The 288,358-nt window shown below is 38.7% G+C and overlaps 2 protein-coding genes, 1 non-coding gene and 2 pseudogenes across 11 annotated transcripts; 2 read left to right on the top strand and 3 right to left on the bottom strand.

Annotated features, from left to right (window-relative positions):
• The first annotated feature begins 106,267 nt into the window (after positions 1-106,267).
• On the top strand, positions 106,268-224,617 carry L3MBTL3 (L3MBTL histone methyl-lysine binding protein 3). Of its 7 annotated transcripts, none has more exons than XM_028125352.2 (23): positions 106,268-106,363; positions 109,887-109,964; positions 131,355-131,471; positions 137,942-138,053; positions 138,415-138,489; positions 139,922-140,081; positions 141,199-141,331; positions 143,151-143,235; positions 144,775-144,866; positions 146,820-146,924; positions 152,704-152,839; positions 154,701-154,792; positions 157,298-157,449; positions 168,532-168,608; positions 174,167-174,252; positions 176,072-176,182; positions 184,902-185,016; positions 186,368-186,470; positions 195,741-195,890; positions 207,862-207,941; positions 218,475-218,644; positions 218,867-218,929; positions 224,213-224,617. In XM_028125352.2, the coding sequence occupies exons 3-23, from the start codon at positions 131,370-131,372 to the stop codon at positions 224,354-224,356; spliced, it is 2,343 nt and encodes a 780-aa protein (XP_027981153.1). In that variant the 5' UTR covers positions 106,268-106,363; positions 109,887-109,964; positions 131,355-131,369; the 3' UTR covers positions 224,357-224,617. The 7 variants fall into 7 exon arrangements, with proteins under 7 accessions (XP_027981153.1, XP_027981147.1, XP_027981155.1 ...); XM_028125346.2 differs by having other exon boundaries at positions 218,472-218,644; XM_028125351.2 differs by lacking the exon at positions 106,268-106,363 and adding an exon at positions 107,128-107,166 and having other exon boundaries at positions 218,472-218,644.
• Positions 128,974-130,524, bottom strand: LOC114225653 (homeobox protein NANOG-like; annotated as a pseudogene).
• On the top strand, positions 159,308-159,380 carry TRNAK-UUU (transfer RNA lysine (anticodon UUU)). Its single transcript has one exon. It is a non-coding gene; the product is annotated as a tRNA-Lys (tRNA).
• LOC114225629 (large ribosomal subunit protein uL23 pseudogene) lies at positions 179,963-180,448 on the bottom strand (annotated as a pseudogene).
• A 3,601-nt stretch (positions 224,618-228,218) lies between the features above and the next one.
• Positions 228,219-278,509, bottom strand: SAMD3 (sterile alpha motif domain containing 3). Of its 3 annotated transcripts, XM_028125329.1 has the most exons (11): positions 278,405-278,509; positions 278,061-278,160; positions 277,182-277,371; positions 274,185-274,292; positions 258,546-258,731; positions 258,203-258,287; positions 251,810-251,977; positions 236,646-236,846; positions 229,495-229,666; positions 228,908-228,990; positions 228,219-228,671 (listed from the first exon to the last, which is right to left on the bottom strand). In XM_028125329.1, the coding sequence occupies exons 2-11, from the start codon at positions 278,137-278,139 to the stop codon at positions 228,387-228,389; spliced, it is 1,557 nt and encodes a 518-aa protein (XP_027981130.1). In that variant the 5' UTR covers positions 278,140-278,160; positions 278,405-278,509; the 3' UTR covers positions 228,219-228,386. The 3 variants fall into 3 exon arrangements, with proteins under 3 accessions (XP_027981130.1, XP_027981132.1, XP_027981131.1); XM_028125331.1 differs by lacking the exon at positions 236,646-236,846; XM_028125330.1 differs by lacking the exon at positions 274,185-274,292.
• Positions 278,510-288,358: the final 9,849 nt, after the last annotated feature.

The raw sequence follows: 288,358 nt of genomic DNA, 5'->3' as shown, positions 1-288,358 counted from the left end.
ACAGAATATTTTATGTTTATATTTAAACAAAGATATATATATAACAGAATATTACTCAACCATAAAAAAGAATGAAATATTACCACTTGCAACAACAGGGTTGTAGCTAGAGTGTATTATGCTAAACAAACTAAGTCAGGCAGAGAAAGACAAATACCATATGATTTCACTTATAAGTGGAATTTAAGAAATAAAACAGATGAACATACGGGAAAAAAAGAGAGAGAGGGGAACCATAAAACACACTTAACTATAGGGAACAAACTGAGGGTTGCTGGAAAGAGGGTAGGTGGGGGATGGGCTAAATGGAGGATGGGTATTAAGGAAGACCCCTGTGATGGGCACTGGGTGTTGTATGTAAGTGATGAGTCACAAAATTCTGCTCCCAAAACAAATTTTACACTATATGTTAACCAACTGGAATTTAAATAAAAACTTGAAACCATAAATCCATAAATAAATAAATAAATAAATAAACAAAATCATTCAGTTCTTAAAACAAAAGAGTCACATACTCTACTGACGGAGCCAGTCAGGCACATTTATATCTTTCTTTTTTCTCTTTCAAAACGTATTTCTAATTCCTGAGGATTTCAACATATATATTTATGATGCATTATTTGCGCTTGAAAATCTTGTATTATTCTCTAACACTTTATGCCTATAACTTAAATTTTAAAATTCTATGACCAGAAGCTTTGTTAAAAATTCCACCTGGAATGAGCCATTATTATGATTTTTAGTGTACAATTGATCCAAACAGCATTTATTATAAACCTTGATAAATATGCATTAAACATAAAGTTTTTGGAAATACATCTTTTAATGAGATAAATGAGACGGTATCTATGTATGAATATTACTTATTATTAAAATAAAAAATATATTTCCAGTTTTCATTGTTATAGATGTAAGCACTGAGAAACACAGTTTGCCTGAATAAGCAGATGGAACTGGAAAAGAATTTGTTATGGCCCTGTTATTCAGTACTTTGAATGCCTTTTGTGTTATATAACAAAAATCCATAGTGCTCTTTCATCAAAAAATAGTTTATAATGATCTATTGGTTAAGAACTCAGATTCTCGGGCTCCTGGGTGGCTCAGTCGGTTAAGCGACTGCCTTCGGCTCAGGTCATGATCCCAGGGTCCTGGGATCGAGTCCCACATCGGGCTCCCCCTGCTCTGCGGGGAGCCTGCTTCTCCCTCTGCCTCTGCCTGCCATTCCGCCTGCTTGTGCTCTCTCTCTGTGTCAAATGAATAAAATCTTTAAAAAAAAAAAAAGACTCAGATTCTCATTGAAATCTGATTTTTAAAAAACTAAAAGTGAACCTCTCATTTAGAAGGATTTGCTAACCAATCATTTGAATTATTCACCTTCTCAGCACCACCACCAATATTTGAAATTGTCCTCTTTCTTTTTTATGGTTGAAGTTTTTTTCAACCAAGGAAAATATAATACAGTCCAATTCAGTTCAGGATAGGTGGGTCATGGGGGATTATAAAAGGAGCCTGGAAAATGGGAAAGCACGGAAAAACATTTTAGCAGTTTTAAGGGAGCATATGTATAAAGTTGAAGATTTGGAAATTGATTTCCTTAAAATCACAGGAGTTTATATAGGCCTTCGAAAGTTTCCAGGTGCTCCCTGGTGTACACAACCCCAATTTGAAGATTACTGCTTTTTTTGTCAAGAGAGTCTTCTTTCCTGAGATAGATGAAGGGGGCTTTGCTTTATAAGTTTATCAAAGTCCACTTCCGAGTCAATAGACTTAATATCATTATTTTACAAGTTGCTCTTTTGAGACAGAATGGACAACTCATTAGTTACTGTGTGTAAAAAGAAAGTTCTTGGCTAAATGATCATGGTCATGGTCTTGCCAAAGGAGAAAGCCATCTTTAGTTCTAAAATGACCTTTCCTGCAATGCTGTTTAATCAGAGCAAACTCTTCTCTAGATTGTAGGGACACTGAACCACACAAAACCAGGTGGAAAGATATTGAGAAAGCCTTCTCTGAAATCTCAGGCTTGACTAAGTTCCCCTGTTCTGGGTATCCATAACTCTCTCTTCAAACCTTTATCTAACAAAAAGATATTAAAATCATTTTCTCATTATCTGTTTTCCCCACCAAATTGTGAAGTCCTTGAGGTGAAAGGATGTCATATTCATTTTTGAACCCCCAATTCCTGCACAGTACTTGTTATATAGAGGTTTTCAATAAATATATATTGAAAAGAACTTCACTGAATGAGGTAGAAATAATTATATTTGCATAGTATGATGTGAGAGATACAGATAAAACTTTTCTGCCCTGAAATAGTAACTCTACCAGTTATTCGTAATTCCTTTGATAAAGCCTTTTGCATCTCCTGGAATCCTAATGCTAAAAAATGAAATATGACAAAGATTTAGCTGGGAAAATAATACCAGAGAAGAGAGAAATTACTCCCTACAGTGGGAATAATCTCAGCAACATCGTGGAGAGAGAATGTTCTAGGAGAACAAAGAGCTGGACACACCCATGATCCCCAGGGTCAGATATGAGATTTGGGATTTGAGCCTAAGGATAATAAATAGACATTAGAGAATAATAAGCAGAATATTGACATGATCTGATTTGGTTATTAGAAGATTACTCTGCCATACATCTTTTCCTGGTAAAAAGCCAAGCTGGGCTAATTATACAACTCTCCCACTAAAAACAGTCAAAACTTCTGGAAAAAATTATTTTTAAAAATGTCTTTAAAACACTAAAAAGACAATAAAGGGGTAAAGAACCTCCAGGCCAAAACCAAATAAAAAAATGGGAATCCTGAATGTTCAAGGAACCCAATGAATTCCAAGTGGGATAAATTAAAAGAAGCCCATAGTTAGATATATCCTGGTGAAGCTGTAGAGCACCAAAAAACAAGGAAAAACAATTCTTAAAGCAATCAGAAAAATTAACACATACTAGTTTTCTTAGGGTTGCCATAACAAATTGCCGCAAAATGGGTGGCTTAAAACAATAGAAATTTAATCTCTCATATTTTGGAGACCAGAAGTCTGAAATCAATGTGTTGGCAGGATTGATTCCTCCTGGGAGCACCACTGGAGAATCTGTTCCCTACCTCTCTCCTAGCTTCTGGTGGTTGCTGGCAGTCCTTGGCATTCCTTGGCTTGCAGCTGCATCACTCCTATCCTTGCCTCCTACTTCACATGACATGCTCCTGTCTGTGTCTCCATGTGTCCTCTCCTCTTTTTCTAAGGACAAAAGACATTCAATTTTGGGTCTACCCTAAATCCAGGATGATTTCGTCTTGAGATTCTGAATTTATTACATCTGCAAAGACCATACTTCCAAATAAGGTCACATTCTGAGGTTCTGGATAGACAGATTTTGAGAGCCACCATTCAACCCAATACAGTTAGGTTACCTTCAAAAGAGAAATAGTAGACTGATTTTCCTACAGTAATAATAGAAGCTAAAAAATATGAAATTATATTTTCAATATGCTGAAAGTGATTTTCAACCTAAGCCCATTGAAAATATATTTGAAGAACAAAGGCAAAATAGAGTCATTTTCAGACAAATGCTGGGCAAATTTGCTACCAGTGACATTTGCTAAAGAAAATTCTGAAGGGTATACTTTAGGCAGAAGGAAAATAGGCCTAGGTACTGAAAAGAATGAAGAATGTAGAGAAAGGTAAATATGTAAGTCTATATGAACATTGACAATGTAAAATAATAATGATGATAATAATAGTGGACTTTTTAAAATATAAAAGTAAAAAAAATGACAACTAAAATATGTGAATCAGGCTGGGATAAAGTGAGTTAAAATGTTGTAAAGATTGTGGATTGTCTGAAAGGAAAGTAAAAGTAATCATTACTTTTTTTGTTGATTTCAAATACACAGTTTAAAATTTCTCAGGCAACCACCAAAGGAAGAGGAAGAGAGTGAATAAATTCAAAAGAAGTAATTAAAAAGAATGCACAGTGATTTAGACACATACACTCTCACACAATCAATCCCAAGGCAAACAGGGAAAAAGAAAAAGTAAACAGAATAGGCGGGACAAGTAGAAAGTACAAAATAAGATGCTAAATTTGCATTAGGTATACCAGCAGTAATTATATTAAACAAAACTAGACTAAATGAACCAAAGGACAAAGATTGTCAGAAAAATAAAAAAATACAACTGCATGATATTATAATGAACATAACTCAGATATATGTATATGAAAGTTTGAAAATTAAAAGATAAAAAAGAAATACCATGGAAGTACAAATTTTAAAGCAAAATGCATTATTAGAGAAAAGATGATTACTTCATATTTATTATAAAGTTTCACTTGCCAGGACAATATAACAATTTTGTATTTGTCTTCAACTAATAATAGAACTTCAGACTCCATTTTTCAAAACAATAATTAAATGAAATAAAAAGAAAAATCAATAATTATAGCACATGATTTTAATACACTTCTTGATAATTGATAAAAGAAACAAGTAAGTATAAGATTTGAAAAATAAAATTAGTAAAATTGACCTAAGGGACAAATACAAATACTATTGAATACAGTCTTTTTAAGCACAAATGAACCATTTTCAAAAATTGATCATATATGGAGCCATAAACAAATTTCATCACATCTCAAAGGACTATTGAAATAACAGAAAGTGTATTTTTCTAATATTTTCTGATCACACACGATTGAACTAGACATCATTTTTTAAAAAGTATATCTAAAACATTCCCATCCTTATAAATTAAGAAATATACTTCATACCAACCCATGGGTCACTTCTAAGTCTTGTAGAATGTAATTAAACTTGTTCTTAGAAGAAAATTTATAACTGTAAGTGTGTATACTAACAAAATAGGAGCTAAAATTTAATGACCTAAGTGTCTCTTACAAGATGTTGGACACAATCCAGCAAAATAAATTCAAAAAAGGGAGAAGGACAAAAATAATAAAAATAAGAACAGAGATTAATTAAATAGAAAACATACAATAAAGAGGATCAACTTAACCAAAAATTGGTTCTTCAAAACGTTTAAACAGTCAAAATTCTAGTACTACTGAATGTGAATGTGTGTGTGTGTGTGTGTGTGTGTGTGAGAGAGAGAGAGAGAGAGAGAGAGAGAGAGAAAGAGAGAGAGAGAATTCAGAAATTATTACTATCAGGAATAAAGAGGGAGACATTACTAGGTGTTTTAAAAAGTTAACAAAAAATATTAGAAACAAATTGTACCAATACATTTAACATAGACAAATAGACAATTACTAAGAAAAAATGCATCATACTAAAATTGACTAGAGAAGAAATAGAAAACTTAAATATTTCTCTTATACAGTTCTTCTAAGGAAATTTGAATCAGTAAAGACTCTTCCACATACACACAAAAAAATCCCAGACCCATATGCTTTTTATGCTGTTTTATCAAATGTTCAAAGAATAAATCATTTGCATCTTACACATAGTTTTACATATGAAAAAGACCCCCCAAATCAGTTTAGTAGGCTAACATAACCTTCATAGAGAAAACAGATTGGCACACTACCAGAAAGAAAAATTAAAGGTCAATTCAACTCATGAACGTAGTTAGAAAAATCTTTAAAAAGATAATAGATCATAAAGAAGTGAAATTTAACCCACTAAGGTTATATTTATCTGACACCAGGAAATAAATAAATACAATTTATCAGAAGTAACAGATTGAATGATAATCACATGAGTATTTCAATGGATTAAAAAATGTTTAAGTACATTCAGCAATCATATATATATATATATACACAACTTGACAAAATAGTAATAAAAATGGAATTCATTAATCCAGTAGAAGGTATCTACCAAACCCTACAGCAAAAATTTCTAATGATGAAATATTAATATCTTTCTCTTTAAAATTGGGAATGAGATGAGAATGCCTGCTAGCACTACTTTTATGTAACATTTTATTGGAGATCTTAATCAGTACAAGTAGACAAAAAATGAAGATATATGTAAGTATTAGAAAGAACTCACACCACTGTCATTATTTTTGGACAATATAGTTGAGTAAACAGAAAGTCAAAAATAATCTAGATATAATTTATTAAAATTAATAAGAGAATGTAACAAGATTGATGAATAGAATCTAAATATACAAAATCGTATGCTATATAACGACATATCTGCAATAATCAATGAAGTGAAATTAAAAGGTATAATTTAAATAATATAAAACTGTAAGAATTTAGAATTAAATATATTAAAAGATGTGTGCCCTCTCTCCAGCAAATTTATAGAATATTATTGAACACAGTTGCTTGTTGGAAGGAATACCTTCTGGTAACAGTTACAACAATTTTGAGCACAAGATGAAAAATGACATAATAGATTATAATGGATGGCATAAAAAAAGAATCTGTAAGTTCATGCTGATAGCAAAAATGTTAAAAAAGAAGGGTGAGAAGAATGGAAATCTCTTCTTTACAAAAGAACGCCACCTAATTTTAAAAAAATGATGGGATTTCAAGTCACTGTTTTGTAACCTCCATAGTAATAATTGATCATCAATGGATGCCAAAATCATTAGGTGAAAGAGGGAACAGGATATGCATACAATTTTATAATGTCATCCAGTAGGTTATTTATTAATTTCAAAGGAAAAAGGTACCTTTTCAAAGGTGAAATCTGGCAGACATCACCTTAATGAAGAGATCAAACTTGACATCAGCAATAATGAGACACTGAATCAAGTGTGTTCTGAGGTGAACACCGAGGGGAAAACATCACCTCTCCCACAGTACTGCTGCCAAACACCTTAACCAGAATCTAACTGCAAGGAAACAATAACCCATCTAAGCTGAGGATTTATAAAACAATTGGCCCAGGATCTTCAAAAAGTCAAATCCAAAAATGTCAATGTCATGAAAGAAGAAGGAAGAAGTGGAGAATGGACTACCTTAAACTTCATGAGACAAGACACGTGACATTGCATGATCTTAGATGGTTTCTGGGTTTTTCAAAAAATGTCCAGGCAGATAGTCTATAGAGTTTGGGGCTTGACCAAAGAAGCAGAGCCATTATGTATGGTTTACTATGGAGGTTAGATCTCATGCAATTCTGGAAGCTAATGGAGTAGTCTATGCAGGCCAATGTCTTTGGGCCTAGCGTTAGGCCAAAAAATTGCTTTAGGCCAGCCAGTCTAGCTGTCAGGAAAGGAAGATGGATGTGGATGACAGCAAAGGCAAACCAGATTCTCAGTCTGTTTCTCACCACCCCAACCTCAGTGTGGTGGGATACCTACAAGAGAAGGTAACCCGATCCCCATGGAGCTGCGCATGCACTTGCAGAAGCTGAAGGAGGAGATCTGGCAGGAGCTGGAGGGGCTATGGGCTTAGGAGTTGTCCCAAACCAAGTGAGCTAGCAGAGCACTGACAGTGCCTGGTACCCAACACTGACCTTCAAGTGTTACAAAATGGCCGCAGCTTCACATCTACCTTCCAAATCTCATGTAAGTTTCTCTTATGAACAACACTGAATCAGAACCACACAGAAAAGGGAAATCTGAGAAATGTAGTTCATCTTAATAAGTTAAAGTACACAAAGCTACCACAATCTAGTCTTTACCAAGGTGGCATCCATACATTCCTCGTTTCATCATACTTTTCTTACAAATAAAGATGATAATAAAACTATCCTTCTGCCTAACCTGATGCAAATATTCCCTACGCAACAACAACAACAACAAAAATGTGGACTCTTTTCCCAGAAGTTAATGCAAAGCCCATTGTCCATCTTTGGGTGACATTCATACCTCTTCTAACTAAGCCCCACTCCTTCTTTGATATCTTGTAATTTAATACTGAGATGTAAGGTTAATTACTATCAACACATTTTATTTTAGATGGTACAGGAATGGTAGAGGGAAAAAAATTAAAGCAAGGAAGAAGTACTTAAAACTATTATAGTCTTTGTTTTTGCAACCAGTCACATGGTCATAGCTGGTATGTATAATTACCTTCTTCAGGTCCCCATTCTCTCTTCTTCTTGCTCTCAGCAAGAATTTCATGATTCCTTGCCTGGTGGGTGACTCAAACCTTCATTCCTAAAGGGTCCAGCCCATCAGTAGTCCTGCCTGTATTGGGTTGATGTAATTTTCCATTGACTTAATCACAGGATATGGAAGTACTAAGAGGCACCCCTACAGGATCTCCTGCATCCCAGACATGCTTGTTCCAACCCCTCATGGTGCAGTAGCAGTCCTTGAGAGTCAAGATCAATCATCACAACCATACAGTAATCCAAAACCCCAAAATTAATTTGTGTCTTCTGCATTAGTGACATAAAGATATTAGCGAAAAGAATATTGATCAATCATATGAGTGGAAGCCTTATGGAGTGAGAGGAGACAAAGGGAATGGAAATGGTGACTATAGAAAACATTTTTTAAGAAATTTAATGGGAAGGAGCAAAAAAGTGTAGACAGCCTTAGCTATAGAGATGTGAGGCCAAGGGAAATTGGAGTTTGTGTTTACGTCTGTGTGGACGTTTCTAAGTGGGAACTCTTGATACGTCTCCCAGCTCAGTAAGTGCAGAACCATGCACACTCATTTATTCAAACCAAAAGATTAGGAATAATTCAAATGTGCTTTCTTTCTTTTACCCTTCGTATCCAATCTATCAGTGAGTCCTGATCTGTCCCTCCATAATAGACCAAAATAAAATCACATTTTACTACGTCCACTTACCATTCTTCATGTGAACGATTATAATATCCTCCTAACTCCTTTCCTTGCTGCCATTCTTGCTGCTTTTCTCCCGATCCTTCATACCCTCCCCCCAGTCCATTCTCCACAGAGCAGTCAGAGAGGTCCTTTAGGGTATAAATCAGAACAGTCCTCTCTAATACAATAAGCCTCTTAGTAGCTTTGCCTTGTATTTACCAACCATGGCCTACAAAGCACTTCTTGATCTGGCCCCTGTCCACCTCACCAACTGTAAATTCTACTTCTGTGCTCCACTAGTGTCCTTTTTTCTGATCCTTGAATATATCAAACTTATCCCCCCGCCGTCCGCCCCCCGCCCCCACTGCCCTGGTCTTAGTCTTTGCACATGCTCTTAGCTCTGCCTGGAAGGTTTTTTCCCCTCTGTGGCTCCTTACATGACTCTTTCTTATCACATAGTCTCACCTCAAAGACCCCTTCTCCAAGACGTGCCTTCCCCCATCTAAGATATCATTTCCTTCCCAAAGAAAAGAAGAGATAAACAATACAATGGAGGGAATAATTTACATTATTAGGGTGTGGTGCTAGTTGTTCTCCCCCCAGAATACATTGCCTGCCCTTCCTGGCATTGTTCTGTGTCTTGGGAAGCTGACCTCTGTGGAACTACTACATGGTGGTCCCTTCCAGTTGGTTTCTGGGTGGGTTGGGTCGTTAGGGGCAGTGGCATGAGACTGGAGAATAGGAGAGGACAGAGTTTGCCTTCGCTACTTCCTGGTTGCTTCAGGGCCACATCCCTGACAAGGACTGAATTTCCCTCAGATGACAGTTCACCCCCTCCGCCTCCACAAGGACTACAGTTCTCACTGAGTTCCAGTAACGCTACTCCCACCTCTTGTTCCATACTCTACTGTCTCTTCTATTCCCTAACCTTGCTAAAATTTCCGTAAGTGGTCTCCTCAAAAGTCTCTTCATTAGAACCATTTGGAATACACTAGATATCTTCTGCCTGCCCTTCAGGACCCACTTTCCACCTTTTCCACCATGTTTTGTGCCCTAGGAAGCTGAATTATATAGACTTTACCAATGGTGTCCCTTGACCAAAGGCTCCCAGTTAAATTCAGATAAAGGGAGATCTCAGCAGGTGATCAAGTGTGGGAGAGAAAGGAAGTCAGGGTATTTATACCCCCTCTCTAGCTGCCAGGTTGTCTCAAAACGAGTACCTTCCCCCCTCTCCACACCTCCCCCTGGCAAAAGGACTTAGCTCTTGTCAGAAGGTTCACTCTCACACCCAAACTGTACATTCTCCCTTGCCCCTTTAGACCTAGAGGTGTGGAAGGCTTCCTGCTGCTACAGGTTGCAAGGTGTTTTTCTGTCCCTCCTTGTTTTTCCTAAACCTTGCCCACATCTTCGCATATAGTCCCTTTATTAAACGCTCTTCAAATTACTCAATTTAATTGTGCCATATGGTACCTGACAGGACCCTGACTGGTAAATGATGTGAGGCTCCCCCATGACCACATCAGATGCCGCCTCTCCCGTTGAGCTGTCTGTGCATATTAACTTATTCAGCGGAAAGGACTCTGCTTGGTATTCTCATCCTTTCCTCTTCCGCTAAGCAACAGTGACTGGATCAAACTCAAAGAACACATACCTGTGGGAAGAAGGGAGAGATGGGGCAGCTCTGCCTCATATGAGATTTCTCCTAACGCAGGTTCTGGTCCTTCAGCATCCCCAGACTCTGTAGCCTGCTGTATGATATCTTAGCGCTATACCCGCTGAGCTGTGCCAAAGGGAGGGTTGTTGTAGACCACAGGTCTGTGTTGGATGGCCATTTCCTGTGTGATGTGGAGAATTCTCCATTCTTGTCTATAACTGCTTAAGGTTCATGCTGAATAGAGTCATCAGGTGAAGAATGAGGTCATTTGGTGGAGTGGCGGGAGCATGGGAGTCAGATACACCTGGATGTAAGTTGTGACTGACTCAGCACAATGTGCTAACAACAGCTTTCCCGCCAATACTGCTGCTACCTGCTCAGACAGAAGGACGTCCACCCCGTGACAGGCAGATGACAGTTACCTTATATTCGGGGCTAACTTCTCTTTTTCGGGATTTCCCTTGTGCTGTACCCGTTCTGCTCTAATAATGGGAAGGGCCAGTCTGAATTTGGGGGAAGAAAACAGCTTCCAGGTAGAATATTCTTTGAAAGTGGATCCCCCCCGCAGTTGGCAGAACTCACTGACTGTTACTTCTTGTGTTAACTGTAGCACAGCATCTTCTGCCTGAAGCAACCCAAGTCGTAGCCAATTAACATTCATACACACCATCCAAGGGCTATATTTAGGCAAAGACTTGGGCTATTGTAGAATGTATGTCACATATGGGCCTTTTAATGTATACTCTTCCACATTAAAAAAAATGTCACAAGTACAGAGGGTCCTGGATGACATTCCAGAACAGAGCCTACATAGCTAAACACTAAACACAGCTTACAGCTAAAAGGACTCGAAATGAGTAAATGGAGTCAGTGTGACCCTGTTTCAGGTCCCTTCTAAACTCTGACTCTGCCTATTGTAAGCCAAGGTTCAAAAGAGGAGGTCTTTCCCTCTGACCAGCTTTTGGCATAACTGGAACTTCCTGTGTATCAATATTTGTTCAGATGTCACCTAAGAAGAAGACTGGTCCAGGAAGGTGCAGCTACGAGATGAAGCTGGCAGGGACCTAGACTCACACGTTTCTGTCCTGCCATGCCTAGATTTTAACTTTAATCAGCACAACTGCAAAATGACTGTTCCAGGCAACATGTCTGCATTCCTGGCAAGAAGGAGGAAGGGGCAGAAGGCCGAAAAAACAAGCCAACTGAGTTTCCCCAAGTGATTTCTGATCACATGTCATTGGCCAGGACTGTGTCACATGGCCAGCCCGAGCCGCAAAGGAATCTAGGAAGGTATTTTTAACAAGAGCTCGTTGCTATCATGACATAGCTGGGGTTCCTAACTAAGTTACTAAAGAAGAGAAGAGATCCGGAAGGCAACTAGCAGACTCTGACACATGGTAACAATTTTCTTCTCTATCCCTGTTATACATTTTCTTCCATCTTTGTATGTAGTCACTTTCTCCCCCTGGAAGCACATCTTATGTACCCAAACCTGGAGCGATTACTCTCAGTTGCAAGAGTATAATGCAGGGTATTTCTGTGTTGGGAGTGGGGTGGGGGTAGACTCTCAATTATAATCTGAATCAAGGTAGTTTATTATTTTCTGGCCATTTATTTTCTTTGTTTCTTCCCCCAGCCAAGTTTAATATGTTATCTTTATTGTCATTATAAAATTACAAAATAGAAACAAAAAACATTTAGGAAACGAAAAGGATATTCACTAATAGCCGTGCTACTCTAATACTTCCGCGGCTAACATGTTTCTATCTTTCTTGCCATTATTTTTACCACGGATTTTTTTTTTTATCGGAGTATCCATTGAATTTTGTATCCCAGTTTTCCAATTAGAAATTTATAAGCATTCTTCTCTGTTATTCCAACAATAATGTCATTACATCATAAATTATACATGTAGTCATGTATGTATATGACTAAATATTAAACACCAATACATTCCATCTTATAAGATTGTTGACATTCAAATAAGGTCGAAATAATAACCAGCACTTAGTGAGCACTCACAGTGCTCACTAAAAGCATGATTTGAGCATACCTTCAAATCCATGTTCTTATTTATTCCTAAACAAACAGCCCTATATACAAGGTATTATTATCATTCCCATGAACAAGTGAGGAAACTCAGAGATGGTTATGTAGTCTTTCTGAGATCACACAGCTAGTGTTCATTTCATTTAAAAAAATAATATATATAATAATAATGTATAATCCTGATAACATATCTAATGCAAAATTTATCTCCAATTCTAACATCTTTGTGTTTCCCTGCTTCACCTTTATTACAGAAATCTTATTTTGAAGCAGGACTCATAATTCTACTGGAGAAGTCTTCTGTGAGAGCAAAATGTGTCTATGTGGTCACATGTAAAATGATGAGTTGAAAATTATCCCGTAAAGTTAATGAATTTTGTCTGTTTTATCCAACTGGACCATCTATTGTAATCAAATTGCTACATTACTCTGATGCATAAAAAGCTTTTTCAAAAATTCCTAAATATTTGATAATCCTCTATATCTCAGCTTAATTATGTCACATTCTCCTGCTCTATTTTGTAGTATTTGTTAAAATGATGATTACCCATATCAGGGTTCAAATAGTTTTATCATCTCCTTTTAAGACATAACATAAATGTATTTGAAGTACAGAGGTTTTAACGATTATCACTTGTCAGAAAAGGCAGAGTCAAAAAAAGTGAAAAAAGTCAGCAAAGTCAGTGTCGCTTAGGACATTCTAGGATTCATAATGCCATAAAATGGCAAATTACTAAATGATTGTCGTGGGAATTTATCAGTACATTACTTTCATATTTTTCTTCATGTCTTTCTTGTAACAAGAAAGTTCATCTAAGAAGATAATTGTGTAAGACTGTTGAATCATAGACCTGTACCTCTGAAACAAATAATACATTATATGTTAAAAAAAAAAAAAAGAAGATAGTAGGAAGGGAAAAATGAAGGGGGGAAATTGGAGGGGGAGACGAACCATGAGAGACTATGGACTCTGAGAAACAAACTGAGGGTTCTCGAGGGGAGGGGGGGTGGCAGGATGGGTTAGCCTGGTGAAGGGTATTAAAGAGGGCACGTTCTGCATGGAGCGCTGGGTGTTATACGCAAACAATGAATCATGGAACACTACATCAAAAACTAATGATGTAATGTATGGTGATTAACATAAAATAATAAAATAAAATAAAATAAAATAAAATAAAATAAAATAAAAAGATATCTCAATGTTCTTATCCAAAATTAGAAAGGATCAGGGCATTCTTCCTGATCTTTATTTAACTAAAACAATGAAACGAAAATGTGGTCCTTCTAAAAATTTATTTAGTTTTTATTTTTAATAGGTAATACATTCAAATGATTTAAAAAATAGGAAAAAAGGGCTTTAAAAAGGCTACATTGAGAAGACTTATTTCCACCTTGCCGTTATTCACCTCCCCCTCCGCTCCCCCTGTGGTTAACCACTTGTACTAATTGCTGCTATTATTTCCTCTGTGTCTTATACAAAATGTGGCATATCCTTTATCCTCTTCTTCACCTTGAGCTTTACACTTGGCAGTATTTTCTGGAGACCCTTCCTTACTAGGGCATCTCTTGCTTTCTCATTGTTCTTTACAGCTACCTAATATTCCATTGTGTGCATATACCATGGTTTAATTAACCTCACCTCTGCTGATAGGCACTTGGATTGTTTCCAGTCTTTTGCTTTTATAAACAAAGCAATAGTGAATCACCTTGGACATAAGTCATTTTGACGTGTGCAGATGTGTCAGTAAGATACAGTTCCAGAAGGAAGATTACTGGGTCAAAGAGTAAATACATTTGTAACTACTAAAAATATTGCCAAACTGTCCTTCATGGGGGTCCTATTCTTGGGTCCTCTAGCTAGCAGTGTATGAGAGTACCTATTACACATTAGCCTTAGGAGCAGAATGTTGTTCACCTTCTTGATTGTTGCCAAGATGATTATTGAAAAAAACGATGTTGGTTAGTATAGTCTGGTTTTAATTCACAGAGAGAACATGCTATTTTGAGTCACGCAAAAGAGGTTTTTGTTGTTGTGTTGTTGTTGTTTTCTAAGTGTAATCCGTGCCCTTGCCGCACACAGTCTTCCGGTCTCATGTCCCCAGATCAGTGCTGTATGTGGAACTGTGTTCATGAGGGTTTCTAGGATTTATATTGTTAGCCTTTTAGTATAAGGTAATAGGAATGGTGGAAAGAGCCCTTGAACACAGGCCAGGAGAGAAATGTAGGAGCAAAGAGTCAAGCCCCAGATCTGCCAATAACTGATGATGTGTTTTGAGCCAGTCATTGAATCACTAGGACTTCAATAGCCTCAGGTGGTAGGAGTATGAGTAAGAGAATAACAGAAAAGGAGAGAAAGTTTTCGGTCTTTTTTTTTTTTAAGTTTTTATTTAGATTCCAGTTAGTTAACATACAGTGTCATATTAGTTTCAGATGTATAATATAGTGATTCAACACCTTCATATGCCCGTGGTGCTCATCACAAGTGCCCTCCTTAATCCCCATCACCCATTTCACCCATCGCCCCACCCCCCCTTAGTAACCATCATTTTATTCTCTATAGTTAAAAAAATTAAAAGTTAAAAAATCCAAGTTCCTATCAGCAACCAGGGGCCCTGGCTAGCTTAGTCAGTAGAGCATGGAACTCTTGGTCTTGGGGTTGTGAGTTCAAGCCCCACATTGGAGGTAGAGATTACTCAAAAAAATAAAATCTTTTTTAAAAAGTCTATTTCTTGGTTTGCCTCTCTCTCTCTCTCTCTCTCTCTCTTCCCTACCCCCCTTTGTTCATTTGTTTTGGGAGAGAAACAGAGTTTTTTGCTTTTGTTTTTTAGGGGGGGAGGGGCAGAGGAAGAGAGAGAACCTTAAGCTCCAAGCCCAGTGTGGAGCCCAAGGCAGGGCTCATCCCATGACCTTGAGATCATGACCTGAGCCGAAATTAAGAGTCCAACACTTAACCTACTGAGCCACCCAGGCGCCCCGAGAAACAAAGTTTTAACGACTGTTGTTGAGAAGGGAGCAGTATGGGAGAAGATACCAATTTGAGATAGCAAAAATACCCTGGGTGATAGCAACTGGAAAACCGGAACTAGTGATGATCTGCTGGGATGGAATAGACTAACTCTGAAGTCCATTCTGGTTCCAATGTGGTGAGATGCTCAGAGGAACTCATGTGATACCAAATTCTGCTTATAATGAGGCCAAGGCAATTTTGAAGTTAAAAAGGGCATTTTTAAACACTTAATCTCAAAACCTATGATTGGCTAAAATGAAATATATTTTATTTTACAGATCATACACACTTTGTGACCATAATTTCAGTTAAATTTAAATTCCAAGATAGTTTGCTTAAAATTGTATGTTAGATTTCTGGCTATTGATAGTTATTAAATGATTATTTCCTGATTGCCAAATATTTAACTAATAATCTACAAGACACTCATTTCTGAAACATTTAGCTGAATGTAGAGCATAATCCTATTTGAAACCTTATTTGCTTATTGGTCTATATTTATATAGAATAATATTGGAGAGACTCTACACTAAAAAGCATATAGCCTTCCAAACCCATCCTTATCTAGGTTGTGGAATTACAAGTAATTCTATTTTTTGCTTATATGCATTTCTATAATATTTCTACAATGAATATTTATTATCTTTGGAAATAATTTTCTAAAATCAAGAAAAAAATACTTTTGAGGTTAAAAATGGAGCCTGTAGAGACTTTTATTATTAAAACTTGAGTCAAAGAAGCTTTCATATCTAGTCAATGCTCTTAAACCAATCAAAGGCATTTTAGATGAAGTAGGGTAACAATTGCTAAGTGCTTTTTTCCTTTATTAGGGAGCTAGCTGAACACTTTCTGCAGTATCATTCCGTCCTTGTTTTATATTTTTTTATTTGAACACAAAATAGAAGAAATCATAGAGCTTGAAGGTGAAAAAGCCTCTCTGTATGCCTATTTGGTATGTAAACATAATTTTTCAACCACTTTGTTTTATGCCTCTCATGATTTCCAACAGATATAATAGGTCTTAGTTCCATTTTCTATTCTATTATAATGGTTATTTTCACAGGACACTGTTCACAGTATCTTTTTAACTGGTCTCTGGGCAATCCATATGACATACAGCCAGATTAATATAGTCCTAAAATACCACTTACATTATGTAACTTTCCTGCTCAAAAATCTTCAATAGTTTCTGTTATTTATAGTCGTGATTTTCAAGCTTTTAAACCGGAGAACACTTTTTCCCCAAAGGAAACCTTATGTGGAATCCCCATGTAAAACAAAACAAAACAACAGATAAAGCTAGTATTTTATGAGAGCTTGTGAAAAAGTCAATCAGTAAAAACCATGAGGCTATTTTGATGCATACAAAAGGAAAGAGAAAGGGGTATTATAGTTGACACAAAGTCTCCAGCTCTCAACCTATTCCTGTACCTTATTTTGGTTTCATAGATCTGAGAAAAATCTCAATTTATAGAAGTCTTTTTAATAGCCAAGTTCACCATCACAATGAATCACAAATTATATCAAAAGTTTACTCCTCGGTTTGTGATGGAAGTTGATGTGTTGGTGGAAGTCACTGGGTTGAAAGTGATAGATCACACATTTGAGTTTGGGGGCTGTTTGGCTTGTCCGTTTCCTTGTTTCTTTCAACTGCAGGACTTGGAACTTGGAATTCGGAAAATATATTTTTAAAATATTGAAGGTCACGTTTATTGTAAAAATCTTCTTAGTTCATGGGAGGACTTTCACCAAATGAGAGTCGATTGGTTCTTTGCAGCCGGAAAATGGGCTTCTTTTTTCCTCCTTTGTCCCTTGTATGCTGTCAGACACCTCCTCTGAAAAAGAGCTGTGTCATCTACCCTGAAAGTCTGCTGAGCAGGGGGAGCTTTCCTCCTTGTTGTTATCTGCAAATGTAGGGAATTATTTCCGTGGTATTCACCCTCTCCTCACAGATTTCAGAGAGGCCTCGCACCCATGGAAATAGATCTTTCTTTCATCACAAATTTCAAGACCATCCTTTTCAGTGTGCTTACTTGGCCTTCGAATTTGCAAACCCTGGTAATTGTCTCCTGGTCAGACGTTAGAATAACACATAGAAGGCTCTGAGATTGCTCCTGAGCCTCACATGTTTTGTCATTGTGTCTTTTTTACACTATGCCTGCCAATTATTGTTAATCAGAGAGGCGGAGCCCTTTTCACATGTTGCACGATTCACTCTTACTTTCTCAGCGTCTGCGCTTCTTGTGATTTATCCCATATGCACAGATAACAGGTGTGCCTTCGTATCACTTTCACTTTTTGAAATTATTTTTACTCTTTGTCATAAACATATCACCTTTGGTTACTTACCCTTTTAACACACGAATTGATTTTTTTGTACTTATTGATCAAGACAGGGTAACTACTAATTGAAAACACTTTAAAACTAAACATGCAGGGCACCTGGGTGGCTCAGCCGGTTGAGCGCAGGACTCTTGATTTTGGCTCAGGTCATGATCTCAGGGTCCTGAGATCCAGCCTGGCTTTAGCTCAGCGCGGAGCACCTATGGCAGTGCGGAAGTTGCAGGTTTGTAAGAGAAACTTTCCTAAGGAGTTTCTGTGGTTAACAAGTATACTTTTCAACAGCAATTCAAATTAAGCATTAGCAGAATGTAATTACATGTTAGAGCAAAGGTTCGCAAATTTATCCTAAAAAGGACCGGATGATAAATATTTTAGACTGTGCAGGTATCAGGGTCTTGATTGTGACTACTCCACCGTGTGGTTGTAGCCTCAAAGCTGCCATGGACAATATGCAAATAAATGAGTACTGCTATGTTCCAATAAAACTTTATTTACAAAAACAAGCAGTGGGCCACACTTGGCCTACAGACTGTAGTTTGCCAACCCCTGTGTAGAAGTGTAAGCAATTCTAGTTTGTATTACTCAGTGTACATTGAAAAACTTAAAACTCACTGTGATAAATTAAAGATGGCAGTAAATTCTTTGTTATTTCTTCCATTGAAAGGTGGAGTCTAGTTCCCCTCCCTTTGAGTTGGAATTGTTTTGAGTGATTTCTTTGATTAACAGAACATGTTTGAGGGTCATTCTGGGAATTCTGAGGCTAGGTCATAAAAAGCCCCCCTTGGAATGCTTGTTTTAGGGAAGCCAGTCACCATGTAATAAGACTGACAACTGACAACCCTGAGATTGCCATGTAAAGAAATCCACACCATGTGGCAAGGCTCTGAATGTTGAGACACCGTGTGGAGAGACAGAAGGAAGCGCAGGAGTGTGAATTAAGAAGCCATCTTGGAAGGGGCTCTGGCTGGTGCCACTTAGATCAGAGATAAGCCACCCCAAATTGTAAATTGCAAATTGACCCAAATAAATGCTGTTATTGCTTTAAGCCATTATGTTTTGGGGTGGTGTAGTGAGTTTGAGAATTTCAGGGCTCACCAAGGAAAAGATCACCAAGATCCTGTGCGGGCAATAGCACACAACAAGCTTTATTTGGGTGGTGCTTTGACAAGTTGAGGGGAAGTCCCTTATGGCAGAAGACCTTCCAAGAGACAGCTAGTGTGGGGCCACCCCCCAGAAGGGGAAGACGACACAGGAATTTCCAGGGGACAGTGGAATCAGTGAGCATTTCGGTGATATTTTCAGCTGTTCCAAAGAGCGATAATAGCTTGGGGTGTTTTAAAACTCCTGTCTCTGTTTTATATATGGTAAGCAGATATTGGGTACACTTTATGGGTTACACAAAACAGGCTCTAAAGGGCTAAACATATGCTTATTTGGGCTATATTTTTAAAAATTTGATGTGTAAGGGGTACAGGGGTGGCGCAGTAGGTTAAGTGACTGACTCTTGATTTCAGCTCAGGTTGTGATCTCAGGGTCATAAGATTGAGCCCAGCTTCAGGCTCCGCACTTAGCATGGAGTCTTCTTCAGATTCTCTCTCCCTCTTCCTCTGCCCCTCCTGCTCATGCTCTCCCTCTCTCTGTTTCTCTCTCTAAAATAAATAAGTCTTTTAAAAATTTTCTGATGTGTAAAATTTGAGTTTGGTGCCAGTGGGCTTTGAGCTAACAGTCAGCATACTGTAAGAAGCAAACAACATAGAGGCCAATCTTCAGGGGCCATCTTTGGCTTATTTATATAACAGGTGGTTTATTACATCATAATAGATAAGTAAAACAATCATATCGCTATGCTCTATTGCAATCTTTTCAGGTACCTGTATTTTGTCTAATTAGATTCCACATTTTTTTCAGCACACAGCACATATCTTGAATGTTTTGTATTCTGCACAGGATCTAACCCAATGCTTTGTAAACAGTTGCTAGGTAATAAATATTTCTTAAATGATGCAAATTTACAGATATTTCTATTGCAAAGTAGTCACCATCCTGATTGGTAGGCACAAAAGAAAAGGGTCTGTTGGCATGCAAAATGCAAATAATCTGGAGTCAGTGAAAGACAGCACATTCAGCAAAGGTTTGAGAGGAGACGTGGAATTTATCTTTAGCTCTGTTGATCAGATCATATTCTTTGGAATCTGCTTGTTTTTTCTGACAGTTACACTTCGAAGAATATGATTCAAATGCTCTGATAATCCAAATAATTTTTCTCATTACCATCTGAAGTCTTGGCCATACTTAGCTCTGTGCGGGGGCACCTGGCTGGCTCAGTCAGTGGAGCATGCGACTCTTGATCTTGGGCTTGTGGGTTTGGGTCTCAGGCTGGGTGTAGAGATTACTTAAAAAAAATAAAATCTTAAGAAAAAGAAAGAAAGCTCTGTGCTATAACTGACCTTAGCTGCTGTGTTCCTTCTATTAAGTAATAGATTTTAATCCCCAGAGATGTAGATGCATCAGTTTGTTAACTAGCAATATACCACCCAATCTCATTATCTATTTGATCAATGTGGGTTTAAAAAACTTAAATGGAATGCGTTTATTGAACTACTATGATGGACAGAGAACTATGTTAGGTACTCCAGGGGGCATCAGTGTGAATACAACAAAAGGCGTGCCTTCAAGGGGGTTACAGCTCTCAGAGGAGAGCTAGAATAGCTGTGAAAACATGCATATGGTAAGGAAAATAAGTGTCATCGCAGAAAAAGAAACACGGGGATAAGCAGATAGAAAAATCAGAGCTAATGTCATGAATCAGGAAAGTCTCAAAGAAAAGGCAAATTTTAGGATGGATTTTACGATAGATAACTTTGAGATCACGAATTTGTATGAGACTTTATTATTTTCTAACTAAGTATTTCTTAAGGATTTTGGGCATTTCTCCTTAAGAGTAATGACTGAGACAAAAGATCTGCAGATATTTTTATGTCATTTGAAATAATGAAATGTAACGCCGTATTCTTAAAAAATGAAGTATAATGTGAGAGACTTCTATAAGCAATGGAACACGTGTGTATCTGACACAGTGGAACAGACCCACAATAGTGTACTTTGACAATTGTCTGGACAGCAAAAACAAAACAGAGTGTTTACAGGTAGTAGAAGACAAAACTCCAGATGTGACATTAAATGACAGGATTTTGTGCTTTATTTTCGAGACAATGGGGAAAAAGTTGCTGGCCAAGGGAGTGATGCGAATTTTTTTGAGCTTTTTGAAGATCTGCTTGGTGGTGGGAAGCGGGAAAATGGTTACATGGAGGCTCATCTACAGGACAATAGTGTTGAGGTTATTACTATACTCTGGATGAGGAGGTAGAAGATCATGATGGCTTAAATAGAGTGGTGGCCACCAGGAGGGAATGTTAGGGATATAGCTATGAAAGGTGTTATTTTAATTAGGACTTTTTGTGTTGTAAGAAGGGGAGAGCCATTCAAGCTAGCTAAAAGTAGGTGGCAGTGTTTTAAGGCCCAGGAAACTTTGGTAAGAATTCAAGAGAGCTGTAATTCAGATGGGCCTTCTAGCAATTGCAATTGGAAACCCCAACTTTGTCCCAAAGCTGCTCTACATGAGTCTGAGGAGATGCCCCATTGCTTGCCTCTGTGTCTCTCTGCAGGTCGGCTCCCTTCTCCAGCTCTTTTGACCACCCTCCTACACTTGCCCAGAAGTTTCCAGCCCCTAACTTTAACTTGCACGTTTGCCCCAGATTTCTTCAGCCCTGAGTTGGCCGTATAAGCCCTTAGCCGCAACTTGTCTGACTAATTGGCAATAGTCTCTCGACTTTCCAGTTCTAACATTCCTGCAAGTGACAGATGATTGGTCTTTTCTCCCCAGATCACTGGCCAATCCATGGGTGGGCTGTCTTCGTTAAATGTGGACTAACGTCTCTACAAAGTTAAGGTCAGTGCCGGGGTGGGTTCAAGGATTAATGACAGGTACGTGATATGGAACATAAATAGTCTAGACCTGCCTCTTTCTTCAGAGATTGTGATGGATTGGGGAAAAAGGGTCAGATGCCTCCAAATATATCCTATCAATTATGGTTCATTGTCATCTTGACAGTTGGCTATATGGAGGCTCAGAATTAAAGCCTAGATATCTGGAAGAAAAGTGGCATCATTAGCCAAAATAAGGAAAGTACATAGGGGAGTCAGTTTTGTGAGATAAATGGGAGTTAGTTTATTGATTTTTAGAGAATAATGTGAAGATATTCTATGTTGGTATTTTCTCGTAAATAAATGGAATTCCTGAGGCAAGATTAAATTGTAAATGTGGACCTTTGGGACGCTCTTCCTTTTTGAATTTGTCAAACAGTAGATAAAAATCTACTTATTAAATAAATTTCAACTATGAGTAACTAAAATCCCTCTTATTGCTAAATAACTTTAGGTAAATGATGTCCTGTCTTCTAAGCCCATTAACCTCGGAAAGTTTAGTCGTCGCACAAAAATGAGAGATTGTGCTGGCCGTTTCTCTGAACTTCTAGTGTGTCAATAATAACATTATGCAGGCATCTTTTAGGTCAAAGGAGTAAATTAAATTTACAAGAGATAAACATTTGCTTCATTGCTGAACTGGATACCTTGACCTGGAAGATGAGGTAATAGAATAAGAAACTTTGGGCTGAGAATGGGCCTTCGTTTTAAAGCCTTGCTCAAAGACACACTCACACTGTGGACTGATGATACTTCTAATGTGCGTGGCTATTTCTTGCTATAATGTGGTTTGACTGAGCATTTCTAGAGAGGGAACACTTAAATAACAATAAAAGAGCCCAGTAAGTTTTCAAATTGTTCTCATCACTAACGTGTCTCTCTCACAGTAAGTCTTTCTTTTTGCTTCCTATAATGACATTGACGGATCCTAGTTCTTTCCTCTGAAGCTACGTGGAATAAAAGTAAGTTTTTCAATCATTTCTCATCGGACATGATTTTTAGATGCTCCACCATCTTCCTGCCCTTTCTGAATATACTGATTACTGGTTTTGCTGATTTCTTAGTGTGGTCTGAAGACGATTCAAATAGCATTTACAAGCATAAAGGCCTAGAATTAGATAACTTAAGACTTAAGAAAACTTGGAAACAGGTTTTCTTTTTTAAAGTTATATAATAAAAGCCATCAGAGAGTTTATCAAAGGATAATGATGGTCACAACGACAACTAACGCACGTGTTGTAGGGCTTCTGAATTTCCAAAACCTTGTCCTAGTTGAAGTTTCTTTCCAATCCCTATCTGTACTGGCAGAATTAGTCTTATTCCTGGTCCTAACTCAGGAGCCAAAAAGAAGTAGACAGTAACCATTTGTGCTTTGATATAAGGAGTACAGATAAAAACCTACTTTAACAATAATAATCTGGTGTGCTCTTGAATATTTTTAAAAATCTACCATTAATTTTTGAATATATAATTCATACACATAGTACAACATTTGAAATACACCAAATAATATATAATAGAGAATAATTCTCCCTCTGATTTCAACCCCCAACCTCCCAGGGTTCCCCCAAAGGCTTTGACAGATACCAGTTTCTTTGGTAGACTTCCAGAGATATTCTATGAATGTGTGATTGCATATGCAAGTTTATTTGCACATACGAAACTTTTTTGGTACACAAATCGTAACAATGTATTTGGGAGACCATTTGGTGTCAGAACAGAGAATTGCCTCCTTCTGTTAAAATGTCCATTGGACTCTGGTATCACAATTTATTTAACAGCTCTCTTTTCTTTTTTAAGATTTCATTTATTTATTTGAGAGAGAGAGAGACGCAGGAAGAGAGGGAATACAAGCAGGGAGATGGGAGAGGGAGAAGCAGGCTTCCTGCCAAGCAGGGAGCCCTCTTGTTAGGTATTTTGGATGTTTCCAGTCTTTTGTTAGTAAAAGCAACGCTGTAGTAAATATCTTCACACATGTGTATTTGTCCACATGCGCAAGTATACCTGAAAATTAATTACTGGAAATGAAAATGATGTGCCCAAGAGTTTGCACATGTTTTATTTTACTGGGTGCTAAAGACTCCAAAGATTCTGTACAACAGTGTATGAGTTACTCCACACCGTTGCCAAAACAATGTGTTACCAAATCTGTTGATTTTAGACAGAATGAGGGTGAAATAAGTGAGATGCACTTTAACTGGCAATTTTCTTACGGTGATATTGAGCATCTTTTCAAATGTTTGATAGTTGCATTTTCTTTTTCATTACTGGACTGTTTGTGTCTTTTCCTTTTATGCTTTATGGTCTTTTTAAAAGATTCTTTTGTAGCAACTTGAACATACAACATTAAGTCTGTAACATAATACAAATATTTTCTCTCAGTTTGTATATACCCTTGAGTTTTGGCTGAAGAGTTTTTGACATGCAGATTTTTAAAATATATTTAAGGTTAGGGGGCACCTGGGTGGCCCAGTTGTTAAGCCGTCTGCCTTTAGCTCAGGTCATGATCTCAGGGTCCTGGGATCGAGCCCCACATCGGGCTCCCTGCTCAGCGGGGAGTCTGCTTCTCCCTCCCCCACTCCTCCTGCTTGTGTTCCTGCTCTTGCTGTGTCTCTCTCTGTCAAATAAATAAATAAATAAAGTCTTTAAAATACATATATGTATTTAAGGTTAGAAAAGTTTTCTCCTCTTTGAGTTTATATAAAAGGCCTCACATTTTTTTAATAATAGTATTAGAGTTCTATTTTAATTTATGAATATTTGCTCCACCTGGAATCTATTTTAATGTAAGGGGTGGAGTGAATATTCAATTTTATTTTTGCAAACATTCAATCATCCCAGAATTATTTATTGAACATTCTATTTTTCCTCAATGATAGGAAATCCTAACTTCGGCATTTACTAAATGTTTTTTGGGGATTCTATTTGTAAACCTCCTCTGCTATTTCACTGGTCTGTTCATACCTTTATGTGCCAGTGCAACACTATTTTCAGTACCTTAACTGGTAGTGTCAACCATTTAAAGGAGAAAGGTAAGTGGTTCGGCCAGCAAACTCGAGTTTATTCCAGAATAGCAGTTCAGAACCATATGATGAACCCTAGGCAAGTCCAGAGAACAAAGAAGAGTGTCCTTTTATATAAGGAAGGAGGAATTCGGGAAGGGTTGTTTTTGCACAAAAGTTCACTGGACAGAAATGAGAGTTCAAAGTGGTGGTGGCTTCTCTTTGACAGCGGGCGGGGGCTGCTTGCCCAGGTCTGTGCCCGCGCTTTGCTGTTTCTGTGCTAAGTAAGAGGAACTCTTCCTTCTTCCTGCTGGAAGAAGCTGCAATGAGTGGTACATTTGTGAGAGAGCTCCCTTCATAGCTTCCCGACTCCAATTTCAAGTCAAGTTTCCTTAACACATTTTTCACAGTAAGATTAATCTTCCCCCACAGCTGAATTTTTTTTTCCACAGAATTTTCCTAACTACTCCTATGCTTATTTTCATATGTGATATTTATCATCTTTAGTGAAAAAGATCTACTGGTATATTATTGAGATCATGAAACAATGATAGATTACTGTAGGCACAGTAGAGATATTTAAAATGTATATTTCTCTTTAAGACTAGAGTATACCTTGTGCATATTAACAGCTCTTTTTGTCCTTTAGTAGGATTTTAAACTTGCCCTCCTAGAGTTTTGCACATTTCTTATTAAGTGTGTTCTCAGATATTCATTTTGTGCTATTACATTTTCTTCGTTTAAAATCTTAAATGTGGATACTTGTTACATATAGAAAGGATATATCCCAATGACTACTGAGTTATCTTATTATGAAGTAAAAATTTTTTCATGGTTTTAGTCTTATTTTATTAAGAACTTTTATCAAAGGAAATGTTAGTATTTCATCAAATATTTTTTCCAGCATTTGTGAAGATGAATATATTATTTTTCTCATTTGATTTATTAATATAGTGAACTATATTATTGGATTTGCTAATACTGAAACACTTGCATTTCTGGTATGATCCTTATCTAGTCAAGATCTATTATTATTTTAAAATGTGAATTTTACTTAATAACTTTTTAGAAGCTTAAAAAAATCAATTCTTATCACTGAAATGGATCTGTTTTCTGCTTTTATTATATCTCTGTCAGATTTGGTCATGATATTATTCTGATTCCTTAAAGAGAATTTTGAAGTTTTCCCTACTTATCTACATTCTGGAACAGTTTCATTAGATTGGACTTCTCTGTTCTTTAAAGTTTCAGAAAATACCCTGGTGAAATGCCTAGGTCTAATGCATTTTTAGTGTGGAAAGAAAGAACAAGATGGCTCTTTGTGCCTTTTCCCTGTTTTATTTACATTTTCTACCTTGTTGATGGTTAGTTTTGATAGTTTATATTTTCCTATAATTTGTTCTATCTCACAGAGGTTTCAAAATTATTTTTATACAGTTAAGCAAAATAACCCCTTATGATTATTTAAATTCATTCTGTATTGAGTTGCTTTCCCGTTTTCTTTCCTAATTGGTATATTTCTCCCCTCTTACCTTGGTTGCATTAGCTAATTTCTTCTCTATTTTATTGTTTTCAAATAATCAACCTCTGGATTTGCTTAGTGTATCTATTGTTTCCTTCCATTTCCTAATGCATTTATTCCTAAAACTTTATCCTTTTTATCTTAAAACTGTGATTCTTACTAATGTGAATAACATTTTGGGGGGCACCTGGCTGGCTCAGTCAGTAGAACATGAGACTCTTGATCTCCCAGTCATGAGTTCAAGCCTCACGTTGGGTGTAGAGCTTACTTAAAAAAAAAAATCTATACCTATATATATGGTATCATATTTAAACTGTTAATAATTATTTATTACCTAGAATAAATGAGTTTTAGACTTCTTTCTGAAGCTAGGTTCTGCAAAAGGGAAGGGAGAGGTATTAATCAAGCTATTACATGAGTCCCAAAGAAGGGGGTGGTGACAATAATTATATGTATAGTTTTGGGGAACATGGGAAGATATATACCTGTCATGTCACAAAGTGTGTCCCATACACATACGTCAGAATATTTCCCTCTAACATCATCACATAATGGCTTGATGTCCCGGGGGAAAAATAAGTTAGTATTTATTGGAAAAGTGCTTAAATAAAAAACATACAATTAAATCAGTTACATAAATTATGAGACATAAGTCATGATAATTCTTATTTCTTAATAGTGTAAGTAAAGCAAAACCAAGCAAACAGTTTCATGGAGAGGCCCATAACTAGCTACTAAAACTCCCAATCAAGCCATTTTATTTACCCAAAGGCAAATCAAAGAATAAAACCACCCTGGACAGCTCAAGGCTGCCTATGATAAACGCTGAGTCCTGCTTATCACTACACAGTGTCACCACCTCCTGATGTGTGACCATCATCTTGCATTGTTAAAAGCTTTGTTACAACCTTTTTTATTTATTGGATCCTTCTAACAAGTGTTTATTTGACTTCTCTCCCTCTTACATCCAACTAGACCCAAGCCTGCTGATCCTTAATTCAAAATGTTTCTTGCATCTTTCTCATCTTGTTATTTCTAGGGCCTCCTTCTGAATTTAAGACTTTGCCGTCTCATGCCCAGATTTCTGTGGCAGTCTCCTATCATCCTGCCTCTAGCAGGATATGTTGTTGTAAAACAACTTCCAAATCTCAGAGGTGAAACACTATAAAGGTTTATTTCTCCTTCATAATATAGTTTAATGCAGGCTGTGGGTTGGGGGGTGGGGCAGGGCAGAGAATGTTCCATGTGGTCTTTCAGAGACCCACGTTCCTTACAGCGATGGCTCCATCATCTCTTCAAGCATAAAGATAAAGGTACATTTCAAATAAAAGAATGAAAAAGTAAACCTTAAGTAAATAGTGCAAAGAAATAATAACAAGCCAAAATCAATGAAATGGAAGACAAATAGAGAAAAGTGATAAAGTAAAATTTAGTGCTTTTAAAAAGACAAGTAAAATTGATAAAGCTATAGACATAATGCTTAAAGAAAAAAGAGAGAAAAGAGATCACTGGTTTTGGTAATGAAGGAATTATTATTTTACTTCCACAAACATCAAGGATCATAAAGAAATAGTAGCAATGACCTTATGTCAATAAATTCAATAATTTAGGTGAAATGGATAACTTCCTTAAAAAAAATAAAAAGCTTACCAAAACTGCCACAAGATGAAATAGAAACTTTTTAAAAAGTACTATGAAATAACACTAATAAACAACATAAATATAATGGTAAATGTAGTGTTACAGTAATTGTAAGGATAAAATCTGAATAATCCTATATCTATTAAAATTTTTAATTATCAGAAACAAATTTGATATATCTACATCTCTGGGGATTAAAATCTATAATTTAATAGAATGAACATACCAACTAAAGCACAGGGCTTTCTATATACGGCTAAGGCTTCAAATGGTACAGAGAAAAAATATTTGATTTATCAGTGCATCTAATCACAAAGGCCTGGATAGTTTTATTGGCAAATTCTATCAAACATTTGAGGAAGAAATAACAATGCTTACACAAACTATTTAAGAAGATAGAAGAGGGAATACTTTCCAAGTTGTTTTATGAGGCTACCAAACTATTTAAGCTTATTTTTAAGTAATCTCTATGCCCAATGTAGGGTTTCAACTCATGACCCTGAGATCAAGTCACATTCTCTCCTGAGTCAACCAAATTCCCCGAGGCTACTGAAATCTTGGTATCAAAATCTGACAGAGTTTGAAAGAGAAGGAAGGAAGGAAGGAAGGAAGGAAGGAAGGAAGGAAGGAAGGAAGGAAAGGAGGAAGGGAGGGAGGGAAGGAGGGGGGAGAACTACATAGAAAAAGAAAGAAATTATAGATGAATATTCCTCGTGTACATAGAAAATTCCTGAACAAAATATCAGTAAACCAAATCATGAACTATATATAAAGGGTGATACATTATGACCAAGTGGGGCTTATCTCAAGAATGCAACAATCGAGGGAAACTATAAACATAAAACAGGTGAGCAAATTAAAATCATACAATAAGATGGTAATCTTTTAAACTGAGTATTTATCCTTTCATTTACTTGCTTTTTGGTCCTTCTAGTTTGTTTAATGGTAATGCATGCATCAGATACAGAACTCAAGAAACACAAATGGATATATTGACAAAACCCACGTCTCCTGTCTGCCCCCTAAGCCCCAGCTCCAAGTAGTAGAGATCACCTGCTGGGCCAAATGTGATTACCAGATAAGCATTCTTTCCTCACTTTTTCCCCCCTCTTTACTCTTTATTGCAAGTGCTATTCCATATCAGTTTATAGAGTGCTAGCTCATTCTTTTTCATCTCCTGCATGATATCGGTTTTATAGAGGAACCATTTTTTTTTTCCTAACCAGCTCCTTCTGAAGGTTGTTTTGGGTTGTTCCTCATCATTTGCTATCATAGACAGTGTGACAATGAATAACTTTGTATATGTGTCCTTGTGTACTTGCTAGACTGTATCTAAAGAATACATCCCTAAAAGTGACATGTATATGCATTAAATGTTAACGTGTATGTGTAAGTGTATATGCATTTCATTTTTCTAACCATTGCCAAATTTTTCCATAGATAGAAGTTCTACAAGTGTACTCTCTCAGCAATTCCTGAAAGTACTACACCCTTGCCAGAACATTCATTATCAAAATGTTTATCTTTACTGTTGTGATAGGTTAAAAAATAGTTTCTCACTGTCATCTTAATAACTACTCCTCTTATGAGGGAGTTGAGTATCTTTTTAAAGAATGCCATGAAATAATACCAATAAATAATATGACTATAATAGTAAGCATACTATTATGATAATTTACACAAAAATATATTTTTAAATATAATGATAATAATAAAAAATAACATAAGCACACACTGCTTGGCTTACAAAGCACATAATCAGTCAGATGAGGACCACTGCATGCTGTTCTTGGTTGAATTTTCCCATTTCTTCTTTCAGAAGTATTTGTTGCCTAAATGTAATATTTATCATTCCCAGGGTTTTTTTTCCGTTTTATTTATTTTAAAGATTTATTTATTTATTTGAGAGAGAGAGAGTAGGCGGGGTAGGGGGAGGAGGGGCAGAGGGAAAGGGAGAGAGAGAGAATCCTAAGCAGACTCCATACTGAACACAGAGCCCGACTCAAAGCTCACTCCCACGACCCGGAGATTATGACCTGAGCCGAAACCAAGAGGTGGAGGCTTAACCAACTGAGCCACCCAGGCACCCCCCATTTTTTTCATCTTAAAATGCAGTATAGTTTCCATATAATATTGTACTAGTTTCAAGTATGCAACCTAGTGACTTGACAATTATATACATTGTGAAATGCTCACCACAGTAGTGTAGTTACCATCAGACACCCTACAAAGTTATTGCAATATTGTTGATTATATAATGTCATGTGTTTTTTGCTGTACTTTTCATCCCTGTGACTTATTTATAACTGGAAGTTTGTACCTCTTAATTCCCTTTACAAACTTTGCCTATTTCCCCACTTCCATCCCCTCCAACAACCTCCAGTTTGTTCTCTGTTTTTAGTTTAGTTTCTACTTTGTTGTTGTTGTTTGTTCATTTGCTTTGTTTTTTAGATGTCACATGTAAGTGAAATCATATGGTGTTTGCCTTTCTCTGTCTGATTTATTTTACTTAGCATAATACCCTCTAAGTACATCCATGTTGTTGCACTTGGTAAGATTTCATTCTTTTTGATGGCTGAGTAATATTCCCACATGTATATACACCACATCTTTATCCATTCATCTATGCATGGACACAGGCTGCTTTCATATCTTGGCTATTGTAAATAATGCTGCAATAAACATAGGGGTGCATGTATCTTTTTGAATTGGTATTTTCATTTTATTAAGATAAATACCTCAAAGTAGAATTACTGGGTCATATAGTACTTCTATTTTTAGTTTTTTGAGGAATCTCCACACTATTTTCCAAAGTGACTGCGCCAATTTACAACACACCTATGTACTCCCAACCTGTATGTTTATGTGTATAATTGGTTTGTATGCTTTAAAACTTCATGTAAATAATGTCACTTCCATGTATTCCTCTGCAGTGTGCCTTTTATCCTCAATATTATTTTGTGAAAATATATTCATGATATGTACTAGCTCAGATGTATTCATTTACCTTACTTCTTAGTACTCCATTGAATAAATGTATCACAATTTATCTATTCTACTACTGATGTCCATTTAGGTTTTTTTCCAATTGTTGCTCTTTCAGACAATATTATGATCATTCCTGTAAATGTTTCTTTATCAACACACAAGTGGGCACACATCTGGGAGTAGATCTGCCATAGGGATTGGACATCTTCAACTTAACTACATATGTGAAATTGCTTTTGAAAGTAATCGCCCCAATCTATACTCTCATCCACAGTACAGAAGAGTTCCTGTTGTTTCACATCCTTGGCAAACCTTGGTATATTAGGATTTATTAATTTTTTGCCGATATTATGAATTTGAAATAGAATTTCATTGTGGCTTTTAATTTGCATTTTCCTGATTACAAATGGGAATAAACATCCTTATGTAGAAGTTTTTATATTTTTCTTTTATGTAAGTGGCTTGTTTGTGGTCTTAGCTATTAGACTGTTAGCTTTTCTACTAGGCTGTTGTTTTTGTTTTATTTTTAATTGCTTTGAAGGAGGGTTATTTTTTTATTTTTTTTAGGAAATTAGCTATCTTTGCTGTCATTTTTATCACAAATAATATTTCTAGATTTTCATTTTCTTTCGATTTGCAGTAAATTTCATTTATCCGGCTTATAGTAAATTTTATTTTTTAAAACAAAGTATTTAAATGTATATGTACATATATTCATATAAATATAATTTTTATAAATGCGGAAATGTGATCACAGATAGGAATTTTGCGTGTGTGCAGTTTTTTTCCTGTTTTGTTTGACTTTCTCCTCATTCTCTTCTACTTTTTCTCTCATGTGAATCTTTCTTTTCCCTGCAAAGGTAACTTATATTAGAGATTTTATACATCATCCATACTTTTTTGCTGTATTCAAATAATATGTTTGCATTTACATTTGTATACATACTGCACAGAGTATTTTAATTTTTGCCATTATTTGGTTTATAAACATGGGATTAATCTAATATAATCCTTTTTTACTTATTATATTTTCACTTAACAATAGTTTGTGAAAACCTAAGTCATTTTATATAGTTCTAATTCAATGGCTCCGAAATTGTCTCACATCAGGAAAAAATTTTGCAAAGCAAAAGCCAAAGTACCGAAACTTTCAGGTACTTAAAGAAAGATAATTGTGCTTAATTGAGATTTTAATATATTTTGGACATTTACTCATATGTATGAATTTGAAAATGATGTTAAGAGGTGTATTTTCCCCCATAAAATTTTGTTGTTGTAGAACTATATACATATTATGGCACAGAACCAAATGAAAGGAAGTATATTCTATTCTATTCCTGGCTCATTAGTGATCCTGGTGTGGACTTGGGGAACTAATTTACTTCTCTGGCCTCCAGTCATTTCATTTGTAAAATGAAGGATAGAATTAGAATATAGGCTGTGTTCCTGATGAAGTCATGTAATTCACAAGTCAATTCAAGACTAATCCAAGGTTTGCCAAAGCTTTACATTCACCAGCTGATGTGGTGCCACCATGTGGTGGTAGAGTAAACACAGTTTATAATGCATTGTGTCATCAGCTTTCCAATTATGATTCTTCATCACTTTTTAATTTGACTAATTAACATTACTTCCAATTTTGTACATAAATTGGGACTTTATTAACATGCTTACTTTACACCATTTCAGGTTTGCATAAAATGTGACCACACTCCATAATCAGAGTAAATTTGACCTCTAATGCTGTTTCTGTACCATACAGTGATAGTCCATCACATGAGAAAATTGGGAAAAATGCAATAATCAGAGAAAATTATTCACTATGGAAATGTATTTTAAATAAAAATATACAGCAGCTTTATTGGCCAAATGCTAGAAAACTTTTCAAAATATCTGTAGTCCCTAGAATCATGAGATGAGGGGAACCAGAGAAATTGGGGACAGTTAGGTACAAAGGTACAAGGCAGTGTATTAGAATTCTGTATTATTTTTTTTAGTCTTCAAAATATTTGGGACATGCAATAAGCAGTAATGAGATGGTAGAGAGCTTCAAAGTATAAAGTCAATTTTTATTATTTAATTTAGCATTTATAAATCTATTATTATTTACAAAAATAATTGTGTCAACTCTTTACTGGTTTTAGGTATATTATTTCTGTTTGTTTTAGTTAGTTTTACATTTTAGAACAGTTTTAGATTCACAGAAGACTTATAAAGATAAGAGATTTCCCGCGTACTCTATACACGGAGAGAGAGAATCCCAAGCAGGCTCCACGTTCAGCGCGAGCCTGACACAGGATTGGATCCCCAAACCCTGAGATCATGACCCCGAGATCACGACCTGAGCCAAAATCAAGAGTCGGCACTTAACTGACCGAACCACCCAAGCACCCGAAGATTTTAACAGTTTTGAAGAGTAGTGGCCAGGCATTTTGTAAACTGTTTCTCAATTTGTGTTTGATGTTTGTCTCATGATTAGACTGAGGTTGTAGTTTTTTGAGAGGAAGCACACAGGCACAAAGCGCCATCACATCACATCAAAGGTAGATATTATCTACATGACTTATCTTAACCTTGATCACCTGGCCAAGGTGATTTTTGCCAGGTTTCTCTACTTTTTCTTTTCTCTCTATACAGTACTCTTTAGAAGGAAGGGACAATGCAAAGCCCACACTTTAGGGGTCAGGAGTTATACTTAATCTCCGTAAGTGGGAATTATGCACCTAAAGTATTTCGAATTCTTCTATATGAGATAATTGTCTCTTTTCCCACATTTGTTTATTTATATGTCATTTATTTATATCAAATGGACTCATGGATTTTTGGTTATAATCCTTTACTATGTTATTTATCCTGATGCTCAAATTGTTCTAGTTTTGGCCATTAGGAGTTCCTTCAGGTTGGCTTCTGCATCCCTTTGACATGCTCCCTCCTTTTGTTTTGGGAACACTTTCTTATTTTCTGGTGTTACTAGGTACTCCAAGCTCCTCTTGTATATTTCCTGCCCTAGCCACCATTGCTCCATCAAGCGCCGATTCCTTTCACTGGAGAATGTTATTAGAAACCAAGATCTGGGCACTAGGTGTGATTTTTGTTTACTTTGAATCTTTCCTCTGTAGGTTTTTGCATTATGTTTTCCTCTCCATGTCTTAATCATCTTAAAGCTGAGAGGATTTCTAAAGAGCTTTGAAAATTTAAGGAATGGTTTGGTTAACAAAATTTGCTTCACTCTTAACTATTGTTTTTGATTATTGCCACTATTAACACGACTCCATCACTATAAAATTTGTCACTCTCAGATATGAATTCAGGATGAAAGCTTTTTGGAGGGAAATTATAAATTATGTATACACTTTTTCTCACTACCTTACTTTTCACTAAATCAGCAGCCAACAAATATGTTTCCGTAGTGAATAAACAGAGCTATGTGTGTATATGCATACAGGTGTTTCCCTTTAGGCTTCTTATTGGATCACACTTCTAGAAGAAATGTGCCAAAATTACTAGACTGTGATTCACTTGAAAGCACCACCTGTGTGTTCTCTCCATCATCTTTACATTTTCAGGGCTTAGCTTTTGCTTGACACAATCCAGGGGTTTCCTAAACATTTGCTGAATAAATTGCAGAGACTCCTAGAACATGGTGAAGCTTACCATCAATAATTTAAATGTGTCTAAGGTTTTTTTTGGTTTTTTGTTTTGTTTTGCTTTTTACTTTTTATTTGTTTTTGTTGTTCTTTCTGTGCTTGTTTTTGTTTGGGTGGGCTTTAGTAGCCACTAAAGAATAGTGTTCACTTCCAGTTTTTTGGTGGAAAATATTTTGTCCCCACTTTTAATGTTTCATCACGAGCCATGGTAAATTAATCAGGTTTAGGTTTCTTTTCCACTTGTGAAATAAAGCCCAAACTGTTCAGTTAAGAGAAAATGCTTGCCCATAGAAAGCCTATAAAACCGGAGTGTGTTTTTCCTTGATTCACAGTAAAACATGAACTCTTTATTTGAGCTCTCTATTACACGGAAAAGCATTTCTATGTATCGTGTTGAATAAGCTATTCTTCCACTGGATGGTATTGAATTTAATTAGAAGAAAATATCTTCGTGAAAATAAGGCTTTAATGATATACTGTTTCATTTTCAGACCATAAGTCATCATATCCTCTAAATGGTGGGATAATGATGCCGAAACAAAACCCCATAGAAGAAAAAGCATTCATTTGGTGTCCAGCCTTTCTGTGGGAAACACGTGCATTTTTAGTCTTTATCTTTCTTATATTCTCACTTCCAATTTCCCATTTAAAAGCTGGTTCTCTTGTATGTTTTATTTTAATTCTACTCTAGATTCAGTACAATTTTTGTAAAATGAAATTCATTTAAATATAATTCAGGAACCAAGCAGTCTTGAATGGAAGTATTTGAGACAGCACTCATGGCTTCCATATAAACACCACTACCTTCATTCATTCATTCATTCATTCATCCACTTATCAAAACTGCTGTGTGTTATTGACATCACAGTGCCAGGGATACATGCAAGGGAAAGACAAATTCATGCTTTCAGTGAATAGCAGGGGAGGAATAAAAAGAAGCTGAATAATGTAGCAGGATGGTCCTGCCTAAGCAATGGAGAACAGAAGACCAGGATTTGGCTTGATGTCTGGTTATATAAGAGTTTATATAAGGCAGCCTGTGAGGACAATGTGTTGTGCAAAGGTACACAGCAAATGGGCTGGATAAGAACTGGGACAGCCCAGAGTCTTGTCCCTGGCTCCAAGCTCTTTTATGTTTTCCTTTTCAAATAATAATTAACATTGATCGAGTGTTTGCGTGAGCCTGGACACTGTTCTGGGGACTTTGTCTTGAATTCATTTTTTACAAAGCCCATCCCAACAACTAGCACACTGAGACAGACTACATGGTCTGGAGTAGGCCCTGTAACTCTCATTTCTATTTTGAGGAGGAAACAGAAGCCCAGAGAGTTTAATTAATTTAACTAAGATCACATAGCTTCAAGCGTCATACCCAGGATGTAAGTCCACACAGCATTCTCCAGAGACCCCTTCCGCCATGATGATTATCTGCACTCTTTGTTGAGTCTTGAGGAGAAAGGAGCAACAGGCAGAGCTGAAGAAGCTGTTTTTCTAAAGGGCTCCATGAGACAAATAGAAATAGTGAAGAGGGAAGGAGTGTGGGGAGCAAACAGAGCTTCATAGGTCCTTCTAGTGGCAAAAGTTGACCTAGAGTCTGGGAGAAGGAACCCAGCACTGCTCCTTGAGACTAATGGAGTCAAGAGTCGTGAAAAATAGTCATCTCAACACAGACACCATCATTCTCATATGGGTCACCAGCCACCCTCAGACATCCTCTGTCACTTCAGAAGCCGAGGACAAGGATGGAGAGGAATGTTGGGGAAGAGAGGGATGGGTGGAATGGAGCAAGGGAAGAAGTGTAACCTAGAGACTTCATGGGGACCATTCGTGAAGTTGGACATGATACACCTGACAGGCTGTTGCAATGCCAGGGACACTTTGGTGGCCCATGAAAACTGTCAAATCTGTTTTGTTTCTTGCTGTTTGTTTTCCCAAACAGTGTGTATAACATCCCTGAACCTTACTCTGCTTGCTAGGCACACCAAGATTATAAGAGATTTATGTTTTCTACATCATTGGGTGTGGTTGGAATGTTTTTGGGTTTGTATTACTTTTTGGAACAGGGGAAAAAAAAGATTTTTTCCCTATAATTTGATAGAATTGGGTGAACTTCTAAGAAATAATAGTGCTGTCCCCCAAATGCATTACTACTAATAAAGTTTTACAATAGTAATTATGCTTTCTTAATATTACTGAAAGAAATGTCAGAAATTTAATTGACTGTTATCGTGTAGCCTAGTCCTAAGAACAAGGAATCGTACATGTGGACCAAACATTCTCCTCCCCGGTGTCTTTAACTTTAGGGGAGGGATGAGGAAATTGTATGCAGCTCATTCAAGATGCAAGTGAATTCTCAGAGATGAACAGATGCTTTGCTTGGAATGACTGATGGCCTTTCCTGAGATGGGCAAGTGCGGAAAACAAGATTTTGTGATCATGTTTCTGCCAGAGGTCCCAGCCCAGTTCTCTTCGGATCTCTGGCCTCCCCACATCTTAGAATGCCCCCTGTTGGAAGAGGGAAAAAATGGGATGAGTTTCCATGTGGATAGGGTAAAATGGTTTGGTTTTACCATTACCTAGTAATACAAATTGTTAAAAAGAAAAGAACAAATTAAGACTTTTTCCAAATACCTCATCAAAATGTCCCTGCCTTGGGAAATGTGGCAAAGTGGCTGTTTCAAAGACTCTGAAATCACAACAGCTGCATCATTGTGGCTGCCTCAAAATGGCTGTACCAGAATGACTGTGAGAACAACCCCATCAAAAGGTCATGAGAGATGCTCTCTCCATATTCCCAGGCATAATGGGACCAAGATTTCATAATACGTTCCCCTCCGAGCCTACAGACCCTTGAGGCTTTGAAATATTTGTATTAAAAGCATCACATGAGGTGCTTGAGAGGTTCAATTGGTTAAACATCTGACTCTTGGTTTTAGCTCAAGTCATGATCTGAGGGTCATGAGATTGAGCCCTTTGTTGGGCTCCTCACTCACTGCAGAGTCTCCTTGAGTTTCTCTCTCCCTTTCTCTCTGCTCCTCCCTGCTGCATGCTCATTCTCCCTCCCAAATAAGTAAATACATCTTTTTTTTTTTTTTAAGTATCACACAACCTAGGTGTCAGGGATAAAGTAAGCACAGGGTTTTAGAGGAGAGACCCTCCAGGAGGCGAAGGCTTCCTGAAGGGGAAAGAAGTGGTCTGGGGGACTAGAGAGAAGGGAGGGCCTTGAAGGAAGGGCAGGGAGGAGGAAGAAGATATTCCAGGTAGAAGAGACAATAAGAACGTAGACAGAGGGATAAGAAACTGCATGATGACTGCCACAAACTATATGAATTTTAGGTTTCTCATGATCCAGCCTTTATTGAGCACCTACTGTGTGCTTCACCATGTGGTGCTCATCATTTTGGAGAGGACATAGTTGATCTAGTAAACAATTCAATCTTTTTTCTTTTCTCAACCACAAAATAAATACATATGGTTCCTAAACTGATTTCAAAAATCTAGACTGATTTTAGTGCTCTATGGTTTCCCTCAAATTTGTTCTGCTTAATTTTTAAACCACCTTAATCTGAATTAAATAATTCAGAAAGAAATAATTTTTTTCTATTTATATTTCTTAAATGACCTTAATCTGAATTAAATACAATAAACTACTTGGTTTATTTTGAAAAACACAATTACGTTAGAAGTACAAATACAAAAAAAAATTGCTGACCAATTAAGTTATTAAGCATTCATTTGGTATGCCATAACTTCTGAAAATATCAACTAATTACACGATTTTAATAATAATTGTGCCCTATGGAATAGAAAAGTATGCTGAAACATTTTAAGTACTATATGTTAATCATCTTAAAAAATGAATCTTACATGTGGATTAAGTACAGATTATTTTTCTGTAACATTACTATTAACCTGAATGTTCCCATGGCAACAAGAGACATCTAACAACATATAAAACAGATAACTTTTAATATTTAATTCACAATTCATAAATAAAAACATATTTGTAGTCCTATGAAAGTTACACATTAATACCATCTATCTGGGATTCACAAATCATCCTTGGAATCATATTTTCAAAAATTTTATGTTAACATTTTGTAATTAATTTCTTTTTTAAGATTTTATTTTTATTTATTTTTAGAGAGAGAGAGGAGAGAGAGAGAGCACGCAAGTGTGGGGAGGAGCAGAGGGAGAGAAAGAATCTCAAGCGGACTCCCTGCTGAGCTGGGAACGGAGGCAGGGCTCCCTCTGACAACCCTGAGATCATGACCTGAGCTGAAATAGAGTCAGATGCTTAACTGACTGAACCACCCAGGAGCCCCTAATTTCTGATTATAATATCAATACATGCTTTCTTTTAAAAATTGACAACGTAGATCAAAAGAAGAATTGAACTCCAAGAAGAGAACCACTAATATTTGTTTATGTTGTTTTATTTGTAACTTTAAAAAATTTAGATCAGATTATAAATTTGGTTTTGTATCCTTTTTTACTTCTTTTCTTGTCATTAACTACATTTTAAATTTGTTTTATAGGAGGCACCTGGGTGGCTCAGTCAGTTAGGCAGCCAACTCTTGATTTCCGCTCAGGTCATGACCTCAGGGTCATGAGATAGAGCCCTGCATTGGGCTCCGCACTCAGTGGGGAGTCTGCTTGGGGTTCTCTCTCTCCTTCTCCTTCTGCGCCTCCCCACACACACTCTCTCTCTCTAATAAATAAATAAATCTTTTTTAAAAAATAAAATGTATTTGTTTTGTAGGTAGTAGATTTGCGAGTCTCCACAATGTAACCGCATACTTCCTGTTTAAGTGATTTTTTTTAGTCTTGTCCACACTACTCTAATATTTATAATTGTGAAGTCTTACTCCACCTTATCAAAAAATGATGACTAAAATGGTGTTAAATTTCTTTATGTCCTTTTTTACTGATTTTACCAGGTGCTTTCTAAAAGCACTCAAAATTGATTAAGGATGTTTCAGATTAATTAGCCCTCACCAAACACATTTTGTGTGTGTGTCTAAAACAGAGTAACTGAGCTCTCTTAGGAACTCAATTATAAAACAACTTCTAAAAGAGAATGGGGGGCAGTCGTCTTATATTTTGGCATTTATAATAATTTCCCAGGAAGCGGGAATTTTAGTGTGACATTTTCAATATTGTTTACTACTTTGGCACATGAGGAAAAAATGGTAGCCAGAAAATGCCCTGCACGGAGCCATTATTCATTTTAAATACGTCCATAATTCCATTATTTTAACTTTGAAACAGTATCAAGCAGCAGATGCTATCTACATAGGATAGATGTAGTACAGGGACCGTGAAATCTGACAAACCCAATTTACTATACTATATCTTCCTGGTCAGAGGGAAATCCTGACATTGCCTTTGGTTGCAAGTAACAGCAAGGAAGAGAAATTTATAATAGGTTAGAGAAGTCCTCAGACCAAGAGGAGAATGCAGTTGAAGACCAGGAACTTTGGAGATCAGGATTACCAAAGATTGGGGAAAATCTAGGAGGTTCACTCCTCTCCCGGAAGTCTCAGTTCAGTGTGTCTCCGCCATTTGACTGGTGCTTCTTTCTCTGCCAAGTTACCTTCTCTGCACCTCAGCCCACAGGGTGAGGGAAGTTGGATGAAGCCCAAAGCACCAAGACTCAGAGAAGATATATTCAGGTCCCACCACATGGAGAAATGGATTCTCTCACAGTCCCATTCATAAGCCATGGGACTTTATTATAAATGGGAAATTATTATAAATGCCAAAATATAAGCCATGAACTGAATACTTGTGTCCCCTCAAAATTCAAATGTTGAAACGTTAATTCCTAATGTGATAGTATTTGGAGGTGGGGGCTTTAGGAGGTAAATAGGTCATGAGAGTGAAGCCCACCTGTGAGGATTAGTGCTCTTATAAGAAGAAACACTAGAGGCTCACCTCCTCTCTGCTCTCTACCGCATCAGGATATAGGGAGAAGACAACCGTCTGCAAATCAGGAAGTGGGCTCTCACTGGACTCTCGATCTTCTGGTCCCTTGATCTTGGACTTCTCAGGCTCCACAACTGCGAGAAATAAACATTTGTTGTTTAAGCCACCTAGCCTATGATATTTTATTATGGCAGGCCAAACTAGGACACCAGAGAATTGCCCCAGTGTGGCTCAGCTGCCCAGACCTGTGCCCACCTAAGACCTAGGTGCTCTGAATCTCCCCGATGACTAGGACAGGGGCCAGCTGATGCTGGTGATTTTGCACATTGCCATCAGGTAGCTGAACGATAGGGTCTGAATTCACACAAAATATGCTTTTCTTTTTACTGATTTTTTTCTTTTTTGTGAATTATATTAATAGTACATGAATACATTTTTCTCATATTGGATGTGTAAAACTTCCACACCTTATTCTTTGGGGGATCATACTATAAGTATTGCTCTGCAATTTGTTTTTGTTTTGTCACTTAACAATATGTCTTGTATGTTAAAGTTATATATTTTCAATGACTTAAATTTTTAAAGTTATATTAGTAACACATGAATGCATTTTTATTGTAAAAAGAATCTAGTAATACAGCTCATATGGATGAAAAGGTCAAAGTTCTGCTTCACACAACTGAATTATCTTTTCTTTTTTACTTACTAGGATTATGGTTTATATATATTGCTCTGCAACTTGATTTAATGCATAAATATATACTCATTATTTTAAAATACATCACTTAAAATTTTATTTAAAAATACATATGCAAAGTAAAAAAAAAAAAGGAATTTCCTTTTAACAGCTTCCTCCTACAATAATCCAACTTGCTTTCTCAAAATTACCATTAACAATATGTTACATAGGGGTGCCTGGGTGGCTCAGTCAGTTAAGCAACTGCCTATGGCTCAGGTCATGATCCCAGGGTCCTGGACTCGAGCTGGGTGTTGGGCTCCCTGCTCAGCGGGGAGTCTGATTCTCTCTCTCCCTCCGCCCTTCTGCCCACTTGTGCTCTCTCTCTCTAACAAATAAGTAAAATCTTTATTAAAAAAACCCAATGTGTTACATATACTTCTGGATTTTTTTCTATGTATTTACATATACACATTTATATAAAATATATATAATCTGGGGTTATTTTTTTATTAGCATATAATGTATTATTTGTTTCAGGGGTACAGGTCTGTGATTCATCAGTCTTACACAATTCACAGTGCTCACCCATAACACATACCCTCCCCAGTGTCTGTCACCCAGCCACCCCATCCCTCCCACCCCCCACCACTCCAGCAACCCTCAATTTGTTTCCTGAGATTAAGAGTCTCTTATGGTTTGTCTCCCTCTCTGATTTTGTCTTGTTTCATTTCTTTTAACATAATTGGGATCAAAGTATAACAATTAAACAGAACTTTGCTCTTTTAAATTTACTGATATATGTTGCATATGGCTCCACATCACTATATATATGGACATCTTATTAAGTTCTACATAACATTTCGTATTATAGAGGTATCATAATTGAAATGTTCCTCTATTGGTGGATATTTATTGTTTTTAATTTTTTTACTATGAAAAATATTGTGATGAATATATTTGTACATATTTCTTCATGCTTGTATGAGAATATTTCTTCTATATCAAAAAAGAAAACAGATATTACAAAAGGGTCCTCAAGAAAAAGCTGTAATAACTCAATTCCCACCAATAGTGTGTGAGAATGTCCATTTCCATACCACCTAGCCAACCCCAGATATCAACAATCCTTTTTAATTTTTGCCAATTTGAAGAATAAAAAACAGTCTCTCTTTTATGTTATAATTTTTGTTTCCTGGATCATTCATAGGAATGGGCATCTCTTTATATGTTCATTAGTCAGTTATATTTCCTTTTTAAATTGTCTATTCATAGGATGCTTGGGTGCCTCAGTCAGTTAAGCGTCTGCCTTTGGCTCAGGTCATGATCTCGGGATCCTGGAATGGAGACCCGCATCGGTCTCCCTGTTCAGCAGGGAGTCTGTTTCTCCCTCTCTTTCTGCCCCTCACCCCCCTTCGTTCTCTCTCTCTTTTTCTCTCTCTCAAATAAATAAAATATCTTTAAAAATTGTCTATTCACATACGTTCTTTTTTTTTTCTCTTGGAGTTTTTGCCCTACTTAAAAAAAATCATTTTCAGGAAAAACTTATTCATTTGTCATTGTATATTTTGCAAATATTTCCCAGGTTTAACTTTGTTCATGGTGTTTTTATCATATGAAAATTTAATTTTTTGAGCAGTCAACTCTTAGTTTTTTCCTTTATGGTTTCCAGACATTGTATATTGTTTAGGAAGTCTTTACCACACCAAGACCATAAAAAATTCTCTAATTTATAAATATATTGATATATCTTTTTAAAGATTGACCTTTTAAAACAATCTGAAGTTATTTGTGTATCTCTATGCTGTAAGTTGGGAGCTAAATCTATTTTTTTCTAAATGAATAGCCTGTTGCCTTATTAATTATGGAATTGATTAATATTTACCCACTGATTTGAAAATCTACTTGTCCTATAAATTAAATTCTCATACATAGTTTTTTTCCAAATCTTATTCCCTACTATTCTTTTATATTCTATTCACAATACTACACTATTTCAGCTATATAACTTTATGTTGTGATATTCAATTATTCTTCTTTTTCAACTTTTCCTGATTTTTTTATACATTTTCTTTTTTAGATGAACTTAAGTATTTCTTTCCATAGGAATCTTTTTGGATGCCTTTCCAATTTTCTTACAATCTTCTGCAGGAATTTTTAATGGAATTGTATTGAATACAGAGGTAAATATGGAAAAGTTCCTATAGAAGGATTGGAAAAACTCACCTGTAAAACCATCTGGGACTGGTGCCTTTTTAAGACTAATCTTTGGCTCCTTTCAGTCTCTTCCAAGGTTATTGGTCTATCCAGGTTTTCTACTTCCTCTTCAGTTAAATGCAGCAATTTGCCTTTTCTAGAAAACCTTCCCTTTCATCTAGATTTTATTTTTTTTGTATAAAACAGTTTATTTTTAATGTTGGTAATTTTGTCTTTTCACTTTTTTCTTAATCATAGGTGACAAAGATTTGTTGACTAGTATCTAGGCAGCTGGCTAAGGTGTCCTCTGAATTGTGTTATTTTGCTTCCCCAACTAGCTCCTTCTCCAAAAGAGAGACTTATTTGTGTTCTATGTGAAGTTGGCAGGGCACTCTGACTGCCACATTTCATTCTAGACAGGAAGAAATCAGGAGGGCTGGCAACCTCTCTCATCCTGTTGCCAGCATTTGGAGTGGATCCCATTAGTGTCTTTAGATACATGTTCTTTTTTCTTCTCTCTGTATCTGTGATGGAGTTCCAGAGGAGTCTCCCCAGGTCTGCCCAGCTTCTCCAAGGCAGAGTAATTCTCAGAGAAGCCCTTGTTTTCCCGTAACAGATTATTCCCCTCCAGAAAGGGTTTTTCTGACATTATCCAGGGGCAAACACTGCTAATCCCTGCCACTCAGAATATGTGGGAAGGGAGAGAGGGGGAAGGTGCCCAACTGGCCTAGCTATTTCAAGAATGTGTTGACTGTGAGCTTGGAAAAAATCACTGAAATTCCTTCAACACTGTAAAATTTTCTCTTTTCCGTGTATAGCCTGAGGTTTTCTCTAACCTTGCTTCTTCATCAACCTGATTCCCTTTTGTTTCTACTTATCTTCCTTGAAACTTTAATTTTCAGGGAATCTTTGCTCATTTTACGGTACTGATATAGTTTTGTTCTTGAGAAACAAACAAATAAAATATTTCCCATCATTTCCTTAAGGGATTAGAAGTGAGAAAGAATGTATACAGGTGCACTCTTCCACCATTCTCAGCCCTTCTCTCTTTTACATTTGTTTACGCTGAACTAAAGAAGATAGCCCAAGGAAGTAAGTAACTCGATGAACAAAGTAAGGACTGAATTAGGCACCTTTGTCATGCTCTCATGCCACATAAGACTTTGCATTTCTGTATTGTTTCAATAGTTCGACCTGTGTTACATTTATTTCACTATTTCTAAAACAAAAATGGTGTCCCTCTTATGTGCTATTTGTATTCCTAGGGCACAAGCATTGCCTCAATCCTGGTAAGCATTCCATAAATATTGGTTAAGTGGATATGTGAATAAATTATTTTACATACAAACCGAAGATGGAGAAATTCAGTAACAGGATCTCTGGAGGATTTTGTGCAGATTTGCACAGGTAGGGACAAGACTAAGACAAGGACCAGATTGATTTCTCCTGCACTGCTCTTTCCACTGACCATTCTCAGGCTGTTTGCTTCATTAATGCCTTTCTTCCAATCAGAATTTAGACAAAGACAAGTGAAAAGAAGTCTGACTTCAGTTGGTGATGGCAGAAATTGTCACCCTGTGTAACAACTGACATAAACATCACTTCTTAAATGAACACTTCATTTAACACTGAATAGCTTCACCCCTTCCTCCTTTGCTATTGTGTCCCTTATTAGAGTAATAAACCAAAATTCATATCACCTCTTTGATTCTGTTGTAAACTTTATTAGCATTTCTGGCCTTTAGTGCCTTTGCAAAGGAAACAATGTTGGTTAGACTCTGTGCGTGGGTGTGTGGATCAGTGGAATAGATATGTGTGTGGGGCTTGTTTGTTTGTTGTTCCAAAATTTAACATTAGTTAGGGAGAACTGTGAATTGGCAAGCCACCGGTTTCCTAGAATAAGATTGTTTCTTTCCAGAAAAGGGTAAAATGGTCCTTTTCTATTTTGTTCCAGCAACATAATAACCATTGGTCTTTGAACCTAATAGCTAAATTGTGGTGATCACAGAAGACCTTTCTAAAATACACTTTGATATTAATCCATTTGTTCACCAACATCTTACCATAGGTAAATACATGTTATTTTTATTTTTTTATTTTTTGCCAGTGATTATGTTGCTCATATGCCTAATATGGATGATAGGCCAGACTTAACAAAAATATTTGTTTGCTCTTGTTGTAATTTATGTTTTCTTACTTTCTTATAATGTAAACAATAGACTTAAATTTGTTAGTTAGATGTTCATGCTTAGATATTTTTTCTACAGATTAATATGAAGGTGATTATTATCACAGAATGATAATTAATGGATTATTACTCTATCACATATTAAGGCCTACTGAGATTTTCATGAAAAGCATTATTATCTTATGAATAACATTTTAATTGAGATATATGGTAATTTCCTCTTACTAGTATAAGAAATCTGCAATGTTTCAGGTTGCAGGTTCTGATAAAATGGAATATATCTACTTCATATTAAGTAAATAGTTGCCAATAAAATTTTAAAATTATTTTAAGAATTGGCTTTCACCAAGAGTGCCCGGATGGCTCAGTCAGTTGAATGTTCAACTCTTGATTTTGGCTCAGGTCATGATCCCAGGGTCTGTGATTGAGCCCCACGTCAGGCTCCACACTTAGCATGGAGTCTGTTTGTCCCTCTCCCTCCCCATCTGCCCCTCTCTGCACACACACACACATGCACACAACACATGCACACGTGTGCTCTCTCTCTCTGTCTGTCTCAAATAAATAAATTAATTAAAAAAAATAATTGGCTTTCACCAGGGTTGTATCTGAAAAACTGAACTTTTTTTTTTTTTGAAAATAGGGTATGTAATCCCAGTTTAACCAGGAAATACTTCTACAGAAAACAGGATAACCTACTGCAATGTCTCAGGTCAGGCTCATCAGAGCAGTTTAACATTAGGAAATTGTGAGATGTCTTCAGATGGAAATCACCTTGAAAACTCTTAATTCCATTTTATACGTACATCTGTTGTGGACTTGCTCCATGATCCTTGAACATAAGAAAAAAGAGTACTTCTTAAATTTTCCAAGTCAAATCTTGCTAGGCCTGTAGGATTGTTGAAAATCTATTCTATATCATTTTGGAGTGTGGCCCCCTCCTTGATTCAGGGTCATACACTGACCAAGGAACACTGGGAGAGGTCTTCTGGCCTTCCATCAAGGTTCCTGTGATGGTTAATTTGTCAGCTTTGCTAAGCTGTGGTGCCCAGTTGTTTGGTCAAGCACCGGTATAGATGTTGCTGTGAAGGTAATTTTAGGTGTGATTAGTATATAAACCAGTAGATTTGGTAAGCAGTTTATTGTCCACAACGTGAGTGTGGGCCTCATCCAATTAGTTGAAGGCCATAAAAGCAAAAACCAAGGTTTCCCCAAGAAACAGCAATGTGCCTGAAGGCTGCAGCATAAAAATCTTACCTGAGTTTCCAGGCTGCTAGTCTGCTCTACAAATTTCAGACTTACTGGCCCCTATAATATATATATATATTCTGTTTCTCTAGAGAACCCCAGTTAATACTTGATTAATAAGCCCTCGAGTCACGGGCTCCAGCCCCACAATTGGCTCTACGCTCAGCTGGGAGTCTGCTTGAAGATTCTTTCCCTCTGCCGCTCCCCCCCCCTCAAATAAATAAATGAATAAATCTTTAAAAAAAAATAAGCCCTTGAGATGTTCGCTAACCATGTGTAGCATTCGAAGTTACAACATTCTCCTTCTCTTAGCACTCTCTCCCTTTATGCTACTCTCGACCACGGTGATGCTTGCTTTGGTTCTCAAAGTACCGCCCTTCGTCTTCAGTCCCAGGAATCCACATGCTGACAAGTCAGAGGTCCGGCTACAACCCGGACCATGTGGTGGCACAGTACTGGTCCGTGCTGCACTGGGGTCTCATTACACTCCTCTGCTTTCTTGGCATCTGGGAATCCAGCTCTGCCCCAGGCTTTAGTCATCCTCCCAAAGACTGCCTTCATGTCCAAGTATTAGAACCCATCCTTTGCCACCCACCCCAGTTCCCACACCTTGGACAAAACCAACTACTTCTCACCAAAGATCCAAATGGGGATGTTTTCAAGGTTTCTAAAACCCAGAAAAGCCATTTATTTGTCCTTGGATAAGAAACTCCAAACACAAAAGCTTGGTTTTCAGTACTAAGAAATTGCTTTTTTATTCCTTTAATTATCATATGTCAGTGGGAATAGACATGAACTAAGGTCTCATTGAACTATCTTGCTTTGCATGTTAGGAGCCAAGACCCAGAGAAGTGGCTTCCTTGAGTTTCCCAGAAAACTCATAAAGAGAATAAGATGCTATCCAATGCCATATTCCTCCTCCTCCCACCTTCACCTTGGGTCTGGCTGTAAGCTGCTGCATATTTTTGTATGAATTCATGGAGGGTACCTGTGTTGAAACTGCTTTGCCCCTTCAATATGAAATGGCAGGTTGGAATCTGATGCTTAAACAGATCACTGTCTCTGTGGCTATTGGCAGCCACAGCTTTTTCCAGATAACTCAGCCACAGGCTTTGCAGGGAAGAGGGGTCCTTCTGAAATGTGTAACTTCATCCAAGCTTGAAGTGTAGTGGGCACCATCTGGCATCAGTGATTAGAAAGTCCTACAGAGTGTAACTGCTTTCTGTGTTTTCTTTTTTAAGTTTAGCAGCCCGGTGAAGGGGCAATGCAAAATGGAACTTTGGGCTGCAGCATTATAACTTGGGCTCTTCCTTACCGATCTCATGGGTTCATTATGTAAGCGTATTTCTTCTGCTGATACAGGAGCAAAAATGGCTGACTTGTGATATTTTCCTATTGCACTCAGTTGTCCAAACATACTCAGACATTCAACAGTACATGAGTAGCCAGCCATTTGGTCTTTCAGACAAGAAGGCTGTGGCTGGGGGTTGCTTGAGAAAATATCTGCTTTTGATCAAAATAAAATTTAAACTGTAAACCAATATAGTTCATTGCCTATAACAAACCATGTCCCTTCGGGTCGTAATAAAACTGTCAGCTTCATGTCATCTCTCCTTCCTCTTTCTCTTTCTCTCTTGCTCTCATTATCTACTTTTGCAGATAATGGTTTCTATATTCTAATTGTTTTCTTTAGAGATCTGCTTTCTAAAGAGGTTATCATACTGTGCCCTTGAATATATATATATATATATATATATATATATATATATATATATATATATATATTAGAAATATATGAGAGAGAGAGAACCATGTGTGTGGAAAGTCAGGCAGCTGGAGGACCTAGAGTGATTTAAAATCAGAATATGTCCCTCTGGCTTGGTACCACTAAATACATCTGCCAGATGTGGAGAACTTAAGATTGCTCCAAAACCTATTTCTGCCAGATTAGCACCCGTGACCACTGCCTTGGGGCCACATATTACAATTACTGTAAGAAGCAGCTTGTGCAGACTCTATAACCAGGATGCCAAAGTTCAAACCCCAGCTCTAATACTTGCCGTGTTTAACAAAACTTGTATAAGTTACTTATTTTCCCTATGCCTCAGTTTCCTCACCTGCAAATTAGAGATTTGAAAGAAAGAACCTACAACACAGAGTTACTGCAAGGCTTTGGTGAATTAGTACATAAAAAGCCCTCAGAATAGTACTTGGCACATTATAAGCACCGAATTCGTGTTAGTTTTAATAACCAAGTTTTGGAGAGACTTTGTTCTGTTTTACTGAAGACTAGAACAGAGCTTATAAGAAAACAAGGTATGTGTTTTATATTTGGCTCTATTATAAACACTGATCTACAACACAGTGATATTCCATCAGTTTCTTGGATAAAAACTGTATACCTGTTCTGGAAAATAATCTTTTCTTCTAGGCTGGTATATTTGAGATTCATCTTGAGCAAATGATTTTTTGAGATCATACCTAGGAAATTATTCAGATCATTGAGATCCTCACCCACTTATTTATGGTTTAGAAAGAGATATAAGAGGAGGTAAGAGCAATGGACTTGGGTTAAGGAGGAGGTTTAAATTCTAGAATTTATTTGACTGTGCAGAAAAAAATCTCTGAGATTTGTTTCCTCATGTGAAAATTGAGGGTGTTCATTAAAAGAAGCTATTTTGGGATTAATTCTGTTGGAACACAAATTCATAACATATATAATTTTGAGTTCTAGATATAGGAAGAGTTAAATGTAAAAACATCTATTAAAATATCAGCACAAAGCATAGATGAATATCTGATATCAGCATGAAAAGGGTCTTCCTAAGACATCTCAAAAAAGGAGAAGTTGAGTTGATTACTAAAGTTTTGAAAATAAGTTCTATAAATCAAAAACTTAAGAAAATGTAAAGGCAAATAGCACAATAGTGTTCTTAGCAGTATCATAGGAACATAGATCCAAAAATCCTCAACAAAATATTACATTCCACACATTCAACACTACATTAAAAAGATTATTTACTGGGATTAGGTGGGATTTATTCCAGGTAGGCAAGGATGGTTCAATATTTGTATATCAATCAATGTCATACACCACATCAACAAAATGAAGGATAAAAATCGTATGATCATCTCAATAGATGCTGAAAAAGCAGGTGATAAGATTCAACATGCATTTATAATAAAAAACTCTCAACAAAGTGGGGTTAGGGGGAACATACTTCAGCATAATGAAAGCCATATATGAAAAACACAACTAACATCATACTCAATGATGAAAAACGAGATCTTTCTTTCTAAGGTTAGAAACAAGACAGAGATGTCCACTCTCACCACTTTTACTCAGCATAGTACTGAATGTCCTAGCCACAGCAATCAGACAGGAAAAATAAATAAGAGGCATTCATATAGGTAAAGAAGTTTAACTGCCATTATTTGCCCATGACATGATATTACATGTAGAAAATCTTAAACACTCCATGAAAAATCTACTAGAAATAATAAAAAAATTCAGTAAAGTGGCAGGATACAAAATGAACACCCAGAAATCAGTAGTGTTTCTATACACTAAATAGTGAAGTAGCAGAAAGAGAAATTAAAAAAAAAATCCCATATACAATTGCACCAATAAGAATAAATACTTAGGAATAAACTTAACCAAAGAGGTGAAAGATCTGCACTCCAGAAACTATAAAACTCTGATGAAAAAAACTGAAGATGACACAAACAAAGGGAAAGATATTCCATGCTCATAGATTGAAAGAATTAATATTGCTAAAATGTCCATACGACCCAATCTACAGATTCAATGCAATCCCTATCAAAATACTAACAGCATTTTTCACAAAACTAGAACAAATAGTACTAAAATTTGTATAGAACCACAAAAGACCCCAAATAGCCACAACAATCCTGAGAAAGAACCAAGCTGGAAGTATCACAATACCAGATTTCAAAATATACTACAAATCTGTAGTGATCAAAACAGTATGGTACAGACACAAAAAATAGACACACAGATCAATGGAACAGAATAGAGGCTCCAGAAATAAACCCATGGTTATATGGTCAATTGATCTATGACAGGTGGCTCAGTTGGTTAGGCGACTGCCTTCGGCTCAGGTCGTGGTCCTGGAGTCCCGGGATCGAGCCCCACATCGGGCTCCCTGCTCACCAGGGAGTCTGCTTCTCCCTCTGACCCTCCCCCCCTCTCGTGTGCTCTCTCTCTCTCTCTCTCAAATAAATAAATAAAATCTTAAAAAAAAAAGAATATACAATAGGGAAAAAAGATCTCTTCAATAAATGGTGCTGGGAAAACTGGACAGCTACATGTAAAAAAAAAATGAAACTGGACAATTTTCTTACATCACACACAAAAATAAACTCAAAATGGATTAAAGACCTGAATGTGAGACCTGAACCCATAAAAATCCTAGAAGAGAACACAGGCGATAATTTCTCTGACATCAGTCACAGCAACACTTCTCTAGATATGTCTCCTAAAGCAAGGAAAACAAAAGCAAAAATAAAATATTGGGACTACATCAAAATAAAAAGCTTTTGCACAGAGAATGAAACCATTAACAAAACAGAAAGACAACCTACTGAATGGGAGAGGATGTTTGCAAAGGCTATACTCAATAAGGGGTTAGTATCCAAAATATATAACGAACTTAGACAACTTAACACCAAAACAAGCAAACAAACAAACAAAAAACAACCCAAGAAAAAAATGGACAGAGGACCTGAATAGACATTTTTCAAAGAACACATACATATAGCCAACAGACACATGAAAAGATGCTCAACATCACTAGCCATTCAGGAAATACAAATCAAAACCACAATGAGATATCAGCTTACACAAGTTAGAATGGCTAAAGTCAAATGACAAGAAATAATGAGTTCTGGCAAGCATATAGAGAAAAAAGAACTCTTGCGCACTGTTGGTGGGAATGTAAATTAGTACAGTTACTGTGGAAAACAGTATGGATGTTCCTCAAAAAATTAAAAATAGAAATACTGTCTAATGTAGTATGTAATTCCACTACTGGATATTTACCCAAAGTAAAAGAAAACACTAATCAAAAAGATATATTTACCCCTATGTTTATTGCAGCATTATTTGCAATAGCCAAGATATGAAAGCAACCTAAGTGTCCATTAAATGTGATATATATATATACATATATATCATATACCACATATACATATACAGAATATTGCACAGTCATAAAAAGGATGAGATTGTGTCACTTAAGACAACATGGATAAACCCAGAGGGTACTTTGCTAAATGAAATAAGCCAGGCTGAGAAAGACAAATACCATGTGATTTCACTCATAAGTGGAATAAAAAAAAAAAATAAGCAAACAAAAAGCAGAACCAGGCCTATAAATGCAGAGAACAAACTGATGGTAGCCAGATGGTGGGGGTTTGAGCAAAATGGATGAGGGGGAGAGGGAGACCCAGGCTTTCAGTTTTGGAATGAATAAGTCATGGGAATAAAAGGTGCAGCATAAGGTATACAGTTGGTGATAGTGTAATAGTGTTGTAATGGCACAGATGTAGCTACACTGTGGTGAATATAGTATATAATGTATAAACTTTTCAAATCACTAAGTTGTATGGCTGAAACTAATGTAACATTGGGTGTCAAATATACTCAAATAAAAAAGTAATAAAGATGATAAGCATTTAAACATCTTCACATGGATATATGAATGTTAATTTTGTGTCATTGATGCACATGTGTACATGCAAATAAAGCTTATCTCTGGAGAGGAGAGAAGGGGAGGATTGGGATTAGGAGAGAGTCCATGGGGACATCAACTCTGCTGTTCATTTTTATTTCTTAAGCTGCATACAGCATAAAGTGATGATTGAGACATTATTGTTTAATTTTCTGCATCTGTGTTTTCCCTTATATTTAAAGAAATTTTCTTAAACTTGTCTCCAGTGTTTTTTAACACATGCAAAAACATGGTTTTTAACAAAAGCAGAATTAAAGCTGACCAATACTCATAAGGAAAAATATTGAAACATGTTTTTATTAAAGGAAATATGAAATTAGATAACAAAATGTTTTCTAGCAAATTGGATAAGATTAAAATGTTATAGTAATTACTATTGGCTAAGTTATAGAAATTAGCTACCCTTATACACTGCTAGACATAAAAATTATTTCAAACTTTCTGGAGGGCAATTTGATGTGCAGACCAAGACAAAGTAATTCTGTTTCTAGTATTTATTCTGTAGATATAACCCCAGAGAAACACAAAGTTGTTTTTTTTTTTTTATTAAAGGGTGTTCATTGCAATTACGTTTTACAGAAAATTTGGGAACTTCCATATCTAACAATAGGAATCTAGTTAAATACGTGATGACTTGTTCATAAAACAGAATTTTGTGTAGGAATGAAAAGATCATGTTTTTAAATGACATGGCAAACGTATGACATAGTATTAAACATTAAAAAAGCACGATAAAGACTGGGTATAGCATGATCCCATTATGAACAACAAAGAGATCTGTGTAGGAGGGCTTCTCAGCTTGAGATTCTGTGTCACTTTCCTGCTGAGACATAAGCAAGTCTGAGCAGGCCTAAGGAACTGGGGGGTGGCCTTCTGGGCTTCTTTCAATTTGCTTGTGGGAATGAAGGAACCTCCTAGAAAATAACACATTCTCGGTGGGAAGGGAGTTGTGGAAAATGAAGTTGACTATGCTGGGGATGAGAGGCTGCCGTAATTCTGAGCCCAGGGGTGCCTGCCCCAGCATCTGCCCCGGGTTCAGTCTCCATGGACTTGACTTGGAGCTGAGGTGCAGGATGGAGGACATTATGGGAAGGTGGGAAGAGCTGCTTCACCGAAGACCTTGCAAAACACAAGAGGACCAACAGCACTGTTTCAGGTCACACATGATAGGATGGAAGCCAAGATGTGAAGGGAGGCTTTCTTTGCTGCTTTTCTGTTCTCCTGCCCTTGGTTTGGAGCTTTGAAGGCTTCAGCATGTTAGGGCGGTTCTCAACAGGAGAAAACAACATACCTTGCAGAAATGGCACTGGGGTCTGGGGCCTACCATGAGAGAGCTGCCCCTGCCAGCATCTGGGCACCGGGATGACACGCTCTGGAGACCATACAAACACACTGGGAGCCAGGCCAGATTTTTCAGGGGACCTTGCTCCTGCACTCTCCCAAGGCAGCAGACCAGAGATGACGTTGTTCAAGCGGTCCTATATTTCACATCACACTAGGGTGGCTTGAGGAATAATACAGAGGCAGAAGAATGATCCCCCCCCACCAAGATTAAAATGTTTATTATTAGAGGTGATTTCAACTTTCCTCTTTTGTGTTTGGGTTGTGGTGGTTAAATATTTCAGTCTAAATCTAAGATTTAGATATGACTGAGAGTGCCTGAAAAACATGATGGTGAATGCTCTGTGAATGTGGCGACCGCACGAGGTTTCTAGCTCAGGGAAGTTCTGGCAATTCCTCTAAGAAATTCTACTTCAAAGACATAGCATATTTCCTTCTCTTTTCCTACTGTTATCAGGAAAATATTGAATATGTTATCTCCATTCCATTTTAAGTCAAATATTCTATATGATTTTGTGATGCGATTAAAAACACTTGTAGGTCCATGATTAAATATTATTGACTCATCTAGGAATATGAACATATCATAAATAACTTCTATTGTCATGTTGTATTTTGCTGACAAAATTTCATTTATCTCCTGGTGGAATTCCCCACAATAACAGTCATAGAGACCTTTGGTTTATTTATTTATTTATTTATTTATTTATTTATTTATTTATTTATTTTAAAGATTTTATTTATTTGTTAGAGAGAGAGAGAGTGTGGGCGAGAGAGGGAGTGAGCAAGGGTACAAGCAGGGGGAGCTGCAGGCAGAGGGAGAAGCAGGCTCCCTGCTGAGCAAGGAGCCTGATGCAGGACTCGATCCCAGGGCACCGGGATCATGACCTGAGCTGAAGGCAGACACTCAACTGACTGAGCCACCCCGGCGTCCTGAGACCCTTGGTTTAAATTCAGTAAGAGATCCAACAGCTACAAATGTCTATAGCAATAATATATATTTGAAAGCTGTCAAAGTAATGCATTTAGGGTATTTAAAGTACTCATAGTCTTTGTCCAGGGGAGTACCACATTAAGAATCTTTACGAGATGAGAGTTTTAACTTTCAGAATATCTATTGATTACAGATAGACTGGCCTTTTCATTAAGATTATTCTTACAATTGAGACACCTGGGTGGCTCAGTTGGTTAAGCATCTGTCTTCAGCTCAGGTCAGGATCCCAGAGTCCCAGGGATCGAGCCCCACATCGGGCTCCCTGCTCAGTGGGGAGTCTGCTTCTCCCTCTTCCTCTCCCTTTGCCCCCCCCATCATGCTCTCTCTCTAATAAATAAATAAAATCTTTTAAAAAATAGATTATTCTTACAATAGTCCCAATTTTATTAATATGATAATCGTGTTTATTTGGGTAAATAATCTGTATCATATTTCAGTAATTTTTTAAATTCCTATTTTACGTTTAGCATTAAGAGGTTCTTTATCAGAACAGTTTTAGCATCTATGATGTATTCATGGCTTTCTCCTTTAATTTATTGATATAGTGATTATATTGAAAGATTCCCTGTGTTTGAATCATTCACACATTCCTGGGACAGACTACTTGGTTATGTAGCATTCTCTTGATGTATTGCTATTCCATTTGTTAATAATTTATTTAGAAAATTTGCATCTATAGATATTCCTCAACTTACGAGGGGTTGCATCCCAATAAACCTACCATAGATGCAAGTGGTTTGTCTCAGCTCTCTTCCACGCCTTTGGCCAGACCTCAGTCTCATGGTCTTAACCCAATCATGAGAAGTCTCTGTGTCCATGAAGAAAAGCCAGAAAATAAAACAGCATCTCCTTTTCATAGTAGTAGTATTTTGCCAGGAAGTCATCTAGTTTCTCTAGATTTTCAAATTCATTACCATAGAATTGCACAATATGTCCTTTTATAATCATTTTAATTTTATTCTTCTCTCTAATTATAACTTCTTCATCATTCTTAATTTGGGGTAATTTATTTTATCCCCTTTGTCCTAATTTGTGCTTACCTTTTTATTGATATCACAGATAATTACTGAGTGCTAGTCTAAGTAAGTAAATATTTTGCAGTAATAAGCAAAAGAAAATCCCCACTCCCATGAAACCTGTAATCCTCCTTTCTTTCAGTCTATTTTGTTGTTCTTATATCATAAATTGGGTCCTTTTTTCATTTATCTTAATCTTTCTTTCCATTTTTAATAAAAACTTCTAAGGCGATAAAATTGCTTCCCTCTTAACTGTTTCTTCTTTTACACAGGTTTTAGTATGATGAGTCCTCATTTTCTTTTCTTTTTAGATCTTTTTTTCCTTTGGTTTTGATTTCCCCTTTGATTTAAGATTTTTTTTAATGGCATATTTTCATTTCCAAGGAGTTAACTTTTTCAATGATTATTTATTTTTTATCTCTATGTTGAATTATTATCAGAAAGTGTAGTCTGTAAAATCTCTACTTTTAAAAATTTATTGTTTTCTTTGTAGCCAAGAATATGATTAATTTTTATACATGTTCCATGGAGCTAAGCAGAAAATATATGTTCTATGATGTAAGACATAGTTTTTTATAGCTTGTTGATTGTATTATTAAAATAATCTATGACCTTACTTATTATTTGTCTACTTGAGCTATCAAATTCTGGAAAAGGCTTATTAAATTCTTCTACTATATTTCTTTTAAGATCTAGCTGCACTTATAGAACCTTTTTATGTATTTGATGGCTCTGTTGTTTTGTGCATAAAATTTAATGCATCAATTATGGGAGCAAACTTTTCTAAGTCTAGGTGAATTGTATTTCTCATCATTAAATAATGCCTCAGTTCTGTTTAATGTTTTTGGTCTTTTGCTTGTTGGTATTTTCACACCTGCCTTCTATTGGTATCCACCGGCATGTATTTGTCCGTATCTTCATTTTGAACATTTTTCTGCAAACTTTTTTTAGATGAGTTTCATTTTAAAATTACTTTTTTAATATGGCCATGATAAAAAATTTAGTGAGAATTGATATTCTTAATTTTATGCTTTCATATGTCATATGCTCTCTTTATGTTTTACTCTTGTTACTATTTTCTCTTTATTACCTAGTCTGCCTATATCAAATTTTTCTTCATTGCTTTTTCAAATTTGGTTACTTAGGATTTTGTCTCTCTTTTAAATGATGCTGATCATTAAAGCTATAGTTAAGTCTCTACTTATCTATTATAGTATCCGAATATACGAACAACTATGTCAAATCCTACCTACTTTGCGTGTTCATGTCTCTCCTCCCCACACCTGAGAATTCGAATGTTTTTACTTCTTTCATCTCCCAGATGTCCTGTTCTTTCTGTCTTGCAATTTTTTTATTCTTAAATTTTAGGAATTTTAATATGATATTCAAACTCTCTCTAGGCAGTAAGTGGGGACATTCACAGAGCTCAGCTCATTGGTCTCCTTTTTTTCTCAGTGATTACTGTTACACAGATGTTGTCTGGTGTTGTAATTATTTAATGTGGGAGGGGAAATTGAATCCCTCTAATTCCAGCATGGCTAGAAGTGAAAGTGTCTTTTTTTTTTTTTTAAATAATCTTACCTAAAGTTGGGCAAACCCTGTTCGTTCATACGCTCAAGTCTCTTGCCACTTGGAAATTTTATCTCATAATTTAATTGTTACTCCCAATCTGCCTTCTTCTGAGTTCCAGGAGGAGTCCCACATGTTGAATTAATCCCTTGTTGGGTTTTCTGGATCTGTCTCCTATTTTCTTTTCCCTTATTAACGCCCCCTCTTTGTATTTTGCTGTGTTCTGACACATTTTCCCAGTAGACTTTCTGCATGACTAGTTTGCTGCTCAACAGTAACTGTACCCTACAGGGAGTTGTCGGCCTGATTGCGTGTTGGGTTTCCTCAGCACCCATGCAGTTCGGGCTGTAGGATGTAAGGAGCAGTGAAAAAACCCTCAGATGGTGTGAGGCAGAGCAGAAGCTTTCTGTCATAGAAAAGTAGAAAACAATTCCTTTCCGGACAAGGAAGAATAAAGAAAAACTGGATGGCTGTCATTCACTTCCTTCTGAAATCCCGTGGTATCCAGTCTTGTGGGAAAAGTAAGGCTTTGGATTTTGTACTGTGGATGAGGAAAGAAAACATTAAAAGGTTTTGAGTTAAGAACAAGTAAGTGTGGTGTGGTGATTCCGTATTCTGTGGTAAACCCTAAGCCAGCCCAGTAATGGGGATAGCAAGAGATCAGAGGGGTTGGGAAGATTTTATTTCAGAGGAAGTAGTCAGCCAGTGGAAGACTCTCGATTAGAGTGACAAAATTTACTCACAATAGCCAAAAGGTGGAAACAACCCAAATGTCCTTCATCAGGTGAATAGATAAACAAAATGTGGTATATACATCAATGGATTCAGCCTTTTAAAAAGAAGCAAATTTGGGGGTGCCTAGGTGGTTCAGTCGGTTAAGTGTCCAACTCTTGATTTCAGCTCAGGTTTCAATCTTAGGGTCGTGAGTTCAAGCTCCATGTTGGGCTGCACGCTGGAGCCTACTTAAAAATATGTAAAATAAAATAAAGGAAATTTTGAAACATGTTACAACAAAGGGGAGCCTTGAAAACATTATGTTAAGTGGAAAGCCAGATGCAAAGGACAAATATTGTCTGATTTCACTTACATGAGGTACTTGGAGTAGTCAACTTAATAGTGACAGAAAGTAGAATAGTGGTTACCAGGGCTAGGGGACGGAAGAATGGAGAGTTATTGTTTCATGGATACAGTTTCAGTTTAAGGAGGATGAAAATTCTGAAGATTGATGATGGTGAGAATTGCAAAACAGTATGAATGTACTTAATGCCTCTGAATTGTACACCTAAAAATGTTTAAAATGAGAAATTGTATTATGTATATTTTACCACCATATATATATATATATATAATTTCCAGGGAATATATGGGAAGTCCCTGTGCCTTCTGCTCAATTTTGCTGGGAATCTAAAACGGCTCTAAAAAATAAAGTCTATTTTTAAAAACAAAATTTATCTAAATTTTAGGTTGTAGTGGCAAAGAGTATGCAGATGAGGACCACAAAAGACAGAAATATGTGCAGGAAAAAGCCTGGCCATTCTAAAACAATTAACTGGAAAAAAGAACAAAGAGAAGTAATTATGCAGTTACACAGTCATTCAAGGCTATTTGACATTGTTTCGAGGAGATAATGTCAGATCCCTGGTGTGGACGGGAAGGAGAGTAGGATTAGAACGTGTTTTCCTATTAGTCTACAGAGTTCAGTCTAAGTATGTCTCATTTTTTAAAAATAGCTTTATTGAGATATAATTGACACACATCAGAACTGCACATATTTAATGTATTCAATTTGATAAGTTTAGACACATGCATATATCCCAATTTAGGTAAGAGACATATCCGTCACCTGCAAAAGTGCCGTGCTCCTCCCCATCCTCCTGTGTGTGTGTTAAGAATACTTAACAATAGATCTCTCCACTTAACAAATTTCTAAGTGCACAATACAGTACAGTTAACTGAAGGCATTATGTTGGACCTCAGATCTCTAGAACTTACTCGTCTTGCATAATTGAAACTTTACAACCATTGAATGCCAAGTCCCGTTTCCCTCTCCCCCCAGCCCCTCAAATCACCATTTTATTCTGCTTCTGTAGGTTTGACTCTTTTAGATACCTCGTTTAAGTGGAATCATGGGATATTTGTCCTTCCATCCCTGGCTTATTTTACTTAGCCTAATGTTAGCATGGCTATCATCAAACAAAACAAAGACAACAAGTGTGAGCGAGGATGTGACAAAATGGGAACCCTCTTACGCTGTTGGTGGGGATGCAAAATAGTGCAGCAACTATGGACACAGTATGGAGATTCCTCAAAAAATCACTTCAGCAAGTTTATGCCTTCAGGTGGGTCATGGCATAAGGCTTTCAATAACTGGTTTTTATAGGGATGGTCTAGCACCTCCCCTTAGAACACAAAGATTTGGGAAATCACTGTTTTGTTATTGGTCTTTCTTACTTCAGCCCAAACTATTACAGACCATTAAAAATCAAGCTGTAAGCACCAACTCTCTCCACATGAAGTAGAATATTTTAGCTTGTATTATTTTAACAATGATTGGCCTAGGTAATATATTTGAAATCAGGTTATTGACATTTCCTGCCTCCCTTCCCTCCCAGTAGATTTTACGGCTTTAGTAAATGTCTGAAAATTTAGAAGAGTAACAGGAGAATGCCAATTATTTCATTGCAAAAGGAAAACAAAAACCTCTTTCTCTGTAGCTTGACAAATCATTCAAGAGCTCTCCTATATGAGTAAGAACAAATGTTGTATTAGTAAATACAAACATAAAACATAATTAAATCTTACTTACGTGGAACGTTTTGAATGAGCCACTCTTCTAAAATGAATGTTCAGGTTAAGCAGCAACCCCTTTCTGTTTCAGTGTTTGTCATTAAATATCTTCCTTACATTCCTTAGCTGCTTTAAATTCCTTTTGGAATCAGGCAGTATATAAATGAAATCAAATTAAAATATATGTCATTTTTCCACTTTAGTATGGGTTACAGGAAACATAATTTGATATTAGACAATTATAAGAAATATCAGATAATCCTTGGACCTCTGACCTTCCTCCTCTGACTTTATTACATACCTCTGTGCCTGGGGATACTTACACTGCGTAGAAACATAAAGCAGCAGGGCAAGGTAGGCATCATACCTGAGCAGCTGGGAATAAAGTCAAATGCCTAGTCTCAAATCAGATGCTGCTTTATATGTGAGAATGTGGAAAACCCAACTTGGAACAGGGACGAGGTTCCATCCTTTTGGGGGACACCTGGATGAGGAAACTAGCAAAATAATATACTGACATAATAATGGGTTTGTTCCCCTATAGTCTTTTCTTACCCTATTCATGCAAGGAGCCACGCTTTTTAATCCTTCGATTAGAAATTCCAGCAGAAGATGCCAAGATGCCTGAGGTCAACAATATTTTAGTAATGCTCATGGAAGAGATTTTGCCGTGTGGTTACAGGGGAGAAGGAGAGTGATTTTGAGGGACTGACAAGAAGGGCAGGAAATTCTACAAACTGTGACAAAGAAAGGGACCCATGAGTTTCTGGCAGTTTGTCAGGGGAGGTGAAAGTCTGAAGAAGGTGTGGCTGTGTGATGTACCTGGGGAAGAATTCCAGTTATGGGTTTGTAGCTTAGGCGAGATGTCTGTACTTCCTTCATGATAAAAGTAGAAACTTCAGACAGAATGGGACCATATGTACAAAGATAATTAATATCTTAAACAAAAAACTCATCTAGTCTGATGACTAGAAGGGCTTCCAAATGCTTTGGTGCCACCTTAGGTTCCAAAACATGTGGACAGCTTAGAGTATGAACGTGTGTAGTCAGGAAAAGAGACACTGCAGTGACTAAGCCTAGTAAGACAGATGCTTGCTCTCAGGATTAAGTATATTTAGAGAACCCTGATACTTGTTTGCATGTTGAGTATGTGGACTAAGATTCCTCTGATCCCTGTCTCAAAGTTCAGTGAGCTCAGGATTTAGAGTTGCTTTTATTCACCATCGAATCCCCTAGCCCAGTGCTTGGCACCTGGAAAATGCATAGTAAAGTGGAAAGACACAAAATCTTCATTAAAATCTGTCATTGTGTGGCATTGAATAAGAGACTTAATAATTAATTTTCTTGCTTTAATATTCATATCTCTAAAATACTGAAAGGAATCTCTACCTCAGAAGGTTGTCGTGGGGATTAAATGAAAAAATAAATGGTCATTAAGCAGACCATTCCCTTCAGGTCCCCTATCCTTTTTTTGAGACTCTGAAGTGCTTGCCTTGTCCATGGCTTTCTTTGAAGTCTTCACGGATAATTGTAATAAGATCTCACAAATGTCTGAGTGCTACATTTGCCTTTCTCTAGAGTTTCCCTAGAAGCCATGATTTCTGCAGGCAAGTTTCTGAGGGGAGTGCCAATGTCAAGGATGGTCGTCTACATGTGTGAATGACTAGATGACTAGTTAGTAGTCTCTGAGTGCCTGGAACTAGACAACCCCCCAGCAGGGGTGCACTTTACTGGATGGTGACTAAGCCAATTGAATTCTCTGTCTTAGTGTTTTTAATTATGAAGTACTGGAGTCAAGTACTGTTAGTAGTGGAGGCAGAAATTTATACACTCATGTATTCAACAAACACTTCTTGAGCTTCTACTATTTTCCAAATATTCTTCTGGATGATGAGAATATAGCCAGTGAACAAAATGAACCAATTTCCTGCCCTCCTAATATTCATACTCTGTTGAGAGACACAAACACATTATTGTATTTAATTGATTTGAAGACATGCATTTTTTCCACATTTTTAGATTTCTGAAAATAGAATGCATCTTACAGTCATTGGCATCTTATAACTACAGTTGGATAGGCAGCAGACACAGAGTCGTTTTCCTACGTGATCTTAGTTATATCTGTTTATAACTATAAACACGATTAAGTCATGTGCACTGATGGTATTGTACATGCGGAGTGCAGATACTGTTTAAAATGTCTTCAAAAAGATGGTATTGTGACATGGCTGAAAAAGAAGTAGTTCAGAAATAGTTAGAAATGAGACATAAATTTAATATTAGAGAAGCAAGTAAGGTCATTTAAAGAATGACCACAATTCCATATTTCTTGCTTTATGGGTTTGAAGAAAGGAAGGCACCCACAAGTAGACGCAGCTGTGTTCCATTTTATTAGTGAAATATTGTGTGGAAAAGTACTGACATTGAGTATGAGTTGAAGACTACAGCAGAATATTAAATTCTGAATGTAAAGATGTCTTAGATATAATTTAACTGATTTATTTTGTTTATAGTTTTCTTTGTGTGTGTGAAAGATATATGATTTAAAACAGAAACTGTGCCTAAATAAGTCTGAAAGAGTTCTTTCAATGAGTATAAAATAAAAATTCTAAGTGATAAGAAAGATGAAGTGAATTTCGTCAGAGTTTTTCTTTCTTGATGGGTGTATGAAATAATGGCACATGTTTCAACTGATAGCATCTCAGAGTTGCTGAAACTCAGTAGCTATATAATGTCAGTGCTAAGTGCCATAAAGAAAAATAAAGTAGATAAGGGGATAGAGAGAAATGGCCAGATTATGCTATTTTTAGATGTGGTGTTCAGGGAAGGCCTTTTGACTGAAGAGGCGTTTGAGCAGAAATCTGAAAGAAGCGAGAAAGAGAGCCATGCAGTTATCTAGGGAAGGGCTTTTCCACATGAAATTACAAAAGCAAAGGTTCTGTGGAGAGAGCATATGTAAAGTGTTTGAGGACTCAAAGAAAGTTTCCTGTGGCTGGAGCATAGTGAGAAAAGGGGAGAGTGAAGACAGAGAGGTAGTGGGAGGTGCACATTATGGAAGATGTTCTAGAACATGGCAAGGACCTTGGATTTAATCTACGTGTGATGGAAAGTCACTGAGGATTTTTAACACTCTGAATACTGCATGGAGAACAGAATAGAGGGCAAGTTAGGAGATTATGACAATAATTAATCCAAGGAAGACATGAGGGCAGCTTATAATAGAATATTTGTGCTGGAGATAATGGTGGATTTTGAGTGCACTTTGGAAGTGAAATTCATAGGATTAGCTGATGGGTTATATATGGAGGTGGTGAGAGAAAGAAGGAAGCAGGGATGGCTCCAAGGTTTTTGACCTGAACTCCTTGTTAATGGTGGTGATTTTATTGAAATAGGCAAGACTGTAGCATAGATAGAATCTTTAGAGGGTGCTGGAGAGGGAATTAGGAGATTCGGACTTTGATTTTGGACCTATTAAGTTTAAACATCTAAGAGGAAAGGGTATGTACACAATCATATACAGGAATCCTTGATCGGGGAGAAGCTAATATATTTCAGACTATGTTACAGGAGAGGAGCCCTGAAACCAGAGCCCCATATCAGAGTATGGGTAGTGTTTAAAGCCATTAGATAAGATGAGCTCCCCATGAGAGTGAGTAAAGGAGACTGCAGAAAGCCCGTGACTTGGGGGAAAATAAAGAGGATTTGGAAGCCGAATGAAGAAAGTGTTTTGAGAAGACTAATTAACCATGTCAGATATTGCTGAAAGGTCAGTTAAGATGAGGACTTGAGAATTGACCATTGAATTCACCAATGTGAATGTCACCAGTGGCATTGATGAGAACAGTTTCAGTGGAGACATGGGGATACAACCTGACCGGAGTAGATGCCAAAGAAAATGAGAGGTGGAAGTTGAAGAAAATAAGACTGTGAAAAGAAATAGCACATGTGACTTTTCGAGGGAGAAAAGAGAAATGAATGGGTCAGGTGATGGAAGAAGATGATGTGAGGTCAAGAGTTTTTATCTTTCTACTTTTGTTTTTTTAATTATGGGAATTATTACAGCACATGGTAGTGGTTGATGATGTGAATAATTCAGGAGGGCAAAAAATTGAAAGAGAGATATTGAGGAGTAGGCAAAAAAGATGGGATTCCGTCTACAAGTAGAGAAATTGGGTAAGGAGCCTTAGATAGTTCAGCCACAGAAGAAAGGGAGTGATTATTGTTCAGACCCATGTAACACGGGGAGACAGTTCATGAGTCTCTTGTGGTTTCACACATCTTGCAAGCAGAGGTGCTGACTCATTTTGTTTCCAAATATCTTTTCGAGGATGTTGGTTTAATGAACAACCTTGGAAAACAAAGATATTGTCTCCCTCTGAGTGAAGACTAAGCCTGCTCAATGCCTATGACAAAAGATACGGGGCTCTGGTTTCAGGGCTCCCCTCCTCTAACATAGCCTATAGCATATTCAGGCATCCATTTGGGTTCATCTGTGAGCGACACGGGGCAGGGGGAAGTCACAGTGAATATGCTGATGCTCATGCCTCTTGCTGTGCTATGAGTAATAAAGTTCTCCATCTTTGATCCAGGAGGCCTGCGTTTTTTTTGCTGGCATTCATGGCATGGTGGAAGGCTAGCTGGTTAGCTCGCATATAGGGTAAAATCTCAGACTATCCCGAGTCCTTGGTATATAAGGTGGCAAATTGGGTCCTGGGATTATGAGGACATGCCTTGCTAGATAAAATATAAAGCAAAGTCGTAGGCTAAGAATGAGATTGGGGAAGATATTCTGGAGGTTAAAAAGACAGAAGAGAAAGCATGAAATAGACATCTTAGGGTGTGAAGACATCAAGGAAATATAATAACATAGCCAAGTCGTATTGGGGGCATATTCGAGTATACCTGGACATAAATATAAAGTGCCAGCAGTCCGGATAGTCATTCATTTTTCTCTGGCCACTTTCAGCAACTCGGGTACAGAGGGCAAGAGAGAACATCAGATTTAAGTAGGAGGTAGAGTTTTACCCAGGGTGGGAAAGCTGAAGGAAGATCTTGGTGGGCTTAAAGAATTGTTGAAATAGACTTACTATATGGCATGATCTGGAAAGGTATAAGGAGTGGTTTAACAGCAAGATGTTTGAAAGTGACGGAGAGTTTTGGAAGTGGTAATGTTATGGGTAATGTGTCTCTATACGGATGTTGATGTCACCAAGAACAATGACCAAAGTAGTGGTTGAAAGGTAGTAAATGGGATGACACTTCTGATGAATGAGGGAGATATTGTAGTTGACTACAAAAAGGAGGTGATGTGGTCTGATCAGGGTGACTGCTGGCCCATACTGTGGGTGCCTTCACAGAAATTAGAAAATTACCCTCTAGATGAATGCAGCCTTGCTTAAACTAGGCTTGGCAAATGGTTTGTCTCGGTGCACCTTAGAAAATGGCCCCCTTCCTCTGGTCACCGCCACTATCCACACAGCTTTGTGCAGGTTCTGCCTGCACAACGTTGTTGTAACTGTGAATCCGATGGCATAGATTTCCCTCCAAAATAGGCTTTTTGGGGGGTATTTTTACATATTTGTTTCAAGGAACAGTATCTTTTTTTTTTTTTTCTAGAAATGGCAACAAGAAGCAGGGATGTGGACCTCCACCATATCCCAAGACCAAGTGGTTTGTGGAGTACAGGCAAATAAACAAGCCTCACTTGTCAGGGTTTTAGGGGAAGCTGGGTCCTCAAAGGAGAGTCAGGCTATAATGAGAGAAAGAAGGTTCAAAGAGGAGCTCAAAGACATAGAGTATCTAACTGAAGACTAACTATGAGTACCAAAGGATACAATAGGTGGTCGGATCTGGGAAGGGCGGAAGACTTGAAAATTAGAGAGTCGTCTGCAGACAAGAATTCCAGAGATAATAAGGAATGATCTCAAAAGCATGGCTATGTAATGAGATGTAGAGCCTCATGAAATTAGTCTTGGTGGTCTCTTGGGGGTTTCAAACCTTTTGACTAGTAAAAATATGTTTTACACTATAACCCAGAACACACACACACACAAACCCTTGCAGTAAAAATTCCACGAAACTACTTATCTTATTCTTTCTATCTATGACACATGCTGATATTTGCTATCCAATTCTATTCTATTACTGAAAATACATGAACCCCTCTGGGAGCCCTAAAGATGGTCAGGAGTAGAGAATGTAGAAATTCCAAACAAGTAGAAACCCAAAGGTGGAGAGGGAGAGCTAGTAGCTGAGGCTTAAGCATCACATCCATCTACAACAGCTTTCCAATCACCAGAGCTTCTGGGAACCAGTAGGCCTAGTTCGGGATCTCCAAACTAATAAATGCCTCCCACAGATCTTTGTGAGAGCTGAGATAATATCTTGATCTTCCTTCCTTCCTCAGTATTCTTATAATAAACTTCTATTATCTAGGTTAGGTTTAACATATTTGTGACCTTGGAAAACAGAAAGAACCTAATTGACAATGACTATGAAGCACATTTCCTCACTCATATTGGCAGTGGATAAATGGTAACAAACAGTAACAAAACAAGTCAAATTTATCTTCTCTAAAGCAGCGCTTCTCTAATGTCAATGTGCATGCGTATCACCTGGGAATTCTGTAATAGTATAGATTCTGATTTAGGGAGATCTGGAGCGGGGCCTTTGTACTCGTATACACATCCCAATTTGAGGAGAAATACTCGAGAGTAGGGGGAAGGAATATGGAAAATTTTCCGTGAAGTGTCAGATTATGAATATTTTAGCCTCTCAGGACCATACAAACTTTCTCCATATAAAGTTATCATTTCTCTTCTTTGTAATTAGTAAGTCATCTGCAGGAAATATCCTAGGACTATGTACTTTTCCTCTTTCTCCCCTTCCCCAATATCATGTTTTATATCTCACTTCACCACAGTGAAAACCCTGGCTCCCAACAAAATCAATACATTTACTCATCAGCTCTATTCTATACATACATGCAATAGAAGTTATAATACAGTAACACCACTAAGAGCAACAAAGTTGTTACTGAGTAAAGTTCAAGAATTCTTTATGGTTGGGGGGCCTGGGTGGCTCAGTCATTAAGCATCCTCCTTCGGCTCAGGTCATGATCTCAGGGTCCTGGGATTGACCCCTGAGTTGGGCTCTCTGCTCAGTGGGGAGCCTGCTTCTCCCTCTCCCTCTGCTGCTTCACCTGCTTGTGCTCTCTCTCTCTCTCTCAAATAAATAAATAAAAATCTTTAAAAAAAAAAGAATTCCTTATGGTTTTTTTTTCAATAGATTATATCCTGTTGAAGATATATAAAGTACTGTGTTCAAAGTTACTTGAATTATGGGGTTTTTTGAGTGATTATTTTATTATTTTGATATACATTTAGGTTTATTTGTTTCTGTTTATGTATTAGTTAATGATTTACTTTTTGCCCTTTTAACTTTAATGTTTTGAATATTTAAAATATTAAATGATTCACCCAGTTCCCATCAACCTCTAAAGGAACCAATTTTATAAGTCTTTGGTTTGTTTTTCTTGTGTTTCTCTTTGCAAAAATAAGCAGAAATGTGTATATGTTCTTATTTTCCTTCTTATACAAAAGGTAGCATACTGTACAAACTCTTTTGCACCTTGCATTTTTCATTTAAAATTTTTTTTTTCGATTTTATTTATTTGAGAGAGAGAGACAGAGACAGTGAGAGAGCACAAGTGGGGAGGAGAGGAAGAAGCAGGCTCCCCACAGAGCAGGGAGCCCGATGCGGGACTCGATCCCAGGACCCCGGGACCATGACCCGAGCCGAAGGCAGACGCTTAACCGACTGAGCCACCCAGGCGCCCTGCATTTTTCATTTAACTATGTTCCACAGAAATCTATATAGGTTCATAGAGATCCTTCTCATTCTTTACAGCTTCATGGTTCACCATTGCATGGATGTATGATAGTTTATTCAACCAATTTCTTATGTATGGGCATTTAGGTCATTTCCATATATTCCAGTTACACAAAATGCTGCAATAAATAATATTGTATGCATGATTTTTTTTATTTTTTGAGGTGTAACTTTGAGGTGAATTCTTAGAAGTGGTATTTCTGCAACAAAGCATAAATGCATATGTAGTTTTTAAAAGATATAGCTGAATTCTCTTCTATAAAGCTTATACTATTTTGCATTCCCATGAGCAATATCTGAGAGTGTCCTAGGCCAACATCTGAGACAATGTTTCTTTCCTATCACCTGAAAAATCTAGTCTATCAGTTAAAGAAGGCCAGGAAAAGGAGTTGGGATAGGCAGGCTTCCTGTGGTGGTCTCTACTGGGAATCATGAGAAATGAGTGCAATAGAGAAAAGGGTCAGAAACAGACCAATGTATTTTTTGAGTAAAACATAAATATGATATTTGAAACCTATGTGGAAAAGATACATTTTTCAACAAATGTTGTTGACTAAGTGGTTAAACATTTGGAGGGAAAAACTGGTCAGACAGCAATTGCAGACTGTGCTGTTCAGACAAACTCTGAATAGATCAACTCCTGATGGAAATAACTAAAGAGCCTGGATAGAATGTAAAAAATAGCTTTCTCAAAGCATAGAAGATATGATGAGACAGTAAAAACTTTCTAGGCCCGAACTAAAAGAAAATAGGAACCAAGATAATTTCATTAACTCAAAAATGCCTTTGCTCTTAGAGCATGTTCTGATCCTTGAAATGCAGCTTAGTTTTGACAACTCATCGGTTGAGGGGAAAAGAAACCAAATCCTGTAAGTCATCCAAGATAGGAGCTTTCCCAACAATAAACTGGCACCCCCACTGGGCTATACCATCAGGGTAAGGGTGAACCAGAAGTTAAAACAAAACAAAACTCCAAAGTAGAATTAAAGCCCAAATTCAAATTACTTGAAGTAACTTGAAGTAACTTTCAAGTAATTACTTGAAGGTTTAATACAGCCATAGTCTGGCAGTGCCCCCAAGTGTTTGACAGAAGCAAATATAAATCCTCTCTGGAAGAAGGTACCTTCATCATAAGTCTCAGACTATTTCCACAAAAAACTTTGCAAATATAATATTCCATACACAATATATGATCAAGAAGCAAATAAGAAAATGGAACTCTGTGAGTGAGAACCAACAGAAACAACAAACAACAGAAACAGATGCACAAAGACTTCAGATATTAGAATTACCAGACACAAAATCTAAAACGACAATACTCACTGTTTAAAGAAATAAAAAAAGCTTGAAGATGTCTGTAAAGAGAGGAAGTTATAATAAGTGAAATTGCAGATTCAAAAAAGATGAAATAGAATCTCTACAAACTTTTAGAAAAGCAAAACTAAAACTAAATAGATACAAATTTCACACCCTGTACAAAAATTAGCTCAAGATGGATCATCAGCTACACACAAAAATCAAAGCCATGGTTTTTAGAAAAAAACATCTGACAATATCTTTGTAATTTGATGGTAGGTAAAGTTTTCTTAGGTCATAGAAAATAATAAGCATAAAAGAAAATGTTTACCAAATTTTAAAAATTATTGTTTATCAAAAGATAGTATTAAGAAAATAAATAGACAAGACCACAAACTAGGGGAAAATGTTTGCAAAAGCACATAAGAGGTTGGTAATCATCATCAATAAATAACTCCTACAACTAATAATAAAAGGATAGTAAGCTCAATTTTTAAAATGGACAAAGGGTTTGAAAATAAGACAGCTAACAATAAGGAGCTAGATGAATGGCTAACACATTAGAATCTACATCCAGCAAAAATATTTAACACTAAAGGAAACTTATAGCTATACAAAGGAATGAAGAATGATAAAAATTATAAATATGTCAGTAAATATAAAAGACTTTTTCCTCATCTTTTAATATTCTTACAATCAACTCGAAGCAAAATTAATAATAATGTATTATGATGTGTCTTGGATAAATCTTTTTTAAAAAAAGACAAGAAAAAAAGGCATACAGATTAAGAAGGTAAAGCTGTCTTAATTCTCAGATGACATGATTAGGTATTCATATATGCAAAAATTCTTAAGGAACTTGTCAAAAAATTATTAGAAATAATAGTAGCAATGTTGCAGGATACAAGGTCAATATGCAAAACTCAATAAAATGTCTCTATAGTAGAAAGAACAATTGAAAATAATTTTTTTTAAATACAATGTACAATAGCATCAAAAAAAAGTGAAATGCTTAGGCCTATATTTGACAAAATATTGACAAAATATATGCCAAATCTATATATTAAAATCTGTAAAACATTACTGACAGAAATTCAAAAGATCTAAACATATGCAAAGATAAACCATGTTAATGGACTGGGAAACCAAATATTATTATCCTGTTAATTCTCCCCAAATTGATCTATGGATTTAACGCAGTCCCAGTAAATACTTTGAAAGCTTTTTAAAAAAGAATTTGGTAAGCTAATTCTAGGGACACTTGTGTGGCTCAGTTAAGCATCTGCCTTCAGCTCAGGTCATGATCCCAGGGTCTTGGTATCAAGTCCCACATCAGGCTCCTTGCTCGGCAAGGCATCTGCTTCTCCCTCTGCCTGCAGCTCCTCCTGCTTGTGTGCTCTCTCTCTCTCTCACACACACACACACAAATAAATAAATAAAGTATTTTTTTAAAAAAAGGCTAATTCTAAAATTTATTTGGCAATACAAAGATCTAGAATAGCCTGAAATAATTTTGAAAAGTAAAAGAAAGTTGGATGGCTTCCACTTCCTGGTTTTAAGATTTAATAATAGTTAAATTAATCAAAATAGGGAGGAATTTGTGTAAAGATAGATATATAGATTAATGGGACAGAATAGAGGCCAGAAGGAGATCCATACATATATGATTAGTTAGGTTCCCAAAGTAGTAGTTTAATGAGAAAGAATAGTCCTTTCAAGAAATCATGTTAGAAAAATTGAATATCCATTTGGAGGAAAAAAATGAACCTTGATCCTTACCTTGCACCACACACAGAGATTAACTTGAAACAGATCACAAGAAAACCCAAAAGCATAAAACTTCTGAAGGAAATCATGAGTGCAAGTCTTCATGATCTTTTGGGTAGACAAAGATAACACAAGATAGAGGACCCACCAACCATAAAATTTAAAAATTATAATAATTTAGACTTCATCAAAAGTAAAATCTTCTGATCTTCAAAAAACATTCAAATCAGTTCCAGTTCTGCCAAGACAATGTAAATCCCCTAAAAACCCATCCCTCCCATTGATAACAATGATAAACTATAAAGAAAATATTTAAGACAACTACCTGAGAGCTCTGAATAGTAAGAGTAAAACAGGCTTAGGATGGAGAGGAATCAAATTTAGATAAATGCCTGGCACAGGAACCAGTTTACTCTGATGCTTGTCATTTTTGTTTGCAACTTTCCCAAAATAGAGCCACAATCATGGAACAGTGTGAACAGCTAAATTTCCCAGAGAAACCCTGACATATTTCTTGGTAAAGGAAAGATGGAAAATAGCGTAAGCAGGCTGGAGAATGAAGAAGAATCTTGGACAGGAAAAAGCTGGAAAAGAGAACACCTAGTTTTGCCTATGAATACACAAAGACTCTGCCAATCCCCATATGCATGAAACAGACCAAAACAGCATGACAAAAGCTCAAAGGAATAAACTGAGACTTGGACTACCACTCAAAGAAGGTAAAAAGAGGTTACTATCTGAACCCAACTAGGTTAATTGTCTACTAACATAGAACTATCAATATTCTCCAGAGGATTAGAACAGAACCCAAAATCTACACATCAAATGAGTCATGATGTCCAGGATAAAATCCAAAATTACTTGCCATAAAAATAATCAGGAAAATATGGCCCATTCTCAGGAGAAAAGGCAATCAACAGAGGCCAACTCTGAGATTCTCAAGATATCAGAGTCATCAGACAAGGCTTTTAGAGTAGTACTTATTATGACTTTCAATGAAGCAAAGAATGAACACACCTAAAATTAATGAAATAAAGGAAATCTCAATGAGAAATATATTACAAAAAATAGGCAAATGGAAAGTTTTAGAAGTAAAACATAATAGAAATAAAAATTTCACTGGATAGGCTCAATAGCAGAATATACATGACCAAAAAAAAAAAAATTTATTGATCTGTAAACTAGATCAATAGAAACTTTGCAATATGAAGGACAGAGAGACAAAAAGATAAAAAAGAAAGAGCCTCGGGGACCTGTGGGAAAATATCAAAAGAGCTAACATTCATGTAATTGGAATCCAAGGAGTATACAAAAAAAGAGATCAGGACAGAAAAAAAAAATTAAAGCAATAATGGTCAAAAAGTTCTTAAATTGCATGAAAGATGTAAATTAACAGATTCAAGAAGCTCAGAGAACTTCAAACAGGATAAATTCAAAGAAAACCATGCCTAGAAACATCATAATCAAACTCCATAAACACTTAAGACTTTGTTTCTTAAATTCTCAAAAAATGACATATTCATAAGGAGGAGCAGTGATTTGAATGACTGCAGATTTATCATCAGAAACAATGGAGGCCAGATGACATAGAACAACATCTATAAAGAGCTAAAAGGAAAAAAATTGTCAACCCAGAATTCTATATCCAGCCAAAATATCCCTCAGGATTAAGGCAACATGAAGACCTTCACATGTAAAGGAAAACTAAAGGAATTTGTTGCAAACAGCCCTGCACTGTAAAACATGACAAAAGAAGTTCTCCAGCCCGAACAAGTGATGCTAGAGGGAAATTTGGATTTCAGATCAAATAGCAAATATTAGAAATGATAAATACCTGAATAAATATAAACGTCTATTTCTCCTCTTGAGTGTTTTAATATATATATGACTTTTTAAAGCAAAAATTATAATGTTTTCAGGTGTTTTCAATGAATATAGATATAATACATATGATATTGGTAACATAAAATATGGAGGGGAAGGTAAGCAATCTACATCGTTGAAAGGTTTCTATATTTTACATAATGTTGTTAGTACAATATTAACTTTAAGTTGACTGTGGAAAATGATAGATAGATGATGATAGATAGACAGACAGATAGATAGATATTCCTAGATCAACCCTAAAAAATATGCAAAGAAGTATATCTAAAAGCCAATAGATAAATTAAAATGGGATGCTGAAAAATATTGAAATAATCCAAATTTAGACAGAAAGGGGGGACCAGGAATAAAAAAAAGAGCAAGGAAAAAACCTGAAAACAATAAATTGGCTGACTAAATCCATCTACATCAATAATTGTATTAAATATTAATTGAAGCCTAAACACTTCCAGTTAAAAGAAAGATATTGTCAGATTGGACCAAAGAAAAGATCCAGCTAGCTCCTGCCTATAAAGGACATATTTGACATATAAAAGCATCTTATATAAATATATAATTAGGTTGAAAATAAGCAGAAAAAAATATACTGGGCAAAGAATAAGCATGAAAAGACTGGAATGGTTATGTTAATAACATAAATAGACTTTAAGACAAAGTTTATTACCAGAGATAAAGAGCAACATTTTGTAATGATAAAAAGGACATTTGGTAGGAAGAAACAAATGTGTACACACCCAATAACTGAACCTCAAAATATATGAACATACAAAAATGTACAGTGTATTCATGCACTGTAATACTACTTAACAATAAAAAGAAGATGTACAGGGCTCCTGGGTGGCTCAGTTGGTTAGGCGACTGCCTTCAGCTCAGGTCATGATCCTGGAGTCCCGGGATCGAGTCCCGCATCGGGCTCCCTGCTCGGCGGGGAGTCTGCTTCTCCCTCTGATCCTCCCCACTCTCATGTGCTCTCTCTCTCTCTCTCTCTCTCTCTCATTCTCGCTCTCTCAAATAAATAAATAAAATCTTTTAAAAAACAAAGATGTACAGATGGCAAGTAAACATACAGAAATGCTCACCGTCATTAGTCATTAGGGAAATGCAAAGTGAAACCACTGTGTACTACTACTACACATCCACTAAAGTGGCTAGAGTGATAAAGATTGACCGTACCAAGCATTTAGAAAGATATAAAACAAATGCAGCTCTCATGTAAATTTGTATAACCACACTAGAAAAACAGTTTGACAATTTCTTATGAAAGAAAATATATACCTACTATATGATCTACCAATTCCACTTCTAAAAATTTAGCTATGAGAAATGAAAAACAAATGCCTACATAAAGATTACACATGAATGATTATAAGCAGCTTTATTAATAATACTCCAAACCGTGAGCCAACCCAAATGTTTAAAAACAGGTGAATGGAAAAAAAAATATATGATAAGTTCAGTAAATTTAACACTAAGAACAAAAAAAAAAAAAAGAAGTGAATTACAGATACTTGCATATAGGCATATAAAACATATAAAAACATCATGCTGAGTGAAAAAAGCCAAACACAAAAGAATATATGCCACATTATTTCATTGATATAAAATCTTAGAATAGTCAAAACTAATGGAAAATGACAGAGAGTGGATTAATGTTTGCCTGGGGCCGGGAACTAGGAGTTAATGGAACTTCATGTGTGATAGAAATATATTTTTTTACTCAGGTGATGGCTACACAGGTATATGATTTGTCAAGCACATTAAATTGTAAACTTAATATAAATGCATTTTATTTTATGTAAGTTATCCTTAAAATTGATTCAAAACATTCAAAAATAGAGTTTGATCTTTATGAATTCTAGGTTTTAAATAGATGGATAGAGAGATTATACTTAAAATAAAGAAATTAATATAATTCTATTCCTCATTCTGCCTGCCACACCCAAAATTAGTTTGAGCTCAGAAGTCTAATAAGTGGGTAAATAACATTTTCCCCTCACTGTTTTAGAAAAAATAGCCCATCAGAGGCGGGGGCAGGGGGAGTATGGCATAGCCTCAGATTTGGATTTAAATCCCATCTGATATTTATTTATTATATAACTCTAGACAAATCCCTTGTTCTTCTGGAATTCCTATCTACCTCCTTATATGTGAAATTGTTATAATACCTATTTTTCTGGGCTGCCAAAAGTAAATGAGACAAGGTATATAAAGTACCTGGCACAGAGAAGAAACCTGAAAGAAATGATTGCCTCCTGTTTTAGAAGAACCAGATTTTTAAAAACAAGATTACTTCCCCATGTCTCATTCAACCTATATAGGGTTACCTTGGAGATATTGCAGGTTCAATTCCAGACCACCATAATAAAGTAAATATCACAATAAAGAGATTCAGTGAATTTTAGTGTTTCCCAGTGCATAGAAAAGTTATGCTTACACTATCCTATATAATATTAAGTGTGCAATAGCATTATATCTTAAAAAAATGTACACACCTTAATTAGATGATACTTTATTGCTAAAGAGCACTAGCAATCAACTGAGCTTTCAGCAAGTCATAATCTTTTTGCTGGGGGAGGGTCTTACTTTGATGCTGGTGGCTGCTGACTGATCGGGGTGGTGATGGCTGAAGGTTGGTATGGCTGTGGCAATTTCTTAAAATAAGACAACAATTGCTGCATCAATTGACTCTTCCTTTCACGAATGATTTTTCTGTAGCATGTAATACTGCTTGATAGCATTTTGCCCGCAGAACTTCTTTCAAAACTGTAGTCAATCCTCTCAACCTCTGTTGCTGCTTTATCAACCAAGTTTATGTCGTATTCTAAATTCTTTTGTTGTCATTTCAACGATCTTCACAGTGTCTTCATCAGGAGTAAATGCCGTCTCAAGAAACCACCTTCTTTGCTCATCCATCAAAATCAATTCCTCATCCATTCAAATTTTATCATGAGATTGAAGCAATTCAGTTATCTCTTCAGGCTCCACTGCTAATTCTAGTTCTCTTGCTGTTTCCACCATGTCTGCAGTGACTTCCTCCACTGCAGTCTTGAACCCCTCAGATTCATCCATGAGGGTTGGAATCAACTTCTTCCAAACTCCTGTTAATGTGGATATTTTGACTTCTGCCCATGAGTCACAAATGTTCTTAATGGCATTTAGAATGGTAAATCCTGGGGCACCAGGGTGGTGCAGTCAGTTAAACGTCTGGCTCAGTGTCAGCTCAGGTCATGATCTCAGGGTCGTGAGATTCAGTCCCACATCAGGCTCCACACTCAGCACGGGGTCTGCTTAAAATTCTCTCTCCCTCTCCCTCTGCCTCACCCCCACCTCCCCCGTGATTTCTCTCTCTCTCTCAAATAAATAAATAAATCTTTTTTTTTTTTTAACAAAATGGTGAATCCTTTCCAGAAAGTCTTTGATCTACTCTGCCTAGATACACCAGAGGAATCACTGTCTATGGGAGGTATAACCTTACAAAATATATTTCTTAAATAATAAGACCTGAAAGTCAAAACTACTCCTTGATCCATGGGCTGCAGAATGGATGTTGTGTTAATAGGCATGAAAACAACATTAATCTCATTGTACATCTCCATCAGAGCTCTTGGGTGACCAGGTATATTGTCAATGAGCAGTAATATTTTGAAAGGAATCTTTTTTTCTGAGCAGTAGGTCTCAATAGTGGGTTTAAAATATTCAGTAAATCATCTTGTAAACACATAAGCTGTCATCCAGTCTTCGTTGTTCCATTTATAAAGCACAGGCAGAGTAGATTTAGCATAATTCTTAAGGGCCCTAGGATTTTTGGAATCGTAAATGAGCATTGCCTTTAACCGCAAGTCACCAACTGCATTAGCCCCTAATAAGAGAGGCAGCCTGTCCTTTGAAGCTTCGAAGCCAGGTATGGACTTCTCTCTAGCTGTGAAAGCTGTAGATGGCATCATGTTCCAATCTAAAGCTGTTTTGTCTATATTTAAAATCTGTTGTTTAATGTAGCCAGCTGCATGAATGATCTTAGCTGGATCTCCTGGAGAACTTGCTGCAGCTTCTACAACAGCACGTGCTGCCTTCACCTTGCACTTTTCTGTTATGGAGATGGCTTCTTTCCTTAAACCTCATGAACCAACCTCCGTTGGCTTCAAACTTTTCTTCTGTGGCTTCCTCCCCTCTCTCAACCTTCCTAGAATTTAAGAGACTTTGGGCCTTGCTCTGGATTAGGCTTTGGCTGAAAGAAATGTGGCTGGTTTGATCTTCTATCCAGACCACTCAAACTTTCTCCCTATCAGCATCAGCAATAAGGCTGTTTCACTTTCTTATCATTAGTGTGTTCACTGGACTAACACTTTTAATTTCCTTCAAGAACTTTCCCTTCACATTCACAGCTTTGCTAACTGTTTGGCACAAGAGGCCTAGCTTTTGGCCTATCTCAACTTCCAACATGCCTTCCTCACTAAGCTTGATCACTTCTAGCTTTTGATTTAAAATGAGATGTGTGACTCTTCCCTACACTTGAACACTTAGAGGCTGTCGTAGGGCTATTAATTGGCCTAATTTCAACATCGTTGTGTCTCAGGGAATAGGGAAGCCTAAGGAGAGGCAGAGAGATTGGGAAAGAGCTGAGTCAGGAGAGCAATCCGAACGCACACATTTATCCAATAAGTTCACTGTCTCATATGGGCGCACTTCATGGTGTCCCCAAACAATTACAATAGTAACGTCAAAAATCAATGACCGTAGATCCCCATAACAAATAATGACTGAGCCACCCAGGCGCCCGCACCATAACAAATATAATAATGAAGACATTTGAGTATATTGTGAGAATTACCAAAATGTGACACAGATACATGAAGAGAGCAAATGCTGTTGGAAAAATGGTGTAGACATGCTCAGCGAGAAATTTACTAGCTTGCTCAAGTTATATTATTTTAGCTGTCAGTAAGTTTGTCACTCAGTCAGTAATATTTATTAACCTTCCATTGTGTACCAGGCACTTTTCTAGTCTCTGAGGGCATACTGGGGGAGTAGATAGGGAATAACTGAAATGTTTTCAGTTAGTGATACCTATACTCATTGTATGAATCAATATATATATATGTATATATACACACACACAAATGAAGTATAGTGAACTTACACACAATTTTGAAACATCTTGGAGTATTCTGCATGGTAACAAGACCCTAGGGTTCTATCTCAGCTCTGCCAAAACTGATGTCCTATCGGACAAGTAAACTAACATTAGTTTTCTCATCTATAGAAGAAGAGATTTGAACTATGTTTCCTTTCAACTCTAAGACCTTTGTATGGAAAGACGTCTAAAGTCCTTTCCTGATTTTTAAAATCACTCATTACATATATTATTTCTTCCACTAATTCTGGGTGTGCATTATTAATCAATTATAGGTCTGTAGGTAAAAACAGTTTGAATTCCGAATTCTCTCAGACAAAAAAATTTTTCACTCCTTCACTCATTAAACATTCACTGAGCACCCTCTGTGTATAAATAACTATGCTAAGTTCTAGGTATAAAGCGGTGACCAAAACAATCTTGGTCCCTAAAAACAAAATAATAAGCAAACAAAAAAACCAATCTTAGTCCCTGACCTCGTGGAATTAACTAGGTGTAGGAGGTAAGGAAAAAGTTTTTCAATTTTGGAGGAAAATAAAGAATGCAGTTTTTATAGCTAAGTTAGAGATGTCTGAGATGCATTCCAATAGAATGGGCATATGTACGATAACCTAGGGAGATATCACCAGATAGATATTATTTAAATCCATGAAGCTGGATGTGGTCAAGTTGAACGAGCAAAAAAAAAAAATCACAGGTCTCAATTTTTAGGAAAGTTCTAAGATTTAAGTTTTAAAGATTGGGCATAGGAAGAGTTGCTAACAAAGCAGAATAAGAAAAGATGGGAAAGACAGAATGAAAACCAGAGCATAGCACTGCAAGTAGAGGGAATGGTCAACTGTATCAAGTACAAACTAAGTGAAAGAAGGACTCATTGATTTGGGGAAAACTAAAATCATTGATGCACTTGGCAAATGCAGATTTAGTGGGCTGGTCGAAGCAGGATTGTAATGTGTCGAGAAGTAACGATGGGTAACCAAGTTGAGACTATGAGTGGACAATATCATAGAGAAAAGCTGTGGTAGTTGGAAGGAAATACAAGTTTGGCAGATTTTGTTGCTATTCTTTGTCTGCTTTTTAGTGTAATTGTTTTGTTTTTGTTTTAAGATGTGTGATATCAGGGCTGAAGGGAGGTTGAAGATGAACAGGAGAGAAGGAGAGAATTGATGGGTGAGGACAATTAGACATTGAGCAATGTAATCCAAAGGAGGATGGAAGGATTGGTCTCCGACACTTTCAAGAGGCTAAAAGCAGTGGAAGTATGTGATTAAGTTAGGATGGATAAAGGAAAGAGGCAGCATGGTAGAAAGTGTAGGTGCCAGATTATGGGACAGGCCCCAATCTAACTTCTTCCATCCACTAGCTTGCTCAAGTTATGCTATTTCTGGACTTCCAATTTCTTCATCTCTAAAACAGAGAAAAAGTATCACCTCTGTTATAGATTTGTTTTGTGAATTTTAAGTGACTTAACCTTTATAAAAGCACTTAAAAATATCTGGCATATACCAAGTGCTGAATAGGTCGTAGTTGCTACTGTGTCTTTGTGGGAGGATAAAGAAGATCCTGTTTGATGACTTCCACATTCTTCATGACATGGGACAAATATAAAAACATCGTAAACTCTCTAAACTCAAAGTCGTGCAAATAAACAATGAGAAAACGTTTTCTCTGTTAACTTGCTAAAGATTTAAAAACTGTAATATCCACTATTGGCAATGGCGAGTGAATCGGGCCTATCTCTCCATGTCTGGTGAAAGCAGAAGGTGTACGTCCCCTTCAGGAGGCAATTTGGTCATATGAATCACAAGATTTTATTGTGCCAGTAGCACAGAGGTCCTCAGAGGAGGTGTGTGTGCTGTAAGGAGGGGGTGGGAAGTCCTGCCCCTGAGAAAGCTAGTTAGTTACATTTGACTCCATCCCCAGTTCCCTGATTGGTGAAACTCCCGAGTCCTCCCCCTGGTTCCCGTTAATTCCTAGGTTTATGCTCTGTGGTGTAATTGGCCTCAGGCTCCTGTGTTTGTATGATGTCTTTGTTTCTCTTTCCAACAATTCAGCTTCTTCATGAGTCTCCAAAAGAAATCCACTAAGAGGGAGGGGCCACATCCTTAGAGCCCAGAGTCTTACGTCTTATTTCTCTCTCTTATTCCCCACCCTTCATTACCTCAGGGGATTCAGAATTCTTCTCTGTTGTGCAGAACATTTCAGCTCTTCCAAATTTTCAATTCCATAATTGCATGCTAAACCCTTCAGCGCATACACAAGAGAGTATTCCAAGACGTACTGTTACTGGAGGGGTTATCGATGGCAACATTTTACTACTACCTCAGCAATTCCACTTTCACAACTAAAGAAATAATCAAATACTTATTTCACTATTATAATCGCCAAAACATTGTCAACAGCTAAATACTCAACAAAAAGGGTTAATAAATCATAATATATGTCATATAATGAAATGTTAAACAACTATTAAAATACCATTTTGAAAAGCATTTATATGGGGAAATTCTCGCAATACTTTTTTTTTTTTTTTTTTTAGATTTTATTTATTTGGCAGATACATAGTGAGAGAAGGAACACAAGCAGGGGGAGTGGGAGAGGGAGAAGCAGGCTTCCCGCGGAGCAGGGAGCCCGATGCGGGGCTCGATCTCAGGACCCTGGGATCATGACCTGAGCCGAGGGCAGACGCTTAACGACTGAGCCACCCAGGCGCCCTCGCATTATGTTTTTTATAAATACATTGAGGTACAAAGAATAAAACAACCAAAAAGAGGTAGCCTCTAATGCCCCTTCCCATCAACACTTTAATAAAGAGTAATGCATGTATAAGGTTATACAGTTTAAACAATGCAGAAAGTTACAAAATGGAAAGTGAAAGCCTCATATCCCTCCTTCCTCCCCCTACTACCCTCTCCAAATGAACAATTGTTCATAAACACTTCCTAATTTTAAAAAGCATAAATCTGCATAAATTCACATCTATATTTTAATTTTACACAAAAAGAGAGTATAAAATTTACATTGTTTTATAACTTTGTATACTTAAAAATGATACATTTTAGAGATCTTTCAATAATCAGCATATATATGTATACATACACATTTTAAGATATGACACAGATAATATTCCACATTGTTCCATCATATCGATATACTCTAAATTATTTGACAAGTACCCTATTTTGGGAAACTCTGGGTGCCATATTTTCTTCCAGAAGATTGTGCCAATTTACACTCCAATTTAGAGTTTTCCCACATTTTTATTGCATACGTACTATCATTAAAATTTACAATATATATTTAAAAGGGAGGGGAACCCAATATAAAAATGTAAATAAAGTCATTCAACTTCCAGTTAAGGAGGAACTACTATGTGAATTTAAAAATCAGGACATGGTACTACACTGTATGTAACAGAGAGATTAGGGAGATACGGTTCTTGGTCTCTATCTTCAATCTGATAACCTGGAGGGGAAGGGGGAGATGTTAACAAGTGACAATAATACAAAAAGAAAAGAAAAAAGGGAGAAATGATTGCCATACTAAAACTAAAATGAAGAGCAGAGCATGGAGGAAGAAATGATTTCTCTCCACTGGGCTTAGGAAGAGTCTTCACCATACAGGTGTCTTTTTTTTTTTAATTTTATTTATTCATGTGAGAAAAAGAGAGAGGAAGGGAATGCACAGAGGGTGAGTGGAGGGAGAAGCAGACTCCCTGATGAGCAGAGAGCCCGACATGGGGCTTGATCCCAGGACCCTGAGATCATGACCTGAGCCTTAGGCAGACATTTAATCCACTGAGCCACCCAGGCAACCCTACAGGTGCCTTTTTACTTGGGATTTAAAAACCATAACAGCTACAATTTTTTGATGCTCTGCATATACCCTGCACTATGCTGATTTACTTTGATTGCATTTTCTAATTTAATCTCCATAACAATCCGAGGTGGATAAGATTTGCCTCAGCATCGTATAGATAAGGAAACGGAATCTGAGCGAGATTAATTGCTTACTGTCACACAGTTGTTGCCATATACCTTCCATGTAAAGCTCATTTAATTCTCATAATGTTCCTCTGAAGTAAGCACTGTTATTACCCCTTTTACAGGTGATAAAAATAAGGCATGGAGGACTGGAGTTATTTGTTCAAGGTCACAGGACCTGTAAGTGGCCCAGCAGGGACACACAGGGGTGATCTGATTCAGAGCCCCTTTGTCGATTCCCTGTGGGAGGGTATGGGCTGGGGAAAGGCATCTGAGGAGGAGAGCCCTGCATGAGCATTTGTGTGAGGGATCCAGAGCCCTCAATGAGCCAGATTCTGGAAGCATAGGACCAGTAAAGGAGTTGTTCGCTAGGGACTGAACTGGGCCGGTGGGCGTGGGAGCGGCGTGAGTGAGCAGGAATGAGACACATTACAGAGGTAGAATAGAGCAGACCCAATGACTAATTGGGTGCCTCAGTCACAGCCCTCTCAGCCTTCACCTCTCTACACTAAAATTGGAGCTCAGAGGCTGCCTCAACATTCCTTTCATAACATCCTTAACATTTAGGGATGCTTCTGTTAGCATTGCAATCACTCTTGTGCAATGTGGGCTTGAGAAAGGACGATGCTCATGAGCTTTGCAGTTCAAATAGTTCTCCTCCCTCCCTCAATCATCTACCAGTCATGAGGTCAGGGGGATAGGTATCAAGCAGGTTGCAAGAGAAATAGCCTCCTACCCTCCAATAGTTTCTAACAGGAATGAAGAGATATGTCCTACTGAAATCCTCTCTGCTACTAACTTCTGCAATACTAGTCTTACTGATTTTCCTCTGTGGAGAGCAAATGGAGTCACTCATGTCAAGCAGTGACTTATGTCGAGCAGTGACATCAGCAGCCAAGGGCACTGCGGCTAAGACCAGATGTCTCTGAAAGCAGCCCAGGCTTATGACACCCAGAACGGATCACCAGCAGAACCAGAGGAGGGCTGCAAAGGCCCAAGACTGATGAAACTCCTTGGGAAAGGGAGGATTTTTGCAGCAACTGTCATACTCTCCAGACGTGGGCCCTTTTATGTCTGACCACATCAAAGAGGCAACTGCTACCCAAGGTTCTGCCCGATTGATCTCTGAACATCACGGAGATCCTCCACTGCTTGAACAGAATAAGCAGCACCTGCTGACCAGAGCTGACCAGGACCAGACCGAGGCCTCACCGCAACTGCACGCTCACGGACTGACTTTGCGTTTGGTTCCTTAACTTCTTACCCCTTGTTGCATCGTTTGACCTGTGACCTTGTATTGTGCTTTGCTTGGTGGTACATACATGAAGCCAAGTTAAGTGCAAAGCAAAATGCCATGGAGTTTGGAATCCAGAATCTGCTTTACGTTAACCTTGCTTTATGATTGAACAAAGCTGATGCTCTGGAAAGACGCAACTCACTTGTCTGCCTTCATAGCATGCTTGCCACACGGTCCTCCCTCTCTTACTTGCTTTTCCCTTCCCCTTGCACATTGTTCCTTCACCTGCCTCTTACAGGACCACGTGCCCCACGGTTTGTTCAGCCGCCTTCAATTCTCGCTGTCTGCTTCTGGTACAATCTCAAATAAATTCACTTAGAATCTTTCAACTGTCAATTCACAGAAATAAGAGGACCTGAACCTCTTTACTTGTTTCACTGTTTTCATTCAGGAGAACATCATTAAGCTTGTAACATTCTTATAGCTTTGGCTATAACTCATTTCTGAGAAGGTCACTGGGTCAATTTTACCTACCTCCTTTTCTTAGCGGATCTGATGATTCACTCCTTGACTATATTCATGTGGAGGCATCTGACTGCTCTGCTTTCAGCTACTATGTGTAAACACTTCATTTGGCCCAATCTAGTTATTAGTAATCTATATCAGTAGTTCCCAAATTATGCAACACATTGGAATCACCTGAGATTACTGAAAAAAAAATACTTGCCTCCACTCCAGACAGGCTGATTTAATTGGTGTTGGGTGGGACTTAGACACTGGACTTTTCTAAAAACCTTACCATATGATTCTAATATGCAACAAATTTGGGAACTACCGCCCTCTTTGGTGGTTCGCACACCCAGTTACTCATCAGAAGCACTCAGGAAGTTTCTTTAAAAAAATATGGAACTCTGGGTCCTACCTTAGGCCTCAGCCAGTGGGATTTTACTTTGTATAAGTCTCCAGGTGAACGGATCCTGAGACTAACTCCCTGCCCTGTACACAACTTGGAATGGGACTTTATGGCTGGATTACTACTGTCTTCATTCTAGTTTTTTGAATGGCACCATAACATATCTGGCCCCTGATATCCTGAGAATGGTCTAGAGTTTCTGTTCTGATTCATGTTTTGTCCTCGAATCAAAGATCCCAAAGACATTTGGCATCATCCCATGTACACTTCATATTTTCACCTATAGCCAAAATTGAACTCATCAGTTTTTTATTTTGTGTCGCATTTCTCTTCCCTGCCACATCCAGGTGACTACCACCCTCATCTACACTGGTGTACAAGTCCCAAGTCTAGCCACCATCTTTGAGTTCTCTTCTCTTAAGCCCACAGCTAATAGTAACCTAGTCTGCTGCACTAAATTCTATCCTGTTCGTTCTCTCCATTTTGTAGATTACAGTCTCATTCGGATCCATATGATCTCCCAACCAGAGTACTGCTAATAACCTAACTGATCTTTCTGGGGCTGATGTCCTGACCGCTAATCTCAGTTTTCTTCCAATTCTTTAGGGCTACTTGAATGAACTTTGGAAAATGCAAATCTGATTTTATCACCAAGCTGCTTAAAACCTTTTAATGGCCCCACCTTACCATTTGCATAAAATTCAAACTTTTTAGCTTACAGAGCCCTTCATGAGTTTTGCCTCCAGCCTCAGTCCCTCAGGACAAAGTTTCCCTTTCCTGTGAGTCACCTGGGGCCCCTCTCCAGACCTGAACCACATTCCCTGGAGGAAGAGCTCTAGATATCTGATACTTAACAAGCCTTAGGTGATTCTGCTGATCTCACAAGATTGAGAAACACAGCCCTCAGACATGCCCATTCCACTTGTCCTTTTAGAAAGCCAATTGGTGTGAGCCTTCCTGAATAAACTACACAGTCTCATCAGGTCTTTACTGTGTCATTTGCCTGTGCCTTCCCACCTGGCTCATTTCTGCTTACCCCTTTAGAACACCCTGTGCCCCTCCCTATTCCACCATTGCCCACCTTGTTATTTTCTTATCTAGCTTCCCCACTAGAATTTGAATTCCTTGATGGTGAATATTATGTCTTGTTTTTTTTTTCTTTCTTTTTATCCCCAGATTCCAGCACAATGTTTTGCATAATAAATGTTTGTCGAATGCATTGCGAGAAAATGAAAACAGGGGAGTCCATTATTAAGTAAACAGGGCTGTCAAAAGCCTAGCAGATTTAGCAATACAGACAACTACCAGAATTTGAATTTAAGGCTGGAGGTTCTATATTAACAATGTAAAATACAAGTAGATAGACACAGAGAGAATCATAGTGTAAGTACAGCATCAGTCAAAAATTTTAATTGCAAGTAGTAGACACTGATACAGGCTGATTGGAATAGAAAAGGAATTTGTTGAAAGGTTATTGGGAAGCCCACAGAATTGCCAGGAAGACGAAAATGCCAGGCTTTGAAAACGGGCGGGAACAAAGGAAGGCTAGGCAGCTAGAATCACAGCCACTGCTGAGCAGTGGAGGCTGCCACTGGCACGGCTTCTAGTAACTTCTAGCATCTGCTGCCTCTGAAGTGAATTCTCCACTTAACTCTTCTTTGCTTCCCTCCCTCCGGATTCAAATCTCAGAAGGGTCCTAGTGACTGGACAGGTTTAGGTCTGGTTGTGTGTGAGAGAGGGGTACAGCGAAAGCATGCTTCTGGACTTCTTAGCACCCACATGTGTGGGCAGCAAAGGTTCAAACCTTGGAGCATTCCTCAGATAAAGGCAGGAGTTCAGATACTGGATAGACCATTAAAAAAAAACACACACACACAACAAAAACTTTGTTTCTAATTGTATACAGTATTATAAAATGGTAAAATTAATTAAAATCCTAGGGTTCTGTTAAATTCATTTCTGAGTAAAATAACAACATGCACTACATACTGTGTGTGATACCAGACTCAAGTCTTCAGGCAGCAAAACCTGCAGCACAGATTTCTTCTAGGACTCCTGGAGAATGGAGGGGAATCCAGAGGAAAAAGTGAGATTCCACATCCTGGGGACAGAGAGGACAGAGGTGGGCTCAAAGGTGTGTGTCAGAGTTTTCAAGAGTAACTGGGGAGATGGAATTGAAACCAAAGAGTATGAAAACAAGCATAGGTTGAAGATGATTGTCTCAGACATGGGGGGACTATTCAAGGTTAATTAGTTCATTTAAAATGTTATGTCTTTGTTTTTATTTAAAGAAACATCTTTGAAAAAAAGAGTATATAATTTAAAAAATGTAAGCGATATTGAAAAATGCAAACAAGAAAGTTTAAACAATCACTTCAAATCCTGCCCCTGAGAAATTACCCTTAGACCAGGGGCACATCATTCTAACCATCTTTTTCTACGCATGCTCACAGAAAGACACATCTGGACTTCCACATTACACTGCTCCAGGAGTTACCATTTGCGTACAATGCATATGGCAAAGGTAGACAACAGGATGGATGGATGGATGGATGGATGGATGGACTTTTGTTACATGGTCTCATTTGACTAAAAGTAGCAGTTTTAATTTTAATTAATAGAGAAAAAGTTAAAGAAATCAATGACTTCAAATATGTTTCTTCACCACAAAATACGTAATTTCCTCTTTAAAAAAAACTAACACTAAAAAATAAGAGATGGAAATTGTTATTTCGTTTGTTTGTTTCAACCAAGTGTTTGGTTTTAGACACCATCAGCAGACTCACTGCGATGAGAGCTGAGAACATCAGCACTCTTACACTTCTTGTAACCTGCTCCTCCCAATTTTGCCATGTCCGTGAGTTGTTTTACTTTTATACTGCCAAAACTTCCTGCAGTTATATTTGGTTGTTATTTTCCAGTATTCTCTATGGAAATGGATTAATTGCTTGGCACATGCTCTTTTGCCTTCTACTTATCCATTCCTCAGTTTTTGATTTTGATTCATTTTTTTATACAGTTCAATTTGTGTCATCAAATAAATATATTTTTCTTTACAAGAAAAGTTAAATGTGTTATGTTCCTGAGGTCTTTCTTGTTTAAATATGTTTGTTTTTACTTACATGACACCACGCCTGGAAAAATGTTCTTTGGTCCTGCTTTCTTTTACTTCAGAACACTTTACATTTCTCCATGATCACTGGCATTGAATACTGCTGTGGATAGAAATGTGATGCCAGTCTTTTTTTTCTTTTTTCCTTTGTAGGCTATTTGTTTTTTTGGCCTAGATATTAGACTATTCATTTTCATACTATCAAATTCAACAGGTAAACCAGAAGTTTCCTGGAGCTGAGAATTCCTTATCTAATTATTATTACAATTTGAGGTACAGTTGTGGCTCTCATGACTTTGGCAGTCCTGAGAAACAGTCTTCCAGCAACTTTGAAAAGTTAGGGATATGAGTGTGTCAAGAAGAATGTCAGATGCTATCTCTGATTCTGATTTTGTTTCTAGGTCCATTCCCTTTGGGTTTTTTTCCTTCTTATATTCAAGCAAGTCCTGTTGCTCTTCTTGGACAGCTTGAAGTGATTCTCTGCACTCAACAGTTGCTGGAAAGATGGTGATGTAAAGAAGTAACAGGAGTAGAAATTATTGTTACTATGGAAGAGAGTGCTCTTGGTGGAGGGTTGTAGTGAGTTGTGCACATAGCAATTGTGGTAGACCAGATGTATTGTCTGGAAAATGAGTTTTATGAGATTCTTTCTGTCTGGCCAATGGTCTGTGATTTGCCATAGAAAGATAGATATGGATAGAAGGGTTTGAATGAGTAGAGGAAGTAGTTGGGAGTCCATGAAGGCAAAAAACTTTGCACAGACCTCCCATGCAGAAATAATGTGTGTTTATTTTGGTGAAGGAATCTATTTCTACCAAGATGATATTGTACCTTAGGAAAGAAAGAAAAGGGGAGTAGCCAATGATAAAATACCTGGTAATATTATCCCAGAGGTGCTTGTGGGTCAAGGGGCTGGAAATAACTATTCCAGACCCTCAGATCTACCTTCCCTATGTTCGTGTGACATAGGAGTTCGTGTATTGGACACAAAAGTTAAAGTCACCAGAAATTCCAAAGGATCATGTCAAATGCCACGTGGCTGCACATAGCAGAAGCACTGCATTTGTGGGTGTGTATCTCAGGCCAACACATATATCTGGTTGTTTTGGTTAAGAAGTCTCTCATCTATCACTGGACCATACTGCTGGAGGCTCTGGATCTCGAGCAAGTGCTGTGCATATAGGCATTGGTTGACTTCCCTTGGATTGTCTTCCTTAACTCTGACTGAGGCTGAAAGATCACAAAGGGTTTGCATTGGAATATTTCTTGTGATAGGATGGACTTGTGCTTTATAGAGGAGTGTGTCTGTGTGGTTGTCAGAGCTCCTATCTCTCATTACCAATACAGAGAGCAAAACAGAGCTCCCCTCCTCAGAAGCAAGTCGGGTTCTCAAGGTTGCTTGAGCTACTCACAGCCTATAAGTGAGGTGAGGACCTATCTCAGGGCACTGAGCCCCTTTAATTTAGTGTCCTGCCGGAGTGCCTTTAATTGTCAGTAGTTCTTTCTCCCTCACTGAGGAGTTAGCCTTGGCTGGCATGAGCTTCTCTGAAGAAGAGAAACAGGTCGGCTGTGTTGGAATCCTCTTTATGCCCAAATAGTATTCACAAAGATATTAGGAAGTGAATTTAGATCAGAGATGTCAAGCTATAAGCCTATAGTGTGAAATCAGCCCACAGGCACATTTTCTTTGACCAACATAGTGTTTGCCTGTATATAAAGACTGCATAAGGGGCACCTGGGCAGCTCAGTAGGTTAAGCGTCTGCCTTCAGCTCAGGTCATGGTCACAGGGTCCTGGGATTGAGCCTGGCATGGGACTCCCTGCTCAGTGGGGAGCCTGCTTCTCTCTGTCTCTCTCTCTCTCTCTCTCAAATAAATAAAATCTTTAAAAAAAAAGGACTGCATAATTTTTAAAAATTAGTTACCTATTTAAAAAATTTGGAAATGTCCTGTAAATGTTCAGATTTCTATCTTTTCTAATGAAGTGTGAGCTCTGACGATCACACCAAGTGTAACTTTCCAATGGCAGCACCAGCTCCAGAGCTGCTAAGGAGAGCTGAGAAGCAGGTGTCCTCTCGACACAGGGCTGTGCTCTCCAGTCACCAGGGTCCCCACCAGCTATTACCCTTCTGACACAGAGGCCAGGTTTCGGTTCCCACTTATTATTATGCTGGAACTCATGTTTTTCTTGCAGTGGAGTCAAGAGGAAAATGACTTATTTCCTAGGTGTTACCTCTACCATAAATGAAGATATGCAAGATAAACTGAGAGGACAACAGAATTCTTTTTCCTGGCCTGCTTCGCTCACTGATATGACCTGATGGGAACCTCTGAGCATCAGAGTTTAGGACTGTTGCTTTAGAAGGGCAAAGGTGGGTCAGGTAGGCCAAGATCAGGATATAGGTAAACATGATGGTCAGTTATTCAAAAGCACAGTTCCTTTCATGTGACCAGTACTTACCTTTGTCATGTAGATTTATTGCTTAGGAGTAGGGATGAGACTCTTGTGGGGGAGAAAAGTCAATGGTAATCAAGGACTATTGGATGTGTTTAATTGCTTGCAGTCACATATAGCTTTCTGATTTTCTTCCCTGAGTTTTATTATTATCAAATTATGATGTGATTTATTGCAAGTTCCCTGCTTACTCTCCATGCCTGAACTACTATACCAATTAGCAGTTTTCGTGTGAGCCTCACCAATGACTCTGGGCTAAGCATCCTTATGAGCCATGGTTCCAAAATCATCTGAGTTCTATACCAGCCAGCCACTTTGCAACTATGCAGCCATGTGGAATATTATCCTTGTATAAATATGAGTTGTCACCTCACTTTCCTTGGTCCAGCTTTCAAGTTTCTTACGGCTTTTAAAATCATTTTTAAATTTATCTTGGAATGACTAATACATTCCCTTGGTTCAAATTCAAAAAGTAAAAAGGGTATATAGTGAAACATCTTCCTCCCACACCTGTCCCTCAATTATCCAGTGCTCTTCATTGAAGGCAAATAATATTACTAGTTTCTAATATATTACTTCAAAAATTATTTATGCAGATATTTCTCCAAGTGTGACCTGTGGACCCCTGGGGGGTCCACAAGATGCATTGAGGGGGTCTGTGAGATCAAAACCATTCATAATGGTAAGGAGACATCATTGGCCATTTTCACTGTTGGCATTTTCCCTGGTGATGCAAAAGTAGTGGTGGATAAAACCACTGGCACTTTGATATGAACCAAGACAGTGCAGTCAACTGTACCAGGAGTCACTGTAGTCTTCCCTGCCACATACTCACAGATAAAAACATGCAAATCTCACTTAAGAATGTCTTTGATGAGCAAGAAAAGCTAATCATTTTATTAAATCTTGAGTCTGTCTGATGCAAAAGGGAAGTACATATAAAGCACTTTTGCTGCATACCAAAGTACTGGTTTATCTCAAGGAAACGCACTTGCTGGTTGTCTGAGTTGCAAACCCAACTAGCTGCATTCTTCACACAAGACTATTTTTACTTGAAAGAATGACAAACAAACTATGGTTATTCATACAAGTGTTTGGCGAACATTTCCTTAAAAATGAACAAAATGTGCCTGTTACTTCAAGAAAAACAAATGATGGTATGAGCTGCAAATTACAAAATTTGAGCTTTTAAATAGAAATTAGAATTTTGGAAAACTTGTACTCACCACTGTGAGCTCAATAGCTTTTCAGTATCTAAAACCTGTTCTGATGAAATTGGTGGTGATACGGTAAATGCAATTTTTTCATATTGTAAAATGAGATGTATTGATATTTAAAAGATCTATATAACTCAGTGGACCAATATTTCCCAAATGACCCATGCATGATCTTAAAAAAAAAACATGCATGGGGAAAAGAACCCTCCAAAGGGGAAGGCTGACCAACAGATTTTAACATAACAGGGTACGAATAGCTCTTTGGTAGAGTTTCAGATACTATATTGCAATTAACCTTTAAGAAACTACTAGTTGTTGAGTTTTGGTGTAATATCAAAGAAGAATAGCTACAATTATCTAAAAAAGCTGAAAATACTTCTCTGTTTTCCAAAGCCTCTTATCTGTGTGAAATTAGATTTTCTTCGTATACTTCAATCAGAACAACATATCACAATGGAATGAGTGCAGAAGCAGATATGGGAATCCAGACGCCTTCTATTAAGTCAGACACTCAAGAGATTTGCAAAAAATGCCACTCTTCGTTTCTGGTTTGGGAAACCTCGTGATTTTTCATTAAAGTATGTTATTTATGTTAACATGTAATGGGTTTGTTGCTGTGCCCTCAGGTGACAGAGGGGAGGGGACGAGGAAGCTCTCCAAAGTCTCTAGTCCCATTTATGAGGGCTCTGCCCTCAGGATCTAATCACCACTCAAAGGCCCCACATCCTAATATATCATATTGGGGGTTAGGTTTTAACATATAAACTTTAGGGAGAAACAAACATTCAGTCTGTAATAGCACATATTAAATATATATGCACACATATATACACATATTTCTATTCTTTACATATTCTCCTTTTCTTATACAAAGCATCCTGCACTCACTGATGCTGCACCTTGCTTTCTTTACAAAATGCCTTCAGCGTTATTCCATATCAGTACATATATATCTTCCTTATTATTTTTATGGCTACATATTATCTCCTTGTTAAGAATTAACCATCATTTTTAAAACTAGTCCTATATGGACACATTTTTTCTAAGTTATTTTGTTCTTCTAAACAATGCTGCAGTAAGTAACCCTGTACCTGTGTTCTGTTACACATGTAAAAGCAAGTCTATAGGACAGAAGTAGAAATGCTGGTCCAAGATTTAAGCGCATCTGTAATTTCAACATATGTTGCAAAACTTATAAACTCATGCTTTTTTTAAACAAAGTAAGTAATTTATTACAGCTTTATAAAAATAGATTACATCAATGTTACACTAAGTTGTGATCAGGTGAATGTAACAGAGTTGAATGGTATGCACACACACAAGCAATTTACATGTTTGGGAGCGAAAATTGATTTCAAAAAATAAAAATTAAGAAAGGTGTAAAGTCTATTATAATATATAAAATGATTGCTGTTGTCCATGAATTTCCTATACCATGAAAGTAATTTGGGAGAAGTCATAAGTTTTTGGCACTTGTTCAGCATATAGTTGACACAATTTGGCAACTTTTGCTGGAGGCCCTGAGGCAGTGGGCACGGACAGCACCCGTGAACACAAGGTCTCACCGTTTGTAAATTGCCAAGTTCACAGTGGCTAGTGAAGGAGATGGTGCTTGTCATCACAGAGGCAAGATTTCAGAGTCAGGTGGAGCTAGATTCCAGGCAAAACTTGATGAAGGCAAGCAAGGTGATTTCTTGAGTTCTTGCTTGGACGCTGTAGATAAGCACTTGTAGCTCATACATATGTGCTGGTTAAGTGATATAATGAAGCACTTTTGTGTGGGAAGATGGATTTTTTTAATCTTAACATTTTCAAATAGTTTAAAGAAATGAAAGCCCTTAGTTACCTCCCCTCTGTCCCCAAATAACTATCACAATTTTTCTTTTGGTACTTATTGATCTTTTGCTCATTCCTGGGTGTCCCATGTCTCCCATTCTATCTTTATATGTCAAGTTAAATGCCATCCCCCCGCAAGAAAGCCTCACAAGTTTCCCTTGAACTCAACAAAGTTATTTTCCTTCATACTCCCATAGCACTTTTTACTTTCTCTACCATAGCACATATTATGATGTATTATAATTGCGCATTTATTGACAATATCTACACTACATCTTACGTCCTAAGGGGAGTGCTGATATGTGTCTTATTCAATGCTTTGTTCCTAGAACCTAGTATCGTTCCTGGCATATAGTAGGTACTCAATAAGTATTTGTTGAATTAATGAATAAATAGAAGGATAAATTCAGCTAGGATACGGGCTCTGGGTATCTGGAAATTTTAATTTAAATGCCCTAAATCTCTTAGCAACTACTTTTTTTTTTTTTAAGATTTTATTTATTTGACAGAGAGAGAGACCGCGAGATAGGGAACACAAGCAAGGGGAGTAGTAGAAGGTCTTAGCAACTACTTTCAACAGCACTATTTTCATATCATTTGTTTTACTGCTTCATGTAAAATTTCTAGCAAAATAAATACACATTATATTTCTAATGTGGATATACTACAATTTGATATAATATAGAAAGCTATTTTCTCCTCTGTTTTCTCCACTATCCCTAGTGATATTAGCGCTATTTGCTTTACTGGCCATCAATGACACCTTGGGCCAAAGAGAAAAATGAATTCTCCAAGAAGCAATTGGATAAATCACTTAAGAAAAGTAAAAGTAAGTTGGGATAATATACACATAAAGCCAGTGAAAACATTCTTTAGATGGTACTGTGAAGTATGAGATTATTTTTCTATATTGACCAAAATTGATTTATTGTCCTTGGTTTCTAAACTACCAAAGAAAACAGAACCTCAAGATATGGGGTCACTTATTACCCATCTTTTAGTTCTGAAAAAGCTTCTTATGTGTCAACTTACAACAATCAAGGATCAAGTAAGGAGAAACTCATGAAAGGAGAGAGTTTCAGGAAGATGTTTCCTGCTACCTCTTCACTTTTCTGAAAGGTCAAATCCTATTCATTTCTTTTGAGAAGATTTCTCTCACATTTTCTTTCTTTCTTTTTTCTTTTCTTTTCTTTGTTTTCTTTTTCTTTGAGAGAGAGAGTGTGTGTGTGAGTTGGGGGGGAGGGTTCAGAGAGAAAGGGAGAGAGAGAATCTTAAGTGGGCTCCACACCCAGGGTAGGGCCCAACATGGAGCCTGATCTCATGGCCTGGAGATCATGACCCAAGCTGAAATCAAAAGTCGGCCACTGGACATTTAACTGACTGAGCTACCCAGGTGCCCGTTGTATTTTCATTCCAGTCAGAATTCATTATTCCCTCTTCTGTGCCTCCTTTACTATTTTTTCACATATGTTCATAATTTTGCATTTGATCTCGTGTCTTTTGATAGGAAATACATTTCTTGGGGTCCACCTTGAGTTTTCTTGAGCCTTCCAGCGCAGTGACTTCCATATGCTAATGTTCCATAGATGTTCGTCAGATGCCTTAGCATCTCTGTAGTGACTTGTCCTATGTGAACATGTGATGTAGAGAACTAGAGTATTCAGATCAAGTGTAAATATGAAGCCAGATACACTCTTAAAAATACAGAAAAATTTCAGCAGTTACAAGAAGATTTAAATGAAGAAGGTAAAAAGCATTTCAAGAATATCACAGCTTAGCTTAAGCCCTGGTATAAGGCCTGGTTCAAATCTGGACATTAATATTTAGAAGTTTGTGATTTTTGCCAGATCATGTAACCTCTCTAAACTTTAGTTTATTCTTCCATAAACTGAGGATAATAAGAGTAACTACCTGTGTTAGGCAGACTTATATGATGGTCCCAGAGTCTCCCCCAAATTGATGTGTACTCTCCTATTATAACCACCTCTCCTTGACTGTGGGACGGACCCATGATGGGAAGTTACTCTCCTGACTAGAGCATGTTATGTGACAAAAAGGAAGGGATTTTTCTCTTGTAATTAAGGTTCCTAATCACTTAACTTTGAGCTAATCAAGAAGGAGATAAAGCCAAGTGGGTCTGACCTAATTGGGTGAGCCCTTAAAAGGAGGGTCCAGGGTTTTCCTGAAGGGAAAGAGATTTTGCTGCCCTGCTTGGAGAAGCAAACTGCCCTGTTGCAAGAGGCCTAGGGATAGGGTCATGTAGCAGAAACTGCAGCCCCCAGCTGACAAGAGGTGACAGCCAGCAAGAAAAGGGAACCCAGTCCTACAGTCACAAGGAGCAGAATTGTGCCGACAACCATGCAAACTGCAGAGGACTCCAAACCTCAGATGAGAGCTTAGCCCTGGCTGGCACATTGACTGTAGCCTTGAGAGACCCCCAACAGAAGACCTAGTCAGCTATACCAGGGGCCCTAACCTCTAGAAACTGTGCAGTAATAAACATGTGTTGTCGGCAGCTACATTTGTGACCCAATGGAAAACAAATATGCTACCTTATTAGGAAGCTTTTTAGGTTATAGGCAACTGAGTCTGGCTAACATTAGATTTTTTTTAAAGAGCAGAAATATTGGAACAGAATTTGCTATGTCAGAGTTGGAGGAAAAGTTAAATGATCAGGCCTTGGGGTAACAGGGACCAGGGCTACTCTGAGATTATCGTTCAGGAATTTGGGGGGGGTTGTATTTTGAAATAACCTGCCTCAACCACCATACCTTTGTCACTTGGCCCATGAATCAGATTCTCCTGACAGTCTAATTGGCCTCATTTCCATTACCCACCCCTTCCTTGATGTCAGGAAGTATTAGAACAGACAGTCCCCCAAGACCACATGGAATGAGGCTGGGAGCTCCCTAGGATCTAGGTGGTGGTATTAATGAAAGAGGAGGAAGGGAATCTGGGGAAGCCACAAACAAAAGAAATCCACCTTGCTCCCTATAGCATTGTGGAGAAGACATAAGATAATACAGATAAAGTGCCATAACACAGTTCTTGGCACTCAGTAATCACTCAGGAAACTTTAACCATAATTACGAAGCACCAGGGTGCCTAAATCTTATCTTGACAGTAAAATAAAGAACTCTGCCTCTGAAGATGAAAAGAGAAATCCCATCCTGATGAGGGAGAAATTTTCCTAGCACTCAAGAAGACAGGCTTAAGTGCCTGTTGCTACCTAGATGATTTATAATTAAAGGCTTATCAGAGAATAGAAAGTTCTAGATTCCTAAGTGCTATTTGTGCTGATTATTGCCATGTACTCAGAACCAAACCAGCTCTGAGGCAGACTGCTCCAAACTCTGTGGGCCAGGGACGGAAGCCAACTGATGGTGGCTGTATCTCTTCTCAAAAAACTCTTAATGGCTGGCTCATGGCTCTGATTGTAAATATGCTGGACGGTGTCTAGGCCCAACCACCCATGTTTAAATTACGGCTTTCAATTCAAAATTTTAGAAAATTAATTCAGATAGGAGATGATAGCCACATTTACTAAGGATCATAAATCAAACCTGTAACAGCTGGGAGTACCTGGTGTTGAGTGATGTAGTGGTATTTTTGAGGTGAGCTTTCTTTTGATCTTTTAGTTGGCAAATGCCATTGGTCAGGAAACCCATTCTGAGGAAGGCCCATCTAATCAGATGGTGTCATTTCCAGCCTGGAACATCACTGATGGCCAAATTTAACTTTCATTCCATTCTGTTGTGCTCTACAAGTATTTATTGAGCTCCCGTTATGTGCAGTGAATGGCATTAAGTGCTATGATAGATTTAAAAAAAAAAATGGATAGATAAGACAGAGCTCCGACCTTAGGTATTTTATTATCCCAAAAGAGAGACAAAAGTTTACAAAGACCAGATACAATATAGAGCAGAAGGTGGCAAGTGCTAAAACAGATACAGAGACAGAAGAAAGCTTTAAATTCCCAGTGTAATTACCTGGAGTTTTGCATGGTAGAGTTAGAATTTGAGTCTTTCTCAATTATATGCCCCTTTGGGACAGTCAGCACTTTATTTATTTGTTTACTTTTTGAATTCCCCATACCTAGAATAATCCCTGGTACTTAGTATATGTAACTAAAGAGGAATCAGAAAAAAATTTAAATTGTGGTAAAATATACATAACATAAAATTGACCATTTTTAATGGTACAGGACAGTGGTATTAAGTACAGTCGCACTGTGGCAAAATCATTACCACCAGCCATGTTCAGAATTTTTTCACCTTGCAAAACTGAAATGCTGTGCCCATTAAACAATAATTCCCCATTTCCCTTTCCCCCTGCTCCTGGCAACCACCATTCTACTTTCTGTCTCTGAATTTGTTTTTATTTTTTAATTTAAATTCAACTAGCCAACATATAGTACATCATTAGTTACAGATGTAGTGTTCAATGATCCATTAGTTGCGTATAACACCCAGTGCTCATCACATCACATGCCCTCCTTAATGCCCATCACCAAGTTCCCCCATCCTGCCACCCACCTCCCTTTCCACAGCCCTCAATTTGTATCCCAGAGTCAAGAGTCTCTCATGGTTTGTCTCCCTCTCTGATTTCTTCCCATTCAGTTTTCCCTCCATTTTGTATATTCCACATATGAGTGACACCATATGATAACTGTCTTTCTCTGACTGACTTATTTCGCTGAGCATAATACCCTCCAGTTCCATCCATGTCGAAGTAAATGGTAGGCATTCATCCTTTCTGATGGCTGAGTAATATTACATTGTATCTTCTTTATCCATCTTCTTTATCCATTCATCTGTTGAAGGACATCTTGGCTCCTTCCACAGTTTGGTTATTGTGGAAATTGCTGCTATGAACATTGAAGTGCATGTGCCCCTTCTTTTCACTACATCTGTATCTTTGGGGTGACTACTCTAGGTGCCTCATGTAAGTGGAACCCTACAATACCTGTCCTTTTGTGACTGGCTTATTTTACTTCACATGTTTTCAAGGTTCATTTGTGTTATAGCAAGTGTCAGAATTTCCTTCCTTTTACAAGGGTTTCTAATATTCCACTGTATGTACATAACACATTTTGTTCATCTATTCTTCTGTTGATGGACATTTGTGCTGTTCCCACCTTTTGGCTATTGTGAATACATGGCTATAAAAATGAGTGTACAAATATCTGTTCAAGTGAGTTAGAAATTTTGCTAGGTTAAGCAGGTGCAGGGACAGGGCATTTCAAGCTTAGGAAATAGCATGAACAAAAGCCAAGTGAAGTGAAAATGCGCCACACTCACTTGGTAGGGTTTCCTCATGGGTTTGTGGGGTGTACTAGCTGAAGATGGAAAGACCACTCAGCCCGATGCTTGAAGGGCCCTAAGTACCACACTGAGGAGATAAACTTTTTCTAAAGTTATGAGGAACCACTTAGGGAATGGGCGCAGGGGAGTAACATTACTAACCCTATACTTGAGGAAGCTAATTGTAGTGGAAAGGCTAGAGTTAGAGATACAGGGTAGTAATCCTGGCAGGAGACAAAGTAGGGCAGTGGCAGTCGAAATAGTAAAAGGCAGGAGAGGGTGTAGAGGAGAGATTATTATAGAGGAACAATCAATTGAATCTGTTGACAACTGGACGTGGGTGGCAGGAAGAGGAAGTTGTAGTTAAATCAGTAACTGAGATGAAGAATGCAGAAGGAAGAAGCAGGCAAAAACAGTCGTTACCATTTACTAAGCTTTTATCGGTTAGGTACCTTCCAGGCATTATCTCATTTAATCTTGATAATGGCCCAGGGAAGTGGGGGTTCTTGTACGTGGGAGGAAACTCAGTTTAGGTAGATTAAGTTATTAATATCTGGTTAAGGGGTACAATTGGGTAGAATTCCAAACAACCAACCCAGGTGGAACTCCAAAGTTGAAGCCTTTGCTCTGGTAAATCCCCACACCATTCCACTGTCTTCAAACACATGGAATACCCATGTGGATTTATCTCTCAAGAAATTGGAAATGTAGTTTGAAGCTCAGTGGAATGCTCACATACAAAAATGTAGTCCAGGAATTCTTTATACAACGAGTTCAAATGATGCTGGGTGAGTACGTGAGTTCACTCCAGAGAAAAGGTAGAGACAGACAGGAAGGCAAGAAGCTAATTCCAGAAGCACTCATATTTATCAAGTGGGAGGAGAAGAAAGGACTAGGTCTGAAAGATAAGAAAACATTGAGAATAGTGAATTGGCAACGAGTTTGAATGAAAAGACAATTCCAAAGAAGGGATTAGTCAACACTGTCAAATCTAGAATCTTAAATAGGAGGTGGACGGTGGCCATTTTAGAGTTGACATTTAGGAAGTCATTGGAGACTTTACAGAGAAGAAAGCATATATCATAACGTCCATGGATTAAAGAATGAATGGAAGGTAGGGAAATGAAGAAAGTAAATATAAACTACTTGTTCAAGAAGTTTGGCAGCAAAGGAAAAGAGAAATTATGGCACAGTATTTAAAAGGGTGTGGAGTTGACAAAAGATTTTCTTTTTCAGGATTGAGAAGATAAGCATGAGTATGTTTTTTGGCTGTGAAAAAGCCAGTGCAGAATAATGAACTGTAAACATTGGGAGAATCATGAAAATTCGTGGAGGACTAAAAAGAGGATGTGACCAAAAGCACATTTGGAAGCACAGCCTGGGGAAGAAGTAGGGATGTTTTTCACGAGAGATGGGAGAGGAAAAGAGAGAGATTTGGAAGTTGAAGGGAAGAGTTGAAGGAGCATGCATGGGGAAAGAGGAACCCTGGAGTGGAATCTGACCTTGAGATCAGTAAACAGTTGATTTGGCCATAGAAGACAGCGTCAACTAGAGACAAATGAATAGATTATCCAGCTCTACTGGAGACTCCTCTGAGGATTTTTTGTTTTGGTTTGGCTGGGGTTGGTATTTTTTTTTATTATTTGAAGTATTGTTCATATACGACATTACGTTAGTTCCTAAGGTCCAACATACCGAGTTGACAGTTATATACATTACAAAATGATAATTGTAGCTACCATCAGTCACCATACAAAGTTATTACAATATTATTGACTATATTCCTGTAGTCAATCAGTTGAAATAGCAACCCAAGCTCAGTATCTCTTTTTGGTCCAATACATTTCAGACTTTGTTGAAACTCCACAGGGACACCTGATTGGAATTTGGTATTTCCCAAATCTCCTTAGCCCTTTTGTAGACCCTTAACTTAGATTACTCTTGACCGCTTTCATCAATGGTATACTGATTTTTACCCACTTCATTCCTCACTGTCTACAAATTCTAAGGGCACACATACAGAAACCCTCAACACATTGACACTAGGAAAGAACTACTGTCTCAAAGAGATTTTCAAAGAAAAAGATTGTGCAATTACTGAGATATTGTGAAATATTTTAATACTAAATTTCAAAATCTTATTCTTTAAAGACTTCAAACCCATTGAGAAACCTCAGTTTAAAAACCTTTCTATCGATGGTAGTTTCTGAAATAGAACGAAGGGTAAAGGCATAGCCAGTGTAATTTAAAGTGACAGATTGTCTTCTTCTCAAACACTGACATTCCATTCGGCATTCTACATGAACCAAGTAATGTTCCAGATTTTTTTTTATATATATATACAGTTATACTTACTGTATTTATGTGATGAATTCAACTCCAGATCTAGGTATTAACAATTGGAACCATGCCTCAGTTACCACCCTTATGAAAGATAACGTAGGAATGTTATAACAAATATTTAGTTAAAAAACTGCAAAGGGCTTTGAAAATGTAAAAGTGTAATATAAATGCTAAATAAAGATAATATATTCTGAACAGCAGGCTCCTTTGAAATAAGGCCTATGAATTCCATTAGCACTCTCTGTTTACATGCTTTTAGGAACTTTTAGGGGGATGTTGCCCATGAGCATGTTTGTGACATGATACCTATGGCCTAGTAACCATCTGGGAAAGGGACAATTAGAAGAGCAGATGTAATAATTTGTGTATTAACATTTCCTTAAGTCATTCAATAAATATTTTTTTCATAGTTAACTGTGTGCAGGTACAATTCTGAATGCTAGCAATACTGCAGAAAACAAAAACAGGCAAAAATCCCGACTCTCAGGCTCACATTTACTGATTACTAACCACGTGCCAAGGTTTAGGCTTGCATAGATCCATTCAATCCTTATAATGCCCCTATGAGCTAGGTACTAGTCATATCGCCATTATACAGATCTAGAGAGTGAGGTAAAATTCCCCTCTGTTTTGCAAGTCTAATGGAAACAAGTCATCCTCCTTGGGTTCTTTTGTTTATCCACTCAATTCAAAAAATGATTCATTTTCCCAAAGGGATGGGGAGTTATTATGGCGATATTAATGAAGACAGAAATTCTAGCTATGTGGGTAGTCTTCATGGTGATCACAGAGTGGCCAGGCCTCTCCAAGGCTAGAATGACCTTTGGGAATAGGAGGTCATGCAGAGCCCAGTGAAACTCTGGCACCTCTATCTTTATCTGGCTGGCTAACTTCTGCTCTGCTCTACCTTACGATTTCTATTTATGCATAGTTTCTAATGCCTAATAGCTAATGAGCCTGCACTCTACCTTATTCTCTCTGTGAATCGTTTAGTTTTTATAATGCCTATGAACTAACTTTATATTCAGTAGTTCCAGTTCATATGGCCAAGTTTAAGAATATGACCGGTCCATTTCATCACTTTTATTCATATGGGAAAGCACTCCCTGCTGACTCATAGGCCACCCCTTGCTACTCAGTTCAGTCCTGGGATTAAATGTCCTTTCCTGGACCAATCAGCTGTGGTCAGGAGGCCAGGTCAAATGGAAAGAATATTCTAGGACCAGGCTCTCAGAGTATGGGGGGCTATTGTTACAGACATGTTCTGAAGTCTGGCTTATGCCTTCTAACATTGTTTAGTCATAAGACTTTTGGATTTAGGCTTTAAATGAGTGAGTACATTATGAAAAATTATAAATTATCTTTTTTCTTTAAATTTAGAAGGCAGTTTACAGTCCAATATTATTCTACTATTTTGGATATGTCTGTCATATTTCTATCTTTACTTTTGTATCTAAACAAAATGATAATAAATATTCACATCTATCCAGAAGCTCTTTCTATATTAATTTCCTTAGGATGTTGAGAATGTGATACACATTGTAATGCTTTCCCTACCTGATGAATAATATACCCTTTCTTTCACCCTTAGCATTTCAATTACATTTTACCATCACAAGCACTGTGCTAAAAATGTATGCAGATGTGTCACAATAAAGATAACCAGGATTCAAATGAGAGGACTTAATAAACATTTCAGTGTTATCTAGAACACTAACAAGAAAATCAAACTCAGTTCTTACAAATATCAATAATAAGAATCTTGGCCAAATCAATGTTAACGTCATTTTTATACTTGGAAAAACATGGAGCACACAATTATGTAGGCTAAAAAAATCAATAACTTGACTCACACTTAAAAGTAAGATAATACATTAAAAGGATGATTTCAAGTATTGTTCATTTAGCAAATTTCTACGGAAAGATTCAGTTTTACCTCGAGACTTGTGACCAGCAGCACACGTTACAACATGGGGGACTGGTGTTAGAAAAGCAGTTTGTGGCTATGAAACAGATCAAAACTAACTAGCCATTAGGGAATGGAACCCACGACCTTGATCTCATTAGTACCAGGCTTAAACCAACTGAATGAGCTATAAACTGATAACATTCTGAGACCTAGCAGAAGGATGGATTTTCACTCCTTAAAATTCCTTTCTTGGTTCCATATTATTTGTACCAAACTGTGACAGTGTTCCTGTTCTGTGGGAAAGATGGGGAAGGACATGGCTTTCAAAGAGGCCTCAGAAATCAATGACTGTTCTCTTTGTCTAACTAGTGAGAGAATTGAAGCCCTGAAATGTGAGGTGACCTGCCTAATGGTTCCCAGCAGGTGGTGGCAGAACTGGATTAGAACGCAAATCTCTTGGACTTCACTCCAATTTCAATTTGTGAGGGACTGGCCCATGGAGGAGGTCGTCCTTGAACTGTTCCAGGCCAGGAAGAGTGAGTCCTATCGATGCAGCACAAGCTCAGTGTTAGGAAAAGGGAGTTTAGGTTTTTAAACTGAAGTTCACACAGAGTAGAGGAAGGAGAATGGAGTAGAGTGAGAGAGGTTTTATTTTATTTATTTTTATTTTTTATTTTCATTAAGAAAATATATTTAAATTCAATTTAGTTAACACAGAGTGTATTACTAGTTTCAGGGATTGAATTTAGTGATTCATCAGTTGCATACAACACCTAGTGCTCATCACAAGTGCTCTCCTTCAATGCCCGTCACCCAATCACCCCATCCCCCCATCCACCTCCCCTCCAGCACCCCTCAGTTTGTTTCCTAGAGTTAAGAGTCCAGTGAGAGAGGTTTTAGATGACCTTCACTGGGAGGTGACGAGAAGCCTCAAAAAGTCTCTGAAGAACGAATGCAATGATTTGTTTAAAATATTTTCCATGTAAAATAACTTCAGCTTCAGAATATTTAGGAATGGAGTAATCTGAAGTCATTTTGGGGGGAATAAATTTGGATTTAAATAAATCAGTACAAAGAATAATAAAGGAATGAACTAATACTTTCGTTTGAGGTGTCAAGGAAATTGAAATCTCATCTGAAGGACGGATTTGGTATGTAGGTGTCAGAGGGTAGAGCAGGGTGGAATGGGAGGTGAGGAGTGGTGGAGAGTGATGAGATTCGGTGAAGCTAGAAAGAAGGGATTCATGATGAATTCTTAAGCAGTGACTAAGTGGTGGATGGGTGAAGGAACAGCAGAGAAGCTTCTACGAGTATATTACCATTTAGGGACCGGATGGAGAGAGGTCCTGTAAATAGTAGCAGTTTACCTGAAGAATACCACAATGTTATCTAGATTCTAATGCTGCATTCTGCCTCTGTCTCACGTGGTGGCACTAAAGGATTCTCTGTAGAAAAATGCGGTAGCCGTCTTAATTTTACATGTGAGTACCTTCAAAATATCTCCTACCCTGAACCACATCTTGGGAACAGCCACGATGAAATCTTTGCGGTTTTATGGGTGATCTCTGGGGGAGAAAGGCAAATCTCTATTCCAGAGAGCCTCAACTCATCTTTATTTCTGTTAGTGGACCTCAATAAATGCACAGGTCCCAGGCAAGCCTTGTTCTCCAAACCCTCAGACTTCCTCTGACTGGATCATTTTTCCCAGAGGAAAAGTGGAACAACGCACCAGGGATGGCGGTCCTTCAAGAATCAGCTTAGCTACAAATTTTTCTGGACAACCTGTCCTCAGAGCCATAGGTGCTCCTCAAGCGTCGTTGCTCTGCATACCCTACTATGACACACCATACTGGAATGCAATGCCCAGTTCGCTAGACTCTCTTGCCAGACTGAATTCCTTGTGGCCTAGTTTTTGTCTGCTGTTATTCCCTAGCACCTTGCAGAATGCTCAGCACAGGAAGGCCATTAATACAAGTTTACAGACTTTTAAACCAACATCTCTGAAAATGTGTGAAACAGAAATATCATGCAGAAGTTATCTAGAGAGAATAAATCTAAAATGGATTTTTAGAAAGAAAGATCTAAAATTTAAGGGTTTTTTTTTCTTTGTGGTATGGTCTTAGTTTTGCACATAGTTCATGGCCTTTCTTTTCTGCTCCTCCTATAGTCTGCCTTTGGCCATTTCACTGCTTATTATTCAAGGACTAAGGAGAAAAGGAGAGGAGCTGAAATTCACATCAGTTAATTAGGCTGTTTGGAAGCAGCTCTGAAAAGGGTTGGAGGTGGTGGGTGAAATCAATAGTTGACTGGTGGTCTGAGATTATCTATAGCTTTCACTAACCCAGCCTGCTCCACTTCGAACCCCTAAACCAATGGCTGCTCAACATATGAGCATATTTTATAAGCTCATTTCAGCTTCATGGGTTTGTTCCTTTGTTCTTGAGTACATGGCAAGACAGATGTCCTGATTTTTGGTTTGGAGAATTTGGTCACTATACCAACAGAAGAGATTGTGGGGTGGGCAGCTTCTCTAGGGCAATTTCATGATCCTAAAGGAAGAAATTAACAGTTTATTTTCTGAAACTGGTTCAAGGAACATTCCTTAAGTAACAAAAAAAAAAAAATCAAGAAATAATATTACTTACATTTTGAAGAAGGATTTTTAATACAGTATTTCCATCTGTGATATATTTAAATTCTAGGCCTCGGGCAGCAATTTTGGAAAAAGGCCCCCTTTACCTTTTACCAGATGCAAAATAAATAGTCCACTCTGAGGGCCGGAGCCTTTCCCTTACTCTCCCCACCCCTGCCGAATATAAGACGTGGCTTCTGCCATTCTGGAAATCACACGTGCTACTCCTTTCTTTTTCCAACCGCAAACTGTTACTGACGTTACAATGTTTATCACAACTTCAATTACACAAATTATTTTGTAATACTTGCATCTAGTAGAAAAGGAGAATGGTGAGCTGCCCAAAAGGAGGTCTGCAGTCAATAAGTGGGAGGCTGTCAATACTGAAATCCAATACTCTCCCCGATCTAGTTTTGACGCCTTAACAAAGACAGGTTTGGCTCTTTAGGACAGCTCAGCCATCTTGACTGCTTACATGAAGGTTACTAGTCCTGGATCTGCCGATTGCCCGGGTCTGGGAACACTGATTTCTAAGTTGATGAACGAATCCAAACATATTTCACAACAGAGGCCTAACATGCTGAAGCTGTCAATAAAGACCCAACACTTGAGGAACCGAAAGAACACGCAAGTTTCACACGCACACTTAACCCGTGCATTCTTCCAGTCCTCAAACCGGGGGAGGTTCTACAGCTAGAAGCTTAAAAGTTTCTTATTTTTCACGACCTGTAGCATGCATTGAGCCTGTGGGTAGTGTTTGTATAAGACCAAGGCCCACTCTTTAATGGCTGAATGAATCCATTTACAGTACATGCTGGATTAGCTGCTCTGAGAATTGCCTTAAAAAAAAAAAGTAAAGTGAAAAATAGACAAAGAAATCTACAACCTGAGCAGTCTTTCGTATTTGTTTTGACTGTTCTGGCACCAGCCCTGAGCCGGTGACAAGGGTACTGAAAAGATGCACCTGAAACACTATCTGCGGGCAGCTGATTTGCCAACCGGCTTTATTGCTGCTTTCCAGCGGCGAAGGCGCAGTAGCAGTAACAGGGAAGCCAGCGCGAGCCTCCCCGGCAGCGGCGGCGGCCGCGGCGGCACCAGCACCAGCGCAGTTTCCCCTCTCCCCAGCCCTGACTCTACGCGCACATGCGCACTGCGCCCGCAGCCCTGGACCATTTGTCAGGACTACTCGTGAGACGGAGAAAAAAAAAAAGAGAAAATTTGGGGGTAAGAAGCGGTTGATCGGATCTAATCTCTAATTAATCAGAAGATTTGTACGTGCAAAAGCCATTCATTTATTTTTCTGGGTGAGGATGAAAGTTAAGAGACCTATAGAGAGAAGGAAGCGCACCCTCGTCTTGTGAAACAGATCAGGGGAGGGGAAAGGACAGAAGGGGTTTCTCCCCCACTTCTCTGCGCCTCTGGGAAAGAGGAGAAAACTTAATCCCGGGGAAAAAAAGTGGGCAAGTGACTCGGAAACGGCTGGAGGGGGAGTCTCTGGGCATCTCACTCTGAAGTAGTGAGTGCGAGTGTGAAAGAGGAACAAAAGAGAGAGAAAAGAGAAAGGAAAAAATGGGGGGAGGAGAGACTTGTATTTTTTTCTTTGCGCGCACACGGGGAAGGGTGTGGGGGGCCGTGCTGAAGGGAGCCGGGGCGAGGCGGCCGCGTCGGGCTCTCGCCGGCGCGCAGGCGGCGGGATGCGTGTGGGCCCCCTCCCCCGCGCCCCCCGAGCTTGTCACTTTGGTCGCTTTCATGACACCGGGCGCGGGGTGGGGGAGCGCGGCGGCGCCGGGCTCCGCCGGGGTGCGTGCCCGAGTGGGCGCCGTGGAGCTGCAGCCCGGGCGGCGAGCGCGGCCGCCGAGGCGGGGGGCGCCGGCGGGGGGGCGCGGGGGCGGCCGGGGCGGCGGATCGGTGCGGCGGGAGGCGCGAGCTCCGCGCGCCGCCCCTGCGGCCCCCTCCGCCCGTGTGGCCTTTGTGCCGGGCGCGCACCGGAGAGCGAGCGAGTGAGCGAGCGAGCGCGAGAAGTACAAGTACGGGAGACCGAGGCAGTGGGAAAAGAGGCCGGGCCACTTTCTCCCCGCTCGGGCTGCGGAGAATGGACTGGTTGAATGTGCAGGCGCGTCTCCCCGGCGTGTGCTGTGTGTGTGCGCGGCGGAAAGGCCTCCCCGACTCCCACCGCGCACACGCACACTCACACGCACGCACACACTCGCGGACCCGCGGCGGGGCTCGGCGGCCGAGAGTTTGCGTTTTCTTCCTCGCCGCCTCCCCCTTCCCGACCGACTGTGTGAGAATTTCATATAGATCAGCTCCAATTTCCGCCATTTTGGGAAAGTTGCACAAAAATAAACCCTCCGGTTTATTTCTGCCCGAGGCAGGAAAGTGCTTCGGGAAGCAAGGCGGCGCGGGCCCGCCGCGGCCGTCCGCGCGGGGGAGGGCGCGGGCCGCGGGCCGGGCCGGGAGCCCGCGCCGTCGCGGCGTTTGCCCCGCTCCGTGCCGAGCCGCGCCGGCCAGGGTGCGGGCGCGGGCGTGTGTCGGGAGGCGGCGGCGGCGGTAGCGGCGGGCGGCGGCGGCGGCGGCCGCGCCGGGGCGGCGGGCGGGTTGGGGGGAGGCACGGGGCTGCTTTTCCTGCAACTTGTTTACGCCGCCCTTATATTGGGGAGGCAGAGAGGGGTCCGGGTCGGGCCGCCGCCCGCCTTGCGCCGCGTGCGTGTGCCATTCCGGAATAATGGGTTTTGCACACTCGCGTCCTGGGCCCGGCGGGCCGTCCTCACGCCGCGGCGGCCGGGCGGGGGGAAGTAGAGGCCGGCGGGGGTGGGGATCGGGAAGCGCAGAAGCCGAGGCATCCGCCGCGCGCCCCGCGAGCTGGTGGCGGGGGGAGGGAGGAAAACTTGTGAGCCCTGGAGGCGGTGGGGGGGCACGGTGGCACGGGCGGGGGGAGGACGCAACTTTTGTGCTGGTGGTAAAACTTTAATTACCTTTAAAGAAAAAGGCCTTTTGATTACACCCCCCCCACCCTTTCTGGTCAAAGCATGGCCCACAGTGCGACCGTGAGAGAAAGTTTAAAAGCAGGCGGTTTCTTAGCCGCCTTCTCCGCGAAGGGGTGGGGGTATCTGTTTGTCCGTCTGCGCTCGGAGAGAGGTGGGGGTAACGAGTCGCCCTCCGGGGTCGCGAAGACCGTAGCCCTTACCCCACCCTTCCACGGGGAGACGAAGGTAAACGTCGCTTCAGTTTCCCTCCTCCCCGCCTTCCCCCCCACCCCGCTTCCTTTTCCTCCCCCTCCCCGCCGATTTTTTTGAGGGGACCCAAAAAACGGAGTCTCTTTCCTTATGCAACTTCCTCGGGCGCTGTGAGCACGGCCCTTCCCCCTCCCTGCATCCCTTGGCCCGCTCCTTTCCCACCTCGGGTCCACCGCCAGAGAAAATGCATTAGAAATCATTCAAAGTCTACAGAAACAAAAATAGATTTTTTAATTGTTCTAAGTTTAAGTTAAGGGAAACTGAGATGAGAAATAAGATTTGGGGCGGGGGGGGCGGACGACGGCTAGGCGAGTGCGTCGAATTTTAATTTTGATTTTCCTAGAGCGTTGTTTGTGATATCTTTATTGGTTTGGGGAGCCCAAGAGTCTCTCTACTGGCTAATTTGGTCGCGTGGATTTTTGCGCAAGTTTTTAGAAAAACACTGACTCGAGTAAAGCATTTCTCCGGAAAGTTTCAAGTGCAGCAAAATAGCGAACATGCAAAACTGGCCAAGGGGAGACCTCTAGTGGTTAAACGCATCTTTAAGTTCGGAAGGCCGACAGCAAAGTTTGGCCTTTGCTGGTAGCTACGTAGTCCATTCAGACGTGGAAGTAATTAGAGGACCTGAGCGAGCAGCCAGATGTTGTGTGAATGGATGCCGATCAGAAATAGGTTTAGTAAATTGGAGAGCAGATAAGTTCTGACGACCCAGAGCCTGTAGCTTCGATCCCTTTTCATTTATATGGGAAAAACACTTTGCTTTTATTCGGGGATTTGAGATGGGTCCGTAACTGGGTTAGAAACAGTTTGTCTTTATATTTATTATTGTCTTTATCTTTAATCAATCAGGAGTCACAGCAGGTCCTTTCATTTTGAATGTTAATAAAAATACAAAGTGTTTAAAACTTCGAAAAAAATGAAAAAGACCTTTGGTTGAAATTTGTCTTTTATATAACCTGATCATTTTATTCTCTCATAAATATAATTAAAGGATGGTGTTTAGTTTCTTAACCGAGCCGTTATATATAGTCAGTCATAAAATAAGAGGTCCGTTTTAGTTCTAAGAGTGTAATTTTGTTTCACTGGTTAAGACATTATTTCTGAATACTTTGTTTAAGTTGTGATTTAAATATTTACATACATGGGGAAAAACTGCTTACATAATATCTATTCATTTGCTAGCGTGTGTTCTGCAAAGTAACTTCAATTTTTAAAGGTAAAAGCACTGAGAAAAATTAAAGTTGAATCAAATGATCCCTGTAAATTTCACCTGCTGGTCATACAAAGGGGGAATCTTTAATTTAGTTATTTACGAAAAGGGAATGATATGAATGATAAAATCCATTTTATCTCATCCAGAACTAGTTTATTTTATTTTTAATATACTGAGTGGTATTGTGTGAAATTATGCAATAAGTCAGTGATTCAAAATTTAGACATATTAATTGTGGACTTGAAGTCTTCTTTTTTATGACAAAGCATTGATTTTATATTTCCTCTCTTTCAATTAGTGCTGGACCTTTAGGAGAAGTCTTGGGGGTGGACAGCAATCCTAGACTACAGGGGAGTTATTTCTTCACTGCCACTAGGTAAGATTTGCTTGTTGAAACAAATTACTTGGTGTATTTGCAAATGTTAAAAGCTGCGCTTGGGGATCAGGAAGGAGAATGTGGGACAGGGTTGGCAGAAAAGCATCATTTTGTGGGGGCTGTTTTGAATGCATGAAAGCCTTGACGTGAAGTGTAATTGAGGCTCAAGTAAATAAAACATTAGGAAAAGTTTCAAGATTGTCCTGGATAATTTTTGGACTGACTCTTTTAATAGATTCTTAATTTTCATTTCAGTTGTACCTGTTTTCTACTGAAAGCAAATAGTTTTGTTCTTTGGAATTGAAAAAATGGGAAAAATAGAACAAAGCACTTGTAAGTTAATGTAACTGTTGTAACACAGTGATATGGAAGATTCTGGAACTTGTTAAAATTTTGTAGGTGAAATTTACAACAAGAGTTTTGGGGCATTTAAGTAATTCAACTTTTGTGGCTTAAATCCAGTGTGGGCCAGCTTGTGCCAAATATCATGCCAAAGGGCTGTGACTTTCCAGCGTGTTAGCATAGACTTGTCAACTTTTGAACATATCTCCACAGAGTATATAGCTGTTATCTAATAAGGTCCCTTTGGTAATTTTGGAGGGTGCTTGCTGGTTTATGTCTAGTAATTCAGGGCCTATTTTCAGGATGAAGGTTGTTCTCTAGCAAAGAGGGCAGCTCTCTGTAGGTAAACCATCAAAGTATATTTGTGCTACTCTAGTGCTTTCTATTTATACCTCCACCCCCCCACACCCCCCCACCCCCGATTTAATTTTTTTTCCTCTTCTTTTTTGCTTCTTTACATTTGGTCTGTCTTAAGTATTAAAGGAGTTGCTAATTCTTGTTTGGGAAAAACATATAAAACAAAATCAATTAGTCCTACCTTTTATTAGTAGGACTAATAATCCTCATTGGGCTCTTGGAACCAGGATAACTATGACCTAGATGTCAACACTGAATAGTTACTGGTGTAAAATGATTGTTAACGGGAGTTTATTGCCATTTTCTGCTTGTGGATGGTCTTGAATGGTGTAAGTAGCCAAATAAATAGATTGGGTCCATGTGGATGATGCAACAGAGACAGTGGGGTGAGAGCAACTCCAGGATCATGCAGACAGAAGTAGAGTGCAAGCAGAGTAGAAGGTGTTTCCTAGGATGCTGAGTTTCATGTTTAGAAATGCTGAGTGGAAGACAGTGACTGTTTTTCTTCATTTGGGGAATCACTGTGGCTCTGGATAGAGTGCTAAAGTGGGAATCAGAAGACAGTTTGGCCTCTAAATGTATCACATTGTATCAGTCACTTTACCTCTTTCAGCCTAGATTTCCCCATCTGGAAAATGGGGGCAACAGTGCTTGCTTCACTTCCTTTGTTGAAAGGATAAAATAAGGTTTTGAGAACTATAAAGCCTTATTCAAATGTTTGGTAGTCATATTACTATTTTACCTTAGTCAGGTTTTGTCAAGGGCAGGAAGTAGGTTGTAAAGGGCAGAACTGAGTGATTTAAATCCTGGCTAAAATTATGAGATTGGTTTCTGGTATATATATTATGTGGACTTGTCACAGTACTTCCAGGGGATATTTCTTTTCTTTAGGAAAAAAAGTAGTTTATCTTTAATAGCATTGGTTCATTGCAGGAAGGGACCATGTTTTAACATGATGCTGAATATAAACTGAAATTTATTTATCCCAGTCTAGTCATTTAATAGGTAGGAGTAAGTGAAATAAATCAAATTTAAAATGATGCCTAATTGTAGAAATGGGAGGGTAGTGAGAGTAGAAGGGTTGGTATGAGGGGAATTCATGTACTGTAATTAATATTTTAGTTGTGTGAGTCTGCTGGGAAATGAGCATGAGAAAATAGGTAACTGGGGTAGTAAGATTTTATACTCTAGGGGTCAGAAAATGGGTCCTGCAAATGACTGGATTTAGGGAAAGGTCCATGCAGGGCTTTCCCCCCACTCCACTTGGGTTTTCTAGACCCCTTAGCTACTTTATTCTAATTATAACTAACCGCCTATTATCGAGATAAGAAAAAAAAAGTCAGGTATTGTCTATCATCATTCTCAATTTGCTGATACTGAATTTGACAAACCCTGACAAGTTTTAGTTTTAGTTCATCTCTCTTCTCTTATAGATTATCCAATCAATGTTCTAAGAATTCAAAAACCCAATAGTGGAGGGAAGAAGAAATATGTGTCCTGTTGAATTAGTTCTTGAGTAATTGAGGGTTGGTTCTTGAATCGTTTCCCCTAGTTTGTTTGGTAGTTTATTTCTAGGAATATATATTTCTTTCTTTCTTTCTTTTTTTTTTAAGATTTTATTTATTTATTTGATGGAGAGAGACACAGTGAGAGAGGGAACACAAGCAGGGTGAGTGGGAGAGGGAGAAGCAGGCTTCCCGTGGAGCAGAGAGCCTGATGCTGGTCTCAGTCCCAGGACCCTGGGATCATGACCTGAGCTGAAGGCAGACACTTAATGACCGAGCCACCCAGGTGCCCCTCTAAGAATATATATTTCAACCCAGGCTTTTTGTGGCAGATATAGTTAAGATGGGAAATTTATAAGAGAAGTTACTTTATGTGGTATGGGACAAGGTACCCTTGGGGTTCAGAGGATGGGTAACCTGAGTGATCCCTCTTGCAATGTTTCTCCTAGTTAACTAATTTTTCTTGAGCTCTTATAGTGCTGAACACCAAAAGACTAGGTCTTTGCCCTTGAGTTCCCTACCTAGACCCTCACCCCAGTAGTGGACACAGCTCTGAGCTCTGTTAAGAACCAAGCTGCACTTGGTACCAGTAGGAAAGAACAAGGGACCCAGCACTCTTGGGAGCTGGTGAGTCAGGGAACAGATTCCTGGGTTGACTGAGCAGTACAATGCCATATAATTGTATATACGTGGCACAATATTCCATCCCCTTTTTAATGCTTAGTCTTCAGAAATTAATAAAAAGCTCTTTACCCATGATATGGAATTTCTGAATTATATATCCGGTGACGGTGATGGGTTTGGGCAGTTCTTTTCTTCTTTGACTAGTGTGTTCACAAAGATAACTTTCTGGTGTAGATTGCTCTTCTTGCTCCCATTGAGGAACCCATTCCTCACAAGAATTTGGGGGACACTGTATTTAAAGAGACCACTTATTTGGGAGGCAGTGTATTTAAAGAGAACTACTTATACCTTCGTATGTGTGTATATTTGTATATGGCGTCTTGAAATTCAGGGCATCCGAAGAAAATATATTTTGTAAAGGACCCCATTATCCAATGAGAATATTCTCAGGTTGTCTCTTTAGTAAGTTAAATTATTTTACTCACACATGAGGATATGGGTAAACAGTGGCACATTATGAACTAGTTTGTACTGATTGTAGCAACAGCTATGCAGCAAGTGGATGAAAGCAAAACACCAGGAAAAGGGTACCCTTGTAATGTAACTGAGTTTGATTTATGAAGTCAAATTGAGAAAGACGTTTAAGAAATTCCCCCTTGATGAGACAGGGTGGTTTGGGGGAAAGAACAGGACTTTTTTTTTTTTTTTTTTTTTTTTTTGAGTGAAGTTGGGTGATCTTGGATGAGAGAACTTCCTTAGAAGTGGACCTAGAGGGCGCCTGGGTGGCTCAGTTGGTTAAGCGACTGCCTTCGGCTCAGGTCATGATCCTGGAGTCCCGGGATCGAGTCCCGCATCGGGCTCCCTGCTCAGCAGGGAGTCTGCTTCTCCCTCTGACCCTCTTCCCTCTCGTGCTCTCTCTCTCTCATTCTCTCTCTCTCTCTCAAATAAATAAATAAAATCTTTAAAAAAAAAAAAAGAAGTGGACCTAGAATTGGTTAGTTGGGCAGCGATTGGAGGAATTACATGTATATTATATGTGATAGTAAAATGTTTCCTTTATTATTATTCTTCCTGTAAGCTAGTGTTTTGTGTCTGTCAGCAAATATTTATTGAGCACCTGTTTTTTTGGAAGTCTCAGTTGGGTAGTGGTTCACATAATCTTCACTTAGAACAGGGCCGAATGAATGAATGGGTTAGGGCTACAAAGAAGCAGCAGACCTTGGCCTCCATGTGTTTGTAATTCTAGTTGAGGAAATAACCTGCACCACATACCGTACAGTGGTGACTAACAAAACAAAGCCACAGTTCAGTGCTTGTGCTCCGGAAAGGTAGAGATGAATGCAGTGAGTACTAGGGTGATACCACTGGATGTGGCCTTAAATGTATTGCGGAGGTAAAGACCTGGGAGGTGGGGTGTCCTCTGCAAAACACTGCCAGGTGTTGATATATTAAGTATAATTGTATATTGAGTGCCTTTTGAATGTCAGGCATTGAGCTAGCTAGGCACTTTATATTCTTTTATTCCTTCATTCCCTTATTTATGTGTCCAACCAATACTTATTGAGTGCCTTCTGTCTGCCCAGGTGCTAGTGTAGGCACTGAGTATTATCTCTCATAGTTTCTCTAACCTTGTGCAGTTGGTATTATTATTTCACTTTTAGAACAAACTGGTGCTCAGAGATAGCAACTTGTCTAAGTTCATATCATGCTGTTTGAAAGGTAGGACCAGGGAAATTGATACTGGCTTATGATTGTCTTGTTATGTCTTTAGGTTTCTGATTTTCAAAAAAGTAATTCCTAGAATGTTTTTAAGAAAACACATTTCCAGATTAATGTATTTACTCTTATACATTTGTTTACTAAGATAAGCAATAGCAAAAATAATAGAAAACTTATCTCTTCACTTTCCTTTCTTTTTTTCTTTTTTAAACCAAGAATTGGGAAAAGACCAACTACTGAATTATACTGAAAAGAACACCTTGGTCTGGCTCATGGCCTTGAAATGATCACAAACTGTTAAGAAAACATAACTCAGATTAGGTATGAGAATTGCTGGGCTTATTTGTAAAGAGGTTTCACTTGTTCTTTGTAGGAAGCGAATAGATGAGGCAGTAGGGTTAGTTCTCAAAAAATGTAGACCAGTCCGTCAATAGAAAGGGTGGGACCTAAATTTATTAAAGTGAACACAAAAGATGATGGAATTTACTCAGAAGGCAGGATTACAAAAGGAAAGAAAAAAATTAAATTGAGGGATAGAGATATTGGTGGGGAGAAGCTGGGGGCAGGGCTGAGTGTAGAGTGCTGGAATCAAAATTTAAAAAAAAAAAGAAAACAGGAAATATGACTAATAATACATTCAACAACAGTGCTATGGTTACTGTTATACTCTTTAACTAGAAGAGTATGCTCACGCTTGCCAGATGAAGTGAAGAGTCTCTATTTATTTATTCATTGGGTGGTTCTGTGTCGCAGTGGGAGTCAGTATCTCCGGTATATGAGTTGTGGTCCATCAAGCAGAGCTTTAGTCTGACTTAGAAGGATACCATTGCATGCATTGATCATAGGGTAGTAGACTGTTTCTCCTTTAATGAAGCTCTGTCACCCTGTAAACTTTTTTGAACACTTAACTACAGGCAGGCTGTTTTAAGGTTGGACCCTAGCTTTGTGTTATGTGTAATTTTGTAACGTTAAACTACTTCAGTAGAACATTTTGAGTAGGCTTGTTCAGGCACCAAAATCATTTGATTATTTTCCCCTCATCTGTTACACTGACTGAACCCTGAACTGTGAATTGAAATTCCTAAGAGATCAGTGTGGTCAGGTTGTTAAGTGGTCTAAATAATTCACCCTGTTGCTTTGTGTTCTTCTTTGGTGGATTTGAGGCCTAGCTGTTCAATCTGTTGATAAGGAGTTTAGCTCCAAATGGTTATCAAGATAAACCTATAGACTTGACTCGTGTGAGAGAAATAAAATCTGGTCACATCTACTTTATTAGATACAAAAGAGAAATCAAGTGTAAATCTCTTAATTTTAGCTCTGTGTTCTATAAAAATATGAAGGGGAGTAAGAAAAAGATGCTACTTTTAGCATTTAAAAAATTATGAAATGAAATAAGAGAAAAGAACAAGATACTACTTTTAGTTTTTCTTTTTTGAGTTCATGCATGTTTTGCATAAACATGGACATATCTGTGTCAGACAGGTTCTCATTCTTTTTATGTCCTTTGAGTCCCTTTAATGGGTGTAAAATTTCTATTATGACTCTATTAGTGTAGTGATGTTGATGATATGGTAGCACCTGTCAGGATATTTTTGTTTCAAATTGAGATATATTACACTCTGTACACTGAAAATGAACTTCCAATACAAGCATTTGATGAGAGTATATTAAATATGCCATAGGCCTGTTAATGTCAGTTTGTGATTTCGTTTTCTATGTACATTTTTTTTTCTTGAAAGGCATTTTTCATTTTCTGTTCCTCCTTTAGAGGAAGTAAGTAGGTTAGGCCACAGAATCTCAAATAATTCATCCTTCTTACAGTAACAAGCGGGAAGGCAGGAAGTTGAGATTTTGTAAAGGTTGCCTTCGGTGACTACCCCTTTGTGTATAATCTCCATGGCAGAAAAGGTAGCAAATCAGATAAACCATGGCTGCATGAATAGGATCATTGTCATTAAAATATGGCCAGGAGATAGGGGTTTTGAAAAAATATCAATAAGACTTAGGAACCATCCTATAAGCGATTTCATATTTAAAGGAAGCGTAGATTAGTTGCCCCTTAGTCATCTACTATATGAGGGTAGGTGTGGACAGAAGACCCAGATTCTCAAGGATTTGTTTGTTCTTGATGGTACTGAGATTTCATTTCTCACATGGAAATGATCTAGAGTTTTGCCTGCCGAAAATCTATGAACTTGGGCCCTGGGGGCAAAATTTTACATCTCTCCACAACGGGATCTCAATTCCAGTATGTGTGTGATTCAGAGTTCTTATCAGGCGGGTGAGTAGAATATCAAAGCTGGTATCTGTCATGCTTGATTTGAAAGGAAGATTTTTCTTTGTAGCAATATGTGTTTGTTGAGAGATGCTTCATGTGTGAGTTTAGATTTTTCTCTTATCCTTATTGAATAAGCCTGTTTAAGAGGTTTGAATTTAACTTCTTTTGATGTGTCCTCCACTGACACTTAAATAAGGAGGGTTTCTTGGAGCAGCAATGTTACGCTTCTGCCAACAAAGCAAGTAAATACTTAGCAGCCTAGCTGTGAGTTAGAATTTCACTGAAGAATATGAGATAGCTGGACAAATGAATTTGATATTTTTTTCTGATTTCCCCCTCCCGAATTCCCACCCACAACTAGTCTGTTGCATTTTCCCCTTCTCTTTTATTCATTCATTTGATAAATTGTATTGATACCTACAATGGGTATTCATCAGGGATAAGGAAATGAATAAATCAATGTCCTTTTCCTCCAAAGCCTCGTCTAAGTCGATGATCATGATACAATGTCAGAAGTATTGTGATGGGGGTATAGATTCTCTCCTCCTAGTCTCTCTTCTGGCATATCACATACACATACTCCAGTACTTGTAAAGAGAAGGACTCTTTCTCCCATGGGCCTTTCACAGGACCTGGAACCACAGTTGGTATGTGAGGAAGCTTTTATACCTCCTCAGCCAAAATATCCATAAGGTTGCCAATGGTCTACTCTTGGGTCATCATTCAGAGATTATGTCCTTCTGACTTTTTTTGGTTGTTATAACGTTCTTTTCTTTATAAGAGTGTGGCAAAACTAAGAGTTATTGACCTTATATCACCTTCCCAAATTCATTTTGAAAGTTTACATGTTGTTGAAATCCAGAGTCTTACTATTATTCTTAACCTCCCATTTTTCTTCACCTTCACCTCTGGACTCGGGAGAAATCATTTAGGGCTTTGTGGTGCAGAGGTCTTGGCCTTTGCAGTTATCATTCCCCTGCCCTGGTATGCTTCAGATATTGGGCAAACTGGTGCCTGGAGGGAATGTGGACACTGGAGAGCTGTTTGTTTTATTTTCTTCAAAATATCTGTGGCTCCATGTACTGCATGTCTACCATGTGCAAAACACTCTTAGCGTGCATGATTGAAACACACGTTTTTACAGCTCTGTAAAGTAGATATTCCCGTTCCATTTTCTTGATGAAGGAGCCTAAGGCTCAAGAGAGGTTAGGTACCCTGCCCAGGATTATGCAGTAGTTGGGAAATTATGAGGCTAGGACTCAAACCCAAGTGCTCTGGGGCTCCAGAGCCCGTGCTTGTCACCATCGCACTAGATTGGCTTCTGTATTGAGTAAAATACAACATGCTGGGCCCTGCAGTAGAGTCTGAGGGGCACTGTCTTGGGAGATAAGTTTGTTTCTTGGCTGGATGACCTCAATTTTCTTGCCTGTTAAATGTAATCAGTCTTAAGAGGTAGCTGTGAGGGGGGCACCTGGGTGGCTCAGTCGTTCAGCATCTGCCTTCGGCTCAGGTCATGATCCTGGGGTCCTGGGATCGAGCCCCGCATCAGGCTCCCTGCTCAGCGGGAAGCCTGCTTCTCCCTCTCCCACTCCCCCTGCTTGTGTTCCCTCTCTTGCTGTGTCTCTCTCTGTCAAATAAATAAAATATTAAAAAGAAAAAAATGACAATGCATGGAAGAGACTCCTCTGCTCTGGTATGTCTGTATCTCCTTCATGTATCTTGGGCTTTTTTTTTTTTTTGTTCGGTCACCCCTTTGTAGCCGTGTGCTTGTGAGTTTTCCCCCTACAGGCTGTGTAACTCTCTGAGGTCATGAAGGTGCAGGCCATCAGAGAGGAAATCAGAAAACAGTAGACAGGCCTAGGAGTCAGAGGCCATATCTTTCTCAGGATCACTTTCTCCAGGCTGGACTTCGAGGACTGCAGGTCCGGAGGGCATTCTCCAGGCTTAGATACTATGAATCTCACCACTCAGATGCAGGTGGGGAACAAGGTCCGAAGGTAGCATTCGTAGCTGAATCTAACGTGAAGATGAATCAATTTTATTCCTGTAAAATACTACCGACTTTCATGTTATTTCCTGAATTTATTTTCCGTGGCTCAGCATTTTCCCAAAGGCCAGGGGTGGGGGCGTGGGGGACTCCATGGAATTCAATGCACTGTGATAATAGAGTCACAAGGCAAGGTGACCGTGGGAAGCTTTGGCTTGTCCAGTACTTCACAGATCGCCACACTGCTACTGATATGCACTGTACATGTCCTGAAGACCCCCGGGGTATTCCACCCCTCTCTCAACAAAAAAACTTTGTATCATAGGACAGGAATCAGTGGTCTCCCAAAGGTTGTGTTTTGAGGAACAGACTGGGAAATGTTGCTGTGGCCTTTCATCTAGTTTTGTTGCAAAGCCTTAGCCTGGCCTGCAGTGTATAGTCAGACCAGCATAGTGGCAGAGAGAGCCTGGCCTTCAGGCCCAACTCCTTCCCGGTATGGCAGACCCTTATCCATCACTTTGGAGCTATTGTCCTATGAAGAAAGGTAATAGTCAAGGGAAACAAAAGCAAAAATAAACTGTTGGGACTACACCAAATAAAAAGCTTTTAAACAGAAAAGGAAACCAATAACAAAACAAAAAGGCATCCTACTGAACAGAAGGAGATATTTGTAAATGATATTATCTAATAAGGGGTTAATATCCAAAGTATGTAAAGAACTTACACAACTCAACACCAGAAAAACCCAATCCAATTAAATGATGGGCAGAGGACTTGAATAGACATTTTTCCAAAGTAGATTTGCACATGGCCAGTGGACGAATGAAAGATGCTTGACATCAGTAACCATCCAGGAAATGCAAATCAAAACCACAGTGAGATAGCAGCTCATACCAGTCAGAATGGCTAGTATAAAAAAGACAGGAAATCCTAAGTGTTGGTGAGCATGTAGAATAAAGGGAGCCCTCATGTGCGCTGTTGGTGCGAATGCAATTTGGTGCCGCCACCATGGAAAACAGTATGGAAGTTCCTCAAAAAATTAAAAAATAAAAATACTATACGATCCAGTAATTCCACTCCCAGGTATTTACCCAAAGAAAACAAAAAATACTAATTTGAAAAGGTATATGCACCCCTGTGTTTATAGTGGCATTACTTATAATAGACAAGCTATGGAAACAATCCAAGTATCCATAGATGAATGGGTAAAGAAGATGTGAGATATATATATGTGTGTGTGTGTGTGTGTGTGTGTGTGTGTGTGTGTACACACACACACACACACACACAGTGGAATATTACTCAGCCATCAGAAAGAATGAGATCTTGCCATCCGCAACAACATGGATGGACCTAGAGGGTATTAGGCTAAGTGAAATAAGTCAGAGAAAGACAGAAACCCCATGATTTCACTTGTCTGTGGAATCTAAAAAAACAAATGAACAAATAAAACAGACTCGCAAATATAGAGAACAAACTGCTAGTTGCCAAAGGGGAGGAAAGTGGGGGGTGGGCAGAATAGGTGAAGAGGGTTAAGAGCTAGTAGTCTTTTCTGGAGCTATGTAAATATGAGATATTATTAACAATAAAATATCTGCTTTTATGGAGTGATCTTGAATCTTGTGATATTTAGATTTTGAACAGGTGGCCTACCGTAAGAGATACCACAGAAATACAGTCAAATGAGAGAAACAAAAATCACCGTCTAATTTTTTTAAGATCACTTGAGCAGCGTTCATGAACTCACGTAATTGTTAAACCAGATAATTATAATAAAAAGCTAACATTTTATTGACTGCTTACTGTGTGATAGGCACTAGGCTAAGGTATTATCTGATTTATCTCATGGAACCTTACTTACCATTGCCCAATGAAGAAAGGTTCCCTTCTACACACTTTATAGGTGGGGGAATTGAGACTTCCAGAGCTAACTGGTCTGAGGTTACTGAGTAGGCAGTTGTCAGATTTTGCAAAGTGAAATGAAGAGGAGGAAGGAAGAAGGAAGCAGTTGAAAGGGCGAAGGATAGAAGGGGGAACTGATGAGTGCGTGGCAGGTTTTGGGGATGATCCATGAAGTATTTAATTTGTGCCTGTGACAGGATGACAAGGAGCAGGGTGGGTGAGGATAGGGAGCCTCAAAACAGTTTTATAAGCCACATTAAGAAGGTGGTTAGCAGTGAAGAGAGGCTTTTTCGGTGGTGTTACCGAATCGTGACATTAGGACTTTTTGTAGGTCACACTGTGCCAGATAAGAGCATTCAGTTAGGGACAGATGATTTCTACAAAGTAAACAAAAAGCCAGCTTCAGTTGATGGTATTAAAGTGGGCAGCATAGCAACAAGGCGTTGGATTCGCACAGTAGAGATTGACTTTTCTCATGGATGTATGTTGCTCTGGATCTCCTTGCTGTCTATCTTCTGCATAATTGGCATTTTTGTTTGGTTCCTGATGATTATTTTAGGGTTAGCATTCCTGACTCTTTACAAAAGGTAGGTTGTCCTTTTAACCCAAACTGATTAAAACTGATATCTCAGTTCTGTCATCTGAGTGACAGAATTTTAATCCGATTCTGCTTTTGAGGTGATGTTTATCCCCATTTTATAACCACTTCCAACTCATGGCCATATCCTCTCTGTACCTTATTTTTGAAGAACACGCCTGTTAACTGTAAAGCTATAAAATGTAACTCTAAAAAAGCCACTGTAAGATTATTAAAACTATTTAACTGCTCTTAGTGAACATTAACTAGCCATTCTTTTAAATATACTATTTTAAAACCACGGTCTGAGCAGGAATGGCCCAGCTACAGTTAGCTCCTTTTCTTAATAATCTTTATTTCTCACTTTATCTGCAGATCCAGACTTTTGGTTTATAGGCAGTGCCCACTCTTTCACTTGATTTTGAGCATCCTGGATTGGGTGGCTTATCTCTCAAGAGACTGTTGTCTTCATCTCAGTGCTAGGCAGGTTCTTCACCTGGACTCCACTATAGGAGCTCAGCACTGGGGGCGTCCATGCCCCTCACTCGAGCCACCGCTTGTTTTATCCACTTAGTGGCAGATATGAATGAAGGGATTGTATGAAGGGGGGATTATGAAGGACACACAAACTCTGCTTATCTCTAGTCAAAATAAGATAACAGTAGATTCTTGACATTTGTGAAGGATATATCCCAAGGCAATCGCCAGTTCTCAACTTGAAAAAAAACTCATTGTAACATACAATTCCTTCCTTCAGATTACTAAAGTATAACTGAAAAATGTAAATGCTGTCTCTAGACCTTAACTACTTATCTTGCTTGATGAGCAATTTTTGTACTGTCTGGAGCACTTATTGAAACAAATTCACACATCTTTTCTACTTACTTCCTTTTGGAGCATTTGGTAGTTTTGTTCACACAATGTGTCTGAGTCATCATTGCATTTGACATTTCAGTCTTTAATTTATCTGAAACTTCTATTTTGTGGCTAGGGCCTAGCGCTTTCATAAACATTTCCATATTCCCCTCATTCTGTCATCAACACTAGAATCAACTAGCAGTTAATTTTGTTTGTTTCATTTCTTCACGAGAAACAATGGTTTATCTCTTTCCTTATGGTGCATGGACTAAGACTAAGTGCTCTGAGTAAGAGCATCCCTGGACCATGGCTGGTCCAGGCAACTTGCCCTTGCCCCTCAGCTTCATGGCATGTCTCATTCAGAGTCATGTCTCTGCAAGATCACAGATTACTGAATGTCATGGGAACTTCAGATGCCTCTCAGGAGTGGTAGAAGCCATAAACAGTCTGTGAATGCCAGCGATCTACTATATATTTCTGATACCCGAGTTGTGGAGAAGTGAACCCTACCCTTCTTCTTCTCATCCATCTGTGGAGCTGATTCATTTGCATGTACAGTTAAATACCTACTATTTAAATTACCCAAGAGCTTTGGGGAAGTTGACTTCCCTTAGTGACTTCTATGCTATAGCTTCCATTGTTTACAGCAATCATAAACTAAATATTTTCATGGAAAGACCTGCCTTTCGTGACATGAACTATTCTAAATTGACATGAAAAAGGATTTTAAAACATTTTTTTCCTTTTAAGAAAATTTGAACAGACATAAAGGAATGTCCAGAGAACAGATTCCCTCCCATGGCTGTCTTTCAGCAGACTATTGCCTGCTCCTGGGGACAGCCAGTGTTACCAGTTTCTGATGAATCCTTGCAGAGAGAATGTTTGCCTATGTAAGTTACACACACACACACCCTTTTATTTTATAGAAGTGGTAGCACACAGTTTTTATACCTGGCATAAAATTAGAGTATTGGTAGTGTGTTGGAGCTCTTTCTATATCAGAATGTAAAGAGCTTCCTCATTGTTTTTTATAATGGCATTGAATACCATATGGATGTACCGCAATGGTCCTTAATTGATGGACTTTTGGATTGTTTCCAGTTTTTTGACTTTACGAACAGACCTGTAGTCAGTGAATAACATTTTACATTTTTTCTTTTTACATATGTGCGAGTATCTGTAGAATAAATTTCTATGACTAGAACTGCTGAGTTGGAGGATATGTTCTTGGAAATTGATCTCCAGAGAGGTTGTTTTCATTTATAATGCCACTGTCAATGCACGAGAGGGCCTGCTTCCCCATATTCTCATAACAGGATTTTTGAATATAAGATATTAACTAATCTCCTCATTGCCTCCTTTTTCTTGAAAACTACTGGTATATGGTAGGTTGAGGCTTCCAGGGATTTATTCATGTGAGAGACTGAGCAAGTTCATCCATTAGATACAATGTCCCAAGGGAAAGGCAAGTTGCAAAGCTTTGTTTGGAGGCAAGGAATGGTGCAGGAGAGAGAGATACAGAAGGTAATTCTGAGGACAGTGTTGCATGTCATTTAATCAGTCTTCCAGCCCTTTTGTTGGAGGCTTAGGGCAAGAAGATTGTAATAAAAATGAGTAAAAGCTAAAGTGAACTGTTTCACCAAAGAGGGACTTTGGGAGTCTAATATGTTTGAATTAGTGTCAACAGGAATGGTCTCTGCCTTCGGTAAAGTCATCAGCTGCTAACAGTGGGCATCAGTAAAAGCACATTGGACATCAGAACCCTTGCTTTTAACCATTTCCAGTCATGATAGGAAAGCTAGTGGGAATCAGAAGATCAAAAGCTGCAGTCGTGTATTTGCTGGATATGTGAACCCCAAAGTGGTCCTTTTTGACATCAGCAGTGGCTGGAGACTGTTAGGATTTAGAAGAGGTTAAGAGTTAAATGGTGGCTCTTCGCTGATAGCACAGAGGACGTACCATGGTGCACTTTTGAGATACTTCCTTAGGAAATCTCAGCATCATTAACAAGAGATTGGGGATGAGATTTTCTGCAGAATGAGAGATGCTGTTTGTGACTTGCATTGTGAGGTACTCTGTTACCTACCTGCTTTTTATAGTCCGTGAAATATAGGTTACACATGGGATTGTGGAATAACACCAGGTGATAATTAAAGAAAACATAACACAAAGCATTTCTAAGTTGTGGGGGGGAAAAACTGCTTCTTTCTTAGGACCCCAACTGATTGAAGTGAAAAGACTTTGTATGTATGCAATGTGCACACTTCTGGAGAATGAAAACAAGGGAGGAAGACGTAGGGTGTCATGAAGAAGCAGCTTCTGTTAAAATAATATTGGGTTGTTGGATGTTCTGTCTGATGAAGAGATGATAGAAAATGTCCTAGCCATTCCAACTTCTTGTGATAGTGCGAGTAGCCATTTGGCTTCAAAATCAGATCATGGGAAAGACAACATGGTAAATATTTTTATGCTATCGTATTTTCTACACAGTGTTCACAAACCTTAAAGTGAAACAATAGAAAATTTTTGATAAATTTTAAATATGTGCTTATAGGTAGAGTACACTGTGAAACATTACCGATGTTTTATGGAGCAAAAGCAAATTCTCAGTATTTCTAAAAATGTGTCATGAGCATTTACTGCGGGTTTTGTATAGGGCTAACTTTTAGCTTTCTCCTGCTTTCTATTCCTTCTCCTAGTCACAGGATTTTATTGTTGTGAATTTTATGCATTTATGTTTTTTATTTTTTTAAAGATTTTATTTATGTATTTGACTGAGAGAGACACAGCGAGAGAGGGAACACAAGCAGGGGGAGTGGGAGAGGGAGAAGCGGGCTTCCTGACGAGCAGGGATCCCGATGTGGGGCTCGATCCCAGGACCCTGGGATCATGACCTGAGCCGAAGGCAGACGCTTAAGGACTGAGCCACCCAGGCGCCTGGGAAAAGACTGAAATTCTATTTCTGTTGTATATGTGTCTTAATGACACTTTGTTAATAAGTATATATTTGATGGTATTTTATTAAAAGGATACAGTTGCACTGATATACATAAATCAAGAACTTCGGCCCTAGTAAATTGGTTTCTGGATTTGTCATGTCTAAGGAATAACTTAGGGAAAAGTAGGTTTAGCCAGATTCTTAGAGGGGTAAGACTCTGAGACAAGACAAGACAGTGGTTGAGAAAAAAGCCCACGGTTGGAATGAGACTGACCTGGTTTCAGATATTGGCCATGCCACCAGATAAGGTTTTGGGTGAATTACTGAACTCTGCAACTCACTTTCTTTAGTGTAGACTGGAGGGATTATTAGAACCCATCTTTTTGTGAGAAAGAAAGAAATGAAATAATGTATGTAAATTGCTGCTTTGAATCCTTTTCTGGAAGAAGGTGAGATTGAATTAATAAATTAAAAAGTATACGTATTATGTCTGACACTGAGTACCTGGTGAATAAATGCTCTTGTGATTAGAGAAAGAATAGTAAAACTTTCTTTTCCATGGATCATTCAGGTTTTACCCAGTTTATTCACCAGGGGGGAAATTATTCTGTCACTCTACTGTCTATCAAGAAAAAGTTGCCACTCCTACAACACTTAATAAGGAAGTTGATTTTGTTGCTGATCTCTATTTAGTGAGGTAGGAGTTGTAGAGAACTTAAGTGCAAGTCTTAATTCACTTAACATCTTCACTGTTTCTTAGATTAATCTTCCTCAGGCCTTCACATCTTAGTTTCTGTTTTAAGGGTTAAGTCCTAATGATAGTGCAATCTAGTACTTCTTCAATTTCAGACAGTATAAAATTTGAAATGATCAGAAATAGACCTAATATGTAACATTTGACATTTACTCATTTAAAGGGGACAAAGGAAGAAAGAATATCGAAGCATCTAATAAACTTCAACAAAAGCTAGCTATATTTCAAAGAAACACAGGTTTTTTTTCTATTGACTATTTAAGAAATAAATGTGTATTATGTATCTAAAGAGACTGCACTTAAAATATATTTCTATTACAGAATTTTTCAAGCACTTATAAACCTAAGATGTAGTATAATAAACTGCTCTGGGCCCTTCAGCCCTTCAGACTTCTTGAGAATTACCAGCACGTTGCCTGTTTATTTCACCACTTCACCTTCTTGACTAATTTATAGCAAATTCCTAACTTAATCATTCCATCTGTCAGTTTCTGTTGACAAGGATGAAGTCCCCTTTTGAAAGTACATGCCATCATCATCCCTCCAGAAAAATCAGCATTTTTGTACATCATCAAATAGCCAGGTGGCATTCATGCTTCCCTTCCTGTCTAATCTTTGTCGTCTTCTTTAAAAAATAGTTTAAATCAGGGTCCAAACAAGATCTATGAATTATGATATTGTGCTTTATTAATATGTCTCTTAAATCTCTTAATCTAAGTTTCAGATTTCCTCTTCCATGTATTTTTTTACTCCTGGCCTTTTGTGTGTGTATGTGTCTGTGTGGCAGAAAGCCAGGTTTTTTTTTGTTTTTTTTTAAAGATTTTATTTATTTATTTGACAGAGAGAGACACATAAGCAGGAGAAGGAACATAAGCAGGGGGAGAGGCAGAGGGAGAAGCAGGTTCCCTGCTGAGCAGGGAGCCCGATGTGGGACTCAATCCCAGGACCCTGGGCTCATGACCTGAGCCAAAGGCAGACGCTTAACGACTGAGCCACCCAGGCGCCCCACAGAAAGCCAAGTTTTTATCCTATACAGCAGTGGCTCTCAAGTCTCTTTGACCCTCTTAAGAATGACTGAAAACCCCAAAGAGTTATTGTTTGTATGGGTTATATCTATTAATATTTTCTATATTCAGAATTAAAATACATAATTTAAACTATTTACTTAAAAATAACAGTAGCAAGCCCGTTACATTAATATATGTCTGCACAGTTTTCATGAAACATAATCATAGTTTCCATAATGGAAAAATGAGAGAAGTGGCACTGTGTTACATTTTTGAAAATCTCTTTCATGTCTGGCTTAATAGAAGATAGCTGGATTTTCATACCTGCTTCTGTATTCAATTTGTTGCAATATGTTGTTTTGGTTGAAGTGTATTAAGAAAATCTGCTTTACACAGATGTGGGGTTGGAAAGGGGGAGGAGTCTTCTAAGTTTTTTCATTAAATGGTGGACATTCTTCTGTGATACTACACCAAAAGTTGACAAGTGGTAGTTTCTTAAAGGTAAGTTGCAGTGAGCAATTTGAAACCCTGACAATGAACTTTTCATACTACATTACATTAAAATCCATTGGTCTGTCATACACTTAAATGGATCCTTTCCAGGCATAATTTTGTGACATCAAGTATGGTTATTTGGAAAATACTGCTTCACTGAGTTATGCAAATCTCCCAAATGTTGACATATGTCAAATATAAAATATTTTAAAAATCCTATTCATGACTGTTACCACCCATCTCCTTAGAAAAGTATTTAGCTACTGGGAAGCTGTCAAGCTCATGGTGGTAGATACACGTTTTCCAAAATCATGGTTTTCCCTTGAATGCTCAAATTGTATCTTCAGCAACAAATGCTGTCAGTGTTTTCCTTGTCGCTGACAGGCTCACTTCATTTATTTTTGACAAAATATTTGCCAGATATCCAAACCTGAATGAACAAGAGTTTGTTAAATCAATGGCATCCCATGGAAAAAGCAGCTCATTCAGCTTGCGTCTCAAACAGTTCACGGGTGCTCTTCCTTGGTGCTTTGACACACCCGAGCGCTCTATGTGTGCTTCCCCTTTCATCACACAGAATATTGAAAAGATGTGTATTCACATATCAAGACTTAATGAAAGCTGTTACTTGACTTCATCAAGGATGATCTTGGGTGAAACTGGTGTTTCTTTTAAGTACAAGGTGGTAAAGGAGGCAATGACTACTCCTACCCTTGGGTGCCATCAGTGTGGATGTCAACATAGCAAAGAAAGCAAATAATGGGTTAGTATTTTTATGAAAATAGTTTTGACTTCTTGGGCCTTTTGAAAGGGTCTCAGGTCCTCCCAGGGTCTGTGGACCACACTTTGAGAATTTTTGCTAAGAGTTTCTGACAGTCTGAATTTTACTCCCTCTCTATTTTTATGGTGTGATTTAACATGTCTCTTTGCCTCTGGTATTTCCTGTAAATAGACTTGATCAGATTAGGTTTGGTTTTGTTTTTTCTTGGCAGGACGACTTTGGGTTTGTATTCTTAGTGGTCATCGATGGCCATTGCCAAAGCCATTCATTTATTGAGGATTGAAAATGGTAATGTTTCAGTTTTGTCATTCCTTATTTTTTTAAAATTTTTTTTAAGGGTAAAGTGGGTATCTTATTTATTTGTACTTAAACCTATAAACCAATCAGCCAAACTGGTACTATTATCATGATACATTAAAATACAAAACATCTTTCTACAAATACTAGAATAATGAACAAATTAACAGTTCTAGTAAAACATCATAGGGGACAGAAGAAATCAATGAAGCACATCATAGCTTAACCCTTCACCGTTAACAGTTGAGGTTATTAACAAGAAAAGCCTCACAATCTCAGAAAATACAAATTATCCTTCATACACATCTTTGTATCTTCACTTCCTATTCTTTAGGTTAGATTCTAGAGCCTAAAGCTATCCACATTAGGATTGTATCTAGTTATCTATAGCCAGAAACACTTTTTATCATGTTGTCCATAGCAGTGGACTGCTACTGAAACCTCTTTGATTCCAATCCCCTCAATGGACACAATAAGAATAATGGGAAACAGAATATCGAGGTAGAGATATATAGGACGCTAAAAAACAAAGCCTAGGAGAAGTAATATAGCCACTGCCCAAACTGAGACCAAATAATATTCTCATAGTCACACATCTTCAGGCTGTATGTTCACAGAGTAATTTGGGAACAAATCCATTGTTTGCTGGGTACTAAAATACTTAGCAGATTGTTGTATTACACTGTGGCTTTCCCCAGAACTTTCTAAGACGGACTCCAAATCGCTGATGGAATTTTACTGGAACTGGATCTGGGGCTGCAGGGATTCCTGTCCACAGTTCTGGAGCTGATTGTTCCAGGCTTGGGGGCACCAGGTCTGACTGGCCCAGGAATGGTTGCTCCAAGACTGGCCATTCCCGGGAGTGGTTGCTCCAAGACTGGCTGTTCCAGGTCTGGTTGCTCCAATTCGGGTTATTCCAGGTCTGGTTGCTCCATACTGGAAGGTTTCCGGAAGTGTTCCTCAGGTATCCCTGGTGGTAGGAATAGAAGCCTGGGTATTCTGCGGTTGCTGTGCTGTTCTGAGTCACACTCTTGCTCTCCTTTGGCCAGTGGTTTTTCTGCCACCTCTTACATTTCATTCTCTGGTTCTGGAACCAGGTCTTCACCTGCTTATAGCTAAAGTTCAGAATGTTGGAAGGTTCCTACATCTGCTGGAGACTGAGGTATTTCTGTCTCAAATAAATCATTGAGGACATAGAGTTGGGTCTGAGAGAACACGGTCCTGATCTTCTCTTTCTTGCCATGGGCCGTATCTTCCTTCCTCACTGTTCTCTCCTCTCCAGAAGTGGGTGGTAGTTTTACCCTGGGACTGGTGGAGGAGTTGGGGCTGTCCTGAACAAGCAGATCAATGGAGGAAGGAAGAGGAGAGATGGTCTGCTTGGGGTGTCTAAGCAGATGACATTTTGCATGGATGCATAATTTTCTTCAGGCCCATAAATCTCAGGCACTGGAGAAGAGTCCCTAGAACTGGGTGCTTCAGGGCCAGGCGGGCATTAGGGCAGAGCTGGATCCTTGCGAATTCTCGGTTAATCCTGTCTCTCCTTCTTTATTTATTAGCAGGAGCTCTTTCTAAACTGACACTTCCTCTCCCCGATGATTTGGCTACCCTGAGATACAGTTCACAGGGGTCTCATGCAATGTAGGCAGGATAAATCCTTGTTTCTTTTTCCAGATAATGAGTTGGTTCCATTGTAGTCTCAAAAGGTGATCAATGAAGTGTTCTTGGTTTGTTTGTTTGTTTTCAATATCAATATGAACTCATGGATCTAAACTTCCTTGATGTGTTTCAATTCTTTGCAGGAATCCTATCCTTAGTTTGGCCAGCAGGAGCCTCTTCAAGTTGGCTTCTGAGTTCTTTTGATATGACCTCTGTTGTCTTTGATAGCTTCCTTGCTTTTTGTTGACCAGTTCCAGATTCATCTTGCACATCTGCCACTGAGCAGAAATCAGCCCCTTCTCTGGGAAGACCTCAGAGAAATGGTATTTAGAGATCACAGTCTGAGCACTTGGCTGCTCATTACTGTTGGTTGTTTCTAGATTTTGTCCCTGGGCAAAGCTAGAAAATATGCATTTTTTTTAAAGGTTAAAGTGCATTATGAATTCATACTGATAATTCCATTTAAATATAGGACTTACCCATCTTTCATTGCTTATCAATGACACCAACATAATTACTTACTTTTTTTTATCCCCTACCACATAGACAACAGTCTTGGAATAACAATATCAATGTGAACACTAACTGTGTGATTATGGAAAACTGTTTTGCAATTTTTTAAAAAATGCAAATTAAAAGCACTATCACAGTTAGCTAGTTGACTTGGTTATCTTAACATAGCCTTATTATTAGTGTTTGCTGTATATTTTAAGACTGCTTCCCTATTTTCCAGAACATCAAATTGGCAGATATCTTGACTGAATTAAATTAATCAATTTACTGAAAGAATCAATCACACTGTGAATTCATTGAATTGACAGAGCAAACTTAATTGACAAGCTTTGTGTAGATGACAGTCCTAATGGACTGGCATTTTCTTGTTTTTTTATTATCTAAATGGTTTCATTTTGTTTATTAACATTTAATATTAATTCTGTCCTTTATACCCACTCTCTTTTCAATATCTTAAAGCAACAACAAAAAAAACTACTTAGTGGGCAAGAATTTCTATTTATATGTGTCATGATTTTTTATTTTGGATGAATATGCTATGAAACAAAGAATTCCTTTTTAAGAATAGAAAAATTGACACTTTCTAATTTATAAGTTTTAGTAATATTGTTTTTTCTATAACCAGGGATTGCACTAGGAAAAAAAATGATATTTTTTGAAGCATTTATTGCTAGATTTATGGGTATGAGATTTATGATCAAGAAAATTATGTAATTAAGGGAAACTGAGGCAATGGCCACTAAAATAAAAACTGATTTGTATGTAGAATATTTAATGGTACGCCTTTCCCCCCCTTCCAGGTTCAAAAATAAATCATGACTGAATCTGCCTCTAGTGCAAGTGGTCAAGAGTTTGATGTATTCAGTGTTATGGACTGGAAAGATGGAGTAGGCACATTACCAGGAAGTGACTTAAAGGTAAGCTGTCTTTATTAAATACAGTTATCTGTGTACGCATCTGTGTGTGTTTATTAAAATAAATTTGACTAAATATGTAAAAGAAGAATTAAAAGCATTAAGCATAACCCTCTAGGCTTCATATGATGCCCAGATCTCTACAGTAAATTTTCAAGACAATTTGAAATGCTGACGACTTGGCAGAAGTCTTTGTCACTTGGGGTGGTGGATGGGAATATTTTGGCAATATGTTCTTATTTTGCAGAAGTTGCATTGTAGCTTCCAGAGGATCATCCCAGGTTTGACTTTATCATGATGGACAATAAATATGGAAATGGTAGGCTTAGAAGACCTAGCTTCCTATGTTTTGTAGTTATGAACTTTATAACTTTAAATGAATAACCACATTCCCTGTGCCCTAGTTTTCTCTTTTAAAAACTGGATAATGTTAAAATATTGAATAGACAGGGCTATTCTCCTCCCTTAAATTATTTATACTATAAATATGGATTTTTATATAATCACTTGTTCAAAAGCTGGTCCTTCCTGTAAACCAGGTTGCTTTTATGTAGATGAGAACTCTCTTCGGAGAGTGATGCTTCAGTCTGCTCCTTTTCCCAGTCCTCCCTAAACCCACGGCAGGACCACCTCTGCTACCCTATGAAACATAGTTATGCAAGTGCTCATCCGGGAAGCCAGTCACCCCCACCTCTCATTTCTAATGTGTTTTTGCTCTAATCCTGTCTCTGGGACCTTGAACCTGTCTGTGGCCTTTTAGACTTTGTGTTTGTATGTGGTTACTCTGGTGTTTGAACTTCTAATCACCCTAACTGGCTGTCACTTGGCTTTCCTCTGTAGTGCTTGGTGTTGTGGTCTATCTTGAAGAGAAGTTCCTGCCCCCTAATAGTGGCTTCCTGAAATCCAGTACCTTTTAGTGGCTACTTGACAAGTATCTCAGCCAAGCCCATTCTAGTTCATCCTCAGTGGTGAGATCTGGACAATCTGTCATTGGAAGAATACTTAGATTTCAGTTGCGTTAGGTTGAGTTAAGTGCAGTGTGCCAACGTATCTATCTATCTGAGTTTAGCTTAACAAAAATACTGCAGTGAGGTTCAGTGAAATCTGGAAAGGAGATATGGTTTTTAGTTTCAGTTCTCTATGACCTTGAACAAGTCAGTTAGTCTCTTTGGGCCAGTTTCCTTTTTGGTGAAATGAGGAATTAAATGAATACTCAGGATTTTATCTGCTCTAAGATTCTCCAAATGTTCATCTGGATTAGATATGATGGGAATCGAGTGCTGAAATTTGTGAGAAAGAAAAATTGTTCCAGACACTTATAATGTCAGCCTCATAGTAGCTACATGAGCTTTGTCAAGTTATTTAAATTTCCTAAGTTTCAGAATCTTTATCTATAAAATGAGGAAATAGGATCTATGTCACAAGGTGGTTATAAGGATTGAAAAAATAACATATGGAAAACACTTAACAAATTATATCTTTTCTGGCTTTGTGATATATTATGTAAGCTGCCTTTTTTTTTTATTGCTCTATTCTTGTATTTTCCTTGTACATTTTTGTCCTTTCTCAACTGTGTTATTTTGATGTCAGGTAGATGATGAAATTTATAACTTTTGTGCAGTTAGATTTTGAACTTTCCATCCCTAAGAAGTTTCCATCCCTAAGAAATTTAAATTGCCTGAAGGTCTTCTAAGCAATGGATTTTAGGAATTAACCTATTACTTTTATTAAGGTAATCAGGTAATTAAGCCACTTAGTGGGTATTATAATCTGGTTTATTTTATTTGACTTTTAGGGTCATCTAATTACCTAGGTAATTGCCATGTATCCAGTTCACTATATGTACTGTAGACAGTTTGAAACCCCACTTCTAAAAAAAAATAATTTAAAAAATTTTTTTCTACTTTATAACCATTTTTACCTGAAGAGATCGAAGAACAAGCCAGTTGATTATGTTACTTAGGATTTCTGAATCACTTGCTTCTGATATTAATGTCTGAGTTGTTTAAGAGGCCTGATTGAGAAATTGATTTTTCACAAAAATAAGATATTAAAAAGAACTTTGAATAAAGCATGAGATTTACTCTCTGACATCGTGCTTTGTCTGTCTTAGATTCCTGAAGCTTCCGTTTTTTAATGGGTATAGGTACGTGGATTTCCTCATAAACAGGGTGCTCTCCTAAGACAGCTCAGATTAGTGTAGCCCATGTCATCAGCTAATACACAGAAGTCAATTTCTTATCATGGGAACAGGTTTTTATATGCTTCAGTTTACTGCCATTTTGAAAGAACATTTCTCTGTAAAACGTTGCTGGCCAATCAAGTTATGTCACTCTTCTGCTTAAAATCCTTTAGCAGTTTCCTGTCTTTCATGGCAGAGTTTATCACAGAAGTTTTTGGTGATCTGGCCTCTACTTCCCTCCAGCTACATCTCTTTTCACTCTTCTGTGCCATCTTGTTTCCTTTCCAGCCCAACTAGCTACTTGAAGGCTTCAAACCTTGGTCTGTTTATGCTGTTTCCTGTTGCTGGAATCCCCTTGCCCTGCTTCATCCTGGACTAACCAACCTTTATATAAAATGGAGTGCAGAAACTTTTCATTTGGGTGCAGCAGTGGAAAAAATAGCTTACTCTCTGATGAGCACTTTATCTGCATCTTTTTATTTAATCCTTTCCTTTAACAGTGACAGTTCCTGTCACTGTTTTGTCAGTTTACAGATGGGAAAACAGAGGCCCAGAATGGTTAAAGCATTTGCTCAAGGTCAAGATATTGGCAGAACTGCGTCTAAAGCCGGGCTTTTCTGATACTGAAATCGATTCTCTTAATACTACTATACTACCGTCTAAAGGGAGAAATGTTTTCATAACAAAAGAGATACAGGGAAAATGTTAGAGCAATTTAGAGGAGGTATTATTTTAGCTGGAGGGATCAGGAAGGCTTTGGGAAGTAGTTGTCACGTGGGCTTCAGGTGTCTGAAAATAGGTCGGCATTGATGTGAAGACTTCCGCCGGCAGGCATGGTATCCAAGAAAGAGAAGGACTAGCCTAAGAAAGTGTAGTGTTAGGGGAGAACGGCAAGTGTCCACTGGCCCTCTTGGAAATATTGTGGTCATCCACAAGACGTTTTTGCCTAAACAAGCTTTGGAAACTGTACCACTGCCTAATTATTCTGTAAAATGGAGAATTAATATTTGTAGATTAATTTCTCAGGACCAGCCATACAAACAGGCAGGTATTAAGTGGTATTGGGAACGTGCATGGCAGGGCTCCCTGTCCCTAAGCAGTTTCTCTCTCTGAACTTCTAATTGGTGTCTGAAATTTATCCACAGAGAATTATTCCTCTGGGTCATAAGGATTTAGCTGTTTGAAATCCTTTAGTAAAATGCAGATACACTCCTGGGAGTGATAGCATCTTATCTAGTAAGAATAGTTGCCACTTAACTGAGAGCAAGACCCTGCAGCAGCGATGCAGAAACCCAACCGGGAAATTCACTGCGCTTAGTGCACCATTTTGCCTTGTTGTGATTCATGTTCAGAAACGTGTAGTTACCAAAATCTTTGCTCTTAAAAACAGATTGGTAAGTAGAACTCACATTTCAACATGGAAAGTAATAAAAATAGTAACCTCGGCAGCATCTTTTAATGATCTATTATTAAAAACGGGCAAAAATCGGCAAAGGATCCTTTGCCTCTACAAGAAAAAATAAAGAAGAGAATTGAATCAATTAAAGGTAGTTCAAGCTAAGCTAAACAAACCAACCTTTGCAACCCCTTGTATATTTCAGGCATAATTGTTTTCTGACTGACCTAGATGTATCCAGTAGCAGAACAAATTACAATGTCAGCTGATGTGTTTGATGTGCTTAATAAATTTCTTCTGTAAAGTTTATAATTTTGATGTTCTTGATTATGGAATGGAGCCACTCAATAAATTTTTATGCTGCTTTTTAGATGTCTAAGTTAAAAGAACTAATAACTTTGAAAAAAGAAATAAGAGGGATTATTTCAAGTTTCCATGGCTCTAAAACCATTCATAAAAACATTCCCCTTTTCAGAACCTGAGGGTTTTATTGGGGGGAAAAATGTTAGGGAATGTGTCAGTCTTTCTGGAATTCCATCTGTGGAACTCCAGTAATGCTGGCAGCACCTAACAGCCTATGTGGTCCAGCATTTTCTACAATAGCAACATTGTGAAAGACAGTAAATCCAAATTGAGAAGCCAGGAAAAAAAAAATTAATCCCTCTGTCTTTTTGCATATGGTAGGGTACTTTGAAAACACTTGGAGGTTAATTTTTGAGATAAAGTAACTTTGGTTAGATATTTTTTACTTTTTCAGGGTTACAGGATGCCTTTGGGAATATGATGAAACTTATGAACCCGATCCCCAGAAAAATATATATGTGCTCTTGACATAATTTTGCATGTATTTCATGGGATTCATCAATCCCCTGAAGTCCAACTATGGATCCCTGGCTTACAGGAGTTAATTGTGTCCCTGAGTATCGTGACATCTTTACTTTGTATTTTGGCTGTAGGTCAGTTACTGGCAATAAGTATTAGAAGGAAAAGATAACTGGGATTAATTGTTGTATTGTGAGAATATTATCTTTTAACTTGGAGAGTAGTTGAGCCTTAAGCTTTCCAGGTGTCATAACTCTGAATTTTTATTTAAAGATTCCACTCAGTGGTGTTCTCTTTCTCAGTGTTGGAGATGCAGGGTGCCTCCCAGCTTAGCAGCAATTTGGAAACTTAATACCACAGGAGACTCTCAGTGTAATGCAAATAGTGCTGTTTCTCACATTTTGTAGTTTTCAAATAGGTATAAATTAACATCAGCATGTAATGAAAGTAAAATTACTTACCTGAACTGAATGACAAAGGTCATGCCTATTGTTTTGTTAAACTTTCATGCAGGTTTGATTTTTTGTCTTACTCTTTAATATCATTAATTAGTAACATTATGGCTTGTTTTTTCTACTCTTGCCCAGTAGATGGTACTGTCAGCTTTATTTTGAAATATTCCCTTTTAAGAGTAGATCATTTAAAATGTTTTTTTCCCAAAAGTAATTTTTAGCACTTTTCCTCTCAATTACCTTTTTTGCCACTTCCTAGACTGTTATTTTTAGGTGAGCACACTAGGTATAGTAAACACATGTTAGCTGGGAACTTCTATCTGAAATACGTAGTAGAAAACATTTTCACTTTTATTAACAATTTCAGCTTTGTCAGCCTAAAAAGCTTTTAATCACTGTAGAGTACACGCATAAAATTTTATAAGGTGCCATGTTTTCCTGGTGGAAAGAATAGTAATTTTTGCTTCAGCTTTTTCTGACTGTAGTCTGAATGATTAAATGAATCCTCCTATTGGCGTGTTGACTAAATAGATGTTTTAGATTGGGGAATGGAAGGTCTTAAGTTTCACTACTACATATTGGCATGCTCATCCGTATTTCTGCGAAAGATCTAAAAACTTTAAGAAAAAAGTTTTATAATTTTTTGAATCGTGAGCTTTCCAGTTTTTCACCAGCTGTCAAAATTAGTGGACCCTTGATGTCATTTTATTTTATGGAAAAACAGAGGACTATGGAAAACTTTGAGCTTCATTAATAGGAGAGAAAACCTCGTTGTTTCAAAGGGGATTGGGGGGGGGGTCCCTGCACGTAGATAGTAGTTAAGCCTTCAACACATGCACAGTACAACCAGGGTATTGCAGAAACATACTTGATTTGAAGCTTGCCATGAGATGAGAGGAAATTTTCGATATTTGGAATCAAAATGTCCATGAAATCAAAATGCCTATAATTTTTAGTGATAGCATTGGCCAGTAGCTAGTAGATTTGTTCAGATCTCCATAGACTTTACCAGTTGTTTTGGAGGACTCCGGATGAATAGGATGGAGAATTCCAAAAAGCAGTGAAAGAAAGAAGTATGGAGCTGGGGCTCGCATGATCACACATCGGTCTTCCTCGTCTACACCTTGGAAATATAAGGAGATGCGAGTGCAGGTCATTATATTTCTGGAAGAGACATTTCTTTCCCGTGGCCTCGCTGAACTTGGGTGAGACAAGTTGATTCCAGGGAAAACAGTCATTCTTCTTTTACTAATTTTGATTACTAAGTAAGTAGTAATACGAAATAAGGGGGGGAAAAAAAAGTCCTAGCAAAAACTGGTGTTTGAATTTGGAGAGCACATGGAGTGAGCAGTCACTTCTACTGGCACAGTGTAGAGTTGGTTGGTTACCGTACTCGAAGAAGTACCTTGCTGCTTTGTTCTGTTTTCCCTTCCCTGAATCCCCAAATTAGTAAAATGCAAAGGACTTAATATTAGTAGAGGACTTATCTAGATATATTTGCTGAAATGAACTTTTAAAGCATAATTACTTTAGGCTTAAAGACTATATGTGTCAGCCATGAAACATTTACCATTTTGAGCGGTTTTGTAAATGTTGCCTCTTTCTACCATGTTGTCCCTAGTTTCGGGTGAACGAGTTTGGAGCCCTGGAAGTTATCACAGATGAGAGTGAGATGGAAAACGTGAAAAAAGCAACAGCTACCACAACTTGGATGGTACCAACTGCTCAAGAAGGTAAGAATGGGTCGTCTGCAGGGCCTTTCTTTTGAGAGTTTTAAAATAAGACTATCTGTTTTTATAATAGGCTGGAACTTTGAAAATTCTGGGTGATTTTCATGTCACATGTTCTTAAGTAAATTTCTATAACAAAACTCATATGGAACCAACTTTTATATTTTAAAATAACTATAAACTGTCTTCTTTCCTAATGCCAGATCTGTAATAGGACAAGGTTAATTGGAAATTATCAAGTAAATCCAGTGTTGTAATAGCCTACCCAGGTGATTTAGCCAAAAGCCTGCCACTTTTTTCTCATCTACTCCGATGGTTGTAACTAACACCTATATGCTGATGACTCCTAAATCTATATCTCCAGCCCCGACCTCTCCCCCGAGCTCCAGGCCCGTATTTCCACCTGCCTACTGGACATCTCCACCTGGATGTCCCACAGGTACCTCAAACTCCACATGTCTGAAATGCGATTCATTTTCTATTTCTTTCTCCCCTTCCCCCAAACCTGCTCTTTCTTCTATAATCCATATTTCAATTGGTGGTAGCACCGTCCACCCCGTGGACAAGTAAGAAATCTAGGAGTCATCCTGAATTTGTCCTCCCCCAGTCCCATGGCCTGTTACTCAACCCTCTTGGTTTTTATTTCCTAAATACGTCTCAGATCTGGCTTTTTCTACTAATGATCACTGCCACTGCCTCAGTGTAGGCCCTTATCAGCTCTCACCTGAACTGTTGCAGACTCCACCTTGAGAATCACTCTGCTGCTAATTTCACCTAATTGATCCCACACCTTGAAGTCAGAGAAACTTTTGTAGATTGCTTATCTGACACTTCACTGATTTCTTATTGTCTCTGTAGCCAAACATACAAGATGTGGGTGGCACCACCCACCGGCTTGCTGTGTCTTTGCTCTCTGTTCTGTTCTGTTCTGTCTGTACATGGTGTCCTGGTAGTGCCGGCAGCACTGGATTCCATGTCGTTCTCCCAGCACATCATGTGGTATTGTGCCCCCTTGCCTTTGCCCCTGCTCTTTCTTCTGGCCGGGATGCCAGTTCTCTCTTTGTCCAGTTGCTAAATGCCTCTGGGCCTTCAAAACCCAGTTGAGGCTTTATATCAGACAATCCTTCCCTGACCTCAACCCAGGCTGAGTGAAACACTTCTTCTTCTGTACTCCTTCTGGAACTTGTTCATACTTTAATTGCATGTATCACATTTTATTATAAATATTGGTTTTCTTGCCTGTCTTCTCTTCTAGACTGTGAGCTCTCTTGGGCAAGGTCTGTACTATCATTATCAGTGTCTAGCGTAAATTGGTGCCTAATAAATGTTTGCTGAATGAATGATTAGCCTAACAAATTCAGGCAAAAGGAAGCGTGAGTTCCTAAATGATTTGGATCATTATGATTTAGGAGATCTTTTACATGAGAAGTTGCATAGGTGGTGATTTAACCAATTTAGTAGAACAAAGCCACTCATCAAAAGGTAAACAACATAGATAACCCTTTTTAAATTGTGTCAGAGATACATCTATAAAATAGGATTCTGTAGGTTGACAGTTTCATCTTCTGAGTTTAGTCATGAAATTTTCTTTATTTTACTTTGAACTCTGTAGAAAAAGCCTTGGATAAACTTTTATCTTTTCTGCAGAATATTTTTTGTTGGGTAAATGATTTGAACGATTCCTGCCAAGTCCATTCTTTCCCCCCTCCCACGAACTATAGACTGGTCATTCATTCATTCAACAAACATTATTCTTTTATTGTGTCGCTAACAAAATTATTAGAGGAAAAGTGTAAATGTATTTTGGAATGTTTTCTGTCATGGCTTTCACTGTTTTTGTTTTTGTTTTTTTCCTCCTTTTCATCTTCTAGTCTTTTCAGAGAAGACTGGGATGCCTTTCAGGTTGAAGGATCCAGTGAAAGTAGAAGGGCTTCAGTTATGTGAGAACTGTTGTCAGTATGGCAATGTAGATGAGTGTCTTTCTGGAGGAAACTATTGCAGCCAGAATTGTGCCCGGCATATCAAAGACAAGTAGGTTTTTGCCCTGTTCCATCTGTAAAATGGGTTTTAGAGTCCAACGTCATGGTGCTTGGGAATACAGAGGCGCTCTGGCATTTGTCCCTCACTCATGCCCTTTTTTTCCCCCAGAGACTTTTCCTTTAGAGACGTGTGGACCCTGACCCCATTACTTCCATCATGTCTGGTCTGAGTTGTACTGCATAAGTCCTCTCTGTAAGGGCGGCCTCTTTCTCTTCAGCCTTTTGATGACCTCATGTGCTCCCTAGCTGAGAGTATTTCACTTTCTCTGGACTACATACATTTTGATGATACTGATGTTTACGGAAAAGCGGTTTTGTTTATACATGGGGGGGGTTCTTAGGTAACTCACCTACAACTCCACCAGTGAAACTGAGCCGCCACAAATTGGGGACCAACTGAATGAAGATGGCTGTAGAGAGTTGTGTAATGAGGTGCCCGACCACAGACCTCAGTGCAGACTGAGGTTTAGGAGACAGAGGTGTGCTCTGTGGCTGACAGTGCTATGGGACCTGGCCATTTGGGGACTGTCTGACAAGTTCAGCTAATCACCAGGGTGCATTTTTGCATATAATTGTGTACCACAAAGCAGTGACTTGACCCTTAAATTTTTGTGGCATTTCCCATGTATTTTCACCAGCATAGGCCTGGGAATTGTCTGTTTTTGTTGGCCAGCTTTTATTTTACAAAGTTACACTTGGCCTTTTTTCAGTTGCACTTGTCATTCTTAATAATTGCTAGATTCTTGCATTAAAATGGCCCTGAAGACTAAAACATCTCTAAATAATTGATTCTTTTATTAGTGTGGTTGGCAGATGTGAAAGACAGATCATTTTAAACTTGTTAGAGCCTGTTTCACATACAGCACTGATCCCCTTTTGAAATTAATATATAAGCTAATTTCCATTTTCTACCCTGAGCTGTTACACATGACAGTGGTTCCAAGTGTTCCTTAGCTATGAAATTCTGATGCCTACAGTATTCTCCTGGTGGTTAATGTTTTTCCTTTGGAGGATGATTTTTTTTTTTTTTAAAGTTGCATGATAATCAACATGTAGATGTTTGATAGGTATTGTTTCCTGTCACTATTTTGGGTTTATAAACACAACAGAGATCAGAAGGAAGAAAGGGACATAGGAGAAGACAACGAGGAAGAAGATCCTAAGTGTAGTCGGAAGAAGAAACCGAAATTATCTCTGAAAGCTGACTCCAAGGAGGATGGAGAAGAGAGAGATGACGAGATGGTTAGTATCTCCTGTGCACCTACCAAGGAGCACGGTGGGTGCTTCTTAGGAGAGCAGCACCCCAGTCAGAGGCACTGACTTCCATTGGTGGTTCCATGACTCTCTGTGTGACTGTCGGCAAGTTACCTCCCGACCCTCTTCTGGGTGTCACTGTCCACCTTTCAAAATGGGAATAGGACTCCTCCCTCAGGCTGAAGAAGTAGGATGTGCTGAAGTTTATTACCGATGAGAGAGGCCACAGCAAAATCTTCAGTCCCTCTCGATAGCAAAAATGTCAATCCCATTTTGGTAAATTGCAGAGCTCATAAAACTATGCAAGTAGATAGAAAATGGCAGACAAATGTCAGGTATATTTAGGGGAACCTAATTCAGAATGTGCTAATTAAAACATAAATATCTTATCTCTCAAGTATATATATATTAGTGATCCTGTATGAAAAGAGAACTTTGAGGTCTTGAAGACTTTCCCTTCAGATCAGTGTTGAGCCCCCAATTATTTGCTGGTCTCTCTCCTAGAAGCTGGGAAGACAGGGATGTGCGGCAGCAGGACAACAGGATCTCTTCTCAGGGACACCACATTCTTTTAAGGGGACATCTAATAAATGGGAGATACGGCAGCCTGTGATAAGTGCCATGGGAGAATAAAGGAGGGCATGAGGATTGGTTGACTCCTTTAAACTGGGTTGTCAGGGAGGCCTCCCAGAGGAGGGGGCATGAACAGTGTGATCTGGGTGATAAGAGGGAGCCAGCTTTGTAAAGGAAGGACTGAGGAGGCCCCCGGGGCAATGGAATGGCTGGGGAAGAGCCCCTTAAGGCAAGAACCTGTGTGACGCGTTTTGTTTGAGGAAATAAAGACCGTTTAGTTGAGCCTTACGGGTTAAGGGGGAATGGAGTAAGATGAAGTTCAAGAGGTCCAGGCCATGTAAGGCTTCATGAGAAACCAGACTAGTGGGGTTTCATTCTGTTTTGTGTGTGGTGGGAAGCCACTGGAAGGTTGAAGGCAAGGAAATACGGTGATATGATTGTTGTTTTAAAGCGATGGCTCTAGCGTTGGTATGTGCGACCAAGAATGAAATCAGGGAAACCAACGGTTTATTGCAGTAGGCTCATTAAGAGGGCTATGGAGGGTAGAAGTCACTGGATTTAGGGTAGATGTTGGAGGCAGGATCATCACGGTGTCTGAGGGAGAGAGAAGAATCAGGAATAACTCAGGTTTTGGCTTGAACAGTTCACTGGATAATGACGCCATTTATTGAGGATGGGGAGGCAAGACTGAGGTCAGAATCTAGAGTCCTTTGGCATGGTGAGTTTGAGATGCTCATTAGGTGTCCAAGTGGAGATCCCAGGTGGGCGGTTGGATACATGAGTGTGGCGTCAGGGAAGAGGTTAGGGGATACAGACTGGGGATATTTGGCAGACAGACGATATTTAAAACCCAGGGTGAGGGGTTCAACAGGGAAGAGAAAGGAAGTGGGTTAGAGGAGATCCGAGCAAAGGGACTGAGAAAGAGCAGCCAGTGGGGTGTGAGGAAAATCCGAACACAGTGGTCAAGGAGCTATAAGAAGCAAGTGCTCCAAGAAGGCAGGAGCAGTATCTGTGCTGGCGCAGAGTGTGATTCTTGGAAACGTTCTTATTTTGTAATGACCTCAGGCCAAAAGCAACACAGTTCTCAAATGACCTATATTCTTTCTTTCTTTAAAAGTTACGAAGTGAAATTGAAGAAACGTACAAAAAATAATAATGCTCTCTGACAGCTAACTTTTCATTGGTGCCAGTTTCATGCGCTTTTGAAATCATTAATTGTCCTTTCTTGCTGTAGGAGAACAAACAAGATGGAAGAATCCTGAGGGGTTCACAGAGAGCCCGAAGGAAAAGACGAGGTGATTCGGCTGTATTGAAGCAGGGTAAGTCGATGAAAGAAAGGTTTTACTTGTGGCTTTATGAAGTGGAAAACATTTCACACAGGTAGACATCTTAGTCTTAATTGTAATGTACACTAGGGCAGTGAAGATACTGTGTTGGGTTTTTCTTTGATTAAATTTTGTCAATAAAAATCAGCATTTTGAAGAAGTAGATAAGGAAAAAAATGGAAATTCAAACTTTTGAGTAGTGTCCATGCAAACATGAAAACATCTTCCTATATTTTTCCATCAAATAGGTTTTTTTTCCCTACTTTTGCACATGGACTAAAACCTTTGTTCTTGTTCATTTCCTAAGACTTTAAGTTTTTAATGTTTCCCCTCAAACCACAGCCTCCTGATGGGGAACGTTTTTTGTTTCTGTCATTGCTCCTTAGGCAACACTTTATTTTCGTGATGAATCCAGTGCTCAGACCCTTTCCTTTTATAATTGACTGGACGACCTTACCTCCTCATTCAGCATGGCCCTGAGCTCATTTCCATTGAGGCCTCAGTGTCCTCCAGTAGGTTTTGTTTCGCCTTTTTGACCCGTCCCATCTGTCTGCCAGCCCTTCGTGTTAGATCTCTCCACTGAGGGCAGCCCCACCGCCGACTTGGCCATTCATGTTGTCCCTGCTAACTGGGGCCAGGAAGCCAGTGTGCCTCCTCGCTTCGTGGATGCACTCCTCGGTCGTTCATCTCTCAGTTCCTCCAAGACAGCTTCAACTATTTCTGCCTGCCTCAGGCGCACTGCCTAACTCTTATATTCTTGGGGGAGATGACCTTCTGTTTTACATCACTGAGCCGAGAGGGGGTAAATTTTTCACCCTGGTCTCTGCCTCACAAATGTTTTAACCTTTCTCTCCCTTCCATTTTTCTATCTTCGGGGCCCTGGCTCTTTTGGGACCTTGTTCTCCAGTCATTTATTTTTTTCTCCCTTCGGTATTCAGCATTTCTTTTTTCTGTTCATGGGCCCCATCTTAGCCTGCTCAAATCTCATTCCCCAAATACCTTTTGCTACCCATCAAGGTATTATGCTCTTCCTTTCATTTCTATTGTTTGTTGAGTTATTCCAAAATAAAATTGATATTGGCTGGCTGCATGTCTTTATCACTTATAGTTCTTTTGCAGCTCAAAATCTGGCCCTTGCTAAATTGGCCACCCCCTCCCCTCCCAGATCAGCAGCCATTCCCTCAGCACTCAGTACACTGGCTTCTTCTTAGTCCTTAGCTTCTTGATCTCAGGAAACATTTTTTGATCATCTTGTTTTCATGATACTGTTCTATCTTGGTTTCCTGTGTTGTCTCCTTCATTTATTCTAAATTCTTCTGCTGTTTCTTCTACCATCATAACTGGTCATACACCACAGTTTACTCCTTAGCTTTTGCTTTTTTGGAAGAGGGGCCAGGAGGAGACTGGGAACTGCCAGCCGTGGAAGTAAAAGAAGGGCCCAGCATAGTAGTGGTTCGGGTAGTGAGACTTCACAAGATACACCTCTGACTTAGATTTGGGAACCCTAGCCTATTAGTCTCACTTGCTTTTCAGGTTTGCCTCCTAAAGGAAAGAAAGCCTGGTGCTGGGCATCCTATCTGGAGGAGGAAAAAGCTGTGGCAGTGCCCGCAAAGCTCTTCAAGGAGGTACGGACTCTTCTAGAAAACACTGTCTGCATTGTCTGTAAGGGCCTTGTCTACAAGGGCGAAAGCTCTGGAATTCTGATCTGGAATTAGCGTTGTTTGTTTAGGAAATGTGACTTGGGGTAATTTCTCAAGCATATTGTTTTTCATGAGTGTATTTATGTGGTGGGGTAAGTGCAAGGGCAACTAACATTAATATATGCTGACCACCGCCCGGTGCCACATGCACAGGCACATGTTGAGATACACATGCTCTTTCTCTCGACCTTTACTGGGCTTTCACTTAGTAATTTTAAGAGGAATACCTCTACTACTGCTGAAAAGCTCGTAGATAAAGAAAACCTGGCATGAAATTTCACGTCAACATTACGGTTTTGGGAGAAATGAAAATGAGTTAGAGGTTTATATAATATCACAACAAAAATCTAAAAGCAGGTTATTGTATTTTATTAACTGTAATAAAAACATTTTGTCTTAAGTGACTTAAGCTCAGAAGTATAGATACCAAGTGTGGTTCTGAGTGGGAGCTGCCACCCCCGGGCTAAACCTGGGGTCAGGAAGCTTTTTCTGTAAAAGGGCCAGATGGTCTGTGTTTTAGACTTTGTGGGGCATCTGGTCTCAGTGGCAGCAGCTCAGTTCTGTTGTTATAATGAAAGCAGCCATAGACAATATATAAAGGAAGGGCTATGGCCATGTTCTTGTAAAACTTTATTTATAAAAACAGGTTGTGGGCTGTATTTGACCCATAGAGTGTAGTCCGCTGAACCTTGTTTTAAATTATTTATTATATTTAATCATGGCGTGTAATAAACCCTCCATTGATACCTTGTTAGAGATGCATTCACATAGGCAGTTTTAAAAAGTGATGAATAGTAAATGTTATGATTACATCTACATTAGGAATATTTAATTTAAACGTAATTGTAATTACGTATGAACGTGTTCTATATGATTATTTTCTGTAACTGTGATTCTTTGTAGAATAGACTTTTTTACATTAAAAAAAGTTTAAGTATACCTGATTACTTGAATCAGTAAAACAGTCATGTAATTCACACTGTAAAAGTACTAGAAGAACGTGAAGTATGTCCCGCAGAGCCCTGCTCTCTAGGTCCCAGATTTGCCTCTCCCAGTAACAAGTGATTACTGTTACCAGTTCTTCCAGCCCCTTCCTAGAAAATTGTATGTGCAGATAAGCAGTAGATATTCACAGAGCCTGTCCTCCCCATCTTCAGCCAAATGGTAACATGTCACACACACGGTTTTAGACTTTGCTTTTTTTTTTTTTTTAACTTAGTTTGGAAAGGAGTCCATCTCAGTTCATGATTCCTTTCATCATTCTTTTATATTCGTAATACGACATCTTATGTCTGTTCCATAACAAGTTAAGCTGCACCCTATTGGTTGACACATATATGTTAATATATGACACATAGATGACAACCACACATAAGTGTTTTGGTGAATGACCTTGTACACCTGTCATTTTGCACATAATGTGGGTATCTCTGTTGGATAATTTCCCAGAATTAGAATTCCTGAGACACACCGAATGTCCTGTTTGCAAGATACTGGGAGGTGGCTAGAGGTTGTGCCAGTTTTGACCCCTGCTAGATATATGTCTGTGCCTGTCCTCCCAGAGCCTTGCCCTCACTGTGTTACCACACTTTTTGATCTTGACAAATCTGATTAGGGGAAATATGTTTTAGTGTAATTTTACTTTGTATGACTCTCATGGGTGAGGTTGAACATCATTTCAGATATCTAAAACTTTTCCCTTTCTGTGACCTGTTTATAGTCTTTGTTCATTTATCGTTGGCTTATTTGGTGGTCCTTTTCTTTTGGATTTTTAAGAATTATTTATGTATTTGTTAGTCTTTATTTAATGGTAATTATTCACATTTTAATTGGACGTTCAGAATAAAATACTAAAACTGCTGTCATTTTGCATTTTAGTATCAGTCCTTTCCATATAACAAAAATGGGTTTAAAGTTGGCATGAAGTTAGAAGGTGTGGACCCTGAGCATCAGTCTGTGTACTGTGTCCTCACTGTGGCTGAGGTAAGCCTTGCCTTGTCTTTATTTTTGCAATACAGTGGTGATTCTGGGGTTTTAATAATAGGAAAAGGTGCCATTTGTTGAGTGCTTATTTCATGCCAGGCATTGTGCTTATTACTGTTTTGTGTATTAACTCACTGAATCTCTACAAGAATCCTATGCAGGTCATGTTTTTTTATTCCTGTCCTATAGGTAAAGGAACTGAGGCTCAGAGAGGTTAAATGATGTATGCAAGGCCACACAGCTTCAAAGTGATAGAACCAGGGTTTGACCCCAGGTCCATCTGACTCCATAGCTTTGGTCATACTGTGGTTCCTTCACATAGGAAACAGAACAACAGGGGCATCTGGGTGGCTCAGTCAGTTAAGTGTCTGCCTTTGGCTCAGGTCATGATCCTGGAGTCCTGGGGTGGAGCCCTGCATCAGGCTCCCTGCTCAGTGGGGAGTCTGCTTCTACCTCTCCCTCTGAGCCTCCCCTCCCCAACTTGTTCTCTCTCCCTCTCAAATAATTAAATAAAATCTTAAAAAAAAAAAAAAAGAACTAGACCAACAGATATTTGTGTATTTTTTAGTATTTCAAGGTACCTCTGTGAAATTTTTTAGGAAAAATTGTCCAAGTCTATTTATATATATGTCAGTCTAGTATATTACTGAGAGCATTTCTTAGAATTTATTTTTTCCTCCTGTGCAGAATTTACTTTTTTCCTCCTGTGCTAGCCTCCACCTTCCTCCCTCTCTTGAGCCAGGGGTATGTGTCTTTAAAAATTCTCCCAAAGGGGCACTTAGGTGGCTCAGTAGGTTGGGCATCCAACTTTTGAGCTCAGCTCAGGTCATGATCTCAGGGTCATGGGATTAAGCCTCGCATCACACTCAGTGTGGAGTTGGCTTGAGATTCTCTCCCTCTGCCCCTCCCCACACTCACACGCCCTCTGTCTCGAAAACAAAATAAATAAAGTCTTTAAAAATTCCCCCCAAAAGATGATCTCTTGTGTACTAGTTTTAGTTATCATAGTATTCTTTCAGTGAGTTCGTGAATTTGTAAGAAGCTTGGCTCCTGTGGAACACAGTAACATCTGATGGATGATGACAATTATGGTACATGATGATGATATACAGTTACACAGAGAGGACCATGGGACAGATGCTGAGCTTAGTGCCTGCCATATATTAGCTCATCTTAGTTCCCTAAATAATTGAGGAAGCATTGTGAAGGAGCAGATTCAGTAAGTGTAGACTGCTTTTGAGAAGTTTAGCTGTAAAAGGGATCTTTTTAAGGTGTGTGTGTTCCAACTCCTGGTTTTGAAGGAGATATATTTTAGTTTGTCTAGCTTTTTACTATAATAGTAATGTTTGCTCATCATGAAAACTTCAAATAGTATAGAATATACATTAAAATAGGGACGCCTGGGTGTCTCAGTTGGTTGAGTGTCTGCCTTCGGCTCAGGTCATGATCCCGGGGTCCTGGGATCGAGCCCCATGTTGGGCTCCCTGCTCAGGGGGGAGTCTACTTCTTCCTCTCCCACTCCCCCTGCTTGTGTTCCCTCTCTCTCTCTCTCTCTCTCAAATAAATAAATAAAATATATTTTTAAAAAAAGAATATACATTATAAGAAATAAAAGTCCTCTATCACACTCCTTGCTCTTCCTTATTCCAGATCCCAGAGATAATGACCCTTACGCATTCACTGTATTCCATGCAGATGTTTTCTCTACTTGTAAAAATACATATACGTATATTTTTCTCTTTTTTACATGTAAATGGTATAATACATACTTTTTGGAGCTTGCTTTTATGACAGTGTGTCTTATATTTTATATACATATTATTTTTAAGCATTGGGTGGTGTTCATTTTACTAATTTGCTGTAATTCATTTAATTTCTCTCATATTGATGAACAAATGAGTGGTCTTCACTTTCTCATCATTCTCATTATTACAAACAGTGCCCTTGTGAGAGTGATTAAAATTTCAATTTTTGATGCATGCTGCTACTTGTTGCTCCAAAAAGATTTACCAGTTGTTACATTCTTACCAAGACTATGGGGTAATTTGTTTGCCTAAGCCTGAGAGATAGTCTTTATTTACTTTTCTTTTTCTTCCCTCCCCCTGCCTTTTTTTTTTAAATAATGGGAAGAGACTGGAGAATGAATTCTGAAAAAGCAGCTAGGGAGCAGAGGATTGGAGGGCTCAGAGAGAGCAGATAATTGATAAGGAGGGGCTAGGGGTAGATGAGATCCAGGGTATATGAGGAGACCCAGCCTTAGCCAGGAGCAGGAATCTCTTCTTGGGTTCTAGCAGGGTGGAGGTGGAGGAGGTGGGTGTGCACAGGCATGGGCCTGTTTGCTAGTTTGGAGTCAGATGTTCGAGGCAGCTTCTTTACCACAGAAGGTAAATCACTGAGAGTGACGCTGGAGGTCGTGGGCATGGTAGCTGAAGGAGAGAGAGTAGGATTTGAAAAGGCTGTTGTGAAGAAGGGGAGTGGGAACCGGACACGGCTATCTAGGATGATTGCTGCACAGAGGGAGAGTCCACTCTACAGGTGCATTTGGTTCTCATTTGTGGAAGCTGAGTCCTATAAATAGCAAACCCTGGACGACTGCTTCTAGAGGAAGTACAGGATTAGGTTCCTCTGAGCTTCTGGTCACAACATTTCTGTCACCTGATCAATATTTAACCTTGTTTATGTGTATTTCTGTTCCATGACATCTTATTTAATATCTCCTGTTGATTCTTTAACACAGAACTCCTGGCCAGCAGCACTATAACTTATGCCTGCTGAAGCTTATCTAACACATGTCTTCTCCATGAGGCCCATGACAACCTTCCTGCACTTAGGGACACTAGCCAGTCCTTCAGCCCTGTGCTTGGGGGCCATTTTAAATAGCAAAATCGCCAACAGGAAGCACAAATGTGAAAAATGTAGCAGTAAACTGACTATGCAAAGGACGTTTGGCTTACAGAATGAGATGGAAAACAAGGCAGAGAGAGCATTGCTTTCTTCAGCCTCATCCCAGAACTTGCACAATAGGCAGCTCACATTTTTCGCCGCTCTGTATGTGCATCTGTTCCCAAACACCATGAGTACTATTTTTGGATTACAAATAAATTTTATCACGTAGGTGAATTTGCAGACAGGAAATTGTGAATAATGAGAATGAGCTGTATGTCTTTTTTCCGTTTCTTTTCCCCCCTCAGCAGCAGTCCCTAGACCACGTATAGGTGCAGACTAGGTGAGTCGAGGGGATAATGGAATTTTGTCAGGCGTGTGTTTTAGGAAGGACATGAGGCCAACAATTAAAAAATGTTGGCAAGAAAATGTTTTCGGTGATTGCTAGGGAAGGAAGGCTCAGGGTGAGGGCAGATGCTAGGGGAAAAAGTAGAAGGATCAACTTCTGGGAGATACTAGACTTTTCAGTGAGATTGAGGAAGAAGTGTGTATAGGGAGTAATCAATCGGGTTAGCAAACTGAATAGGAGGATGTCTTCATAGCACTGGATGTTTTAATTTAGTAGTTGAGAGGCAGTTTAATTCCTTGTGGGACAAGATTCAGGAGCGTAACTGAAGTGGAGAAGAAATGCAGGGAGCAAGGAGCCAGGGTCCTTTGACGGAATGAGTCATCTGTGCGCACGACGGAACTGCTCAGGAGAGAGAAAGGAAGAGAGGAAGCCAGAGCTTAGTGTCTGATGAGTGAGAAAGGATGTTTGGGAGGGTGGTATGTGCGATGATAAGGACGAGTTGGTGATGCAGCCACATGACACAGGACTCACAGGAGCAGGACCTAGGCAGTAACCTCTCCTGAGCCTCAGAGGGATGGAAAGTGGGAGAAGGGGCAGTCTCCACTTGAGGGAAGGCTTGAGACGGGTGCATTACATATGCCTTTGGACAAGGAGTTTGATGATGTCAGAGAGTGTTTACCAAAGCCGAGGGTTCCCGAGAGCGTGAGACACGGTGGAGATTGCGGGGCCAGGTGGAGGCAGGGAGGCTGACTCAGGAGGTGCAGCTCAGAACAGTATGACCCCAAGGGACTAGAGGGAGAAGTCACAAAAGGGGCTTGTTTCTCAGGCATTGACCAGAGACAGTGGAGTATGAGGCAGAGTAGGCTTGCCTGGCTCTGAGACTGTGGAGAGAAGCAGCCACTGAGCTCCTTCTGGGGGTGAGGTTGATGTAGGGTGGGGGGCAGAGATTGTGCTTCGCAGGAACCCCCATCTTGGCTCTGCGGAGGGACTCTAGTTTCGCTGGAGGGAGTCAGCTCAGTTGTAAATCTGATATATGTAACATATCAAGACATTCTAATTGAAAAAATATTCATATAGAAGATGAAATATAAAAAGCCCATCCTTCCCTTTTGGCCTCTCCCTTCTCATTCCCACTTCTCAGAAGAAATCGTTGTCGGGGCGCCTGGACCCAGGCTCAGTCGTTAAGCATCTGCCTTCAGCTCAGGTCATGATCCTGGGGTCCTGGGATCGAGCCCCACATCGGGCTCCCTGCTCCACAGGAAGCCTGCTTCTCCCTCTCCCTCTGCTTGTGATCCCTCTCTCGCTGTGTCTCTGTCTGTCAAATAAATAAAATCTTAAAAAAAAAAAAGAAATCGTCCATATTTTGGCATATATTCCCAGACGTTTTTTTACTGTGAATTTACATTTATATGTGCATGTGTAAGTATGTACATAAATGTGTATAAATACATATACTTATGTATATATATGTATGCAGACTAGCACGTATGTGCACACACATAAAAATACATGAATTCACATATATATAATTTTTCTCATACACTGACTCATCCTGTACAGTTTGTTTTGCCACTTGGATTTTAATAGTATGTTTCAGAGGACTTTCCATGGCAGTAAATAGACAGCTGCCTTATTATTCAGGGGTTGTTAATTACCCTGGCTCTATGCTCTAGTCTCAAGCTTCTTATTTGGAGTGTTTAGAGGTCTGGTGTGTTGTGTGGTTCCACATCTGCAGTGCTAGTGGCAAGGATATTGAGAGGCTGAACTTCTCTCTAAGAGCGCAAGGCAGAGAGTGACCCAGCTGGGACATCCTAGACCTATGTGACCTTTTAACTCAGAACTTCCCCAAGAGGAACCGTTTAGACAGATGCATGGCCTCAGCATTCAGCATGCATTACATAAAGTGAGTTCTTACTGGCATTCCAGGGAACCTGTCTCATCTAAGTATGAATTGACGAAGGCTTTTTTTTCTTTCTCCCAACCCAGCTACGGGTAGAGAGGAGAAGCCATTGACTTCCCTCTGTGTACCAGCCTTGGTCTGGCTAAATATCACTGTCTGCAGAGCTCTGTAAAGGCTAAGGGCCAGCATTTAGGCAGTGGACAGCAGGGCATCGACCTGGGACTCTGCAGGGGCTGCGTACCCTGTGCGGGACCGGCTCTTTCTCTGCCGGTCCTCCTTGGTGATACATGCTGGTACAATATAAAGAATGCAGAGAGGACATGTATATGTAGGAAAATCATTCTTCCCCCCACCCAGTATTTGTGCGCTCCTAATATAACTGGGAAAAATGTCAAAGCACCGCAGCTCAGCTCTTCCCAATGAATCGCCTTTGCTTTTAGATTTTTGTCATTTTGTTCACTTGCTTTTGTTGCTGTTAATGAGGGTGCTTTGATTAACATAGGCTATTCACGCATGATGTCCATGTTTATTCTTGCACTGAAATCAATAGATTTTGTTTTATTTTGTAAGTTTTGTACATAGATATTCTAGTTATTTCGAATTTCTTTTTGTTTTTTTAATCAGTCATCATGCTTTACCTATTTCAGGTTTGTGGATACCGGATAAAATTGCACTTTGATGGATATTCTGATTGCTATGACTTCTGGGTAAATGCAGATGCTCTGGATATTCACCCAGTGGGGTGGTGTGAGAAAACTGGCCATAAACTCCATCCTCCGAAAGGTATTGTCACTTTTCTGTTTCATATTTTAAATTCTGTAAAAACTTCTTTCCTTACATGGTGATTTGGAATTTTTAAGAGTTCAGACTTTATAATGATTCAGATAGGCCCAAATTTAAGCTTATTGTTTATGAAGAAAAATACATTCATTAAAGTGAAAGAAATGTAAAAAGTAGAATTCTATTTAAGAGAATAAACTATGTCCATGTACTTATTTGTATATAAAATAATATTTGATTGATACTTAATTTTGAATACAAATTTTAGTTACAGATTTCTTTCATACACACACCCATGCGCTGCCCCCCCCCACCTGACTCTTGAACAACACAGGGGTTAGGGGCGCTATCTCCCAGCACAGTTGAAAATCCACATGTAACTTTTGACTTGGTAAAAACTTAATTATTAATAGCCTACTGTTGACCAGAAGCTTTACTCTTAATATAGTCAATTAACACATGTTTTGCATATTATATAGATTATATAGTATATTCTTACAATAAAGTAAGCTAGAGAAAAAGAAACATTATTAAGAAAATCTTAAGGAGGAGAAGATATGAATACGTGGACCTGTACTGTGCAGATCCATATTGTTCAGGGTCAAAAATACATATATCCTTGAAAAAACACATTTGAAAACCTATTTAAATGACTAAGTTTACTTACTGATATTTCGTTATATAGAGAATCTCAAGGAATTATGCATTGAATTCATGAATCTTAATATTTAGAAGATTGGAAAGGAGAATATAGCATTAAAAGCTGGTTTAGATGGGGGTTGAATTAATAGCAATTACTTTTTTATTCTTGAGTTCTTTATAGTACAGTCTGGCAGTCATTCTGCCCGTTTCATTTTTACATAAAGATCCAAGAAAAACAGATAACCATCCTTTTCAGTCCGTCCCTAATGTATTTAACAATATCTTATTTCTTTCCTTTTCAACTGTTACGTTCAGTATTGTTTACTTGATGTCAAAGATCCAGGTGGCTAGTGTGATATTTTTGGCCTGTCTCAGGACTCTCATTTTTTCATGCACTAGCCATCCTTTGGTTTTAAGTGAAAAATTAATGGCAGAATGGTATTTTCAGATGGCTGAAGGATTAAACAAAAACACAGAAAGAAATGAGGGTGAAAAAGAAAATCTGTGTGCCTTTATATAAATTGACCTCCTATATGTGGTGAATTATTAGCTGTTCTTTTAATGCTGCCTTTTGGACTTCAATGGAAGTAGAAGAAAGAACATGAGCAGATAAAATAAAATACTCAATTTCCTTTTTAAGGGAAATGTTGGCTTCAGCAACATTAAATGTGAAATTGTGAGCATTAAGGCAAGGACATTTCCATTATTATAATTTGCCAACATGCTTACTTCATAAATCTTGAATTGTCATTCTGGTGGTGATAGGCTAAAAAGATTTTTCTGTTTTATTACTGTTTTCTCCAGTTTCCCACTTGTTTCCTACAAGTGAGTTTCTCAAAATAGAACAGGGGAGGAGAAAATAAAGATTTGCACTCCTCTGGCTTACTCCTCTACTGCTGAGCAGTTGCACCTAAATACTGGTAGAAATGGCCTGGAATAAGAAGACGCAGACCTGAATATAATATGTATTTGCTTCCTTTTACCTTTTCTTTATATCCGTTATCATTCATTCGGAATTGAAAAATATAATACGATTTGTTGGAAATTAACACAGCCTGTGTAGGAAAATCTATAGTTATGAATTATGAGTTAAATTTTGTCTTTTTAAAAAATCAGTTGTTTGATTTCAACTTGTTGGAAGTATAGCTAAAAGTGGGAATGGAAAATTAAGTGTGAAGTATTTTGACATTTTACTAAGTCCATATATATGTGCTTATCCAAGGTTATAAAGAAGAAGAATTTAATTGGCAGACCTATCTTAAGACATGCAAAGCTCAAGCTGCTCCCAAGTCGTTATTTGAAAATCAGAATATAGTAAGTACATCCAAAATACTTTTCCTTTCAAGGGAAATGACTTTTGAGTGTTTCGTAGGTTAAATTAAAAGTGATACCAAGAGACTATAGTAAATTTTATTGCTTTGGTATATAGAGCACTCTTAATTAAATTTTAAAATTAGCTTAAAATCATCATGAATAAATATTTCATAGGCAAATCATGGTTATTGTGTTTTAAATAAAACACAGGGTAGAAGGCGATATAGTATGAAACCCTGGTGTAATTTACAGTAAAAGTACATTTAAAAAATTGAAATTGAGCAGGATATTTTATTGTTAGTGTCTCTTGCTTAGAGTGCTGTTCACATGGGATTCATGCAGTGAGATGAGTGTAGCCCTGTTTTGCATGCTAGGGACCATGATTTACCTTCACTCCAGCGTGTAGCTTTATTTTGCCATATGACAGAAACAAAGTCTGGATGTGTATGTATTTCCCGCTTTTTTGACCTGTGTTCCCACTTCCCATTGCGTGTTCCCTGTTGCATCTCTGAAGAAGCCCAACATGTTACACTCTTCTTTCTTGTCCACGTTCTGATCTAATTGGAATTAACAGAGAGCAAGCAGGTGGAAAGCCAAAATACCATCTTTCTAACAGATTAAGGGCTCAGTTGGAGTACATGCATGGCCTCTATCTGTTGACACATGAGCTTCTTGATTCTGAGACCTAGAATTACGATTTCCTGACCCTTCTGCCCCATTCCCCAAGCCCAGGAGCACTGGACAAGGGCAGATCTACAGCCCTGCAGGGACAGGAGCAGATGGAAACTGCGTGCCCTGTAGGCCAGCTTATTTTTAAGAGTATGACCACTTCCTTCTTCCAGAATCACCAGTCAGGTAACAGTGAGTGAGAATGTAGAAAGAGACAATAATGTTTCAATAATGGGGTTCCCTCCAAATGGAAATGAATATTAGGAGTGGGCAGAAACTTTCTCACCCACTCCAAATACCTTCCATTTGGGAAATGATTTTAACAGTTGTTTTGAGCATTGGTCTGATGGCTAAATAGTCTGATCAAATTGAGCATAAACCAGGTTGAATTAGAGAACTCAAGAGGGCTGTGTGTGTGTGTGTGTGTGTGTGTGTGTGTGTGTGTGTGTGTGTTTAGGTAACTAATAGAGCTAATGAGCCAGATCATTATTTTAAAATCCCTTAATTGAGAGGAGAGCTTAATTACTGAAATGTAAATACTGTGTTGTCAGTAGGTATTCTCTGTCAAGACAAGGGAGGGAGGTCAGTTAGGTGGAAAATTCAGCGGCCTGCTCCAAGATTCCTCCTAATCCCTGTCTGTTCTCTGAGGATGCGTTCAGTCATGGATTTGATTAATTGTCTTGAACCATCATCTTAAATTCTGTGCATTGCTAGCACACAACTTAATCTTTGGCTATGAGTTTGATATCCAAGAAGAAAGTAATTTTTCTATTTCTAGATTCTTCTACCTAAGAATATTCAAATATTTGTGGCCAGAACCCTGGTAAATAATTTCAGGACTTAAATGTACCATCAAGGTGTCTGTGTAGCATTAATGCCTACTCCTTCTATTCATATAAGACATCTGCTAACATTTTCAGATACGTGGCTGTCTACGTTTTTGTAATGGTAGCTGTATAATTATAGTAAAATGGGAGATAACATTTGTTTTGCTTAAAGTAATTAGGATAGTATCTGTATACTTGTCTGGGCAGAGGATTTTTTTTTTTAGAAGGGCAGAAATGACTTGTGTGTTATGATTGACATTACTAATATCCCAATACACTTCTCCGAGTTAGGATAGTTTTCTTCACACAAGATCCTAAGGAATGTTTACGTTTTACTGCACCTCAAGCACTAAATCTTATTGAGCTATTATTGTCTTAGTTCCATGTCCCAGATGGCTGGTCATGTTTGGTTTTCCTTATATTACAAACTATTTTGAATGGCTGTATATGTTCAACCAGTTCTTTTGGTGCTTTTGTGAATAATATCTGTAGTGTTAGGTAAAAGTTGTAATAATTTGCAGCCTTTCATGTCTGAAGATGACCTGGTTTCGGTAGAGTACTCTTTAGAGAGATCTTTTCAGAAATGGGAGTGAACTTGCACTGACTCATACACATTTTTCACTTGATTAAGTGCATATTTTGTGTGAAATAATTTTCATTGTTAAGTCTGTAATCAAGGACAAGAAAAACAAAAGTGAACTGTATGGCGAATTAAACTTGCCCAACTAGTAACTGCGGTGTCAAAACACATAATAAATTAACTAAACTCTGTGAGGTTATGGGTGTTTTAGTCTTGATATCTAGGTAGTTGACTTGGGTGTACCAACAGGACGTTGTTTTCTCATTGCTGCTCGTTGGAAAGCGATCCTGCTCTAAAACTAGTACATGCTCTTTAAATAATGTGAATGCAGCTGATGGATGCCAGGTCTTCAGGCGGGAGGTGTAGAGAGGGTGCAGATCTCGCTGTTAAGTGTGTGCTTATCTCTAATTAAATCTGTGTGTTTCGTAGACAGTGATCCCGTCGGGCTTTCGAGTTGGAATGAAGCTTGAAGCTGTAGACAAAAAGAATCCTACGTTCATCTGTGTTGCTACGGTAACAGATATGGTGGACAATCGTTTCCTGGTACATTTTGACAACTGGGATGAGAGCTATGACTATTGGTGAGACCTTTTCCGTTGCTGTGTGCTTTCTGTAATGGGTGTATTCAAGTCCACCAGGTGTACATGGTTTGAAAACAATAATAATGCCAAGCTCGTGACAAAAAATAACAGTGCCTTGTTCCACTCCTTCCCATTTCAGATTTTTGACTTTTCATCTGTTTCATATGGCACATATTTCTAAATAGTATCCTTTAATTCGACCTTATGACTTGTATTTTAACTCACTTCCTGCTGTGGAAGAGCGGTTTACCTCCTGCCCAACACATGTTCACCTGGGAGTGCACAGAGATGCATACTTCCCCCCTCATCCTGGGTATCCATTTTCTCAGAAAATATTTTAATTTTCCTTCATATTTTTATTCCCAGTAGCTAATTGAACCATTTTTAATTGCCATATATAAATAAGTTAGTTGAGGAATATTGTTTTTCATCCTTAGAGTTTTGGGACAAACTGCAAAAAGTAGTAGGAGCAATGTATTATAGAATTATATAACTGTGTACAATAAAGCCATCATATTTTGATTAAGCAGTTGAAATAATGATTTCCATACCTAATTCATGTTTATTGATCATTACAATTCAGTTTCCTGGTGAAAGGCATTTCTGAAGTATTTAATTCCTTCCTAGAACACTGGCAGTGAGAACATTTTAGAGCAGTGACACGTATCTTTATAAAATATGGCTAGTGTTACGGTATCAGTTGAATAATAATTTATATAGGTGTTGCTACATTTCAGGGAAGCTTGTTTCCTGACCTTACCTTTTAGTATGCATACATTTAAAAATTCAGCAGAGTCATCAATAATTTCCATTACTCCTCAAATTAAATTCTTAGACATTCACCAGTTTTATATTGTTTTAAAAAGGAGAGGCATTGAAAGCCATTTGCTATTCATATTTTTTAAATGCTTTCTGTTATACATTACATGTGCTTTTTACAGATTTTTTTTTTAAGGGTAGACAAGCAGTTCCATGATTATACCACACGGAGTCAAGTACTTCTGAATGTTTTGGTGTGTTTTTCCCCAGCTTTTTTCTGCAAAACATAATTTTCCCCATAGCATGTCTTTTCATTCAGTTTGCAGTAAAAATTTTTATTGAAATATAGACCATTTCAAGCAGGTACAGAAGTAGCATAATAGTGACCTGCCTGTAGCCGTTATGCAGCATCAATAATTATCAACTTAAAATTCACTCTTGTTTTCTCTGTATTCCTTCTCCTAAAATCCCCACTTCAGGATTATTTTGAAGCAAATTCCAGATAGCATAGCATTTCATCTGTATATATTTCAGTATGTATCTTTTAAACATAGGGATTCTTTTTCTTCAAATTCATAATGTTATAAATGCCATGATGTTATTAACATACTTAAACATTCTTCCCAGTTGTCTTAGTTTTGGTTTTTTGTGTTTTGGTTGTTTTTTTTTTTTTTTTTAGATTTGATGGTTTTAAATCCAAATGAGGTGTACACATTGTGATTATTTTGATGTTTCTCTTCCTCTCTTAATTTATAGATTCCTATTCCTCTTTCTCTGCCCCTTGTAACTTTTACTGAAGAAACCAGAGTGTTTGTCCTATTGAGTCTTCCACAGTCTGGATTTGCTGATTGAATTCTCATATTGCTTACCATGTTCATCTGTTCCTCATATTTCTTATTAATTGGCAGTTTTTGTTTTATTCAAAATTATCTGTACCTAACTTGAGTGAGGGAATCGATGAGAAAACATTTAAATTTAGTAACACTATAAATCTGTTCTGAGGTTGAACGTGTTTCTCCCCTGCTGTGTTTGATGTGCTATAATGATGACAGTACCAAAGTGATGACCAGATCCCTTAATAAAGTGATACTTTAGGGGCGCCTGACTGGCTCAGTCGGAAGAGCTTGTGACTTTTGATCTCAGGGTCATGAGTTCGAGCCCCATGTTGGGTGTAGAGATTATTTAAATAAATACTTAAAAAAATAAGTGAGGGGCGCCTGGGTGGCTCAGTCGTTAAGCGTCTGCCTTCGGCCCGGGTCATGATCCCAGGGTCCTGGGATCAAGCCCTGCATCGCGCTCCCTGCTCTGCAGGGAGCTGGAAGCAGGAAGCCTGCTTCTCCCTCTCCTGCTCCCCCTGCTTGTGTTTCCTCTCTTGCTGTGTCTCTCTCTGTCAGATAAATAAATAAAATCTTTAGGAAAGTAAAAATAAGTAAGTGATACTTTAAAGCAATTACTAGAATTTGTTAAAATGAACGCTTTTATTTTTAAAGTTCTGATTCATTTAGGGAGATTTTTATTTTTTAGCTTTTGTCTGATTTAAACAAAATGGGTAAATGTTATTTTTGTGGTCTTAGATGTATTAGAGAGTTTGAAAAGTGTAAGTTGTTTATTTGACATAAGATGTTTCCTTTAAAAACTTTCTTCTGGAAAAAAGTAATGAAAAGCCTAGAAGACTTTGACACATTCATTTTTCTTTGATGCGAAATGCCTAGGGAATAGGAAAGATATTGTGTTTTTTTTAAAAAAATGATCTCTTTTAACACTGATTTTTGTACTTTTATGAGCACAAACTAATTATTTTTAGGACAGAATGTACTTTGAGGATTTACTTACACTTTCCACTATTGACATGAAATCATATTTTGTTAATTGTCAGAAAAAGCAGAAAAAGAGTACAGTGTGTTCTCTTTCTCAATATGCAATTATGGCACAGTGAAAATCACTTAAATGCATTGGAATTTCTCCAGCATTATTTAATATTATCTTCTTTGATCTTTGAATTTTGGAATGGTTTTTATCTGCATAAATTACTTGTTTAGGTATGTAATTGAGGTTACAAATTGGATTGCTTTCCCAATTTAAAATAGTTTGGAAATGAGTTTTTTTTTTTTTTTTGCTCTTGAATTGGATAGTGATCTTACCTCTTTTTTTTTTACCTTAGTGGGAATTGGAAAATGTGTATAGTTGACCCTTGTACAGTGTGGCGGGGGTAGGGGCCCTCACTCCCAGTGCAGTCACAAATTTGTGTTTAAGTTTTGACTCTCCAACTTAAAGCCTGCTCTTGACCGGAAGCCTTACCGATCACATAACAAGTTGATGAACTTGTATTTTGTATGTTATGAGTGTTATATATTGTATTCTTACAGTAAAGTAAGCTAGAGAAAAGAAAATATTATTAAGAAAATCATAAGGAAGAGAAAACACATTTATAGTACTGTATGTATTGGAAAAAATCCACATAGAAGTGGACCCATGCAGTTCAAACACGTATTGTTCAAGGGGTCAACTGTATAAAATCCGTGTACATTTATAGTAGTACAAATGCAATGAAACATTTCTTCCTTCCAGAGAGGAAAACTGAAAATTTATGCAGAGTTGAAGTAGTTTTTCATGAAAGGAAAATAGTATATATTAGAATAAATTTTGCTTTACCGCTGGGTTTCCTATGTGCTTTTATTATACTGGTAATTGCTAGCTGCTTAATTCTGTCCCCTTGACAGTCATTAGATTTATTAATAATCCTAAATAGCTCCGAATAGTAGAACTAGAAAGGACTTGAAAGCCGGGGAGGAACACCATCCAGGCGAGGATGCTGCTGTCCTCCCAGAGCAGTGTGCCGCCTCTCCTCCTGTCTTCCGCCGCCTGAAAACTGGGCTTCGCAGCGGAGCGCTGATGTGAAGGAACATCCCTTCCGTTCCCCCAGGCGCTGGCCAGGAACCTTCTTTTTAGAAATTTTATTTTCATGTGATCTCATCTTATGGGAACCAGGAAGGCCAGGATTTAGCTGATTGTTGAGTAGAAAAGCTGTCACCATTGAGGTTGCGGCTTCAGCTGTCCCTGAATTTCGGTCTGGTCTCCCAGGTGAGGCAGGGCAAAAAAATCAACAAGTAGATCTATGAAAAAGAGAAGCATTGAGTTAGTGAATTAGAACAAACAGGAGGCTAGGGCCTTTATCTCCAAACTTTGTTGTTGTTTTTTGTGGTTTGGTTTTGTTTTGTTTTGAGATGGAGTTCTTTTACATTTATAAATTGAGAGTAATAGTAATACTATGTTTGTCCCCAAAGTAATGTTGAAAAGTTTGCAGCATGTTGTCAGTTTCTGAGAGCAGTGTCAAAGTTAATAGGTTTGTCATCATTTGAGAAGCATGGGTTGATGGTGGTCATGAGTTACAGAGATGAAAAGAAACTAAGCTCTGCACTCCTGCCCTGAGGGGCTCAGGGTCTGGGGAGGGATAGAAACTACAGACTCCACCGTCTAGGCTGCAGGGTAGGTGGTTTATGCTTAGTAGAACCAGCCACTTGCTGTCTAAGGTGGCGGGTGGAGGGAAGGACTGACTGATTGAATGGAGGGTTCTTGGGGAAGGCTTCCTGGAGGCTGTGGGATTTGAGCTGGACCATGAAGGATGATAGGAATCAGTACTTAGATGTTGGGATAGAATATTCCTGGCCAAGGAAAGCATTTGCTCATATTTAGGCCCAGGGGGGCAAACAAAGCTGTGTTTGGGGACTGGCAGCCCATCCATTTAGTAAGTGACTGTACTCTTCTAAGCTTCAGTTGCCCCCTTTGCAAAAGGGATACTACTACATATCTCATAGGGTGTTGTGAGGATGAAAAGAAAAGTTTTAGAAGCAGACACTAGTTTGCAGAAGATTAAAGAGATGCCTGCAAGAGACTTCACGCAGAGAAGTTTGGCCCTGAAGGCGAAAGTGGATTATGGCGTGGGGTGGGGGGTGGGGGCAATCAATAGTCAGGGCAGGGTTCCCTGCACAAAGAGAGTTTTGAGCTTGGTTTTCAGGCTGAAGAAATGAGGACACCATAAGGGAGATATCTGAGCTTGTGGTCCTGTCAGAAGAGCTAACCTGGGGCGGGGGGGGTGGGGTGGGGGGCAGGGAATGAACTCCCTTCCCTGTCAGCCCGAAGGAGATGAAGAAATGACAGGAAAATTTGAGAGTAGCGTAATGACATGGCGTCTCCTTCCTCTTTCCCAAGGAGTCACTGTGTTAGTGAAAAATCACGTTTTAAGCCTAAAGCAAATTAGTAATATTGAAAACAGCTACTATGGGGAATGGGATTGGAAATGAACTGGGATGAAAAGAAGAACTACATAACTCAGCCTGATGAGGTTTGGGGTTTAGTAGCGAAACACAGAGTAACGGAGGCCCCTGTCAGAGTTGGTGCATACCCGAGCCAGGAAAGCAAGGTGCTGGGAAATAAATCAAGTCATCATGCTCCGGATTCAGGGAGTAGGTGAGGCCAAGTGTCCTGTATTTCTTCAAAGAATCTGAACCATTATTGCTTGAAATGAAGACTTTAATGTTTTCCTTAAGTGAGCATCTTGAAATGTTCTTGTTTGACTCTCTGCCTAGATTTGCAGAGCCCAGCGTGTGTGCATTTTGTTGAACTATTGGCTCTGACTTGATAAAACCAGGATCTCTTTCTTTTCACCTGGAAGGCTTGGTGAAGTCACTTTAACCTCTTTATGTTTCCGTAAAATGAATATCTTAGCATCTACTCTCTTTATCCTTATATTACAAACACGAGTTTTTCATGAGTGATTTCTTTGGTTTCTGACCTTTTCAAAGTCTACCAGTCTAGGTCTGATTAGATCTTAGCAGCCTTCATGAGTAATTTGCACTCACTTATGAAACGGACTTTATTTTTTTTAATTAAGATTTATTTATATTAGAGAGAGAGAGAGCATGAGCGTGTGCTAATGAGGGGAGGGGGGGAGGGGCAGAGGGAGAGAATCCCCCAGGCGGACTCCTCGGTGAGTGCAGAGCCCAACGCTGAGTGCAGAGCCCAACACGGGGCTCCATGTCATGACCCTGAGATCATGACCTGAACCGAAATCAAGAGTTGGACACTTAAACGACTGAGCCACCCAAGCACCCCAGGAATGGACTTAAAAGAATGTTTGACACAGACTCCTTTGATGATATATGTAAAAACCCAAAAGAAAGAAAAGAGGGTACAGTGATCAACAGTTTACAAACTTCTCACCATCAGTTGTTCTTCTATAATTACATTTCTTTCTGGCTACATTTCTGCCTTTGAACACTAGATGGGACTAAGAGATGACTTGTTTTACAGTAGTAGCAGAAAGGGTTTCCCCAGTCTTCCAACTTCAGTCTCAATAAAGTGTTGTTGGCTGACGGGCAGAGTATGGTACAATAGATGGGAACAGGGCTCTTTCTGTTTTCTCTACTGAGATGGCTTCCTGTTGATTTTAAATGGTGACTTTGATCAATATTTAGGCAGCATTAAAACCTTAAATAAGCTTCGAGTCTTACAGGAATGTGTGGCCAAGATACACCACAGTATTTTCCTTAACTGCAGTTTATAGAGAAATGCAATAAAATCAAAAGAATTAGTAATGTCACCGTTGTTACTTTAATCGCCATGAGCCTGGCGGGTAGTTATAAAAACTATTTGATACAAGCTGTGTTAGACTGGGAAGAAAAAAAGTAGACAACTATTGTGTATGTGTTCTTTTTATTATTTTTAATGAGCCCTATGTGAGTTAATGCCTTTCTCTAAAATAAAATAAGAATTTCTCTGAAATAGAGGCAATACATAATCAGTAATAATCCATAACCAAATGATTGTCTCAGAAAAGAGTAGAATAGCTGGAAATAGAGCTTTATAGCCTTGTTTATACAATTTATAACAGAATGCTTTTATTTCATTTCATTTCCAGTATAGTTAACATACAGTGTTATATTAGTTTCAGGGTACAATCTAGTGATTCAGCAATTACCCACATTACTCAGGGCTCAGCAAGATAAGTGTATCCCTAATCCCCTTCACCTGTTTCCCCCATCCCCCCACCCACCTCCCCTCTGGCAACCATCAGTTTGTGCTCTATAGTTAAGAGTCTGTTTTTTGGTTTGCCTCTTTTTTTTACCCCTTTGTTTGTTTTTCTTAAATGCCACATATGAGTGGAATCATACGGTATTTTTCCTTCTCGGACTTACTTATTTTGCTTAGCATCACACTCTTTAGATCTATCTATATTGTTGCAAATAGTAAAATTTAATTCTTTATGGCTGAATAATATTCCATTGTATGTATTTACCACATCTTTATCCATTCATCTATTGATGGACACTTGGGCTGGTTCCATAATTTGGCTATTGTAAATAATGCTGTGATAAACATAAGGGTGCATGTATTCTTTTGAATTAGTGTTTTTGTATTCTTTGAGTAAATACCCAATAGTGATTTACTGGATCATATGGTATTTCTGTTTTTAATTTTTTGAAGCACTTACGTACTGTTTTCCACAGTGGTTACACCGATTTGCATTCCCACAACAGAAGGTATTTTAAGGAATTGTATATTAAAATATCTTTTATGAAAATATATCATTGTAAGAAATGTACCAATTGCTGTATGAACTTAGCATTGACCAGTGTTTGTTTTCTTTTTACATTTCTAAAATAATGCCATACACATATACACATAACCCTAATACATAGATTAAGAGAAATAATAGCGTGGGGAAGGATGGTAGGAGATAACAAGTGAATACAGGAAGAGAAAGGAAGAAACCTTTAACTATAAATTTAAAGGTATTTTTCACTGAAATAATTCTGAGAAAAATCAAAATTAAATTGAGGCTATATCAGCTCACCTTGTTACTGTTCAGGGCTACTAATTTGAAAGCTGGTTTGAAAAGAGGTGATTATATGTTGATCTCATTCACTTAGAGCATTTTTTAGAAAGTTCTTTGTTTTTTAGTAGTCATAAGCTTTTTTTATTCACCAGAAACTCTAGCCACTGTGTTACCTTTCTGGCTTTCTATCTTTTAGTTTTCCATCCAGAGAGCTATGTTGAGATTTCCTGATTTTTTAGCATAGGCTCAATGGATCTGGTTAACAGAGCAAGACTGGACTCTTTGGCATCCTTTAGACCAACATTTTCCAAACTGTGTTCTGCAGAACACTAGTGTTCCATGTGATGTTAATGGATTGCCCACTAAAGCCGAATATTATAGTTAAATGTTTTTAGGGAATACTAAGTTAAATAATTTGAAACTTGTTTGTTTATAGTATAACTTCATAGCCTTTAATATGCTAGCAATGCATTGAATATCTCAACCATTTGGCCCTTGAACTTTGAGAACACCAATGGGAAATTTTTTTTTACAGATTTTAATTGTGATATGTCTCTAGATGCCTATACATTTATTTTGTAATCCTGTTATAAGTACTCCCTTGTAACTGTGGCCTCTACTGCCTTATATTGTGTTTGCCTGGCAAAATCCCAACCCTGGTTGAACTCATTTTGTGTCTACTTTATGCCTGCACCTGACTGGTTGAATGGAGCTGTAGAGAAAGGCACAACACGCTCCCTCGTCTGATGTCACAGTCATGACTGCTAACCTCAGGGGGGCCTTAAGGCCTGCCCCATAATCCCGCTCAACCGATTCCTGTCTGTTCTTCCGGACCACTAAATTCCACTCCATTTTTTCCCTCGAACCTCTCTCACTTCCTTCCCCACTCTCCCTCTCAACTGGTAACCTTGTTTCCTGGTCATTGAGAAAAAAAGACTGTCAGCAGAGATGTGCGTGTACTCCCACTACCTTGTCTGGTGGGTATATTCCTGATCTCTGCCCATAGACCGAACTCTCTCTGTGACTGTGGGTGTTGTGCCTGCCTCTGCCTTGGGGGCCCACTCTCATGCCTGAGAGTCTGTTCCCTCCCGCCGAGTCGTTTCTGTCTTCTCCATCAATAGGTCATCCCTCTCTGTTAAATTATTCCTATCAGTATCCAAATAGGAGAAGGGATTTTGGGGTTTTTTGATACCCCTTGTAGACCTAGCACCTAGAACACTACCCTGATCATGGCAGTTGCTCGGCATGTATTTCTTGAATAAATGAAGTAATATTTCCCATCTTTTATAAAGAGTTTTATTTTAAAGCAATTCTAAACTTAAAAAATAGTACAGAGGAGGGCACCTGGCTGGCTCAGTCAGTAGAGAGTGCGACTCTTGATCTCAGACTTGTGACCTTGAGCCCCACGTTGGGAGATAGAGTTTACTTAAAAAAAAAAAAAAAAAGTTGTACGGAGAATGTCCATGTATGCCTCATCCAGCTTCCCCGTGTATTTCCCCACAAAAACAAAAACAAGTTTCCTTTTGTTCTTGGTTTCCTTTTAAAACAGTTCCTTAAGCATGTTTTCTCTACTAGTTGACTCCATCTGCAGCAGTCCTTCCATTTTTCTGTTAAACCCACCCCATTCCAGGGGCGCCTGGGTGGTGCAATCGGTTGAGTGTCTGACTCTTGGTTTCTGCTCAGGTAGTGATCTCAGGGTCATGGGATTGAGTCCCGCCTTGGGCTCTGTGCTCGGCTCAGAGTCTGCTCGAGTTTCTCTCTCCCTCTGCTTCTCCCCGCCCCCGACACCTAAAATAAATAAATAAATCTTAAAAAAAAAAAAACAAACAACAGTCCCTATTCCGGTTTCTGCCCTTTCTTATCCCCAACTCCACCAGAACAGCCTTGTCAAGAATGCTAAAGACCTTTACATTGGTAAAACTGGTGATCAATTCTTGTTTCTTTTCTTCTTTGATCCAGCATCAGCATTGATTTCTTTCTTCTTTTTTTCCTCTTCTCTTATTTTCCAGACATTTCTTCTTGGACTTCTTTGCCTCCTACCTCTTCTGTTCTCTCTCTATATGCATTTTCTGGATGGCCTCATTTCTGTTCATGACTTTAAATATCCCAAATGCTGATGACTCCCACATGTGTGTTTTTACCCTTGATCTTGTCTTTGAACTCCAGATTTTTATGCTCATTATCTCTTTGACTTCTTACCCTGTCTGTCAAACATATGTTGATAACAAATCTCTTCACTGTTTGCAATGCCAGAAACTGTTGTCTGCAGTCTTCCCGTCTCAGGAAATGGTCCTAATTCTTCCTGCAGCCCATGCCCCGAACCTTGGAACGTTCTTGACTTCTTCACATCGCTCGCATTCTATATCAAATCTACCAGCATATCCTGTTGGTTCTTCTTTAAAGTATAGACCTAAAAACATGACCACTTCCTGTTATCTTTACCACCAGCAATTTGGTCCAGATCACCATTGTCAACTCTGGCAAAAGCCTTCTAAGAGCCTCATGTCATTTCCAGTGTGGTTAATTGTCTGCAAAGCAGTTAGAATAATTACTTCAAAACATAGATTAGATTATGCCACTCTTCTGCCTAAAACCCCAGCATGATACTCTAGTAAATATCATTTTGCTCTGAGTAGAATCCCAAGACCTTATCATGCCTAAAGGCCCTTCCTCTAATACTCTTCCCTATTCTCTGCTTCCCTTAGTCTATTCCTGACCCAGCTGTGAGACTCCCACCTCGTAGCCTTTATACTTGCTGTTCCCTCTGCATGGAATGGCTTTTTCTTACACATTTGAGCGGCTCAGTTCTCTTTCTTCACTTCCTTTAGGTGTCACCTTATTTGGGAGGCCACCTTAAATCTGTTGTATACAGGGGTGCCTTTCCATTTTTGCTCTCTGCTTTCTTCCACTTCCTATCCCCATAGTGTTGTGCCTCCAAAGTTGCATATTTTGTTAATTTATTTCCTGTCTTCCCAGTATACTGCAGACCCCACCGAAGCAGGAACTTTGCACATGTTTTCTGTGTTCCTCTATCCTCAGTGTCTATCCCAGTGTCTTGTGCATTGTAAGCGCTCAGTGTTTAAATGAATGAGTGAGCGAATGAATGAATGAAATGAGTTGCATGTTAAGATGAGGAATACAGAGAACAGTTTGATCAGGAGCAAGGAATCAGATGCCACCTAATGCCTGCTGCTGAAGAGGTCTTACGAAGATATGTGCTTGACTGAAGTAAAGATGACAGAAGAAAGAGGTGAGACTAGGAAGGGACTACGCCGTCCCGATACCTGGCCTCTGCCATTGTAACAGATGATAGAAATACCATGCTTGTGTTGTGAGGGTGATTGAGCTTCCAGCTTTTTGCACGTTTGCCCTTACAAGATGCTGACATAATTTTAGCTTGCTTGCCGATATGATTATTTATGTACACATTTACTTGTATTTGAGACTTCATCCTGATAATTATAATTTTGTGATTTATATAACTGCAGGTGTGAAGCATCGAGTCCACACATTCATCCAGTCGGTTGGTGTAAAGAACATAGAAGAACGCTTGTTACTCCACCAGGTTTGTGTTTATTATGTGCCTAAGATTTTTTTTTTTAGATTTTTTCTGTTTGTCAGAGAGAGAGAGCCCAAGCAGGGGGAGCAGCAGAGGGAGAAGCAGGCTCCCCACTGAGCAGGGAGCCTGACATGGGGCTCGATCCCAGGACCCTGGGATCATGACCTGAGCTGAAGGCAGATGCTTAACCACTGAGCCACCCAGGTGTCCCTTATGTGTCTAATATTCTTCATATACATCAAGAGTCTGCAAACTTTTTCTGTAAAGGGCCAGTGAGTACATATTTTTGGCTTTGTAGTCATACAACCTCTGTCACAACTGCTCAAGTCAGTTTTAGCACAAAGGCAGCCCTAGAACGAACATAGTTTGTTGGAGTAAAACTTTATTTGCAAAGACCACGCGGCTGGCCTACAGGTGGTAGTTTGCTGACCCCTGAGACACCTGAAAGTATATTCACTGGTTTAGTCCATAACAGTATCAAAGGTTGTCTTCTTTGGAAAATAAGTTCTTTTTATTTTATTTTTTTTTTAATTTTTAAAATTTTTTTAAAAGATTTTATTTATTTGAGAGAGAGAGTATGTGTGCATGATCTTGGGGGAGGGGCACAGGGAGAGGAGAAGCGGACTCCCCACTGAGCAGGGAGCCTGTGGGGCTCGATCCCAGGAGCCTGGGATCATGACCGGAGCTGAAAGCAGATGCTTAACCTACTGAGCCGCCCAGGCGCCCCCAAGTTCTTTTTTTTTAAAAAGATCTTTTATTTTCTCAAGTTGAAATTCATTTCTAGATCTTACATTAATATACATTTAAATATATTGTCTAATCACAGAAGTGCATTGTATAATACTATAGAGGAGTGGACATAGGGGACAGCCACTTGTGGTTGGAGCCTTGACCCACATGTGAGGCAAGCCTGACAGAAGCACAGTGTTCACATTTAAGTGAGAACTTGAGGCTTTAGACTTTTTTTTTTTTTTTTTAATAACCTGAACCAGAACTCCCATACTCACTTTTCCTTTTTCTATTGGGTTGTTGGTTCCAACCTTTTTGCTGGTAGCACCTCTTCTCTGTTCTCTACAGTGTTCAGATCCTTCAGCTGTCTGCTTCTGGCCCCGTGGCCCCTTCTCAGCTTCCTCACTTTCTTTTTGAGAGGGAACAGTCTAACTGCCAATAAGTAGTCTCTCTGTACGTCACATTGAGTTGATTTTATGTCCATAATTAAGACCGCAGGTTCCCAGGCATATCCCTGGTGAAGGTGCCCCGGCTACCACCTGGGTGAAAAGACAGGGTCCTCAGCTGACACAAAGCGTCACTGCGCTGTGGGTGGTTACTTACGGGTACTTATGTGAATGATGACAGCTTCGTTGTCACAGGCGAAGGATAGCTTCTTGGTTTGCTTCAAGCTCATTTGTGGTTGTTGCCGGCAGCATAGAAGAAGCAAAGACTCAGCTTGGAGCTTCCAGTACCTGTCTCATTCCATTCTAACAGCTGATTGCATGTGGGGGCTTGTCTCCAGTTCCTCGGTACCGTGTCTTAGTGTCTGATCAGTTACTCACCTAGGGGACCATTTACACCATCCCAGTGATGGGTGAGGTGAGTCCCTTCTGCTTTCTTGAGTTTTCTCCTGTGTTAGGGACAAAAATCCCCTGTCCTTTATGGATTTATAGGGCTGTTTTGAAGATGAAAGAGCATTAGCATAAACGAAGTGTTAAAATAAGATATGAACAGTTTCATGGCTCAAATGTGGTGCTGCCTGGAGGATTTTTTCTGGACAGCTCTCACGTGTCCTGTGGCTTACGTAGTATTAGGAGCCAGTGAATATTGATCGTGTAGTTACCTGTGTGTCACTGTTACCATCTGAGTTGCTGTGAGGACTCTTAGATTTCCCCACTTAGTATTGATCCATTTTTTTTTTCTTTTCCACCTTTATGGTCATAATCAGAGATCTGGTAAATAAACACAGAACCAGTGAACAGGAGGTTCCTGGTTATGTCTTCACAGTGCTGGCTTAAGTACTGTGGGAAGGGCTGGTGTAAGGCATCATTGTTGACTTCTAATAGGAGGCAAATAACCAAGTCATCTGTCTCCTTTCATGGACTTTTATAATTCAGTGGAAGGGAAAAGCCATAGCTTTTTGACACATTTAAAAAATCCAAATTTCCCAAAAGTTCAAAAGTACCAAACACAGCAACGTGAATATGCTTATCACCACTGATTGTACACCTAAAAATGGATAAAATGATAGATTTTGTGTGCTATATATTTTAGCACACATACATACAAAAAATGTTTAAAAAAAACCAACCTGTCAAATAATGGTTTTCAAGGCCTGTGCTTATGTCACTCTTCGGTGCCATGACAACAAAGCTGCTCTTTCTCCAGTCCCTTTTCTCTAAGGGAAGTTTCCTGGCTGCATCTCTGATGTCCTGTCTGAGAAGGGTCCCAGCTGCCCTACTGCCACCCTTGCTACATCCTGCATCAGTCCCCTCAGCTGCCCTGCTAGACACCCCATGTTCATGGTTTTTTTTCAAAATATGTAGCATGTCTACTGTTCTTTTTCCAAAATTAAAGTCTTTGTGACTTTTAAAATGATTTTATTTTGAATTATCCAGTTGTACATTAATACATGCTTGTTCTGAAAACTTCAGAGTGAAGATAGAGGTAATAGAGGCTGTTCTCTCTCATAGTTTAAGAGTGTATCCTTGTATCCAGTTGTACATTAATACATGCTTGTTCTGAAAACTTCAGAGTGAAGATAGAGGTAATAGAGGCTGTTCTCTCTCATAGTTTAAGAGTGTATCCTTGTATCTCTCCAGAAAAATCTTTCTGCCTCTTTGTATATACAAACTTCCATGCATGTGCAGTCAGCTTGAATATTAAATTGTGCAAGATATGGTCCTTAAAAATACGTTGTTAAATGTTTGTAGTCATAGAAATATGTTTGCATACTTGCTCTTAAACTTTTATTTTGAAATAACTTCAAAGGTACAGAAAAGTTGCAAGAATACCCTTGACCCAGAGACCGATTCAAGTTCGTCAGTTATATCAATGATGTCATTTGTACTAAAAGGATCAGACGTTGCACTCGGTTGTTATATCCCTCTACTCTCCTTCAGTTAGGCTTTCCTTGGCTTTCATGACCTTAGTATGTTTGAAGATTACAGATTAGTCATTTTGTTGTTTTGTCTTGTTTTAAAGATTTAATTATTTGAGAGAGAGAGAGTGCACGAGCCAGGGGAGGGGCAGAGGGACAGGCAGACTCCCCACAGAGCGTGGGGCCCAATGTAGGGCTCTATTCCAGGACCCCAAGGTGATGACCTGAGCCGAAGTCAGACACTTAACCAACTGTGCCATCCAGGCACCCCACAGATTAGTCATTTTGTAGGATGCTACTTAATTTGGATATGCTTGGCATTTCCTCATGATTGGATCTGAATTATATATTTTGGCAGGAACATCACAGAAACAGCGCTGTGTTCTCACTGCATCCTGTCAGGTTGCACATGATGTCATTTGTTTCACTACTGATCTTTTAACCATTAATTGATCAAGATGTGTTTGCCAGGGCCGTCTGGGTGGCTCAGTTGGTTAAGTGTCTGACTCTTGATTCGGCTCAGGTCACGCTTTTAGGGTCCTGGGATTGAGCCCTGCGTTGGGCTCCATGCCTGGCTTAGAGTCTATTTGAGGATTCTCTCTCCCTCTCCCTCTGCCCCTCCCTCTGCTTATCCATGCATGTGCGCTCTCCCTCTCTAAAATAAATAAATTTTTAAAATCTTAAAAAAAAGAGATGGTGTTTGCCGGGCTTCTCCACTAACACAGTTTTTTTCTCTCTGTAATTAGTAACTATTTTGTGGAGAGATACTTTGAGATTGTGTGAATATCCTGTACTTCATCCCTGCATCACCCACTAGTTTTAACATCTGTTGATATTTCTAGTAAGAATTATTCTGACAGCTGCTAAATGCTATTTTTTTTTATTCCTTGTACATAATTAGTTGATATTCTTCTGCAAAGAATAGCTTTATCATCTTCCCATGTATTCATTCAGTTAATTTATTTATCTCTGCATGCACTCATACATTACTGTTTTTATCAATGAGTTATAATCTGTAACCAGCATTATTTACTTTCATGTCCAGATTTTCTCAGATTTGGCCAGTGGGAGTCCCTTTAAGGTGGTTACTATGTCCTTCGACATGTTCTAATCATTTCTGGAGAACCTCCTACTCTCTGGCACAGCTAGGCTTATCTTGTACTTTCCTTGATTCAAACTAAAATCTAAATGGTAGATGTGCTCATTGCTACTGGGATGATGCTACTTCTGTCCCCTCAGAGGATATAGTTAGGAAATACATTCATGTAAAATATAAAAAAATTATATTTATGTATATTTCTATATCTATTTAGATATTAAAAACAATGAATTTATATCACTAGTTCCAATTCATATCCAAGACCCCTAAGTTTATTCTAGTTTCCTACTTTCTCTATTTATACCTCTTTTTTCAGTCAGTAAGAAATCTGCCTTCCTTTATCTCAGTTTATTTACCTATTTTTTCAGTCCTCTTAATGTAGCCAATTTCCCACCCCACTGAGCCACTGTTAATTCCTGCTCATGCCTGCCTCATGGATTTTGAGCTCTGGAGGAAACAAAAGGAGGCAAGAGGAAGGAGGGATAGTTATTTCTACATATTTTATTAATACTCTTCTATGACTTGGGGCACTTGGGTGGCTCAGTCGGTTGAGCATCTGATTCTTGGTTTCAGCTCAGGTCATAATCTCAGGGTCCTGAGATTGAGCACCCCCTCAGGCTCTGAGCTCAGTGTGGAATCTGCTTGAGGTTCTCTCCCTTTCCCTCTCCCTCTCCACTGCTTCTCTCCCCATTCATGCTCTCTCTCTCTAAAAATAAAATAAAAATCTTAAAAAAAAAATACTATGACTTGATTTTGCTTGTTTGATCTAACAATATGATGGTATATCTGGAATATGTCACATATTAGTATATGTAAATCTGCCTCATTCTTTTTACTAAATGCTTTCTAGTCCCTATGTACTAGTTCATATGCAATATATATATATTTATATTTGTACATTTTCTGTATTATGGTTATTAAAATTGTTTTTACATTTTTACATTAACAAACATCTGTGCATTGTCTGTATGTACATGGGATTTTTCCTAGATTAGTAGAATTAGAATTGGACATTAAAGGGTCCTTTTGGCTTATGTGTATCTGTATATAGGACTTACCTGAGAATATAAATTATACATTTACATATATGTTAAATTTTCATTTAAAAGGTAATAGAGGTTTGTGACATAACATAATGAAATAAAACTTAAAAAAAATTAAAAATAAAAGGTAATAGAGGAGTCTTGATTAAGATGAAAGTAATGTAATTTTTACAGTTAGTTCTGAGTGTGTTATTCAGTTTAAAGTTATTATGTGGAATATGAACATAACTTCCTAGGTTATACAATAATATATCATAATTTTACAGGTCAGTTTGTGGTTCTCACTGTCATTTTGGTTAAACCTGACAGGATTTACTTTTTTCTTTCTTAGGTTATCCGAACGTGAAACATTTTTCTTGGGATAAGTACTTAGAAGAAACCAATTCTTTACCTGCTCCTGCAAGAGCTTTCAAAGTGGTGAGTTAATTTGTTTTACACTATTTGATTAATTTGTGTTGACAATAGTGTTCATTCATTGAAATTGAAGAACAGAAAGAGATAGTACAAGTGAACCAGAATAGGAAGTGGGGGAGGGAAACAGCAGACCACAGAAGATGTTTTTGACTTCGTATTGTTTACATCCAGAAAGTACTTCATTTTGGACTTGTCTCCTTGGAAAATAATTCTGCTTGAATTATTTTGTGGAATGAGTTGTTGTGTTCTTATGGCAGACTTCTGTTTTTCCAGCTAGATATTCTGAAAAACCAAAACAAGACAGGATATTTTCTAATGAAAATTATATTTAATGGTTCCTTTAGATTTGTTTATGGCAAGCTGAGATGCTGTTTTTCATTTTATTGCTGTTAATCAGCATGTTTAATTATCAAAATACAAGGTCACCTGCTTTTTTTATAGTATCTTTCTAACCAGAGTCATTGCATCTTACATAAAACTTGGTAAGATTCACAGTAAACCTGATTTCTTTGCAAGGGAAGAATAAGCAATGAAATATATTTTACATTTTTTTGTCTCTAAAGTAATGAAATATATTTTAAATTTTTTTCATCTCTAACAACTTCCTTTATAATTTCTGTGTTTCTGTAAATTTCAAGAAAAATAATATTAAATATTTTAAAAATATTTTTAATGTAGCATAATTAGTCTATCATAGACATCACTTTTCTTTAAATGATTTTCTCATATACAAATTGCTAGAGTTTTTAATGATAGAATTAATTAGACGTGTGGGCCCACATACAGAAAAGAACATCAAAAATTTTTGAGAGAAAAAAGTATATTACATGAAGAAAAGCCATTTAAAGGACGTATCTGATAGTAAATTTAGGATCTAAAAATGAATAGAGTCATGCCCTACTTAAGAATTTTTACCTGACTCTCTAACTTTAACTCAAGCTATTGCAAAGAAGAACTGCATTGTACTTTGCTTTGAACTGGATAAAATCACATCACTATCAGTCTGCATGTCTCCTGTCATGTTGATACCAGAAAGAAAACTATGATTTCTCTAGTTTGGCCTTCGGATGCCTTGCATTGATTGTTTTTTATCCTTTACATGATTTTCACACTTAATTTTCAGAGCCACAGTTTTGTTCTACCCAGTTTAAAGAACAGGGGTGTGAAGTTCAGAAAAGTTAAGCAATTTGCCTAACGTAACAATCACCTTGCCTTCTACAGCCTGTCACTTTTTTGGGGGTTTCTAGGTTTCTGCTAAGTACTGAGGCATAGGTAGCTAAGGTATAGGAGCAAAGGTCCTCCGTACTCATTCCTGTTCTTACAAGAGGGATTCTTAACAAGGGGTCTTGCATGTTTTGATGGCTAATTTTCTTTTTTTAAAGACATCTGCTTTTTGGTCTCATGATCATTTCTAATCTCTGTGTCACTTCTCTGCCACTTTAAAGTTCTTTCCTCTCTTTGTATAAATTATTTTAATACTTGTTGGTTTTTGCCAAGACACCTCCTTCTAACTAATGAGAAAAAGGTCTTGCCTCCCCTATGGCTAATCAAATAACTGCAACATTTTGAATTTTATCTTAAGATCTTTTGCTTTCTGTCTGCTCCTGTGGCTGGGTGCTCTGGCTGTTTCTGTTGCCTCGGGGTTTGGCCATGTGATTTGGGATTGTGTTTTTTGATAGGGAGGGTAAGGTCCAAAGCTGTTGGAGGAACTTGCGAGTTTGAAGGTTGATTCTGTAAATAGCTCATCTTAATCTGTCTCTGTGACACAGAGCCCACCTTCTCTTCCTGTGAATCTTACCGTGTAAAATTTTCTGTATGACAGAAACCTCCACATGGATTCCAGAAAAAAATGAAGCTTGAAGTCATAGACAAAAGAAATCCTATGTTTATTAGAGTAGCAACAGTTGCAGACACGGATGATCACCGAATAAAAGTGAGTGTTCTCTGTTGGGGTTTTGTTTTATCTTTTTTACGAGAGATCTTGGTTGGAAACTTAGCCAGTATTTAATTTGTGAAGTCCTATAATTAGTAAGACTATAGGAATATGCAAATAAAGCTGCTGTGCATCTTTGTCAATATTTATCCAGGTTTTCCTTTAATCGATGCAAGTTCTCTTTATGACTGACATTTAATATGTTATATCTACTTTTTTTCTCCTAGCACACACTCAAAATATTAAAAGTCCGTCATAAATAATAGAGTGATTTCTTCGGAATATGACACCTCATTCTCCGATAGTATGCTCTTTTTTTGAAAACTTGAAGGTTAATGTTTTTTGATGGGGTTGTGTTAGATGTAGACTTTTCAGAAGAAAAGTACTGAAGTACATCCTTTTAATATAGGATGAGTAAAGAGAAATAATCTTATAAAGAAGATAAGATTGTACCTTTCGCAGGGTCAGCGAACGGTTAGGAAGGTGGATTCAGTTTGTTCTGTCCTAGGCTGATAATGTGAAGTGTAGCCTCAGTTTAAGGCGAGGAGCTAGAAGTTCTGTTTCTGGCTTTGGTGTTAACTTCACTCTCAAACCAGAGCAATATTCTTTCTACTTACTCCACAGGACTGTTTGGAATTTCTCTTCAGAATAATAACAGTTATGGAAACAACAAGATGTTAGATTTTCATGGTGTTTTTACAGGGTAACAGTGTTCTTCCATTATTTGAAGTTCGTGGTGATAACAGTGCAGATTTCTGTTACTATCACTATTTTATCTGAAGCTGAGGTGCATAAAGAGTTAATGAATTAACTTATTAATTCTGGGCAGTGGCAGAACTAAGTCGCAGTCCTAATAAGCTATAGGAGTCTAAATTTATGCTCTTTTTAAAAAAATAAATCACATATTCAGCTATCTCTAATGAGATCATATATATAAAAAATTATAAAATAACATGAAAAACGTATAATGTGGTTTTGTATAAAATAGAAATTTTACTGTTTAATTCACTATTTTTAAGATTATATAATCATGCAATATTTTAGAAGTTATAAATAATAGAGAGCCTGTTAACCTTTTTCAAGTGCCTTTTCTTATTAATTGTCTTTGGTGTGATAATGTAAATCATAAAGCAATCAGTATTTTAGGACCAGAAATATTTTTTTAAAGTAATCTAGGCTAATGATCAGAGAAGTGTAGAACTAAACAAAATATTATTTTTAAAAATCAAATTGGTCAGAATTGGAAAAAAATGTGTTTTAGTTTGGGTGCATGAAAAGTTTATTCTCTTACATAGCTGGTAGGAATATAAAGGGTCTCGGCCTTTCTAAAAAGCAGTTTGGCGAAGGCATCAAAAGTCTTGAATGCTGCTAACCCTTTAATTCAAGAATTTCAGTCCTAGGAATTTATGTTAACGGAATTAACCAAAGAGAATATGCAAAGATAAAGACTACAAGGAAAAGAGAGCAGTGCCGTTTATAGTATTTAAGATTGGGAACAACCACAGTAGGATATGGGTAAAATAAATTACTATCTATCTATAGGATGTTAAATATTTAATATTGGCAAGTGAAAAAAACTCAGATTTACTATTCTGTATGATGTCTGGTATTGTTTTTTAAAAGCATATTATGGAATGAAACTGACCAAAATAATGACAGTGCTTCTCTTGGGGGGCTAAGATTATGAGTGATTATAAATGATTTTTTACAATTATAAATGAATTATAAATGATTAGGTTTTCTTTTTAATGATCTGGTTTCAGGAATACATAGTAATTACTTTCATAATAAAAAAATTTTAGATTAACTCTGATTTTACATGTGAGAAAATTTTGGCCCAGGGAAGTCAAATACTCTAAAGTGGGTAGTTCACTTAGCTAATAGGAAAAGTTTGGACTAGAATCCAAGGATCTCTTTTTGCTTCTGGCTGAATTCACTTTCCAGTACACCCTCTGGTTGTTTAACACCCAAAAAAGATCTGGCTATGAGGTGTGTAGTTGACAGTTATCTTTTCCACAATTGGTGATGTAAATTTCATAGCTAAAGGTGAACCACTAAACAAGTTACCTGTGTGTTTATGAAGTCCTCAGAAGCTCAGTGAACAGGTAACAATGACTCAGTTTCAGAATTCATCAGAGCCTTCTGAGAATTACAAAAAGCTTTCATTAGTAGAAGTTTTTCTAATGTAGGAGATGGTGTCGCAAGAATGCTTATCTTTCTTTTTCAGGAAGGAGGAGAAAAAGCATATAGAGACTAAGTCATTAGCATAGCTTAATATTTTAATATTTTAACTTTTTCAGGGAAAAAATCAACTCTTCAGTGAAACAAAATCAGCCTTTTATGGGCCATGATCTATATCAGACCTTGAGTTATTACCATTAAAAATTTTAAAACGCTCATATATTTCATCACATGCTGAAGGAAGACAAGCGGAATGTTTTTGCTCTCATCTTTAGGTTTGGGGACAGTGAGAACGTAATACAGTCCTTCCCCATCCGCCCCCACACTCACGTTTGGTTCCCCATACACACGAACTTGCAACTTTCCTTAGCTGCTGCTTCTGACATTTTATCCCTCGTTTTCAGGAATTACATCTGTATTCAGCTGTTTGTCACTCCATCAATTTTAGGTCTGGTTTGTTTCCTTCCTGTTAGGGTCATTCAGGATTAAGCTCTTACCATATCCATCCCTACCCTTTACCGGTTCAGTAGCTCTTTCACATTTCAAAAAAAATTTTTCCCCGTCTTCCATGTTCATGTTATTATGAGTAAGTAAATCTTGTTCACTGCTGAGCAGAGTAGTTTTTTTTTCTTATGACTGTTTTTCCTGGAGTCAGTAATTTCTTGTGTTTTGATTTTTTTTTTTATTTTCTGTGCTCATAGTATCATAAGTCTACCAGTGCTCCAATAAATCTGCCGTGTCTTTCTGTCAAAAGCCCAAGTGTATTTTTTTTAAACCTGCTATCTGTGTCTTTTTTTCCTTGAACCCTTTTTCCTACAACTTAGCAGTCACCTATGGTGATCTGGGTGGTTCTGCTCTAAGCCTTATCCAGAGCTTTCATCCTGAAATTGCTCTTTGCTGACAGACTATGTTGTATTTCATTTTTTTAAACATACTTGTTTTTTTTTAAGTGTTCTCTTATCTTGCTGAAACACATCTTTTTATATAACTTTCTAAGAAAGGGTTGATGAAAAGCATCTTTTTTTAACTGCTTGCATGTCAGTATTACTGGTCTTACATTTGATTCATACTGTGACTAGGTGTGGAATGCTAGGTAGAGAACCATTTCCCCACAGAAATTAAAAGCACCGTTCCCCCATCTTCTCACATCCGGACCATCTCTCCATCCCTGATGTTCACGTGTTTTGTGATGTCATGTCTTGATGTGAATCTTTTTCCATTTATCATGCAGACTACTCAGGCTTTTTACTGTGGAGCTTCATGTCCTTCAGTTGTTGGAAATGTTTCTTGTATTACTAGTTTGTTGACTTCTTTTGTCTTCTCTCTTCTCTTTCTGGAAGTCCTACTCTGGTGTTAAACCTCTTGAATTGACCCCTTGATTTTCTTATACTTTCTTTCTGTTTTGCTTCTCTGATTTTTTATTCTACTTGCTTAGAGATATCTACTCTATTTTCCAAAACTTATGTTGCATTTTTAATTACAGCTCTGATTTTTTTTTAATTTTCAGCAGTTTTTTTCTTATTTTCTAGTCTCACCTCCTTTTATTTTATTTATTTTATTTATTTATTTTTTTGGTGAAAAAATTTATATTTCGATTTAGCCAGCTGGACTCAGTTTAGATGATTCCAATTTTGTTGGCAACATCCAAAGCATCATAGTCAGGAGCCAGTCGAACATATGCCTTCTTCTCTCCATCAGGCCTGATCAAGGTGTTGACCTTGGCCACATCAGTGTTGTAGAGCTTCTTCACAGCCTGTTTGATCTGGTGCTTATTGGCCTTGACATCCACAATGAACACAAATGTGTTGTTGTCTTCTCTTTTCTTCATGGCTGAGTCAATAGTCAGGGGAACTTGATGATGGCATAGTGATCAAGCTTGTTTCTCCTGGGAGCGCTCTTTCGAGGATATTTGGGCTGCCTCCGCAGATGCAGTGTCTTGGGTCGTCAGAATGTAGGGGACGTGTGGATCTCCTTTTTTTTGTGACTGTTGATGCCTTTCAGCACCGCTTTCTTGGCCTTCAAAGCCTTTACTTTGGCTTCAGCTTTGGGAGGGGCAGGGGCTTCCTTCTTAGCCTTCGGCACCATCTTTGTAAAAGGCTCCCCTCCTTTTAAATGGCATCATCTTTTTATTACTTGAAGCAATATTGTTTCTTATCTGAGGATACTAGTGATCATTTTTCTTCTGTTCCCTGCTTATGTCTTCTTAATTTCTTTATTAGTTAGTCTCTGCTCTGCTTTATTGGAGCCTCACCACAAATGTCAGGTCCTTGACTGGCTGTCTCCTTTAAGAAAAAGGCACTCAAAAAGTTAGCAGTTTCCATGGGTGGGACTTAGAGATGAGTGGACTTCACTGTATGATAAGAAAGCGAAGAGCCACCTTTTTCACAGGGAGATACCCATTTTTGGCATCTGAGTCCTTCTCTGGAGGCTTTCAGTTTCCACCAGTCTCTTCCCTGGCAGTCTCTGTGTGAGACAGAGGGGACTGGGTTGGAATATGCGGCTCTTGCTTAGTTCCTGTGCTTTCTGTCCCGCCCATTGCCATGGCAGGTTTGTTCTAGAATTCAGACACTCAGTGATTTTATTTCTCTACAAGGTAAACCTCTACTCTCTGGCAGGGTTGTTGAAGGGGCAGTTACTTTGGTGGGTGGAGTGGTAGAGTGGGGAGCAGACTAAGGGAGTTCTCCTACCTGCTGCCACCAGATTGAGTCCTTCTTGGGTTTTGCCCAGTACATCCGTTTGCTCTGGTCCTGTTCTTCTCAGGCACCTGGGCTGCAGCCCACCCACTCTATCCTGTAGGTCAACACTCCTGCCTTCCCCACACATCGCTATCACTTCTCACCTGTCAGCCACTTCTCTTCTCCATTTGTCCTCCTGGCTTTATACCTTTGCAGATATAACTTTAATTTCAGAAGAGAGTGAAAATAAGCACCTGGTCTATAATGTGCTTTAGTGAGTTGCCTTTCACGAGAAGAGAAAATCCGACCAAATCTATTTCTTTTTAAGAAATAGTGTGCTTTCTAAAATATTATGTCTTATTCTTGATAAGTTGTCAATAACAGGCATTTAGGTTTTACAAAGTTTCCAAAAAATGCTTCTAGATAAAAATGTATCCAGTTTCCTAAACTATAATTTTAAATATGTGTGAGTTAAGTCTTCCTCACTATACTTTAATCCATAATCGTCTTATTTTCTTTCTTTCTTTCTTTCTTTTTCTTTCTTCCTTCTTTCCTTCCTTCCTTCCTTCTTTTTTTTTTTTTTTTTTTTTTTTGAGAGAGAGAAAGCAGGCATGGGGGGAAGAGGGAAAGGGAGAGAGAGAATCTTAAGCAGGCTCCATGCCCAGCATAGAACCCAACTTGGGGCTCAGTCTCACACCTTGAGATCATGACCTGAGCCAAAAATCTAGAGTCGGACACTTAACTGACTGAGCTTCCCAGGCACCCCTCATCTCATTTTCTTCAGATTTTTTATTAAATTCAGCATTATTGCTGAGTTGCTTTCATATATACTTGTATTTATATTGGAACATTTGTATTATAAATATTTGGTATGTCTCTTTTGGGTTTGTAAAATTTTTAAATATTTCATTTTGTATGTTTATGTATCTTCCTTTCTTGTTCTTTGTTAGACATTTGATTTCTTTTCAGAATAGTCCCCAGCAAGAGTAAAACATAACATTATTAAAGTGTCTGGTTTTTTGTTTAAAACCTCTTAATATGTCAGCGACTGAAGTAGTAGAAGTTACAAAAGATGAAGTAAACTATACAAACTTTAATAAAACTATTTCATCTGGTAGGGTTAGTATTAATTTTTGCATATATTGATTTTTATATAATTTCAGATAGCATTTTTAAGTGTATTTGGTACTTATCAGAGAGAATGTTATTGTTACCTCTGTTCATAATATTTAAACTAAATTTTATCTCCTAAATTGAACCCTTAAACTACTGAAATTCTCCAGCTTGTCCACCAACCTAGTTTATAGGAGGTATTAGTTATATCTATGGTATCTAAAGTACATTAATCTTAGATAGATAACTTCTCATTGCCAAACCAAGATTTCAGTGTCACGGAAAACTGTGAAACATTGTGGTCACCAGATATGCTAGATCTACCATAAACATTCTTAAAGGCATATGGAAGGAAACTTTAAAAAGAACCCTTTTATTTAGGATGATAGCAAGATTTTCAGAGACTATATTGATGTACAATAATGTACCAGTTAATATCCCTGGGGCTCAATTCTGAGAGCACACCACAGTTACTTAGAAGTTGAGTAAACAACATATGTATGCACAAAACCAAACCTATGGATTAACAGTCTCCTAGGAAGGCTCAGCCTTCCCCCCCCCCCCCTTTATTTCTTTCTCCTTTTCATCATAGAGAAAATTCTGGTATGTTTCCAGGGTGGAGAACCATTTATTTGTTAGGATTGAGTATGTTTGCTCTAGAAAGATACCTGAATTTTTTAAAATGTAGTGGTTTGTCTACAACAAATGAGACATGAATTATGTGTGAACATTGATTCCAGTGTAAAAGAAATGGATTTAGGAATAGCAAGATCAGAATCCAGGAAAGTTTGATGTTTCTAGTAAAATAGAGTAATCATTTGATTAGTTGAGAATTAAGACACTTTAAACTTCCTGTAACACTGAGTTATGTCTGCTCATTTATTGGTAGCATAAATTGATATTTTTAGAAAATTATCATGAATGTCATCTCACTGTTAGTTGAGCATTGTTTTTCATCAGAGGAAAGGAAAGGGTTACTTTAATTTTCTCTGCGACTTTTATATTCAGTGTATGTGAATGAAATGAATAATTTTATTTGGATCCTTGAATTTTAGGCTTGGTTACTACTCCAACTAGCTGTGTGATCTCTTCTCTTCTTTAAGATAATACCTATGATTTCTTCCAGGTGTGGAATTCTGTGGGCTTTGATTCTAGGATTAATTGATTTCTCAGCTTTAGAAAGTGGATTCATTGTTTTGAACCCCTATACATGTATTTAACAACTCTGTACTATTCTGTCATACAGATGTACCATAATTTAGTTAGCCAGTCTCCTAACGGTGGATACCAAGGTTGTTTTCTACTGTAAACAATGAGTTGAGTTATTGAGATTATCAAGTCAAAGATGATATATTTTAAGTGATTGTTACTGCAGATAACACTCCAGAAGTATTTGCTAATTAATACTCCTGTCAGTAGTCCGTGAGAAAGCTTTTTATTCTCATACTCACCAGCTCTAAGAATCACCAAAATGGAACATTTTTGACAGGTTGAAGGAATTGCATCTTGTGGTTTTAATTTGTAGTTTTTTGGTTATAAGTGAAACTGATTATCTTTTTATGTTTACTATTTATAGTTAGGTTCTTATTTATGAACAGTTTATATTTTTCATCTTTCTATTGGGCTTTTAATCTTATTATGTTGATATATGATATCTATATAAATTAAGGAACAGAGTATATTGTTACATACGTAATAAATGTGTTTTTCAGGTTTTTCATGGGTCTTCCATCTTTTTTGTGGTATTTGCCACTCATTACAGAATATTTGCCACTCTCAAGTTTTAAATGTTCATGTAGTCAAACTGAACAATCTTTATTTTACGGCTTTTGAGTTTGGTGTCTTACTTACAAAGGTTATCCTACTCTAAGATTATAAATATATTCACTCGTACATTGTTGTAGAACTTGTATTGTTCAGCTTTTAATGTTTGCATTTTTTATCCATCTGGTATCTCTTGTCTTGTTAGGAGTAAGGGATTCACAGACTTAAGGAAATCTAGCTGGCAGACTTGATGTAAAAGTAAAATATATATAGCCTTTTGGTAAATCCTTTCATCCTAAAAGATAAAATATATGTAGTACTTAAAAGCTACCTAGCTGATCCTTAGTGACCCTGCCTGGGGGACCAATTGCACTTTCACATAGTGGCCAAGAACAGTGGCACTGACCACTCTTTAAAACGTCTTTGAGAGATATTGTAATTATTTATGAGAAAAAAAATGATATTTAGAAATGCATTGGATGGAGAGATATTTTGTAAACTGGGTGTATTTCTAATAGGATGTTGAATTGTTTAAAAAGCCTTATTAGCATAACTCTGGGAGAGTTGACTTTTAAATGAAAGGCCCTCTGGCTCTCCACTCCCCCTCCCATCCTCCCTCCCTGCCCTGATTTATTCATTACTTAAGTAATACTTACTGGGTGTTTGGTGTTGCTTATATGAAGATGTTATGTATTCAGGTTGTTCTAGTGTTGGAAGATACGCATAATAGTATTTCTGTAGAAGTACTGCTGGAAAAATTCCCTTGGGAAGACATTTCTTGATGGACAGATAATTTAAAGATAGGTCAAAAGTGCCTGTTTTCCTCATAGTGTAAATGAAGTAATTTAAATAATTGAAAAAATGTATTTGGTATTAAATCTACTGTATAATTTAGAAGAGAATGAAAATGGTTATGGTGGGTAGAACTTCTAATGTAGGATTTTTTGTGACCTGAATTGTACTGTTAATTTCTTTTTGTTATCCAGGTTCACTTTGATGGCTGGAATAGTTGCTATGATTACTGGGTAGATGCAGATTGTCCTGATATTCATCCTGTGGGCTGGTGTTCAAAAACTGGGCATCCTCTTCAGCCTCCTTTGAGTAAGAGACACAAGGATAACTTAAATAAATGTTTCCATGTTCTTGTGTAGAGTCCTTAAAGTGTTCTTTCTACTTCTTTCTCACTGTACATTTCTTCTCTATGTAATCCTTTTCCTCTTCCTACATTTTCAGTCACATGGTAGTCACAAAAATATAAAAGAAAAAATGGAATGTTTGAAAAAGCAAAGTTTATATAGATTTTTTTACTTTTATTTAGAAGTACTCCTCACCTTTTAAAATTGATACTGAATTTTTGGAAGATAGTTTGTCAGACTTAGTCTATCAAAATCTAATGTATCAGGAGTGGTTTTATACTATAGTTTTGCAACATGTTACCATTTCAAGAAACTGGGCAAAGTGTGCAAGGGCTCTCCCTATGAATTATTCCTTAAAACTGCATGGGATTTACAATAACCTCAGTAAAAATTTGCTTTAAATTCACTTGTTAAAAAAGTAAGCACTGAGAACTTGACGTACTGTAATTTCAGGTTTGAAAGAAAACATATTGTAGCAAAAAATAAATAGGAAATACAATGGATAACTGCAGGGTTTTAAAAAGTTTAGCGTGCAGTCCCCCATCTAGTGGCTTCATTTCTGGATGCTACATACAGGCTGCATAAAGGTACAAAAATTGACATGCATGCCGTTTGTTACAGTATATTTAAAATAACAAACCTTAGAAACAGAGATTGGTTAAATTCTGGTGCATTCATAATACAGATGCTGTGCCACAGCCATTAAAGAATATTACCATTGAGATGGAACTGAAGTTAAAGACCAAAGAAAAAAAATGTTTCAGAATAGTGCACATCTGTGCTATCCCTTGTATAGGACAAAATGAAACAAAACCAAAAACTTGATACATGTATATATACACACATAGGTATATATGGGAATGCTTAGAACAACATCTAGCACATTACACATTAACATAAGTGGTCAGGATGAGGGAGTGTATGAAATGTGGAGGGGGTAGTATGAATGGAATCTGTAACTGTTTCTCTGTATTCCAGTGTGGTGTCTGAAATTTTCACAGTATACCAGTATTCACATACTAAGTATGTTATTTACTTCATGAAAATTGCAGGAATCGCCGTTATTTACTTCATGAAAATTGCAAGAATCGCCGCATTAATTCACATTTAGATGTTTCTGGAATTTGACATTGAAAGAGGGTTAGATCAAAGTCTACCATTTCACTATTGAAGAAAGATAGTGTGAACAAAAGCATAGGGAAAAACCTTTAAAAATAAAGACTTTTAAGATTTAAAATTTTTATTTTACAGCCTTCTGGTTAACTTTATGCCCTTTCTTTCTTTCTCTCATTTTTTTCCCCCTTGCTTTCTTATAGGCCCCTTAGAATTAATGGAAGCTTCAGAACATGGCGGATGCTCAACCCCAGGATGTAAAGGGATTGGCCATTTTAAGAGAGTGAGACACCTGGGCCCTCACAGGTATGTGGTGCTGCCACTCACACAGGAATTCCTTATGTGGTCAAAGACAGGGTACCCATCCCATGTATGTGTAAGATAATGATTTCCATGTGTACTAATAGATGTGAGCTAATTTTATATTTTGATCTATACGAAATGTGGTTTCCATGGTGATCCTATAAAAACGAAGAGTATATCTGTAGTTGTCTTCCTGGGAGAAAAATGCATTCACAGTCTAAAATGGATTTACTCTAGCTATTTGCCTTTTCTTGACAGCCTGACCAGGTGTACAGATACTCACCTTCTGAAAGAGTCACTTGGGTTGACCGTAATGGGAAGAAGGCAGACCCTGTTAAAGGTCTTTGTTGAAGGTCTTTGTTTGGTAGAATACGGTATGATTGGTCTTTGTTTGGTAGAATACGATATGATTGAGGGACTCAACAATTTGAATAATGAGAAGTGAGATTATCATAGATAATCAAAGATTATCTATAATTATCTATAATCATAGATAAGCAAAGATTATAAGAAGCACAAATATAGTCACACTTGAGAGTGCATTGATCCAAAACAGTGTTTTTCAGTATTTTTCATTTACCCCTAAGTAACTTAAAAAAGAAACCAAAATTATACATTTGAAATTTGATGTATTGTTTAGGCGATTTGGGGCTCTTTGGAGACATTTAAAAATATTACTGAAATACCTAGAAATTCCTATGATTTGACTGAGATTTTCGAGGAACAAAAGCATCACCTGTTTAGGGATGTATTAAAATAATCATTTGTCAATGTAAGTGTTCTAACTACATGTTAATTGGGTTACCCAGTAAGGAAAATGATCCCTTGTTTACCTAGTCTGTACACACTGTGAATCTGGGTCTTGAAAAATCTGAAGATTGCACTACTTGTTTAAGAGTTAATAGGAACTGTAAAATTGGTGTAATTAATGCTTCTTCCTCCTTCCTTCTTTCCTTCCCTTTTTCCTCCCTTCCTCTCCCTCTCTTTCTTTGTATCTTTCATCTCTGCATCCACAAATACCGCTTATCTTCCTTCTGCAACACTCCTCCTGAGATTTTTATGGGATTCAGTCTCTATTCCAGAGTAAATAGTCTAAACATAGGGTGGTGATTCCATTTACAAATACCCATTTAAAAATCCTTTTCATGAGTGCTTGGCTCTCAGGCGGGAGAGCATGCGACTCTCGATCTCAGAGTTGTGAGTTTAAGCCGCACATTGGGCATGGAGCCTGCTTAAAAAATAATAATAAAAGAAAAGTCCTTTTCATTGTTTGTGTAAGTGCCAACCCAGAATTACGTGATTAATTTAAACTGAATTAAAATACTACACCTTAAAAGTTGTTCAGTGTTGCTGAGTGAAGGCAGCTAGATTATTTTTCAGGCATTATATAAGTCTAAGTGCCAGAAATAATTCATTAGCATGCTAAATTTCCATTGTGTATTAATAAATTATTTCATTCACTAAATATTTTTGAGGAGTTTTTTCAATAATAACGTGTATTGAGTATGTATTTACTCTGCACAAGGTATTGCTCTGTTTTACGTTTATGGATAACCTTCTGAACCTTATTAGTTTTAGTATTATTTTCTCCCAGTTTTCAATGAGGCCACTGTGGCACTGGAGAGGTTTTACTGATTGACTGCTGGTGAGGGGGGACAGGGATTGGCTCCCAGTCTCGCTCAAGGGTCTGTGCTATTGACCTCTCCCCTCTCACTGCCTCTCAAGGCCTCGCTCCAAGAATTCGTCACAGACCCAACCTTCAGAGAACTCAGGGACTAATGGAAATATAAAGCTGTACATAATTAAAAATACAAGATACTAAACAGTAATATTGAACCTTTGACACGTCCGTCAACCCCAAGATGTTCATCGGGCTGAGGCAGTTTGTTCCAATTATGAAGGAAAAGAATAAAGAAGCTTAAAAAAAAAAAGCATGAATATTGATATTATGTTGTTGGGGTGCAGTTGAAATTTTTGTTTTGGGCTTCTGGAAAGGAAACCCACCTTAAACAACGTCCATCGTCCCTTTAGGAGTGCTTCTGGTGTGAGCAGAGAGGTTTGCCCGCCACGGCGAGGTCTTTGGTGACAGTCTTGTCCCCTGCCTGATGGCACTGGCCACTCGTTACGACCACCTTTTCCCCACTGTGCCAGGGACCTCTGAGGGTTCCTCAGCTGAGCCACACCCATTTCACAAAATTTCAGTGATCATCTTTGGAGCATTTCTTCAGAGATGCAGCGTTGTATTTGCTAAAAGAAGGGGGAGATCGTGGGGAGAGTCGTGGAAGATTTTACGGAGAAATGTGGTAAAGAAATCTTTCAGTATAATTGGAATTCAGTAGGGAATTACTCATTTTTTTTGGAAGGAGAGAGGAAGCAGTAGACCTTCTGGCTTGAAGACATGTATTGATAAAGAAGTTTGTTGCTCTGTCGGATGGAAGGCATAACTGGCAGTTCCGTGCGTGAGTCTGGGACAGAGTTAGTGGTTGGCCGAGCTTCAGGGAGGAGGAGGGGTGCTTGTGGCTCAGACAGTTGGCAGCTACTGTCAGCCGCTGCCCTCGCCCCTTCTTCTGAGCCCTTTCAGCTGGCTTTCCAGAGTCTCCCTGACTGTCCTATTTACAACACTCGGAGCTCTGGGTCTGGCAGGGTATTAATCTTTAACAGGCACAGCCTGTTTTCCATTTGATTAGTAGACTGCGGAATAGCTGCAGCATCATGGATATTCTCTAAAAGGGTCATTTCACTGGCGTTTACTTTTGTCCTTGCCGAGAATGCTGTGTTTAGGAAAACATAATGAGAAAATTCTCTTTGGATTAATTTGCAGAGAAACTGCATAAATCAAAACATGCATTCTTTGCCTAGATAACAAGGAAAGTTGCTCTTTTAGCAAGAATAATCAGTTTTATGAACACATAAGCAAAAGGCTTTGTTTTGACTAGCAGTTGTTAGCGTCTCTGAAAAATTATAATAGTTGAATTTGATGTAAGAGGTGTTAGAAATAGAACATGTGTCTCAGCGATGAAATTTGAGAATGTGATGTTTTCAGATGTTGAAATGTAAACAATCAGTGAGTGAGTTGAGTGTGGATGTTATTCTTATCTCTAGGGATATTCAGTAGCCAGATGGCTCAATGCTCTCTTTCTAGCAAGGGAGCATTAATCTGGGTGGTGTCGTGGTGTTTCCCTTTGTCGATTCATTCATTTGGGCTACTGCAAGGTCAAAGAAGGGGAGGAGATTAAGGGAGAACTGAAGTTATATGAAAGTAGATAATCTGCGTCTCTAGTGCCTTCAGAAGTGACTTTTTTCTATGTAAGATTTGATTATGGAGAAAATAAACAAGAAAAAAATGGGGAGTATTTCCAACAACCTCTAAAAGGTCATTGTAAAGTCCATGGAAAGTTTTAAAAATTTGAACAGACACCTGCAAACTGTAAACATCCTATTGATTCAACACCCATCCATCCCTGCATTCCAACAGATACCGACTGAGTGCCTGCTTTGGGCCAGGTCTGGGGTTAGGTGACGGGCCGCACAGACGAGAGGGTCCCTTCCTCTAGGAGGCTAGTCTGGTGCGAACAGGTTTTCCCAGAGGCATGAATGGGGTAGCACCCTTTCCCTGAGGGAAGCAGAGAGCCTCCACCAATGAGGCGCGTTATGGAGTTTTTAATGCCGTTGTTTATCTTTGCGGATGCTCTTCTGCAGCACAGCGGTTATGTGTTAGTCGGCTTCTCCTTTTTGAATAATGACCAACAGGTGGGATTTATTGGTGACTTCCTGTGTTCCAGGCACTGTCGTAGACTTAATCTGTAATCTCACCTAATCCTCACAGCAGCTCTGTGAAGCAGGTGCTGTTCTAATCTCTGTTTTACAGGTGAGGACATGGGGTTGGAATAGTTAAGTACGTGCCCAAGGATCAGACAGTGGCAGAACCAGAATTGAACCCAGGCTTGGATGGCACTTCAGTCTCCATTTGTAACTCCTGGACTCTCATGTAAAGCAAGTGGCCTGATAGAGCCTGCCTCAGGTTTTGTTATGAGGGAGTGTGAGAACGATTATGCGATCACTCAGAAAACTGAAGATGTTACCTAATTGTTGAAATAAATGTATTCACAGTTACAAGGATTTTAAAGGTGGCGGTGGGGAGAAATGAACAAGACAGTCTGTCCCCCTTTCCTCATAAGCCGGACCAGTCTTTTCTAGGAAAAACTGCCTCCTTAGAGGGGCCGGTGGGATATTTGTGTGCAAAGCTGATATGGAATTATTTGCCGGTAGAACAGGGTGTACCCTAATAAAATCCTTATGTAGATAGCTGTGTAACCCTACATGAATTCCTTCCTGTGCTCTCTGAGGAACTACGTCATGGTAAAGAGTTACATGTATATGGATACATGTGTGTGCCCATGTATACATGATACACACAGCTTAGTACATGAGAAACTACAGATGATTATAAGCCTAATGAGAACGCACTTTCTCTACAGAAGTTTGATCAGCACTGGTGAGTTATAAAGTTAATAACTTTTAAAGCTGTATGAACCTTGTAAATTTAAGAACAAGGAAACTGGCAAAGAGGTTAAGTAATGGCTCAGTGCATATTAGCTCTATGACAGCAGTATCTTGCTCGAAGTCGGTACTCAGAGGGATTTCATTGTCAGAGATTAAGGCTAAGGGCATTCTTTGATACTGCAAGGTACTGATTGCCCCCATATACAGTGTAACAGGGGACAGCCAGAGTTCATCATCAGACTCTGCCAAGGACTGATAAAGTGACACTGAGCAAGTTCCCTCTTTAAAGCCTCAGTTTCTACATCTGTAAAACGAGTGTTAGACAAGGAACAACTTCACAGGGTTATGGGAGGTAAATGAGATAATGCAAGTAAAGCATTTAGCATGTGTAATGCATTTGAGCCATGGAAACTGTAATATTGCTATCATCCTCATTTTACAATTGAGAAGACGGGGTCTCACAAGTTGTGCTTACTCTTCAGTAAGTGGTGGATAGGGTGGCAGAGCACCTTTTAGAACCAGGTTCCTGATTTCCTGATTTCTGTCTAGGGGATTGCCCATCCCTCTGTACACATAACCATCACTTGAGCACACTTCATTTGCATTTTGTGGTGTACCTTTTGTTTTTTTTTTTTTTTTAATCACTACCCACTTCAGGAACCAGCTGGCTTCCTTCTCTACCCCGTAGTAGGTGTAAAAATGTGAGATATGTAAAACCCATTTTACTTCTCTCAGGGTTCAAAGGATGAGAGGGTGTCAGCGTAAAATTGATAGCTGCTCATGACGGGACTCCCTTGATAGATCGGCCTGGCCCATTAGTAAATCCGTGCTGGGAGGGCTGTGCTCACTTCCCCTGCTTGAAGTTGAGAGTTTGAAATTCCTCTCTGGCCCTAACAATCCAAAAAGGCAGATAGTTAGACAGTGGGTCTTACTTTGTTTTGCGGTCTTGCCTTTCTGTGAGCTGTACAACTTTATATGTATTGATCTTAGAGAGATCTGTTCTTCCTTTACTTAGTTAACAAATAGGTGAAGGGGCTGTTCTCATAGATCTTATATTCTAAGACTTCTAAACGGTAACTGTTCACTCTGTGTGTAGTTGGGGATATGCAGCCCATCTTAAGCATACTGTGGGTCTTCCCAGTGTGGGAGTGGCGGGGTTAAGAACAGGACTCTCGTTTTCTTTACTTCATATCTGATAAAACCCTAGGGTAGTTGTATAGATAGATCTTCAGTAATTGTAAAGCCAGGTGTTTAACTGTGAGTGAAACATGATGGCTGCAGTATTTATAGGATTAGCAGCTTACTGTTTGTCAAAACAACCACAAAGAATTACATTTAGATTTTTTTTTCTTGCCGTCACAAAATGCAAGGAGGTGAATTTGTCATAGAAATACACAATACGAGGAAGAAAGAATAACAGAGTTAAAGATGACAATCTGAGGCTTAGTTAATATAGTTCCTTTGTCAGAAACAAAGAGTCAAAAATAGCAGGAGGAGCAGGTTGTATTTATCTTTTTTCTGCAGAAGAGGGGAGTTCATTGAAGATGATGAATTTGGTTTTAAACATGTTTATTATGAGGCAGCCCTCGGTCATTTATATTTTGTCTGAAACAAGATAGGTGTAAGGCAGGGCTCCACGTCCCTCGGGGGAACCACAGGGAGCAGGGCCTCTCCCCCTTCCTCAGGCCCTGTGGCACTTACTGTGTGGGCAGAAAACCGAAATGTAGCCAAGCAGATGCTACCACCTGGGTCGGCCATCGGGAGGAGTGATGTGAAGGCAGGTCACACGTGGTGTTTGCAGTCTCTGTGGAATTGGGTGTTGGGCAGGTGTGGACATGGCTGAGGGGTTTGGGGAGTGAGTAAGGGCCACAGCCCCAGGAGCCCCCCCATCATGTGTAGACTGTGTCTGGGGGGGAGAGCTGGTTGGACTTTCCTTCCTGACCAAGCTTGACTACTCAGCCTTCCTACTGACTTGTCCGATGCCCTTTAATAAGTTTATTTCTGCTCAACTTAGAATTGGTTTTTGTTACTTATATCCATAAACACTAATTAGTACAAATATCCCATAAAGGATTCCATGAGGTACTTGAAGGATTCTTGTTCAGAAGAGACTTTGTGGTTGGTGATGAATTCTTCCTTCACATCATTACTAAATGAATAAAAATGAGTTAAAATAGTATGCCTGTTCGCAATGAGATAAATGAAATAGTGCGCTCATCTTACTGAGCTACTTTGTTGCTTTGTGACATTGGGCAAGCCACATCTCTACTTGATTGTTTAATAAACATGGCACAGTTCCTGATGTTGTCCCCAGATCTGCTTCTCTCTCATCATTCTCATCTCAGGGGGGGAAAAAAAAGAAAGAAAGAAAAGAAAATGCATCCCTATCACCACCCAGGTCTTCAAGCCAGAAACCTATAGACCATTCTTAAATCCTTCTTGAATGTCATTTCCCCTCACCCATCCATGCACAGGTTCCCTTGGAGGGATCGCAGAGGTACCGTGACCGTTTTAGCCACCCAGATCCAAGTCACCATGATGTCTTTATAATTACATAACTTCTTTTGCTCCAATTCTGTCCCTTTGAAATCTTCCCTCCACAAAGCATCCTGGGTGATTTTTTAAAATTGTACATCAAACCGTATCATTCCCTTATTTGAAGGTCCTCCAGTGGCTTCACATCAGACGTAAACTAACCAACTGAGCTCATGACCCATGACCATGGCCTACCAGACCCTACATAATACTTTTCCTCTGCCGGCCTCTAGTGTGTACCCTCCCCTTGCTCACGCACTCGGCCGTCGATGGTCTTCCCCCGCCACACATGTCAAGCTTTCCCTACCTTTGTGCTCTTCTTCCCATTTCCCAGAGTGCTCTTCCCCTGTGTGGCCAGAGCAGGCTTCTTCCTGACCTTGAGGGCACTGATCAGATGCTGCCGCTTCAGGGAGGCCCTTCCTCATCACCTGGGACAGCCCCGTGTTCTCCTTTAGGCCATACCCCGTGGCATGTGTCACTATGTGAGGCTGTCTAATTTATGTTTGTGCAATTGTGCAGTGCTCATCTTCCCCCAGAATATCAGCCCCGTGAGAGCAGGGATCTTGCCTTTTTATTTTCCATTGTGTTTCCAGTGCCTAGAAAGATAATTATAGATACTCGATAAATACTTGTTGAACAAATGAATGAAATAATTAAAGATTGAGGTCACCTAAGCATTTTAAGCCTAGTTTGTCTCATGAGAAGCCTTCCTCCTAGGATATTGTAAAGACTAAGTAAAATACTGTGCTTAGCAAAGTGCTTGATATCTAGTGAGTGCTCCCTAAATATTACTGGTTATTGTTTTTGTTATTGTTGGGTTAGTATTATATACATTTATGTCAACACATGATCAAATGTTATTTACGTTTGTCTTTTGCATAGATGATAGTGTAGAGTAGTATGTAGTTAAATAAAAATTGTATTTTAGCTTATAACATATCTGTGATAAGTTTTATAGGCCATTATCAAAATCACTTAGTTTTCAAACTCTTCCCTCCTCCTCCTAGGAGAAGGTATCTGATTTTTTTCTTGGTGGAGAATAGACACGCATTGTTTAAAAATTTTCCCTGGGTGATTATCAACATTCCCACTCTCACCTAGAGAGAGGAAAAGACATGTAAGACACTAATACAACTTTTTTTAAAGATTTTATTTATTTGTCAGAGTGAGAGACAGAGAGAGAGCACAAGCAGGGGGAGCGGCAGGCAAAGGGAGAAGCAGGCTCCCAGCTGAGCAAGGAGCCTGATGCGGGACTCAATCCCAGGACCCCAGGATCATGACCCGAGGTGAAGACAGCTTAACCAACTAAGCCACCCAGGCACCCAAGACACTAATATAATTTATCTAAGAGCCAACAATTCTCAGATTTAAGGAGGCTTCCTAAAACCAGAGGGGCAAGATGGGCAGGTAGTTGGAGGGGTTCATTATGTATTGGAGGCCTGAGATACAGAGGTTGCCCCGTTGTTCTGGAGCCTGGAAAGCTGAGGCCTAGGTAGAGAATTATACTGACTTAACAATTAGTGACCTAGATTTCCTTTACTTGGATAACAGGAATGATCCCCATATGGGACCTGAGAGACCAGCCAGGGGTCCAGAAGGCACCAGTAGAAGGGAAATGAGCTGGATGGGTCATGATCCAAGTTGGCATCTGGGCTCCTTTCATATCAGAAACAGGATTAACTACAGATTGATACATGTATTGCCTAGGATATCAGGTGTACAGCTGGACCTGGAGCCAGGAACACGGGGGAACCTCCTTCCTTTGGAGGGACAGCTGTTATAAAGGAAATGACATGGCCAGTGCGGACCCTGAGGCTGGAGGATCACTTTAGGAAGCAGATCTGCACCATCTGTCCATCACCCACCTCTATCACCAAGCCTCCTATGATGTCTTAAGCATTTCTCTCTTGGAACTGATTGTTTCTATAGATATGCACAGGCTCTGCCCTTGGACAATACAGAGGGGATCCTTGAGTTATCATTGCTGAGTTCCAAAGATTTCATCAGATTGCATCTAAACATCTATCTAGTGCAAAGACACATTTTCTATCAGATATACTTAAATTATATCTTAGAGATAAAATATTTCATATTTATATGTTTAATCATACATACATATATAAATATGTATAACATTAAATTAAATTTTGGGGATTTTATATTCTATAGCCTGTCATTTTAATTAGAGGCATGTTCTAATGGGAACGTTCTTTTCTTTTTCCTTTAATATTTTAGTGCTGCCAACTGTCCCTATTCAGAAATCAATTTGAATAAAGACCGAATTTTCCCAGACCGTTTAAGTGGTGAGATGCCTCCAGCTAGTCCATCATTTCCAAGAAATAAAAGGGCAGACACAAATGAAATCTCTTCATCTCCTGAAATCAGGTAATTAAAGTGATAATATTAGTGTTGTTTAGAAGTACTCTGGTTGAAAAAGGTTTTCTATCTCACATGTTTTATGTTCTCTGGTTATCTTTTCTTGGACATTATTGAAAATGCATTTGATTTAATGTAAAATGGTGATGGAGATCAGTAGTGGACTTAAAAAAATTAGGCAGAGAGTTTATAAAAGCATATCTAAATGAGACAGGCTTTCTTCTTACTTGTTCATCTTTTAGTTGAAATTTTTTGGTGTTAGAAGTTTAGAAATTCCAGTCATTTTACTTCATGCCAGTTCATATTTCCAAATGAACTGATCAATATCTATATAGAGCCACCTTTTTTGAGAAAGATGTCAGATTTTTGTGAAGAATGTACATTATTTCTTTTTCATGCTCATGCCAAGCACTTGCATATGTGTTATTTCTTTTAATTATTAAGATGTTAATTGTACTGCATTTGACCCTTGAACGACATAGGCGTTAGGGGCACTGACCACACAGTGAAAATCCAAGTACAACTTTTAAGTCCCCAAAAACTTAACTGCTAATGGCCTAATGTTTACTGAAAGCCTTGCCAGTAACATAAACAGTTGATTAACACGTATTTTGTATGTTTTAGATACTACATATGGTATTCTTACAATGAAGTAAGCTAGAGAAAAGAAAATGTTATTAAAATCATAAAGAAGAGAAAATACATTTACAGTAGTATATATTTATTTAAAAAAAATCTGCATAAGTGGACCTGCTTAGTTCAAACCCATGTTGTTCAAGGGTCAACTATATAAGCTCAGTCATTTAGTTTTGATTTCACTTGTAGAGTTGAGTTGGAATGTTAAGCTCAGTGGATTATTAAGTAAAGAACTAGATTTTGTTTGATCTTTAAGTAATAGGTCTGTGCCCTTACATTAACTGAGGCTACTACTAAAAAAGAGCAGATTAGTGGAAAGATATTCCTTAGTGCTTAGGTTTTGGGAGTTTCTTTTGTGGAATATTTTATTTATTTATTTAAGATTTATTTATTCATTTGAGAGAGAGAGAGAGAGAAAAGAGAGCATGCTCATGTTCGTGAGCAGGGGGAGGGGCAGAGGGAGAGAGAGTCCCCAGCAGACTTTCCACTGAGTGCAGAGCCCACCTCAGGGGGATCCCATAACCCTGAGATCATGACCCAAGCCAAAATCAAGCACTGAATGTTCAATGGACTGAGCCACCCAGGCACCCCTTTTATGAGTATTTTAAAACCTAAGGCAACATAGTTCTCTATTTAAATATTTTATAACTTCCATTCTTATGGATGAGCCAGGTAGACATTTGAATTAAAAAATCTCATCCTAAATTCATAGCAATACTATTGGACTAATGGCATTTCACGTCTCAGTATTCTTATAGAGAAGTAATTTTATCCTGTGGACGGGGTGAGCTGTAACTTCTTTAATTATTAACCACAGGAGGATGACTTTTTTTTTTTTACCCTTAAAACGATGACTAATGTAACATAAACTCATTTTACCCAACCCAGAACTCCAAAATGAGGTCATACCACGTGAGGAAATTTACTTTAAGACAAAGTACTAATTCATATAGTAATAATTACAGATACAGAGTTCATTGACTGACTCACAAGGTGGTAAGACTACCTAGCGTTTAGATTTCAGAAGCCAAGATACTGTTTAAAATATCAACAGAATACTCTGAAGAGCGGGCAGGTCTAATCTCACACAGGCTTTTCACTCACTAGCTGGGCTCCAGGCCAGATTCCTAGGGCCAGAGTTTCCTCTCAGCAGGATCTCCTTGGGATGATTTCCTAGGGTCTTCTTTAACTCAGAATTTATGTAAAAAAAAAATGTAATGGATTTGACCATTCCAGTGACCAGTCTTCTCTGAGTTGTGGTCGTGGTTCTTCATGTAATCACCTGGATTTAGGGAAGAACCTCAGATGTTTTTTGTTTTCTGTATAACCTATCACACGTTTCATATCTAAATAGTTTTTCTGTGTCATAGATTTTTAGCCCATACTGTCTTTTGAGTCAGTGAATTCTGATCTGTCATTACTTTGTGTGAGTGAATACTTGAACACTTCTTTGTATTAAGGTTAAATTTCTTCAAGTGATCTGCTTCCATTTGGTAAATGAGTGTTCCATTATTCATGGTTTTAGAGACTTTGTTTAGATTTCTTCTTATCTTCATCTTTCCAGATTTACTGTTTTTATTTTTTTATAACTAAAAATAACCTGAAAGATTTGATTAGTCACATGCAAAGGAAACATGAGGGAGATGATCGAAATGACCCCTCAATTTTTAAGGTGAACATTTTTTTCTCACTGTATTTTTTACGCAGAAGAATTTTTAAGAGATGGTTGCAGACATTTTGATGTTCCAACCTAAATGCTTCATTAGGTGTACTTGAAAAAGCAGTATGTTTCAGAATAGCACAGATTGATTTACTCTTTAAAAATTTTAATTTCTTCTTTAACATTTTTGAAAATTGACTTCAGATTCCTTTTTTCTGCAGGCAGTCACTGGTTCTCACAGCAATTGCAGTGGCATGGGGTATTTTAGATATAAATGATCATGAGGTGGCAACATAGTAAATGCTAACAAATAAAAGAAGGGTTGTTAAGGAAAAAGTGTATCTTATGGCTTGAGGATGGTTGACTTAAGGTAGAATTAACAGGGTAGAAGTTGGCTGGCTTCTCTGCTGTGAGTAAATCTGTGTGAATATATTTAATATATTTTTTCATTTCGTAAGTAAATATAAAATTTTTGGATTGTTGATTTCTTTAACCTGGACTTAAGAATGTGAGCTGTGCAAAGCTGTGAGGGCAATGACTAATAATAAGCCCTGAGTAAGTATTAGTTTGTACTAATGGGGCAAGAGGAATTAGGTTACTTATTTGTTGCACAGCATTCTTTTCTTCTCGCGGAACAAAGGAAAGAGTGGCCCATTTCTTTGATATTCCTGAGTTAAACTTTGAATACAGCATTCAAGACAATTCTTACAATATCAGATTATTTCTCTCTTCTTTTCCCATATTCATTGCATACATGGATAGAATTTTTCATTCAGGTTTTAATGCATTTTCTTTGCGTCCTTTGTAATAATTTACTAAATTTGGTAGCCAGACTCTACTGGCTTTTTTTTTTTTTTTTAATGCACTTTAGCACAGCAAGAGACCGTTCACACCCCCTGAAGTGGACCCCGAGACAAAGATTCAGTTGCAGGTGGTTTATTTGGGAGGTGAGGAAGTGAGCCGGGGAGGGGAGGACCACCAGGGAAAGCTTTGTTGTCACACTGATTACCACTGTAGACAGCAGGAACACAGTCCTGCTGCGACCACTCTGGGAGTCAGTGTAAAACACACATCTCAGAGTTTGCCCGTCGTGGGGATGAGGGAGCTGAGCCATTTAAACACTGGTTACCTTCAGTCACAGAGCGAGGCTGCCGGGGAGGAAGCACACGGTAATTCCCCGGCACAGCGGGTTCAGCAGCCGGAGCCCCGGTTAACCCTTCAGGAGAGCGGAGCAGGAGAGACCGGGGGAGCTGGCCGCCGTGGCTGGAAGGGGAGTGCCGTCCACGGAACATGGGCCGGGCACTGACCACGGCTGCTACACCATCCCTCCCCCCTGCACGCACACACCCGTTTCAAATGCCAGAGGGTCACCAGAATGAGGACTATGCTGGCTTTGCTTTTGACCTAGAAGCTGACACAACCAGGCCAGATAAAGTAACAATGCGAGGATGGTGTATGTCCTTTTCATACCATGACCATTATTTTAAGGGCAAGTTCACAGGCCAGCTGCTCAGGCTGGGCCTTGGGACAACTAATGTTCCACAGCAGTAGCTCCTAGACTTTGCATCAGATTACCGGGGACCCTTTCAGAATTCAGATTTGGGGGCCCAGGCCAGCCCATCAGAATTTTCCAGGCTAGAGCCTAAGAGTGTGCATTTAAAAAATGTGTTTGGGAGTCTGTCTCCCTGCTTGACACTTGCAGTAACTTTCCGTTATTCCTGAAATTAAGTCCCTAATTCTGAGCCTGGCCTGCAAGGTCATGTGTTCTCTGGGCCCTGCCCAGCTCTGCCAGGCTCGTTTTTAAACTTAATGCTTCAACACCATGGTCCTCAGACATCCTTTGCACTCTGCCTAGAGCCTCCAGACCTGCTGTCTCCTAGCTGGTCTCTCATCTTGCAGGCTTCAAGTTCACTATGATTTCCTCGGGGAAGCTTTATCTGATCTGCTGGAGTATAATTCAGGTTCCTCATTACGTACCTTCACAGCACACATCCCGATGCTGCTGACGGTTCTGTGTACGTACTTCTGAGTCTGTGTACTTTGCTTGACAGTAAGCTCCGCCAGGGCTGGGGCCACATCGTCTCTGGTTCTCTGAGACATCCCCGCACTGAGCATGCTACCTGGCACCCAGTAAGGATGCAAGTGACCTTGAATCATCCACCAGCCTTCAGAGGAGACAGATGAGTTATATAACCTAAGAGTCAACAGCTGTATAAAGTTTTGTTTTGGTAAAACAGCTACATTCCCAAGGTTGTAACATCTCCACACTGGATATCTATTAAATGACTAGATGAATCCCCCAAATACATACTGGCACTCTTTCATAAACTTGGCAGTGCTTCCAAAAATGTTGTTGTTTTAATTCCTGCCCCACTTAGAAAATGATACCGCGGAAATGACAACATGGATATGGCACAAGGGGAGTGAATGAGGCTGCCTCTGATGACCAGATGGGGGCACTTGTACCCAGAGACTCAGGGTGTCCTAGCTGGTAGGCTCTGCCCCACATTAACATAGCTTCCCCGTGAGTCCTTTCGCAGGTGTGTTAAATATTTAAATCTGTTTTCCTATAGCAATATGTCAAACCCAAAAGGATGGTTGGGTTATGAGTGAATCCCTAATGTGTATTTAGATAGAAATGTGAGTCTGCAATCCTTTTCCAGTTAGCCATTGATTGGTCAGGCCTGTAAGGAGTGTGTGCGTTGTGCCTTGTGTTTTCAGGGAGATGTTTTTCTCCCTGGGCGGGGGGAGGGGGAGGGGGAGGGCGGGCGGAGCAGCTCATCTCTGCCCTCACAGCACTCCTGACCACGAGATGGTGGGGCAGGGGCTCTCCCCGTCGGTGACGGACCTTTCCTGGGGACTGATAACCTTAAGTCTCTGCTTGTCTACTGCTGAGTAAAAGTATGTATATATTTCTCAGTCTCTTAATAAAACCTGGGTTGCAAACTTTGTTTTGCCTCAGAATCATCAGATGTTTGTTAAAATGCAGCTTTCAAAGTACCATCTCCAGAGATACTGATTCAGGAAATGTAAGGTGCATCCCAGTTCATTTTTAACAAGCACCCCCAGGAGATGCAAGTGATCTATATACTCGGCTTTGAGAATTATTACTCAATATAAAGACCCTTCTCTGGACTAATAATTCACAATGTGTTACCATTTGGAGAACATCGGCATCTATCCCACGTAGGCTCATTCTCGTGAAATCTATCCTACAGCTGCTTGTAATTGTGTTTCTAAATTAGGTGCTATCTCTATTAAAAATCATGGAATGCTTTAAGCTCGCATGTTGTTTAAGCCTGCTGAGACATAACCACAGAAACACAGGAAAGCATGTTTTAAATATCTGCTAAATGCTTGTGTTACCTTGCAAGGCAAATGCCCATTGCTAATCTAAATCCAATGAAAAATTGCAGTCTGTTCAGATCATTATAGGCCATTAAAAAGGCTTCTCAAGTTGTAGTACCCATGTGTCTACTCAGAATTACAGAGAGCAGTTGTAGAAATTGCAAGTATTAATCTGATTTATGTTTCTAGGATGAATCCGACTTGCCAGTCACACCAAGAGCTAGTCTGTACACTTGAGGAGGGCTCTGTTAAACAGATGGGAAAACAAGCTGACATAAATATGAAACTATAAGCGTATAAAAATCTCTTTACTTTGCAGAACTGCAAGATCAAATAGAATAACATTAACTTAGAGCCAAAAGTTCTAAAAGATTACAAATGCTAATTAAGAATCTTTGGGAACTTTGTTTTGCTTTTTGAGGCTTTCTGAGCCTGAGGGTTTGATGTTGACAATTGGAGAAAGTCCTTTTGATGACTAGGCATTACCTGCCCATGTAAAAGCCTGTTTCCCCTTTTTGTCAATGGGCTGCCAGATACAGATCAGGAGCTGTGGAAGTTTAAAAATATTTCAGCTCTTGGGAACCTGAGTCAAATCTATGTGGTTATTTGTGTGCACCAGAGAAAAGCTCAGTTTTAGTTAAAACACTCTCAGTTCTTGTGCCAAACACTGTGACACCAGGGCAACCATTCAAAGTGTAAGGAAGAGATGACTCTGTAATTGTTGTATGCCTGTGAAGTTGTTGGACCAAAATTATAACAGGGTCTTATTTTATCCCCTCGAATAGCACTAATTCCTGACTCAGATGACTCTTATATATAGTGGAAAAGCAGTGACACCTGGTTACTTTTCTTTGACAACATGAAAGTAATGCAGTCTTGCTCTTCTTATAGTATATGGTCTTTATTCCCCAGTGCTCACCTCATTGGTTAGGGCTTTACATTTTATAAGACGATTGATCAGTTAATTGCTCAATTAGTGTTTCTGGAGGGTTTTTCCTTGGCATTTGATAATATCCACTGTTTTGACTAATTATATTACTTTTCATCATTAATATATGTTCCTTATGCTAAATGATAATTTAATAGGCTTATTAATGAAAATGTTTTATTTTTAGTCATTAGATAAATAGTAAACCATGTTTACCTCTCTTAGGCCATGTTTATGAAAACTATAAAAACCACTGCTGGGGGTGTCTGGGTAGCTCAGTCAGTTAAGCACCCTGACTCTTGATTTCAGCTCAGGTTGTGATCTCAAAAGTCCCGTAATCTCAGGGTCCTGAGATTGAGCCCCATGTGGGGCTCCTCACTCAGTGGGGAGTCTGCCTCTCTCTCTCTTCCTCCTCCCTCCTCTTTCTCAAAAATAAATAAATAAATCTTTAAAGACTATTCAAATGTTAACCATAGACATAAAAGTTTTAATCCGACTGGTTTTATTTGCCATCTTTTCTGAGTCCTTTTGAAGATGGTGACCTCCTTGTACTGAGACTGTGCATGCACACTCTCCTCTTCATTTGTAAGGAGGCATTTGGAGACAGTTCAAGTAATCTTTTATAATTCCTCTGAAGTATAAACCCTGAGATTCTCTTTCTTGGATTTTTTTTCCTGTGAGTGACCTCAGCCCAGAAATTAGGGGGAAAAAAATTGCTGGGGGCATGCAGAAAAGACCTCCTTTTCACGTTCAAAACAGAAATTCCTACATTATTTTACGGCCCCAGCTACACTCATTGTGTTGCCTCTTGTTACTAGGGAGTACAGGTACTTTTCAGCTCCAACAAAACCCCTGTGAGACTAGAATAAGCGCTGCTGGAGAGAAAAGGTGGGGTTATTTCAAGCTAGGAGCGAAACCAAACTCATGCTGGATTTCAAGGGATAGCTGAAATCTCTGAATTGAAGCAAAATAATTGTTTCACATTTTTTTCAATGTTGTTTTTAACATACTGGGGACTGATGGAAGCATAATTGGCTAGGGATTATTTTTAAATGAAAAATAAACAAACTTGAAGAAAGACAGCTATTTGCATTCAGATGCATCCTGCTACTGTGTATTTACCCTTCTGATGTTTGTTTTGCTAATAATTACTACAAAGCATATTTAGAGTAAGATAGTAAGACATTTAAAGCATGATATGTAATTACAGAGAAAAAGAGGTTGCTGACTCAAAGAATACATGAGTGGATTCCACTGTCTTAATTAAAAACCTAAAGAGTATTCTTGAGTAAGGTTTTAGCTATGGTTATATTTCAATTCAAGCTAAAGAAATGTTGAAATAAATCGGTTCTTGAAAATTCTAAGATCTCAAGGGAATTCGCTGTATTCCAGGTACTTCTCTAGGTGTTTTTACCTACTTTAGCTCACTTAATCTTCACAGTGCCTTATGTGGGGTGGGTGCTGTTCTCACATCCCCACTCAAAAATGTAGAACCTCTCGTGGTTACAGATTACACAAGTAGTCAATAGCAGACCCGGATTACAGCCCAGGCCGTCTGGCTGCAGTCTGGCTTGTAACTTTTACTCTAAAAACTATTTTAAAACTTGAAGGAAACAGGTGACAGTGGATGATTTTATCCCCAAATAGAAGTAATTCTTAAATAGTAGAAGCTGCCATTTATCATGCTTCCGCTTCTGTGTCTGGCTGTGGGCAGTATTTTCTATTCATTATTTTATTGAGTCCTCAAAATGCCTGTGAGGAAAGGGATTTCTCGTTTTACAGATGATGCAGCTGGGAAGTAGGGAAGTTAAGTAACTTGCTGAAGATCATTTAGAATTAAGTAGCAGGACTGATATTGGAACGAGTTCTGTTCACTTCCAGGGACCATCCATGTAACCACTCCATGTTCTGATTCCTTAGTCCCCTGCCCAGTCAGCTTGTACCTCCTTCCTAAATGAAATTGTTGCTAATGGAAGGTATTGATCAAGAGAAGAAAACGGAGATGTTTTTATGTTGAGCAAAATTGTACCATTAAAATACATCAAAATATGTTTGGTTGTCTTTTTTTAAAGAGAATCTGTTAAGCACATCTGGTACCATGTTCCAGAGAGATTAATTATAAAGTTATCACAGAGTTGGGGCATTCTGATATAAACGTGTTTTGTCTGTAGTCGGAAGACCTGTGCAACTAGAATAACTTTGTGCCTAGGACGTTGAAATCCTAGGTTAAGGATTTCATTTTTGTGCAGAGAAAGAGACCCATCACGGCACCTCTTGAGTCAGAATTAGCAATGAAACTCCTCACCTTGTAGGAGAGAGAAATATTGGTTGCCTAATTGAGAAACCAATTTTTTTAAAGACTTTATTTGAGAGAGAGGGAGAGCACAAGCAGGGGAGTGGCAGAGGGAGAGGGAGAAGCAGATTCCTTACCATGCAAGGAGCCCTATGCGGGGTTCGATCCCAGGACCCCAGGATCATGATCCAAACCGAAGGCAGACCCTTAACCGACTGAGCCACCCAGGTACCCCGAGAAACCAATTTTTATTTTAAATAAAATACAAAACAAACAAGAATGAGTCAGATTCTTCATGACTGACCTTGTCACTAGAAGACGGGTATAGTGTATTCTGGAGAAATGCAAAGGTAAAAACCAAGTAATACTTGAATCTAATTATGGATTTTGGTGTCAATAGACCTGGTGCTATACTTGTTCTACAAATTTGGCATTAACCTCTTTAAATTTCAGTGGCTATAAGAACAGAACCTTCTAGCGATTGTTATGAAATATTGGACATATAAAGATCTCAGCCAGCCTTTGGCGCATAGTATGTTCTTGTAACTTTTATTATTAACTGCTCCCACATTTCTAGATGTGCTTAAATTAGGATTCTGCTCACTTCAGTGGTTCTGTTCATCCATTTGATAATGCTTGTTCTAAGAGACTGCTCAGGTGACCCCACTACCCCACCCCTCCAACTTTCTAGTAAATGAAATATCATGTAGAACCCCCCCAGGGGCTTAGTCACTTTTAATTTTAAGGAATTAGTAGAATCAGTCTATTAATTGGAAATAAAACATTCAGTAAACGTTTCTTCTAGAGTCCTTTATTTGAATTGTGTTTGGTAAGGATAAATACTCACGTTTATATTCCCAAGTTTATATGGGTTCAGCTTAATGAAATATCACGAGTTGCAGTAGGGAAAATGGAAACTGAACATGCTTCTATAATGAAGCTATATAAATAATATAAGAATAGATGGCTTCCATTTTGCTTCTCTGGGGATGGATTACAGCAGATTCAGGCCTGAAGAAACTTTGAGTCAGAGGTCTTATTTTCCTTTTCTGTCTCCATTCTCTCCTAGCAAATGGTCCTTTTCTTACATTCATAAGATAAACCACTGGCATTGTATTTGGGCATAAGCATACAATAGAACTTTGCTCATACTTAAGTCTTATACCTTTATTTTAATAAAACTTACTTTAAAGGAATGCTGTGCTTTATTAAAACCACAAAAATGTAAAACTGTTGTCAGTGGACAATTCTGATCACGAAAACGGAAATACTTGAAAAATTCTAAGACTTAATTTTAGCCTTTGATCTCAGTTTGTCTTTTTTTTTTCCTTATAACCACTCATTAAAGCTTTTGGGAAATCTATGATAACTAATTAGGAATTTATTTTAACTCTGAAAAATGCCAATTTTAAGTTATCACTGTAATATGTGACTTTTTTTCTAATAAATATTAAGATAGTCATCCACAAACAACTTTTTTCAGTGGTCACAATACTTACTGGGATAGAGTTGTAGACTCAAAGAATATTCTAATTTAATATTAAACAAGTTCAGAAGATCACATAAGCTAATTTTAACATATGAAGCTGATTTTATGAAGCTGATTTTAGCATGTTGTAATTCCCAAGTATAACTTTAGCACAGTTTTTACAGAGAAGACAGTTTTCAACTAATGTCCTTCTCCAATTATCAGTGATTTTCTTATTTTTTCCCGTAGTTCCATCTCTACACATTTTATGGAATAAGAGCCTCCAATAGTCATTTGATTACTCTTGGAAGAAGATATGTTTTTATTTTGTATTAACAATGATTCATCTCCATTCTCAAATAAGCAAGTTTTCTTCAGCGTTTGGGATAAGTTGTTTTTAGTATAAACTTATTAGCCAGGGAGCACAGATCTCAATGAAATTTTACATGTGTTCGTGGAAATGATCTAAGAAGTAGTGAACATGTATTTATGGCATACTAACTGTGTTTGAATTGTTGTGTTGAATTATCATCCTTCAAATGGAGAATAAATTAGTGCCTTTGTAGTTAAGACTATACAGCTTCTTTATATTTTGTTGGGATATTTGGTTTTAAATGTGTTTGCTTTTTTTCTTAAAACTTAACAGAAGTATGATCTGGGTCTTTTAGAAACTCAGGATATATTTATATATAGGTAACAACACATAAACAGTAGGACATCATAAATGCAGAGTATTATAAGGCATTGAAGTGTGTAAGCCAGGGATCATAGCCTCGATAGTACCAGGAAATTGGAGAGTGGGATGTATTTTGAACTCTGGGAATGGAAAAATTAGGTTGAAAATTTTTAAGTACTTGAAATTTAGCTTTAAAGAAAATATAATTAGTCTGTTCTTGGTTCCCTTTAATGCCGTTTTTGTCCCTGACTTAAGGATAAAGCTCTGAATTAAGATCGTAATGGATTCCATTGCATTTTAGAGCATTTCGGCATGCTTAGATTAGCATTGGGTCATTCCTGGTCAAGAAGAGTTGGAATCCGTTCAGCCTACACATTTGACCTTATTAAGCCAGGAAAAGCTTCCTAGAATTGAGTTTGATTCTCCTGGGCCAATCTCAGCTCAAGCCCAAATCCCTGAGCTGAGTGTAGTATATATGCTACTTGATTAAACGGTCTGGAGTTTCAAAATATTTTCGTTCTTTAAATTGTAGTTTTACTGTATAGTACAAAGTAAAATTCTTCATGAATACCTGTCCCCATTTGAAGTTGAGTTATTCAATAGCTGCATTTGCCAGAATAGTTCACCTTAATACCATTCTTAGCTTTAAAAATCTCCTTTCTGAACTGTAAATGAAAATTGGTAATGAAGAAAATGGATGTTTATAGATGTTATTAGTAGGAGTTGCTTCTTAGTAGAACTGAAAATCCTTTTTAACATTTTAGTGGTATGTGTTTTTATTTTGTTTTGTTTTGTTGTTTTTTAATGTTTCAGGTTTTTATTTAAATTCTAGGTAGTTAACATACAGTGTAATACTAGTTTCAGGAGTAGAATTCAGTGATTTATCACTTAGCTATAACAGTTGCTGAGATGCAGGGCTGAACCATCCTTTAAAGTGCATTACAAAATATTGATACACCTGTTTTTCTCAGAGACCAGCATGCTGATGATGTCAAAGGGGACTTTGAAGAGAGAACAGAAAGTGAAATGAGGACGTCGCATGAAGCCAGAGGTAGCCATAATAATCTCATCTTATTGATGGATATTATTATTAATACTCAACAGTCAGAACTTGACTAGAATATAGCAGCCACTTCTATATTAAAGATAAACTTCGTTTAGTTGGTTTATTCTGTTATCACAGGCTATAAAAGTTTATTGTTCGGGATAAACATATAGTTGACCTTGAGCAACGTGGGTTTGAACTGTGCGGGTCCACTCATACACAGATTTTTTTTTTCAATAAATACAGTACAGTCCTATAAATGTATTTCCTCTTCTTTATGATTTTCTTAATAGCATTTTCTTTTCTCTAGCTTACTTTAGTGTAAGAATACAGTATTTGATACATATAACATACAAAATAAGTGTTAACTAGTTATTGCTTAAGGCTTCTGGTCAACAATAGGCTATTAGTAGTTATATTTGGGGGGAATCAAAAGTTATACAGATTTTCAAAAAAAAAAAGTTCTACACAGATTTTCGACTGTACAGAGGTTGGTGCCCTTAGCCCCTGCATTGTTCAAGGGTCAACTGTAGCATGTAATTCATAATGATATGGATTCATTTGTGACCTATATTTACAGTCTTTTTCACATATCTGTGCAATAGTATATATAAAGTTTGGGCAGCATTCTCTTTGGTTCTTGTGATATATTTTCTTTGGTATCGTTGATGTCATTTGCTTCATATGTTTAAAACTCACCTCAGAATGTGTATTGAAACCCAAATGGAATTAATAGGGCCTTAGTCTAATACCACAGAACGAAAAGCAAATCATTTGAACAAATGTTTTAAGTTGTACTGGAGAAAGTGATTTGTCTTCCATCTCTGCTAAAAACACATTACAGTGGCTTAACAAAGTAATAAAGTCGTAATGCCTGTAAGTCATACTATAGATTGTAGTTATAACTTACACATAATAATTATTTTTTTAATGAGAAAAGGTTAGCCTGATTGGGATTTTAATGATAGTCCCTGGAGACTTTGCTTTTTTGTGTGTATTTCTTGCTTTAGATTATTCTATAAGATTTGAGAACAGCACCTAATGACTGTTTGCCTGCAATGACCTGTTCCATAAGGGAGGCTTTGATTTCCATATCTGATTTTTAGAAAGCAGTAATGTGTGATTATTTTAAAGGTTACATTCTCTGCTGTCTTCAGCATGTTTTGTTGTGTTTAATATAACACCACGTACAAACCCTACAGATGGCCAGGGTTTGAATGCCGTCTCTGCCACCTGCTCGCTGTGTGATTCTGGACATGGCACTGAACACCTCTCCATGCTTCTGGTTCCTTATCTACCCAGAAGCATAATGATGGTAACTCCCTCCCAGGGTTGCCATGGCGATGAAGTGCTTCTGTCATTTGCTTCAAACAGTGCCTGGCGCATAGTAAGTGCTATGCAAGCATTTGATTATTTTAATATGTTTCTGGCCATTTAGAAAGGAAGAAAAACGTGTTTCCTGAGGGTTTTGTCATCAAGGTATATTGGACTCTTAGACAAGGGTCTCAGTCTTTCTTTGTGAATGGTGGTTAGGATCACAGCCTTCATTCCTCTCAGGGCTCCACCACTTACTAGTTGCACAGCTCACCCCGGGCTTCAGTTTCCTCCCGTGTAAGATTACTGTAGTAGTAGGTAGCCACGTCATTGGCTTATCATTAGGATTCAATGCCTCAGTGGCTGAAGTATTAGCTGGTGGGAGTAGTAGAGTAGTAGTATTGTGGAGGAAGTGTTTATTGCCTGGAATTGTCTCATCAGTGAAAATTCAGATAGATGCAGAATAGAATCTTCTAGACTCTGAACTTTTTGAGGGAGTAATACTTTGGTAACTTTTCAGTCTCTCCCTAACTTGGTGATTGACAACTTTTTATTGGATTTGCTGAGCTGATTTTGATCATTTTTTCTGGAAATGATCTGGAAAATTATTATTCTCTTAATAGAGAATTTGGCTTGATTAACATATGATATGCATGGTATTCTCTGTTTGTCTTCTCCAACTTTGTATATTTTTGTCCTGTTTTTCTCGATTTGAATTGCCTGAGTTTTTCTGTTTTATTCTCTCCAGAAACATTACTAGGATTCATATATAACTCTTATTGTTCTCACCTACAAAGCCTATAGTTCAATAAGGATATATTATTTACTGTCTTATTTTTTATTACTGAAAAGGAGAGAGCCTCATAAAATAAGTTGCTCTGAGAATTTTTGCACATATGTTCCTAAGTGAGATTTGACTATTAATATCTCATCCATTTTTAGCCTCTTAAAATGAATTTGATGTTTCCTTATCAAAGTTTTGAACCATTTTATATAAAACTTTCGTAAAACTAATTTCATCTGCAGTGAAATCATGCTGTGATTGCCAACTGGTCTTTAAATCCAGGAAACTTCTTTCAGTTATAATTTCGGTTACCATTTGTGCTCTGTTCTCTCTGTTGACCGGTAATACCTATTATTCTTGAGTTAGAGCCAAGGGATTATATTTTATTTTCAAAATATTTAACAATTGGTTTGGCATCCAACCTTGCACAAGACAGTTAAAATTAACACTGGTCTTTGTACTGGAGGAGAGTTTTGGATGCTCTCCACTATACCACGAGTTAGCCTTAATTGCTGGATCTTATGAAGTCCAGTTAAGGGCCTGGCTGCCTTGGGGGAGGATGAAAGTGGGATGGGGGAGGGGGCATTGTACCAACCAGTATGAAAGTATTTTAGTTTTTGTTTTGTTTTTTGAGAGAAAGATCAAGCGAGCAGTGGGGGTGGGGAGTAGAGGGAGAGGGAAAGAGAATCTTTAAGGAGTCTCGACACTCAGCACAGAGCCCAGTGTGGGCTCGATCTCATGATCCTGAGATCATGACCTGAGCCAAAATCAAGAGTCGAACGCTTAACCAACTGAGCCACCCAGGTGCCCCAGTATGTTAGTATTTTAACAACTTACATATATTTTTGATGTTCTAGGCATATTTCTCAAGTTGAGATATCTTACCTAGTTTCTTGCTCTGTCAAGTCTACTACTTACTGCCTTTAACATGAATTTTTTTCTCTTTTTTTTAAATTTTTTTATTGTTATGTTAATCACCATATATTACATAATTTGTTTTGGTGTACTGTTCCATGATTCATTGTTTGTTCATAACACCCAGTGCTCCATGCAGAACGTGCCCTCCTCAATACCCATCACCAGGCTAACCCATCCCCCCACCCTCCTCCCCTCCAGAAACCTCAGTTTGTTTTTCAGAGTCCATCATCTCTCCTGGTTCGTCTTAACATGAATTTTAACAGCAGTGGTTTCTGTTTCCCTCCAATTTCCTACATTGGCTTATTCTCTTTCATAGCCTGCTTTTGTTTTGTAAAGGTTCTATCCCCTTGTACCTCACTAAAATCATGAAACTCTTCTGTCAGTAAATCAATGCTCCTCTTCTGATGTTTTGTAGAACTTTTTGTCAGAGGCCCCATGGTGATTGTTTTCTATTTTAACATTTTTGAGTCCAGAGAATTTTTCCCAGGTCTTTTGTCAAGAACGCTTACCCCTCAATGCTCCCATTTGGGTGCTGGAAGAATTCCTCTTGCAAACCTGAGCCTGGAGGTCAGGGAGTTGTACTCCACTCCGGGTCCACATTCTTGAGCCTAGTAAATCACCAGGGATCATTCCCAGTTCTGTCCCTCCAGTGGTGGAAGGAACCCTTCCTAAATCTAGCTGGCTGGAGGGGTGGTGCAAAGGGTAGGAGAGAAAGCCCTTTGCAGTTTGTGTATTATTTAGGATAGAGGAGACTGAAAAGAAGCCACCCTAAGTTTGTTTAAAATGCCAGTAGGATTTAAGACTCAGCAGGCCCATGAGAACTATTTTGTTTGGAGTCATAGAGCAAATTGATATTTAAAAAAAAAAAAACCTTCCTTCTGAAAAAAGCCTCTTCCCCTCCCCCATTTCTTTAGTTAATTCTGGTTAATTCCATGCAATATATGTAATTATGAGCCCCCGTTTTATTACGATTCTCACCATGCAACTGAATTTGACCTTTGGGGAGTTTAACTGGATATAATTTATCACTTTTTCTCCTTTCTTTTTCTTCGTCCCTTTTTTTCTAAAACTTCTTTTTACCTTAAAAAAATAACTCATTCCTGTCATTGTAGGAAAGCGCATTAATAAAGTATTCTATAAACTGTCCTTCAAGTTTAAACTCTTGTACTCCTGGGAAAGGTGTAGTTTTGTTTTCTTTCCTGCAAGCCTTCTTTCTCATGGGTGGCTGAAATGCAGAAAGAATTGAATTCTGTTTTGTAATGTGCTAGATTCTCACTTGAAAAGTCAGGCTTGCTTTTTGCCTCCATAGCAATTGGTGGGGTTTTTTTTGTTTTGTTTTTTTTGTTTTTTTTTTTTGGTTGTTAATCTTGAAATGATCCTCAAGTATCTTTCAGCTTGAGTTAAGTATCGTGGAGCTAATTTTATCTCCATTCCTTGATGCTGTGATCCATTTATCTTACCCAATCACTCTTATTGTTCATCTTTTTATATTTAGTCACCAGTTAGTTAACTCCATTAAAAGAAAAAAAAATTTTTTTTTTTTGGTTGACAGATGTATTCCTTTTCTTCTGGCCTTGTTCTTTTCACATTAGGAACGTATTTTATAGACTCATGGAATATTAGCCTGAAAGGGTATTTTGACTCCTTTTCATTTTTGCTTTTTATATCCAATACACTCTCAGTGATATGCCTTTCTTTCAAAATAGAAATAATTTCTCTCATTTGCTGAGTCTTTACTATATGTCAGACACTGGGAAAAGCATTTTAAAAATATCATGTGATCCTTACAACAATCTTGTTAACTTGATTTCACCAAGATTACAGAGCTAGTCAGTGGCAGAGCAGGAATATGAATCCACGTTTATCAGACTTTTAAGCTCACCCTCTTGACCATGACCCTCTCCTCTGTATTAGGAGGCAAAAGATCCAGGGTCATTGTCTGATGCTGCCCTTCTCTCATAGAGTGGCTTTGGGCATGTCAGGCTTCTGTTTCCTCACCTTAAGGATAGTTACCTCCTAGCACTGTTTTGAAACTAAAATGAAGCAAGGCCGTTGGAGGTTTTGGTCTCACTTCTGTCTCTGGCTTGAAGGGGTAGGAATGAGTCAGGCAAGAGGTCAATGGTAACTTATGCTGTTGGCTTGTTGATATAGCATTTCCAGACTTGGAAATAGGAACCGCACTCAAGGTGGGATCTGAGTCTGAAAGCAGCGGAGAGGGAGTACTTCTCCTTTTGTCTAGGACTTGCCCTGCTTGGTCAGCCTACCATACAGTGGTTCCACTGGGTGTTAATGGAATGGCCCTGTAGGAAGCAGGTTCTCACACTCCATGGAGGTGAGGACGTCTCTTTCTACCAGGAGACTTCATGGTTGGTTTAGATGATGTTCCCTATACTGAACATTTATTGTCTTGATTCTGTGTGAAACATCAGAAGATATTTCTTTCAGGATCACCTTTATCAGAAATGACTTCTTACAAGGGTTAATCTTCCACTTCACTTTTTCCTACCTCAAGCCAAATCAGGAATTTTAATACCCGTGTTCTCAACCAGAATTGACAGACATGGTGGGCAAATTTGTAGTGGCAGGTCTCTACTTTGGATAACTACATTATTATTTATTGCACTTCATTTCAAGAAAATCTGCAAGAATATGCTGTATTGACAAACCTTTCACAGTTTCTGACACCATGTCCATGCTGAGTAAGTGAATTCCATATGGTAAATCATAATTGTAAATAGGCAGGCCTCTACTACCCATTCCCCAGGTATCAGCCTAAGAAAAATATTCCTCATTTGATAATTGTCTAGCAGATGCAGTCGCAACAAAACCATACATATTTCCACCAAGTTATTTCTCTTACTACTGCCACCTAACATTTTCTTGCTTCCGATATTAAAGAGGCCCAGAAATACACATCCCTGACAGTCATAAAACAGTAAAAGCCAGTTAGTTTCTAGACAAAGTAGAAAGTTTCCTAATCATATCTCACTTTTGCAAGGATGAGTAAGAACTAGGCTTGGAAATCCTCCCCAGGCTGTTGTGTGCCTAATGGTACAGAACTGAGTAGCAGTGAAGAACTGTGGAAGCACAAAACCAGAAGCCAAAGGGGAGCGGACAAGGACTTTGGTAAATTTTCATTTCAGGGAACTTCAAAACATACAGAAAACTCCTGTAATAAAAGTGTTATTTTTCAGGCAGATGAATAGTTTGATAGGAGGGCGGTAAGAAATATGACTCTAGTAAAAGGATGGTGGCAGAAATGTCTTCCAGAGCAAAGGCTTTGTTTTCTGAAGCACATTGAGCACATTCAAACCTACTCTTCCTTACTCATGGCACTGAGCCGGCTACTTGAGCCAAAGTCTTTTGCATTTATTTTAGTCTGATCACATGTTAAAAATAAAAACCTGGAGTCACATTTCTATGCAATTTAAGGACTCAGGTACACATTCAGCCAACTGAAGTTGTTTTCTCTGTTTTTTTTTGGATGGGGATCATAGCTAACACTATTATTTTCTGAAGAGATGGGATGTTCTGTGGCTGGGAAACTCTACTTTTACTCCATTCATCAGAAAACACCATTGGGCCTCAGGACATCAGTCAGCATGAAAGAATCAACAAAAGCAAGGAAAGTCTGAAGTGAAAGATGCGAAGTTCTTATTAGTTTTAGAATGATGTACGCGTGTAGGCCTGTTTATAGCATCAGCTTCAAAGACATGCAGAAGCCACCAGAAATATGGGAGCTTTAGGGGTTTTAGTCATTTCTTTAGAATGGCTCAGTTGTTTTTCTTTTTAAATGTTTTATTTATTTATTCATGAGAGTCAGAGAGAGAGAGAGAGAGGCAGAGGCAGAGGGAGAAGCAGGCTCCCCGCCTAGCAGGGAGCCCATTGCGGGACTCAATCCCAGGACCCTGGGATCACGACCTGAGCCGAAGGCAGACGCTTAACCATCTGAGCCACCCAGGTGTCCCGGCTCAGTTTTATTTCTAAAGAATAATGATGTAGCAACATTAGAAATGAGCTGAGTAAGACAGCTTTAGCAGGAAATAGAATAGAACTATGGTGAAAGAGGGACCGTTGGCAAGTGTTAATAGAATAGAAACAGTTGTATCATAAATGTCCCACTTTGGAAAAGACTGACACTTAGGTGGCAAGTAATCAGAGGACAAGCCATAAAGTAGGCTCTATGGTTTCACTCTCCTGTGGAACTGGAAATCTCACCATTTCATAATAGCCTGCCTCATGAAAGATTGTACAAATATCATATTTCAAATAATTGCTAAACTCTTGGTAGTATCTGAAATTAATAAATGTTTTTAAGTTACCCCACATTTATGCTAACCAGAAACATCCTGAACTCTGGGAAATTTAAAAAGAATAAAAACAAACTGGTACAGGCTTATATATTTGGCTCATAACAGATATTCGGTAAAACAGGCTGAGGTCCTAAAACCTTATAACCAGTTATATGAGATTCATTGAATTAAATGGGGCAAGAGGTACCATGATGGGTTTTTAAATATTATTTGAAGAATTGAAGTGTTTCATGTGGAACAGATTTTTTTTGTATGAGCTCACTCAGGTGGAACCAGGACCAGTGTGTGTTAGCTCCAATAAGACAGATTTTTCCCCCTAATAGTTACTTCTAAGTTACTTTTTAATATTAAGAGCATTTCAAAATTCAGATTAGGCTAGTTTAAAAGAAAAGTTCTTAAAGAACCATAGTAGAACAATAGGAAATAAATTTTTAAGAAACAGAAAACTTCACATACAGAGGAATAAATTTAACAAAAGATATGCAAGACCTATACCCGAAAATGACAAAAGATCAAAGAGAAATAGTAAAGAAGTCCCAAAGAAATGGAGCGATATACCTTGTTTTTGGATCGGGGGACTGGATATTGTGAGGATGTCATTTCTCAGAACCAAATTGGTCTATATCCAGCAGTAATCTCCGTCTCTAAATCCTAGCATTTTTTTTACAAGCTGATTCTAAATTTTATATGGAAACGCAAAGAGATAAGGATAGCCAAGGCAATCTTGAAAAAGAACTAGATCACAGACATCAGGACACTTCTAAAGTGGTGGTAACTAAAACCTATAGGTTGGTGTAAAGAGACCAGTGGAACAGAGTAGAGAATCTGGAGACACACGTTTATATTTATGGGGAACCTGGCCCTGCATGCAGTACAGTGGGGAAGGGATGTCTTTTCAATCAATCATGTTTGGGGAATTAGAAATCCACGTGGAAAAAAGCATTAGGAATGTCAAGCCTTATCTCACCCTGTACTAAAATAAAGTTCAGCTAGATTGTGAGGGTAAATCATGAAGTACTTAGTGGAAAACAGAGGAGACTAACTTTAGGACCTTGAAGTAAGCAAGGATTTCTTCAGTAGACATACAAGACTGTATTAAGGGAACACAAAGGAAGACGAGAATGGGAGATGTTAATAAGAATGTATCTCCAGCAAAGGATTCCTATCCAGAGTATATATAGATAACTTCTACAAATCAGTAAGAAAAACGCAAGATGACCCAATGGAAAAAAAAATGGGCATAAAACATAAGTATTTCACAAAGGAGGTTCCCCATTTGGCCAATAAACTTGGGAAAAGATTGTCAACTTCATGAGTCATCAGACAGATGCAATTATAACCACAATGTGATACCATTCAAATTCATAGCAAATTCATTTAACCAAAACGGTTAAAATGAAAAAGGTAGACAATACCACATGTTACTGAGGATACACAGGATTTGTAACACTCTTACACTACTAGTGGATGCATATCGTGCAACTATTTTGGAAAACTGGCAGAATTTGCTAAAGTTGAATGTACACAAACACTATAAGCTCCAAGTTTCACTCTTTAGTATGTATATACAATAGAGACGTACATATGTTCAGGAAAAGACATGTACAAGAATGCTCATAGCAGCACTGTTGGTAATAGCCAAAAATTAAAAACAACTCAGCTGTCCATTAATTCCAAATTAATTGTGTAATATTCACAACAATGAAAAACCATACAGCCAAGAACAGGTGAGGTACAACCACAGACAGCAAGCAGAGTGGACGAGCCTCACAAACATGCTCTTGAAAGAAAGAAGCCAAACACCAAGGTTTTCATCTAAATGTAATTCAGAAGCGGGGTAAAGAACCTATGGTGTTGGAAGTCAGGAAAGGGGTTACCCTTGACGGCTGGGGTGTGATTAGAAGGGGACACAGGGAGGCTCTTGGTGTACTGCCATGTTGTTTCTTGGTCCTGGTGTTGGGTACATGGGTGTGTTCACTTTGTGAAAATTCTTTGAGCTGTACACTTACAATTTGTCTACTTTTCTGTAAATCTTACTCTTCAAAGAAAAAAACCTTAAAATATTCTTAGAGATACAAAATAGCTTAAAATGTTCTCAGAGATTCAAAAGCCTAAACTAGGTAACCATTTGGCAAAGATAGGTGTCATTGTAACTGTGAGCTGGAATAGGGGTAGAGGAGAGTAAATGTTAGGGGAGGTGCCTTTCTTCTGATGGGCTTTGAGTAAGTAGTTTTCAGAGATTTATGTTCTAAAGAATCTTAAGGAGATAATTATTGACAAGCTGTAGGAGTCCCAGTGACAATAAAATCATTTGCTAAAAAATGGCGATTTTAGGAGAGTGGCAGTAAATAGGCTTGGATTCAGGAGATCTGGCAGATAAATGGAATATTCTGTACCTTTAATTTTGATCTCCACGAATATAAGAATGACAAAAGCATTTGCCTTTCTATGGTTTTATTTTTATTGCAGTAATTTCATATCCCTGTCAAAAAAATAAGTTGGCTATTTATTTTTTATTTTTTAAAAGATTTTATTTATTTATTTGACGCAGAGAGAGAGAGAGAGAGATCACAAGTAGGCAGAATGGCAGGCAGAGGGAGAGGGAGAAGCAGGCTCCCCACTGAGCAGGGAGCCTGATGTGGGACTCGATCCCAGGACCCCGGGATCGTGACCTGAGCCGAAGGCAGATGCCGAACCGACTGAGCCACCCAGGCGCCGTAAGTTGGCTATTTAAAAAGTCAACGTGATTGGTAAACAGAAACTGAAAGAAGAATGCGGGACTGAGATAAAAGGGAAAGAGATATAGTAACACAGGGTAACCACAGTGGCTGGACTTGAGCACCCAACTTGGCCATTACCTTTAGGACATCCACAGCTGAAAGGGAAACCAAACTATTTCCTGAAGTGAGAGGCAGGTATCTTCCATGAAACATTAAAGAGGCAGCTTTGCTAACGTGACACATCTTCCATAATGGGTAGTGCAGCAAGCATGTGAGTTGAATGTATGGGTTGTTTCTTACGGTGACCTTCAGTAATGAAAAAGGAAAGTGTAATTATTCAGTGAATATGATGTTGAAAGGAAGCAGTGCTTTACCTAGGCGCCCCCCCCCCACAAACTCATTATTTGGGGGAGACATATGGCATTTGGGGCTTTTTTTTTTTTTTTGCTGCTTTTTCAGAGTGTGATTTCCCATTGTGTCAATCAAGCAGGTGCCCGGGAAGAACCTAGCATTCAGCAGGCGCAGCGTCGATCGGCTGTCTTTCTGTCCTTCAAGTCTCCCATTCCATGTCTGCCCTTACGCTGGGAGCAGCAGAGCAAACTTCTTCCCACCGTAGCCGGGATCCCTGCCAGTAAAGTTTCCAAATGGAGCACAGATGAGGTATATATTTTATTTCCTTTGTCTGCCAGGGACCGGATGTAGCAGTAGGTCCTTCAGGGGTGGGTACAGTGAATGCAAGTGGGGTTGAATCTTTTTCTCTGAAAGAGAAGAAATTGTTCTGAGAAGACCAACTAAAACATATAGGAGAAATATTTTGAACCTGTAGCACTTAGATTCTGACTTCTTTTTTTAAAACGGGAATTTTCATCTTATTTTTGACAGGTGTCAGAATTCATACAGAGCTTACCTGGGTGTGAAGAACATGGAAAGGTATTTAAAGATGAAGTAAGTATTCCACTAAATGGCAGTATGTTACTTAATGGGATCAAAGCACTGAAATGCAATGAATGGTGAAATACTTTGAATTGGCAGAAGAGGGAAGGAATGGATTGTGTCGAAATTGACAAATTGGTATGGAGTTGTCTAAAAAGCAGTATTAGTCATTTGTATGAAAATGTCTTTGTATAAGATTAGATGCAGCAGGAATGTTTGTACCATTTTATGATGCTCCACAGCAATAGCACTAGGTTAATTATTTAAAAAAAAAAAAAAAAGGCAAGGTGGGCGTGCCTGGGTGTCTCAGGGTTGAGTTGGTTGAGTATTCAACTCTTGATCTCAGCTCAGGTCTTGATTTCAGCTCAGGTCTTGATCTGGGGGTCATGGGTTCAGGCCCCCCATGGAGCCTACTTAAACACACACACCACACATACCACACATACATACACACACACAGAAAACTTAATAGCATACATTTGTATAATTTATAGCACAGAGAGAAATAAGCAACATTTTATTTTTAATAATATGAAATGAGTTCCCTTTATTTTATTTTCAAATGTCATTTTAACAAGACTGAAATTAAATTCATTTAATGTTATAATAAATATTACTGTTATTGCTAAAATAACCCCTTAGATCTTATACCTATTTCAGTAGTGTTTGTAATAACTGATATTCATTACAGTCTGCAGTTGAGAGATTATTACATTAGTTGTTTTCATCTGCCTGCCCAAAACTTCAATATAAGAGATGATTAATGTTATGACCCATATTGAGCATTAGAACAAAAAAGAAATTGGGTTTAACTACATAGAAGTAATGCTATTTGAGTACAGCAGGAGACTCTTCTTACTAGAGACCTTTCAAAACAATCCCCTTGCCAGTCAGTTCCTCCACGTAGAGCAGTCAATTATCAGTCTTATCTTGGCTACCGGAAGGTAGAAAGAAGACCAAGTAATCTCAGAAGGCTTTCTCCACATCTGCTGTCTATGGTTATAAGTATATATGCCTTGTTTGCCTCTGTGTTTAACCTCAGCAGGTAAGAATAGCACACTTTCAATTAAGAGCCTTGCAAGAGTATCAGGACAGCTAAGAACCCAAGCACTGGGCATCAGTGTAGTTACACTAAGAGATATCATTATGCTTTGGATGGATGCCCATTAAGACATACAGGGATCTGATTTTCAACATCCTTTTTTTTCTGATTTATGTTCTTATTTCAAGAATGCTTTTTTCTTTTTTTTAGTTGATCTTTTTGATTTGGTGGTTTTTAGTTGATCTTTAATTGACAGTTATTCAGATTTTGAGTTTCTTTCCTTAACGCCTAAATTCTAAGTGTCTTCGTGGACCACTGTCCATTACTTTTCAGTCCCTGAACAGATTTAGACACCTGCAGGGAGCTGTTGTTCTTCCTTTGAAAAAACAGGTAGTTACTACCTGTGAAAATGATAAAACATGTTTTAAAATAAATTTATAGTACATCCATTTTGTAAATCCTATTTTTGGTTCTGTTGATATCCAGACAACCCGTGTGGATTTGCTCTGTTACTTAAAGATTCAAGTTCAAATTCAAATATGATATTTCTTTGAATACATTTTCTCTTCATGGCATATTATCTCTGGAGACGTTCCTCAGGCACCAGTATCCTCAGTGTCCTTCTTGTGAGGAATGAGACAGTGAGTGTTCACTGTCCACGTGTATCATTCCCATATTCATTCATTCCTTTAGTCGTTCATCCTGTAATTTCTTGTGAAATTCATGTCTCACAAGGTTAGCAGGTGTTGGTTTTAAGGCCTAGAAGTAAACCCTAAATCTGACTAAAGTCTAGTAAGTGATCTCTAGGAGGCACAGTACAGGTGTTAGGATGGGCCGTTATTTGAACCATCCTTGACTTCACTTTATCTTATACATGCCACATCTAATCTGTTGAAAATCCTACTGGGTATATTTTAAAAAACATGTAGGGATCCTGGCTGTTTCTCTACCTTCACCACCTCCACTCTGGTCTGAGCCACCATCATCTCCCACCCGGAGTAATGCTGTCACCTCCTAAGCAGTCTCCCTGCTTCTGCTTTTGCTCCTCTACAATCTGTTCCCAGCCTAGCCAGGTGGATTCTGCTAAAAATAAGTGCGATCATGTCACTCTTCCATTCCTAGACTTCCTGTAGTAAATCAGAATAAAAGCAAAAATCCTCACAAGGGCCTGCAGTCTGATACCCATGACCTTGAGAGAGGTGAGAACCTCCTGAGCTCTGTCTCCTCCATCCCTAGCTTACACTGTTCCACATGCTGGCCTCCTTGCCATTCTCTGAATCATCCAGGCACATCCTGGCTCTTCCCTACGTGGAGTGTTCTTCCTCCAGACGTTCACACGGCGCACTCCCTCTGCTCTGATGGTACCTTCTCAATCATCCATCCCCGTCCCTGCTGCCCAGTCATCTCCCCACCCAGCTGTCTTCTTCATAGCATGAATCATCTTTTAGAATGTGTTACTGTCACTTCATTACTAATTTATTTGCTTATCTCTTACATTTTTTGCTCACAGTCTATCTTCGACTACTAGAGTGTAAACTCAACAAGGAGTTTTGGTTTCTTTCCTTGCTTGTTTTTGCCTACATCTGTTTTATTCTCTGCTGGATGCCCAGCCCCAGGAAGAGTGTCTGGAATATAATAGATGTTTAAAAAGTTTTTGTTGAGTGAACATGCTCATACCTTTACCCTCTGAGGAAGACAGCCAAGCAGCATGTCACTGTGATTTGCAGAGTTAAAACACTGGGTAAAGAACCAGGGGTGCAAAGTAATAGTAATGAAATGGAAGGCCAGAACTCCGAGCTCCAAATCCTTCTTCGGAGTTTTGGGCCTTTGGCAAGATACTTCATCTCTGGAGTTAGACCAGTTTATATACATTACAAAAGCAAACAGAAAACAAGCCCAGTATTACATTGCAGTGATCACTGTTCTTAGAAAGTATTTTCTCAAATTAAATTTACTTCCTTCCAGTCGAGGCGTGTAGATATAGTCACGCTTTGAAGTAGCCAGTGTGAAATATACTGGCCGGCACTGGCCTCGGGATGACTTTTTCTTTCCGGGGTAACCTTCAGAACATTCTACCAAAATTTCACCTTCTCACCCCACTCCCAGCTTTCAGATTCCAGCCTTGCAGTTCTCGGACTGTTTCTTCTCATCAGTCATCTGTCATGTTAAATTCTTATGTAATCTCAGAAGGAGCCTCAGTAGGGCCCAAGGTCATAATAAACAGTTCTGTCTTTGTAATGAGCTCTTTGGGAACCAGTATGTTAGTTGATATTTTCATTAATGACTTAGAAGACTTCTGTCGGATCATTTATTCTACTAAGGTCTGCCTTGGTTGAGTGAAGTGTTAATAGATCTGCCTCTTTGCTTGGCCTTGCTTGATCAGAGGACTGTCATAGCACAAACAAGTGAGACCAGAGCAAATGTTCCCCGAAAAACAAGAACATTTCTCCTGTCTGACACTGAACTTGTCTTCACTTGGAAATTTACACTGGAGTGTCTTTTCCTTCCTAGTTTATGACTGGGATGTTTCCTTACTGAAACTTAGGAAACTTTTGCAAATAATTATTACTCAAAGTTGTATAAGATGGCCCTAGTTCTTACCGATTAAAAGGGTTTTCAGGCTTGTATTTTTAGAGAAAAGAGGGAAATCTTAAACAGCTATTAAACTATATCAGCCTTTATTTAGTAAACTGTTTATAGAATTTGGAGTGGTATTGATTTGCTAGGGCTGCCATGACAAAGAACCATAAACCAGTAGCTTAAACAGCAGATATGTATTGTCCTCCTAGTTCTGGAGTCTGGAAATCTAAAGAAGGCAAGAAGTCAAGGTGTTGGCAGGGTAGCTTCCTTCTGAGGATGGAGGAAAAGGATCTGTTCCAGACCTGCCCCCTTGGCTTATAGATGGTGTTCTATCTTTGTCTTCACATCATCTTCCCTCTATATGTGTCTGTCTCTGTGTCCACATTTCCTCTTGTTATCAGGACATCAGTCATCATGGATCACCCTACTCCAGTATGATCTCATCCTAACCAATTACTGCAGTAACCGTTTCCAAATAAGTCACATGCTGAGGTTATTGGGGGTTAGGACTTCAATGTATGAATTTGGGACAGACACAATCAACTCAAAACAGTACATTGCTGTCAAAGTTTCTGATGTACTCTGAGGCAGAGAGCAAACGTGTGTTTTACTGGTTTTTTTTTCTTTTTGTGTAAAATGGAAAAACTGAAAGAGAAACGAATTAGGACTTCAATGTATGAATTTGGGACAGACACAATCAACTCAAAACAGTACATTGCTGTCAAAGTTTCTGATGTACTCTGAGGCAGAGAGCAAACGTGTGTTTTACTGGTTTTTTTTTTTTTCTTTTTGTGTAAAATGGAAAAACTGAAAGAGAAACGAATTAATTTTTTTGAGGTGGTGGGATACCCCCAAACCTGAAAATTTTACAAAAAGACTGTTCCTTTGTTCTGTCCACTAAACCAGACATCCATCTTCTTCAGAGCTGTATCTTTAAACCTCAAAGTTTTCTATTCTGTGGAAGCACAGAATTTTAATCTCAGAAGAGACACAGAGAGAGGAAGGATGTTGCTCACAGTTACCCGCCTAGTAGTAGTAGAACCAGCCTAGTCTGCCATTCTTCACACCATGTTTGCCACCTTTATCTAATGTGTTCCCATCTACACTGTTGATTGCCCTTGTTAGTTACTACTCTTTTTCTGTATATGAAGAGTAATTGTGGCCACTCTAAAAATGAATGCTATTTATTCACTAATAAAGTGAAGGTTATTTATTCTTTTCATTGTGGAAAGCTAATTAAAAAAAATGTTAGAGTGCAGCTGACACGTCTGCCTGAATTCCTTTGTTTATATCCACAAACAGCTGTGTGCATATTCTCCTCTCTCATTCGAAAACCTGCCATAATGGGAACTGTATCTAAGGCACCCCTGAGTTTTCCAAATTCTTCTTGACTCATTGCCTAAGTCAGAGTCATCATGGGGAGATATGGGCGTCTTCCATTTTCCTGCAGGCCGATTTTTCAGATGACTGAGTTTTTAGTTTGCTTCCAGTCCACATTTGGTTATTGTCGGTAAGAAAGGTTCATTAGTCGGGAATGTTCACACACATGAGCTCCATCTGTGCCATTCTCGTGGTGTTGTGCAGAAGACAGCTGATAACTCAGCTTCGGCTATTTGCCATACCACCACATCCGATTGATTCATAATCTTCTTTGTCTTTTCTTCCCATTTTAGCAAATTGATGGAGAAGCCTTTCTGCTTATGACCCAAACAGACATTGTTAAAATTATGAGCATTAAGTTGGGCCCTGCTCTCAAAATTTTCAATTCTATCCTGATGTTCAAAGCTGCAGAGAAGAACTCTCACAATGAACTTTGAAGATGGTGAATTTTGAATACCATCAGCTTTCTGCTTTAAAGCTCATGTTTTATTCAAAGCACAAGGACAGTTATAACTCCTACGTGAGAAGTCTCCAAAACTCAAAAGAGCGATGCTATCAGATTATTTATATTCCTCAAGAGACAATATATAACGAATCCTTATGAAAGTCCTTCGGCTTTTAACCAAGTACTGTCTAACAGCGGTCATCCTTTGGTTCTGTTCACTGAGCTAAATTTATCTTTGTACATCTTTTTGAGGCCGGGGGGTGGGGGGGAAGGGGACTTCGTTAATTATTTATGGTAAAAGGGGGGGTCAGAGTAAGAACTTTTGGCATTTTGTAAACATTGTTGAATTCTCTTTCATGCACACAATTTCTTTTTCAGTACTTTCAGAAACCTTTTTATATAATCCAACTTCAACTGAAACCAAATTAGTCAAAACCTGGCTGCGATTTGCCAGTGGGACTGTTACCTGTATTGTTCATTCTGTGCCATATTTTGAATTGCAACATTATGCTAAGTATAACTTTGCAAGTCATGATATTGCCTAACTGCTTGTCATAATTTGTTGGGGCTGAACGGTGGTAAGAATTACCTTTCTTTCAATCAGTGTTTTTACTTTTGCACGCATTATGAAATGTTAAACAAATTACTTTTCACCAGCATCTTTACTATAATTACCAAAAACGTGTATATAAATAATGGAATTGAAAAATAAAATATATAAATAAATTAGGTGATGTATTTGAATGGCATCAATCTTATACATTGTGGTGCCGTATGTATTTACAGGAGTCCAGTGGTATCAAAGGAATATGCAGTTCTGTTGTGGGGGGGATGTTTGTAAGGATCTTGAACTATTTATGAGATGATCTTGAGCTTCTCTCTAATTGCCAATGAAGTCACTGTGATGCTTTTCAGAGCTGAAGGGGTCGTTCTGTCGATGGAAACACTAATCCATAAAGAGCTCTGTCCCAGATCTTCTTCCTCCAGACCCAAAGATTTTCTTCGGGTCGGCTGAAGAGAGAGTATATGGATTTTACTGAAAAGGTAGGGTGTGAGGGGGCAATAGCAGTCAACACAAAGATTCTAAATGCTCACAGATCAAGGGGGCAGCTTCCCAAAGCAATTATTCAAGAACCTCCATTTTGGAAAGATTCCTTTCTCTGTAGAACGGTTCACCTAAGTTTTATAAATGTACAGATGCACTTTAAATGAAAGCCCTTGATTACCTAGAAACTGCTAGCACTAGTGTTTCTTTTCCAAGAATGCCTTTCCAACACAAAAGGCAATTATTTTATCAGCCTTTGGATGTAATGTCTACTTCTAGGATGGACCATTTGTTCGAGGGCTATTATAAGAGTAGGAAATAAGTTTGTAGCATGCTGTCTGAATTCTGGGGCAAGTTCCACCTCTCTCCTTAGTTGCCCTTATTTTTTCTGATGTAGGACTTCCTTTGATGTCCCCCATCGGGAGTCTGTTAGCAGACCTTTGCATTTGTCATAATTCAAAAGGGCCATAGCATCTGCAATGTCCCTTTCATTTCTTGCATGAATCTGCTTAAATAAGTTTTTCGTTGTTGGGGTTTTTTTTTCTTTTATGTTCTGTTCAGAATTTGTACATTCAAGTTGCACTTGTTATATCTGACATGAATGAAATAAAATCTTAATTGCAGATACTTTTTTTACATATGTATGATTTTTTTTTAGAAAGCTTGTCAAACAGGCAAATGAGAGCAGGAACAATGTCAAAGGTTTGGGCATTACCTCGCTATGTAATGAATCTGCAGGATTCAAAATTGTCCAACTGTGTCCCAGGTGATGCGAAGAACAACAATAAATAAGTAAGTAAATAAGTAGAGACATTTTTTAAAAATTACATTGTGTAAGCCAAATGGGACCTGTCTGCAGGTTGGAATATAACCACAGGCTGCCATTTTGCAACTTCTAGATTCAGTAGACGCAGACTCCAAAGTAAATAGAGTTATGTTAGTTGACAGGAGTATTTACCAAGTGGCAGGGCCATGCTGGGCACTGGGGACAGATGCACCGTGGAAAAGATAATAAAGCTTAAGTGAATTTGCCCTCACGGTCACGTCTGCCATGTTTAGAGCCAAACCTCACTGCAAGGTTCCTGCAGCTCCACCCCAATCTCTTCCCCAGCCTATGGGAACAAAGAGAGGCTTTCATTGACCTTTAGCCACAGAGGCTGTGGACTTCCTAAGGAAAGGAATCTGTAAGAATTTGGTAAATTCATTTGGGAGAGGAAGAATAAGACAAATTGTGGAACTAAAAAAAAATTGGGGCGGGGAAGTGAAAGTTTGTAAGGAACTAAAGGCACATTCTAGTGAAAGGGAAGAAACAGAAACCATGGAATTAGGGACTAGTTTAGCTGACATTGACATGTACTGAATTGGTACTCTGCCTGTCCATTCTCACCAAAGCAGTTAGTATTGAATAGTCATTGTAGAGGTGGGCAGCTGATCAAAATTTCATTTTCTAGCTCACTAACTTAAGCATTTTAAAGAATAGTACTTATAGAGAAAAAGGCATTAGAATAAGTATTTCTAGAGATGTATGTCATACAAATATTTTTCAGTAATTCATAGGAACCACTTTCTTCTTAAACTTCAAAAAAATTAATATGGTGAAGTTACCCCCAAAATCCTCCTGGCACTGTGATGGAAGTATTAGCACACTTAAGTCTCTTCAGTCTCTAAACCAATCTGTTCTGTCAAAACTGATAGGTTCTGTTGAAACTGTGATGATGATTATCAAGGAGTACCTCAAAACTAATGTTGTCAGGTATCCTTATTAAATACTTGAAAAGAGTGCACTGAGTCTTGTCAGACCCAAGAAGTCCTTATGCACCATCTTTAGGAACAGAACAAGTGGAATTACAACATGGGACTCTGAGCTGGGTGGATGAGGAACCAGAACCTGGACTTCAGAGATAGGCAGGAGAACAAGTCTAGGAAGGGGCCAAGCCAAAAACTAGAAACTGGTGCCCAAAAAGCTCTGGGAGGAGAAAGCCAGGTCCACATTACAGACCGAACAAACCTGAGCAGCAGCTAGGGCACATGCCAACACCAGATGTCAAAGCCAGGGAAAAGTAGAAAATGGTGTGAGGAGACGAGAATGGGGCCATTACTGTATGCCAAGGGAGGGAAGCAGTGAAAGACTCCACAGGTCACAGATGACCAGAACCTGTACGAGCAAGATCAGCCAGCAGTGAGGAGACCTCAGGAATGAAGCAGCCTTTGTTCTCAACAAATAAGGTTGAAGGAAACCAAAATGCCTGGGACCAGGCAGATCAGCTGGGGGAAAGAGAACCGGGGAGTATGTGCATCTTCTTAAAATGTTCAAGACCAAAATGTTTCTAAGCCATATTCAGACCAAGGAGGCAGCCCACAGTCCACAAATGTACAGCTCCTGGGCATTAAGTCTTACGAGGGTGGGTATATTGGGCCAAGTGTAAGGTGTGATACCCTAATCAAAGGATTTGAGTGTATCTGAAGTGTAAGGTCTTTCAAAAACTAAAGCACCCTTGAAATTGAAGCTTGGGGGGCGCCTGGGTGACACAGTCAGTTAAGCGCCCAACTCTTGGTTTCAGCTCAAGTCAGGATCGCAGGATGATGAGATCAAGTCCTGCACTGGGCTCCACGTTCAGCGCAGGGTCTGCTTGAGATTCTCTTTCCTTCTACCTCTGCCCCTCCCACTTGTGCACATGCTCTCTCTCTTCTCTCTCTCTCTCTCTCAAAATAAATGAATCTTTAAAAAAAAAAGTGTAGCTTAGACCATTGAATTTCTTAGAACTCAAACAGCTCTTTAACATAGTATTTTATTACAGAATTTCACAATTTTCAGTATCTAAGCATAGATAGAAGGTACTGAAATTGATTTGCATCTTTGAGACAAGATGATTTTCTAATACCTACCTCTACTACAATGCTAAGTCAAAACAATTTTTTTAATAAAATTTTAGCTGTCCCAGAGATCATCAATTCTGATGCAATATTTGGCATGCTACTAAGTAACTGGGTGTTGAAATCCTACTTCCTTTAACTTTTCTTTCATAGAAGGAAAATAGGGACTGTGCATATCAAAAATCAGCGTCTCTAGGAAGTTGAGGGTTTGGGACAGTCTTCTTGGACACTCAACTCCAAATACATGGAAGGCAGCTATGAGAGCAGCCAAGGCCGTAACACAGTCGTCTACCCTTGTGAGCTTCTCTTTTTCTAAATACAAAGAAAATTCGCAGACATCAACGTTGAAAGGATTCTTGACTTCTAACACGGGTGTGGAAACTTGCACCTGAAACAATAGATGATAGAGTCACCACTCTGTGATGTGGATAATAGCCAAATAATATAAGCTGCCTCAATTTAATCGTGATATTACAGTAAATGAGCTTGGTGTAGTGCAGCATATTTGTAAATATGACAAAACCATTCTTCAAAAGAGACCACCACCCTGTTTTCAAATAAATTCTATGAAGATGTAATGTCAAACTCAATGTCAAACCCAGTGGTCACTGACATACTGCATACCTTCTCATTCACAATGACAAAAAGGCTGGGATCATCCCCAAAAACATCTGGTAGGAGCAAACATGTGGCTGTCATCTTCATATCTGCCAAAACAAACATGCTTAAAGTCCAAGGAAAAATAAGATTTTGCCAACTATTAGCAAAAGCCAGTCTTAAAATGTGGGGTTTTTTTGTTTAAATCATTTGCATCTATAAAGAATAAACCAGTCTTCTTGCATCAGTGTTTCACAACCGTTTAACCAAACATTTGCCTTCTAATAAACATCCAGATCTCATGTTCTGCCCTCCAGGTCATGGCCAGGAGAAGATCAGAGTCCTGTACTCTCTGTCCATCAGCCAGGAAGATTTTAGCATGCTTTACCTTGTGATTTGTATTATGACATTAACAGGTAACTAGTTCCCTAAATATAATTTTACAGTATCAAGTGTACTTTTAATTCTATACCTCAACTCGTCCTATTTGAGAACATTTTTTCATCCTGCATGTTGTTTCACTGAATTACTTATTTCCAATACAGAGCTTTTCTAATTATCCCGACTTACACAGATAACTAAGACCAGATTGCCCCACCCCCAGGTTTACTAACGTTTCAACATGTCTTCATTTGTGTGCTGTTTCATTTTTTCTTGCAATGCAATATTGATTGGATTATCCACCACTGAAAAAGAAGTCAGTATATTTTCTGAATAGGATTCCAGAATGTGCTTTGTTTTCTTATAAATATCTGTTCTCGTAAGAAGTTGGAATTCTCTGAACATCTAGGAAAAAGAAGAAAAAGACCGCAAGAAAAGCTAATGTTTAAAATGTAAGGGAGTAAATAACTCTTTAGAATTATATTAAGCTTTGAATGCTAGTTTGTTTGTTTATTTATTTATTCTGTTTTTTTCCTATTTTTATCTATTTTTTTATGATGTTAGTCACCATACAGTAGTACATCATTAGTTTTTGATGTAATACTCCATGATTCATTGTTTGTGTGTAACATCCAGTGTTCCATGCAGTACGTGCCCTCTTTAATACCCATCACCAGGCTAACCCATCCCCCAACCCCCTCCCTTCTGAAACCCTGTTTGTTTCCCAGAGTCCATAGTCCCTCATGGTTCATGTCCCCCTCTGATTTTCCCCCCTTCATTTTTCCCTTCCTTCTCCTAATGTCCTCCATGCTGTTCCTTATGTTCCACAAATAAGTGAAACCATATGATAATTGACTTTCTCTGCTTGACTTATTTCACTTAGCATAATCCCCTCCAGTTCCATCCATGTCAATGCAAATGGTGGGTATTCATCGTTTCTGATGGCTGAGTAATAGTCCACTGTATATATGGACCACATCTTCTTTATCCACTCATCTGTTGAAGGGCATCTCGGCTCCTTCCACAGTTTGGCTATTGTGGGCATTGCTACTATGAACATTGGGGTTCATGTGGCCCTTCTTTCCACTACGTCTGTATCTTTGGGGTAAATACCCAGGAGTGCAATTGCTGGGTCATAGGGTAGCTCTATTTTTAACTTTTTGAGGAACCTCCACACTGTTTTCCAAAGTGGCTGTACCAACTTGCATTCCCACCAATAGTGTAAGAGTGTTCCCCTTTCTCCACATCCTCTTCAACATTTGTTGTTTCTTGCCTTGTCAATTTTTGCCATTCTAACTGGTGTAAGGTGGTATCTCAATGTGGTTTTGATTTGAATTTCTCTGAGGGCTAATCATGTTGAACATTTTTTCATGTGTTTGTTAGCCATTCATGGATCTTCTTTGGACAAGTGTCTGTTCATGTCTTCTGCCCATTTTTTGACTTGATTATTTGTTTTTTTGGGTGTTGAGTTTGAGAAGTTCTTTATAGATCTTGGATACCAGCCCTTTATCTGTAGTGTCATTTGGAAATACCTTCTCCCATTCCGTGGCTTGCCTCTTCATTTTGTTGACTGTTTCCTTTGCTGTGCCAAAGCTTTTTATCTTGATGAAGTCCCAAAAGTTCATTTTTGCTTTTGTTGACCTTGCCTTTGGAGACATGTCTTGAAAGAAGTTGCTGTGGCCAATGTCAAAGAGGTTACTGCCTATGTTGTCCTCTAAGATTTTGATGGATTCCTGTCTCACGTTGAGGTCTTTCATCCACTTAGAGTTTATCTTTGTGTATGGTGTAAGAGAATGGTTGAGTGTCATTCTTCTGTATATAGCTGTCCAATTTTCCCACCACCATTTATTGAAAAGACTGTCTTTTTTCCATTGCATATTTTTTCCTGCTTTGTTGAAGATTAGTTGACCAGAGAGCTGAGGGTCCATATATGGGCTCTCTATTCTGTTCCATTGATCTATGTGTCTGTTTTTGTGCCAGTAGCATGCTGTCTTGGTGATCACAGCTTTGTAATTAGCTTGAAATCAAGCAACATGATGCCCCCAGCTTTGTTTTTCTTTTTCAACATTTCCTTGGTGATTCAGGGTCTTTTCTGGTTCCATACAAATTTTAGGATTGTTTGTTGCAGCACTTTGAAAAATGCCATTGGTATTTTGATCGAGATGGCGTTGAAAGTATAGATTGTTCTGGGCAGCATAGACATTTTAACAATGTTTATTCTTCTGATCCATGACCATGGAATGTTTTTCCATCTTTTTGTGTCTTCTTCAATTTCTTTCATAAGTGTTCTGTAGTTTCTAGAGTGTAGATCCGTTACCTCTTTGGTTAGGTTTATTCCAAGAGATCTTATGATTTTTGGTGCAATTGTAAATGGAATTGATTCCTTAATTCCTCTTTCTACAGTTACATTGTTAGTGTATAGGAAAGCAACTGATTTCTGTGCACCGACTTTGTATCCTGCCACATTACTGAATAGCCGTATGACTTCTAGTAATTTGGGGGTGGAGTCTTCTGGGTTTTCCACATAAAGTATCATGAATGCTAGTTTAAAATATGTATGAGTAGCTTTAGTGGAGAAGTAAAGACTTAAAGACAGAGGAGGAAAAAAGAATGAAAGCCTGAAATGAATAGGATAAATAAGATAAATAATGGACATAGCAAACTTATATGCCCATATAAATAAAACTTTGCATGCAGACTCAACTAAACGAGGGTTCCAATATATATATGCATATTTTGGCTATTTGGTTACCAGCCAAGATTCTAGGACCTCGTATTTCTTTAGGCAGTGTGCAACAAGGGGCAAAATAAGAAAACAGATTTTAGGAAGCAAACCTTTAAAAATACCTAACCATAGCATTCTAAAGGGAAAGAGGAGAGCTTTAGAGACAAAACTAAGTGGTGAGAAACAAATGTAGGAGATCTGACTACAAAGTAAAAGCAAAACCAGTTTACGTGTATGGGAACCCCTTTACTCAAAACCACCTTTTCCTGCCACTGCCCAAGTTCTCCCCCTCTGTGAATTCCATCACCACTGCAGCCTCCCCACTTTTTTTTTAATTAAACATTTTTAAAATTTAAATTCAATTAATTAACACATAATGTATTACTGGTTTCAGGGGTACAGGTCTGTGATTCACAGTCTTATACCCAGTGCTCATTACATTACATGCCCTCCTTAATGTCCATCACCCAGTTACCCCATCCCCCCACCCTCCTCCCCTCCAGCAACCCTCAGTTTGTTTCCTATAATTAAGGGTCTCTTATGGTTTGTCTCCCTCTCTGTTTTCATCTTGTTTTATTTTTTCCTCTTTTCCCCAATGATCCTGTTTTGTTTCTTAAATTCCAAATATCAGTAAGATCATATAATTGTCTTTCACTGATTGACTTATTTTGCTTAGCATAATACCCTCTAGTTCCATCCATGTTGTTGCAAGTGGCAAGATTTCATTTTTTAATGGCTGCGTAATATTCCATTGTATGTATGTACCACATCTTCTTTATCCATTCATCCATCAGTGGACATCTGGGCTCTTTCCATAGTTTGGCTATTGTGGACATTACTGCTATAAACATTAGGGTGCAGGTGCCCCTTTCGATCACTACATTTGTATCTTTGGGGTAAATACCCAGTAGTACAGTTGCTGGATCATAGGCTAACTCTATTTTTAACTTTTTGAGGAACCTCCATACTGTTTTCCCAGAGTGGCTGCACTAGTTTGCATCCCCACCAACAGTGTAGGAGGGTTCCTCTTTCTCTACATCCTCGCCAACATCTGTCATTTCCTGACTTCTTCATTTTAGCCATTCTGACTAGTGTGAGGTGGTATTTCATTGTGGTTTTGATTTGTATTTCCCTGATGTCGAGTGATGTTGAACATTTTTTCATGTGTCTATTGGCCATTTGGATGACTTCTTTGGAAAAAGGTCTGTTCATGTCTTCTGCCCCTTTCTTGATTGGATTATTTGTTTTTTGGGTATTGAGTTTGATAAGTTCTTTACAGATTTTGGATATTAGCCCTTTATCTGATATGTCATTTGAAAGATCTTTTCCCATTCTGTCGGTTGTCTTTTGGTTTTGTTGACTATTTCCTTTGCTGTGCAAAAGGAAGTTCCAATAGTTCATTTTTGCCTTTGTTTCCCTTGCCTTTCTCCCCACTTTTTTTTGATAGAGTGGCATTATAAGACAATTTATCATCACTCATACTGGTAGGAATCAAAGTAATCATCACTTTCCCTAAAACTCTGTAAAGAACAGTTGCATACTACCCACTGGGTCTCATTGTTTCTTGAACATTTTGGTAGATCATCAGTTGCCCAAAGATTAGGTCCAAAAGTAGTTATCAGAAAACTGGAACGCACATTCTCATAAAGGCATGGCAGCTTTCTTATTAGGCAACCTTCAGTGGACCACTAATCTAGGATCATGGGGAACATGGTAAGACCAGTGAATTCCATGTATCATCACTGTGGGGCATCTCAACAAAGAAATGGGATGGATATATATATGTTTGTGTGTATATCTGTATACACACACACCAAATTGAAATTCAATTTGAAAGTAACATTTACTGAAATGAAAACATCACTGAATAGGGAATTGCATATGGGAAATACAAAGAAAAATTTCATGAACTTGAAGATAGAGCAATAGAAGTTAATCTGAATAACAACAACAACAAAAAAAGACAATTAAGATTAGTAACCTGTGGGACAAAACCTGGAGTGTGGAGAGAGGAGCTTTTCTGTGGCTGATCATTCAGAATGGCTGGGAGTTTGGCTGTATGGGGTTTGGGGAAGGTGGCACAAATAAGTAAATACATTGAGGATAATGGGTGCCAGGTTTCTTGCTGGTAAAGAGAGTTGGAATGTATGGAAATGGGGTCAGTTAGAATAAGCCCTCTGGTTTGGGTTGGAATTGAAGGTATAAATGTGACCTCATGGTTTTTAATACTTATGCATGGATATATGAACAGATACAGATTTGTGTGTGTGTGTGTGTGTGTGTGTGTGCGTGCGTGCATGCACACCTATACAAAGGTATATATCCTGGCTTTATTCTGTGAGAAATTGTAGAGCAATAACACCTCTGTAGCAATGAGCATACCTAGGGCTGAAATCTTAGTCTCTAAATATCGTTCTCATTTTCTGTTTAAAGAATGTGTTTTGAGGGGAGGAGGGTGATGAGTGCAGGTGGTGATGAAGGATCCATGTAAACTCTTTGGTACAGTGTCCCAAACTGGCTGCTTCTTTTCTTCCACACCTGTGCCCACAAGCTCCCTAGGCTCATAGGGCTTCACAATGGTAGTAGCAACAAGTGGTGGGAGTAGTTTTGAGTAGGGGCAGCTGTCCTGCTATAGGGATTGGTTGTTAACTGGGTGTTTGTAAGTAAGGTCGAGCTTGCTTTTATTTTGGGAAGCACAACAAGGGTTTTATAAATTGTAAATCCCAGCTGGCTGTACCAGGCTTAGTTACAGAGGTACTTCCTGAAGAAAGCTAAAACGTTCAATTCTTCTGTTTAAAATAGATAGACTACTTTATTCAGTAAGTAGCACCGTCATTACAAAAACTATATCCCAATCCGTATTTTGGATATAAAGGGTGAAATGCCTTGGGGAATTGGACAAAAAGAGACTTAAGACAAAGCATGAGAGACACACTGTTAGGTCTAAAATCTGCTCTCCACCCCCCACTCAGACTTATTCTCATCTATGGTTCTTTGAAAGGCTGCTGAACCATAGCTTATCTATTTTAATCACTAAACCTGTGCAGGCTACACTCCCATGAAGACCCCTAAGGCTGCAACATCAGTGTCCAGACAGCCTTACCAACTGCTATGGACTGAATGTTTATGTCCCCCCAAAATTCATATGTTAAACCTAATGCTCAATGTGATGGTATTACAAAAGAGACCCCAAACAGCTACATTGCCCCTTCAGCCATGTGAAGTGACAGCTAGAGAGCACCATTCATGAACCAAAAAGCAGACTGTCATACCAAATCTGCCAGGGTCTTGATCTTGGACTTCCCCATCCCCAGAACTGTTGAGGAATAAATTTCTGTTGTTTATAAGCCACCCAGTCTATGGTATTTTTGTTATAGCAGTCCAGACAAAGACACCAACCATTCACCAACTCATTCAGCATTCAAAAAAATCAACATTCCGTTTGTGTTGCATGCACAATATTCTGCAAGGCCCTTGGAGAACTACTAACATGTTTAAAATATGCTCCTTACACTTACGGAGTTTATAGGCTATCAGTTTGACAAGGTTTTGCTTTAAAACAATATATTGTAGGTGTGTCAATTTGGCATACTCTTCTTCTAATAGCCAAAGCCTCCTGGCTATAGCTGTTCCTAGCAACCCAAATATGAAGAGAAAGCAACGAACAACTAAGGTAGTGTTGCTGAGAGATGAGTATATAAAATAATCCACGTGAAGCACTCAAAATATGCTTCCTACATAGTAAGCAGATGTTTGTTATAGACATGATTTTGAAAATGAAATATACAGGCAAGTTCTTTTTTCATTTGTTGGAGGAAGAATAACATGGAAAACTTTTTTTAAATTTTAAAAAAATTTTTTAAAGATTTTATTCATTTGAGACAGAGAGATACAGAAAGAGCATGAGCAGGAAGAGATGCAAAGGGAGTGGGAGAAGCAGGCTCCCTGCTGAGCCAGGAGCCCAATGTGGGGCTTGATCCCAGGACCATGGGGTCATGACCTGAGTTGAAAGCAGATGTTTAACCACCTAAGCCACCCAGGCACCCAACATGTAAAACCTTTTATTTTCAAAATAGTTGATTGCAACCACAGAATTCTTCCATGAAATGTGTTCCCAGGTAAAAACTTTGATGAATCTTTCATTATGTGCTACAACTAACATTACACTAAAATTGTAATAGGAGCCCTTTAATGGCCACCTTAAGTAAACTAAATTGAAGGGTATTTGATTTACCTATTAAACTTCATATATTCCAAGACCACTTTATGAAGTAATTTGGGATCATAAAGGAAATAGATTTTGAGTAATGCCGCATACTAAGAGTTCCTTAGTAAACTATCTTGATTGTCTAAATGCATGCAAAGGGAAAATGTTTCATACTGTCAAAATACCCCTAAGTAGTGGTCCCCCCCAGCCTCCCCAATATGTTCAATGACAGGGAAATCTTTAAATCTGAAGGCAGGCAGTGCATGTTATTAGAATATGCTTCCAGAAATTCTTACCAAATGGTCCTAGTTGTAGCCTGTGGAGCCTCACACATCCTACTGAGATTCACACCCACCATTTGCTACCTAGTGCTGTTACACTCCAAAGGAAAAGAAAAAAAAAAATCAATTTGGACATTAAAATCAGAGAATATTATAAGCAAATAAAGATACCTGATAAGGGCACTTCAAGAAAGGAAACATTTTAAGAATGTCCTTCAGAGGTGTTCTACTGCCAATCAACTTTCTTCTTATTTCCAAAGTCTGACTCATCCTCTTATCAATTTCTTTCCAGTCCTTTTCTGTTTTCATATATTCTTGCTGGAACCAGATAATGTGTTCATCTGCCTCAGAATCTAAACAAACAATTTCTTCCTGCAAAATATTTTTGAAATATCAATATGTTTCATTTTTCAAGTTGCAGTTTAATACTTCGTGAGAACTTGAATCACAGGCTGTTATTGCAGACTCTTAATGCACGCCTAAGGTGAGTGTTACCACGTGTGATTACACCTGGCCTTGACTGTGGTTAACAAATGGACAGTCTTTAACAAATCAGATAGTTCATTACTTACTATCATTACTTATAATCTGTTCTCTTGACAGATGCAAGAGTTACTTCAAATTCTACATACTCTGTTGGTGGAAACCTAGATTATCTAGAAGGTTCACACTTAACAGGAATGTTTTTTATTTCTACTCATTTAAATATTAAAAGAGATAAAGAGGGCGCCTGGGTGGCTCAGATGGTTGGGCGTCTGCCTTCGGCTCGGGTTGTGGTCCCAGGGTCCTGGGATCGAGTCCCACATCAGGCTCCCTGCTCCTTGGGAGCCTGCTTCTCCCTCTGCTTCTCTCTCTCTCTCATGAATAAATAAATAAAATCTTTAAAAAAAAGATTTAAAAGAGATAAAGAGGTTTTAAATTAAGGTTTTGTCATTTCTACTGTTTATATTTTTCCTTTTTAAATGCCTTTGTGTAGCTGCACTACTACGCCATAAAATCCAAATGCAAAATAATAACAGTGGGTATTTTGTGATACTAAATCATCAAACTGTCAATTATATTTACTATAAATTTGAGTACATTGGGTGGGGTTGGATGGCTAGGAAATATCTCACATACCCTTTCTAAAAAACCAAGACGCTCAGTTTGAGAAGCAAAAAAAAAAAGTTTCTAGAAAAATTTGTTGAGGGGCAGTCAGACAACAAAAAGAAATAAAAGGCATCCAAATCGGCAAAGAAGTCAAACTTTCACTACTGCAGATGACATGATACTCTATGCAGAAAATCTGAAAGACTCCACCAGAAATTTGCTAGAACTAATATATGAGTTCAGCAAAGTCACAGGATATAAAATCAACATGGAGAAATCTGTTGCATTTCTATATACCAATAATGAAGCAGCAGAAAAAGAAATCAGGGAATCGGTCCCATTTGCAATTGCACCAAGAACAATAAGATACTAGGAATAAACATAATCAAAGAGGTAAAAGATCTGTACTCTGAAACCTTAGAACACTTATGAAGGAAATTGAAGAGCATACAAAGAAATGGAAAAACAGTCCATGATCATAGATTGGAAGAACAAACGTTAAACTGTCTATACTACCCAAAGCAATCTATACATTTAATGCAATCCTTATCAAAATACCACCAGCATTTTTCACAGAACTAGAACAGACAATCCTAAAATTTGTAAGAACAAACAATCCTGAAAAAGAAAACCAAAGCGGGAGGCATCATGATTCTGGATTTCAAGCTATATTACAAGGCTGTAGTCATCAAGACAGTATGGTATTGGCACAAAAACAGACATAGATAAATAGGACAGAATAGAAAACCCAGAAATGGACCCACAACTATATGGTCAACTAATTTTTAACAATGTGGGAAAGAATATCCAATGGAAAAAAGATGGTCCTTCAACAAATGGTATTGGGAAAACTGGACAGCAACATGCAGAAGAATGAAACTGGACCACTTTCTTATACCATACACAAAAATAAATTCAAAATGGATTAAAGATCTAAATGTGAGAGAGGAATCTATCAAAATCCAAGAGGACAACATAGGCAGCAACCTCTTTGACCTATGCCATAGCAACTTCTTACCAGACACGTTGCCGGAGTCAAGGGAAACACAAGCAAAAATGAACTATTGGGACTTCATCAAGATTAAAAAAAATTTCTGCACAGTGAAGGAAACAATCAACAAAACTAAAAGGCAGCTTACACAATGGGAGAAGATACTTGCAAATGACATATCTGATAAAGGATTAGTATCCAAAATCTATAAAGAACTTACCAAACTCAACACCCAAAAAACAAATAACCCAGTTAAGAAATGGGCAGAAGACATGAATAGACACTTTCACAAAGAAGACATCCAGATGGCTAACAGACACATGAAAAGATGCTCAACATCACTCATCATAAAGGAAATACTTTTCATACTGAAATCTGATTTTTTTTTTTATTTTATTTTAGAGAGCATGAGCAGAGGGAATGGCAGAGGGAGAGGCAGAGAGAGAAAGGGAGAGAAACAGACTCCCCGCTGAACTGGGAGCCCGATGCAGGGCTCGATCCCACAACCCCAAGATCATGACCTGAGCCAAAATCAAGAGTTGGATGCTCAACAGACGAGCCACCCAGGCACCCCTGAAATCTGAATTTTAGGGCCACTGTGATAGATAGATTTAGGCCCAAAAGAAATAGGTTTTGAGAATTTTGACATATTAACAGTTATATAATTAACCTGGATTATCTAAATATGTGTAAATATCATATACTGCATTATCCAATTAAAGTTCTTTTAAATGACCACATTTGAAATAATGCAGAAAAAAATCTGTATAAAATTCAACATCCCTTTAAAATTAAAGAAAAAATCTTTCATCAAAATAAAAGGAGGAATTTCTGAAACTTATAAAGTTATCTACCAAAAACTTAGAGCTAACATTTTTAATGTTGAAATTTTAAAAGAATTTTTCTTAAAATGAGAAACAAGAAAATGATCCTCTGCTATACTCTTATTCAGCCTTTTACTAGAGATCCTAGCCAGAGTAGTAAGATAAGAAAGAGAAACAAAAGGAATAAAAATTGGAAAGACAGAAACTGTTCATAGATGATGATGTGATTTGATTATTTAAGAGAAAACTCAAAATGATGTACATATAATTTATTAGAGTTTGCGAGAGAGTTTTACAAAGCAACTGAATATAAGATAAATATACAAATTTGCTAACAAACAGAATATGTAATTTTTTACAGTTTCAACAAAAAGTGTAAAGCACCTGGGAATATAACTAATAAAAGATATGGAAGACCTTTATGGAGAAAATTATAAAATTATTAGAAAATACTAACAAGACTAATAGATAGACCTACCATGTTCTCTGTTAGAAAAACTCAGTACCGTAAGGAAGTCACCTTTCTCCAAATAGAGATATAGATTCAATGATATTTTTATCAAAATCTAAAATCTACCAAAAACCAAAAATTAATGTTTTAAGAAATCAACAAGCTGATTCTGAAATTCTCATGAAAGATTAAAAAGCCCAGGAATAACCAAGGCACTTTAAAAAATAACAGGTAGTGATGGAAACTGGAAACTATCAAGACATTTTACAACTATGTGGAGAAGGAAAGTTGATATTCATGCAGGGATAGATAACATTACTAGGGCAACACGGTAGAGCTTCTAGACACAGATCTCTGGAAAGAACAGAGATGATATCACAAATGCCTGGGAAAGAGGACTGTTTTATAAAAGGTACAGAAAACTGTCTATCCATATGGGAAAAAAAGAAGAAAACAGATCTATACCACACACCTTATACAAAAGTAAGTTACATGTGGCTTAAGAACTTAAATGTTAAGGCAGAACTTTAAATTTTAAAAATGTATATAAATAATTCTTACCATTTCAAGGTAGGAAAGAAGTTCCTAAAAGTACTAATCATAAGAGAAATGATTAACAAATCTAACTACATTAAAATTACAAACTTTTGGTCAAAAGATTTCATTAAAAAAATTCAAAAGGCAAGGCACCAACTAGGAGAGATATTTACAATGATACAACTGGTGGAGTAGAATACAGAATATATAAAGAATTCTTATAAATAAATAAGAAAAAGGGCAACCTCAAAAAATAGGTAAAAGACATGATGGCATTTTACAGTGAGGGAAACTTGAGTATTTCATAAGCATGAAAGATGATAAACCTCATAAATGATTAAAATGAAAATAGGAACAAGTAGCATTTTACTCCCAACCCATTGGTATTTTACTTGGGATGGGAGGGAGTTATCTTTAGATATCTGATCTAAATGGTATCTTACTTGGGGGTGTGACAGGAAGAAGTCTGATAAAAGGAGCTGTTCAGTGAGTTTAAATATCTATAACCACCAGGAGAACTGGCATTGTCTTATACAGGTGAATATTTGCATACCCATGGTACCAGCAATTCCACTTCTACGCGGATCTGCTTGGAAAAAGCTTGCACATGTACACCGAGCTAGACAAGAAGAACGATCACAGTGGCACAGCTCATAGAAACAAAACCTGGAAACCAGGCAAATGTCTGTCAACAGAAGAATATCCAAATAAACTGTGTTTTGCTGTCACAGTAGATTTTTAAGCCAATATAAAAATGAATGAACGACACAACTGAACTGAGCCTGGGTGAATCCCAGAGACAATATATTAAGTGAGAAAAAGGAAGTCATCGATGACATACTCTGTATCATTGCATAAGCTGCAAAAACAAGCAAAACTAAATAAGATACCTTGCACATGTGGCAAATTCATATCTTTCAAAAACAGGTGGATGAGAAACAAAGTTCAGAGTACAGGGCAGTGGTGTTAGAAAAGCAGGTGATGGGAGAGGAGAGAAAGATGGACGGACACGAAGGTATGGACTGTTCCGATTTTAAAGCTGAATGTTGGGCTCGCAGTGTTTATTTTGTCTCATAAATTATACATATGTTATGTACATTCTTTCATAAGTCTCAAATGTATATAATGAGAAGTTTTTTTAAAAAGGGAAAAATTCTAATTTTTAAAAAGGAAAGGGAAAATTTGTAATTATAAGCAGCTTTCATTTTATGTACTGTAGTGGGAGTTCTATAACTGGTAATATTGAGATTTGTAGACAAGTGTACACATAATGAACGCCTTCCCCTGACACCCCCACCCAATTCATGAAATGTCCCAGAAAGTAGAGTTTCTGGAAAGCTTCTACCTGATTGGACTAACATAATGTGAGAAGTTGTATCCTAGACTGAAGTACCATATTCAAAGGAATAGCGGGCTGCATCAGAATTTAGAATTCTCACCTTTTAATGATTCATGTACCATTAGAGCCAGAAGGAACTTAGACATTGTCTGGCCTGTGCTTCTCGCTTTCTGGTGAGCAATCTGAGACTGTCAGAGGGGAAGTGACTTTCTCAAGCATGGAGATGGCCAGGTGCAGGGCTTCCTGTGTTAGTGTAGCCCCCGACTTCTCAAAAAGATGGGTGGCCTTGTTCCGACAGGCTGGTTTCCTTAGCGGTACACATGGACAAGAGGGAACCAGGGGAGGAGAGAGGTCTGAGTCTTACAAAACAGCAGTAGCAGCCCCAGGATGAGTGGCCGGGGGGCGGGGGGGAACAGGGGTCTTGGGTTAGTCTGCACATTTACTGTGTGCTACTCTAGTCTCTATTCTGGACACATTACATGTATCATCCAATCTCAGAACTCCGTAAGGTGGTTTATTAGATGAGGACACTCAATCACAGGATGGGTAGTGGGTGGGGGGAAGGGGGGGGCGTGCTCAAGAAGTAATGGAAAGAAGAAGGCATGAAGCAGGGAACACATCACACCTAGCCAGGGAATCCCAACGAGTGGACACATTGAAGGGAAATGTAGGAGTCATCTGTGGGATTTGTGATTTCAAAGGAATCAGAATAAATTAACCAGAACATTAACTTGAGTTGGATCCAAACTGGATAATGAGCTTATGCCACACCTCCTTTACCACACGAGTGCTGGTAACAGAGAGTGGGCCCTCAGCTCCAACACCACCATGACTTTGACCTACAGCCCCGGGGGCGGGGGGTGGGTTGGGTAGAATAGCAGAGAGCACAGTTATCTAAGCCAACGGCTAGAACAGAAATAAGGACACTATTTCTAAGTTATATTTGGACAGAAAATTGAGACTGCTCTTGAAGTAGTAAGACACAGCATGGTTCAAAATGTAGTTGTAGCTTTTTTCCACACAGAGATGAATAAAAACTCACCTTGACTCTTATTATTGCTCTGCATCCTGCAATCTGAATAAGTTTACAAAGAAAGTGCCTTGTTGTGTAAATTTAATAATTCTTACATGTATATCCTTAAAGACCTACTTTAAAGGCACGATGGAAAGCTCCTGTACCTAAGATTTGGGGACTCTAGCTCTGAACATTATCAGCGGATAACTGGTCGTGCTCCCTGTTAACTATGGTATTCCCGAGAGAGTGTCATCTCGCCTTCTAATGCCTATAAGGGTGTGTTTCTCTGAGTCATCCAGGGTGGGGGCCACAGGAGGTGATCGAGCACTTGAAATGTGGCTAGTCCAAACTGAGATGTAGGCTCTGAAACACTGAATTTCAAAGACTTGCTGTACCCGCCCTCAAAAAAGGTAAAACATCTCATTAACAATTTTTCATAATGACTGCATGTCAAAATGATCATTTCGTGGATATACTGGGTTACATAAACTATACTAATATAATTCCTGGCTACTAGAGAATTTTAAATTATGCGGGTGGTCCATATTATATTTCTGCTGAGCAGTGCTATGTTAGGTGCTAGGGTTTTCTTCATATCAGATTCCAATCATCCCTGTTTTCAATTCCATTGTCATCACATTGACTGTGGAAATGATGTTTCTCAATGTAACTTGAAAAGTCTCTCTGCTTAGCATTCAGTTGTGTGGCTCAGTCAGTCATCAGGGAAACGGCAGCCACTTTGCCCCATGCTTCCAAGTGCACAGCTGACTTGTAAAACTTCACAGTGTTAGTACATTTGCCACCTGCTGATGGCAGTAATTGCATTATATCCCGAATGCAATTAACTGTCAACATTTTTCTTCAACTTTTGCTGTTCTGCTCAGTTTTGCACCATGGGAGAAACATCTGTGCAAAAGCCTATAAAAATGATTAGTATTTATTCAATAAATCATTATGTGTCAGGTGCAGTAAGAAGCAAACAGTAAATGCCATAAAAGAAATCCAAAGGAACCTATGAGATATTCTTAGCATTTGGCCCTCTCAGCAGTTTTTGCATAACTTTTGATTCCATTTCACTTCTAAGCGAAGGAAAGCTAACACACAAAACTACTTCATGACTTTCAAAGTTACAGAACAGAAATACCCTGTTTTAAGATAGAAATGAATCCTAAGTCTAGTGTTAGTAATTTAACACCTGGCAGTTTGTTGATTTATTTATTTACTTAGCAAATGTTTGGAGGATTTGGGGATGCAAGAACAGCCTGCAAGATTTATTAAATCCCTGCATCACTGTCCTGGACATCATGTGGGGTTAGTTGTTGTTTTTTAAAAAGCACAAGTTCTAATCTCTTGGAAGAAAAATGCCACCACATGTTTGATAGGCTATTTCACATCAGATTGGGCAAGATACTAGTTTTGCTTCCTCCATGTTTCAGACTCTGAGAAATGTCCTTAACTAAGGTCACAATGGAGATGATCTGCTCCATACTGAGGAACTAGAAAGAATCTCCAAATGGATTAGCTGAAAAAATGAAAACTAGGTTTTTTTGCATAAAGCAATATAAAGTTTCCCTACGCTGTAGGCATTTTTATTGTCACATATGGTAATACTTTTCATAGATCCCCCAATCCAGATGCAGAACAGAGATACAGACTATGAAATCCCTGGGGTAAGGATGGCATGATCAGCTAGATCCTCAAAAATGCCTCTGTCACTTCATGAAGCCAACACGAAGAGAATAACTGAGATGCGGATCCAAAGCCTGACAGACTGCACAGGGAGCCCCTGATATTACTCAGGATAGGCAAAATTATGCTGCTGTACCTGACGACCCCCAAACGTTACAGCAAAAAATGTCTATTTGTTGCTCATGTGATGTGTCCATCTTGGGGCCCAGGTCCTCATCCTCCTCAACCAGGGACCTGGCTCTACCACCTGGAATGTTGTTAGGCAACACGGATAAAGAAAGGGGCGGGGGGAACTGGGGCATTGCACACTGGATCATCCATGCACATGTCACTTCTCACATTTTTTGGTTAAAGTCAGTCTCATGGCCGCCTCTAACTTCAAGGTAGTGGAGAACTAACAATCCTGTTGATTGTCTGGAGGAGACAAGATGGTTAAATTGGTGAGGAGCTACAATGTTCATAGTCCTCTACCTCTGAGTTTCTTGTAATGTGAGAACAAAGCTCTCCTTATAATTTAGACCAGTTTTAGACAGGGCTCTCTGTTAGCTGCAGCCAAAACCATTTAACTGAGATATCAGAACACCCAATTCTCAAACCAGAGAACAATGAACAAAATGAATTCTTTTTTTTTAAAGATTTTATTTATTTATTTGACAGAGAGAGGGCACAAGCAGGGGGAGCGGCAAGCAGAGGCAAAGGGAGAAGCAGGCTTCCCACTGAGCAGGGAGCCTGATGCGGGGTTCGATCCCAGGACCCCAGAATCATGACCTGAGCTGAAGGCAGAGGCTTAACTGACTGAGCCACCCAGGCGCCCCTGAACAAAATGAATTCTATATTCAGCAAAACACCTTTCAAATATGAAAGAGAAATTTAATATATTCCCAAATAAATAAAAACTGAGAGAATTGGTCACTAGTAGATAAACAGAGGGACATTAGACTGTGACTCAAATCCACATGACAAAATAGAGCCCTATGTCATTACATAGGTAAATCTAAAAGACAGTATAAATGTATTTTCTGTTTGTAACTCTTTTCTTCCATCTTATTTTAAAGACAGTTGCACGAAGCAGTAATTATAAATCTGTGTTGATGGGCATACAATATATAAAATGTGATTTATGTGACAATAACAGCACCAAAGGGGAGAGGGATAGAGTTATATAGGGACAAAGATTTTGTATGCTATTGTAATTAAATTGATATTAATCCAAACTAGACTATTAAAAATTAAGATGTTAGTTCCAGTTCTCAAGGCAACCACTAAGGAAATAACTAAAAATGTGTATATACTAAAAGAAACAATAAGGGAAATTGAATTAGTACACAGAAAATATCTACTTAGCACGAAAGAAGGCAGTAATTAAAGAATAAACTAACAAAAACCATATGATCAATAAAAAACAAATAGCAAAATAGGAGACATAAATTCTGTCTTATAAGTAATTATATTTAATAATTGGCAGAATAGATTGCAAAAATTATCCAACAATATGCTGTCTACTGGAGACACTTTAGGTTCAGACCCAAACTGTTTAAAGGTAAAAAAGATGGGCAAAGATACAACATGCAAACAGAAACCAAAAGAGCGATAGAATGGCTATACTAATATCAGACTAAATAAACTTTAAGACAAAAATTGTTCCTAGAGACAAAGGAAAATATTTTATAATGGGAAAAAAGCCAATCCATCAGGAAGCTATAACAATATAAACTTATATACACCTAACAACAGAGTCCCAAAACTCATGTGGCAGAAACTGTCAGAATTAAAGGGAGAAAGAGACTATTCAATAATAATAGTAGTTGGGAGACTTGAATACCCCACTTTCAATAACGAACAGAACCACTAAGCAGATGATAATTAAGGAACTAGAAAACTAGAACAGCTGCTATTCCTGGAGAAGACAAAACGGATTGTACGGACTCAGAACTAGATATAACAAATACGTCATAAAATGAAGACCCCTGAGAAGATGATATTAAAGGCAGTTGTGAAGAAACCTTTATAGAATTAAGTCGTTTATTAAAAAAAAAGAATCAAGTCATTTACTGAAAACTCTTAAAAAGAAACTAAACATAGGACAAATTAACTGACAAAGATAAAATAATCTATGCACTTAAAGATCCTATTAAAAGCCTCTCAACTGAGAGAACCTCATTGCAATTAGAAGAAAAAAATTAGAGAGGCAAAAGCTCCTGCAGAAACTTCAGAGTCCTTTCTATACTGCTTCAAGAATAAATTTTCACCAAATATCCAATTTAGAGTTAATCTACCTCATAAAGACAGAGAAGAATCTTTTCAAGGTAAGTGAAAAGAGCAGCCATAAATGTAAAGAACTGGACAGCTGAAAAAGTCAAGCCAAATTTTTTTCAGATAATTTTGAAAGGAGCATTGGCTTCTTATCAAAGTGGCTTATATCCCATGAGCAAAAAGTTTATAATAGGCTGAGGGCTCTGCTGGCTGGAAGAAATCTCAATAACTTAAGAAAATGCATGCATTAATCAAAAATATGATAAAGAAGAATTTAAGCATTTCAAAAGTATATTTACATCCTGATGTTTCAAGTGGGGCATTTGGCAGATGCTCAAGAGGACCACCTAGGAATCCTCTGGTGAAGAGATTTCCAAGTAAGGATGAGCATCAGGCTGTGATCGTGTAAGGATCCAGGCCCAGGGCCTCATGTAGACCAGATGCCACCACCACCTCCATCCCAGGAAGACAGAAGCAGGATTCCTCCAGCAGGGTATCCCCATCATGTCACAGAAGGCTTTCCACAGGAGTAACACATAGCTTATCCTGATGCTCCTTGTGTTGACAGGTGCCAGAACCTTCTTTTGGTCTGACCCTCCCACTTGAATGTGGCATCCCTAGCCTAAGCTCCAGTTCTCCTGTGAGTCCCAGGGGCTGATTCCTGAGAGAAGGATCTCCCATCCTTCCCCTTATTCTGAAAAATGAGGATGAATCTCCCCAGAAATTGCTTTACTGAGGAACTCTCCTGACCCTGCACATCTTCCACAGGCAACAAAAAATGTCTGTACCCTAAGCACTAATATGATACTAAGCAATAAACACTAAGTCATCAAATGTCATGTGGCAGTAGCATAAAAACAGAATGATAGCCTAGTGGGATAAAGAGACAGTGCCCAGAACACACCCACGGCCATTTGGGAACTTAATATACAATAAGTGTCACCATAAACCAATGAGAAAAGGATGGATTGTTTAGGAACTGATGTTGAGAAAGTGGCTCACTCTGTGGCGATCCCTACTTAATAGCATATAAAAGACGGACTCCAGATGACTTAAAGATCTAAACATGAAAGTGAAGACAATATATTTAATAGAACAAAGAGTAGGAGAATATCTTTGTGACTTAGGGCACGGGGAGGACTGCTTCTTACAAATTAACAAAAAAAAGATGCCAACTCATTAAAAAATGGGCAATGGATCTAAAGAGGTAGCTTTCTAAAAGAAGAAACTCAAGAGGCTAACAAACATGTGAAGAGATGCTCAGACTCATTAGTTATCCAGGGAAATGCAAACCACAACAAGAATGACATTACACTTGCTACCTAATAGACTTGGCAAAATGTAGAAAGCTGGGTAATGCCAAGGGTTGGCAGGAATACAGGAAGATGCATGACTGTGGGAACGAGACAGAGTCATCTGGAGAATAATTGGTCAGATTTAAGTAAATGCACACCCTCTGCCCCATCAGCTCCATTTCTGGGTATACAACCCAAAGAAGTAACACATAGGTAGGTCCAGAAGCAGACATGGATGATGGCGTTCTCTACGATGCAATTCCTAGTGGGGAGGAACAGGGCTTGGGGCAAGGAGTACTTTATAATTCGTTGCAATCATGGACTAGAAATATGCTAATATGAATGAGTCTTAAAGAGTGTCAGTGAAAAAAGTAACACAGGAATGAAGTATAGAATACCATTTATAGTAAGTCATATATATATAAACCCAAAATGATAGTACACATTTTAGAACACTTACAGATTAAAAGATACATATAGAACACATTGGAATGGTGGCTCAAGGGCAGAGGTGAGAGACGAGCAGACAGGGATGAGAACAAAAGGACATGAAGAACAATGACAGCCCTCACATGGGACAATGACCATGACAGGCCATGAATTATGGAGTCAGACTCACTCAACTTTAACACCTGAGATTTTTCACCAAAAAAAACAAACAAACAAACAAACAAACAAAAAAATACAAAGTAAAATTCCATTACACTGCTATGCAGTTCTATACAATTCCTATAAGCTTTTAAAACCAGTATCTTCATTTAAACAGGATAATGTCAGCAACTTATGACGTAACTCAGTTAAGTCTACTGTTTTGAGAATCTCATTATACCTCTGTTTCTAAATATAAGACAAAGTATAGTCAAAGACTGTTAAGCAAAGGAAATAGATTTATCGGTTCACAGGGCTGCAAATTGCTTAGACCTGAAACTGAAAGTCAGATGCATACGAGCTATAGCACAGCTGATGGCGTTGGGCTTCATGACACAGCAGTGACATGAGGTCATAAGGTTGGAAAAAGATTTTTAAACATTGCAAAATGCCCAGTATTTTGGAGGCTTGATCTAGAAACAAAGTCTGGGATTCTGACAATGATAGCCATCCATGAAACATGTTGGTAAGTCTTTTTAGCGACAGAATATGAGGAACCTGGGTAGAGTTAAGACTCACAGGTGGATGCTTTGACGCTGCGGATGCTTTGGGTTTCATAGTGTAGGTTAAGCAGCGCTAAACTGGCGCGGAGACTGGGATAGGAGGAAAGTTAGGGACAAAAAGTCCGTGGCCCATACTGAGACCCACACAAATTCTACTGCTGCCTCGGTTATCTGCAGAAGCCCATGTGACAGAGCTCAGAAAAACACCTTCCTTCACTGAGACATCTACCTTCAGTTCTTTGGTAAATTCCTCCCAACCATCAAAAGAGAAACAACAGAAATGAAACAAAACAAATGAAAATCTCTTCCCCTCTCTTACTCCTTCCTAAAATCCTCCTCTAGTTCATCCAAACCCACTTCCCTGCCTTTGAGGAAATAGCATGACTCCTGACTTCTAGCCTCCATCAGCGTTTTCTCTCTCTGCTGCACATGAAATAACTTTTCTGCATTATGGAAATACTGTGCCCGGCCAAGAAAGTTTAAAAGATGTGAAAGTTACCAAAGTGTCTTAATCCAAAATGTCTTCAATTTTCAGAAATCTTAAAGATACTGAAAAGGAGCTATCAAAAGTTCAAAACAGAGATGGGAAGTAATTTAGGCAATTCATTTGAAGTATCCAATTCCCATGAGATAAGTATATTCAATGGATTTGTCTTTCCATTCTTCTTAGGGTTTTACCATTCACCTTGTCGCCATCCAGGGTACAAAATAGAGAGACACATTGTTTCTGTAATATTCTAGTGTAAAATATTCCCCATTCTTCAAAGCTTTTGGCTCTAGAGAACACTAGGTCACATACAGAGATGTTACAGTCTCTGAAAGAATCAGCAATCTGTGGCTCCATTTGTAAGGAGGAGAAAAGTAAATCTTCACTGATTAGATTTGTTTGCCAGGAAAAAACACTGTCTCTTCAGTGGTTACTCTATAATCTCTTTTTGCCCCAGCTGGCAAGAAGGTCAAAACTAAATTCTAGTGTAACTTAACTCATCTCAGACTCTGGTACATTCAATTTTCTGTGTTTTTTGGGGTGGGGGGAGAAAGGGGATGTGTTTTCATAGCAAAAGTCCCTGCATGGATCCTAGCAGGATTCATGTGAGTGTTCAGGCTTGTCTGGGGGCCTGGGCGCGGGGGGGAGAGTAGAAGGGAAGAGCAACGAAGGGTGTCATTACATGAAGAACTGAGGCGGTGTTGAGAAATAACTGGAAGACAAGTATAAATATTGGTTCAGTGATGATGTGTCAACAAAAAGGAGAAGCTGCCTTCAGCCTGTGTGATCTCTGACCCCCCGCCCCCCGAACATACCTTTGAGTTCTAGGGCTAGGGACAATTGCTAATCTTCTGATTTTACCATTCATTCATTCCAGTAAATTTTGGTGAGTCATGCATCAAAGAAAAAGAAGGAAAACTGAATTTGCAAAACTATTTATAAAGGAACTCCATTTTTATTACAAGGAAAATCAAATTTTTTGAGAAAACCAATTTATGTATGACATAATTATGTTCCCTTACAAAGTGACTTTTTAAGAATATAAAAGATAATTAAAATAAATCTAGTTCTATCTTATCATGATTTTAGTTTATAACTGGAATATTGCCAAGTTTCTAGAAAGTTACACCACTAAATTGTTACCTTTCTTCTGTCTTCTGGTCAAAGAGCAGGCATAAAATTATATTCTCTTAACTGGCCTATGACTTGAAAATCTCATTGGAAATTATAATAAGATATTTAAAATATACACCTTCATCTAATTTTTTTTATGTTGTGGGGATGAATGATTTGCAAAATATGTTTAAAAAAATCTTCCTATCCCCTGGAGCTTATTACTAAGAAAATTGAGACGACCAACTAGGTTGCTGTATTACTATCAAATAAATATACCAGCTAAAAAAGAAAAGGGAATATTCACACCAAGTACATTCACTAACATAAATATGTTGTTTGTGGTGAAGAGTTAGGATTACATGTTCATGTTGGACTGGGGTGGAGACAGAATTGGCAGTCATGGGATTGGACTTCTTTTATACTTGGTAGTTTGGACATCCTTCCTAAAGAGTTCATTTACTTTATTAGCAGGGGACATTTTTGGCTTTGACCATATCTGGGGGCTCTGAGGTAGTTAAAGGATATTTATAGGATCTCAGTAATTAGGACCTGCATGCACATTACTTACAGCAAACCCACTGCTGAGGGGGTAATCTCTTGGCGCTGTCTGGCCCTTAGGCCTGAAAGTCCGTACAGCCGCCCATGGGTTGGTACGGGATGTCTTCTGGGCAATGAAAGGGCAGGATGGGGTTTGTACCCATGCTTCCCTGAAACCTTGAGGATAGAGGCTACCCTACAATATGATTTCTGGAAACTGTCTGCAGCAATAAGAACAGCAAGAACATAAGATGTATTTTATGATGAGAGGAAGAGACATTTTTCAAAGACCCAGAACAAAAGGGTGTTTCCAGGTTTTTCAAAGGTTATGAAAGAATAAACCTGAGATGATGATAACAGACACTCTGCTCAAACTGTTTCAGGAAGCCCTCTTTTGGAAATATTATCATTCATATTATTAGCCAAGCAAAACAGATTTCCCTACCTCCAATTTTCAAAAAGAATATCTGATTCTGTTTTAGTGATTTTAGATGCTATTACTTATTATCCTTTAATCAATCAATCAACAAATTATCAGAACATCTAAGTATCCAATCTTACTTTTATCTGGACAATTTTAACCTCATCAAAGCTTATACTGGTCAGAGATTTCTTCGTCTGGCCTCTTCGGTGTCCAAATTTACACTTATTTCTCATCACTTGTTCATCATCTTCTATGGGTCTCCGAACATATTTAAAGCGATCTTTGAGAGCTCGTTTCCATAAAAACTGCATAAATTAACAGAACAGGACAGTTAATCTTCAAGGAGATTAGAATAAGCCCATATAAACACTAAAATCTTCATCACTCTCGGGCTTGAAGTTATTTTCACATCACAGTAATAGAAATAATAGAACTATTCTTCCACTTACCTTCACAAGGGTCTTATGGTACTGCTATAAAAAATATAATCCTGAAATCATAACTAAGGAAACAGAGTCAGAAAAATAAAAATAGTTCCCCAATGCCACCTAGTTATTGAGTGAATATAATGGCTCTTTAATCTGGATTTTCTAATTCCCCAAATTGGATGTTTTCTACCATACTTTGCTGTCTCCACAACACATTCCACTTTTCCACTGGGTTCTAGGGAAGAACTGATGCTGTCTTATGCATATGTGGATTGACGCATTTTCTTAGAAACAATTTTTCTGTCATCCCTTGAAATTCACTTTGGTGAATCCTATTGGCATTCATTCCCCAAATATTTGTAGAGCATCTACTGTTTCAGACGCAAAGACCAGGGTCCTGCCCTGGGAGGGAGCCGGGGCACAGGAAGACCCCATCTAGCAGAAGGATGAGTAATTTCAGTTCAGAAAGAAAAGTGTTATAACAGGGGAAGAGACAGGTTAGGAGACCACAGAAGCCTTCCTGTAGGAGGTACATCTAAGCTGAGGTTTAGGTGTTAGGGTTAGAAAACTACATGAGGGGGACCAATGGAGACGGCACTGGGAAATGCCAGGTGGGTGGGGGTGGTTAGAAGTTCCAGATGAAGCAGCCTGTGCCACGGAGCAGAGGGATAGCCCGCGCCCCTTGGAGAGCTGCCAAGAGCTGTGCATGGCTGGAACACAGACAGAGTTTAAGATGGGCCAGAAGAGAATGGGCCAGAAACTAAGACAGGAGAGAGAAGCCCCAGCCCAATCCTGAAAGGCATGGTTGCCCCATAAAGGAGCTTCTCTGCAATCCAGAACGAGATCTTTTCAAACCCTTGTCTGTGGACAGGCTACATCAGCATCTCACAGGGAACTTTCATCCTTGGTCCTTCCTCTAAAGCAGTGGTTCTCAAACTTTAACCTGAATCACAATTCCTGGAGGACCTGTTAAAACACAGGTTGCTGGGCCTGTCTTTCAGATTCTCTGGTTGGGAAGGTCAGGGATAGGGCTGAGAATCTGCATTTCTTACAGGTTCCCAGGTGACCCTGATGCTGCTGGCCCAGACCCTCGGGATTCTGATTCGGTTGGTCTGAGCCGAGCCCAGATGTCTGTATTTTTCAAGGCTTTATAGATAATCCAGCCAAAGAGCCAAGCTAGGAAGTCCTCCTAGGCCATGTTGAGAGAGGACAGCAGTTGATCAGATCTGGGCTCTGGAAGAATCTGTCTGCCATGTGGAGCATTTGGGAAATCAAAGACATGGGCGACAGCTGAGGGACACAACTGGGCTTTCTCAACAAACCAACGCTGTCTTCCTCTGCTGGGCCTTTGGTTTTGGCCTGGAAAGCTCTATCCCCTCCTCCTTCACTCTGCTGCTATCTAGTTACCTCTTGCTCTGCCTTCAGATCTCAGTCAGCTCATGTCCCCTGGTTAGCAGCTCTCAGCTTTCCTTGTCTGTTATTCACCACACTGGGAGTTTACCTTCATCTGTATGATGTTTTTCTGCTTCTGTGCTTTTCTATTCTGTTCTTTTCATTCTTCCTCTCTTCATTCTCCCCCATTTGCTTACTTGCTTCCTTACTTCACTCCATTCCCTCTTTATTTCCTTTCCTTTCACTAGGCTGTAAGCACAAGACGACAGGCTCATGTCTGCTTTGCCCACCAAGCCCAGCACAGTGCCTGATGCATCTGAGAAACTATAAATACTGGATGCCTTGTATCCGTCCTCTGTGAGGTAGAGGGACCCAGGCGTCAAAGCAACAAACTAGAAGCAAGACTCTGAGTCTTGGCCTTGCTTGGTAAGGACCTCACTTCATGAGGAGTAGGCCAACACTTTTTTTTTTTAATTTAATTTTATTATGTTAGTCACCATACACTACATCATTAGTTTTTGATGTAGTGATCCACGATCCATTGTTTGCGTATAACACCCAGTGCTCCATGCAGAACGTGCCCTCCTTCATACCCATCACCGGGCTAACCCGTCCCCCCACCCGCCTCCCCTCTAGAGCCCTCAGTTTGTTTCTCGGAGTCCATGGTCTCTCATGGTTCATCGTCTCTCCCTCCGATTCCCCCCCCTTCATTTTTCCCTTCCTTCTCCTAATGTCCTCCATGCTGTTCCTTATGTTCCACAAATAAGTGAAACCATATGATCACTGACTTTCTCTGCTTGACTTTTTTCACTTAGCATAATCTCCTCCAGTCCCATCCATGTCAATGCAAATGGTGGGTATTCTCCACACTGTTTTCCAAAGTGGCTGTACCACCTTGCATTCCCACCAACAGTGTAAGAGGGTTCCCCTTTCTCCACAACCTCTCCAACATTTGTTGTTTCTTGCCCTGTCCATTTTTGCCATTCTAACTGGTGTAAGGTGGTATCTCAATGTGGTTTTGATTTGAATTTCCCTGATGGCTAAGGATGATGAACATTTTTTCATGTGTCTGAAAAAATGTTCATCATCATGTGCCCAACACTTCTTAAAACCTGAGCCTCAAGGCTGCTTCTCAGCCCCTCCACTTCCTTGTCATGCCATGTGCTTGAAGAGGCCCAAGACTTGGGGTGACTTTGGGCACCTCTTCTAAGCTCTATTTCCTCATGGGCAAATGGGCATGCCACTGAGATCACATCAGTACCATGTCTGGCAGTTAGATTCTGCCATTCCTTCTTCCCTGGCTTAAGTCTCTAGAAGAGTTATTCCCTACCCTTCAGAAGAAGGATCTATGTTGGGAGGACCCAGGGTCTAGGCCTAGTGTGTCTTAGCCAAGAAATCAGCAAGTAACTCTTCAGTCTTAGTTTCTTCAGCTATAAAATGGAACAACAAACTCAGTCCTGTCAACTGCCCTGGGGTTTTGGAAGACCGACATGATTGCTACTCACAGAAGTGATTTGTAAATGAGAGTGCTGTTCATAAAACCTTCCACGGCCCCGCAGAGGACTGCTGTGGCCTGAGGTTGGCGGACGGCTTCAACTCTGATGATGAGTATGTATGAGTCAGAGACGCTCCCTCACCTCCCACAGCCTTGCGGGTTTGCCCTCAGCCGCTGCTGTTTTACAACAGCCCAAAAAGAATGGACGGCTTACATTTTTCTTAGCCCTAAAATATGAATGAATGCAAATACATTTTTCCCTCATGTTTCCTACAGCTCTGAAGTCCTTCTAAACCTGCTGATCTGGTGGGAAAGATTACAGCCATCAACTACTAGGACATTTTTTAATTGCTAGTGTCTTTTTCCCATCCTCTCCCTGCTCTCCTTTTAACTGTCTGATAGGAACATAGAAAAGACAAATCGGAGAGTATTTACTGAGCATCTGGGACATGCCTGGCACCATGAGTTCCTTACATAGATGCCTCAGTAGAAAATACCCCTGTCACTGAAATATCATCCTCCCTGGGCATGCTTTTCCACCTGGGGGCGGGGGAGGGGCCGGGCAGTGCGGCAGAAGGCAGAAAGAGCTACATGGATAGGGCTCTCCTTCGACCCCTCTGAAATAGAAAATAGCCCTGAAATTATGGACCCTTGCTCTGATACGGGAAGCAGTCCATGGCATCACCAGCAGGTCTTTTCTCCACATTTTAAACCCAGATATAATCCTTAGGAAACATTCAGACAAACCCAGAATACGAACCATCTTACATGGCAAATGGACTAGACTTGTCCAAAAAATAAATATCAGGGAAAAAACAGGGGAGGGGCCAGAGAGACTCTGAGACAAAAAGAAATTGAAGAGACATAGTCAAATGCAATTTGACTTTATAGCAAAAACATTTTTGGAATAATTGGAGAAATGGGTATATGGGTTATATATGTCTTTATGCAGTTACTGCATATGAAATTATGCAATTACTGCTCATTTTCTTAGGTATAAAAATGGTATTGTGCTTATAGAGGACATCAGCCTTATCCTTACAAGATATCTGCCGAGGTATTTAGGAATGGCATCTGAAACCTATTTTTTGTTTCCAAATGCTCAGCCAAAACAAAGAGATCAATATGAGCCAGGAAAAATAAATGTGACAAAATATTAATACCTAGTGAATCAGTGATTCTTAAGTATCAGGATTTTTCCCTCTTCCCAGAATGCGCGTGGCAATGTTTGGAGACATGGTGGTTGTTCTCATGCTTTGGGTGAGTGGGTAGGGGCTACTCACACCTCGGGAGTGCCAGGAATGCGGCTAACTATCCTACAATGTGGATGCAGCCGCCACCCCAAAGACTCATCCAGCCTAAATTCTAAGTACTGCCAAGATGGAGAAACCTTGATTGAGGTAAAGGATATATGGGTGGTCATTGCAGCATTCTTTCAATTTCTGTGTAGACATGAAAATTTTCAAAATAAGTCGAGAATAAAATTAGCCCTAAAAATGACGAAGAAAGAGCTTGATCGCTTGTGTGCGCTCTCTCTCTCTCGCTCTCTCTCTCTCTCTCACACACACACACACACACGTGCATGCGCATATGAACATTCTCTACTATGCACCAGAGTTTTCCCTCCATTGTATGTATACAAACATGGGCCATAACATGCTAAGCCATTTTTCAGGTTTCTTTCAGTTAGCCATCTTTCATTAATGCCACTGGGGATAGAAGTGGGTAAAATGCACACAAGATCAAAGTAAGCATTATTCATTACTTTCTATTTGTCTCACTTTCATAACCATGAAACTAAAGGTCAAAATGTAATTGGATAAATATGTATTTGCTTATATGTATGCAAAGGTTCTCGAGAAGGAATCTCTAATAACATTAGTTACTTCTGGGGAGGAAGATTAGGTAGCTGGGGACAGAGGTGGGAGGGAGACTTTTCCATTTATATCTTATTGTAGCTTTAGAGTTTTGAACTTTGTGAATATATAATTTATTCAAACAGCAAATTTAAATTCTTTTTTAAAATACAACTATGTACACAGTAACAATTAGTTGGCAGATAATACATCTTGAGTGTAGAAGGCATTTTTAGATTCAATTTTGTCAGGCATATCAGTGTGTTTATCAATGTTGGGACTCTAGGTTTGTTTATTTTTGTAGTTTTTAAACGTTTTTTATATAGTGTGGGTTTTTTTTTTAGAGAAAATGTGGTTTATTTTACAGTATACTTTTTATATGCAGCAGTATATTTTAGGAATGATGTCAGGCTATAAGCAAAAATACCTAAATTCCATTCTGGGCTTCAATAGTTACTAGTTCCAGACACAGAATACAATTCCTTTCGTGAGTCTGGGTGGTAAATAAGAATATATATATGGCCCTCTCCCACTCAGAAAATTCTGATTCTATCCACACAGAAAATACAGAAAGAAAATGGAAGGAAGGAAAGAAGGAAGGAAGGCAAGCAACACTCCAGTGATGATAGCACTGACACAGGTGTGGTCCTGTCCTCCTTCTGTGTAGTACATCTCCCTAAAGACCCTGCCTGGAGAGTCAACAGGACACATAGGCTTCCAAACTGCTTTGAGGGAGAGACAGAAAGATGATGACAGACAGATAAAGAAGACAAAGGAAGGAGATGGGGAAGGGATGGATAGGTGGGTCGCAGGGGATTTTTAGGTCAGTGGAAAGACTCTGTAAGATACAATAATGATGGATACCTGTCATTATACATTTGTTCAAACCCATAGAATGTACAGCCACAAGCATGAATCCTAATGTAAACTATGGACTTTGGGACTTTGGGTGATAATGATGTGTTGATATAGGTTCACCCATTGTAGCAAATGTCCCACTATGGTGTGGGATATTCATAATGGGGGAGGCTACGCATGTGGGGGCCGGGGGAACATGAGAGATCTCTGTACCTTCCTCTCAATCTTGCGGAGAGAGGAAAAAGGAGGAGGAGTGGAGAGAGAGAGAGACCAAAGCTAAGAAAAAAACAGGAACTGACAGAATGAGATAGAGCTAACGGAACAGAATCAGAGAGACCAGACAGAGACAAGGAGTCCAAGAAGACAGCGAAAGAGAAACAGACATAGATGGATAGAGAGAGACTGAGAGAAGGGGAATGGGGCATAAGATTACTGGACAATACAATGCTATTATTTTAAGATGGGTTGGAATGAATGGTATGGCGCCATGTGGTCACTTACGAAGCCACAGCCGTCCTCGTCCAGGAAAGGGTGGGCCTGCAGCAAGGCGTTGACCACATCATTGTACTGCTGGGTGCTGGGATACCTGGTAAGTGCAACAAGGAGGACATTTTTCACTTCAAGCAGCAGCCCACATTCTTTCCTATAAGTTGAGTCCAAATTATACTCACTGTTCTTCAGATCCTCCTATATAACAATGTAGATATTCAAATATTGGGCAATGTTGGGCGTATCACCAATACGTCATCCAAAATCTGAAGCACATTGGTTCCACATGAGTTCTACTCTACTCTGCAAACAGACCCTCTCCCAAAGCAGCAAGTCCGCCCTGTTATTTACTCACAGTGAGCCTTCCAGATACTTAGTCATGTCGGCCTGGAGAAACTCAATGATCCTTATCCTCATGCTGTGATCGGGACACTTCTGTTCTGCTAACATGCATTTGACATCATAGGGAAACTCTGGTAAAACATAGGACTTAGTCCATTGCAATGCTTTATTCCTTGCTAGAACATGTTTCACATTCCTTCTGTTAAATAAAAACACACAGATAGTGAAATTCTATTTCAAATAGAAGCAACTTGTGAATTCTCTACATCTGAGAACTTACAATATAAACCACTTTCCTGAGGGCTAAATATGGAATTCATCAATCCATCTTGCATCCATTCATCTATCCGCAAATGTTTGAGGGCTGATAAGGTATCTCTGTTTTCTTTCACTTTGCACACACATAAATATTTGTAGTTCTGGAAAACATGTCTTAATAAAATTGACTGTGGAATAAAGCCTAAAGTTGGAAAGAAGATTGATTCATACATCTTGAAGAGGTAATATGTAATGCATAGCTCAAAACTGAACAAGATATCCAACTAAGAGAAAGTTGCAATCAGCCAAGCAAATGAGGCATACAATTAAAGTCTCTGCACCTGATTAAGAAAATTCTTCTAACTGATTTACTCTGTTACTGTTTATAGTGAAATACAAGAGCCACTTAATTTAGTTGGTCTTTGGCCATTTCAATAAGGTAAAGTGAGTTTCTAAATTAAAAGTACATATCAGATACTTACATTCAGATGAAGTTTCTAAAAAAGACTAGAGAAAACTGTAGCCACAGAAAGCAAATTAAGCTGATCAGTGTTTGCCTGGGGCTGGAGATCAGTGCAGGGACTGACTGCAAAGGGGTGCAAGGGAGTTATTCAGGGGGATGGAAGCATCCCAAAATGGACTGTGATGGTGGTTGTGCACCTGTATAAATTGGCTAAAATTAGCTGAGCTGTCTATTTTAAATAGATGAATTTTATGTTATCTAAATGATACCACAATAAAGCTATTTATAGAATTAAATATCAGAACCACTTGTAAACCTTGAAGGTAGTAACCGATCATAAAATGTGTAAAAAGAGGAATCTCTAGTAAAATTTCCTAACAAGTTACCAGAGACAATCGGCTTGCCTTGGAATGGAAGCGGAGTAGAGCCGAACCAAGTAGAAGACAAAGAACAGAAGGATTTCCTAAATTAGCCTAAGTAGGTCTATTTTCTGGCACACCCATGGAATCCTTCATTGTCCAAACAAAATTCTGATGAGTTTTGAAAGGCCAGGCTTCCTTTGGAATTTGAGGTCATATATTATAAGAGCGCATGTGGTATAATGAAACATAGGGACTAAAGAAAAGAAGAGAAAGCACTCTGCTCTCTTTTCATGATAAGCTCCCTCTTTTGTTCCCCCTTTGGCAGTCCTATATCAGTGGGGAAACTATGTCCTGGCTAGAGGAAGCACACAGATAATACAATGCTTGATCCAATGCAGCAACAGGCAATTCCCAGAAGCTTCCCAGTTGGTGCTTCAGCCCAAACTACTTCCCCTATGTTTCTCTCATTTCATTCAATCTTTCATCCAATAGTTACTGGGGGTCTACCGTATGCCAATTCGTCTTCTACAATCCCGATTTCCTTTCCTATTGCATTAACTTGTTTGTTTCACCCGTGATCTATCCTTTACTCATTCAGACCAAGGGTATAAAGTAAGGCAGGTTTTGTTTGCTGTATTTTGTGCTTTCCCAATGTTTTTAAAAGGTGCTATAACTGTGCAGGTGTTAAATTGGTTTCAGAACATTTTATCTCCTTTTCCCCAGAAGTTTCTAGTGGCTAAATTAGCTGCATGACACCTTTAGGCTTTTGAGGTTGTTATCTCTTATTTAGTACTGCATCAATGGGTAACTTCAGTATTTCCATGCCATCAGATAGGGCTTTGTACAGTTTTTACCTTCTTGTTCTATAGATTTTCCTATATGTCACTTCTCCTCAAAATAAGGGTAGGACTCTTATTTTAGGAGCATTATTTTTTGTCAAACTCCCTAAATGTAGCTAGACACATACCAAGCTCTATCAAAGCTAGATATTCCATCTTCCCTTTAACAGCATCATCAGGCAAAATCAGAGGCATCAGACTTTTTTCTTTGCATTAAAGCAATTTAAGAAGGTATTCTGGAAGTGAGGAGAATACAAGTTATGCTAACTAATACAAGTCCAAACAAATATTACACAAGTAAAGGGACTCATCAGAAATTAAAAATACACTCTAATTTGGAAGCAGATAACTGCACGCACAATCATTTACCATCCATAAAATGGTATTGGCTTTGGATCAAAAAAAAAAAATCTTTACTGTGAGGTTAAGATTATTCATCTTATCTTTAGTGAGGTACAGTTGAGAAGAACACCAATAGAAGTCACCCTATAGCAAGTGCAGGGAGCAAAAAGCAATCCCAAACTGAGAGGACACTAATATTTCTGTTCCCACCTCAGGGCCAATGCTTTTCAACAAAATACCACAAAACAACAAAATGCTGATCCAATGGCTCTCAGTCTTGGGTATCCAATAAAATCAACTGGAAAGCTTTTAAGACAATATTAATGGCTAGGATTGATCCCAGTCTAACTGAATCAAAGTCTCTGGAACTAAATACTCAGTTTATATGTAGAGTTTATATATGTAATATAAAAACTTATAATAAAGTTGATACATCTACTAAATGACATAGTCATTATTGCATATGCACTAATTTAAAATTTTTTCATGAGGTTCTCATGAAAAAGCTCATTGATTCTGAAACGTCTAACATTTTTTAGTTTTCTTATATTTATTTTTTTAATTTTTAAAAAGTTTTTAATTTAAATTCAATTTAATTAACATATACTGCATTATTAGTTCAGAGGTAGAATTTAGGGATTCATCAATTTTGTACAACACCCATTGCTCACTACTCCAATTAGAGTGAAAAATCATTGAATTTTGCAGACAGTAGGGAGCTCACCTTGGGTAAGGAAGATGGCTCTATTAAGAACAGGTCAGGTTTTACACAACTCACAGGAATTGTGTAAGACTGTTGAATCACAGACCTGTACCTCTGAAACAAATAATACATTATATGTTAAAAAAAAGAAGATAGTAGGAAGGGAAAAATAAAGGGGGGGAATCGGAAGGGGAGATGAACCATGAGAGACTACAGACTCTGAGAAACAAACTGAGGGTTCTAGAGGGGAGGGGGTCGGGGGATGGGTTAGCCTGGTGATGGGTATTAAAGAGGGCACGTTCTGCATGGAGCACTGGGTGTTTTACGCAAACAATGAATCATGCAACACTACATCAAAAACTAATGATGTAATGTATGGTGATTAACATAACATAATAAAATAAAAAAAGATATAACATAAAAAAAAAGAACAGGTCAGGTTGAGCTCTAGCTCTCTAAGGAAAGATTTCAGTGCACACAAGACAGAGGTTGAGCCTTGGCAGTGAACAGAAGACACATATGTGTTACACAGGAGCAGGGACCATTTCTTTTATCTCCAGCATAGATAATTTTGCTTTAGTAGAGTTCGTGCACAATGACTGATGAAAGGATGAACGTGGTCAGCTGAAAGGAGTGGTTATCTGCGAATGGCTGAATTCAATTTGTTCTCAACATTCAGTGGCTCCTCACTGCATTTGCTAGCCGGTTATCCAACTCACCATCTAGGCTCCAAATATGTCCTTCATGTCACTCCCGTCTTGCCTTTCCTTAATCTCTTGCACATTAATATCTTCCCAATGACTTCGTAAGACGGCCTCCTCAAAAGTCAATAACAGTTTCCTAATTTACAAATCCAGGGCCTTTTAACACTGGCCTTTTTCAAGACCTTTCTGACCACATATAGCACAATTGACCACTTTTGCACAGCCCCCTTTTCTTTCTCATTTTCCTACATACTATTTTACTTGCCTCCTTTCTTTCTATCCAAGAACTCATTTGTTTTATTTGCACACTTATTCATCCTTTATCTTCTACGAGAGTTTGCACATGGCTTGGTCTTTGCCCTCTTAATCCTCAGTTTTGATCTACGCTTTCTTCCTCATACAGCTCATTCATCCCCCAGGGCCTCAACTCTACATGTTGAAGCTACATGTTGAAGCTACATGTTGAAGGTTTATAAATCATCAGTAATCTTCTCTTTTCTATGCCTCAGCCTCCATCTCCAGCAATTTGTATATTATTCATTTCATACTCAACACATCTAAAATAACGTATAATCTTTTGAAGCCCCAATCCCCAATGAGGCTATAGTAGGAGATAGGACCTTCATAAAAATAATTAAGGTAAAGTGAGCCCCCTGATATACAGAATTTGTGTCCTTATAAGAAGAGGCCTCAGAGAGCACACTCTCTTTCTCCATCATATTGGCCATTTGCAAGCCAGGAAGAAAGCTCTCAACAGAAACCAAATTGTCTGGCACTTTGATCTTGGACTTTCCAGCCTCCAGAATGTAAGAAATAAATTTGTTGTTTAAACACCCAATCTATTTTATTATGGCAGCTGAGCTGACTGACACACCATTCCAATTTCCATGTGTCTTTCATTGTATCTCTTTCATTGTATCTCTTTAGCAACTCAGACTTAATACTTAAAATGTCTTAATTCTTCAGATCTGGGTGTCATGAAAATTCTTCTATATCTTATCTCTTATATTTGCCTGCTTCTCTCCATTGTTCAGTTACTACATTTATCCAAGCATTCATCACTCAAATGTGGACCACTTTGCTAGTTGACTAGCAGAGTTCTGCTTTTGGAATGGCTTAATTAGCTCACACTGGACAAACTATCCTATGAATGATAACTATTAGCACTGGACAAAATACAAAAATAAACAAATAAGCCAACAAAAATTATCGGAAAACACCAGAAAGTAGAAAAAAAGCAGGCAGATTCTGAAAAGAATCTACACTTGCAAGAAAAGGAAGACGGAAGGAGTTCCCTTTTTATGACTTTTGGTCTGAAGGCAGGTCTCAGGCAGTGCTGCTCAAAACTCTACTAAAAACCTGCAGTCTTTCTGGACTACTGAATTAGTGGACAGAGTTTGGCAACCTTCTCTCCAGAAAGAGGAAGAGAATCCTCAGAAGGAGGTAGCTAATAAGAGGGAACTATGAATTCTGTGTATAAACTGTCCAAATCTTTGGCTGATCTAGAACTACGCATGTTCATAGCCCAACTAAGAACAAGAAAACTAAACTTGAATTTGAGCTGATCCCCAAGACAGTTTTCAGTTTGAGTCCAACCAATTTTGTTGCTTTGCTAAAACAAACTAACCAACAATCAACACTCTTCTCGTGAATAGTACAGAATCAAGAGTCTCCACATTGTGACATTCACGATGTCTAAGATACAATCCAAAATTATATAATATAAACAAACAAAAACCCCAGATAAGTGTGACCCTTTCTCAAGAGTAAAAACAATTAATAGAGTCTGATGCTGAGATGATCTAGATGTCTGTGAGGACTTTAAGACCACTAGTATAACAGTGTTCAGTGACTTAAAGGAAAATATGCTAGAGTGATTAAAATAATAGGACATCACAAAATTTGAAATTAAACAATAAACTAGATAGGATTAACAGTAGAATTGACATTATATAGAGAAGAGTCAGTGAGCTTGAAGGCAGAGCAACAGAAATAATCCAATCTAAAAAATAAGGAGAAAAGAGATTGAAAAACAATATGGTAATAGTGCATTTTTTAAATTCCGTGTTGTTGTGTTTTATCCCCACAGTCATAAAACCTTCTCCTCTTGATCTTCTGTCTCATTTCACTTAAACACTGATATCATCATGTCAGTACAGCAGCCAGCTGGAACTGGTTAATGGCTTCCAGTTTACTCCTTGACCCAAGACATAGCCCAGGGACCCAGTATACTAAAGCAGTCTTGCTTGACATAGTAACCATGCCTAAGAGAAAGAAGCAACTCAGGTTCTAGGCCCATGGCTCCTGGTCTAATTGAATGACCATAGCAAACTATGCCAACTCAGACCTGGCCATCTGAGGTCTAGACGTGTTAAAAAAGCTGTTAACGATGCTATTCAAAAGCAACATCTCTCTGCAGCTTGCCAGGCTCCCAGGTTCCTACAGAGAAGCTCTTCCTAGCACCCAGTTGCCCTGTCATGATAAGAAAATGGATGCCCAGGAGGAATATCCATAAGAAAATTATCTCCAGAGAGAAGACAAACAAGATATTCAAACCTAAAATAGAGCTGAAAAAGAATCATATCACATGGAGAGTGGGCTATTGCCGGCCTCCCACATTTGTCCTAATCATATAACAAATTTTGCCCTAATATGATGAACCCTTGGACTATCACTTCAACTCTTGTCTTTTGAAGCAGTTTATTCTGAAGGACCACTCAACAGGTTATCTGTCTGTGACTGACAACTGTCACAGTGACTGGAGACTATAGAGAAGGTCAGCTGTCTCTGGGCTTATGTGATCTGATAACTGGACAGCATGTATGAGCCACATGCAGTCCAAATACCCAAGAATCCAGCATTTGGGCAGACTATTCCCTGCCTGTAAAAGAATTAAAAATACCTCAGGTACTGAAAGATTGCTGGGATTAGACAGAAGCCAATGTGGAAATTTCACTGCAAATCTAAAAGTCCCATAGTTTAAAGACCAAGTGTATGGAAAAGCTGAAACTTTGTCTTCAACACCTGACCATGCTGGATGTTTTGCCTTTTGTGATTCACCATGCAAACTTCACCCTTTTCCCAATTGTTATAGGCATGATACTCTTCCTGTTTCCTTATAGTGTAACCCATACTTTTGAGTGACATGGGTGATTCAGGATTCTTCTGTCCCTAGCAAGCAGATATTAAGCATTGAACACAGTAGACAGGCCATCGGGGACCCAGTGTACTATGTTCATCTCTTTGACCAATAGCATCTTCAGTATCTGGTCTCCCTGAGAATAGAGTTACTATTGCCTATTTCTAAGGGAAGGTCTGAACCAGGCTCGTCCTTGAATTATCAGCCCTTTGAGTTCCTGGAACTCTCTAAGGAGAGGAAAATAAGCATGATTTACTAATATATTTGAATGTAAAAGTGTATGTTTGGAAGGAAACACCTAGAACTATTCCGTGCAATAAAACCCCATTTAGAGCTATTGATTGTTGGCAGTTATTTTATCCCCCTGAAAGCAGATTCTCCCCTTGCTTCAGGGAGAATATAAACTCTTGAACCTCCAGACCAGAAAGCTTCAGTGTTTTTTTATGAATTAAAACATACTGAGAGTCCAAAACTATTGCTTCCAGTTTAGTGATCTGGTCTTCAAGGAAATTTTCTCATTCTCCCCTTTGTACATCTCCACAAATAAAACAGGTGATAGGGTTCTTAGAATCTGTGAACAAAAATAAAATTCATGGTGTATAACTTCTGAACATCCCAAATTTGAATTCATCATCATCATAATTAGGATCATTTGTACTATGGTCCGATGTTGTGCTATCCTATCATCAGCTACTCTCCAATGTGAATGCTCAGATCCAGCCAAAAATCATGCCTTCTGTATCTCCAGAACACACTACACATGTGTCAGCCATTCTCTCTCTCTCTCACCCAGCAAGCCTTAAGTTTCCCTTCATTCTTCTGGGCTCATCTTAAGCTCTCTCTTCAGGTGGACTCTCCTCCACTCTTCTGGCTTTCAGGTGGTCTTCCTTGTCTGCACCCCCCCACATGGCCTAGTCCAGTGTTGGCTCCATGGGTTTCAAACTAAGTCTTGCCTCCTTATCTGCTCTGATTTCCCTGTGAATTTGTGGAGTGGAACAGTTTGTAACAAAAATGTTGTAAAAGATTTAGGAACATTTGAGAGAGATCTAAAATATTCAATGTAATATTCTATGACAGATAAAGGCGGTCTTCTGTTCCATACACTTGTGTGTTCACACATAAAATTGATATCTTTCCAAAAGGAGAGTTCCGTTACATTAAAAACTGCCCACCTATCTCAAAGGAACCATTGGCTAGAAAGGCATCAAGCCAACGTGCCAGCAACAAGAAGGGCCACATAAGTCCTTATGTTTTGAGATACGAAAACCAGTGGGGCCCAAATCCTAGAGAGGCAGATCTGGGCTTGGAGCCAAGTCCTCTGTAGACACAAAAGGTATATAAGAATTAGACTGCAGCTGTGGAGAATTACCGAATGCTCAAACACACTCCTCCCCCCCGCAAAAAAAGCCTCCCGTAGGAGTTTATCTCAGTGTCTCACCCGTCTTGAGCTGCATCCCGTGAGGCTTCTCTCCAGAACCAGGGGCAGAGTTTGCATCACTCTCATCTGAATCCTGGTTGACTTTTGGAGCCACAGTCATTTCATGAATCCCCCCTGCTTTTTTAAACTTCAGAGCCCAAATGGCACCTTTCTCCAAGGGCACCTGCTTAGAGATCACTTGCTACCTTCAGGAACCTTGATGTTTTTTTAATCTTATAAAATAGTATGGCTTTCTGGTTCTCCAGGGACAAATGGGGGCCCTTTTCTGTGAAGAATGTCCATTCTGGCTACAGGACTTGGTCTTCATATCTGAAGTACCACCAGGGGTAGTCTTCCCACCATTGGTAAGGAAAGTGATGACAAATACTATGTTCTCCAGGGACTGGACTGAAAGGTAGTGTCCTACCAGCCACTTTCTTTTGAGATCTTATTTTCATTTTATTCTTCTCCACACCCAAGCTCACAGACTTCATACACTGACAATGTTATCTATTGGCATGCCCAGCTTTACATGTTCAACTCCAAAGCTGAATAGCATGTGACCACAGCATCATCTAAAGGCTGAGATGTTTTGGGAACGTAGAAGAAGAGGAAGGAAGCTATTGAAGGCTTAGACATCTGTTTAAAGAACTTGCTGTCATCTTAGCCTAGAGAAGGAAAGGATGTTATATGTCTCTTCAAAAGAGTGATCACACTTTACCTAACTACAAATGACACAGAAACGTTGCTCTGTGTTACGTACCAGTGCTATGGCGATCGCCTGCTTTCCTTGAGCTCAGCAAGACTGATAAGAAAACAAGGCGAGCAAGAAGTTTGGAAAAGCTGAGTGAGGAGATACATGGAAAAGCTCAGTGAAGAGAATGAACAAGGTGAGGTACCGCCTCTGGAGACAGTGAACAATGTCCAAGACGCGCCTGGACCGTGAAGGAAATGTGCTCTTCTCTTGCTGGAACTGACAGTCCCCACCACTAATTCAGAAAATGTTTGCTCCACATTCTCAGCATTTTGATGTTTGCTTTTAATTTATGTTTTATAGCTGCGGGCTTTCACATCTGCCATTTAAACTGTCAGACTTCCAGAGGAATTTAGTTTCTGAAGTGCATGTGTGAACACATAATCAGACATAAAACGGGGGTAGAGATGTGAATGGCATCAGGCATGTGCTGTGGCACAGACAGACAGACTCCTCTCAAATTCTCCCCGTCTTTGGCAGCCAGTGTGAGATTCAGAGACCCAGCAGCCTTTGGGGCTCTGACTAATCACAAAAAGAAGCCTAAAATAAATAAATATTTTATGTCTTCCCATTGCTCAATTCCTCTTGTTACTGACACACTTACAAAAATCCAGAAACTTCTAGCCTTTCATGACAGTCACAAAAACTCATAGATAGGTCTCATTCTCATTATGTACTAGAATTGTGAGTGGAACTTTATAAAATACTGATGGACAGGGGGCACCTAAGTGGCTCAGCAGGTTGGGCATCCAACTCTTGGTTTTCGCTCAGGTCATGATCTCTTGGTTGAGCCCTGGGTTGGGCTCCGTGCTCAGTGGGGAGTCTGCCTGAAGATGCTCTCCCTCTGCTCCTCTCTCTCTCTCTCTCTCACAAATAAAAACATAAATAAAAAAATACTGATGCACAGGCCCACAGGTCCCACCCTGTCTTAGTTTGAGCTGCTGTAACAAATTACACTGGGTAGCTGAAACAACAAACATTGGTTTCTCACAGCTCTGGGGGCTGGCAGTCTGAGATCCAGGTGCCTGCACAGCTGGGTTCTGGGTAAGCACCCTCTTCCTGGTTTGCAGAAGCCTGTTCTCCGGTTGTGTCCTCACATGGTGGAGGGAGAAGCAGCAAGTTCTGTGGCCTCTTCTTACAAGGGCACCAATCCCAACCATGAGGGCTCCACCCTCATGACCTAATTACCTCCCAATGCCCCCCTTCCAAATACCATCACGTTGGGATTAGAGTTTCAACATATGAAGTGTGGAGGGACACAGACAGTCGATTGTACATCGCCAGAAACCCTTACTGGCCTCGTGCCTTGCTACTCAAGGGTAGCCCTAGCTTTGGCATTCCCTGGGAACTTGTTAGACATGCTTAATCTCAGGCCCCACCCCTGACCTATGAAATCAGAACCTGCATTTTAACAAGACTCCCAGGTGATCTTCAAGTACAGAAGAGCTTGAGAAGCACTGGTCTAGGGCACTTGTATCTTTTAAATCCTGACGGTGAACCTGAGGTACAATTGCTCTGCTCATGCCCATAGCACAGAGCCTCCTTACCTCTTACCACCTCCCATAACTCCATTTTCTCCACCTCTACCTGTCACTTTCCCAAAATACCTCACAGAATCCCTGATACCGTTTCAGGTGTTTGTACGTCGGCACGGGCTCTTTGTCTCGCTGTGGATGTCTTTTTCCTTTACTGCCCTGTCTTCCTTTAGCTGAATTTCTAATCATCTTTGAAAACCCTCACTCAGTTTTTGTGAAGTATCCCCTCAGAGGCTTTCTCCATCCTGGCTTCTTTGAAAGTCTTACTTCTTTCCCTCCTGTACTGTGTCTGTCCCCTGAGCCTTCCTGCTTCTCTCTCTCTTTCCCATACGGCAGTTGTCAGCTGACATGCCAGTCGTGTCTACGAGACGTGGAGGTCCCCTGGGCGAGGACTAAAGCGCCCTCCACCCCCCTCCCCCAGAGGCTGAATCACACCGAGCTCATGGTGTGTGTATTCAGGAACTTTTGCACTGAACAAAAAGGGGGAGAACAGTTTAGAATTCAAGCTTACTTTAGAGCTCTGAAGACTGCATATTAGATTTAATGGGAATGCGTAAGAGTCAGAGAAACATTTATCAAGTGTCTCAGCCCAATTTCCCCTGATTCTGCAGTTCCTGATTGTCCGGGCCCACAGATAACCTCCCCTGAAGGAAATTTCAGTTCTAGCTTAGTGAGCCAGTATTCCTCATTTCATCTGGGTCTGTGCTCAAGCGTCACCTCGTCGAAGTCAAAAGACTTCCCTGAAAATACCGTCTGAAATAGAACCCTCCTGAATGCTCACATGCACGCACGCACACGCACGCGCACACACACACACACACACGGTGCCACTCACTCTCTATCCCACCTCCTTTTTTCTTTGCATTAATGATCTTTATAACACTTAAATATGTTATAATGGAGTGTCACATTTATTTGCTATTTTTCTCCCCCTTTGGAAGGGGGGGGCAGGAGGTTTGGTCAGCTTCGTTTGCTACTATATCCTCAGTGCTGACATCAGGGCCTGGCCCAGAATCAGCATTCTATAAACATTTATGTCTGAAAGGAATGAATGCACCATGGCTTGGGTAAGAAATCTTTAAGTCAGTATTTCCTGGGGTGTGTTTTGTAATGTTAATAGATTTTATTTTATTTTATTTTATTTTATTTTATTTTTCTAAAGATTTATTTATTTGACAGAGAGAAACACAGGGAGAGAGGGAACACAAGCAGGGGGAGGGGGAGAGGGAGAAGCAGGCTTCCCGCGGAGCAGGGAGCCCGATGCGGGGCTCCATCCCAGGACCCTGGGATCATGACTGAGCCGAAGGCAGACGCTTAACGACTGAGCCACCCAGGTGCCCCTGTTAATATATTTTACACAGAGAAAGAATTCGGGTTTGAACAAAGTCACATGGGTTTTCTCACTGTAGGACTCCTCATAGCATTTACCGTGTTTGTGTACGCTGGGAAAACTCCGATTAAGGACTAGAGTTACAATGTAACACTTCCAAAGCTCAGATCCTTTACGTATAGATATTCTAAACACCTTGTCGGGGGAGATGGTGGGCTCCTGCATTTCCCTCTGAGGGATTCTTGCTCCACTGACCTGTGACAATTTATCACGTGTATTGTCTTTGGTGCACTTCACTGAACCGCCCCGTTACGCGCTGGATAAGATGCGCAGACGACCCCGATGCCCCTCATCTGGCTGCGTGTGTGATCATGCCGATGAACAACACATCAAGTGGGGACCCACTGACGTTTGCCTTACTGAGCACAGGCAGAAAAGTGAGATCATTCTGCATCTCCAAGGAAATGTAGACCAATGACACAAATCATTAAAATAATTTCTAAATATGCATGAAACCATGACTAATTTATAATTATGCCCAAAGGGAGAAGCAAAACATCTGCACACATATACCTAAAGTTTAAGCAAAGTGTTTCTAAGTAGCATTTAGGAAACCTCTACCTCTTTGATTTCATGCTTTATTAAGCACTAAAAGGGAAGCAAATCGTGTAAATGAAAAACAAGGGACTGCATTGCAAAAAAAAAAAAAAAAAAATCTCTTTCCAAAGGGTCACCAACGCATGTTGAAGATGGGTGCTCATAATCAGGGAAGGGCATTTAAGCAATTCAGTCAAGAGCATGGTATCACCTATCCCCAAAGACACCTGCAGTGTGTCACAGTACCCTAGTGTTTCCCTGGTTCACAAAATTCATCCACTGGGACACACATATCTCTACTAGAGACTTTTCAAGGGCCAAGATCAGGTGATCAGCTTGTCTCTAGAGCCTTCTTTTTCTTCTTGTTTGCAAATAATCTAGGTGGAAAGCACACAGTCTTTTTAGGGACCATAGAAAAAATATCACAAGAATAATGACAGCCACCTTGTATGGTGTGATAATGGGTGCCACGCACTTGAAAGTGCCGTCCCATTTGGGCGTCAAGAACTGCATATGCAGGCGGGTCTTCCCATCCTGTGTTGTGCAGAGACCACCTGGCAAGCAAACGGAGGAGTCAAGATTCCAGAGCACGTGTGTGCAGCCGAAGTGGACACTTGTTCCACGATCTCTCCCCATCTCTTGAGAGCAGATGGCTTCATGAAAGCCTTGTAGCCAAACACCATAAGGTTTCTAGCCTGTCCCGAATGAGTGACATATTAACTCTGGAGTTTAACTCTGTTACAAAGTCAGCATACTTAACACGAATTGTATCAAGGGATCTAAAAAGAAATTGATGCTATTCAAATATTTATCCCACCCCATGGAGATATATTCAGTCTTTAATTGGATGATGCATCCTCAGTTCAATTTAAAAATTCCTCCTTAGACTCTGTGTGCCAAGGACTGTGAGGACGGTGCCAGTGCCGTGTTTACAATGACAAAAAGGGCGTGGTTTTGCCCAGGTGTTTTCCAGCTAATGAGGGAATAAAGACGTTAAAGTGATCAATTCCATTGCCTCCTTTTAAAAGTAAGGCAGGAGATACATAGAGGATACTACAAATAGAAGAAGGGCTCTTTGCCGGGCCTGGAGTAATAAAATGGAGGGGCTTGTAAAAGAGAGCTTTTGAGCTGAATCTTCAAGGATGAGCAGGCCGGGAAGGAAGAGGACAACACAGACACAAAAACTTTGCAACAGGCCCTGCATCGACACCTGCTGAAGGAATAGCACCTGAGACAGAAGGGCAGGAGGAAGGACAAAGGGATGCAGGCTGGCTCCAGTGAGTTTAAATCACACAGCTGGACGACAGAGCCGCTGTCTGAGACAGGATGTGGGAAAGGAATCTTCTGTCTGCCCCCCTGACCCCACCCAGGCATGGCTCTGGATAAAGGGCAGGACCAGAGTGAAAATATTTAAAATAGGTGCATTGTCTTTAATCTGCCTCTGCCCACAACACAGCTGGTTGCCCAAGAGGGGACATGTGATCCATGCTGGACCCCTCAGTTTCTCCTCCTCAGATACCCAACAAAGCAACACTGGAAGACTGAGTCGGTTGGCTGGGGTGACCTGAGCTGTTTGCAGGGAGAATTTCTGTTGGAGTCAGTGCTACGGCAAGGTAGTCATATGTCAGCCAGTCTGAACAGCGCAGGGCAACCACGAGTAGTAGGATAAATCCATCCTCACAGGGAGAAGCAAGAGAAGGAGGCCGACAAGGAAAGCAGGACAGAGACGGAGACGGCCATCACATGGCTCCATAAGGGGAGGGACAGCTTCCTCCGTGCCCAGGGAACTTGCAGGCTTTGCTGTGGCATGCTGTGAAATGTTTTTCTTACAATAGACTCCCCTTGTCTTATGTTAGTTTGAGTGGATTTGTGTCTCTTGCACCCAAGTGTATACTAAGGCAGGGGACATGAGGTCACTTTTTGGACACATTTAACTCTGAGGTGCTTGTGGATAGAGATGGGCAGCAGGTGGTCAGAGAGATTAGGAGAGACTTAATGATTACAGAGAAAGATATGGGAGTATCGACTCTGGTTTCCAAACCCTCCTATTTCTCTCCATTTCCAGGCCAGTTCTGTGTTTTTCTCCCCCTTGCCAAGTGCTATGAAGGATGAGAAATACCACAAGGAACAGAGGTGTTCCTTTGACCAGCCATATGAAAAAAAAAATGGCAATAATCATCCTTCCCTGCAGGTATCACAGAACTGTTATGAGGATGAAATGTCATCAAAAGGCTTAGAAAAGAGAGGGGTGTCTGGGTGGCTCAGTCAGTGAAGCTTCCAACTCTTGATTTTGGCTCAGGTCATGATCTCAGCATCGTGAGATCGAGCCCCGCATCGGGCTCTGCACTCAGCCTGGGGTCTGCTTAAGATTCTCTCTCCCTCTGCCCCTACCCGCCCCCCGCAACCCCCACTAGGGCTCTCTCTCTAAAAAAAAAAAAAAAAAGAAGAAGACTTAGAAAAGAGAAAAGACCTACAGAACCCATAGAAGGCAGAACCCATATAAAGCACCCCGGCCCCCACTTGACTATTGCCTGATTATTCTGCTATGCGAGTTGACGCCTCTCCTTTCAATGACAGTACATGTAACAAAAAGCATTTGTTGGTGGGTGACTGAAAACCACAAGCATCATGACCGATGCACGAACCACACAGGCCAGGTGGCCGGGAAATGCCGTATAGGCTGCCATGACTCTGTACCACATCTTTGCCACAATTGCCCTCAGGACTTTGTCTGACTTTCATATTCCTGGATCTAGTTCTCTAGGTTTATAGTTGCCCTTTGTTCCAATGTAGCCCATATATGGAAATACTATACCATGTAAATTCCAGTGTAGAAATACAAGGAAATGTTTACCAAAGCGGTGTCTCCATCAGGAACAGTCAAGTTAAGACAACCACAACTACAAAATTCACAACAAAACTGAAGACTCCACCAAAGGCATACTCTATGGGACATTATTCACTGAATAAATAAACATGTACTTGGAAGGTGCTCAATATCATCTCAACATTTCACTTTTCCAATATAAGGATCACAAGTTTTCATCTTCATCTTTTACCAAATCTCTTCATCACTTGATAAAAGATTCCCTTCCAGCAAAACAAAAGGTTCCCACTTTAGAAATGCATTTAAACACATGAAATCTCATAAAAAATAAAGACAAATATTATCATTTGGCTTTACAACGTTTAGAAGTTAGCAACCCCACCTCTGTTTCAGTACTCTTTGGTCAATTAGTCCATTATCAAGGTTTTTGGCTGCATAGAAAGACGGTGTCTGCTTCCCACGGTTGGCAGGACTAGGGGACTCTTCATCCCTGTCACCAAGAAAGAAGAGTTGTGTTAGGAGCTATTCAACAGGAGCCACAACTGTTGAATCTCATGGCAGCTCTGAGGGTAGAAGACAGCCCATAGTGACACCATAATCTGTGTCTACCTTCCAGCTCCACGTTAAGGTTATGACTAAGAGAACTGAAACAAAAAGGACACTCTGGAGTCAAAACTCACACAGTGGTTCATATATGCCAGGAGGTAGACTGATGCCTGTTCTCAATACAGTTTGCACCAGTCGGTCATATTGTAAGTGGTGGTATGGCAATCCTTTCCTCTTTGAAATGGTGGTGAGAATAGAATGCATCTTTATTGGTTAATATCCCTATTCCGCCAAAAAAACAAAGTGATTAAATCTACATCAGATTCCTTCTCCACTCCCTGCCATTTTGGGGGGACTTTTATTATCTGTGGAATCTAATACCCTTGGAACCAGAGTCCACTAACTCCCTCACTTTACGAGTCGTACAACTGAAGCCCAGAAGGAAAAGCAAGCTGCCCCCAGCCTCAGGCTCCTCAGTAGCAGCGCCAGGAGTTGAGCTCACCCTTCTGACTTTCTGTCCTGTGATTTCTCTACCAGCTCCAACAAGAAAAACCACCAAAAAGCAACTGCAAATACTCCTACCTATTACATATTTCTGTGATTTGCTTAAGTCCGAATAGGATGCCAAATATTCTGTCCAGATGTGGCCTACAAATACTTTTCAAAATAACATACTAGGCAACCATTAGCCTTTAAAAGAAATCTGCATTCAAGTTGAAACCCATCTGCAATCTCTGATCTAGAATGCCATTATCGACGCTTAGAAGGAGTCTTAAGCACCATTTAGTCTACCTAATTCATTTTGCAGTTGAAACTAAAAAAAGCCAAGCAAATCTCCAAGGTTAGATGAGTAGCTATCATCAGAACAGAGGTTTGAAATCAAGTGTTTTGATACCTAGCTTCAGGGTTCTTACTACTACACCCAGTTTCCCATCTCTAGTAAGCACTTCTTGAAAGGGTCTAATTAAATAACATATTCTCATGCCTCTTTCCATTATCATGACTCCCATGCGACAATATATTTGTCACATGACAATATATTTGACAATAAGCAAATATAGGCAATAAGCACTTAAACCAAGTCTAACCAATAACCCCACCTGCAACTGTGGCTTTGTACCAGATTAATTTAACCAATACTTAAAGTGAATAAGCTACTTACTGGGTAAAGTGAAAAGCCCCCACTCATAAATCCCTGGACTACCAATGTTCCAAGTCTTGGCTACACTTGCAAATGGCTTTCTTAACCAGGTTAACAAAGTTTAATATTTAACATGAGACTGCTCTGAAGGAGGAAAGATTTTCTCAAAGATTATGATACAACCAACATCAGTGTGAATTAACATGAAGTTAGGTAATGTATTACTTTTCGCAAGCTACAGATGAAGCAACAGGAATGTCAACATTTAACATAATCAATCCAAGGCAGTGGTAGAACCAGGAATGAAGCCCAGATTTCCTGGCAGTCCAGCTAGTTCTCATTTACTGGAGAACATTGTAAACTGATCTGCAGTGGAAACAAGGCTGTCTGCTTTCTTCCAAGCTGTGCCTCAGGCAATATCAAGATTCCAGTCAACTGAAGGGAACTTCCAACTCAGAAGTCCGACTCATCCAAGAATGCTGGGAAATTACTTCGAGCGCGATTTGAGGTTCACACCCACCCTTTGCTGAAAAGGAGTAAAAGCATGCAATGGGAACTTCATCAAAAGTCACATATTGAAGAGTGTGATTTTACATAGATATGTCAAAACGATGTTTAGGAGAAATCCTTCAAATAAATCAGATGGCAGAATCTTCAGGCCAACCATGGACCACTCCTTCAAGACCACCTGTCCCCCTCCATGTTCCAAATATCCAAATATTCTAGGAATTAAATTATTTAGGCCAAGTCTCTCTAACATTGTATTGCTTATCAAAGAGCAAGACAGCCATATATATTATCACAGGCTTAATCTGAAAGACTAAAGACATAGAATGGATTTTATCAAACATCATCATCCTACTTTAAAAAACTAATGAAAAATCGGTGTGCAGCAATTATTTAACCCTAGAAACTTGGCAAAAAGTCTCAAATATGGAAAAACCAAGTCAGAATGCTTGAAATGATCCCTGGGGCATAGATTTGTAAAGTGACCATTTTAATTTTGTAATTCCTGCTATCACTCCTTTTCATTGCAGAAGTGAGTGATAAAAAAAAAAAAAGACAACAAAACCATCCCTAAACCTCAAAGGCACCACAAATTTTTCTACATGATTTTTGTGGGATGTGATCATAGCATTCAGTAAGAATACCCCTGGGAAATTAGAAAACTCATTGTGGCAAGAGTCTTTAGCAAATTATACTGCAAAAGCCTCTAGAGGAGAATATAAATTAGTTACTACAAGAAATTCTTGGCAAATAAATAAATACATAAATAAATAAATAAATAAACAGTTTGGGGGAAAAGCAAAGGAGCAGTAAAAGATGCCTTTCCTAAAACCTGATTTTAAAAAGACCCAAGCTGCAGGAGGCAATTTGCACTTGTGTTCTATGCACACTCAACCACTCGCTACAGAGCTTTCTATATAGGAACTCTCAATTCATAGGACTTCCCTAACAACTGGAGTCAACGTTCAAAAAGCAGTGCATTTAAAAAAAAAAAAAAAAGAAAGATGTAGATTGGTTCATAAAACTTTGGAAAAGTGTCCTTAATGAAGAGACTAGAAATACTGTGCATATAATTTGCCGAAAATGGTCACAGTTTTCAAAGAGTCTTAACCCCCACATGTCATGCTATAGTCCTCATCAAGAAAGCACAGCATCAAAACTAAGGCCATTCAGGAACAGACTTACTCTGGGTCTGCTCCTGCTTGAGCATGAGGGGCTGTTTCTCTAGGGCTTCCAAGGGACCCCAGTCTTTGACTCTCCTGCTTATATTTTTTAATTAAATCCAACAGAACAGCCTGGTGCCCAATTTTCTTTACCAGTTGCTGAACCATCCGATCATTAAGTGCTAGAAGAGCGGCCCCACTTACTTCTTCCTCTGGGAAAAAGAAAAAAAAAAGATGTCTCCACATGTTTGCCCGGTAAAGCACCACACACACAGCACTCTGAACAGGCAAAGTCATTTCTGGGGTTGAAAGGACCATCTAAACTTGTCCTCTTAAGTTATAAAATTATCTCTCTTTTTGACAAAGAAAGAACACCCGTGACACCACATCATTCCCAACCAGCTCCTAAGAAAGTATCCGAACAGGGAGTCACAGTGAAACATTTGCTTCCCCGGGGGGGGGGGGGGGGGCCTCCCCCCTCCGATTATTCTCTGTAAGAGGCATTGTTTTTATAAGAAAAAAAAAAAGTTTCTCAGAAAATCATTCTTAAGAGTACCTCCCAGGCAATATCCAATACTTGTAAATCCAACAATGATCAGAACACAGGCTGCATTCTTTAAGGACAAAAGCAGTATCAAATGCAAATAGCCAAGATGTATTTTGAGTAGCTCTTACTATTTTGCTTTATTTGAGTTCTTTTTCGAATATTACATCCTCCTCTGGATGTTAGGTCAAACGCAAACTCTGCCACAGTCCGTAAAGAAAGGGAAGTTTCCCAAGGCAGCAACTCCGCACCCACATTCGCATGCATTAGGCAACAAGAGTAATTAATTATCAGTAACAGAGGACATTCAATATGTAGGCTGCTCTGTTAATATTTTTCAAAGTGTAAACAACTCACCTTGAAACCTATGAACTAGCTCTCCTAAGTTTTTCTCCACCAACCAACTGCAGACCTGATCAACTGACCAGGTTTCCATGGCTGTGTCTTGTAAATACACCTGTAGAATAAAAGGTCAAAGAAGGATTCTTCAGTTTTTCTTTCTGATTGTTGTTCTTTTATTTTTATTTTTTCCCAGTCAGCTCCTCCCTTTGCCAGACTCTTTGAGACTCTCAATACAAAGCTTCTTTAAGATTACTCTTTCCCGAATACACATCTAAAAGTTGCTAATAAAACAAATACTCTTTTAAAAAATGAGACCGGTTTGAACCTATTTCCTAGTCTCATTTCTCGAATTTCTTCACCTTCTACTTTTTTTCCACAGGCATCCCTCAGCTTTACTAACAGACCGCCAAAGCCGTACAATGGTACCCAATCCTGTACCATTAACACCCAGGTCTCTTCACAAAGAAAAGAAAGGTGTGAAATTCACCACTACTAGGCTCATCAGGAAGTGGTTGACATTTACAAAAGGGGTGGGCAGGGGAGGAAGGGAGGAAGGATCAAATAAAAGCCTGACAGAGATTCTTAGTAAACCAAGACTGTTTAACCCCTTGTAGAGCCCAGCTAGGAAAGAGCTTCTCAGGCTTCTGATTACTTTGGTTTAACAAGAGGAGGAAGTAGGAGCCAGATTTCTCAGGAGAATCTGAATGTTTCTTTCCTTCCTTCCATTAATACTCTTGTATATTCTATTCAGTACTAGAACTTTATCAAACAGCATTATGGTTGGTAAGATAACAAGGAAAAAGAAGCACGTTGATTGAGAACTTTAAAAAAATTTAGCTGGGCAAATTCAAAATAGGAAAAGAATGAAATATGTTAATGATCGTTAAGTGAAGGATGTGTATATAAAGTTTGCAAGATACGTTCTTTAACTATTCAGTTATTTTTACATGCCGCTATTCTGCAACTGCTTAGAAAACTTTAACAATTATGTCAATTTCAGGGACCCTTGCTGGTTCAATTGGTTAAGCATCTGCCTTCAGCTCAGGTCATGATCCCAGGGTCCTAGGATGGAGTCCCCCATCGAGTCCCCCATCGAGTCCCCCATGGGGCTCCTTACTCAGCAGGGATCCTGCTTATCCCTCTGCCTGCCACTCCCCCTGCTTGTGCACTCGTGCATTCTCTCTCTCTCTGACAAATAAATAAATATCTTTAAAAAAAGTGTATCAATTTCAGTAATTTTTAAAATTTCTCTTAGCAGCTCATTCCCTATTTTTTTTTTATAATTCAATCCAAATTACTTTAAATGGACCAGGGAGGAACTGAAAAAACTTAAAACATTTTCACCTTTCAGCATACTTTCTATTTCATATTTTAATCTAAATGATGCAGAATTTACTTGTACATCGAGACACTGACTCTTCTATAAAGACCACACAAAGCTACTCTTAGAGAAATGGAACCATAAGGAAAGATACAAATATTTATTAGATTGTGTATTTAAATTTTATTGCTAGAAGTTCTCAAAATTAATATTATTGTATTTTTCATTTTTGTGGATTTGAGTCCGTTAGAATTTCCAACATCACAGTTAGCAGGGCAGGGAGGGAAAACATGTTTACCTTTTTCATACTGCAACAATCTGAAAAGATAATGGTCTTCAAAACTCATTTCCTGGAAAACAAGTCCATTTCAAAGTAATAAGCTACATTCTCATATGCATTCACAAACACCAAGCTGCCAAACTGAAAACAAGGGTTAAGTATAGAAGAACGTCTTGCTGAATTACAGCAGTAGATTTAATTTGCTAAGACAACAGTAGCCACAGAACTCCTCCCTTAGGCTAAGCTGCAATAGCACGGTGTGAAAAGTCATTATTTGCGAGACTCTGGTGTAAATTAAAAAATCACACCTTCCTGTCACACTTCTGGCTTCCTTGTGAAGAGTAAAGCTTTTAAAAAATAATAGAAAAGAAAAGAAAAAAAAACCCCACAATTCGCTAAACTCCAAGATTAAAAGGTATGCAGAGCAGAAGATACCGCCCCTGTGGCCATCAACGGATAAAAGGAAATTTGAAAATAAAATAAGTGCTTGGAAACCTCATATTTTTAAATTCCCAGATATTTACCTAATTCTACTTCCAGGAAAAACAAAACAGTTATAACTTCATACATACATACATAATCAGATTAAAGAAGTGTAGTTTTTGACCATTCGGTTTTCTGAATATTTAAGAAAATAAAATAATATCACTTCCGAGACAAGGTAACAACTTTAAGTAACAACTTTGCATCTTCTCACATAAATAATGGATATATTATTTATGACCTTACACCTCATAGAGAACAGAAGATATGTCAAATGAGAAAATATGTATCCAGCAGCCTTACTGTGTACCCAGCAGTTTCAGAAACATGTGAAGCAATTTTGAAATGTGAGGCCAAGTATGATCACTAAATATTTTATGGCACGATAATAAAGGGAGAATAACATCAGAACATTATGTGTGAATACCATAGCCAAAGCATTTTCACTATTCGATTAGATTGTACTTTAATAAATTTGTAGTAAATACTAAAGGATCACATCTAATTAAAGCTAGGAAGAGATAAGACTTCAGTTAAAGCAGCCTAATGGTAAGTTTTATTTAATAAGCTTGTTAAAGCTCCAAAGGAAGATAGTATCAGCTGCCATGAATGTGGTTTATAATCTTCAAGGATGTTGTGGCGTATAACAACATCAACCACAAATAAGCACTTTTAAAGAAAATATGAAAACATTTTTTCACTTTTCTTGCTGTTTGCATTTTTCTTTTTCTTTTTCCAGGGTCGCAAAGCTGAGGCAACAAAAAGATTTTTTTAAAAGCTTTGCTGGTGACATTAAGTCCTCTCCTGGATCAACGCCTCATGCTGACCTGCCAAAGGACGTCTCTTACCATGGCTGTACTTGAAGGAAGATGCCATTTAGCAAAAAATCAGATCCTGTTAGTGAAAAAGAAGGAAGGGGGAGGTACAAAAAAATAGGTATATGGCAGTCACATGGAGCCAAGTCGAGGCAATTCCGTCGGGAGCAGCCTTGCTACGGCAGGAAACAATGATGTCATTGTATTCCAATGAAGCGAATCATCTCCTCCGCTTTGGGCCATCGTTCATTCCAAACATCACCAGACCAGAAAGTATGAAAACTGGAATAGTCAACTGGAATACCTTACCCACCTTTGTCATCAAAATGTTTACTGCCTAGAGCTCCGAGCTAGGTGAATGGTGATAAACAAGTTAGAAACCTTACCAAGAACATAAGACGTGGGGCGCCTGGGTGGCTCAGTCATTGAGAGTCTGCCTTCGGCTCAGGTCATGATCCCAGATCCTGGGGTCGAGTCCCACACCAGGCTCCCTGCTCAGGGGGAAGCCTGACTTCTCCCTCTCCCACTCCCCCTGCTTGTGTTCCCTCTCTCGCTGTGTCTCTCTCTGTCAAATAAATAAATAAATAAAATCTTTAAAAAAAAAACATAAGATGTGTCCATAAACTGAATATAATATGGAGTCAATTATGATAGATGCTGTAAAAAGCACTCAGGGCTGGATTATCCCACTCTCCTGGAAATGGATTGAATGGATCTTAACTTGGAATCTGAACAAAAAATACAGTTCAGAACAGTGAATGTAAAAACCCAGCAATAAACAAGTCATGTTTGCGGACCTGTAGGTGGACGAGATTTCTGGAGTGGCAAGAGCAGACAGATCTGAAAGATCATTAGAGAGCTGGGAATCCTGAGTTCCCAGCTTACAGATACACATAAACTTGGGGAAGTCATTGACTTGGTCACTTAATCCATGCTTCAGAAGGATTATTTACACAGCCGAGTCAGATAAATTACAGGAAAGGGTGTTCTTTCTTGAAGTAAATTGTGTGTGACAATGAAGGGTTTAGCTTTTACTAAACATTCCTACATGCACCAATTTTCCTTCATTTTAGGAAGACAGATGTTTATATTAATCTCTCAAAAAATTATGGAAATAAGGGCACCTGGATGACACAGTTGGTTAAGCACCCCACTCTTGGTTTTGGCTCATGTCATGATCTCAGGGTGGTGAGATCGAGCCCCACCTCAGCTCTGCACTCAACACAGAGTCTGCTTGGGATTCTCTCTGCCCCTCCCTCTTGTGTGCTCTCTGAAATAAATAAATAAATCTTTTTTAAAAAATTATGGAAATAAAACTTTTAATTTTTTTCATAAATCACTGTCAAAAACAGAATGAGATCTACAAAGGTAGCTGACACCAAGCAAATGAAACACACCAGCAGGGGTTCTCAATAGATATTAAGCTGAATCATATCAAATTGCCATTTTTTTTGTACCTACGAGAGTCTCAGATCAGTAATTTCTTATGGTTGAACTTACTGACTAAAATCTTGATCTTCTGAAAACTACTAAGTCTTTCTGGGTTCCTTGTGTCCAGCAAAACTTACTAGAGGTATCTGTAATTCACACCACCCCCAAGAAATCTGAGGAAGAGAAGTGGGGAACACAGTTAAGAGTAACTTAAATTTTATATATTTACATTGTAAAGAAACTAAAGAGCAATTTATCCGGGAGGTTAATCAAACCAGTGAAAAAATAGGGTAGTGTCCCAGGACTTTGGGGACTTTTGAGTCACCAACACCCAGGTCTTTTTGCCTTTGAGTCAAACTTATGGTTCATCCTCGCTTCTGCCTAGTTGACTGTCAAAGCTAATGGGTCAGCAACACAGACTGCAATCCTCGGGGTTCTTGCCAGAGAATACTGTGAGCTATGCTGTTAACTTTTATCAAAAGCTGAATGTGTAACTGAGAAGTCTTGATAGTCTGAAGCTGTCAATTCTTTCAGAATTAATCTATGAATTCCAATTACTCTTCAAACACTGTTTTATGTTTTTACTTAACTATGATACTTGTGTTCATCAGGAAGGACAAATGGGCAAAAGGAGACAGAAATTCTTGGCAAAGGATTTGCTTTCCCAGATGTTCAGAAGTCCTATAAAATTATAATAAATGTAAAAGCATGGTACTGGGCCAAAAGAGGACAGATCATTGAAACAGAATAGAAATCTGGAAGTATTAAAAAGACGTTGATTCAAATTGGTAGAGAGAGAAGGGATTATTCAACCAATTTTGTTGGGACACGACCTATCACATCACCTATAAACTGAATTCCTCAGATGAGTTAAATAATTAAATATGAAAATTAAATAAAAAAGAATTAAAATAATCTAAAATAAGATTGTAAAAAAAATAAAAGATTGATAGATTTTACTACTAAATGAGAAAAATATTTACGTACACACATATAGTTATAAGGAATATAATGTTTTGTATGGAAGTGTTGAATCGCTAAATTGTACACCTGAAACTAGTATTACACTGTATGTTAACTAACTGGAATTTAAATAAAAACTTTTAAAAAAAGTTAAATACACCAATAAAAAATAGGAATGGGCAATTCATGAACAAGATTTTAAATCTGTTCAACATTCTTTGTAATGAAAATGATTAAATGCCATTTTCATTTACTCTATTGAAAAAGGTGAAAATTAAAAAAAAAAGATTAGCAAGAATGCGAGGTCTAACTTTCTCTTACATATTGCTAAGGGAAGTATAAATTGCTACAACATATTCTGTTGTATTATTCCCATTTCATAGATGAAAATGCTGAAATTCATAGATGTAATTCACGTAAAGTCCATAGTTTGTAAGGGAAAGAGTAGCTTTGAATCCCAATCTCTCCAACTTCAAGGGCTACTAAGATAAGTGAAAAATCATCAAAAAAACTCCTACATTTTGACCCCAACATAACATTTCTAAGAATTTACCCTAAGGACATTACCAGAGAAGAGCACAAAAATGGGCAGCCTAGCAATAGCTAGAAATTGGACAGATTAAGTTTCCAGAAATAGGAATTGACTTCTGAATTATGGTAACATATTTAAAATGGAATATTATGCAGTAATTAAAGATAGCAATAAAGAGAAAGTCATGAAATATCATTAAGTCAAAATAAGTTTATAATATGCTTCAGTGTTGTAGGAAGTATGAAATAAAACTAGAACTACATATAGGGGTCGCACAGACTGGGAAAACAGGCACCAAAAGGGAAAAGTGGTTTCCTTGGTTTGGCGAAATTAATGCATCTTGTTTTCTATTTTGTTACTCTCAGACTTTTTCATTGAGAAAATTTTGAGAGTAACAAATTAGAAAAATTTCATTTTCAGGGAAGTTAGGGTTTTAAAGATAAAAGATAAAAAGTGATATTTATGGATCATTGCTGGAGAAGTGTCAATCCACCAATTCTATACCAGAAGATCAAAAGAGGGAGCACTATGCCAGATCCAGCCATGGAAGTGGTTTTAATTATTGTATTTTAAAAATGGAAGATTTCATTAAAAATTCTAGAATCTTGGGGCGCCTGGGTGGCTCCGTGGGTTAAGCGTCTGCCTTCAGCTTCGGTCATGGTCCCAGGGTCCCAGGATCGAGTACTGCATTGGGCTCCCTGATCACCAGGAGCCTGCTTCTCCCTTTCCTCCCTGCTCGTGCTCTCTCTCTCTCTCTCTGAAATAAATAAATAAAATCTTTAAAAAAATGTTCAGAATCTTGATTTCTTTTAAAAAATTGTAAGTTTTGGAAATGCTGGGATTTCACTTTTGAACAGCAACAGACAGAGCAGTGACTGTGTCCTTGAAAGAAGAGCAAGACGCCCTCTAAGGTGCACTGCAAGGTATTGGAAGCAGGAAGCCATGTTGAAACGGGCTGGATTTCAGAGAGCTAATGTTCATCAGCTCTTAAAGGAAGGTCTTGAGAAGAGTGATAAACACCCATGTAAGTATATATGTAAGTACATGTGCACAATAATGTATCTTCGAATATATTTAATTCCTTATTAACTTTTTTTAACTCCTAGAAGAAATTATACTGATCAGAAAACCATTTGCCATAGCAACGTTAAGGCAGAGATGGTAACACATACATTAGAATGTAGGTGTTGATTCGAGGATTCAAAGTTTTGTGTCTAAGAAAGCCCTTCTGTGTTAGGGCTTTTGTTTTCTTGGAGTAAGTAGCTAGAAGTAAAATGCATGAACCTTTATTGAGCACAGACACTGGCTTAATGTGATGTTTATTACATAGCTCAATGTGCATGGGATAGTGCAGGTGAGAATTGCTTGTTCTGTAGTTCTGAATGGTGGCAAGAACTTGTGTTATTGAAATATTGCAGTTTAGTAAACAGTTCTTGGGAGCCACTCATCTGTTAGAGCATGTGACAGCTGATTATTGCATCTTCCTATAAGGCTCTGCTCGTGAGTCAAGCTGGGCTCTGCTCATCTGTGATACTGAGCATCAGTGGGACTTTGGGGCTCCCTTCTCTAAAGAAAGGACACAAGGTGATGGATCTTTTTTTTTAAGATTTTATTTATTTGACACACACACACACACAGAGGACACAGGCAGGGGGAGTGGCAGGCAGAGGGAGAAGCAGGCTCCACGCTGAGCAGGGAGCCCGGTGCAGGACTCCATCCAGGACCCTGGGATTATGACTTGAGCCGAAGGCAGAGGCTTAACTGACCGAGCCACCCAGGCGCCCAGCTGGATCTTCTTAATTCTTTTTAATACAGTGGGACTCACACCACAGACGGGATGGGCAGGGATGAAAAAGGCACAGGACCCTATAGTTCTCCTACAAAACTGGTACTGGATGAGTGACAAATGCTCATGCTTCTGTCCGCCCTGGATTTTTCTGAAGACAGGCAGCAATGTTCAAACTTTTCATTCACACAAAGCTAAAACTAGTCTTTTTTAAAAATTGGCCCCCAAAATAAAAGTGGTACCAATTGGTAGACTGTAGTCTAATGTTAAGTCGAAGTGTGTGTACTTGAATGTGTGTGTGTGTGTGTGTGTGTGTGTGTGTGTGTGTGTGTGTGTCTGTCTGTATGAGATAGAAAGAGAATGAATGAGAGAAAGACAGACGGAAGGACCAAACAAGTGAACAAGTGAGCATGGGGAAAACAGTAAAGAGCAGAGGAAAAGGTCATCATGAATGATAACAAATAAGTGGTAAGATAATCATACTGGAAAAATAAGGACGTAGGGATTGTAATAAAATACATTTTCTTTTTTTAGATTGTATCATGGTGAACAAATTTCTAAAAAATCTCTACAGTTGGGAGGTCTGGGTGTCTCAGTCAGTTAAGCGTCTGCCTTCAGCTCAGGTCATGATCCTGGGATCGAGCCCCATGCTGGGCTCCCTGCTCAGGGGGGAGTTTGCTTCTTCCTCTCCTCTGCCGCTCATGCTCTCTCTCTCACTCTCTATCTCAAATAAATAAATAAATAAAATCTTTTAAAAAATCCTATAAAAAATATAAATAAGTAAAAAAAAAATTCTACAATTAAAAAAAATATCTCATTTTAAACAATGGTCTTTCACCATTGTTTAATCCCATTTGGGGACAAATGTGGCATACCAGGGTAAAAGTTTAAGAGTAGTCTAGAGGAAGAGAAATAAATTTGGTTCAGAAATTAGGTCTCCCCAAAGGCTTAAAATATAACAAAAAATTCAGTATTTCCATAACCAGGCCTAAAACTAACTTGTCATTTAAAATGTCTTGGCTCTCAGAACACAGCTTGAGAAGTGCTGGTGCGGGCTTCCCGGTGCCGTGCTGAGGAAAGAGGCCTGAGTGAGCGAGGCCGGCAGCCCGCTCCTCTCCCAGTCCTGGCTTTATCGTCTACCAATCATGTTACCCTTTCTCTCCCATTGCCCTAGTCATCTTTCTGGTTATCCATGTCAGATTGTTCTCTTCCTGGTACGGTTTTCCATCCATTGTTGCAGAAGTCTCTGCAGGAACACGGGGGCATCAGCATTCCCGGGACAGGGTGTTCGTGAAGGCTGTCGGCTGGAGGGACCCGATGTGCAGCCGGGGCAGGAGTGGGGGGTGCCAGGGAGTTGCTCTGGTCGAGGGCTGCTGCTGATTCCCTGCTTCTCTCTCTGCTGAATTCAGGACTCAGAATTTTATCCTAAAAGATGTATTTCCCAACTGATCTGAGTCAACCAGAGGTGCTTCATGAACATATGTATCCCAACGCCTTTCCCCAGAAGGTTCTATTTCAGGTGGCTTGGGTGAGCCCCTGCAATAAGTATTTTGAATTATTTCCAATGATTCTTCTGATTAGCTAAGTTTGAGAAGCAATTGAAATATTCATGATGGAGGTGCCTGGGTGGCTCGGTCCATTAAGTGTCTGCCTTCAGCTCAGGTCATGATCCCAGGGTCCTGGGATCAAGTCCGGCACTGGGCTCCCCGCTCAGTGGAGAGCCTGCTTCTCCCTCTGCCCCTCCCCCCCATGCTCTCGCTCTCTCTCTCTCTCACTCTATCTCAAATAAATAAATAAAATCTTTAAAAAAATATTCATGATGATTTGTTTCCAATCCGTGTGGCCCAACAGCTCAAAGTTTGCAACTCATCCTAAAATGTCATTATGTCTAAATTATACTCAAGAATTTTCTTAGCACTTTATAAAAATAATATGTACATGTCACTGAAATCAATGTAGTAATATTGTATTTTATGATGATTTTTCATAAAACTGAGAATGTGAGGTAAATGTAGCACCCTGATTTTTTTTGATATTTTTTGATATTTTTAACATTATAAAATATATATAAAATAAAATTTACCATTTTAACCCCTTCTGTGTGTGCAACTCAGGGGCATTAAGTACATTCACATTGTTGTGCAACCATCACTACTACCCAGACCTTTCTTATCATCCCAAACTGAAACTCTATACCTATTAAACACTAACTCCCCTGGGAGCCTGGGTGGCTCAGAGGGTTGAGTGTCTGCCTTCGGCTCAGGTCATGATCCCAGGGTCCTGGGATCGAGTCCCGCATCGGGCTCCCTGCTCCTTGGGAGCCTGCTTCTCCCTCTGCTTCTCTCTCTCTCTCCCTCTGTCTCTCATGAATAAATAAATTAAAAAAACAAAACAAAACACTAACTCCCCTCTCCCTCCCTCAGCCCCTGATAACCACCATTCTGCTTTCTGTCTCTATGAATTGGACTAGTCTAGGTATCTCATTTACGTGGAATTATATAATATTTGTCCTTGTGTGACTGGCTTTTTTCACTTAACATAATGTTATGTCAATGTTATAACATGTGTCAGAATTTCCTTCCTTTTTAAGGCTGGATGATATTCCTTTGTATGTTTCTATCACAGTTTGTTTACCCATCCACGTGTTGATGGACATTTGGGTTGTTCCCACCTTTTGGCTATTGTGCATAATGCTGATATGA

This window comes from Eumetopias jubatus, unplaced genomic scaffold, assembly GCF_037043125.1.
Source record: "Eumetopias jubatus isolate StellerSeaLion01/CBP00866 unplaced genomic scaffold, mEumJub1_p1.0 scaffold_6, whole genome shotgun sequence".
NCBI classification, from domain to species: Eukaryota; Metazoa; Chordata; class Mammalia; order Carnivora; family Otariidae; genus Eumetopias; species Eumetopias jubatus.
This window is presented reverse-complemented; position numbering and strand designations above follow the sequence as displayed.

Excerpts from the sequence above, each read along its gene's own strand:
- SAMD3 (XM_028125329.1), bottom strand. The coding sequence starts at position 278,139 with ATGGAAACCTGGTCAGTTGATCAGGTCTGCAGTTGGTTGGTGGAGAAA. Across the intron at positions 258,732-274,184 it reads CAAAGAGTACTGAAACAGAG|AAGGAATGTGAAACATGTTC; the intron begins GTGGGGTTGCTA and ends TTTATTTAACAG. Across the intron at positions 228,991-229,494 it reads AAATGAAGACATGTTGAAAC|ATATGAAGATGACAGCCACA; the intron begins GTTAGTAAACCT and ends TTGTTTTGGCAG.
- L3MBTL3 (XM_028125346.2), top strand. The coding sequence starts at position 131,370 with ATGACTGAATCTGCCTCTAGTGCAAGTGGTCAAGAGTTTGATGTATTC. Across the intron at positions 152,840-154,700 it reads TAAACTCCATCCTCCGAAAG|GTTATAAAGAAGAAGAATTT; the intron begins GTATTGTCACTT and ends TGCTTATCCAAG. Across the intron at positions 207,942-218,471 it reads GACGTCGCATGAAGCCAGAG|CAGGTGCCCGGGAAGAACCT; the intron begins GTAGCCATAATA and ends GTGTCAATCAAG.